The sequence below is a fragment of the Dunckerocampus dactyliophorus genome, chromosome 13, assembly GCF_027744805.1.
Source record: "Dunckerocampus dactyliophorus isolate RoL2022-P2 chromosome 13, RoL_Ddac_1.1, whole genome shotgun sequence".
In the NCBI taxonomy this organism is placed as follows: Eukaryota; Metazoa; Chordata; class Actinopteri; order Syngnathiformes; family Syngnathidae; genus Dunckerocampus; species Dunckerocampus dactyliophorus.
Window position 1 is genome coordinate 14,157,273 of NC_072831.1, and position 242,778 is coordinate 14,400,050.

Below are 242,778 nucleotides of genomic sequence, written 5' to 3' on the forward strand. Positions count from 1 at the left end.
GTTTTTAAAAAATTGGGTCTCAGTAGATGTTATGTACTGTGAACACCAGGGCTGTCCAAAGTACGGGCATTTGCGGATGTTTTTTGGAGAAATTATTGGCCTTTTATTGTGGCCAGCCTAAGGCACACCTGTGCAATAATCATGTTGTCTAATCAGCATCTTGATATCTCACACCTGTGAGGTGGATGGGTTATCTCGGCAAAGGAGAAGTGCTCACTAACACCGATTTAGACAGATTTGTGAACAATAGTTGAGACATATAGACCTTTTATTTACATAGAAAATGTTTTCATATACATATATATTACAGGGTCAGGCAAAATGATCTGACACATTTGTAGGTTAAATAAAAGGCAAATAAAGTAAAGAAACAAAGTGTTTTTATTTTCGAAAAGTACATATAATCCATTCTGTTTAATTATGTTTTAAAAATTAAGTCAGTCAAATGGCATCCATTATTGTCCACGCACTCAATGCAGATCCAGTAGCTCTGAAGTTGGTAACCCATAACAAGATTGTGTTTCGAGCTGGTACGGCATCGTGTCTACCAAGATTGAAGTGCAAACGGAACGCTCGTGTTGCAGTTACAGGTTCGTTTGTTTTGCTAAACGTTTCCACAATGAAAGCGCGATGCTCACCAGTCCAATTCATGGCAGCAACTGAAAAAGAAACGAAGCAAAATGACATATATACTTTTCGAAAATAAAAACACTAGCCCTTTTTCAACATTATAAGTGCTCCCCTGCATCCTTTTGATTTTTCGGTATGCGTTTGGACACCACTGACGTACACAATCACCCACTACAGAAACAATAACAAAAATGACAGCATGTTGTATTAAGGGATTTACAGCATTCTTGTTCATGCTCACGAACAGCATGTAAGACACTCACACTTTGCCTTTAAAAAGCATTTTGTGTGCTAGAGTCGACAGAGAATGTAAAACAGCTCAGGCTGTGTGCTGATGGAGGAGAAGGGGAAGGTGAATGCTCGTCTCCTGTCGTCCAGCGCCTTCACGCGTCACGTGACCTGGCCGTCACGTTTGTTATGTCCGCATGCTTGACACAGCAACGTTGCTATGAACCCTAAACTGTCGGTTAGTTGTCAGTGTGATTTCGAGACACATCTTGTGTTCATCAACGTTAGGAAAAGGCATGTTACGTATGTGTGTAGCTCGAATGAACACACAAGCACCCAATGACACGGCTAGTATGGTCACGTGTGTGTTAATGGCTCACGTTTTTATGAACTCATTTTAGAAATGTATGAATGGCGGCGAGCGTTACGTTTGCCTTTAATGTGACCTTGTGAAATAACAGAAACATATAAACAGGAAAACAGAAGTTAAAATATGAGGTTTTGGTGCTGTCAGTCGGACTCCCCCTTCCTTGGCGGTGAATGGTACAGTCGTGGTTCATTCATAAAATTGTAGCAGGGCTCAAAAGGAGGGGCTTGCATCCAGCTTGTGCAGTTACCAGGTAGACTTTATACCTGGGCGACTCAACCTCAGCTCCTCTCAGCATATTTTTTCCTAATATAAAAGCAATTCTTTTTGTGTGATGCATCGAAACAAGATGACGCCTGACATGGAAGCTGTGTCCCCCACCTGCCGGCCGGACTCTCCTGCCGGGACAAGGTGCCAGCAGACGGCAGAGGAGGCGAGCTCTCCAGCCTCCTCATCCTCTTCCTCCTCGGGGGGCAATGCGAAGGTATGAAATGCTCTCCCATTTATTTAACATGCAGACCACCTCAAACATTCACCATCTAGGATTTGAATTGGGTCTGTTCCGTTACCTGTACATTTTAGATTGGTATTTTATTTTTTTATCACCGGACCAGTGTGTTTTCGAGCGTGTCGATGCAGCGCTTCATTGAGAAAAATAAATCCATTCAGGAGACTCCACAGCATCCCTGCGTCAGTGCTGACGTCACCAACAATGATAAAATCAAATATTGATCAGGACAGGGCTATTTCTGTTTGGCTACATTTCAAGAAGGCCCTTTTAGTTATTTTTTTTTTACTTTAATGTAATACCATCGGACTAACGTAAGCATTCCAAAGTGATTGCTTGGCTTTAATAAATCTAATTATTATGTCAATGTATTTTCCTCAGGACATCTGCCAAGATGCTCCATTTGTTCCAACAGTCACCGCAATTTCCTCTAGCCCGGATTTCCAGTGGATGGTCCAGCCTACAGTTATTACATCTGTCTCCCCGTCTCCGGGTAGCAAGCAAGCCGATGAGCCGCAGAACTCTCAAGCGACACCCAAGGAGGGCAGAAATAAGGGGAAAAATGCAGCGAGGAAGGCAAAAGCCGAGCAGGTATGGCTTATCGGCAGAGCACATATTGTGAATAGCGTGTGTGCAGTAGAGTTACTGTGCATAGAAAAGAATAGAATAGAATAGCATGCTCCTCTGGCCATGCGTCTTCCATTTATATTCAGGTCACAGCAAGTCTGCAACAATCATCTATTTTTAGACGCATGAAACATGCTTGTGCCATTCTTCAGAGGGCAGCTCTGGCAACAGATGTAGCAGACTCGAGGATGAGAGGGCTGGATTCTTGGAGGTTCTCACTGAATTATTTCTTTGCCGTGCCAGCTGTCTCCAGAGGAGGAGGAGAAGAAGAGGATACGGCGTGAGAGGAATAAAATGGCTGCAGCCAAGTGTCGCAACAGACGGAGGGAACTCACGGATACGCTGCAAGCTGTAAGTAAACACTGATGCATTTGCTCAGCTGTCATTCGCACCGTCTCTTGTGTGTTTTCCCATGCCGATGATTTTTTTTGGGGGGGGCGGGATCTTGCTCTATCCGGAAGGAGACCGACAAGCTGGAGGAGGAAAAAGCATCCTTGGAGACAGAGATAGCTCACCTCCTCAAAGAGAAAGAGCGTCTGGAATTTATCCTCGCCACACATAAACCGGCGTGCCAAATGTCCGAGGAGATGGAGACCATTTTCCAGGAATCTACCGGGTCTGCAGAAATCCCTCCCAGCCCAGGAGAGCACAGGCTTCCAGATGATAGCACTCAGGAAGCTCCTTCGCTCCAAGACATGGACATTCCGAGTGATCCTTCGACAGCCATCTCAGGGAATTCCAACATCCTCTTGTGCGCCAGCGCTGAGATCAACATCTGCGACCTGGAGCCCTCCCTGGACATGAAGGAAGGGCTTCTGGACAACGTGCTGCCCACTTTGGAAGACAAACCCCCCACAGAGACGGCCCGATCCGTTCCAGACATCGACCTGAGCAGCTCCCTCGGGGTCTCAGACTGGGAGACCCTGTACAAGTCTGTTTCCAACGAGCTGGAGCCTCTCAGTACCCCCGTGGTGACCACCACACCGACCTGCAGCAGCTACCTGTCTGTGTTCACCTTCACCTGTCCCGAGTTGGACTTGCTCACGGAGGGACTGGACAGCCATAAAGGAGGAGGAGGAGGAGGCAAAGCGGAATCTGTGGACCTCCTCAACTCTCCAACCCTGCTGGCCTTATAGAAGAAAGGTCTGATCTGTGCCATTTGCTGTTGAGCAAGAAGGGTTTGAACTTAAGCCACGACGTGTATGCTGTCACACTTTGAAGATACCAACAGTGATGTAGCATGGCTTTTACGTTCACACAAACAAGCGTTCCATTGCAATGCATGCCCATCATTTTCAAAACTCAATTTTATATAAATATATACATATATATCAATCTATGATCTGTTACTAGATCTAGTATGTAATGTGGGATTTGATGTGATTGTGTGGTTATGTGCTTTGGTGTCATTAATGTATTGATTGCTATTAATGTTGTATTCACACACACACACACACACACACATGCATACGTTCATGCTTACCTCAATGTCATCGACTGTGGTTTGACCTCGTTGAGAAAGTTTTCCATGAAAACATCCAGTGCTATATACTATATATCTATCAAGATGTAACTTATGATTTATTTTTCTACCTATTTGTTAACAGATGCAATGATTGAGCATTGAGTGCTTATCTATGCTGCTGAATAATAATAACAATAAATCTACACTGAGTTGTGTGTTTTGTGCTGCGATTTGTGTGCGACAATCCCACACAAACGAATGATCTGATGTTTACATTCATTTTCGACTGTTTTTTCCTTGGACGAGAGCCTATCCCACCTGACTTTGGACGAGGGGCGGGGGGTACACCGTGGAATGGTCACCAGCCAATCACAGGGCATATATAAACAAACAACCATGCACACCTGTGGACAAGTGTCCAATTAGCCTGACATGCATATTTTTTGGACTACGGGAGGTAACCCACGCAAGCACAGGGAGAAACATACCCCGCAAAGAGAGGTCAGTAGGATAGGATTGTGAGGCAGAACTATTAACCACATTACAATATTGTAGAAGAAGAAGCTTGTTTAATTCAGGAAATCCATTCACAAAGTCAAACTTCTGCGGCTTATATAATAGTTCAAGAATTTATGTTTAATCATTTTGATTAAAACAGCTTAAACCCTAGAATGACTACATCATAAAGTTTAAGTTTACACAGAATACCAACTAGTATTATTTTCTAAAAAGGTAAAAAAAAAAATACATGAATGCAAACAAAGATAAAGCTTCTGACTAATCTAGTTTATTAAAAAGATATATATCCAGTGGATCCCCGCATATTCGCAATTCAGCATTCGCCCACGCACCCACTTCCCCAACAGGAAGTTACCCAGCATGCCTTGCGGTTATAAATTACTGTAAATAGTATTGTTTTGCAAGTTTATTAGTGTGTAAGCGTTCATTTCAATACCGGCATCATCTGTGTGGTGCAGCTACATTGTGCGTTCCACGTGTTATTTTTGAGTGAGGGAGGTGTTCCTTTTGTGTGTGTGTGTGTGTGTGTGTGGTGGGGGGGGTTATGGGCTTCTCAATTACTTGCTGTTTTGTATTTAAACAGCTAACACTCTGGTGTATTTTCATGTAAAGTACAGAGATCAGTTATAACATTCAGACCAATGCACGGTCTAATGTAAATCCATCAAATTTAATGTCATGGAATGTAATGTAATCATAGATTGTGTAATATTTTCACACTCTGTTTCCAAATTTTTGACTGGTAGTGTAAATGAGGTCCATAGCTGGAGCCTATCCCAACAAACTTGTGCTCCTTTATTTGTATTTATTTACTTGTATTTATTCCTTTACATTACTGAATAAGCTACAAACTCTTTTATCCTATCAAGAATTGGTCACCTGGTGTGTGTCATCACAGGAATTCGGTAATTGCTGGGACACGGAGAAGGGGTAGGATGAAATACGTTCTACTTCCTCCTAACCCTTTCTGGACATGTTGAATTGTGCAAGTGTAAAATGTTCGATTAGGGCTGTCAAATGATTAACATTTTTAATCAGATTAATCACAGTTTTTTAAATAATTAATCATGATTAACCACGATTAGTAAACTATGTCTGAAATATGCCCATTGTGACTGTATTTACACTCAACAAAAATATAAACGCAACACTTTTGTTTTTGCGACATCTGTGGCATTTCAGAGTGGCCTTTTATTGTGGGCAGTCTAAGGCACACCTATGCACTAATCATGTAAACCTGTGAGGAGGGATGGATTATCTCAGCAGTGTTCTGTGAGGGGTACGGGTACGGGATTGGTGGCGCGCTACTACATGCCATTCGGTCCTTGTACGACCAGAGCAGGAGCCTGGTGCGCATTGCCAGCAGTAAGTCGAGCCTGTTTCTGGTGAACGTTGGCCTCCACCAAGGCTGTTCTCAGTTGGAAAAGGGTAACCAGCTTGTTCAGTACACAACGTAACTAAAATGTAATCGTGAAAGACTGTGCAAATGAGCTGACCCCTGTCTGGACACACAATGTGAACTTCAGAGTATTTGTTTGTGGTTGTTTCGTCAAAATTCAGACAATAATGACATTTGCACGGATTCAAAGTCAGAAATGTGGTGTAACGTCCATAATACGTGTTACATTCCAGATTTCTACTGATCTATTTTTCTCATCAATACCCTTTGGGGAACTGTTTTTAACGTCATGCTTACACTTCTTCACTAACAATGCTTTGAAGAACACATGTTGAGTCTCGCACTGAGTTTGAAGCGATGGCCGTCCACTAGCTCTGTGTTGCATTCAGGATACCATTTTGGAGCACGCTTGCGACAATTTAAGGTAAGTTTAAATCATTATTAGTGATAGATAGATGGTATATGGTGATATACTGCGCTTTATATTCAAGTGATACTTTATTTTAATTTGCCAATTGGTATGAAAATAACTTTCAATTTTGCTCGCTGTGTCATGCTTTTGGTACCCCTTTCAGAAAACTGATCCCAAAATGCAAATCAAGCATTCATTAAAAAATGTTAATGTTTTAATTCATCAAAATACGGCAAGATACTTTAAGTATTACATGTTGTCGTCGTTGTTGTTAATGCATGATCACAGCATGGATAAAAAAACGATAAAACGTTGTTAGAGCTTTTTTTTTTTTTACAGGGCTTCCTAGTCGAAATAGGGACCTCACATGACGTGCATTGTTAGCTGGCTCATAACAGCCCGTTTCCTCTCGTGAGAACGCACAGAGAAGGGAAAGAAATGTGTGTTCATGTTTCACCTAAGGATTGTGGATGAAAATTCAAAAAATAGTGCCCTTTTCCTTTAACTTCATGTTAATTTTGCAATTGGCTTGGATTTTCTCCTGCTTCTCATTTCTTTGCATGCTTTCTTGGTCTCATTGACAGTTACAGGTACTTTTGCCGTAAAGTAGGTGTTGTGCGTGAGTTGCAAGGCCTCCTCAAGCTGAAAGGGACGAGAAGCATGACTTCCTCTCCATTTACTGTTTTTTTTCAAAACAACCCTACTGGCATCGCCCTCATTTCCGCATTCCCAAATCCTCCCAGATGGGGATCACGTTTGGAATCGGGCTGATGCAACGGTTTCCACTCTTTAAAATCTACTCGCGACCCACGTCCGACCAGAAGAAAGGACATCTGTTCCACCAAAGCTCCAAGTCAGGTCTGTGGACGTGTTCGATGAGGCAGTTTTAGTTGGCAGCGGTCACGTTGGTGTTGTCCTGTCTTCTACCCTGACTTCGTTTGCATGTTCTTTGACTCATAAAGAAACATCGTGTTGTGTTGTGCTGCACAAACACCGCGTTCACTACCCTGTGTGTGTACGCTGGCAAACAAAGTCCCTGTTATTGTGGTGATGCGTGTTGGGCTGGTGTCGTGCACTCATTCATCTTGCTGCAGCCCTTTAGGAAATGACAAAGTTGGGTCAATTAACTTGAAAACCAACAACTTCCGCTTGACTACTCGGGCAATACTTGCTTAAATGAACTCCGCATATTTACCGATTTGTTTTCTCTCCTTTCGAATGTAATTCATTCGTTTTCCTGTGTTAACTTAGAAAGATAGTGCGGGGGAAAAAAGAGCGATGCAGCTATGAATCCAACAGAGGGAGCTATATCACAATTTGTGAGCCCCCTGTCGTTCCAATCCGGCTCATCAAGTCGATTATTTTCGAGCAGAGAGATGATGCGTTAACTGCACGGTTTGTAAGTACGACACTGCATCATGTATACCGGTTGTTTCTTAATGTGCAAAATTGAATTTAAAATGTGTTTCATAAATGAGATGCATATACAGTAATAAGATTTTAGAGCAAGGGTGTCCAAACTTTTTCCACGGAGGGCAACGTAGTGAAAAATGAAAGGATTCAAGGACCACCACAAATGTTGTAAATAAACAAGAAGTATATACAGTATAGTAAGAAGTATATAGTGTGTATGTATAACAATTACAACTTTAGTTTGTTGTTTCACATGATATTGAGTTCTAATGTGACATTTTTCCTCATAACATTGCTCACAAAATTACAATTGCTTTTTCTGATTATATTACAATGTTTTTCTCTCAGTATTTTGACTTATTTAGTGTGTGTTGAATACAGGAAGTGAACATATGTATTAGCAGCTGATGTGATAAGGAGGTAGTAAGATTAAATAACCTCTGATTCTTCCTACTCCTTTTCGGACATGTGGAATTGTGAAATGTAACATGAAGCGTTCAATGTAATGCATGTTCGAAATAAGTTCAACCATAACCATTTTGTTCAACAAGCTTCACAGCACTCGGACAGCACATTGTGTACAATGTCATAAACCAGGGGTGTCCAAACTGTGGTCCAGGGGCTACGTTCCTTCCTTACTGACGCTCAGCATAGTCTAAAAATAGTTAATTCATTAATAATGATATATTATTAATCGGGCTGTTAAAGTTAAGTTAACGCGTTAATAACACGGACATTTTTTTTGACGCGCGATTCACGTGTGCGCCTCCTGTTTGACCCTCGGCCCACACCATAGTTTGAGGAAACACAGTGGCCGTTCAATTCAGTGTTTTGAATGGTAAGTTTAGCTTCACAGCCCTGGCAGATGCCGCTCTCGACAAGACCAAAGTTATTTGTGTCGCTGTGAGTCGAGTTGTCACGAAGTACGTCGCCGGGAAGAAGAGAGAAGTTATTGGTATTTTTGAAATGGTCAATTATACAGTGGTACCGTGGCATATGAGGTTCCCAACTAACAAGTTAACATTTTGTTGTTTTTTTTTTAGATACGAGCCATCTCTCGGCAGGTTTTTGCTTTGAACAGTTAGTTAAATTTGGGCTAGAAGCTACTAGTTACGGGCAGGCATAGCCGAGGACAGCTATTTGGGGGATTGTGTCAAATAGCATTAGCTCTCGCTAGCATTAGCATCGCATTGGCCGGTCATCGGGAAAGATTTTCAACACACATGTAACATTTGTGCATTATAGCGATCTGATTTATCTTATTTAGTACGTATTGTGCAAAACTATGACAGGAACAACATCAGATTAAAAGCACTAAATGAATACAGAGACACCACTCGCCAGTATGAGCCTGCAGGAATTGTTTTTTTTCAGAGAGGTGCACCAACATAATGCAAGGGTTCATAATGTAAGATTTAACGTCTACATTGACAAATGTAAATGTTGAATCGTATCGAACCAAATCGAATCGTATCATTTGTACACCGTACCAAAATGCTCTGTTTTTAAAATATATATATTTGTAATTGTATCTTAATTTGTGTATCTAGATGCGTATGGAAGCGCTTACCACAAAGAGATTTACATCCCTACTTATTATAGATAAAAATGTATTTTTGATTAATTGTGATTAATTCAGAGTTAACTGTGGACACAATGTGATTAATTATGATTAAATATTTGCCTTATAGCGGTTACCTATAACACACAGCTAACATGTGGATGTTTTGTTCAGATAGCTTAACATATATTGACCTACACTGGATTGGTTTTAGCATCTTTAATGTCCAAAATGTATCTAAAATGGACCCCCCAAGAATCATGATGTGAGCTTCTATTTAGCTTAATTCAAATGCTGACTAAATTCCAGGATATTTGTTCAAGGAAAAACAAATTTTGGCAATCTAAGAAACAGACTATTAATAATAAGTTGTATAGGCTGTTTCCTGTTTTATGTTTTTTTATGGATTTGAAATGAATGTATGATGTTTGTGTGCCTGTCTAGCTGCTGTGGTCCCGGTCGAGTGTGACACCATGCCAGGACAAATTCCAGATCCCTCTGTGACCGCAGGATCCCTGCCCAGCCTGGGCCCACTGGCTGGCATCTCTGCCGCCACCCTGACTGACACGCTCAAGTTTGGTTACTTTCAAGAGTTTGAGAACATGCTGTCACCTCTGCACTTCATGGGCAGCACGGCCAACGGCCCTCTTGTCATCAAAACAGAGGTGTCAATCTATCGCGCTTCAGTCACACCCTGTATAATAGTACGATAGTACGTTGTATCGTTATGCATTTTTGTTCACTTTGCATAATAGTATCACGCTCCGTATTCACAACTAGGGTCATTGTTGAATAGATTGGTTTTCAGATTGAGTTGTAAAGCAATTGAGGCAAAAGGGTACGCAGTACTCGACTGCAACCAGTAGAGGTGCTGTTGATTCAGTTGCGACTATCCACAAGATGGCAACGCCTCCAGGTAGCGTTATTCTGCTTAATACAACGTACTGACATCGAGATAGGAGTTGAGAAGATTCTTCTAGCCAACTAAAAAGAACTACAGTAATAGTGTTAATTTTCCCCATCGTCAAGTAAATTTAGTCAAACGTAATGCTGACTAAGAACTGTTACGTTGGACGGGTCACAGCAATCGTAATAGTTTGTGCAGTAGCACACAAAAGTGAGCACGGTACACCCTTCATATTTCAGCACCCATTTTATTCCATCTTTTCCAGGGACAATACTATAAAAATCCAACTTGGATATCCTGTTCATAAGAGTAGTGCGTGTGCAGCAGCATACCTGTAGATTTACCATCTTCTAAAAATAAATCAGCACACAGCCGTTATTGTCTAATAGCTAACAACACAAGTGAGTACACCTCACAGTGAACATGTCCAAATTGTGTGTGAATATTTAGTGTGAGCACCATTGTTATCTAGGTAGCATTGCCTTAATCCTCTTGTGCCTGGAATTCACCAGCGTTGCACCGGCTGTCACTGAAACCCCCCCACACTCCTTCGTGATGACATCACTGGTGGAGCTGGTGGATGTTAGACACCTTGCGCTCCTCCACAATGTCGTTTTCCCAAGGGTGGGCGTCTGGTTCGGAATGCTTCAGCATGTCACAGAATGCTGGAATTCATGTTCCCCTCAATGAACCGCAGCTCCTCAGTGCCGGGAGCACTCATGCATCCCCAGATGATTACATTACCACCACGGTGCTTGACTGTGTGATAGCAAAATTCATATTTTAGTCATATTTTCTTCCCCCAAGTTTAGTCTAAACAGTCTAGCAGCCCATCTCTGCTGTGAAGTAGACAGGGTCACGCAGTGACCTTGGCCAGCCCGAGGTATCCTAGTGGTGCTTGGCGGTTCGACTGATTTATTGTCAACTGTCTGTTTTGTATGAAAAGCTTTAGTATATATGCTTTCACGTCTCCGGTGGACAGCAACCTTATATGTTATCTGTGCTTGATCTGTGCCTCCCCAAAGCTTTGGTAATAAAATAGATCAAAGACATTTGGTTTTGTGGAAAACATCATCTTGGTATGCAAGTTGTACACTGACTACTCTAAAGTAAGCTATACTGTAATATGCTTTCTGAAAAGCGAGGGGTGTCTGTTTATACTGTAGATGTGGTGTACGGATATCGGACCATAAAGGTTTGTCTTTAACATATTTGATTTAGTTTTCCTGCTCTGTCATTTAGAAAGATGAAGATGAAGAGGAGGAGGAGGAAGAGAGAAGGAAACGAAGGCGAGAGAAGAACAAAGTGGCTGCAGCACGGTGTCGAAATAAGAAGAAAGAAAGGACGGATTATCTACAAAAGGTGGCACAAATTCAATGAAATCGCGTAATAAATTTCAACCCAAGACCTTTACCTCATTTGATGTCTCATTCTGACTCCTTCCCCCCTCCCACCTTTTGTCTTCGCGCAGGAGTCCGAAAGATTAGAGATGTTAAACTCAGACCTGAAAGCCCAGATTCGGGAGCTGAAAGTAGAACGGCAGCAACTGATCCACATGCTCAACCGCCATCGGCCCACGTGCATCGTCAGGACAGACAGCTTCCAGACACCTGAGAGTGAGGTGAACCCGTTGCTGGAGCAGCTGGAGGCCAACTGAGTGTGTGCTGATGTCCGTCATTAGCATGAAGCCAAGTAGAAGCGCTGAGAGCCTTCAGAAGGTGGAGAACCCTCTGAGGTCTGAGGATGTCATGGCAGAAGACGTGGACTGGATGCTCTTTTGGCACTTAAATCAGACTTTTGTATTTGCTATTTACATCTTGTTACTATGATGTCACACCAGCAACCATCTTGGCAAAAAACACCCCACAGGCGCTTAGTGAAGTTTTAGCAACACCGATTACCAAAAATTGCTTTCCTTTTTTGATAAATGCAAAATTTGTTGTCGCTTTTCTTTTGAGTCATTCCTCCTCCTGACGCAGGCGTCATTTATTCACATGCTTACGTATCAAATATACATGTGGACGGTTTTTGTTGTGTCTTATGATAGTGTTATTACTACCAACTTTTGTATTTGATATAAGCGATGAAGAAATGTTTAGATTCTTTTAACATAAGCGTGAACGTGTTATGCTCCACCACCACCTAGCGGCGTGTGCAAAGGTCATTTCCAACCTTTCCAAATTGAACTGGATGTGGGAGCCACTTGGGGATTATTTTTTTTTTAAACATTTTGTTTAGTAAACATGCTAAAAATCAATCCCGCGCAAATGAAGGTACAGTATATCTGCTTTGTGTTAACAAAGCACGTCGTATTGGCTATAGAACACACTCATCAAATAACGTTGAACTTTTCTTTCCATTTGTTTTTCTTTTTGTCTGAATGTTGCTGTCATGATGATCTGATGCATTCTACTTTTATTTATAGAATACACCGCTAGCCGTTCTTCCAATGAAGTAACAGCGGGCCAACATAGAACATGCCTGTTTTAATTCATTCAATTGTTGTATCTGTGAAAACAAGACAAATAGTGTTGTACTCAAGCTAACCAGAATATGTTGTTTTTTTTAAAAAAGCAAAATCTGTTCAGTCATAATTCTAATAGTGCACCATGCATTCGTAGCAGAAATTTTCATTTTTGGTACAATGTGACCTGAAAATTGATCATAGAATATAATAACGTTATTGTAATTGCACAACAGGTATACAATAGAACACCTCTCTGGCCTGTGCATCCACACAAAGATTCTCCACCAGGTAGAGCCAATAGTGTGATTTTGGAACTTGAGAAGATGCCTGGTGGGATACATTGTGGTAAACTCCATGCATTTCTATTTTCAGCTCCCAGTCCGCCAGTCGTTGTCGTTCCTTATCTCAGCAGCAGGGTGGAGTAAGAAGTCAGTAGTTGACTGTGTTGCATGTCTGAGTCAGTTCAGCTGCCGAATGACCTTCTGGAGAACTGGTCCCACAAGTCCACCTTTTGGACAGGAGACAGTTCACTTCCTTCGCCTTCAGTGAGGTTGTCTTTGTGTCCAGAAAATGGGAGACAGCGACATAAACGCCGAGGAAAACATTCATCAAGTGGAGGCGAAAGCAAAACAAAACCGACTGGAATGCTGCAGCATCCCTAACGGTGAGAGCGGTTCTTCTCACACGACCGGCGTGTACTGGAAGCGCTGGGTGATCGTGTTTCTGTTCAGTTCCTATTCCCTGAGCAACGCTTACCAATGGATCCAGTACGGCATCATCAGCAACATCATCGTGAAGTTCTACCAAGTGGACGCCTTCACTGTCGATTGGCTGTCAATGCTCTACATGCTCACCTACATCCCCTTCATTTTCCCGGTCACTTGGCTCCTGGACCAGAAGGGGTTGCGCGTCACAGCGCTGCTCGCCAACGCGCTCAACTGCGTAGGGACGTGGACCAAGGTCGCCAGCGTCAAGCCCAGCCTGTTCTGGGTCACCATGCTTGGACAGTTTGCAAGCGCCCTGGCTCAGGTGTTCATCCTCGGAATGCCCTCTCGCCTAGCCTCGGTGTGGTTCGGCTCGGATGAAGTCTCCACCGCCTGCTCCATCGGAGTTTTTGGGAATCAGGTGAGCTTTTGGACTTTCATGTTGTTTACAATCTCTCACCCAGACAGATTATTGATGGACCAAGTCAAAGGTCAAATGCATTGTCGGTTGTTGTGCAAAGACAGCCCTGTGACATCGATTTTCATTTTTGTTCATAATGACTGAGGTTTAACTCAGCACAAAAGTAACTCAATCAAATAGAGTACAAGCATGCAATACACTTTTCTGACAGTTAATTGTGCCTACAATATTTGTGACAGTCCACATATACGTCTCAGTATACCATTTGCTATACCTGCGAATGTAAAAGCACATTAAAATAACAATGGACTTAAATAGACGTCTTTTTGCAGTCATCTCCACAAGCACATTTAATGCCATGCTTAACTAATTGATTACATGTAGTGGAATTCATAGACACAACGCTTACCATGTGTGTTTACTGGTGTCACAATGTGAGAAATGACAACATTAACCCATTGGAGTCCAGGGTTATTGACATTTATGTTATTATTATTATCATTATATCATATTATATTATTCAGAACTGCCTCACATGTGTGGCTGTACTTTTTCATTTTGACAAAATATATGAACAAATACGAACAAATATGAACATATCACCCAAATACGTAAGCTGTAGGGATTTTTTTTTTACCATAAAAATGTACTGTAAACACCTTTTTAAGACATGTTTAAAGATAATCACACTACTGTACTCTGTGCTTTTGGCTGAAATGTCACGAGGAACCTAAAATGCACTACACAGGTGAATTTGGCCATCTTTAAACTTTTGAATGCACATTTCAGCCGTTCGGTGTTTTAGTTATTTTTTTGCACAACTTGCTGCACTCTAACAAATTCACATTCATTACTCTACACTCCAAAGTGGACATCCACCCAGTGACGTGCGGTCAGGCGATGCAGGTTGAGGCAGGTAAGGCAGAGCCACATCACTGACTAATGCCGACAAAAAAAACTGTGTGCTGTGGTCGATGCAGTGACGTGCGGTGAAGTTCATGGCTAGTGAGTGGCTAATAAAGTTTGCCCATTAAGAGGATAACTGTCAGGTTAAAGGCGGGGCAAAAGGCCGGGAGAGCGGCCCATGGGACGCACAGGTAAACTAGATAGCGAGTCCAGAACAGGGGCACGAGGGTAGACTGCTTCTAAGGTCTGAGACAGAGAGTAACGAACCTTCATCCGCAAGCCTTGCGGGAGCAGGTCAAATAGGGGAAAAACTGATGAGGGGAATCGGAACAGTTGCGTCCCGTGGTACCGCCCACAACCGGAAGTCAGGGATCTAAAGGAGAGACACAAACAAAGCAGAAATAACAAAATAAACCCAAAACTATAGGCTGGCTGGCTTCTCCTCTCAGTGGAAATAATACAAATAATAATGAGGTCACACGTACATAAAATACATTGCACAGGCTGTAGCAAGTCATGATAATGTTTCATCATGATACTGTATGTTTCTGCAACTCTATGTTATTGCCGGCATGCTGACAAACACAAACTGGCACGTGCCATGATCCAGCTATGGTAATGGTAATGACTTAAACATGCATGCAAGTTCCAATGGAATACATCACATAGTTCAATTCAGAGTTGTTATTTAGTATTATTATAATATATTTAATCCTCTTCATCTTGTGCAGTACATTTTATTCCCTTCCTGTCTTCCATATGTGATTTTTTAATACATACAGTAATGATGATGTAATTATTAAGATTTTTTCACAATATAATAACCAGTATAATAATACATAAATAATAATAAATAGAGACAAGCATAACAAAACAAGGTGAAGACTCTTCTGCCTTGTATTTTGCAAACATCAACAGCTTCTTTTGTTTTTTGAATTCGCTCATTTTAGTGCACTGTTTGAGTTCCTTGCTCAATCTGTTCCATAATTGAATTCCACATACTGAAATGCTGTGGGGTTTTAGCGTTGTTCTCCCATATACTGTAAGTGTTTCAAGTTTAGTTTTTCCCTAAGATCATATTTTTCCTCTCTTGTAGAAAAGTATTTTATGGCATTTTGGATACCAGGTTATTGTTAACTTTATGCATTATTTTATCGGTTTGAAAATGTAGTAAATCAGCAAATTTTAATATTCGTGATTTTAAAAATAAGGGATTTGTATGTTCTCTATACACACCATTATGGATTATCCTCACTCATCTTTTTTGCAGTACATTTAGCGAGTGAAGATGACTTATTTCCCCATATCTCCACAGAGTAAGCTAGATATGGTAATACCAGAGAGCAGTAAAGAGCGTGGGGTGATTTTTGATCAAGAACAAACTTTGTCTTATTCAATATTTAAGTATTTCTTGCCACCTCATGTTGTATATATTTGATGTGAGATTTCCAGATCATTTTTTCATCTATCATGAGCCCCAGAAATGTATTTTTGTTCACCCTTTCAATGTCCACTCCATCTATTTGTATTTGGTCGTACGTGTGCACTCACTGAGTGCACTCAGACGGTAGGCAGGGTGTGTGCACTAAGCCGAGAAGAGACGCTCTTTTCTGTATTTGATCAGGAAATTCTGCCATTTTTATGTGAGAAAATGTTAAAAACAATTGGAATCATACAGAAAATGCATTTACAATACAGTTCAATGGACAACTATTAATATTTATTTTATGTGTTCATTATTTGGTTCTGCCTCATTTGCCTCACCTGACAGCACTTCACAGGTCTTACTGCCTTCAATTTTGTCATCAGTAAGTGAAAAGCATTCTCTATTGTGTCAGGATCAACAAAAAGCCTGAGCTGCTTTTTGCAGTAACTGTCAGTAAGACACCTAAATGGATGACGGGTGAAGCCTTTTACAAAATCACCACAAGTAAAGAATTCTATGGAGATTGTAAATGTGTCATTGTCAAACCCTACATTCAGGAGACAGTACAAGTGTTTACAAAGGTAACATTCGAGAACAGGTAAACCAGATTAGACTCTGCCAGGAAACATCTAAAAAAGCCTCCTATGTTCTGGAATCAGATCCTTTGGGCAGATGAAACCAAAATCAACTTGTACCAGAGTGATGGGAAGAGTGATGTACGGAGAAATAAAAGCTTTGTTATGGCCTGGATGTTTATAACTGCTCATGTTTTTCAATGTGACAGCTGACAGACTTAAGAAAATAGATTGTGATGTCTATTGGGGTATAGTCTGCTCATATTCAGATCAGGATGATGCTTTACAATATACAGTCATGGAAAAAATGATCAGACCACCCTTGCTTCTTCAGTTTCTTGTTCATTTTAATGCCTGATGCAACTGAAGGTACCTTTGTTTGGGCAAATATAACAATGACAACAAAAGTAACTCATAAGAGGTACATTTTTTTGGCAGTACCATGGTATAGCTATTCATGTAAGAGCGTAAGTGATTTTGGTTATCACCAAGAAAACCATGGAAGTTGCCAGAGCTCTTAAATTAAACACTTGCAGTATATTTGTTTTCATCATTATATGTGTCCAAACAAATGTACCTTTAGTGGTCCCAGGCGTTAAAATGGATCAATAAACTGAAGAAACAAGGTTGGCCTAATCATTTTTTCCATGACTGTATATGAATAATGACCCTAAACATACTATGGAGGCAACTCTACTTTTTCAAAGTAAAGAAATGGAGTATTCTGAAATGGCCAAGTCAGTGGCCTGATTTCAAATCAGTAGAGCATGCTTTTTGCTCACTGAGGACAAAAGTGAAGGTAGTAAAACATACAACCAAGCGGCACAATAACACGGTGGCTGAAGTGAAGGCCTGGCAAAAGCATCTTCTGGGAGCAAACTCAGAATTTGGTCATATCCATGAGCTCCAGACTTTAGGCGGTCATCAACTGCCAAAAATGTTCATCCAAGTATGACAAACGATATGGTTTTACTTACAATGTCCAAATACTTTTGAGCCTCTGAATTCTTCCTAAACTGTAATTTGTAAATAGGTACGCGGCATAGTGTTTGCTGGAAGTCTACACTTCATTGCTTTAATTTGGATTCCATGGTGATGGTGTTTAAAGGCAAAATCTTGCATCGATTGTCTTCTGTCCATGTTCTGTGACCAATTAATTTGGGATTTACACTGTGAAAACAAGTGCTAGGTTGTGTCAGCTACCAACCAGTGGAATGGATCTTTATTTGTGCATCCTTCCAAGCAAACAGCTGGAAGAATGTAATTAACATTACATGTGGTCCTCGGGTTACGTAGGAGTTCCTTTCCTAGATCGTGATGGAAGTTGGATCTTATACCGAAAATACCTAAATGAAGTCACACTGTGCACAGAACACATGAAGGACATGTAAAGTACAGTAATAGAATTACAGTACAGTAATAGAAATAATAGAATTACATTGAATAATTAAATGAAAGAGTAATAAAAAAGGGGCAACAATTCCTTACCTTATTGGGGGGAGGAAGTAGAAGATCTTGTCCTGATCAACATAAAGCTCCCTGGGATATTCTGGTCTTTCAGCAAATAATGAGAGCACTGCATTGCTTAGTTTTTACTATTGCTTTCATAAGAGTTGATCCTTTACATACTCAAGGATACAATCTATCTTTAATGAGGGTTGCGACGGTTAAAAGTGCGGGCAATCTTGGTGGGCGTTTCTCCCCACTCTGCAGATTTTTTTGGCATTAATTTTCCATGTTGATGGCTCTTCTTTCCCTTTTACACTTAGGACACATAATGAAGTGCAAAGAGTTCATGAATAAGTTTTGCCTTCTGATTGTGAATGCGGAATTTGCAATGACTGAAGTGTTACGTTTTGCTCTTTACATATAAATAATAACGCTGACTACTAATGATAAACAGGTACGACTGCACAGGTATCCTTTCCAGTGACTGCAAAGCAGCTCCACAGGGGGTTACGGTGGGCTATCAACTGTTTATCAACTGTTGGTTATCAACTGTATTGTTCTTTTGGACTTAAGGCAGCCTTCACTTGAAATGCCAGAGAAGCTCGTCAAGGACGCCATATCAACTCAACTCCAGTAGAGTTCTATTTCACACTTCAACTATTTACAGGAGCACGGGTTAGGTCGATAACCTTGAATTGAAGAAGAATAGCATCAAACTACTACTCAAGACTAAACACAGTTGTATTTGAGGAGCAACAATAGTTATTACGTACCAGTGGTCTCTCCGGTCTTCTCTCGTTACAATCATTTGAATAGTTGTGCCTAGTGAGGACAAGTGGCATAGAAAATGGATGAATAGTTGTGACAATGACATTTGAATAGTCCTTACTATTGGAGTACCTTTTGTTGTCTACTAAAATGACCATTTTCTTTGTACAACCACCTATCGTCACATAATGCATGTCATAGTTACTGTATGTGACACAGGTATCAAACAAGTCAATTTGCCATCATCATTTGTATGGGATTTGAAAGACATGCACTTTTAGCGTCACAATTGTGGTAAGAATTGTCGTACTCTTTGATGAATACACATACAGTCATGTGACGCTTATTTTTAAAAATATATTCTCAAATAAGCCAAATTCGACAGAACAGACTGTATCTTTGTTACGGATGTGGATGTGGCTGCGAATGTGGCAGACCAGTGTGTTATGGATATATTATGGAACCATCTCCCCGACTCAATCCAGGGGGCAGACACCCTCTCTCTATTTAAAAGTAAACTCAAAACCCACCTGGTAAAGCAGATAGTTGGAACTGACTGATATGTATTGGAGACACACCTCTATGTTCCTTAACTTAGATAAAGACTCTCCTGTTTTCTGGCTTGATCTACCATCTATCGCTCTACTATTTTTCTATTTCAACCCAACCAGTCAAGACAAACGGCTAGAGCCTGGGTTCTGTTCAAGGTTTCTTCCCCTGATGGAGTTTTTCCTTGCCTCCGTCACCAAGCGCTTGCTCATGTGGGCTTTCAGTTGGTTCTGTATTCATTTATGAGTGTGACCTTCATGTGTAAAGTTCCATGAGAAAACTTATTGTGATTTGACGCTCTGGTAATAAATTGAATAGAATTGAATTGGGGCCGCACGGTGGCCTAGTGGTTAGCATGTTGGCCAGTCAGGAGATCGGCAAGATCTGGGTTTGAATCTCCGTTGGGCATCTCTGTGTGGAATTTTCATGTTTGTGCGTGGGTTTTCTCTGGGTACTCCGGTTTCCTCCCACATTCCAAAAACATGCATGTTAGGTTAACTGGTGAAAATTGTCCATAGGTATGAATGTGAGTGTGAATGGTTGTCTATATGTGCCCTGCCATTGACTGGCGACCAGTCCAGGGTGTACTCGGCCAAAGTCTAATTCCGTGATAGAGCGCCACGGCCGTCTTGTTTACGTATGTGTTCCAAAGCGGAAGAAGATGCGAGTGTCTTCGTCACATTCGCATGAACGCACAGGCGACAGCGGGAGACAGATATAAAGCGTGAGGTTTGAGTTTTTTTGAGAAGGCATTTTTGTGATGCAAATGTTTTCATCTTTTGAACGCATATTGTTTTGAGAAGCCAAACTCTTTACTTAATTATCCCCAGCAACTAAGTGGAACTACAGAAATCTGACCAGAACTGGAGACCAAGCGGGGGGGTAAGTCACTGTTATTGGATAACAACGCTGATGGGGATACAACTCCATGTCAAAAAATCGGAACTATCCCTTCAACCAGCAAGCTAGGACCGTGAGCTTTGATATAGTGGACAGGAAGACTTCTATTTCAATTTTAGCAGAGCTCATAAGTAGTCATGTTTACTTGAGGCCAACTTTTTCATAGTCTACAAAGCTCTGCGCCTGCTGCTTAGGGGAGGCTAGTCAGGTAAATGGCAACTGTGCAACAACATGCACAAGAAGCATTGTTTGCTATCCTCTTCAGAAGTCTGAAAGCGGACATGGTGGGAGGCAATATGAGCAGTCACAAGGAAGTTTGTCTTGATTGGATGGACAGATACGAAGCCTGAACTGTTTTGGGATGCTACCTTACTCTGGGAGACGACAATCTAATAAGGAACCTCTCCATTCAGGACACCTCACAACTCTTTCCACTCATGGGGACTAAGTTGTACAAGCGCCGTTGGGTCATACTCTTCCTCTTTTGCATCTGTTCCATGAGCAATGTGATGATGTGGCAGCAGTACGGCATCATCGGAAACATCTTCAAGCACTTTTATGGCGTAGACACCTTGGCCATTAATTGGCTTTCCATGATTTATTGCCTCACCTACATCCCTCTCATCATTCCCGTCATGTGGATGCTGGACAAGCGAGGCCTCAGGGAAGTCATCATGGTGGGCTCTGCCTTCAACTGCATCGGCGCTTGGATCAAAAGCAGCATAGCTCAACGCGACGCGTTTGCTGTCACCTTCCTCGGACAGTTTGTGTGTTCAGTGGCCAATGTTTACATCATTGGCATCCCATCTAGACTTGCTTCTTTGTGGTTTCGGCAGCAGGAGGTTACCACTGCTTGTTCCATTGGTGTTTTAGGAAGTCAGGTATGTCCTACAGCAGTGGTTCCCAAACTTTTTACAGCTGTGTACCCCTTCAGACATTTGACTTGAAGTCATGTACCCCCTACTGCTGCACACTTAAAAAACATACCGTAATCCATTTTTAAATTTTGTGGCTTGTGAGTCAGGCCTTTTTAAAAAAATTGTATTTTTTTTTGGTTTCAGGCCTTTTAATACAGGAGTATTTATATGACCTTAACATTTCTTTGTCTGTCACAGGACTGTCTTCAAGTAAGAATTTTCATAGTCAAATCTGATTTGTTAGATTTTGTCCATAGTTGACTAATAGTCGAATATTGTTTTTTTTTTAAGAGCACCGCTTATGGCGATCCCGACAAATAAACAGATCTCATTTGCGACTTATTTCCACCTTAAAAAATAGGCTAAAACACTCAGATAAACAAATAAACATGGCAGGGGTACAACAACAATACCTTTACTTATTTAGTGACACAGAAAGCAGTTCACATAGATGCACAGTCCTCTGCATTTGGTCTTGCGGGTGTCAGTCCAAAAGTATCTTACCGTGGGCGATTTGGAGTTGTAACTTGTCCATTTCATTCACTAAAGACTGCACATTAGCGAGGAAAATGCTCTGTAAGAGGAGTGTGCGGTGTTAGCTTGAGTAATATAAAAACCGTTCACTAGCGATATCCTGTTTTTGCAAATTACTGTATCTCTTTGTGTATTTCTGAGTTTTTGGAGAGTTTTTATTTTTAGCTGAAAAAAAAAGAAAAATAATGAGTGTTGTTTTTATGCTAAAAACTCACAAACTTCAGAGATGCAGGCTTTGCACTGGACAGTGACAATAAGTACACATATAACCCATTTCATTAAGTAAATATAGGTGTAGTTGCTTCAGTCCCAAATGCAAATCCCAAGTTTACTAAATGTAGCATGTATATACCTGTGGTATACTTATATAATTGTGCTATTTTAAAACACTTCTACATCAGTTAGACTAAATTGTCCCATGTTTCAGTTCATGATGGTACATGATAGTGAATATGAATGTTGGTCAGTTCAATTATGGTGTGCTTCTTACACACGCAAATGATGAACCGATGCTGTTACATTAGACAATTTATAAAAAAACTTACATGAAGGAGGTGGAGACATAGAAATCCGGCTATTCATTTTGAATGTTAGCTCCAGGCTAGGGAATATGACTTGATTGGCAAGTTTTGTAAATACATGCTTAACTTAATTTACCCACAGGGCTTCCAAGCACACGCACAGTCCTGAACAGCTTTCATGACCTTTTTTTTCAGGATTCATTTGGAAAGAAAGACCATATATTGGGTACTGATTGGGAAAAGAATATCAAATTGTGTAAATAACGTAGTCTGTACTGAAGAGATCTTACCATTACTGGAGGAGTCACACACAGTTTTTTGGCATTGTTTTCTATAACTTGTATGTCATATTGCAGTAGTTGTCTTATTTTGCTGCCCTGTGATTGGTTGGCGTACCCCGCCTGTCGCCCGAAGTCAGCTGGGATAGGCTCCAGCATACCCCGCAACCCTAATGAGGATAAGCGACATGGAAAATGGATGGATGTCTTATTTTGCAACAGTATTTATGAAATGCATATAGTAGAAGAACCATAATTACAGTTTGAGGGAAGAGCTGCTGTCGATATTGTTATCGGTTGTTATTGGTATCAGTAATGAAGTGTTGGATATGGGTAAGAAAAGAGAGCATCTCTATTAATAAGCAATGTTTTCTGTGTAGCTACGAATGTGTCAGACACTGTTCATTTGTTGTTTGCAAGACGGAGCATATATAACACATCCTTGCAGCATGCAGCACATATTTATCCGCTGTGCATGCTGTAACTAGTTCCCAAGTGAGTCAAGTGTTTATGGACCAAAATTACGTTTTTAATTAATTTATGGCAGCGTGTTTGTAACCATGACACACCATAACATGGAACTCCGGAACTCAAAACGCCGTAACCCAAGGACCACCTGCACACTCCTACTGTTACTATTTAAAGCTTCATTTGTACAAACATAATTCACCAGTAGAGCATCTGATTCGGGATTAGGCACAGTATAGGCTTTCACATGCACTCACTTGTGGCTTCATGAGTTAGTCTCAACCCAACCAGTGGTCATCACGCACTGACTGTGGGTTCTGTTTGAGGTTTTTCCTTACCTCTGTTGCCAAAGTGCTTGCAGTGTTTTTTCTTTAATGTACGAGGAGACCCGCTCCAAGTGTACAGTGCTGAGATTTGCAACTTTTGGTTGCAAATAAATACAAATTACTTGACTTAACTAGCGATCTAGGACCGTGAGCTTTGATATAGTGGACGGGAAGACTTCTATTTAAATTTTAGCAGAGCTCATAAGCGGTCATGTTTGCTTGAGGCCAAGTTTTTCATAGTCTATGAAGTGCTGTGCCTGCTGCTTAGGGGAGGCTAGTCAGGTAAATGGCAACTGTGCAACAACATGCACAAGAAGCATTGTTTGCTCTCCTCTTCAGAAGTCTGAAACCGGACGTGGTGGGAGGCAATATGAGCAGTCACAAGGAGGCTTGTCTTGACTGGATGGACAGATAAGATAGATTCTCCCCGACTAGAAAAGCCTGAACTGTTTTGGGATGCTACCTTACTCTGGGAGACGTCAATCTAATAAGGAACCTCTCCATTCAGGACACCTCACAGCTCTTTCCACTCATGGAGACTAAGTTGTACAAGCACCATTGGGTCATGCTCTTCCTCTTTTGCATCTCTTCCATGAGCAATGCCATGATGTGGATGCAATATGGCATCATCGGAAACATCTTCAAGCGCTTTTATGGCATAGACACCTTGGCCATTAATTGGCTCTCCATGATTTATTGCCTCACCTACATTCCTCTCACCATGCCCGTCATGTGGATGCTGGACAAGCGAGGCCTCAGGGAAGTCATCATGGTGGGCTCTGCCCTCAACTGCATCGGTGCTTGGATCAAAAGCAGCACAGCTCAACACGATGCGTTTGCTGTCACCTTCCTCGGACAGTTTGTGTGTTCAGTGGCCAATGTTTACATCGTTGGCATCCCATCTGGACTTGCTTCTCTGTGGTTTCGGCACCAGGAGGTTTCCACTGCTTGTTCCATTGGTGTTTTAGGAAACCAGGTGACAGCGTGTGTATTGTGTTTATGCGTGTGTGCAAGAGAAAGGTTTGTAGTGAATATGAATGTCGGTCAGTTCATTTATGGTGTGCTTCTTACACACACAAATGATGAATCGATGCTGTTACATTAGACAATTTAAAAAGAAAGGAGGTGGAGACATAGAAATCCGGCTATTCATCTTGAATGTTAGCTCCGGGCTGGGAAATATTAATATATAAATATTAATATTAATATATAAAATTTCATAAATACATGCTTAACTTAACTTACCCACAGGGCTTCCAAGCACACACACACACATTGCTGGACAGCTTTCTTGACCTTGTCTTTCAGGATTCATCTGGAAAGAAAGACCATATATTGGGTACTGATTGGGAAAAGAATATCAAATTGTGTAAATAAGTAGTCTGTACTGAAGAGATCTTACCATTACTAGAGGAGTCTCACACACAGTGTTTTGGACAAGCTCATCAGGTAAATGGCAACTGTATTTACATGCACAAGAAGCATTGTTTGCTCTCCTCTTCAGAAGTCTGAAAGCAGACGGGAAGGGGTGGGAGGGGATATGAGCTGTCACAAGGAGGTTTTCCTTGACTGTATAGACAGATGGAATGCTACCTTACTCCATTCAGGACACCTCACAACTCTTTCCACTCATGGAGACTAAGTTGTACAAGCGCCGTTGGGTCATACTCTTCCTCTTTTGCATCTGTTCCATGAGCAATGCGATGATGTGGCAGCAGTACGGCATCATCGGAAACATCTTCAAGCGCTTTTATGGCATAGACACCTTGGCCATTAATTGGCTTTCCATGATTTATTGCCTCACCTACATTCCTCTCATCGTGCCCGTCATGTGGATGCTGGACAAGCGAGGCCTCAGGGAAGTCATCATGGTGGGCTCTGCCTTCAACTGCATCGGCGCTTGGATCAAAAGCAGCACAGCTCAACACGATGCGTTTGCTGTCACCTTCCTCGGACAGTTTGTTTTTTTTCAGTGGCCAATGTTTACATCGTTGGCATCCCATCTAGACTTGCTTCTCTGTGGTTTCGGCACCAGGAGGTTTCCACTGCTTGTTCCATTGGTGTTTTAGGAAACCAGGTAACTTGTACAACATCATTGACAGCGTGTGTGTTGTGTTTATGCATGTGTAGAAGAGAAAGGTTTGTTTTAAAGCTCTCAAGTTTGGGGAAGTCCCTGTTCTGTTCCACAGTGCTTAATGAAAGGTTCATAAGGGTATGCTTGGATGAATTATCAGTACAAAAACTTGAGAGCCCTGACCTCAACCCCCTTAAAACATTATCGAAAGAACTTCAACAGGGGTTGTGAGTTAGGCCTTTTAATACAGGGGCTTTTATATGAGTACAACAATTCTTTGTACTGTATTTGCATTGCAAAACTTCACTCCCACACCGAGTGTATGACATTTTGTGGTTATTTGTCATATAAAAGGAAGCACGAGGTCTGTCGGGCTCATGGGTTCTCGTGCCTTGGATACCCTTACAAATATAACATTGCTGTTCAATGAAAATCATAGTAAGAGTTAGAGGTGTGATGAGACAATACACGAGATTGTGTCTATGACAACGAGACGAAACAAGATTTTAACATTACTGTTAAGAAAAGTACAATGAAAAAAAACAATAAATTGCAACTGACTAATATTTCTACTTTATTACATTCTTCTGCACTCTGTGTGTATGCCAACAACTCTCCGAGACAAAGAGACTGTATGACTGACAAAAGAGCTCACTCCGTTCATGTCGTTGTTCTATGGAACAAACGCACCAAGGCGCTGAAACCAATGCACAGAGTGAACTTTTGGAGGCAAGAGACGAGGAAAACAGACACACGTGCACATGGCAATGTATTGAGGCCTGCAAAATTATTGAGTTCATTTTTATTTATTGCGTGTTAATTTATTTATTATTGTTCTAGGCCTCGTGCCCACAAGACAGTTTTTTTCTGAACAAGAAATGAAAACACATGTACACGTTTATACATGTAAAACACGTTTTAATGTCGCGAGACCTGGTGACATGAGATCTTGTGACACCCCTAGTAAGAGTTCTTTTGTAAAAACAGTAAAAAGAAAAAATAAAACCCATTTCATCCTGACATCCTGAGACATCCTGTTTTTGCGAATGTATCTCTTTGTGGATTTTGAAGACTTTCTTTTTAGCTGAAACAAAAAGAAAAGTAATGAGTAGTGTTGTCCGATAATATCGGTCACCGATAATTATCGGCCCGATATTGGCATAGAGATGTGATATCAACCAACATCGGTATAGTTTTTTTCCTTACATTGTAAGCGGATGTAGAGCTTCGCGTGCCAATGTCGCAAAATTGCAACATTGCTGTCTCATGTAGTTAATACTGTGCCGCTCACAAACCTGTGAAGAAGACGTAACTCACGGTGTCTTTAAAGAAAGAGCTAAAAAAACATCACAAAGCAACGTAATAGTAGATAACAACAGACACTATCAACGAATAAGGCTGAATAATCAACAACCATGTGAGCCCTAAACGTGTAACTTAGCAGCCAATTACAACAACAGTACAGCAAAGCACGCTGGGAAACAGGAAGTGCTGTTGTCGAAACTGTATACGCAGACGCTGCAACGAGCGCTGAGCCTTACGCTAACGTCGCCACCATATTGGATGTGGCAAGGTTGCGCTGCCCTGTAAGTGAATACAAATAAATGTATTTACTTTCTACAAAGAAATTTCAGTTAATGCCGCTTGTTTATACATTCACACATGCACTAATATACTTGGGAAACAGTTAAGGCCGCACGTTGGCCTAATGGTTAGCATGTTTGCCACACAGTCAGGAGATCGGGAAGATCTGTGTTCGACTCTCCATTGGGCATCTCTGTGTTGTTGCATGTTCTCCCCGGTTTCCTCTCACATTCCAAAAACATGCATGTTCGGTTAATTGAAGCCTCCTATTGTCCATAGGTATGAATGTGCGTGCAAATGTGCCCTGCGATTGACTGGCGACCAGTCCAGGGTGTACCCCGCCTGTCACCCAAAGTCAGCTGGGATAGGCTCCAGCATGCCCCCGCGACCCAAATGAGGAGAAGCGGAATAGAAAATGGATGGATGGATGGTATTGGTATCGGTTGATACACAATATACACAATACTGTATATTCAATATACTCACAAAAGTGAGTACTGTACACCCCTCACATTTCTGCAAATAGGTTATTATTTCATGGATCAACACTAAAGAAATGACACTTTGATACAATGTAAAGTAGTCAGTGTACATCTTGGACAACAGTGTAAATTTACTGTCCCCTCAGAATAACTCAACATATAGCTATTAATGTCGAGACCACTGACAATGAAAACGTGAGTACACCCCTCATGAAAGTCTCCAAATTGTGCCCAAAGTGTCATTATTTAGTGTGGAAACCATTGTTTTCCAACACTGTCTTAGCTCTCTTGGGCATGGAGTTCACTGGAGAACATTACAGGTTGACTCTGGAATCCTCTTCCACTCCTCCATGATGACATCACGGAGCTGGTGGATGTTAGAAACCTTGCAATCCTCCACCCTCCACAAATGTTCAGTAGGGTTTACAGTATGTCTATCACCTTTACCCCCAGCTTCCTTTGCAAGGCAGCGGTCATCTTGGATGTGTGTTTAGGGTCATTATCATGTTGGAATACTGCCCCCTCAGTTTATGAAGGAAGGGCATCATCATCATCATCTGCTTCAGTATGTCACAATACATGTTGGCATTCGTGTTTCCCTCAATGAGCGGTAAAGAATTGCAAGGCCTGTTCGGAGTGGAAGCTGGCCTGTTAAAGCGGCGTACAGTCTTGTGCTGCAGCTCATTTTCAGGATGTTGACAATCTTCTTATAGCCAATAATATTTTGATGTCAAGCAACAATTCTTTTTTTCACATCCACAGAGAGTTCTTTGCCTTGACATCAAATTTAACACAAATGCTTCCCATTCCCATCTAAGACCTTGTAACACTAATTGGTCACAAGAAAAAATGGCTAATTTGGCCCAGTTAGTACAGTTTAACATAGGGATGTACTTAATTTTGTTGCTAGCAATTTAGACATTAATGGTTGTGGATCGAGTTTCCAGACAGCGAGGTGACATTGAAACAATGTCAAATCTATGTTGAATTGTCAACGTTAGATCATTGAGTCAATGTCGGACTTCAGTGGTGATTTAGCATCAGTTTGCACCTGCTGCTAACATTGAAACGATATTGATTTCCTAACCACAGAGCAACACAATTTCAATAGCATTTCAACTAATGGGAACATTGAACCAACAGCGTAACTAAAATTCAGTGTGGTTTCAATTATATAGTGGAGCCACTTTTTCACTGCCTGTGCAAAGGCATAATCATTCAGAGCACTGCCAAGGTGTTTGGTGAGGGAAGCTGAAACAAAAGAACAAAACACACATATAGTAAAAACATAATATACAGTACTTTCCCTATGTGAACAGGTTATGTGTGCGTAAAGTATTTCTGTCAAGCTTGGTCATAGCTGAGACACCTTCCTTGCCGGTGTATTATTTAACTTTATGTTCCAAGTGGAATTCCAAGTGGAATATACTGTTCAGTACAGTGTTTGTTTTGAGGTAAGCGTCCCAATGGGAAATGACGTGTTCATGTTTGCACAACGTCGCCATCTCGTGCGTACTCGACGTATTACTCTACTGTACTCCTTATTAGCTTGAATGAAACCATACTGGCGCTTCAGGTAGGTTAACTCTAAAACTTTTTAAAAATAACATGTCATGTTTTAAACCAACTTTTTAAGACTTTAGAGGGATTGGGTTGTCGTTTATCAGCATATTCTGTCACTTTTACGACTTTGGGGAAGCGAGGGAGAACTGGTTGTTGAAGCGAGAGAAAAATAGTGAAGAAGCTAGCAATAGTTACACAAGCAGCCGTGTATAGTTTGTTCTCTTGTGCCTTTTATCAGGCTTCTTATGACTGAGGGGAGCGAATGAGCTACTAAAATAAGCTCCTTCTAGCGAAATAACGCTTCAAACTTGAGGCTAAAGCTTATTGACTTTGCTAGCTCGGTTGGAGAATAGTGAGCATGACCGCGGATGAAGTCATGTTGTTGTCACTTGTTAATCAGCTAAACATCATTTATTTACTGAAAACCAACTCCCTTAGAACAAAGAAACATACAAATATCCGTTCGCCTTAATGCCACAATCACTATTACTATCATCTATTTATGGGAATTGACACCCCAAGATAGCTTCTAGGTTTGACCAATTACTGTAATCTTGGCAGTTCACCCAAATGCGAACTTCCAGTCTTTCAAAGTGTGTCAGTCACACCAGAAACCGCACCCTGCTTGTAGTGTTTCGTCCACTTTAATCATGTATAGCAAAATGAATGCAACACACATCAAGTTGTAAGCTTTTCCAAATCAATGAAGAGTTCATCCTCAGCGCAATTAAGCATGATTTGTAAACTATGGGTGAATAAGCATGCAATCACACATTCAGGCAGGGCGAGCGTACAAGATGTTATACTGTAGCCACACAGCCATCTTGCAGCCCTCGTGCAAAGGCCTCTTTGTACGTTTTTAGAAAAATGCCGCATAGTGTGTACAGTATTTTGTCAACTTCAGGTGAGGGCAAGCATGATTAAAATGGATTGCTAGAGGGACATAATAAGTACTAATCAAAAGTTTGGATAAGTTTTCTCACGTTCTCGAGTGAAAAGTTGTGTCGAAACTTTTGATTGGTACTAAATAAAGTCTTATTCTATATCATGGTACGTGCTATTTACAACTGTAAACTCGAGCTTTACCGATGCCGTGTCTGCTGTGCATTTGCTGTGGTAGAGCTGTCTTCTAAGACACAGGGTGGTATCAGTCATTGTAATGGTAATTACAGACATAGTGGATAGGATACTGTTGTTCTTTTTTTCCTGAGGAAAAAAGGTAGGCGTCTGAGGTGCTGCATTTATTTATTTAAGGAGCACCGGGTCAAAACTGAATTCTGAGCTTTATTAACCTTTTTGTTTTACTATTCTTCCAAGACAACAGCCTAGATACTATTATTCTAAACATTACATTTGTTTCATAACTACACTTTGAACTCCTGCTGTTGATATTCAGAGCTTTATTTGCACAAACAAATAGGATTACCAATATACTGCCTAGTTGAGGATTAGATGTTTTTTTGCAAAATGTTCATATTGGTTTCTTTGCAGCTTTATAAATGACATCACCATGAAACCTTTCGCTCTTTTTGTACTGGAGGGTATGTGAAAGTATGACTGCAACTTGAATGACTGCAAACAAGAAACTCTAGTAAAACCTCAACATTACAGGGACGCCATTAAACAACATGTTTTGGTCTTTGACCTTTCCTGTAACTTTAACTCCTAAAATATAGCATGCGCTGATGTAATCTAAAAGGAGTTTGAGATTTGAAGAAAAAATCATGTAAAAAAAAAAACCAGTCATGTGACCAAAGAGGTTTTATGCAGCGAGCCAGGCAGGTGAGCTTTGGCATATTGGACGAGGAGCCTGCTACGTAACTTTTTGTCCCTTCCTTTTCCCTCATTAAAATCTTGCCCGATAGCTACTTGTACAAAATCAGCAAGGAAAATTAATAGTCAAATGTATTTTGAGGCCAACTTTTTAATCTTGAGCTGTTTGGGAGAGGCTCGTTAGGTAAATGGTGACTGTGTTTGCATGCACAAGGAGAACTGTTTGCTCTTCTCTTTAGCTGATTCCAGAAGTCTGAAAGAGGAGGGGAGGAACATGAGCAGTCAGGAGGAGCTCTATCATGACTGGATGGACAGCCACGATGGATCCTCTCCAACTAGAAATGCCAGAACCAGTTTGGGCCGATCTAATCGCCAACTCTCTCTGGGAGATGCGAGCCTTATATCGAATTCCTCCATTCAGGACACCTCACAGCTCTTCCCACTCATGGAGACCAAGCTGTACAAGCGCCGTTGGGTCATGCTGTTCCTCTTTTGCATCTACTCCTTGAGCAATGCCATGATGTGGCTGCAGTACAGCATAATTGGCAACATTTTCAAGCGCTTTTATAATATTGGCACCTTGGCTTTGGACTGGCTCTCCATGATTTATTTCTTCACCTACATCCCTCTCATCGTTCCCGTCATGTGGATGCTGGACAACCGAGGCCTCAGGGAAGTCATCGTGGTTGGCTCTGCCGTCAACTGCATCGGCGCTTGGATCAAAAGCAGCACGGCTCACCCTGACTTGTTTGCTGTCACTTTCCTCGGGCAGTTTGTGTGTTCAGTGGCCACTGTTTACACCCTTGGCATCCCATCGAGACTTGCTTCTTTGTGGTTTGGGCAGCACGAGGTTTCCACTGCCTGTTCGATTGGCGTTTTGGGAAACCAGGTGTGTTTCTGTTTGTCCTTCGGGCTAAAACGTTACTGTCAGTACTCTTGTTTAGGGCCGCAAATCACGCTAATTTTAGATAATTTGCCCTTACCTGTTCCAGCATGACTGTGCCCCAGTGCACAAGTGAGTTTGATGTGAAAGAACATTTTAGGGTTGAACTAGAACTGAGATTATGTTATGATTCTGATAATATAGGTAAGTATAATTATACTCACATCAAACATTTAACATAGGATGTTAAAAATCTTAAAGTGGTCTTATTATACTTAGGTTAACAGATAGAAAATAAAAAAAGAATAATTTTGAGTATAGTCAAGTATCATTACTTAAAGACTCTCACTCATGATGTAGTCTTGTGCTCCTGTTTCCAATAATGTATATATGGACCCCTTGTTAAAATAATTGTCATGCATGTTTTTGTTCTGTGACTTCTGTCAGACAGCCTGCTGTGATGCATGAAAGCCTGCATTGTCACTGACATCCACATGCCCACCAGGTGTTTGGTTCCGTCCTATATATAAAATGTAACAGACATGTGTTCTGCAATATGTAGTTTTCACATCCATCTGAGATGTTTTGAGAGGAAAAACTCCCAGTAAGGGAAGAAAAGAAAATCTGATATCCACTAGAGACTGTAGAACTTTGATGTTTTATTTTGATTCCAATGAATGAATTGTTTGACAAGTTATGCAAGATGATTATCATGTTTATCATCCAGTTTTTGTATTGCACTGAGGTTTTATATTTTAGTTCACATCTGGCTGCATAACGACCAAAGGTAAGTTACTTCCTGTTACACCATTTGATTGGAAGACCATGTTGGAGGGGTTCATTTCGTGGAGCTATAAAAATATACATTGTAGCCATGCATTGATTTTGCATGTGACAAATGCTAATATATTTTTTTACTGTTTAAATGTTGTTTTTTTGTATTACTTCTTTCTTCACTGCAGATGGGCATTGCCATTGGGTTTCTGATCCCGCCCATCCTCGTGCCGAATGTAGACGATATGAATGAGCTGGCGCACCACATTAAGATCATGTTCTACATCAGTGCTGGACTGGCCACCATCATTTTCATCCTTGTGGTCATTGGTAAGTCCTGATCGGTTAGGTAGACTCACAGTCAAGGCTTGTGCTCTGAGTTGGGTGAGGTACGATTAAAATCAATAATTTCCCGATTCATGTTAGGAACAACAGCAAAGGGTAATTTTCTTAATTTATGTATCAACCGGTTCTCTTTCGTCTATTTCTGTGATATTACAATTCATTTTAAAAGTTATTCAGCATAGTTATTAACAGTGGGACGTTCTGTGGTGCCCGTTTGGCAACACTGCTCTCCCAGTGCACCTATTTGATGGGATATGTTCTGACAGATTGTGAAACACAAGCAGTGGATCGCTCAGCCTCAGAGAGCAGAAAAGTCCCTGACAGGAAAGAATTGCAATGACTAACCACAGGTCTTATTTATTTGTCTTTACATTTGTTTCCCTGTGACTGGCTGATGACCAGTCCAGGGTGTAGTCTGCCTTTTACCTTAAGTCAGCTGGGAAAGGCTCTAGCTTCCCCTGTTACCCTCAACTGGATAAGCAGTATAGAATATGGATGTAAGGCTGGACTTATATCAAGTCAAAGATCAATAACATTGTACCTTGAAAGTGAGTGGAAAGACAATTAATATGATGAGCACCAAATAAAGGCTTCAGAATACACAACAACACATTTATTTGTAAGCTTGTATAAAATATTAATTATAATCTAGTAGTTGGACTAGATAAGTTACCTTGAATATTTGCCCCAACAGAAGAACAGTATTTTAGTCTATTTTAGCTTGTAACTGTTTATTTTGTGCTTTTCAGCAGGTCAGCAAGGCTTTACATTGGCAAATAATTAAAACGAGAACAGAGAGGAATAAAGGAATACTTCAACTCGATGCAATAAAACACCGATAATACTGTTTGCTATGTCACACCAGCCTTGTGGGTTATTGAGAGTTGTTAACTGGGAGGTCAGGCAAAAGTGAGCATGGTGGTTGTCGTCATAATCCGTCACCTCCAGAGGATTTATTTTTATATAACTGCAATTTGCAGACCTTCTTGCTGTTGTTGTCATGAAGAAAGATAAGGGTCAGTCTCCTGAAAGGGTTACCAGAGATGTTGCCGTCGCTTCGAGGGGCATGACACACAGACTGCTGTGATTTGCAGCTATAACCAAATAAAAATGTTAGGTTCAAGATACGTCGCCATTTTGGAGCATGTTTGTGACAATTTCAAGTAAGTTTAAAGGATTTATAGTGATAAATATAGATGGTATTAAGATATATATTAAAATGATGCTTTATTTTAAGATGCAACTTGGTGAGAAAATAACTTTCAAGTTTGCTTGCTATGACGCACTATGTCACGCTTTTGGTACCCCTTCCAGGAGACTGACCCATAAACGTTTTTGTATCTTGAATGTAACTTAATAATGTCTCATTGACCTCTGTTAGGTCCTCAGTAATCACCTCACTACATGAAGTATGGTTTGTTATAATCACTGTCAACCTATAAACATTTTAAATCCATAATATGAAAAGGCTCCACTGTGTCTTCTAGTTTTTCAGGAGAAACCAGAGCTTCCTCCCACACAGGCCCAAGCTCAGGCCAGGTGCATTACTCCAGAGCAGTATTCTTACCTGGCTTCGATTTGGAGGCTGCTGCGTAACAAGCCCTTCATGCTGCTTGTTGTCAGCTATGGTGGGTCTCCAACCTCTACAGCCACTTGTTAGACATGATCACAATAGGATTGGTGCTTCTCTTTATTCATTAAATTTTTGCTCAATTGTTTAATGGCAACAAATGGAACATCAGCAACAATACCCTTGTGTCAGCGCCATATTAAACATCAAAATGACAATATTCAAATTCTGCTTGCTATCCATCCATCCATTTTCTTCTGCTTATTTGGGTCCGGGTTGCAGAAATAGTGACATAACACAGAATACATCTGTAAGGAATTTGGTTTAGAAAAGCCTACCGAAAAGACTTACTGGATAGGGAAGACACACACGTGCCTTCATTGCTTTGGCATGCAGGTGATCCTGCACTCTGTCACCTTACTTTTATTACTGTAGGTTTAATGGTGCTGTTAAAGCATCATAATGGACGCTACCAATGTCACAATTGTATGTTTATCAGCTTAAGTGCTGCACTTCTAGGTATGTGTGGGTTCAATTTGAAGGTTTTTGTGGCGGTCGTCGTGTCGTGGAAAGTCACCATTTTGTTGGTACCAATACAAGTATAAACTTTCAGCACACTGGTATATCCTAAAGTCTGGTGAAGGCCTGTCATGTTGTTAGGAATGCGCATGATTATGGTTGTATCAAACATGGTTGTATCAAACTAAATCTACTTTTCTATTTATTTTCAGGACTGAATGTTGGCTGCTTCTATGCTGTTTCCACACTACTGAATCGAATGATCATTGAACACTATCCAGTAAGTCTCAATATGGCCACTGCTGTCTTGTGTCTTGTCTGAATGCTCAGCTTTGGACTCTTGATGCCAGTAAAACTGCCAGCAGAATGACCTTGACACAGCTATTGTCGTTGAAGCATCGCAGAGCCTTTTGGATAAGATAAATGCAAACTGTAACAGATGTCTTTTATTACTTACACTGTAAAACTAAAAATGTCAATACATTTTCTTTTAGGGAGAGGAGGTAAATGCAGGCAGGATCGGTCTGACCATTGTCATTGCTGGCATGGTCGGGTCGCTCATATGTGGCATTTGGCTGGACAAGACTAAAACCTACAAGTAAGATCATATTTCTTTAGATTGAGGTTTGTTATTTGAGATACAGTACACATTTATTTAAGTTTCCAAACTATACATGAATGATTATTATTATTCTTGTCACTTTATTTTGATGTGATGTGGTACATCAACCAGAAAAGCCCAAGGTGAAACAAGCTGGTAAAGTTTCATATGACCCTTCTTAGCATTACGATTTACCTTTATTACCCCTTATGCAGTTATGTAAAAACGCTATGTGTTGTAAGTTGAACAATGGCTGCAGCATGACTAATGTAAACTTACTGTCAAAGTAAACAAATTGAAATACAGTGTTGTGAAAGTCTTTGCCCACTTCCTGATTTCTTATTTCTTTGCATGCTTGTCACACAAAAATGTTTCAGATCATCAAAGAAATGTAAATATTAGTCAATGACAACACAAGTGAACACAAAAAGCAGTTTTTAAATGGAATATTTTATTATTAAGGGAGAAAAAAAAACAAACCTACATGGCCATGTATGAAATGTATGAACCGCCTTTTTAAGGTCATGCCACAACATCTCAACAAAATTCAGGTCAGGACTGTGACTAGGCTACTCCAAAGTCTGTATTTAGTTTTTCTTCGCCCATTCAGAGGTGGACTTGCTGTGTTTTGGATCATTTACCTATTACAGAACCCAAGTTTGTTTCAGCTTAAAGTCACGAACAGATGGCCTGACATTCTCCTTAAGGGTTTTTTTGCTAGACAGCAGAATTCATGGTTCCATTTATCAAGTCTTCCAGGCCCCGGAGCAGCAAAACATCCCCAGACCATCACACTACTGCTACCATATTTTACTGTTGGTATGATGTTCTTTTTCTCAAATGCTGCGTTACTTTTATGCCAGATGTAATGGGACACGCACACTCCAAAAAGTTAAACTTTTGTCTCGTCAGACTACTGTATTTTCCTAAAGATCTTGGGGGTCATCAAGGTGTTTTCTGGCAAAATTGAGACAAGCCTTAATATTCTTTTTGTTCAGCAGTGGTTTTTGTTTCAGAACTCTGCAATTCAGGCCGTTTTTGCCCAATGTCTTTCTTATGGTGGAGTCATGAACACTGACCTTAACTGAGGCAAGTGTGGCCTGCAGTTCTTTGGATGTTGTTGTGGGGTCTTTTGTGACCTCTTGGATGAGTTGTTGCTGCGCTCTTGGGGTAATTTTGGTTGGGCAGCCACTCCTGGGAAGGTTCACCACTCTTCCATGTTTTCGCCATTTGTGGATAATGGCTCTTACTGTGGTTCGCTGGAGTCCCAAAGCTTTAGAAATGGCTTTATAATCTTTTCCATTTGAACTCAGGTGTGGTAAACCAAAGTTACGTTTTAACGGGGGGGGCAATCACTTTTTCACACAGGGCCGTGTAGGTTTGGATGTTTTTCTCCCTTAATAATAAAAAAATTCATTTAAAAACTGCATTTTGTGTTCAGTTGTGTTGTCTCTTACTAATATTTAAATGTTTTGATGATCTGAAACATTTAAGTGTGACAAACATGCAAAAAAAACAAGATATCAGGAAGGGGGCAAACACTTTTTCACACCACTGTATATAAGAAATAAATTTAAAACATAAAGGCTGTTTTTCTGTGGTATGGACATATAGAGTATTAATTTGTAGGTTTTTGTTTATTTGTGTTTATTACATTGACGAAGAACACTATAACATTTGCACTTACAGTACAACAGCAATGTATTTGATCAACAATTACTGTCGAGACATTTAACTGAAAAAAAAAAAGTGGCACAAGTGGTAAATCACCCCAGGCTTTGCTGTGTGTAGTTTTTAAATGTCTTGGCTTTTGTCATTACTAATGAGGTTTATTGATGTGATGTAAGGGGACTGTGATAGCAGTAGCACTCATGGATCCACAGTTGCTTGTTTTTAAACACAGTTTCCTCGCGTGGATGCCTAAACATTTGTTCACTGAGAGATGAGAGCCAAGAGAGTGTGCAAAGTGGACACGAATGAAAATCAGAAGTGCGGGTCTGAGTTTTTGTTCTGATGGCCCTCTCTGCTTATCTAAACCGACAGGCGAGACTCGAGTAGTGCTCTTGTGTCTTATCTAGCTTTGTGCTTATCTGCATTAAACTTGGAATTCTATCTAAAGAGTGCCGTTTTCACCAGTGACAAGGAATTAGAAATTAATTTGTCTGTTTTGACTTGGTAAATTGTTTGGATTCCGCAAATGCCAGCTGGATGCTCAGCTGTCAAAGCAACCAGGTCCACATTGATTTTGTATACACACTCTCCTCTTGTCTTCAAGTATGTGGGAGAGAGTCAAAGGACTATGTTATGTTAACAAAACCAGTATTTTACGCATGGTTGTACAAGAAAGTGCTGGACCAGAATAAGCCTGTGGGGATGACCCATGCGATGACAAAAGTCATTCTCAGGAATAGGGTTTTGTCAGTCTTGGTCAAACATTGCCTTTAATTACAGGTACAGGTAGAGTAAAGCGAGAGCTTGCATAATCACCATTTCTGTGAGATGCTTGGTCAAACATTGCCTTTAATTACAGGTACAGGTAGAGTAAAGCGAGAGCTTGCATAATCACCATTTCTGTGAGATGCTTGATTGTGTTTCTCACATGGCGTTTTTGAAGACGACAAGTGAGACATTCACCCTTAAAATGCAGAATAAAATACTAGAAAATTAAAACACAGAGTTGAACCTCCAAATGCCCCATAAGTCATACAATTTATAGTTCAACCAAAAAACATCATCATATGTGACTTCACACAAGATGCTTGAAAATGTGAGACTTTAGTTTACTTAGGAAAGAAGCACTAATTTATTACTTCCAGAAATAACACAATTGCCATAGGATGATTTTATCCTTTTTATCCCATTCATTTATTTTGGTTGTAGTGCAGAGTGGTTACTACACTAGTTAGGAGGATTGTTACAGTTTTATTTAAAACATTGCCTTTATACTTTTATGATGATGACAGTTTGACCCTGAAACAAATCATTTTCACTACGTTATTTCCAAAGTTGTATGTCAACCAGCATCACTGAGCAAACTGTGTTCAACTGAAACTGTGTACTTTACCAACATTAACATTCCCAATGTTTGAAAAAAGACTTGAGGTCATTAGGTTTTCTATTCTTAAGTGGTTTTGTGCCAGTATGCTGTAGGATTGAGGCCCTCTGATTAACTTTTGCATAACAATTATAAGCCAGCTCACAGGACTCCGATCTGAAACATTTTTGCTCAAGTCAAATCTGATTAAACTGGATTTCTTTAAAAAAAAAAAAAAAATCAATTTGTAGCTTTGCCTTTTTAACACTTAATAGACACTCTCTCCTCTCCTCAGACAGACAACACTGGTCGTGTATCTCCTCTCCCTCATCGGGATGCTGGTGTACGCCTTCACCCTCAACGTGGGTCACCTGTGGGTGGTGTTTATCACAGCTGGTGTTTTAGGGTGGGTAATCATTATAGGTGGGTAATCAGACACAGAAACAGACACAAAAACTAAAGCCAACCTCATGATTTGCCTCCTTTTATTGAATATTATGAGCAAATTTCTCCCATAGCAATTTCTTGGTAAGGTTTATTTTTCTATTTGTTAATGACTAGGAAATGGTTGATATTACAAAATGTACCCGTGTCATCTGTGGAGAGGTTTATTTGAGCATGTGTTTCTGTAGCTTCTTCATGACCGGTTACCTTCCTCTGGGCTTTGAGTTTGCAGTAGAACTCACCTACCCAGAATCAGAGGGGACCTCATCTGGACTCCTCAACTGTTCAGCTCAGGTCAGTGCAGATTCACTTATCTGCTACATATATATGCTATATATATATGATACTAATGAAGACAAATTTTTGTGTGAACCAATTCTATTTCAGATCTTTGGAATCATCTTCACTATTTCCCAGGGAAAGATAATTGACAGATGGGGTACTTTGGCGGGAAACATCTTCCTGTGTGTCTTTCTGCTGATAGGAACTGTAATGACTGGTAAGATTTCTTTTTATTCCTGAGCTAAAAATACTAACGTGGCTGGAAAGCCTTCAGAAACAATAGACGCCCAAACAAGCATTAACAAGCGCTTATGAGGTATTCAAATCTTTCAAGGATAAGGTTGCCATCTAGTGGCGTAATCGAAAAGCTGAATCCTTTTGTTTCTGCTTTTTCATGTCATTACTGAGTGAGACGCTCTTCTTCGTATTTAGACTGACATCCATTTAAGGTCTCAAAACATAATTACTACAACAACTTTAAACTCTGTCTTTTGTATTTATTACAGGATTGATCAAGTCTGACCTCCGGAGGCAGAAAGCCAACCAACAGGCTGAGGGACAAATAATTAGTGTAAGCACATCACTGATTGCATCTTCACATCCCCCTACAGCAATGTTTCTCAAACTCTTTTTTTTCTCCAGACCCAAATTAAAAATGTGATTCCTCCATATTGCCATAACATCATGTACATAAAGTAATGCCAATGCTGGATTTGTTACAACAACCATGAATCAAAATGTGTGCTTACGCAGTGAAAAAAAAATTCAGCCCACGGCCCATTTTGGTTACTGACCCTAAGTTTGGGAAACCCTGCTTGAGAGGGATTCTTTTTTTGCATTTCTGTGCTGAAAGAACGCTAAACAAGCGATGCTGGTTGCTTTTGGCTGTGAGCCTCACACTGCCTCACCGCTGTAGGCATGCACATGAATGAATGAACGCACCGCTCTCTCAACGCACAAAACAAGTCCTCTCTCTGCTTAGTCTGACAACTCTGCAACCTCTTCTGAAGGCAAGCGTAACATTTTCCACTAAATTGCTGTTTTTAAGTTTTCACATGGGAGTAGCATGGTCTCAGCATGAGAGGAGTGCATGCTAGTGAGGAGGCTAACTCTGCTTCTGCTACACAAACATCAAACCCGCTTTTTTCTACATGCTTCACTGTAATATACAAATTCAATAATTAGTAAGTGATTTGGTACAGTATATGCAAAAGTAATTAATGTATTACAGTGAGGCAAAAAAATGAAACTTGACGCTAAATCAGCTTTTTGTCTGTGCAATGTTAAAAACAACCTTGACTTAAGTTTTGAATCAGACGTAACACATTAGAGTCTTAAGTGTGGACTTATTCAAAAGAACTTTCAGATATGTAACATCCTTTTCCAACGCCTCTTAAATGCAACAAAAATGTAAAGCACAGTGAATTGAATACTAGAAATAAGTCCATACTCAGAGACACTACTGTTCTAGTGGACAGGCAGCAGGCAATTATTTGGGTGTGCAGGGTTTTCTTAAACCGGTGCTGTTGCATGGAAATTCCATTGGGCCCCCTCAGAGGCGTGACACCCAAGCTATTATTCCAGCCTGCAGGCTCAGAGACATCGGTGCAGGACTACGGGGGCACATCTTGCAGCAGCCCCTGGCAATGGCAGTCTTGACACAAACCTACAAGCTCACTAAAAAACAAAACACACATCTGCCAAGGTAGGGACACATATTCTTTGAATAAAATACTCCCCATAGAAACAAATACAAGTGGAACCTTGGTTAGCATCATTAATCCGTTCCAGAAGGGCCGACTCTAACTGAAACCCACTCTAACCGAATAAACTTTTCTCTTAAGAAATAATGTAGATCCAGTTTATCCATTCCACAAAGCCAAAAACGTTAACACAAAACACATTTTTATAGTTTTACAATTACAGTTTTTCATGCAGAAAACAATTCAAAATGCATATAAATACATATAAATGGTGAATGAAATGGATAAATAAACATTCAAGGTTACTTTTACATTCATTGAAGACTGTTGCCAAAGATACGATGTGGCAGCGAGATCAACATCGACACCACCTTCGTGTTTTGCTACGAGTTATTTCTTGAATTTAGTATTGTTTCTCACTTCAGGTCTCTGCTGTTCTTTTGATCATGGCTGCAAAATAACCCAAAATGGAGCCAAAGAAAGTTACAAGTGCCAGTATTTGATAAAAAAAAAAGTGAGAAACACTTGAATTCAAGAATAACACATGACAAAACAGGAAGGTTGATCTCGCTGCGACATTGTGTCTTTCAATTTGTGTCAATCACGTTTTCAGTGAAGGCAAAAGTAATCTTAAATGTTTATTTCTTTTATTTGTCATTCATATGCATTGTTTTATGCCTGTAAAACTCTAATTGTAAAACTATAAAAACGTGTTTTATGTTAACATTAAGGCGTTTTGTGGCGTTTTGTTAGCAAACAACTAGAGTCATCCGCTGATGACATCTTAGACGGAGCAATGAAGCGGACTTCCGGTTCCTGTTTCCACATAGTAGCAAGCTAATAGGATGTTAACAAGGATGTTTTGTGTTAAAAAATACACAAGAACACAGTTGTACTCACGCAGTGCATTAATAACATGTCAAGACGCGAGCGTGCCATATTGTACGCTAACTGGAAAATGTATGCAAACCGAGGCAAAATTTTGGCATACATTTTCAATGTTAACTGGGATGCACGCTAACCGAGATTCCACTGTATATACAAATCTCATCGATGTGAAATGTAAAACTTGCACACTGTTGCAAGCCATTGGTTTAAGTTTCAAGGTTGAAAAATATTTTCATAGACACATTACTGGTAATTGTTAGCACTGCTTTGAATAATGTGTTTATGGTGGAAAAAATGCACCTCTTGGAAAGTTGTATGAAGTGTTTATTTTGCCTTTGACACAACTGAAGTTATCTTAGCAGGTTAAAGAAATATTTTCTGAATTTTTCTCAAGCTGCTGTGCCTCCCCTGAGGTCTTTTTGCCCCTCACACTTTGAAAACACCACCTTGAGAGCATTGTAACTTACATACTACTACGGACATTTCCTCTGCGTAATCTTTGATATGAAACATTTTGTCAAAAATAATGAATATCAACTGCGTCTCAAGTACTTGCGGATTTTGGCAATTTGCTGGTGGTCCAGGAGTGTAACTCCAGTGAATAGCAACAATTTACTGTATATTCACTGCACACAGAGTGAAATAGCTATATATAATTTAGGTCTGTATATATTAATACGTTGGATGTAAATTCATAAACACATGTCAATTCATAAACACCGCATCCAAATTTGAGTGTCATAAAATGTGATTATTGTGAAAAGGTTCAACATTGCAAGCTACTGCTGCTGTATTCTAATGACAAAATGAACTGCAAAGACTTCCTGGGCCTTCAAATAGTTGCAGATTTTGAAGTGAATTCCCAAAATAAATTAACTGTTGTATGATATTGTAATTTATTGAGATGCACTTGTAATTTTGGCCTGATGACACTTAATGAATAAACCAGAGATTCTTAGGGGTCAACATGTAACCTGTGAGTAGCAATGCACCGAAACTTTTTGAGGCTATTTGTAAGATAGAGAAGGGTTTTTTTTGTTCTATTGTATTTCTAAAAAGGCTATGTTGTTTGTGTTTTTTAATTTACAACTCAGTTTAATTAGACTTTTTAGTGAGTGGTATTAGGACCAGGGGCTGCAGAGGAAAAATAGCCTTCTGGCTAATTGTGGCACATTGACATGAATGTTTATTAATATGCACTGTCCCTGTATGTGAATCAATATTTTTTCTGTTCTTTACAGAAAATGTCAGCCGTTCGAGATGAAAACATCTCTCCTCCTGAAATCCTGAAAGAAGGAAAGCTTTAAATAAGAATGCAAGAAGTAGTCATGTATTCTGCTATGAGGTCTTGTCCAGGCTGATTGGTCGCGGTACCAACTGACAACCCTGCTCCATATTTGTTGCATTGTGCAACATGATGTACCGTGAAGATATTGACACTTTACACACATACTGTACACTCTCACACTTACACTAATCCCAAAACAAACACAAGTACAATGCACTTCAACCTCATATGTCTTTACATTCCTTTGTTAATGGAAAACTGCACTTTTTTGGGGAATTTTGCCCATCATCCACAATCCTTATGTGAGACATGAACGCACGTCTTTCTCTTTTCTGTGCCTTCTTAAGATATAAAAACAGATAAACAGAGACAGCTCATTACTGCTCATAATTGGACACACCTATGCCGTCTACAAAGACTTCTATTCAAGCACCTTCAAAAACCTCCAACCCGGTTTTATGGTTTTGTATACATACTATAACAATGTACAGTAGTGACAGGCACATTGGTGATAACCAGGAATACTTACAGTATTTTGCTTAAGTGCTTTGAGTGCCTTAGTGGTGGAAAAGCACTATACAAGTGAAAGACCATTTACCATTGATCATTTGCTATATTTTGGTCCCTCCATAGCAACATAGAAACGAACGCCTGCACCTTGCATTAACTTTTCCAAACTCAAAAACAAAAACAGCAGGTGTAACAGCAGCTCCGATATGTAGCGTGACCTTTTGGTAGTGGCCAGAGGCGCTGTGAACGCGGCGCTGAGGCGCTGTGGGTGAGAGTGTGGTGAAGTTAGTTGCTAGCTGGCTAGTAGCTAGCCGGTATGGTGTCGCAAGGTCTCAATACACCAGTAACGTAGTTCGATAGGCGTAACAATGTTAATAATAATAATGTTGCTGTAGCTTGGTTAATATGCACTTCACATTCTGTGTAAATTGAGCATTGTTGGCGCTTTTTGGAGGTTTTTTCAGAAGGCTTCATAGGCAGAATAGGCGTTTCCCTTTATGTGAATTCCCAGCAGTGTCTCTTTAGCTGTTTTTTATCTTTAGAATGCACAGAAAAAAGACGTGTTTATGTCTCACATAAGGATTGTGAATGATGTGCAGTTTTCCTTTAAGCTTAAATTATTAACTTATTTTTTAATGACTGCTACACCAAAACCTTTTGAATTAGTGTCAATGGTGTGTTCTGTCACTACTAATGAGCAATATTTTAAAGGTCCTCTATTATGCAGAATTATTAACTAAAATTATGTTATACCAGTTGGCCGCACAGTGGCCTAGTGGTTATCATTAGCTTCACACTCAGGAGATTGAGGAGCTTCCTCCCACATCCCAAATATACCTGTACAGTATGCATGTTAGACTAATTGGACACTCTAAATTGTCCATTGGTGTGGATGTGAGTGAATGCTTGTGTATTTGTATGTGTCCTGTGTCTGTGTGGCGACCATTTCAGAGTGTACCCTGCTCGTCGCCCCAAGTCAGCTCGGATCGTTCACCCGCGGCCCAGATGTAGACAAAGCGGGATAGAAAATGGATGAATGAATTGAGTATTGTGTCACTAGAGCCTGTTAATGATGCCCAAACGTGACAAAAATTGATCATCTCGTTGATTTGTTTGCTCCACTTTTGAGAGCAGAGGCGTTAAGGTCGCTTTTGAAGTTCCTGGTTTGAATGAAAAACCTCCTTGCTCACGGACATGATACTGCCTCTGACCCGCCCCTAACTAGATAAACCTGCTCCGTTTATACAACCGCCCCTTTATGGAGGACAGCTTTGTAAGAAAAAGCAGGCTTCACTACACATCTGAAAATGAAGCCTGGAGCTCTGCTGACTATCCATCAGTCCGCTACAGACGTGGGAGCTATCAGTTTGATCATTTCTTCAGCGAATAGGCTAACCAAGCATGATGGTTCTGTTCAAATGTGACTGTAATGTTAGCACTGTAGCACACATTGCTATGCTAGTGTTGCTATCGTTTGTGTCCTCCTGTCCCACTTTTAATATTTTGTTGTTATGATAGATGACATATATTATGTTGCACAAGTGAAGAGTTTCACTGTTTATGTAAGGAGTGGATGAAGTGCACAATAGTGCTTCTTGGAGTCACACACTCTTGTCAACAGGCGTACAAACACAGCTCATTAGCATTAAAACTACAGACACTCAAAACCCGGAGTTCCCTTAGGGCTTTGTAAAAGCACTGTTTTTGCCAACACTGAAATACACTATTGTCGGACCTTTGAGACGTATTTAAAATTGTTGGAAACTTCAATAATATGGGACATTTAATGGTGAAGGTTAACAGGACAGCTGTGTGTTTTCCTGTCATGGCAGCTGGAAGGCTTTTTCTGCTTGCCACGCTGGATCACACAAACGTATTACCTCAGAATTCTACTAGTTGCAATAACTGTTGATGCTGTGCATCTTGTGTATGCTTGAGAAGGTCAGTTTTGTCCATGTTTTACTGTAAGAGACCTCCTCCAGACCTGGCAGGAACTTGGATTGGTATCTGCTTCACTGTGCAAGAGGAGGCAAATGGGTCATTTAGCATGAGAAAAATGACACATATTTCATTAAATAAATTGTTCTATACACAGGTTACACTGTAAAGGTGTAGTGTGCATAGTTTGTGATGAAGTTATTTTATGTCATATGTGGCTTGTTGTGATAACTTTTTTTTTTAAAGATGATGCAATTGTTTGGGGTGCTAATTTATCATGTTGTGGAATTTAAGGACAAAGCTGTGAAGCTTGACTGGAGGGGAATGATTTTCACGACACACAGAGCAAACACAAATGAGTGGGCTCAGTGGAGTTTCTTTTCCATTGTTTGTCTAAATAAACCTTTTAAAACTGAACAAAGAATCCATGTGTGTAGTTCTGAGAAAGTCTGCAGGAAATAGAAATTTCATCTGGGAAGCAGCACACCACACAGTCCATCCAAACACGTCTTGTGGACACAAGAACATTCATTTCAGTTTCTTCTGCCGTGCTCCCACTTCCTCTGCAGTCTCTGGAAAACACTGGAATCCAATCAGCATGGCTACGACTGAGAAACCTGGAAAAACAAGTGTTGCACTTACTTCCTGAAGGATGCTCAATTCAACTTAAATTCCATGCAAAGAAGGAAAGGTTATTGTGAAATTGTAATTGGGAATAATACTTACTGGCCACAAGAAGAGGTGCCATGACCCCGATGGTGAGAGGTGCGGTTTTGTAGATAAAAGTCTCGGACAGAAAATGACCCAATGCCAACACAAATGTCCACAAGGTGATGTGATACAGCCTGCGAGAGTGAGTGTGACACAATGTAACGGTATGTATTGGAGCTTGACCACAAAAACACGGCGCAGGAAAGCAATATCGTTTACGTTTTGTTCTGGATATCAATGGCACAGGCACAGCGAATGATGGATGACAGTAACGTCCAAATGCCAAACGTCCGTGCTTGAAGACCATTGACTAAGAAAAGGATAGGATACATTCTTAGTGAACATATTATAACACATATGTAGGAGTCTACTTGGCAGATAACCATACAGTACTGTATATTGAATAAAAAAAACTGTGAAGTTTAAAATAAAGTCATCCCTTGGACATAATTTACAATCAGTATTGATCCAGGTTAGTGAATAACATCAGAATCATATCTTTAACAATTGCACATTTCACCCCTGCACATTTACGTTTATGCTCTGATTGCACAAAACTGACCAACACGTATTGATAATACATAATGTACACAGGGGGCTGTGATTATTTACTTGTATTGTATTTTAACTTTAAATCAAGTATATATAATAGGATGAATAAGCATGACTATTGATGAATCTAGATTACCAAATTCAGGTGTGCCGGTGTAGAGCTTCTCCGACAGGAAGCTGTGATCTCTGAAACTCTGCACGGTGTTTCCCATGGCGATAACAGACACCATCACCAGCCAGCTCCGCAGGACGTTTAGGAAGCGACTCATCTCTTCTGTTGCTCCTTTATTTGAGTCATTTGCATAAACACAAGCCCATTTATCTGGTTAAGTTCCACAGAGACTGCCAAGTGTTAGTATTACCTGTCAATTACCTGAACGGATCGATGACTCCCAGCTAGCAAGTATTGCACCTGACAAAGACAGCTATTACCGTAATATTTGATTTGAACAAGGTACCAAATGCCATTAATGATAGATTTTCTTAGCGTTGTGCATCAAAACATTATGTTAACACTGAAAAAACAGCATGTAAAGCAATGGAGTTAATAAATGTGTTATTGTCGTCTTACAAGGCCGGACTGGCTGTCCAATGACAAGCCCTCCTCAATGGGTTCAGCCACTCGTACCACCGCTTTGATTGGTCAGTGTGTACGTTTTGGTTTCTCCCACTTTTATTTGTAACCAATAGTCTGAGGCAATCCCGGAATCCTGTGTGGTTGGCTGTGTTTGTACAAAGAGTTACCACAAGGAACAAGATAATGCTCTGGCGACAAATGTGTTTTGATTGAGTGGACTTCTGTCATCAATAGTGTTTCCATTATATTTAGTTGTTTTTGTATACAATTCTTTTTAGGGCGCAATATGCAACATTATACATTTTATTTAGTTTCCCCCCCGTTGTCAGTGGATAACTGTACATTGACTGTGCAACTGACACATTTGCGGTTTTATCTCATGTTCAATTATTAATGTGTTTTCTTAATGTTTTTTTTCTTAATGTTTAATGTATTACATATAATTGCTTGACGTTGTATTAGAAAAAAAAATCCCTCGAACCGAAGAGGCGGAGGACAACCCAACAGGAAGTCCAGAAGTGCGCGTGCGCTGTGCTCTGTTGCTGCTCGGTTGTTGTAGTAACCAGGAAGATTAGCAGCGATCGTCAACTCTCCCTGCATAAATAAGCTAGTTAGCTTTAGCAGGCTCGATGAAATAAGGCAAGTTCAACGTGTTTTTCCCCTGCCTGTCACTGTCACTGCAAAATGATTTCTTTATCATCTTCATAAAGCAGTTTTTTCTGCTTTGCTCGCCACACACACAGCATTTTTTTTCATTACGTGCCAATTTTTGTGAGCTAACGTTTGTTCGACTGTTTGAATTTACCGCTTGTAATGTCATGACATGTTTTTTTTTACTAAATGTATTTACCGCAACCATCGGTTAGGTGCGGTTGCCGTAGGATCTAATCACTTTCTGATTGAAACATACAGTATTGTATTTTTGTACGCTTTAGGACCGAGCTACAATGGTAGACACTTGATCCCAGGAGGGTTTTAGCTGTTTCTCTGTGGAGATGCCAGCTGTAGCTCGGGATAAGGAGGACTCTGAGCTCTCATCAGAGGACGAGCAAGAGTGAGTGAGAAGCCATCTGTACCTATGGTCCATAAGACTTCATTTATATACACACACACCATGTGCAAGCACTTTATGGACATTTAAACTACTGATCCACCTGTCACAAATGTTATCTCCTAAACTACTATCATTACTGTATTTTGTATCAATTGTAGAACTGTAAATGTAAATACAATGTACATACTTATTAATACCTTACATAGGCCAAGATGTAACTGCATAATACTGCTTTTCCAAAGGTAGTTGTTAGTTTTAGAATATGTTTATTATTGTAATTGTAGTTTGCAGTGGTGTAGAATTGCACAGCATTTCCCTTATTATAAAGTTACAGTGTCTTATTAGCTTGTACACGTGTACTAAGGCGATTGTACAGCAGATAACATTTTTATGCAGGACAAGACTCCATTGCATGCGTCAAAATATTCCACTGTCAGGCTTTCCTCTTTAAGGCCTCAAAGATGAAGGAATAATAGTGCCTTCTTCCTCACCTGACCTAAACGTCATTGAGATCTTGTGGGCCCCTCATACTGGGTTGACGTAACCCCTTCACTTTCCGACGGCTTCTATAATGATGATGAAGCTGGGGTTTCACAGCATCCACCTATATTTACCAGTCGATCTACGTTCCTACCCTCACCAATGGTCATGAGCTTTGGGTAGTGACCGAAGGGACAAAATTGCAGGTACAAGCCAGGAGGAGGAGCCAGATGAGGTGGCTCTGGCATCTGGTCAGGATGCGTCCTGCACGCTAGGGCCCGTCTGACGGACAGGAGGCCTTGAGGAAGAACCAGGACACATTGGAAAGACCATGTCTCTCAATTGGCCTGGGAATGCCTCGGGATCCCCAGGAAGGAGCTGGACGAAATAGCTGGGGAGAGTGAAGTCTGGGTTTGTCTGCTGAGACTGCTGCCCAACCCTGGATAAGGGGAAGAAGATGGATGGATGGATGGATGCACACTAATAGCTTCCCAGTAATTGTGCACACAAAGGCATTGCTACATTTAGTGTGCGTATGGGTGGACCCCAGATTCAGAGGCAGAGGACACTTGACGAGCAAGGACTTTTATGAAGCGCCCACATAAAAACAACACAGAAAATACAAAGTACAAACATACTGTAGGCAGAACAGAGCTAGGCTAAACTAAGGTCGACAGTGCAATTCAGGATAACAAAAGGCGTCGTAACGGGGAAAAAAAACAAGCAATACAACAAAAAAGAACAGCTGAACTACGAAAGGTTGCTGAGGCGGACAATAAGGCACAACAGGAAGATGCAGCGATAGCTAAATAATACAAAACATGTCATACCAAGTCTGAAGGAAGGAATAGTAAAAAGGTTAAAACTTTGGCTGTAGGGGACATGTATTTTGTAAGAGTACAAAACAGAAAGAGAGGGAGGCAGCAGCTACAAAACCAAAGATAGGAAGAGGAAACGTGGTGCATGGCAGACATTCTCCTAAGAAAGCCAAAATCCCACTTTTACTTTCTTAAATATTTAGGTTTGTTAACATTTTCGATTCACAGAGGGCGTTGTAGTTGTTCAGAAATAAATGGAATCATGAAAAATACAACTTGCCTAGTAAATGTGTGCGTGGTATACAGTGTTCGAGAATAAATAACAGCAGTAGACACAAATTAAAATAATGAAGATGATGATAATAGTGTAACAGATTTTTGACATCTCGCTCACACGTCACACATACAAATCATAACATAACATACAAATGGTCTTCTTCCTCGTCTGAATTTGTTCCGCTTGCTGGATTTTAGTAGCATCTCTAGCACATGGTATTTCACTCATCTTATTGGAGTATGTGTGTGATGATACCTTCACTATTGTGTAAATCACCTGGTTTCCTAAGGTGGGAGGGGCAACAATGACTTACATGCCAGTGTCATCCTTATCAGGACCAGCCATGGCTAAATGAGTTCTAACCACATCAACATTATGCCTTATCTTATTGTCAGATTGATAAGCAAGCTGTGTCTGGTACACTCAGATAGTATTCGACTAAGGGTTTTCATAGTTGAATGTGATTCATTAGATTTTGTCCGTAGGTGACTAATATTGAATTTTTTTTCAAGAGCAGAGCTAATGGCAATCCCGAATAACAGATCTCATGTACGACTTTTTCTACCTCAAAGAAACAGGCTAAAACACTCAGATAAACAAATAAACACCATAGGTGTGCAACCACAGTACATTTATTTATTTAGTGACACCCCCATGTAATCAGAATGGTACAATCTTGATTACTTGACATTTTTATATGATTCAACGGTGAGATTGATAGTCGAATCAGACTCTTCCAAATCGAATTGTCGTATAGTCAACTATTCGAAGAGGATCATAAGTTCGTACAGTGTGTGGGTTTTGTTCTTGTCTGGCTACCGCCGTGACTCATCGATATGTTTTTTGTCCACCAGAGACCATCCTTGCATTGCTTGGAGTGGCCTCAGCAGGACAATCCCAATCTTCTTGTTTTTCCCTGAAGCCATTGTTTCAAAGAATGGGAGTATCAGTGCTGGTGGAGGTATTTTGGAATTTCTTGGAGTACTGTAAAGGGAAAAAAGGATATCATTAGTTGTATTTATTGGTGCAAATATTGTATAATAAAAAAATATCTGTTGTGTTTGCCAGAGCGATACAACATGGCCTTCAAGATTGTGCGCACAGAGAGTCGCCTGGTGCGAGGGATACTGACCAATCATGGTTTCCATGAGGTAATGTTCTCCACATGATGAGGCAAATGTTAAAGATTAGTTTCAAAATGACCATTTTATGCTATTTGTGTGCCCCTCCTTTGTGTAGGATAAAACAGCACCCCCCCCCATAATAACTATGTCAAAGCCTGGGAACGCATGCATGGAAAGAACCAAAATGACCTCAAGAGCATTAATCCACTTTCACAAGGCCATACAATCTCCCATTATTGCTTTTTCCAAGCAGTTACAATTAATTCTCTTTTTATTTCATTTCAATGCTTCTTGACTCCCAGTAACCGATCATCAAAGGCAGACGAGTGTCTTACCACAGTGAACGGCCAGAGCCAGACTTTAATAAGACTTTATTGCAAACATCTGTCTCTTTTAGACACGGAGTACTCATGCGAATACAGCCTCCATCTTAATGAATTGCTGGATTAAAGCAAAATAGATTAAGATGATGAGTATGTGCGTTAGCAATCATTTTGTCATAATTTCAGTGGAGCAGGGTGTATTTCTCCAGGATAGTGGTGAGAATGCCTCTTATGTTTTATCCAGCCACACTTACAGTATACATGATGGATATCAGATTAGTGATTGGAAGACACAATGCGCACAAATTATTCACTACGATTATCTATCACGACATTTGGTTTTGCTGCTTTGACAGGGTCAACTGTTACGTGTGCACAAAATCACTAAACAACTCAATCTAAAGTACTGTGTGCCTTTTTCCCTCAGGTTCAGCCAAATAGCAACGACTTTAACTTAATGTGGACAGGATCTCACCTCAAGCCTTACCTGCTCCGAAGCCTTCAAGATTTCCAGAAGGTCAACCACTTTCCCAGGTGGGTGAGGACTCAACCGTTTGAATTTTATTTTTGATATGATGTTTTTCGTACTTATTTAAATCAGATCAGCTGTATTACATTGCACATGCAGTGGAACGTCCAAAGACAAATGCCCTAAAAGTCATACAGTTTGGAGTTCAACCACAATTTTCTTGTAAAATATGCTTGAAAGGTCAAACAAATCATAATGTGTGATGTCAATCCTTAAATCTTTTGAGAATCGAGCGTCATTCGAAAATGTTAACTCCATACGTTTTTTTTGTCATTCTACTCCAGAAGTGTACTGCAACATAGGAAAGCACCTGGCTGCTCAGTACAATATGAGCACATTTATTTTTATATAATTTAGATACACTAATTCATTTTACCATGTAAATACAGTACACTTGCTGTACACTACACATGTATTAATTGCAGCAGTACCTTTAAAACACCACTAGGTGACAGTATTGCTTTGCACGCACCTTCTTTAGCCTTCTCTCTCCATTGTCCATGAGGCCTTTCAAAGGCTGAGTAGTTTTACTTTTAGTTTCCTTATACCGTGGTTAGCTTATTTTTGCACATGAATAACCATTAGAAATGTTCAAATTTTACTTAAAGCATTACCGATATGAGAAGTAAAGGTTATCTGACAGTTTGATCGTGGAACGAATGAAAATTGTTTTGGAATTAGAGCAACTTAGAAGTCAACCAGTTTCACAGACTTGAGAGCTTCCACAGTAATTTGGCTAAAATTTGCATACTTGACTTTTTATATGCATGCAATAGCTGTTATTTCTCTCAAGCTAACAAGTTTCATCATTTTACACCCCCCTTTTTTCAGTTTCATTATTATGCCGTGTCTGTGTGTAACAGCTTTTCTGTTTCTTTCCTGATGCTGCTGCTAGATAGTAGCGTTCCCTAAATGAAACATAGTGTAATGAAGGAATAACCATACAGTTTGTTTTTGTGTTCTGCTGATTTCCAGATCTTACGAGTTGACCCGCAAAGATCGCCTTTATAAGAACATTCAGCGAATGCAGGAGGCCCATGGCTTCAAAAACTTCCATATTGTTCCACAGACCTTTGTGCTTCCTTCAGAATACCAGGAATTCTGCTGTAAGTACCTACTTGCAATGTCTTGACTAAAGCTTATGACTATCCACTCTTCAATATAAACACTGTCGGGATGGCCACAATGATCAATTCCTTCACTTGATTGATTGTTCAGAATTCTGTTGATTTTGTGGAACTGATTGTTGATTCGGGTCAACCGAGGCAAAATGAAAACTCAACATGTTTGAAGAAGAACAACATGACAACTATTGTGCCATTATGTAAACATTTACTGTTAGTTGTTAAAACAATTCTAAAATCGTAGTCTAAATGCACAACAATAGGTGCACTTGCATAATCTAAGGAGAGGCGCAAAATGCTACTTTTTTCAAAGATTTAAACGGTTGCAAGGTTTTCCACAGGACTGCAATCTATTTGTGGCTTTGGTGAGTTGGGGAGGGGGGATTGCTGGAATGACACAATTGTCTAATTTGCATAATTAACACATTTTACACATATTTACTTGTAATTGTAATGGACACTGTAGGAGAGGGATAATGTTGTGGGAGACAAAAAAATAAAGTAAAAAACATGAAAAGCACAACAAATAATGTTTAGAACTATAAATGAGCTTTCTTCGGTCGCTTCTTTTTGTTGTTTTTTAAAAAGTCACAAGCAAGACGGCACCGCCTGTGACTGCTTTGAGATGGGGGAGGGGCCCACAGCAGCACCCGCTGCTCGTGGAGAAGAGCGATACATGCTTTCGTGTCAGAATCTCTGTTGGAAAACCTTTTTGTCTTTGTTGTGTTTAGAGTGTTTTTCGTCAAGTATTAGGATATCACACTTTGTTCCATGGTCCTTGAATGCACTCTACTTATGTGCTGTGAGACGCAAAAGTGAAACCGATACATAACTTTGTCAGATACTGCCATAGCTTAATAAATTCACCAAAAAGAAGACAAACTGCTGATGATTATTGTAGCTGTAGTTTGTAGTAAAGCTCCTTGCATCACACTGAGAGTTGCATCAAATATTTTGGGTACGTTATTTAGCAGGATGAAAGGGGCAAGAACATCACATCACTGCAAACGCACAATTATAAAAATTTACAGTTGAAAAGTGAATATTGCTCCACATAATATGCTTCTAATTACTGCTCTATTTTCTGTCCGCCCTGTCAGCTTGTTATACTAAGGACAAGGGCCCATGGATTATTAAACCAGTAGCATCATCAAGAGGACGAGGCATCTACTTAGTAAGCAATGTGAGTAATTGCTCCATTTGGATTGTTACTCCTGTGATGATGTTTACTTGAACTGAGTCCTCCAAAAAAGAGAGAATTTTGAAATCCAAATTTAGCAAGCATCATGACACAGCCAGTCCAGGGTGTACCCCGCCTCCCGCCCAAAGTCAGCTGAGATAGGCTCCAGCATACCCAATGAGGATTAAGCGACCACAATGAGGATTAAGCGGCATAGGAAATGGATCATGACACAGAAACAAAAGTTTTTTTTTTTTTTTCCGTTTGTGAGCTTTTCATTTAAATAAAGATCAAGTAGAAGTTTAACAATTCGGAAGGCAAAAGGATTTTTTGCAAGTGTAATCTTTTTTTACATGTGCTATTTTACGTGACACAAGTCAAAAAGCTGTTTTATCTATCCATCTATAATTGCTTGCACTCTTCCACCTTGCACTTGAAGATGCCCCACAGGTTCTCATTTGGGTACAGGTGTGGAGACATACTGTACTTGACCAGCTCAGCTTTGTGAGCAAGGCACTTGTCATCTTGGAGGTGCTGGAAACAAGGGAAGGGAATCATGCTTGGCATAATATGAGTTTGATTTTGTGTTTCCCTCAGTGCTGGCAGAACTCATGTCGTCCATGACGCGACCGCCACTAAGCTTGACTATAGGCAAGACACAATTGTCTTGCTACTCACTTGTGTTGTCAGCTATTTAGACAATAATTGCTGTGGGTTGAGTCATTTTCGGTGGATAGTAAATCTATACTGTTCTACAAGCTGTACATTGGTTACTATAAAGTATATTGACGCTTCATTTCTATAGTATTCTTCCTTGAGAAGCTATCCTGTTATAAAATGGTTGTTAAAATGTGAGATGTAGACTCACTTCTGTGAGATACTGTATGGGAGTTCATTTTCAGCCCAATGAAATATTGTGTGAGGTGCACAGTCGGTTGAGCAGATGTTATGTGTATGGGGGTGCTATGAACTAGTGAAAACATTAATGTGGAGTGAATCACACACTTTCAAGGCCATTAGCTGTTTGGAGAAGCTGTACCAGCCCCCTGCTCTCGAACAACATTTGCGCAGTTTGTCTTGTTCTGAGGCATTTTAATGAAAAGAGTGTAAGACGGATGTTTGCAGAAAAAGGAAGAAACACAGTATTTATGATTTTTTGGGGGGTTTGTGTTTTCTCTGAACTGCAGCCAGCTTTGAGGTTAAACATGCTTCAGCTCAGTCTTTTAACTCATCCTAACTCGGTCACCTGCAACATATTTCAACCTCATGAAAGATGTGTGTCATCAACCTTGCTTGCACCTTCTCTCTGTGTTTCTGGCTTTGTCTCAGTACTTTGGATGAGTAGTGCTATGCAATTTGCTTTGTTGTTTTAGTGACCTTTTTCACAGCAGTGATACAGTAAAACAGTAAATAGTTGGACATCTGCGGTCCGTTAAGTAACATTCTAGTCATACAGTATGATATTAGCGTGAGCAAACTTGGGCACAGTACTGTACAAAGCCACAAACATACAATACTCACAATAATATCGACCTAGGTCTGTTTTTAGCATTACCAACATGATTTATAAGCACCCAAACCTTGCAAATAATTTTATACATGCAAAGTCCACATACAGTATAGTATAGACTGTACTATTATTAGTCTGACTGTGATTTAATGAGACTGAAAAAAGTTGAGTATTGAAAAGTTCCTCAGACTTTCCGAGTCAGAATTCCAACTTCAAGGGGTGGTCTAGTTGTCATTTCCAAGTTGGAATTTCCAAGTTGCGAGTCCAAGTGGAACATGGCATTTCAAGTAAGGTGACTTGGGGACACCCCAGTCATGGGTGAAGTGCTAGCCAGCGGAGGTTACCTGCAAACTGTACCTTTAAGTCTATTTAGAAATAGAAAAATACTGTATGTGTGATCATATTTTATCATCCTCTACAGCCAAATCAGATTTCACTGGATGAGAACATCTTGGTGTCCCGCTATATTAATAACCCTCTACTGATAGATGGTGAGTTGCTTCCCCTTGCACATTTTTGGAAGATTTTTAGAGAATCTTTACTGTTTGCCTCAATTTTGCATTTTGTTTACAGAATTCAAGTTTGACATGCGTTTGTATGTGTTGGTTACATCATATGATCCACTCCTCATCTATGTATATGAGGAAGGCCTTGCCAGGTGAGTGGACATTTGCATTAATCCTTGGTGTGTTTCTGTGGTTACTGAAATGATAGGTAGTATACAGTATGTGGTCTGTGATTGATTGGCGATCCGTCCAAGGTGTAATCCGCCTTTTGCCTGAAGTCTGCTGGTATAGGCTCTAGCTTCCTGTTGCTCTGAACAGAATGAGGCATGGATGGATGGAAACAGACAGGCAACCCTACACATTACACATTGTAATGGTAATGGTAATGGTATGGTTTTATTTGAACGTGCATACAAGTTACAGTGGAATACATCACATAATAGAAGTCACAGCTCCACATGTCCAAAAAGAGTAGGCAGAAGCAAAGCTTATTATTATTTAATCCTACCCCCCATCTGTTTTACATACAGTATGTTGCTGTACATTTATTCACTTTCTGTATTTATGTGATTTTTTAATACATATAAAAGTGATAAGATACTGTAACAATATGGTAATTAATTCTCAAGGTTTTTCCACAATCATAATAAATAGTAATCGTATCTAATAATCACTATAATAATAAATACATAAGCATAAATACAAATAAACATAACATAAAAAGTTCAAGACTCTTCTTCTTCCAACTGCTTGTACTGTTTCTCATCTTTGTGCACTGTTTGAGTTTTGTACTCAGTCCGTTCCATAATTTAATTCCACGTACTGAAATGCTGTGGGTTTTTAGCGTTGTTCTCGCTTATTAGTGTTGAAAGTTTCGTTTTTCCCCGAGATCATATTTCTTCTCTCTTGTAGAAAAATATTGTATGACATTTTTGGGTAACAGGTTATTGTTCGTTTTATGCATTATTTTTGCTGTTTGAAAATGTACTAAATTAGCTAATTTTAATATTTGTGATTTTAGAAATACAGGATTTGTATGTTCTCTATACATGGCATTATGAATTATCCTAACTGATTTTTTTTGCAGTAGATTTAGTGAGTAATTGCTTTTGTAGTTATTACCCCATATCTCCACACAATAAGTTAGATACGGTAATACCAGACAGCAGTACAGTGTGTAGAGTGATTTTCTGGTCAAGGACAAATTTTTCTTTATTCAATATTGAAGTATTTCTCGCCCCCTTAGGTTGTATATTTCTAATGGGAGATTTCCAGCTCATTTTTTCATCTGTTACGATCCCCCAAAATGTATTTACGTTCACCCTTTCAATGTCCACACCGTCAATTTGTATTTACACGTGCTTGTCTTTTCTGCTAAGACCAAATAGCATTATTTTAGTTTTACTTATGTTCAAGGATAATCTATTTTTATCACCATTGTATTAGCCTGTGTGCTTTCCCCAGAACAAAAAGCAGTAGTATCATCCGCAAATCTCTACAATTTTTCTCTTGTTGTTGAAAGATTTGTTATTTTAGGAAAATAAAAGACTTGAAACATATTTTTACATATTTTAAAACTGAAGTAATAAGTAAGTCCTCTATCCAGGTGTTTATGTGTAATGATTCCCATGATCACCATTAAATCAATCATGACGTGTGAGGCACCATGACTGCTATTCCTTTATTGACCAGTAGAGAGCAATCTAAACGTGCGAGTAAATTTGGACGTTTGGGATTCTGAAACAAAGTTCTATTTGGTTTCAATGTTATGTATTAATATATAACCATGTAATGGATGTGTGTAATTGTATCATATTCATTAAATGCGGGTATTAAGGTTAGAGTAATTTATCTAATCAGAGGCAATCACCAGGTATACAGTAGGAAAATGTACTCTATAGGTAAAAATAATACACACGTAAAGTACTAACTTGGTGTCCTTCTTTGTTTTGTACGTGCAGCAAGATTCAAAACAGTGAATGATAAATTGGGCTTAAATTCCAGGTCCCACTTTTATCTCTTGACATTCCTTTGGGTTGTGTTGGAATTCAGGTACACAGTGTGTGCCAAGGAATTCTCATTGTTGCACATTTGGCATCCGCTCCTCTGAAACACTTCCAGAAACTAATCTGTACACAAAGTGTCAAGTGTCCATCAATCATTCTGCTAGAAATGTGCAATTTTTTTTTCTTTGTGATGACTGTTTTGGGACAAACAGCTTTTGTTTGTACTCAGGTTTGCCACCGTCAAGTATGACAGGACCGCAAAGAATATTAAGAACACCTTCATGCATCTCACCAACTACAGCGTGAACAAAAAGAGCAGCGATTATGTCAGGTAACCTTTATCTGAACTACACCATGGACAAGTATTTAGACTCACCTCTTAATCAACTGTTGAACTGATCAAGGGTTGTTTGCTGGACACCTTATGTTGTCCCTGACAGTTAATTCTTCATTTTGGACAATGCTATGCTTTCACCTTTGTGGGAAAGTTTGGGGAATGGTCCAGCATGACTGCAATAGTAGTGCACAAAGCGAGATCCATAAAGGCTTGATTGAATGAGCTTGGTGTGGAAGAACTTGGGACCCCTGACCCCAAGTCCATCAAATACATTTGAAGAACTAGATCAGACATGACAAGGAAGTAGGCCAGACCTATTCAACTGGTGGCCCGTGTGCCAAATCCGGCCATGAAATGACATCACACCGGCTCACACTTTCAGTCCAAACCTTTGGAGAGACTAAAGGCATTCCTAAAAACAGTAGCTGATTTGTAAAAACAGCAGAACAATCCTGTCGAATATAGGACCTTTGACTGCCATTTTTACAGCAAATTCTTTAAAAACAGCAGTGCTCTGGTCTAAAACGACCCTTTTTGCAGTAGATTTCGAAAAGTAGGAGTGGTTTTGTCAGGGTCTTTGACTGCTGTTTTTGCAGTACAACAGCAGAACATTCATGCCCTGAAGAAGATCTTGAAATAGCAGTTTTGCATTAGATTTTTTGTGGTCATTACTTTTGACCACAGTGTATAAAACACTGTTAATGGAAAACTTCATTCAGTCATTTGAAGTGCATCACTTCCCTTTCAGTTGTGATGACCCTGAGGTTGAAGACTATGGGAACAAGTGGAGTATGAGTGCAGTGTTGCGCTATTTGAGGCATGAGGGGAAGGACACCACATGTGAGTCTGACCTTTAAATGTCTCACCATTATTGATAAAAATAACAATTCATGTAAAAAAACTGTGTATGTATCTAATATGCACATCTATTTTCCTCTAGTGTTGATGAGGCAGGTGGAGGACCTCATTATCAAAGCTGTGTTGAGTGCCGAGATGCACATCACCAGTGCCTGCAAGGCGTTCGTCCCACATCTGACCAACTGCTTTGGTACTCAGTTAATTCATTCATTCATTTTCTACTGCCTATACTGTTTAGGGTCATGCGTGAGCTGGAGCCTAGCCTACTTTGGGCGAGAGGCGAGGTGCACCCTAGACAGTCAATCACAAGGCACATATACACAAACAACCACTCACACTCACATTCACATCGACGGACAGTTTAGAGCAGGCATGTCCAAAGTGCGGCCCGGGGGCCATTTGCGGCCCGCAGATGTGATTTTATTGGCCCGCAGCACAGTTTAAAAACGTAATTTAACAAGGAAACTTAAAAAAAACAAAACAACAGCAGCAAAAATGGGAAAATCAATCAAAAGTCAAAATATTAAGAGAAAAGCTGTAATCTAGCCTGGTTGTGGACTGTAGTGCCAGCATGATTTCTGAACACGGTCAAAAAGTCAACTGCATGGTAATATCATCTTCATGCTGCTATACATTGAGCGTGCGAAGGATGACCCTCGTTTTTCCTTATTTTTCAGGAACATTTCCCTTATTTTATAATGTAAATGTTGAAAGGTATGTCAAATCGCACTGAGTGACTGTGTGGATGTGAGTGTGTATCGGCTCTGAATAGAATAAGTGGAAGAAAATTGGAAACTAATTAAAATAGAAATGAATTGAAGTGGCTGGTTAATGCATTACATATTATGGCACATCATAAAAATCCTGCAAATACCATGCAAGTATGCCCCTAGAGGCTGTAAACAGCTTAAAGATGACATGAAAGCAATATGATTGGACACCTAATAACTAGTATGATGTGTCGGTGATGTCATTATTTTCTCTCCATTATTTTATTTTACTTTAAAAAACTCCATTATTTAAGTGTTTGGTCTAAGATCAGGTCACAAGCTTTTTCCTTTGACTCATTTAGAAATTGAGAAGTGAGAAATTGTGATTCTCTTATGTAGCCTTAAAACAAGAGCATTCACACGACACAATAATAGCTCTGCATCTACAGTAGGTGCATATTTTAGAAATGTGAGTGCTGCACAGACATGTATGAACACAGTGCTGCAGCAACATCATTGTGTGCCAAAAACAATTAGGCTGTACATGTTTTGCTGTAGCTGTAAACTGGAGCTATCTTTTGAAAGTATTTCAAGTGATGGTGCATTTCAAATTATTTTCAAATTCTTCTTAGTCCCATTTATTTATTTTGTTCATTAACTGAAAAACAATTGTGCTCATTACCTTTTATCTGTATATAAAGTATGTGCACTCTATCCTTCTCCAGGTTAAGTTCTGATACTTTGTTGTAAAAGTCTCATTACCTTCTGCTATATAATCCTCCATCTTAGCCATCAAATTCAATCATTCATTGAGCAGAGCAAAAAAAATATCTTTCATTTGACTTGCTGCTCTCAGCTGGTGCTGCTGCTGTCCAAAAAAAAAGTTGTCTTTTCCTCTCTATGGAAGGACAGCAGTGACAAGCATCTTTCGGCTCACACATGCCCCCACCTCTTCAGGATAAGCCGAATACTGCAGCGCCTCCGCGTATGATATTTCTCTATATTTTATTGCCCGATTTGCAAGAATAATACTGTCACACTTACTGTACTTTCTGGAATATAGAGCACGCCTGTATATAAGCTGCACCTACTAAATTTAAAGAGAAAAAAAGATTTGTACAAGCTACGTCGTGACATGGGCTTTTTAGTACACAGAAAGATGTTACGTTGAAAGATTTCTAAAACTTTAATTAAATAAATGTTTTTTTCCAAACAGTGCCGAACACTGCGTGTAAACGGCTGGTTAAACAATAGCCTACCAGAAATGTCATTCATCTCTGTCCTTGTCCTCCTCCTGGGAACTAAAAACTAAAACCACTAAAGTTGTCAACCCCCGAGCCTGTGCTGTCTTCCTGAGCACGCAGCATTCCAGCCCCTCGAAATCCGCTGGCGACAGTGGACCTCCCACCACTGCAACACGCTGCCAAGATCCACCGTCAGACCCGAGCAAAAGCCGCTAGATTGATATCCTTCAACCTGAAAACCGCATCACATGCACTGCATCACTGTATAAGCCGCAGGGTTCAAAGCTTATACATCGGACATTATGGTACATTGAAGACATTACAGAAGCTGTAGAAAGTCATGGTGGACAAACAGGAATTAGCAGGCGGCAAGATCCAACTCAGTACCCTCAGAGTGCATTCAGAGGGTAGGTAGGGCATGCGTGCTAAGCCGAGATGAGACCCTCGGGGCAGCCTCATCTTTGCCCTGTATTTGATCGGGAAGTGTGCAAAATCAGTGATTTTTACGTAACGAAAATGTTAAAAACGATTGGAATCATACACAAAATACATACTGTATATTACACTTGTATAATACAGTTGAATGGCCAAATATTAAAATTAATTTTGTTAACATTATTTGTTTAAAAAAAATGTATCATCGCACCTGCCTCCTTTGACTGCACGTCTCTGGTGGTTTCAGAGAACAGATTGTACAAAAAAATGTCTATATTCTTTACAGTTACGAGTTAAACTGAATGAGTTAAAACTCACTCACTGGTCATGCACAGACACATGCCCGTAGTGTGTGCCCACATATACTCTCAGAGAGTCTCAGAGAAGTTGTCAACATTTCAGTCATGGCCGAGCAGGAAGAGGGCAAGATATAGTACGTTTGAATGCTGGCGCCCCCATAGCAGTACCTAACCGTGACAGACAGCACCATTAATTCCTAAGTTACTCACACTGTACACAGAACTCATGAAGGACATAAAGTAAAATACAGTAATAAAAAAAAAATACAAAAATGAAAAGGAACTTATTTTTCCTCTACCATATGTCCTCGTAACAGCGCACAGAATACATGACTCCTTAGCCAAATTGTTATCATTAGCTGACAACAAACATATCTAGTGAGCGTGCGCATGTTACGTTGGCAGGAAGAGGCAGGATATAATGCGTATAGTCCGTTTGAATGTTGGTGCCCTGTAGGCAGCTGGAGGACCCTGCTGCATACAGCCCCTTTATGTTTTTGATTAATTTATGAGAGTGTGTTTGTAACCACAAAACAATGCAACACGGAACGTCTATAAACTGAGAACCACCTGAACGTTGGATTCAAGTTAATGTGTATTTAAAGAAATTCGTGGGAAACAAATATTGGAATACGCGCAGACATGATGAAACCCATGTGATGATGATCGAGCTGGTCTTGAGGTTCAGGTGGTCTCTGAACTGAAGCAAAATTGATGCTGGTGCCCAAACCTGCACTAGATCTTTGCAGTTTAATGACCAACTGCAAACAATGTACGGATTTAGACTGACAGACGGGCACAAGTGTGTCCCAATACTTTACCACAGAAAGTGGTTGTATCTTGTGTTGTGTTGAAATTCTGGAGAGAATGTTTAAATAATCCTAATGAGGATAAGCGGCATAGAAAATGGATGGATGGATGTTTAAATAATAAAACCCTCTCACATTCTCTTTATATTCCCACCTGGCATAGCATTCATCAATGGGCTGACATCTGCAGTGTGTTTTTAAGTAGGTGACGCATCAGAGTGTATGGCAGCAAATGCATACATACAAATGTCTGCAGGCACTTATAAAAGCACCTACTGTTCATTTTAACACAGTCTCTGGCTTGTCTGGACTGGAGCCATGTAAAACCATAAGGAACATGAGAATATTCATTTAAATTGCGACGTTTTAATGACTACTAATGGCTTGAATACAGGGATTTCTTCCCCTTACTCTCTCTATCTAAAAGGGAATTTAGTGAGAAAATCTTTTTATAGCTCTACAGTGTTTCATGTGGGCCGAAACAGAAACAACAGGTTTTTTGTTTGACATCGCTAGGAATTGTAAGCGTGTGGGTGTGTGTGTGTGTGTGTGTCAGTGGTGAGTGGAAAATGCCACCCATGACGCTCCTCACCGCTGCTATGTGATTAATGGACAGGCTTTTTGCTGAGGGATGCTGATTACGAGATGTTTTGACTAAGATCTGATTAGCCAAGCCAAAGGCCTATTTTGTTACACACAAAACATTCCACTCACTGGTCCTGTGTTCCACTGAGCGTCCCTCATTAAGTGCTGAGTGTGGTCAGATTGCCTGTCTCCTGCTTTTACGTTGGTCAGACACTCCCACATCTTCACTGCATGTTCATACTGCTGTGATGAAACTGCTGCTGTGCAACTCTTTACCGATACAGATTGAACCCAGCTATCATAATAAAGCTGAGGGGTGTTAATTTGGACTTTTCTAATGATTTCAAGAGAAAGAGCTCAATCATTTACGGTAGAGTGATGCAATGAAGAAGATGCTGTGTTATTGTTGTTCTTATTGTGGCTGCACATCCAAGGGTGGGGAGTTTTTTTTTGTTTGTGGGTGTTTTGTCTCTTGTGGTAAAGTTTCCAGCAGGGCCTATCCAATAACAATAAAAAAAGCTCTTCATCATCCGTATTTCTCTGTGACATTTCCCTCCCTCTTTAATGGGCCTGTTGTGGATATTCACCGCCTCTGCTCTTCTTGTCTGCGGCGCTTGTCGCAGGCCCGTTTGACAGAGCCGCAGAATCAACGTATCTGGCAGTGAGTGGCTCGGTGGGTTCGCGGGGCAGGCAGGCACAGCGTCTGCCCCTAATTGGGGGAAAAATGCGTGGCACATGGAGTCAGCTTGTCGGGGGCTGTGATGCGGTGTAACACCTCCTCATTTTCCCCTTGTTGTTGTGGTGCCACCAATGAGGCTCACCAGACTCTCAACCCAGTTAACCAATACTCTGCTCCCCAAGACCAATACGTACACCCACTCTTTTTAATCTTTGTGTGTGTTTTGACTAAAAAAAATGGGATAAGCCTGTAAAATGGAAAAGAAAATCCATCTACAGATGTTACAAAAGGCAACTTGTTGTGCAGATTTTGGCAAAATTAGTTCTGTTCCATCATGAATATAAAATGTTCAGTTCCAGCAATTCCACCATTGGTGCTCTCCCATATTTTAATTAGCCACACAGTATAATACAATACATGACGACGGAAAATGTTTGATTTCGGATAATGAGGCTGTTGAACTTGGGATACCACAGTTCTAATGGTTAACACTACGGAGACTTACAGAACCCAGAAGGTGTTCTTCTTCTTTGTTTTTTAATTGAGCACTCATTCAAATACTTGGAAATCAAAATGTTAAGGCCAGAAAATTATTCCCATACATTTGTTACCTTCAGTGATTTTTGTTTTCAGAATATGAGCCGAATGGTATTATCGGCTCATATTGGTATTGTTTTTTCTGCCAATACTGATATTATTGTTCTAAATAGTAGCACTGACTACTAACGAGAAACAGGTACCGTTGCACACGCTTTCCAGCGACCGCAAAACAGCTGCACATTGTGCCAAACAGGAAAAAGAATATGAAAATAAAAGCACAAAAAATAAAACCATGTGAAATCCAAAAGTCCAACCTATCATGCAGAAAATGACATAAAACGTTGGTTATTGCGATGGGATACTAAGGCGTCTTCCTTCAGTACTTCTAATCAAGTATTATACCTCAGGAAGACTCACTCTGAGTCACATGAGGTGTTTTGGCACTTTATCTGTAGCTTGTATTGCCTATTGCTGTATTTGTCTTATTTTGCACAAATAGTATTCAATTGTGAAATGCATCTAGTAGAAGAAGCATAATGTGTTCATTACACAACATTAGTTTGTAGGAAGAGCTGCTACCTATATTGGTATCGGTTGATATGAGTCTCAATAATGAAGTGCTGGCCAATATTGGATATCTGTAAGAAAGCATCTCTATTGTGTATTGGTGATATGTCAGTATAATATAGCAAGGAGCCTCTTAGCTCTAAGCTGTGTCATGGTGCTGGTTGACTTCCAAGTTTTTTCAAAGAATTTCAAACTTTTTTTCCCTAGAGGCTAATATAAAGTGAATGAATTTGTTCCAGACTCAAGCGGTCACCATTATAAAATCTTTATTAACTGTAACTATTAAAGTAACATTCTCAGCTGTCATAAAAGTCTAAAAATAAGTTAACCGCTCTATAGTAAAATCACAAACACAAAATAGAGAGGGAACAGGAAGGCGTTTGCACTGTGACACTGTCACCTAGTGACATTTTATAGGTATCGCTTACAATATTAAGTGTATGTCTGTCAAAAATAAACTTCAGCAAAAGATGCTGATGAAGAAAAAGATGAAGTCTTACTGGGTTTTCATCCTCCAAATATAGTTTGACTCTGGAGGCACATTTTTCCAGAAATGTTGGTTGAACTCCAAAATGTATGACTTTTGGGCGTTCAACTTTTCTTTGCTGTTTGCCTGGGAGAAATAACAGGTTTAACTTACTGAATATCCTTCCTGTCTTTTGTGCACTTAGAATAAAGTGAATCTTTAGTGCTGGAGTGGTACTGCTTTTTCACCCTTGACACTTTGACAGCTTGTGAACAAACATGTACACCTTTGGCCCTTGAAAAAGTAGAAACTGTATCATTGAAGTGCAAGATTTTGCTGTATATGGTACATTCGTTTAGATTGTACTTTGAAGGACGGAAATGTACTGTACCTCTATTTCGAGGATCTTTACCCAAATTGGGTCCTGGGTCACTTTTATTGGGTTGCCAATTGTAGTAAATTTTTAAAGGTATTTTATTGATCATCAAGCAGGCAAACATTTTCTTGGCTAGCATTTTCTTTTTGATTAATTTCTGTAGTCTATACAGTTGCACTCAGAATTATTCAACCCCCATTGTAAATTTTATTTTTTCTAAATTTATGAACTTGCAGCAGTTTGCAATAAACCAGCTAAAATAGAGCAATTTAAATAGCTCAACACTATTGAAATTGGACCAATGGATCGATTGAAAGTAAAGATGCTCAATTTTGTTTTTCTTATCGCTATCCAATATTGTCCAGCACTTCATTACAGATACTGGTATCGACAGCAGCTCGTCCCTCAAACTAATGTGTAATGAACACATTATGCTTCTTCTACTGGATGCACTTCACAAATAAACATCCCATCCATCCATCCATCCATTTTTTTTATGCCGCTTCTCCTCATTAGGTTCGCGGGGGGTATGCTGGAGCCTATTCCAACTGGCTTTGGGTGACAGGCGGGGTACACTCTGGACTGGTCGCTAGCCAATTGCAGGGCACATATAGACAAACAACCATTCACACTCACATTCATACCTATGGACAATTTAGAGTTGCAGAGAACATGCAAACTCCACACAGAAATGCCCAACGGAGAATCGAATCCAGGTGTTCCCGATCTCCTGACAGTGACCGCCCGGCCCACAAATAAACATGTTTGCGCAAAATAAGACAAATACTGCAATGAGCAATGCAAGTTGAAGAAAAAGTGCCAAAACGCTGCATGTGATTCATAGTAATTTTTGCTCAGGTGTAATATTCAATTACAAGTATTGAAGGAAGACGCCTAACTACAGGTATCCCCTCACGTAACCGGCGTTCTATGTCATGCATGTCAGCATGGACTTCTGTTTTCACGCCGTCTCCTGTTTTGTGCTCTTATTTTGTTTTTCTGTTTCCTGTTGGCCGCAATGTGCAGCTGCTTTGCGGCCACTGGAAAGCGCGGGCGTGCATCTCTTAAGTCGTCAGCGCTTCTATTTTAAAGAGCGAAAAATAACACTCTACAGACATTGCAAACTGCATATTTACAATTTGAAGGCGAAACTTGGAAATTCAGTGGGAATCTTGGTTAACGTCACTAATTCATTCCAGATGGTTCGACTCTAACCGAAATGGACGCTAACCGAAACAAGAAATATGTAAATCCAATTAATCTATGCCAGAAAGCCAAAAATGATAACACAAAACACGGGCGACGGTTACGGTTGCCATCTTGTTAGCTAGCTAATAGGATGCTTACAAGGAAGGACTTTTTGTGATAAAAAAAAAATTACATGAAGAACACAGTTGGACTTTGGCAGTGTCTTAACAACACAACAAGACGTGCACCATGCTGTATGCTAACCAGAGAATGCAGGCATACCAGAGGCAAAATTGTGGTGTACATTTTTGACATTACCGAAAAACATGCCAATCTCTGATAATATCTGTCGACCGTTATACTGTATTCTACAAAATTAAACACGGATTAGGACATGACACATAAAACAAAGAAAAACTGGAAATGGCCCGAATCCCCTTGAAATGCCACCTGCAAACCAAAATGGTCGATTGATGATTTTCATGTGCAAAACCATGATGAACAAATTTTGCCAGGATACGCATGCTCTCAAGATTTGGCGTGGTCTTGAGTTTGTTAAAGCCCTCAAAAAGGTGATTTTATCCATCATCCATCTGTTTTCTATGCCGCTTATCCTCACTAGGGTTGCGGGTATGCTGGAGCCTATCCCAGCTGACTTCGGGCGAGAGGTGGCGTACACCCTGGACTGGTCGCCAGCCAATCACAGGGCGCATATAGACAAACATTCCCACTCACATTCATACCTACGGACAATTTAGAGAATGTGGGAGGAAACCGGAGTACCCGGAGAAAACCCACGCATGCACAGGGAGAACTTGCAAACTCCACACAGAGATGCCCAACGGAGATTCGAACCCAGATCTTCCAGGTCTCCTGACTGTGTGGCCAACATGCTAGCCACTCGGCCACGTGCGGCCAAAAGGTGATTTTATTGCCGGAATAATAGTAATAGTAAAAAGTATTAAAGAATAATAATAATAAGAAACGGGAATCGGGAGTGTCCATTTGTCACCTTTACCACAAAGCTGAGATGTAGGCTGTTTTTTTCTTTACATGTACTTAATATCTTTGCACTTCTACCTGGGTTCACACCATCCTTATACATCCTCATTTGGTGTATTGATGAATGGTTACATTGATCCAAAACCTTCCAATATGGCGTTATTTTGGACTGCAAATGTCACACTAGTGTGATTCACATCATTTTTGTAGTCATTAAGCCACTCAGTGACCTCACAGATGTTCTCCATCTGGATATTGGAAAGCATTTTTGAATGTTACATGCATTATTAAAAGCAACTAATCCTGTCCACTACATCTGCCCAGACTGCTATTATTAAGTGTAAGTCATCACTTGCTGTCACCCTGTCTCGGCCTCTTGTGTGTTTAACACTGGCATTGACCTGAGATGCTTGAACAAACAGCGTGGCGGCTTTGAAACCTCCATCCCCCTCCTCCAGTCTGTTCTCAACACAGTCTGTTCTTTTGAAGTGCCATTAAAGGCTTGTGTTTTTTTTTTCTCTTATATTACAGCCTGGCTTTGGCCTAACCCTGTAAAATAGCGTGCTTTTTGTGAACTCTGCTTTTGGGTCCAGTATGACACTCCACAGAGCAGTGCACATGTTTAACGGCCCCATTCAAAGGGTGACACTGCACTGGCTATCATTGTGGGAACCCTGGGTATATATGTTGTATTTAGAGAGCACAAACCCTATATACTGTATGACAACAATCCGCAAATATTATTATATATTATTATTATTACCTTTCATTGTTAGGTTAATTGTCGACTCTAAATTCTGTGTGGAGTTTGCATGTTCTCTGCAACTCTAAATTGTCCATAGGTATGAATGTGAGTGTGAATGGTTGTTTGTCTATATGTGCCCTGCGATTGGCTGGCGACCAGTCCAGGGTGTACCCTGCCTCTCGCCCAAAGTCAGCTGGGATAGGCTCCAGCACACTCCCGCAACCCTAATGAGTGTATTTTACTGTGGAGTTCACAGTGGCTGAGCATAAATGGCCAAGATAGCTAATCAAATGATGAGAATGTTGTTCTTCTTGTTAATATGTTCTGGCATTATGTAGACGGGCATTATCATCCCAGCCCTCAAGACATTTTTGACTCAATGTACAAAACTATTGGAAGGCGCAGTTTGTTTTTGATTCCCTGCCTTACATAAGCTTTTTCATGACAGATGAAATGTGTATGCACTTAGTTGATGTAATAGAGCCAAGCCCTCAGTAGCAGCCTTTGGTGAATGTTCTCTCGTGAGTGACTGAGTATATAACACGCATGTAATCCATAGCAGAGAGACGTTGGCCATGTTGCCAAATGCCACATAATGGGGCTCTGATAAAACGCTGGAAAACCTTGTGACTTTGATACTCCTTAGTTTTTATTTGCAGCAGTCGGGTCTTGCTCTTGCTCACTTTCCAAGTCTGTGGTGAAAAGCTTTTGATTCATTTTGTCTCTGTCTTTTTGTAGAACTTTATGGATTTGATGTGCTCATTGACTCCAACCTCAAACCCTGGTTGTTGGAGGTGAACCTTTCTCCATCTTTGGCCTGGTGAGTGACACTTTCCAAACTGTGTCAGTGTTTCTTTTGTTGTTTTAGGGTCCATTAACATGCCAGCTGTGTTTTTGTGAATAAAAACGCGTCTCACAGTTTTTGAAAACGTCTCAAAAACACTCAGACACAAAATTTGTAAAACCTCACATACATTCATGAATGGCGAAACATAAGATTGTTGTATGTGTTGTGCTTAAGATAACTCTTCATAACACTTCTCCAGTCAAATGTACATTTAGTTTGATGACCAGTGGAGACACATTACTCCTATAACACAAATTTGTAACACAAATATATGAAGTATTTGGATTTGGTTAAGACCAGGAACAGTATGCATTATCACGATTATTGCTCCTCGTTTTATGACATTTCCTGGTTACGCTGCACTCCCATAAATTGTTATTATAGTGGATCCTTGCATGTTTGCAATTCAGTATTTGCGTCCCCGCAAATTCAGAGTATTTGGGGAAAAAAGGCATTTTGTATTATTAAAATTCTTCTTTTTTTCTCTGAAAAATGTTATTTTTTTTTACAGAAAACACGTATCATTCACCCTAAGTTGAGTTGGAAATCTCATATTAAATATATACAACAAAAGGTGGCGAGAAATATCTCTATATTGAATAAAGCAAAATATGTTCTTGACCAAAAATCACTCCACACTCTGTACTGTTCCTTAGTATTACCATATCTAACGTATTGTGTGGAGATATGGGGAAATAATTACAAAAGCAATCTTCACTCACTCACTGTACTGCAAAAAAGATCTGTGAGGATAATTCATAATGCCAAGTATAGAGGACATACAAACCCTTTATTTTTAAAATCACAGATATTAAAATTTGCAGATTTAGTACAATTTCAAACCGCTAGAATAATGTATAAAGTTAATAACAACTCGTTACCCAAAAACCTAATAAAGTATTTCTCTATCAGAGAGGAGAAATATGATCTTAGAGGAAAATTAAACCTAAAACATTTATATGCGAGAACAACGCTGAAAACCCACAGCATTTCCGTGTGTGGAATTAAATTATGGAACGGATTGAGTAAAGAACTCAAACAATGTACAGAGATGAGCAAATTCAAAAAACAATACAAGCAGTTGATGTTTGCCAAATACAAGGCAGAAGAGTCTTGATTGTTCTGTCAGGTTTGTTATTATTATTATTTTTTTTTTGTTTTAAAAAGCTTTGTTCTTTATTTATTTATTTATTTAGTATTGTTATTATTATTATTATTATTATTATTATTATTATTAATATATATATATATATATATATATATATATATATATATATATATATATATATATATATATAATATAATATAATTGTTATTTTTATTTATTTATTTTTTTTGGGGAGGGCTGTCTTACCGTTATCTATTATGTATTATCCTGACTATCACAGAAAACATGACATGGAATGCAGGAAGTGAACTACATGTACTGTACAAGATGTAGATTGGAAGGGGGGGTAGGATTAAATAAGCTTTGCTTCTTCCTACTCCTTTTGGACATGTGGAACTGTGAAATAATGATAATGATTCATGAGATGTATTCCATTGTAACCTTCATGTTCAAATAAACTAAACCAAACCAAACCAAACCAAACCAAAGTTAATAATTCATCGAGGCGTGATACTCAAGCATGACGTGGGGTAGGTGGAAGAATACGTAGGTGGGGTAATACATAGTCAGGTGTCGCTACACTGAGAAACATTACTTTTGTTCAATTTAGTTAACTTGTTAACTTGAACCGCCATTGTGTAGCTAGGTAGGTAGGCTCTTTTGATGGCAGTGCGTCTAAAAAAAAGGAAAGTGGAAGTGAAGCCAAATAAATCAAGGATAAAGACGGTATCCTTGAAGAAGTGAAGGATCAGCTACTATAAAATGATAGTGACAATTACACAGCGTCCCATTATTGACATTTCTTCCTCCCAATAAGCATCTCCTTACAGTGTGCAAACCATCCACGGGGATAAAAATTAAGGAGTTGTTCTTTTTTTTTATTACTTTGATTTAATTCTTGTATTTCATCTTTTTATATGTTCTCCATGTGTACAGTGTGAGCGACTGAGGTGTTAATTTAGGTGTAAGTTCTGATTTACACTAAAACTTGACTTATAACGGCATCATAGGACTGAAACTGGTATGTAAGCCGAGGATTTCCGATATAATATTAATATAATATAATATAATATAATATAAAATAATATATAATATAATATAATATAATATAATATAATATAATATATATAATATAATATTTTCAAGATTCAAGAGTTTTATTGTCATATGCACAGTAAAACAGGTAGTTATACTACGCAATGACATTCTTATTCTGTTCATTCTCCCTAAAAAAGAAAGAAAACACAAGAAAATGAATAAGAACATTATTTTTGCGGCTTTGTGTGAATAGTTTTTAAAAAAACATTGCTTTCATGAAAACAGGCCCTTTCTTTGAGTTTTGCAACAAAAAGGGGAGTTGTGTTCATGAGAACATGTCATATGCCTTTTGTTACTTTTTCCTTTTGCTTAATTGTTCTTATACTTCATTTACAGCGATGCCCCTCTGGATTTGAAGATAAAGGCCAGCCTGATAGCAGACATGCTCTCACTTGTGGGTTAGTGCACTCTAAAAATATTATGACATGCATTTAATCCCAAGATTTATGGAGATTATTTCATATCCTAGCTGTCCTAACCATGTTATCTGAAGGCCTAACGCGAGCTAATTGTATCCAATCGGGATATGGCAAAGGATATAGAGTGTTCACTGTCATCTGTTCAATGCAGAGACTTTTTTGTGCACAGATCACAATTTTATTTGTCTCATGTTAAAAAATTTTATTTTTCATGTGTACAATCTCAACTATGCATGCATGTTTTCTTTAATTAGTTGTAGTTTTTCAAATCCACATTTAGAAAATGTTCTTACATAATTGACCTAGAATGAGCTATATACATCAGTAGAAAACAACTCAAATGCATGCAAACACATTTTTTAAGCAGAAATGAGTGACATTTCTTACATATAGTACTTTTTTTTTTGCTTAAATATTATTTTACGATTTATGAACATGATGAATAACCATTTTTGTCACAAAGTATAGTGCTTTCCACACAATATGCCTACCATGTGTGGATTCTGCTGTGTTGGGACTCCACAGTGTCCTATTACATTCTGTGAGATCTTGTTGATGGTGATGAGCAATGATGTTATCTTAGTACCTAATGTGTAAAAACATTGTCATAGTTTTGTTTGTGATGATTGTTGACAATCACACCCAATCTGCACATCTTGTCATATCACGTCTTCCAGATCATATTTGTGTTATCATGGTAGTTTAATATTTGCTAAACAGTGCAGTACACAAAGAACAACTGAAGTCGCTGAGAATGGTGTTAATTTTGTATTGTATTGGGCCATAAACCAACATTTTTCATAAATTACAGTCAGGGGGCGAGGAGATCACAAATAATGATAATGACTTGCTGATAAGTCACTCTCAGTAAGACAAGCAGAGATTTCATGGAAATCAATCCTAAGTTGTCAAGACATTTCACTCAAAACCACAAATATTAACTTAGTAGAGGCGCCAGTATCAGTGGAGACACTTGGATGAAATGTCTCTAAAATATGCCAGTCCATCAAATTGATGCTGATCCACTGTGAGATGTTGATGAAGTCATGATGTGTTGCTTGTGGTTGACTGTACGCTGTTTACGGTATGCTGTTTTCTTTTACATGAAATACTACCGCAATATGTTACTTGCCCTGACACATTTCTGACCACCTGATAATCGTTAATTACTTATAATTATGGTTAGATATGTGATAGTGTGCGTCTCCCTATTGTGTGTCCTGACAAGCTGGATCAGCCTACAAATAAAACAAAATGAATCTTAAGCATGTAGACGTAACAAATAGCAGCCTGAGGCAGCATAAATGTGTTCGTACAAGAGGTATTTATGTCTCTTGCTCTAATAATTGATAGTGCGTGTGTTTGGCTGTTTTTTCCGACACACAAAAGCTCATCATGTTCTTTTTGGAGAATCTGGTAGATAAAAAACAAAAAAAGTGAGCCCACCTGATAGTAGGTGTTAATCAAATACACCTATGCTTCCTCCTAATGGTATTGATGAAATGGGAAAATTGTGTGTGTGTGTGCGTGTGTGTGTGTGTGTGTGTGTGTGTGTGTGTGTGCGTGCCTGTGCATTCCTATATGCGATTATGAGTCAGGCGTGTTGTGCCTTGAAGCAATACAATCTGGTCATTAATGGAAGAGTAGAATCATAAATACCTTGTTATCTTCTGAGGGAGACATTACTCCACATCCAGGGAAGTTCAGCAGTGGCTTGTAAAACATAGCTCATCTATTATGTACCGAACAAACCCAATCACTGATTAGTGATCATGCATACTCAGCTTGCATCCCAGATCTGTAAGTGATGACAACATTGCATTAGCATTATTTTGTGCCTTTGTATAGCTGATAGAGCCATGGCACGATGTACAGTATGTGTTTAAATAGTCGTTGTATTGGACTGGTTTGGAGGAGCTGATACAACACAGTGGGATTGCAACAAAAAGCAGAAACGTGTACTGTACGTGCAGTGGCCATAACATTAGGCACACCTGCATAATCTCATGATATAAAGAGAACATTTCTACAGATAGAAATGTTCATTTTTGCACAAAGCATGATGTTCATGGTGACGGGTGACATGGTGACCCAGCAGACTTTAAATGTCACCAGGCAATCACAGGGCACATATACACAAATACCCATCAACACCTATGGACAGTTTAGAGTCTCCACTTAAAATAACATTCATTGTTTTTGGATCGTGGGAGGAATCCTAAGTATACCCACACAAGCAGGGAGAAAATGCAAACTTGACATATACATCTTCAAGCTGAGATTCAACCTCCTGGGTGTGACGCAGACATGCTAAGTACATGCTCCACAGAGGTGCCAAGAAATAGATTGTTTAAAAAAACTTTCCAGCCTCGGGGATTATTTTTGTTCTCTTATAATTGTAATTCCAATTAAGAATTTTTTTTGCTTGAATGTCCCAGAATATCTACGACATCCTGCTCACTGTACATATGTCGTATTACATTGTTAGTACAGTAGTAGCAATAGTAATAGCCTCTGTGCCGAACTGCTGCTTTTTAAAAGAAGTTAAAACTCCATTCATCCACCTGTGCATTGTCTATATCGCTTATCCTGTTGGCATCTGGGCACCAGTCATTTTACAGGGCACATATAGACAAACAACCATTGACACTCACATTCACTGAATAACAACTAAACACCTGCTGGCTGCACGAAAGTCATCTGAGTGAAGCACTACAGTATGAGTGACTTTCTTAAACTATTTTTTTTAACATAGACTTACTGATTGTTTACATGTAGCTAGGTTGTGTCCCAGCACTGAAGATTAAATGCAGTGTGAGAAACATAAGAAGCATGAGTGACATATTTGAAATTGAATGTCATTGTTATATAATAACCCTTTTGTTCCTGCAGGCTTGGTGTGTCAGGACCCTGTGATGAGGAAGCCACGTTCTGAGCGAGGCAACTTGGACCCCAGCCTCAAGCAGGCAGCCCATAGAACACAGGTACCGCGGGCATGCACACACATAAGCCACATTTCAACTATAGAGTGCCGCTGCTTTCACCAGTCACGTGCAACATTGCTCACAGTTCATTCCTGCAAGTGTGTGGACACACAGTACATGGTGGCCTGTTGAAATGTGAAGGTCACACAAGTGTTTCTCTGATGTCCTTCCATGACTGAGTTTGTCCACCTGTTGCCTTTCACTGCACCTACAGCCATTTCACACAACTCAGTGTTATGTATTCTATTTTGTTCCCATCCACATTAATTCTTTTTTACTTATATCACTTTACAATTCCCTGATGCTTCCTACATGACTGGTAAGAAATTGCTTTCTCCCTTTTCCTGATTTGATTATATTCCTTTTACTCTTATTTATCGTGACAGGCAAATGGTCTGCATGGCTTTCTAATGCAGCATTTTAGGAGATTTCTCATTACATTAGCAGAGGGCCTGCATAAGTACTTGTTTGAAATACTGCAATGCACCACTTGGCTAAAAAGCTCTAAACTTTCTTTATAGACTCACTGTGACAAACCCAAAAGCCTAACTGTAAATCAGACTTGTCATAAAGGCTGCTGTAGAACTCGGACCGCCTTGAGAGAACCTGTCGTCTTCCTTTACTTTGACTGGGACAACAGTTGAGCCTTTTATTGAGGGCTTAGGCCTTTCACTTCTTGGCTGCCTTTGTATCCCCCCAGCCACGTCAGTTGAATTAAACATAATCCTGGTGCTATTTAGATAGCATTCTCTGAATGCAATTCAGTGAGGCGCTGTTCTGCTGTCTGATCTCCACTACAACCTGCATGCCAAAGCTGTCAATCACAGCCTGGTGGTGCATGCAGAGGAGCCAGACCAGTCAAGAAAAAATATATAATCTTCAAATAACTTATTTAACAATAATTTAGTATTATTTTGTTGCTTGGTATTTTCATTGGTGATGTGGCCTTACGTCTTTTCTTCTGTAGTGGCAGAGGCCCTCATTAGCTGCTCACTGTGAGACAGTGGCGTTTAGAGACAAGCCGGGAGGAGAGAGCACACTGGGCTTGACTGCTGAGGAGGTACAGTCCTGTCGTGCTATGTTGCTGTGTGTTACTCTTGAAGTTCAGACAACATATGTGGAAAGCCAGCATGCCTTTAAACATGTGTTTTGTTTCCTTTCACTGTGGTAGATCAAAGTCGTGAGAAGGACAAAGGAAGAGTACGAGAGAAGAGGAGGCTTCATCAGAATCTTCCCCACTGAAGACACGTGGGATCTCTATGGGTAAGTTGAGCCAAAATGGAAACCAACTGATTAAGTGTAATTTTTAGATCCCCATCTGTCCGACATGTTACTCATTATTGTACTGTCCTCAGATGAGTACACTCAAATTACTCCTAAAATCAGACCATGCAACTCAACATACTTATGAAGCTCTTTTTTCCCCAGCCAGTGTTTTATTGAAATTCCTTCAAAGACCTTATTAGGAAAGGAAATCCATTTTTAGGCTTTCAATTGATATTCCCATATGAGGATTTGTTGGTTGATTAGATACATGGCTCTTTAGCAGCAGGGATTTTGTGGCATCTTACAAAGCATCTACTGCCATCCAATCTCCACCCTTTTAAGATCCTTGCCGCAAATAACAAGGTTGAGGCTGATTTGGTAGCATTACTTTTATGACAAATCTATTTTGCCTATTATCTCCCCTTTCTCAGTGGATATCTGGAGTCCAAGACATCAATGAACTTCATGTTGGCAAAGAGACTTTTCCATGGAAGGTAAGCGTTTCCATTGTGGTCAGGATCAGGGGACTGGATCTCTCCTTCAGTTTATGGAAGCAGTTGGATTCCAGCATGGAGTTTGTTTGGTCTTTGACTTGGGTAGGTGAGAGGAACAGCTGAGAAGAGGATGTGTGCTCATCTTTTCCAGTGTGTCCACTGTCTATGTGGCATCAGTTTGGGAAGAGGAAGGGAAAGACTTCTTTGTTATGCATTGTAATATGGACATACATCATCCCTCACATTTGTGCAACCATTTTGTTATCTGTTCTCAAGGGACTGTAGAAACACTGTAGAAAACAAACATGGATAAAATTTAGTGTAGTCTGTGTATATACAGTAGCTTGTATTGCAGTACAGTAATCCTCGTGTATCCCGGTTAATTGGTTCCAGACGCCACCTTTGTAAGTGAATTTCCGCAAAGTAGGATTCCTTTTTTAAAACTGCAATATTTTCATAGTTAGAGCATAGAAAACCTGTTTCTGACCCATATTGTAAATATGGGTTTTAACATTATTAGAGCCCTCTGGACATGAAATAACACCCATATACTTGTAGTCACCTTTACACTCATATTACCCAACATAGTAGATACAATCAGAGAAAATAAGCCATTTAAGACATAAATAAAACTAATGCTTGTGTGTGTTGCAATAAATAATAATAATAATAATAATAATAATAATAATAACAACACTACCATTATTATTATGATTATTACAGTTGTTATTATTATTGTGTCTGTTGTGAGATAATTCAAACCTGCAATAAATGCCTGTTCTGGTGATCAAGTCTGGCGCTTGTATGTTTCACCGAACATTAGTTACATTACTGACACCTAGTGACCTGTGTAGAATACTGCATAACACAATTTGAATGCATCTTCTTAATGCCTTATAGTTGTATGTTTGTTTATTTAGCCATTTTTATGCTTAAAAATGCTTAATTTAGGCAAAAATACATACAATTTGCTTAAATATGCTCACTTAAAAAAATGAATAGGCAATATTCAACTATGAAACAGCATGATTTATTAATATATTTTTTAAAAACGTGATAGAGTGAAGCCACAAAATACAAACTGCAATCTAGCGAGGGACGACCGTATTGATTTACTATTGTCTGAAAGTAACTCAACACACCATTATTGTTTAAATAGCCGGCAACACAAATGAGTATGGTACACCTCACAGTGAACACGATAAAATTGTGTCCAAAGTGTGAATATTTAGTGCCATCACCATTGTTATCTTATCCTCTTGAGCCTGGAATTCACCGTTGTTACTGGAATCTTCTTACACTTTACCACAATGACATCACAGAGCTGCTGGACGTGGGACGCCTTGCACTCCTCCACCTACCTTCTGCTTGAAAATGCTCCACAGGTGCTCAATTGAGTTCAGGTGTGGAGCCATACTTGGCCACTCCATCACTTTCAGCTTCCTCAGCAAAGTACCTGTCATCTTGGAGGTGTGTTTTCGCTCATTAGAATGTTGTAAAATTCTGTGGAATTTGTAGTTTCCTCAATGAACCACAGCTCCCGCATGCTGGCAGCACTCATGCCGTCCCAAATCAAGACGCTACCATCACCATGCTTGACTGTTGACAGGACACTATTTATCTTGGTATTCACTTGTGTTGCCAGCTATAGTGTTGAGTCATTGTCAGTGGACAGTGGAAATCTATACTGCTATAACAAACTGTTATACTACATTCAATAATTAAAGTTTCATTTCTATAGTATTGTCCCTTGAGAAGATATAATACAATGGTTTCTGAGATGTGAGAGGTGTAATCAATTTTGTGAGACACTGTATGTTTTTAGGCCAACCTTAACTTATTTGCAATGTCTTGAGAATATATATATCATATCATCACACTGAAAACTCCTCTTGCAGCTGCATCAGGGAAATGGTTGTTACTTTAATGATCCAGTGGCTGTTATTATTTAACATTTATTCTTTCTCCTTTGGACCATCACTCTAAGTCATGTCAACATCTGGAAAAACTACTCAACCACACTAATCTTTCTCAGAGTTTGCTCTGCAACGTCTTTTTGGAAATGCTAATTTCCATATAAATCATCGGTATTGTTGTTGTCACCACGGTTGTGTTGACATGTCTTCTGCTGTCTCTTAGGTATGGGGGAGGGAATGCGCAGCTGCAGATGGACACAGCCGACGGCTACCACGCCGTCCAGTACGAGAGGAAGCTGCCGTCTCTGGAGGCCCGTAAGAGGAGACGACACCACCTGAGTCATCGCTCTGCTGTTGGAAAGAAGAAATCGGGTAGGCCTGATGTATACTACTTGAGCTCAGCAGCTTCACTCTAAATGTAGGCTGTTGTGCACTTTTGGTTCCAATAAAAAAACTCCCATGTGTCACACTAAGGTTATCCAAATTTGGCTTTGAATGAGTTGATGTCATTGCAACAAAAACACAAATCCTATTTTGGGTGTACTTGTGTATTTTTGCCAACAGTTTGGTGATGCAACTGACAAATGTCTTCTCCTTGCAGTGCTGCATACCTCAGGGACGCAATCCAAGGCCTCCCTGACGGAGAGCAGTAGCCTGGAGGGAGAGGATTGCATACGGGAGGAAAGAGATGAGATGAAATGTATTGTCAAGCCAATCTTACACAAGGTTTTGGTAGCAGAGCAAAGAAAACAAGTGGCTTCACCAGCACAGCGCTCTCACAGCGAGGCTCCGTCCAGCTCAGAGGCAACAACACACAACAGCAGGCCCCATGTCAACCTGCTTCACATCCTCCAGCAGGGGTGGGACATCAGGTCAGTTTGTGTTCCAGGCAGCTGCTCATGCTACTTAATCATCCTCCCTCATTTTATTTTTCACTCTAACCGCCTTGCACATTTGAGAGGGAGATGTAAAGGGCACATTTGCTCCCACCAAAGGAGATGAGAAGAAAATGTGGTCTATATTTAACTGGGTTATGTTTTGATGAGACTATTTTGGCTTTGGTAATGTGTACCCGTGTCACCACATAGAAAAGCATAGTTTGTGACACTAATGTGCCCACTTTCACACAGCGGGGTATGCCACTCACTGTTACTTGTTGACTCATTGCTTGTACAGTGGAACCTTGGTTTTCGTACACCCCGTTTTTTCATAGGATTGTGTTTTTGATGAAGAATATTTCCAAAAATAGGTCTCAACTTTCATACAGTGTCTCAGTTATTATACGACCAAACTGTGCTCAAACAAAGCATCCACGCTGTGGTAACCCAATCTATGTGAAGTATGGATAGTGGTTCTTTTAGACCTGCAGAGCTATAGATAGAATCTGGCCAGGGAATTGTTTAATCATCTTCATTATTTGTGTGGGGGTGGTTTATTTATTCATAGAACACACACACAGATTGATGAATACCTCGTATCCTGTCTCCTTAATTCCTCCTAAAAAGCAATGTGCGTCCTTCGCTGATGAGGTGTTCAAGCACACTGTGTATTTCTGAGTGTTCTGTGTGCTTTTTTTGACTACGGCTGCAAAATATCTAGGGTTGAACAATATATCTTTTTCAAGCCGATACCTATAAATTCCTGCATTTCAAGACCGATACAGATAACCAATGACTTTATATCTATTATTTTTTTAATTTACATTTTACTGTAGTTTGTGCTTGAGCCCAACCAATTTATCGGCAGGCCGATTATGACGTATCACCGATTCCCATATATTAACTTTTTTTGCTGCACGGAGATTCTGTCGCTAAGTAGCGAGGTGCCGCTCTTTCTGCCTCACTCAATCAGCTGCTGGAGAGGAATGACAAAAACAATTTTTTTACACCTTTGTAAGCTGTGACTTTGTAAAACAATATAACGCTACACTATAGTGCTATTCTGTCAGGGCCCGTCTAGGAGAACAATCTAATTTTTTTAACGCAAGTTTTAGAGGGCATATGGCAGCATTTTAACGTCGTGTAAGCTGCATCTCTGTGAGATAAACAAAGATACATGCAACTGTTAATCCACATGTCCACCATTATTTAAGACTATTATACAGCATTTTAAAGTGAAGTGAAGATACTGTATATGCAGATATAGGCAGCGTCCCACTTAACTATTATTATTTATTATTATTTTTTACATTTTTTTAAATCTTGTTAATGTTTGCTTCAGCTTTTGTTTTTTGAGCCGTTTGCAAATACTCAGGGGCTACAAATGGAACTTTTCAATAGCTAGTAAATATGACTACCATAATTTCCGGTGTATAAGACGCACTGGTGTTTAAGCCGCACCCACTAATTTTAGAGAGAAAAACAGATATGTACATATATAAGACGGACCGGACTATAAGCCACACATGTCCACGTCATAAAATGGCGCGCACGAGTCAGTGAGGACCAGGTAGCTCTTGATTTGACAGGATCCAATCATTAGCTATGAAAAAGCTCACAACGAGTTTGTCAACCCATTGGAAATCTCAGGAGGTCATTACTCAATATAACAGACTGCATTTTGTCCCAACAAAGCATTTCATTGGTTATGGCTGCCGGGGCGCTGCAATGATGCCAATCGAATTCCAACAGACTGACAAAGTATTAATGATGTAATGTCTAATCAATGTAGCCGTGCTATTTATTTACCTGTTTTTATCTCCTTTACAGTAAAGTGCAGGCTCGAATGACCTTTTCTTCGTACCTGCAGCGAGTTCAACAAAGACTGTTGGCAGAGAGCAGGGTCAATGGCATTTCAGCATGGCCAGACAAGGACAATTACCAAATGGTACAACTATTTAAAACATCTCAGTAATGGAGTCTCTCTTAATAAGTGAACAAGAATGACATGCAGTACTCTTAATGGAACATTGTTTCCTGTGTATGTATCTGCACTATTGCCAGATTTCCCCTTATTATTACTCATCTATGCCCTGGCTGTGGTGGAATTGAATACAATGGGGAAAACGAGGCCTCTTAAGAAATTAACTTATTGGAAAGTTGTGTTGGTGTACGGGAATCATGGCATGTATAATCATTGTCTTAATCAGCAGCAACCTCAGACCTTTAACGATCATCCTTGTGAGCAATGAATGAATAGTGCACTATAGTGAAGAATTTTGTATTCACAATTATAATAATAATTTGCATTTTGTGCATGTCCGCAAAGGAGCTGATTATTCGCTTCCTGAAAAGGGCTGCCAGTAACCTCGACCAAGACATCAAGGTGGTTCTGCCCAGTCACCGGCTACCAATCCAAGACCGCAGACGTATCCTGTCCCACCAACTAGGAGAGTTCATCCAGTGTTACAACAAGGTGCCTATTCCCAGAATGCGGTTTTACCTAAACACAGAAGACATTGTAAGATTTATTTTCTGTTATGCCTCCTTATCTTCTCAGGAAACGGAGCATATGGTGAGAAAACAGCAGAGTAGTACAGAGGAGAAGAGTGTTGACCCCCAAGTGTTTCATGAGTACATCACGGCTGCAAGGTTAGTGAGCTGGCTAGCTGTCTTCCAGTGTACAGTGGAGCGATTGCAATCTGCAAAACATATCTTTCTCCCTTGTTTTTTTTAACAGTGAAAGTGATCTAGAGGAAGTACTGACGTTCTACACACAGAAAAATAAATCAGCCACCGTCTTCCTTGGAACAAAAGTCAGGCGTGTTAAAAAAGCCTTTCATGAAATACATGCCGCACAAGAGCCAAACAACTGTGAGGCTTCCAAAGGTGAGTCCAATCCATGTTTTTTATGCTTTCTTACTGTTGGTCTGGTTTATGTTTAATATTTTATCATTCAAGCACAGTAAACAGGAATTTTGCTGTTTAGATTTGTAAAGCCCAAAATAATAAAGGGAAAAAGATTGAGTCGTCCAGGGTGAAGCAAGGGTCACTTTCAAAGGAGTAGATCTCATTTGGAGAAAACAAATGTGTGTCAGAGCCATGGAATGGCTTACTCGTGATAAAGGAGCTCTGGCTTCTTTCTTCTTTTGAACAGCTCTGCCTGTGGCCAAAGAGGATTCCAGCTTTTTGGAATCAACGCCCTCCACAAGGAAAGTCAGCAGTGACACAGACAGCAAGGCCACTGAAGATCAACCCTCTGTTTGTTTGTCTGGAGGCCAGCTGACCGGATTTGGATATGCAAAAATTCATCCGCAACTCCAGGCCTCCGAACGCTGCCCGAGCTTTCCTGTGACACAGCGTGGCTCTCTTACCCCTTCGTCACTGTCTCTTCATCGTCCTTCACCTTTGCCGCTTCCCCCTCAGCCTCCATCCTATGCTCAATCCTTGGCAAAGTCTCAATTCTCCCAGACTGAGATGCTTGCTGATTGCCCTGTATACACCCCTCTTTCTGGGCCTATGGGGAAACCAACCCAGGTTCTCTGGAGAATTCCGTCTTCCACCACGTCCACTTTAAGCTCTAGAGGAGCTTCTTCCATCACCAGTGCCATGCACATCTATAGCCAGAAGCTCGCAAGATCAACATCTGCAGGCCAAGGTAAGGGAAGTTTTGTTACCTCCGCCAGGAAAGGTGAAAGGTTATACAGTAGAAATAATGTAAATTCAATTAATCTGTTCCAGACACTTAAAGAAATATGGACAAAACATTTTGGACAGAATAATGCGAAATACTTGTAAACGACGGATGTCTGTACAAAGTAAATGGATAGATGAATATTTGATATGACTTTTCCGTTCATTGAAAACTCTTGTTGGTGAACACGGCAATGAGTGTAGATACGAGGGGTTTGGAGGGGACGGGACGAAAGGGCTACATGGACACTGTTTCACTCTAGTCCGTTAGACATAGAATAGAATAGTATGCCTTTTATTGTCACTATACACATGAACAATGAAATTTAAAACTTAACTTTAAAGAGTGTACGGTTACCACTGTGTACTTCACATACTTCACTGTTCACTTGAACTTTATTGTAGGGTTCAGCAGCTGGTACAATCATCATTAGACAAAATGGCTTGGCTCACTTTCTGTAACTTGTCTCCCTGAAGCCATTCCTCCTGTGACCTGTTAATTAGAAACATTTACATTACAATCCTATTGTAAGTGAATAGTGTTTTTCACTTTTCTTATCAAAGTTCTGGCAGTAGTAACTTTCTTTGGCATCATGGTGTGTTTTGCAGCCATACTCAATAAAAAAAAGCACAGACTGACACTCAGAAATGCGCTGTTTGCTTGACAGTGCTTATTAGGAGGAAGAAAGAAGACAGATACAGAGTTGTTTATGTTCTGTGTGTGTTCTATGACCAAATAAACCACAGACACACACACACATAATAAAGATGATTAAACGATTCCATGTCCGGACTACTAAATGTCCCAACTGTAAAAGAACCACTATCCATTCGTCAGAGAGTGAATGGTGTAGATGCTTTGTTTGGGCACTCTACGGTATTCTGTAGAATGATATGGGGGCAAATGGGCAAATTTGTTAGGCGCACTGGATGTACGATAACCGAGACAGTGAATGAAAACCGACATATTTTTGGAAATAATTTTTGTTGAAAACCGACTTCTACGAAAACCTAAGTTCTACTGTATTTCGATTGTCCAGTCTCTGTGGAGGGATGGTGCTTGAGCCAAAAATTAACATGTTCAATTTTGGTACAAATTCGGTTAAACAAAACATTTATTTTTACAGTCTGCTTGCACTAGGGCCAACTAATTTAAAATGAGTTAGAGGGACATATTTAGAATTGTTCAGTCTTAGCAGAGGTGTGTGCTCTTCTAAGTGCTATTCTAGTTATCTCTAATCCATAAAAGATGAGGTTGTTCCGCTCTAATGGAGGTCTGCACTTTACAGAGCAATATTCCATTTACAGCCAAGTGTGAAAATGCAAGTGATTTCCGGTTATTTGTTGTTTGTAGAAACGTGCTGAAGAAGAACCCACTGATATCTGGTGCAAATCCAGAAAAAAAGTGCACATAGGATTTTTTCTTTTCGTCGTTACCCACTCCAAAGAGCAAAGAGATCTGATGTCATTCTTCATGTACCAGAAAGTAGTCTAACTAACAAACAGATGGACAAACAGTCACAAATACAGTACTCCACATTATTTATTTATTTATTCTTTTTGCTGTTTGAGTCACAATGGATACTTTTTCCCCATCCCGGAATAAAAAAACGGATGGACAATCACGTTGTCTTAGATCATCATCTTCTGTGGACCAAGAAGTTGCCTGCTAACATCTGTACAGACAAATAAATACAAGCTGTTTTTGTTCCGTCTTGTTTCGTCTTGGTTTTTTTTACAGTTTTATTGCCACATATTTATTCTATGTGTTTATGGTAGCTTCCAGAATGTACAGTTCCAGTAAGCTGAAGTCCAACTCTGAGGGGGGCTTCAAGGAGTTAAACTCTCTTACAGTCCAGGCCCAGTCCAACCAGCAGGCCTTCATCTCAGCTCTGCAGAAGTTGGCCGACCAGCAAGTTGCCCGCAACAATGTCGGCTGCAGGCACATCAACCTGCTGACGCAACATGTGAGTTGACTGAAGCAAATAGGGCCACCAGGAGCAGGCTGTGTTCAAATATCAATGTACAGTATGTTAGGTTCATACACAGTGTTTCGTAGAAGAAAGACAAATGTGGCCCTTCTGCAGAAAACCCTCTCTGTGAGGTCTCTTATATTTCTCTTTGCCGATGTTTAATCCTTTCCTGACCCCCTGCTGACTGGCGTCATCTAGTTGCTCACTCTTCCAGCAGACCTGTTGGAGCCGGAGGGTCTGCCGCTGCATGTGGCACACCTTCCTCCTTCAGCTTGTCTGTCGATGTGGCTTTTTGCGGGGGTGGCTTCTGGTTCTGGGTTTGTAGCTGGCTGAGCAGAGCATCGTGCCTCTACTCTGTGTGAGGTCTCATTATCAGATGCGCCATGGGGGAGTGATTTCTGTTGATACTCAGCAAGCTGCCACTATTTTGTGATAATTGATGCTTATAAATACAGGAATGTGGCAAACGGTGCTTCGCATCAGCTTCCTCACCGACTTCTCCTGCATTCCCCCGGTAGTTTGGTGCGTAGAGCCTCTCTGTCTTTGCTCCCATTTCCGCTGCTCCTCCTCCTCCTTGTCTGCTTCACTGGGTGTTTTCTGTCAAAGTTTCTAAGGATGACACAAGACCACACAGACTGTAGTTATACTGCTTCTACATTATTCTGAAAGGTGTTTACTGTATTTCCTTTGAGAAGTTAATCCTGGACGTGGCAGAAATTTGTGTTGCAGCGCAAAGCAGAAATCTGTGCTGCAAAGTCTCTTTTTTTGAAGTCTTAGATTATAAGTCATTAAATCACCAACTAAAGCGAAAGGAGAACTTTGTAAACATGAACAACTCCCTCTTGTACTGCACGACCTCTCGGGTTTCAGTAATTACTCGCTCTCATGCAAGGGTTCTTTTAAAAAAATGGGACAGAGAGATGATGAAAAAAATCTGGCTGCACCTGCTGTCCAATGTCTCATCATTAATATTCTCGATTATGCAATTACAGATGGCCTATCCATGCAGCATTAAACCTGTAAGGACCAATTTATCATGGGTGACACATAGTTTATCATGTTGTGTGCATGTCCATACAGACAGTTGTTAGTAAATTACTCGTGTAATTACACTGACAATCATTCATGTGAGTGCATAGTGCCCCACCACCCCCAAGAATAAGCAAGAGTAAGACAAGTCCACTTAAATGTGAAGGACCTCCATAGCGGTGTGACACTCTACTCGTTGTAGTGGAAAAGCTGACACAGTTCCTACATCCTGTAAGGCTTGGCATCGTCACAATGTTTCACCTTTTAGTGCCAAAGAAGGGGAGTAACGCAAACAACGACACAGTAGCGCGTGTTGCTGTTTCAGCTTGTCCGATGAGAGAGTAGCATACTGGGGCCAATGGGGTTATAAGCAGATTTGGCCTCGCAAGTCATGATAAATGATTCCTTTATGAAGAAGGTGGGAGTGGTCTACCTGGATTTAGTGCTGAGCTTCAAGCAGCTCTGTCATGTACTGTTTCACAAACAAATGTTCATGCAAGGCTGAAATACTAGATACAGGCAGCCAGCTTTGAGTGCTTGATCATCAAACATTACGATTGCTTTGGCCATTTGGAAGACTAAAAGCATAGGAAAGGATTTAACACTTCCCATATCTTGTAGATAGTACAACACAGTACAACAATTTGGATGTATTTGCTCATTGTGTTGAATGGGTAGGTTTATCCAAACCTTTTTCCAATGTTTTGAAGTAAATCATTCTTCTCTACCCTTTCACAGTTGACGAGGCTAAACCTGGCAGGCAGGATATTGAGCAGAGAAAGCCCACAATTGTCGCACCCTGCCGCCATTACCCAAGGATCCATGAGGCTGGATCACTCTGTCAGTGGTCCTTGTAGAAACAACACTTTGTAAGTCAAAGCCAAAGTAATATTAAAAGCCTTTTTATTTTTATGGGGCTATTTAATTTCCTGTTTTGACTTCCACATTCAATTACGAAAAATGCCATTTTTACTGCAAACTGTTTAGATTTCACCATGTGTCTGTTTGGCCTAAATTGCAACACAAAGCTGCAAATAGGCAGCTTGTTAATATACTTACAAATGGTGCATGTCACATGCTCATTAGTATTAATTGCAAAAGTAAACAGTAGATCTGTCTTCCAAGTGCATTGTGTTTCAGCTTTTTTTGTTTTTTTGTAATTATGTCTCCCAGGCCCAAAGAGTTACAGTACTGCATCTGAATGTTTAACTTCTAAAGGTCTTGCATTTTTTACTCTGCAGCGCCTGAGAGATAAATGATTTAGAGGGAGCAGCTCAGGTATCAAGTATTATTTCTCTTTGTCCAAATTCCTGTCTGGAGGACCTTTTTGTGTGATTTACTATAGAAACTTGGAGCTTGTTTTAGCCCAGGAGTGCATTTGGTCACACTCAATAGCATCTAAAGTCGGTCTCAGTGGTCTCGCATGGACTTGCAGATTGAAGAGTGTTATGGTAATGGTAGTGGAATGGACGCCTCCCTATGGTCAGGCTAATTTCAATTGACACTTAATAATGTTGTGGTTTTGATTCGCTTTAATGCTGTTCAAAGATGAATAAGTGTTTGCTTCAGAAAGGAGGTGCAAGTAGCTTTTGACCTCCACTACCTTTGAATTTCTACTGCCAACCTCTTCTTTGCGCTTCTCATGGGTACCACTTCCTGTTCAGAATGGTGACGATGAATGATGGACACAACCTCATTGTCTTTGGCCTGAAATGTAGGTGACCATTTATTGCCGAGTTTAGACCTCATCATGTTGTTGGATCCTGACTGTTTTTCCAGTCCAGCATTTCCTTAGTTTTGGAGCTGTCAGGGAATTCTAAGAATGTTTGGCTTTTCCCTTTTAAAATGTTTTATTCACACAAATCATGAATGAGAGTTTTTTTGTTTTGTTTTTTTTACTACGGCAGCTTTTTTTTTTTTTTTTACTGCAATAGGTTTTATACATGCTATTTATTCTCCAAAATATGTGTTTTCATATTCAAAACCAATTGCTTTGCTGTCTTTTGTGGGCTCTGGGGAGCTCGCAGTGTAGTTGTCGTATGGTGTGGTGGTTATCATGTCTGCTTTACATGCAGAAGGTCTTGCGTTCACTCCCTAGTTGAGCCAAGCGTTTCTAATGCCTTGACTATGGTGGTGAAGTGTTTTGATTATTATTTTGGCTCCTGGTTTTGCCCCTTCCTAAGTGTCCTTATGGAATATACCAATCCCATTGTTTCTCCACTGTGGGATTGTAAAAAATTATTTTAATTTTCTAATCTTAAATTGCACTGGCGATAGGGGTGGGGAAATAATCGATTCTTAGATGCATTGCGATGCGGGTTAATCGATACATAAATGCCAATAATCGATGCTGACAGAACAAAAGAACACGGAACAAAAGCAGAAGTGCCGCCCAGACAGTTTATGGTGGTGCACCTAAGTGTAAGACGCTACCAGAATGGCTGAGCCTAAACTCCGACCCGCACCAGCTTGATTTAAAGCGAACGTCTGGAAGAACTTTGGCTTTCACGTAGTTGAAGGTAAAAATGAGCTGGACAACAGCAAGACAATAAGCAAGCTTTGTCATACAAGCTTAAAATATTTTGGGAACACGACAAATATGCGAAACCACATAGCACCTTTCCACCCGAACAAGGAGGAAAAACAGCTTGCTGAAGTTGTTGCCAACCACAGAACCATCAAGCAGGTGATAACTAATTTTCCACCCAACTCGGAAAAGGCAAAGCGAATCACAAAGTCAATCACAACTTTTATTGAGAAGAATTTGTGGCCGTACTCGGTTGTTCGGGAGCATGGCTTTCATGCTTTGTGTACTTTCAAACCCAGATACAACGTCCCATCGTAACGTTATTTCACTGACACTGCAGTTATGAATAAGGGCAGCCTAGATTTTTGGGTTATTCATAATATACTGACGTCTGCTAGCATTATTCCTGTATGAGAGCCGCTGGTATAAAAAATCTATATTTTGTATGAAATGTTTTTGACCTTGCTATACAGCAAAAATATTATTTTGTCAGAGATTCTATGCTTAGGATTTTAGTTTTTTCAGAAGTGTATTATTTATTTGTGAATAATGATAGATTTTTTTTGTGTTGGCTATTCAGGATATACTGAAGCTTGTTAATTTTATACATGCTGCTACTGGTGCACTTTACTTTTTCTGCTGGTTCTGTGCAATGGGAAATATGTTGGTAGATGTAATCTTCCAACTACTGTATAAAAAGAGAATGGAAGTAAATGAATCTGTTTCATGTTTATTTTAATTGTGGATCATTACAAATACAGTATGCTTTGTTTTAGCAGTACACAGTGAGTAAAAAGAAATTATATAGAGAAAAAAATTATGCATGAAAAAACTGACAAACTATTGATCACAAAAAAAGATGCATTGAGATGCATAGATAATCGTTTTATCATCGCAGGCCTCTGAACCATAATCGCATCGAATCGTGAGGCGGCCAGAGATTCCCACCCATAACTGGCGACCAGTCCAGGGTGTGCACCACCTCTTGCCCAAAGTCACTGTTATTACAAATGTTGATCCAAAATAGGAGGACAACATCAATGTCAAGCCCGCAGGATTGTTGGGAGGGGGAGGGGAGTGACCAGTTTGTCAAAAATAAAAAAATTTATGGGCGTCTGAATTACTTGCGGATGGTGGTCCTAGAACGTAACAAAAAGCAAACATCTGCTGTTGTTGGAGTGGAGCTCCAGGTCGTACCATTACTAAAGACATAAGCATTAGAACTAGGGATGTCCGATGATATCGGCCAGTATCGGTATCGTTATTTTTCCCTATAATGAAAGCAGATACAGCCTTTGAAGTGCCAACGTCACACAATTGTAACATTACTAAAATTGATGCATCATGTAGTTAATACTGTGCCGCTCACAAGTTGGTGAGGAAGAGATAACTAGGCAGTTGGGCAAACAGAGCCAAAGGAAATCACGGGGGGTTACCACACCACATACGACTTACTCACGGTGTCTTAAAAGAACGAGCAAAAACATCACACAGCAACGGAATAGGTAGATAACAACAGACAACACACTACCGACGAATAATGAAATAATCAACAGCTCTGTGAGCTTCAAACATGTAACTCAGCAGCCATTTACAACAACAGTACAGCAAAGCACACTGGGAAACAGGAAGTGCTGTTGTCAAAACCTTATACATACACGCTGCATCGAGTGCTGAGTCATACGTCAAATCCGCCGCCATACTGGATGTGGCAGGGCTGCGCTGTAAATGAATACAAGTAAATGTACTTACTTTCATAAAGCGTCTTTCTACAAAATTAGAACATGAAAGTTATCAAAATAATAGCAAATTCATGTATTTTAATCGATACCCCTTTAACTAAAAATGAATTAAATCTTTCCAAAAATAACTTATATCATGGCACAAAAAACACAAATGTATTCTTATATAAAATATGTAATACATGAATTATATACTCAGAGATGGGTGGAGTAGCCAACAAATCAACTGTACTCATTTAAGAGTATTGTTCATTTAGAACAACTTTACTCAAGAATAAGATATGTGGTGTTACACATATCGGTATTGGTATCGGTTGATATCGGAATCGGAGTTGGACAATATCAGCATATAGGTTATCGGCAAAAAAGCCAATATGGATCATCCCTAATTAGGACACCTGATAGTGAAAATGTTGCTGTACAATTCTAAAGTAAACATACTGACTTGTTTCATCCATAAAGTATGTGTCGATCTTTTTTGTTATATCACCCAGTTAATTACTGTAAAAAAACAAAGCAAAATTGTGTTAATCAAAGCCACACTCTTTAACGCAGATATACTGCTTTTGTGTGAGGCGACTTTAAATGTCTCCCAGAAGACAAATAGCTCCCTTTATGTTCCCAGTCTATATTGGCCTACCCCACAAAAAGCTCCCTTGTTGCTGAGTCCCCCAACTCCTTGGTTTTGGCTTTTGCCTCCCCCTAAATATGCTTTAATAAGATATTAGTACAGATATTAGGATGATTGCGCTTCAGCGCCGCTCCAAATTTCCCAAGTCCCTCCCCCTACACTTGGGCTGACTGTTTGGGCCAAACATACTGAAACCGTTAGGCGCACTGGCTCTTAAGGCAACCACAGGGGTGAGTTATGATCTGGTCCAAAGAGTAGTGTGGGTCTTTGAAGTGCCGTTGCCAGGATCCAGCAGGTATGCTGCATCAGCACTCTGAACAGCGGCTGTTTCTTCGGCACCGAATGTCAGCTGGCTGGGAAACAACACCGCTTGTCCCGATACAACCACAGTAAACTTTAGGATTATTTCCGGCAAGTGGATCATCTGGCCGATATATGCTGACCCGTGTTCTGCACTTGTGAGCTGACCTACAGCACACATTTAAAAACATTCACAGAAACACTATTCAATGTTTGTAATTTTATCTTGCAAATATTTGTATTTTTCCCATGTAACAATTGTGGTTTGTTGCATTAAATCACCAGCAGCTCATAGCTGGTTTGTCCCCCTGTGTAATGTTAACACATTTGTGCGTCTCCAGTTGTGTTAGCACCCTCACCACAGAAACAGACATCTAAACTATCGTCTGTGCGTGCATGCGGTATTTTTAGTTGGGCTCAGTGCTTTGTCACATTGTTGTTTGACTTGGTTGAATATTGTTGGGACATTCCAGAGAATTTTATATCAGCCAGTGTGCTGAACTAACAACCCGGCTAATAAAAAGACTCTGTCTGCCATCAAAGAAGTTCAACATTTTCACCAAAAGTTCCACAAAATTGGCTTGATGTCTCTCTGCCTTTGAATTTAAAAGATGTTTTTATTCACGATTGATTGGAGCCAGATGTTGTAATAGGAGGGAGGGTGGTTTTATGCTATTCAACGTGCAGTGTTACTACATGCATGTCGGGCTGCACTTGATGATTGTTGTCAATAATAGTTTCTTTTTTAAATGAGCAAAATATGCAGTTTCTTAAGCAATCAGCCCTCTTGAGGGGGCTGTGACTTCGGGATTGCGTGGCATGGCGTCATCCCACACTGTCCATTTTCCCACATTCACACTGAGTTAGATTGATGTCGCACATGTGCTCAACTTACACTGCTGTATTGTTTGACCAGAAGTCATATCAGCGTACTAAAGCTTGGAGAACACAGTGGGGAGTCAGGCAGGAAGTCTTGGATATTTGCAAGAGCTGTTCTTTTCACTCATTTGTTTTCCTTTTTCCCCCCGCATATCAATAATAAAGCTAAAATGAAACATTGATGTGAAAAACTGTCAGACCGAACGCTAATAAAATTGTGGCACTGCTCCCTGTTGTCCAATGAAAAAAATGTCACCAAGTTAAAGGAAATGAGTGGCATAAACAAAGAAGGGGTTCTTGTTTTGTCGGCTGGCCTCTGACCTTGCAAGGTTCACAAACAAGCTTTTGTTTCCAGAAGTGAAAAAAATGAATGGACCTGTGGTCGCACCACTTGTTGTTGTAAAATATGTGCTATTATTGTATTATGTGAGCTGAGAAATGCTTGGGCAGATTTTTTTTTCTTTTGGCAACTCAAGGGCAGGAATATATTTCACTTGAGGAACACAATATAATTATTACACATTGTTATTGAGAATTCGTTATTGAAATAGTTGAACTACTTTTCATATATTGTGATTTTAATTTAGTAGGCCAACGGAAAATTTAAATGTGGGGAATTCCTACGGACCATTTTGTCAATAAGACCCTTTGGGATCTAATTTCCTCAACCGTGCTAGTTACACACTCTATTTTAGTCCAATCTCTGCTCACTTCTCCCGATAGCACTCTTTCCGGCCTTATTTTTAGCTGCAAGGAGACAAAAATATTGCATCACACCAGACACAAATACTGTACATAAGATGTGGCCTATCAGGGGAACTCAGAACATGTAGGGGATTTCAGAGAGTGCTTCTCTGTCGTGGTTCCATAGTGTAGTGTTCATCACATCAGCTTTATATGCAGCAGGTCCTGGGTTCCATCCCCACTGGCATAATGGTTAAACTGCTTTTTTTTAATCATCAGATTCGCATTTTGATGGCCCAGTAAGTGGAACACTCCTAATGGCGCACCATCATTGTGAACCCACACAACTGCCCTCCTGTGTTGTGCCATGCGTTTGTGTAGAGGTTGTAGACGTCGTTGCACTTATCACTACATTGTACTGCATAAATGACATTTCTGAGTTAGGTGTTTGCGATTTTGTCCTTTGGGTCAACCAGCTTTTGTCTGAGGGTTGAAAGTTTTTGTCGCTTTTGGTTTGTTATCTTTAATGCTTCTGAAGAGGCCTATATGTAACTATATGTAACAGGGTGTTGGTGTGTTTGAAATGTACAGCTATGTTGTGATTGGAAACGTTTGTTAAGAGTTTCTCTGACAAACCAGCAGTGTAAGGTGTCACCACACGTCGCCTCCTCAGGCTATTTCCTTTGTAGTGTCTGGGGGCATTCAATGATCTTCTTTTGTACCCACTGGTGGGGGCCCTCTTGAGCTTCTCATACAGTCATGGAAATCATTCAGTCATAATCATATCATTACTTGAATAGCTATAGCGTTGCACTGCCAAAAAATGTAACTCTTATGAGCTATATTTCTTATCATCATTATATTTGTCCAAACAAATGTACCTTTAGTTGTACGAGGCATTAAAATGGATCAATAAGCTGAGGAAACAAGGGTGGTCTAATAATCTTTTCCACTGTATGTGTTGTCAACGTCCAATGGAACAGTGAGCTTCTTCTTGAGTCTGTGTTGTTGAGGATCACAGTGCACCTTCCCTTGTCGGCTGGTAGAACCGTGATGTTGTTGCCCTTCTTAAGGGGTGTCACTGCTCTCCTTTCCCGTGTCGTGAGGTTGGATAGAGGTAACTTGGCACTGGAGAGCATTGCTGACGCTCTTGACCTGAGGTGTTAGGCCTCTGTTTCCGGTAGTTAGTTATTTCTGATAGCCGACTCTGTTGCTGTGATGAGGTGCACTATGGGGACTTTCTCCGACGTGATGGCGAATTTGAGTCCCTTGACCAAAACATCTTTCGATGTCTGACTTAGAGTACGGTTAGATACATTTCTTACCCATCTTTCTTGGCTGATGGCAGGTGAGTCCTCTTGTACTGGTGTGGTTCCTGTTGTCACCTGGTGGGTGGATCTTGATAGGAGAAGTTGAAATTTCCAGGTTTGTCGCGCCTTGCTCTTTCTGAACTGAGTCCACAACCCAAGAAACCTCTTCCATGATGATGTCGTCAAGTGTTGTCAAGTTGTCTGGAGATATGGATGAGCGTCAGTGGTGAAGTTTACCTGTTGTATGCGTTCGCTCAGAAGTTGGGTCTGTGCTCTCTGGAGAATTTCAGTTCCTCTGTGGTTTTGACTGTGGAGTCAAGGCTTAGGCTTTTTGTACCAGCCCTTTCTGTCTACATCTCAGGTTGAAGCAGAGATGGTTCCTGTAGTCCGCAAGCTTCTTAAATATCTTCTCGAGCTTTCACATCTGACGTGGGGTGTCTTTCCCGAAGTGCATGGCAACATGTCTGTGTAGTTTCAGAGGCAACTGGACTCTTCTTGTTGGTTGAAGACGATTCACCTTTAATCCAAAAGGCCCTTTGGTTCTAAATTTTAGGTGTGACTGTAACGTAGCCTGCGGACCTACAACGTTTTATGTATTTCAAGGGCCGTGGTTATGTTGTGGTTCCATAGTGTAGTGGTCATCACGTCTGCTTTACACGCAGAAGGACCTGGGTTCAATCCCCAGTGGAACCAATAATGGCGAATATGTGGTTATCAAGCTTCTGTCTTGAAACCTGCAAGTCTTCTTGCCAAGTGGAACAGAATTTTTCAAAATGCATTGGCAAGATGAAGAATGATGGGCTCGTTCTGTGTGGCGATTCTATCGTTTAGTAGGTAATCACTTCTGCTTTACGAGCAGAATGTCCTTTGTTCAATCCCCAGGAGAACCATGTTCTTATAATGATGAAGCTGCTTTTTTTAAATCGGCAGTTTAATATTTTGATTGCCTCTTCTCCCAGTAATTGGAATACTCCAGTAACTTTTAATGGTGCTCTATCAAAATGTCTCGGTCAGATGAATCAGCATGGACTGTTTCTGGGTGGTGTTTCCATAATGTAGTGGTTATCACGTCTGCTTTGCGTCATTTGCATGTTCCAATAATCTATGGAGCTTGTGGGGGCTTTTATGCCCCTGATAGGGCCACCCAAGACAAACAGTCCTAGGTCAGGGACGAGACAAAAGAGTAGCTCAAAAGAGCAGTGCCTCTGGGTTGGCAGACTGGGGTTGTGGTTCCCCCTTTTTAAGAAGGGGGACGGGAGGGTGTGTTCCTACTGTTGTGGGATCACACCCCTCAGCCTTCCTGGTAAGGTCTATTTGGGTGTTCTGGAGAGGAGGGTCTTCCACTTTGTTGAATCATCAGCAATGTAGTCTGATATCAGCGACTTATCCCCAACTTGGCCTCCTAAGAACATAGTTCTCCTTAGTTGATGGGGACAAATAAGTAAAGAGTTTGGCTTCTAAAAACAATAGATTCAAAACGTTCAAAAGATTAAAACATTTGGATCACAAAAATGCCTTCTCAAAAACTCAAACCTCACAAAACGCTCTGCGTTATATCCGTATCCCTGCGCACTGTCGCCCGTGCGCTTATGTGAATGTGACAAAGACACTCGCATCTTCTTCCGCTTTGGAACACATACGTAAACAAGATAGCTGCTGTCAGTTTACTGCTACTACTACGACTACTACAGTATTACTACAGCAACAGCTACTGCAGGGTAGGGAAGTGATGCACATACGTACACAACACGACATCATACACTAGACATGTGTTTATGGATGTAAATATGCCTTGATTTGTGCGTTTGTGTCAATTTCAAGGATTCTGTAAAACCGGAGTCAACATTCGCTTAACCAGATTATTTTGCAAGGGAGATTAAGAAAGAAGAGGGCAAGAATTTGGAATTTGGTCATTTGTGGGGAACTTGCTGCGATGTCTGTTCCGAGGAGCGTGTGGGTGGCTGTCCGAGCCAGGAGTGCTGGGACATTGACATGAGCTGCCTCACTGGCAGATTTTAAAACTCTTTTTCGGATGACAAGAAGATCTTTCATCTACACCTGTGAATACCTTTGCCTGAGTCTCGGCAAAGCATGCCTTTCCATGACGTATACATGATGGCTACATATCGGATTTATATCTACATATGAAAAAGGCATGGGTTGCATTTGAAAAAGTCGTAATTGTACCGTTCACACGGAAAAAAAAAAAAATCAGACCTGACCTGCAGTGTGAACATAGCTTACGGCGCAAAGCGTGACCTCGGCTAATTAACTCCAAGCCAAGCCTTTCTGTTTAGACTAACAATATCGCGGTATGTACCAGACTTCATTCAAACTTGGCACTCCTTCCACCAGCAAGAGCCATCACACACGAGAAGGGGAGTAATGTTGTCCATAGATTCAGCCTCAAGGAAGCATATCCACGCATATCCACACTTTGGTTCCACCATTTCTGGTTAACCTGAAAAATTTTATTCTATGATCGGTTTCCTTGTGGAGACTCTGCCTTGTTCAATACAGTAGCTCCACCTAGTGTTTAAACCAAGAAGTACAGAGCAGTTAAGCACATTTTGTGCCGGGGTCATACTTGTAGTCAGTTAGACTTTGATATGGGCCAGTTAAAAATGTATGATGGGCCGCATTTGGGCTGCGAGCCATAGTTTGGACACCCCTGCCCCAGATCCAGGGGACCTGTTTTGAGAACATAGACGACATCAAGATTGAAAACCTGATTGCTGACAAAGACGGCTATGAGGCAGAAGGAACAATCAGACATCCACACGCACACAACCTTCATGTTTTGCTATTATGAAGATCGTGTCTGCTTTAATTGGAGAAAGTCCTGGGTTCAATCCCCAGGGGAACCAATAAGGCCTGTGGTGATCAAGCATCTTTCTTGAAACCAGCAGATATGTCCTGTTACCGAGTGGAACAGAATTGGAACAAAATGTCTTGGTAAACACTGGTTTTCTGAAATGTGGACTAAATATAACAGTCCCAGTCTTGAGTGTGTCTGTTGGAATGTTTTATTCATCTAGAAGAACATTTGTGAGGTCAGAGGTTACGCAAATGTGTCTGATGTGTTTGAGATCAGGGCCAGTCACGTTCACACCAAACTTATACAAGCGTGCCTTTATAGACCTTGCTTTGTGCACTGGGACACAGTCATGCATGACGAGAAAAGGGCCTTCCTCAAAATGTTCTCACAAAGTTGAAAGCATAGAATGTTTCATATTGTGTTAATTAGTTAATTAAATGGTTCATTAGACTGTACTCCATTTCCTCCTCTGCATCTCTTTTCTTCAGTCATTGTAATAAAACTAGTAGTGGCCATTGACAGTATATACTGACCAATCATTTTTGTCCACGGCGTTAAATGCCATGTTCTTTTTTCATGTCACATGCATTCACATAGCATGATCCACCAGGTTCCTCAGATGAGGCAAAACAGAAATGCAGGCATTTCCTTAAATTAGTCCCATTGCTGCTGGAATCTTTGGGTCATAAGGGAGCAATTGATTCAATTTAAGTATGTCTGAGGATGAGGCCGGTCTCCTCTTTTCTCCAACAGTGGTCAAAGAAAAAAAGAGAGCGAAGAACAGCTTAGTTCTAATAACAGATAATCCAGTTACAAACTTGTGGCGCTCGTCAAATGGTTTTCTTTCCAGGTTGTGGCTTTGTGATGTGAATAGAACGTGAAGTTCTGGGAGCACTGAAGCAAAAAGCTTTGGTATTCTCTCTGGCTGCCACAGGCTTTGCCAATGACTATGGCTCAGATTTTTTATGTACACTCTGTATGTACACTTTATTAGAGATTTTGGCTTTCAATTTTGGCTTTTTTAATATTATATCTTGTCCAGCACTTCATTACCGATACCAGTAAGTGTAGCTCGTCCTTCAAACTAATATTAGGCGATATCGTGTGTAACTAGTGAACACGTTATGCTTCTTTTATTGTGATGCCACTGGATGCATTTGGAAAAAAAACACACAAATATGCAACATGCATTGTGTGTTATAGAAAAAGTGCCATAGTTACTTTTTGTCACAACAAAAGTCATCAAAAAATCATGATCAATTTACTGAACACTGACACTTGAATTCACTTTGATTCACAAACTAACAAAAGCATTTTGTATGAAAGCCTCCACAGTTGTTATATGAATTTTAGACTTTCCTCCTCTCTGACATCTCTGCTCTTCAAGTCATAGGAAGATTAAGGATGGAAAGGCTTCCTGTGACACGCAGAGTGGCAGTAATTTTCCCTCCGTGATGTTGGCGAACCCAGAGCGGCGCTGGCACCCCCCCAGAGGAAGCTACCAGCTTCAGGTTGCTGTCCAGCAACTGCAACAGCAGAGGCTTCAGCAGCGGCAACTCTCGGACCAGAACCACTACAGACACCAGGTACTTTAAAAGTCCCATATTATAGTATTTTTCAACCATTTCAAATAAGTCTTAGATGTCCCACAATAGTGCACTGTTTTCAAAATGTGTTTCGGAAAATCTAGCTTTGGAAAGTTTTACTCTTAGTAAGCCCTACAGAGAACACAACGTTTTGTGTGCCTGTAACTTTAATGCTTATGAGCCGTGTTTGTCGACAGTGTGTCGACAGTGTTATTGTGCCTTTTACCACTTTTTACAGATATGTTGTAACTCCAGTGTAATAGAGGCCAGAAATACGATGCAACATAACATTAAGGACGCAAGTACACAAACGTTAGCAACACTAGCATAGCTACGAAAGCTACAATAACGGTCACATTTATCAGGCTGTCATGCTGCCTTAACCTATTTTCGACAAAGAAAAATTAAACGATAAAACCTTCAGCTGCCACGTCTGTAGCAGACTGACAAATAGTTGGCAGATCTCCAGGCTTTAATTTAGGATGTGTAGCAAAGCCCGCCCTTTTACAAAGCTGTCCCCTGTGAAGTAGTGGGTGTATACAAGGGTTGAGATCATCTCGTGAGGGTCGGGTCAGAGGCAGTGTCATATCCATGAGGAAGGAGGGTTTTAGTTAATTAAAACCCAGAACTTATCAAATGAATGCTTGAGTATCTCACCTCTCAAACGTAGAGCAAATAATTGAAAGAAATGATTTTTCACGTTTGGTTCTCATAAACAGGCTCTAGAGACACATACTGGTATAAAATCATTAAAAACTAAATTTTACATAATAGGGGACCTTTAAATAGACTTCCTTTCTTCATAATACCCCACAGTTAAAAGGGAGCAAGCCTGGACAACTTCAAGAAGCCCCGAGAGGGGGATTGTCTTGAACCCAGGACCTTTGGTGCAAAATAGTTACCTACATTCTTATTCCTTAATAAGTGGTCCGTATAATGATGATGTTCTCATTTTGTCAGATTAGTGTTTAACTTTAGAGAACATTGTGACGTGCCAAAGCTTCATGTCAAATGTCAAACATAGACCTCATCACAGCACAGATGAAAACCCAGTGACTTGTCAGTGAACTGTTGAGTTATGACTCCCTCATGTTTAAAAAAATATTACTTTACCTAAGCACACTGCTGTCCAAAAAGCGCCCACATGAAGAGGAAGCTTTCATGTTAGCATTTCCAAAGCTATTTGGAGAATCTCTTTCCAAACCACTTGGTCGTTCAGTGGGAACATCCTGCTTCACAGAAGCTCATTCCTGGAGAGCCAAACATGACTCTTCACTCAAGACTACATTGTTTGGCTGGGCTACTCAGCCAAGCTTATATTTGAAGTAATCAAGGAATGCTGCCCATGAGAGGTTCCTTTAAGAGTTAGTTCATGCCAAGTGTAGTGTCCCCATTAAAACGCTAATGCTGTTTTCTCTGATGCATTTGGATGAGTGACACTCAACAGTGTGAAGTTTAGAGACATTTTGCTCTTTGGGAAAAAACACGTAGCCTTCGCTGCCATGTTTTTGCACAGTTGCTCTGAAAGCCGATCCCAAGGAGGAGCGTATTTATTCATTTTCCAGTGGATTTTGTGGAGTCAACATGAGGATGGAGAGAAGTGGAGACAGGAGGGTGCCATGGGACAGCTTACAGTGTGGAATGACTGGAAGCAGGCACTTTTTTCCAAGCTGTTCTCAGCAATGCAGTGGCTCCCACCTCATTGTTTTTTCATCTTCATAGCTCAGCCTTAATTCATGCAATTTAGGTGACATTTGTCTTGGCTTGGGCCACCAGCTCCACACAGGGCACTTTATGTGGTCATTCGCCATTACATATTTATCCTTCTTTCTTCTTTCAGTGAACAGTCGGTGGCTTACATTTTTATGCTCAGGCCTTCCCAACATCCTCCAAGCAAAATGGCCTCAGGAATATCCCATGAAACCATTAAAATTGCAGTCAACTCTCTCAAAAACTGAGGTCACAGAAAGGGTGACTCTGGTTACGGGAGTTTCATCACCATATTTGACATCCCTCCCTGAAATCCTTGCCATCGTTTCCTGTTCATTCCGCCCACCAGCTTCTTCCTGACAGTCTGTCCTGACAACTTCTTCACTGCCTGTTAAATCCATTGTGCTTTTTGAGGCTGACCAGAATGATTGTGCAAGACAATCTCATTGACTACATGACTTCATTGTATTGTTTTTTTTCTGTGTGCGTTTTTTGCAATTTGGCTTGTGGTTCCCCAAGCACACCTTCCTGGCTCGTCCATTGGAAGTGTGAGTGTCCATATTTGTAGGCTTTCCGGGAGAGAGAAATAGTCAGGGGGGCTGTTCGGGCTCTCTCCTCCACGTTTCACTTATTGGGTGCAGACTGTGCGGCTCCTCTGTGGGCTTGGCCCAAGGCCACCTGGCAGCCAAACAAAGGTGCCCTTCCTGGCCTTGCTCAAGCTGAAATGCAGCCATAGGCCATGCAACCTGGAAACTCAAGTTCTCATTTATCAGCACAGAAATTACATCAGATATCTCCGGCCCCATTGGCGGCCCTTTGAACGACTGCTCTGTGAAGCTGGAACACCATCAGTGTCTTAGATAACCATATGAAGCTGTAGAGAAAATAGCATAGACATGAGATGGCAAAGGAATGCATGCAACACTTTTCACCAGGATGGCTACAGCCCTAAAATATTATGTCACAGAGAACTTTTTTCCTTTTCCACCCAAGCTTTTGAGTGTCTCTTTTGTAAGCAAACAAATAATCTGAAGAATTTACTTTTTAGTGCAGCCAATTCCAATAAAAAAGAGAAGCTTGTTCTCATTAAGGATGGCTTGTCATTTTGAACGTAACATCAATTACATCACTCACCGTAATGAACTTATAAAAAATGATCACTCGATCCACCCTGCAGTTCCTCCTTGGTTGACTCCAAGAACTTTTTTTTTTAGCTGACATTCCATACTGTATCTACAGGCTTCACTTTTTCATTACTTATTATTAGAATTATTTGACACTTGAAACACAAGTCAGGGTTTTGTGAGAAATGAAAGTCTGAACAAGAACAACTATGTATACAGAGAGACCACCATTTGGCGACCCATAATGCATTGCGGCTGCATGTTCCCTGTGGAATGCACAGTATTGTAGGATGTTAAGCAGGACATCAGCTGCTTTGTTATTTGTAGTTGTTAGCCAATGTTCTGCTGTTGTAGTAGGAGGGGTTTCTGGCACCATGAGTTAGGATGGTTGTGTCTTGTGCTTCACCCTTTCCTCCCAAGATGCTGTAATATGAACATTGTGTTAAAGCCAGTAGATATTTTGCCAGAGTTCAGCATGCCATGGACACACTGTAGTACAACTATTCCCTCAATTTCAGTGGCCTATTACTTTGGAAGAACTTGAGAACAGTACTCTGTACTGATGCAATGATGAAGTTGTTTGTATTTGTCTCCACTTTACCTAATAATTTATGGTGTTGTTTTTGTCATGTAATGACCTCAACAAATTAGCAAATGCCATGATTGCACTTTTCCAGGTACTTGACTGAACCATTTAGTGTAAGATGTTCACATAAGTGAGAATGCAATTGGTTATCTGTTTTTGTCATCTGTACTTTGTGTGCCCTGTCTTGTCTCATAAGTGGTATATAAAATGTGGGGATATTGTCTAAATTAAACAAAAGTTGCCTTTCTTGTCCCATAGGATCAACAGTCTGACGAAACAAGTGCTCCCCACGCAACGGTTCTCACAAAGTCATCCAGCTTTCTTGGACCACCCCATCACAGTCACATACAGGCCTGTGATAGTCCCGTTCTCTCCCCAAAGCCACCCAGCGAGGCCCGAGATGGCCCGGTCAAGAAACCAGCAACGCAGCGGCTCGTCAAGTAAGAGCTGCCTTTTAACTCCATTCACTGATTCTTAATGTTGCTACTGGCGTGAGACAAAAAGCGCGGTGTCGTGGAGTTCAAGACAACAAGGCTAATTCTAATGAGAGTTCCACCATGTGTGCTGTACTCCACGTCTTTTGGCTGCAGGGTGGATCTGCCTATTCAGTAAACAACCTCCACACAGGCTCGATTGCTGCCTGAACCATAAACACAAAGTGGTTCAGTGGAAGGGCCCGGGCTCGGAGCGCCATTTAAATCCTGTTTGGTTTGGAGATAAGCTGAAGAGCAGAGAAGGGAAAATTAAAGGAAAAGAGTGAAACGGGGCTGAACGGCCAGCTAGTTCCCCCACTTGCTTTATGACTTTATTACTACAAGAATTGGCCAAATTACACAACAAAGGCAAACATCTGTCATCAGAGTCGACTATTATTTTAATGCGTGTTGCAGGTGCAAGATCACAATCCCAAAGTCAGTATGTGAGGTTTCACTGTATATTTCTCCATGTTAACAGCGTGGACGTTAGTGGGCTTGCTGAAAGCCTGACTAGAGAGTGTTCATTTTGTGGAGACTGGCCCGGAAGCGCTCTCTTTGCTGACGTGTTTCATTCATACGTCTGACTTGGGCTGGCGGGCGAAGAGTTAAAAGGGCAGAGGTGCAGCTCAGGGGTTGTAGTGAAGGTTAGTGTAGCCGGCTAGGTGCCATGTTTGCTCCGGAGTGTGTGCATCTGTGCGTGTGTGTGCGTGTGTGTGTCTTCCTGGCAGTTGCCGTGTTTACCCACTGCATGTGGAATTCCAGAGCAACCTTCCCCTCCCCAAACCCAACCCCCCCACACCCCCACCCCCTTTCCTAACACTCTCCTCCGTCCTGCATTTTTGTGGTCAGCCAATGTGACAGGGGAGAGTGTGGGAAAAACGGAAGCTTCAGGACCAAAAAGCACTGATGGAAACAATGAAATGAAAGAAGAAAGGGAATGGAAAAGAGTGACAGAGTAAAGTCAACTCTATCCAGGGGAATGGAGATGATTGTTTGCAGAGAATGGTGGGATAATAAGTTGCTTCCCTTCTAGCGCTCATTTTAGGGGCAACCCTATCCTTCTGTTATCTGATATTCATCCCAGTGTACACCTAAGCCCGTCTGACTTATAATAGAATCACTGTGCTGGGTTTATTCATACAGTTCAAGGTTGTCCACCTTCCTGTCGGCGCCTGTTGAACTGCATACTGTATCGTACAAACGTGCCAGTGATCAGCAACACTGGTTTGTTTCATCCATTTATCAGAGGCTGTGAGCTTGTTTAGCAAAGGTGTGGGTGTTTGTGCTGATAGGCAAAATAAATGAGCGGCTTGATAAGTCCTTAAAATGCAGTCCACAATCAACAGTGGGAAAATGTTTGAATAGAATGTCATTGGTAGTCTAGAGGGTCACATTGATCACTTTCACGCAGCATGGGCGTGATTGCTACGAATGAACTGGACGACCGACCAGTTCAGGGTGTAGTGAACAGTACAGGAAAGCCCTGAACAGAAAATTGGATGGCTGAATAAGAAACTTCAGCCTACCGACACAAGAACATGTCAAGATATTCTGAGTTCTTGTCCAGCAAGTGAAAGCTCAATACAGCATATAAATGAAACATACCAAAGTTGAAGGGATATTGATGTGATAACTTTGCAAGCCCTGGGAACCTCACTCCACTTCCTTCCAATCAGTCTGTGTTGTATGTATACTAGGGGTGTAACGGTGATTTTAAAATGAAGCATGAAAATGCAATTGTAATCCACTGGCAGGTAATTCTGTAATAAATAAAATTCTCAAAAAATATATATATATATTGATACGGCATTAAAAAAAATTGAAAGATGTGAGGGCTGCTTTGATGTGTACATTAAATACACAAAAAGCAATCTGATGTAGGTGAGTATATTGTACTGTTGGCTTTATAAACTTTGCTTTATAGGTGACAAAGCAAATTACTGTAGAGTAATATCTAATAATTTATCTCATTAGAAAGAACAAAGAACGACCTGCGAGCCAAAAATTGACCCTGGGTCGCACTTTAGACATGCCTGCTTTACAGTGTTTCTAATTAGTATTTTATTTTTAGTAAAGTTCCATACCATTGTCGAACCGTTCTCATCTGTACTGAACTGTTCTGCTCTGAATGCATCTTATGCACTCATCTTTGTCCCTTTATAGAGATGAAGTGTTAAAAAACAACGTCGGGGCCAGGAGGCGGGGGGCATTAGAGGGACTGAGGAGATCTGCCGGGTCCGAGTCACGTCACACATCACCGACATAGATGGGCTGTGCAGCTGTTGTTACCTATACTCTCTGATATATACACTTGTCACCGTACACCGTATACGTATGTACACTGTATTTCAGACCTGGGCAAAGTAGAGCCCGCGGGCCACATCCGACCCTCTGCCTGTCCCTCACACATTTCAAGTTAATTAAAGTTGGAAAATAAATCTTTAATAAGTTCACTTTTGCTTTTACGTCGCCTACGCATATAAATCTGTGCGTGGGCACACATTTAACAAAATCATGACGCTCGTTGACGATTTAGCGTGTTATGTTAAAAATTGTTAGTTTAAAAAAAATAGTGATATTGGGGCTGGAATTAATCTGTGTTACAGCTAGTGCTATCAAGGAATAAAAAATATAGAGAGTTTAATGAATTATGTTCTGTAATAATTGATCTAATTAATCTTTTTTAATCACGTAAAAATTGCTGAGAAAAACCTCCCCTTGAGGTATTTTCATGTAAAATTCATTACAATATTATGGCAGATCGAAATATTGATATACAACAAAGAAGTGGCTTTAACAGACTTGAACAGATGCAGTCCTAGCCATTTACATTCCGCTGCATTTGAGACTAGTCCCAAGTACTGCGTGCAATCTTTAGTTTTGAACACCAGGGGGGAATATTGCTGTGTTCTTTTGTCAATCTCCAAATAATTCTAAAATAAAAATAAACTAAATCATCAAGTCCATATAAAGCTCTCAAGTGACAATGACAGTAAGAACACTTTTCTGAGCAATACAAGTATTGAACACTGAACCAGCTGAGGTCCAGTGATCTTTGGCTATAGCAACGCAGTTGGGCGGATCCTCCACCAAAATTTGTATTTCTTTTCGCCCTTGTACATCTTGCTGATTTTGGTCATGGCTTTAGTCCTGCACGGTGGCTTGTATGTTGGGTAATTGGATGCAGTTTGCAACACCTCTTGTCTTCCACTATGTTTTTATCGGCCTGCAGTTCATTGCTATCCACTTGGCAAGAACATTCGTCATCTTATTGGTCGCAGACTTGCTCATACGCGGGGTTTTCTCTTCGTGTTTAGTTTGGCGAAGAGCTTTGCTATGGCTTGCTAAATTGCTAATGCCTTTGCTGCTAACGTTAGTTGTGGCTGCACTCGTAGCTGAGTGCTTTACTCAAGTTTGTGTTCTTGTGCTCTTGTGGTAAACAAACTCTTTCTTACAAAAAAGGCATATCCTCTACAATTATCAATGGTGCCGTCAGAGCATTTTTTAAAATGTAAATTTGCCATTCCTCGGATCACATGCTCCTTCATTTTCATGTCTCCACTCTGCTACTGACCCCTCCTCACCTTGCCCTCCCAGTTACAATGGGAGCCAGCTGATGCTAAACAAGCTCAAACACAGTGACAGCCTATCTATATACACTTGATGGTGACCTTTGTTTTCCACCCCAACAACTCAAGCACAGGAAGCCCAATGCATAAAAACACATTTTATAAAAAGGCAACTCGCATACAGAAACAGTTAAAGATGAATAATTAGATTAACGCGAGTTAAAAAAAAACACACTAAATATCTCTATAATTAATTAATCACAGTTAATGCTTTAATTTGACACCCCTATTTGCAACAGTCGCTTTGCAAATGTTGAGCCGAAATTGGAGGAGAAGGCATTTGCGAAGGCGGACTGTAGGCTGTCTGAAAGAGTTGTAATTGCATATGTAGAGGAATAATGTACTAAAAGCTGACCAATCAAAGCACTTACGCTGCAACGCGAGGTTAGAACTTTCTGGAGTTGCAAGTCGAGCTACGAAAGAGGGCTTGGTGGGGGATGAGCAAGCTAGCAACATGTATGCAAGTGCCTCGACGCAGAAGCAAATACCAGGCTTGTTTTTAAGGCTTTAACACATGCAAACGCTGCCCGTCACACTGTACAAACAAACAGGTTTGGATCAGTGCCTTGCTTTATTCCCTCCTTGGCTCAACATAGTTCCTCAGGTTATCCATGGTGCTGTGGATGGGAAAGGATACATATCTGGCAGGTTACATTTTTTTAAACATGCACATTTTGTTTACTGTTGTTTTGACAAATTTACATTGAATAAATTATGTTTTTGCGAAGCGTATTTTCCATTAGGGTTGCATGGTGGGCTAGTGGTTAGCGTGTTGACGGAACAGTCAGGATATTGAGGGTTCGAATCTTTGTTTGTTCTCCCCATGCGTGTGTAGATTTTCTCTGAGGACTCTGGTTTCCTCCCACATTCCAAAAACATGTATATTAGGTTAATTGGAGATTCTAAATTAGATCCGATTTTAGATCCGATTGATATTGGATATCGGGCCGATATCAGCAAAAACCCCCCAAAACAAAACAGATTATATCGACCTGCATCTCAAATCCCTGATATTCGCACTCCAATCCAAGCAGTCGATTACAGATTCTCCCTGAACACGTCTATCCACACCGGACAGAGCCCATGTGATCACAACACCAATGTTTGCTAGCACGCTAACAAAGTAGCAAGGAGCAGGAGTGACGTCAGCCAAATGACAGTAAAAAGATGTTGCAGCTGAGCAAAAGTTGTCAAGCTTCTTGTGGTGGCACAGAACTGGGGAAGTTTAATACGACGAACCTCATCGCGCATGAAGCGGCATCACAAGGGAAACTCGCACGTGACGGCGAAAAGTCATTAGCTATAACAAAAACGAATGAGCGAATAATGACGGGTTTAAACACTGCATTGAGCATCTTGAACTTCACTATATTATGCTGAGCTGCCACTACATTGTGGATAAAACTATACACCACATGGGTGAGTTTTTCTCATACCTACTGATGTCCCGATCCGATCCTTTTGGGATGTGGAATGTCACCTCTTTGGTAGGGGAGGAGCCTGAGCTGGTGCACGAGGTTGAGAAGTTCCGGCTAGATACAGTTGGACTCACCTCAACACACAGCAAGGGCTCTGGAACCAGTCCTCTCGAGAGGGGCTGGACTTTATGCCACTCAGGCGTTGCCAGCAGTGAGAGGCGACGGGCAGGGGTGGCAATTACTGTTGCACCCCGGCTTGTGGCCTGTATGTTGGTGTTTAACCTGGTGATCCCTCCGCCTTCGGGTGGGGGTACGAGTCTTGACTGTTGTTTGCGCTTATGCGCCAAACAGCAGTTCAGAATACCCACCCTTTTTGGAGTCTGTAGAGGGAGTACTGGAGAGTACTCCCCCAGGGGATTCCCTTGTTCAGTTTAAGGGTTGTTATAAATAAGTTTCTTACTCAAAATGTAGATTCTTGCAATTTTTCAATGCTACTCTTAAAATTTTGATCAGGAGTGTATGTATTCTGTGTCCAGCTTCTCATCCACAATCAGCTGGGATAGGTTTTAGTTCACTCGTGACCCTAATGTGGGCAAGCAGTATAGAACACGGATGGTGTCAGACTGGGTTCATTCTGCCGACTTTCTTTGTCAGCCAACATGTGGCAAGTGTGTGCAGTAAAAGTGTCTCAAGTTGGTATCACATGGGGCAGAGCAAGGTTCCTATCAGCATACCACAGCTGCCAACCCGAAGGGCTTCGAGGAATCACGCCGGAATGATTGCAGTGAAGGCTTTTAAAGCCGCAATTTGTTACACAAATAAATTAGCCTGTTTGGTGTTTTGTTTGCACGCTTTGGCAAGTCGCAGTTGTAACTACGGAAACCCCTGGCTGTCGTGTGGCATTACTAATAGGGTGACAATTACAGGAGCGCCATTAATGTCAGCCTAGCTGCTGCTTTCACTCCCTATTAATCAGACACAACGGTAGTTATTTGCACAGGATACTATATACGCACTGGAGCTGCCAAAAGTATGTTTATGGTTAAACTTGATCCCCTTTGCTCACTATGAATAACATTAAGACAGTCAAGCTACCTGCATGCATAACAAGGTGTACACATTCTCATGCGCTCCAATTTGAGGCCACATGCAGCGTTTGCGGCTGCCCAGCTCTCAGAGTGCCAGAATGAGAGACTGTTGACAAAGAAAGTGATGTGAAAAACCCAGAGGTCAAGTTTTTTTCCTCCCCTCTCCATATGAAAGGAGCCACTTCCTGTCAAAGTATGCCATGCTTAAAGTGGGCCAATTCTATTTGTGGTTGTGCAATGGTATGAAAGAACAACTGTGCAGCCCCTTACAAGGAGGCAGTGTGTACCCTCATTACCTGGTTAATGCTCTTCTGGCAGGCGGCTGTAATGGGGCGAGAGTTTAATACCAGCTAAGTTTTATTTATTGTGCCCCACTCCCCATCCCCCACCCTGCACCCCAAACAAAAAATACTTAACAGGCTAAACGTATACGGTTACAGACATGTCTGCCCCTGCTCCACGCCTCGCCAGCTTTTACAGTGATTTACTGCATTTGCTGTTTGATTATGTCAAAAAGGGCCTTGTAAAATGTCATGTCTGCAATCTCTAGGCATCTTGTTGAAACACTTTGATATAAATGTACCTTGTAAAGAGCAATGTATTCACCTTTCACTTTCAATGTGTATTTTCCACTTCATTAGCACACTTGTACTGCCTGATGCAACAGCCTCTGGCATAAATACACAAAAATAACACCATTCACCATTGTTTGATACTGTCAGCCCATTTAACACGACTACACATTGCACTGTTGATCCAGGGTATGTTCACACTTTAAGACGGAAGACGATGATGTCACGGACTGAAATCTTTTTTCGTCTTTATCGAGTCTTTTTAATTTAAAGTGCTTAAAAAACACACGACCATATAAAGCCTGCTGTGCTTAAATCCAATGCTTAATTTCCTAGTATTAATTCAATCGATTGCTTACCTTTTTAAACGATGTTATATCGATATATGCCGTCCAGAATGGAAACTTGCTAAACACACATCAGTGTATTTGGATCATAGTAATATAAATTGATGCATCAATGTAGTGGATAATTCGTTCTTTCGGTCACTACCCAAAGCTCATGACCATAGGTGAGGGTGGGAACATAGATTGACCGGTAAATTGAAAGCTTTGCCTTCCGGCTCAGCTCGCTCTTCACCACGACGGTCTGGTACAGCAACCGCATTACTGCGCCAATCCGCCTGTCGCCCTCACGCTCCAACCTTCCCTCACTCGTGAACAAGACCCCGAGATACTTGAACTCCTCCACCTGGGGCAGGACCTCATTCCCAACCCGAAGGGAGCAATCCACCCTTTTCCATGGCCTCAGATTTGGAGGTGCTGAGTCTCATCCCAAAAGCTTCACACTCAGATGCAAACCGCCCCAGTAAAGGCTGAAAGTCACAGCCCGATGAGGCCATCAGGACCACATCGTTTGCAAAAGCAAAGACAAGATCCTAAGGCCCCCGAACTGAACTCCCTTGACGCCTTGGCTGCGCCTAGAAATTCTCTTCATGAAAATTATGAACAGAATCGGTGACAAAGGGCAGCCTTGGCGGAGGCCAACGTTAATGGTTATGGTTTAATTCATCTTGAATATGCACACAAATTACACTGGAGCTCATCACATAACACAATTCACAATTCTGCATGTCCAAGAAGGAGTATGAAGAAGCAAAGCTTATTTAATCCTACGCTTAATCAGTTTCACATTAGTTGCAATACATCTGTTCAATGTAAAACTGACTTGATCATGGTAAGAAATTGATAATAGCTGATGAAATAGTTGACAGAGACCCAGTTTGATGGTGTGTGAATACCCACCGAAAATGAAGAGTTTGTAGTCAATACAAGACTGGTTAGACGTAGCTTTGTATGTGCACGGTGGTTCAGGTGTGTTCTTCCTTGTGCTTTATAAACATCAACTGCTGGTACTGTTTCTTGAAATCGCTCATTTTAGTGCGTTGTTTGAGTTCACCAGAAACAGGCTTGACTTACTACTGGTAATGAGAACCAGGCTCCTGCTCGTACAAGGAATAGCACGTAGTAGCACGCCACCAATCCCGTACTCCCGGAGCACCCCCAACAGGACACCGCGAGGGACACGGTCGAATCTGATTTGTTAGATTTTGTCCACCGCCGACTATGAAATGCTTTTTGTGTTTATTTTAAAAGCAGGGCTGATGACGATCCCGACTAATAAACAGATTTGTTTTGCGTCTTTCTCCACCTCAAAGGAACAGGCTAAAATACTCAGATAAACGGATAAACATCACGGCCGCTCCCTCTGCAACCTGTGCTAATTAATGAACCTTTACATTACACTGTTGTAATAGACTGGACCGGCTCTGCTACAAGTTCTTTCATGAATTTATTGAGTGTTCCTTACCATCTTTGTCAAAGTTCTGGCACTTGTGGGTTATTTTGCAGCCGTCCTCAATAAAAAAAAAAAAAACACAGACTGTCAAAAATACGCAGTGCGCTTGAATACCTCATCAGTGCAGGGTGCACAGTGCTTAATAAAATTAAATAAAAAAGAAAAACAGGAGACAGACACTGAGTTTTTCATCATTCTGTGTGCCACCCACACACACATAATAAAGATGATTAAAGAATTGCCTGACCGGAATTTGTCTGTAGTGTACCAATATAAAAGAACCACTATCCATTCTTCACAGAAACTGAGTCACTAATGTGTGGTTGATTTTTTTTGGGCACGCCATTCCTTGGAATGATACGCAGACAAAAAGACTAGTTTGTTAGGCGCGCTGTTTGGTGGTACGATAACCAAGACAGTGTCCGAAAATCAAAATATTTTAATATTTCCGTCAAAAAAATCCTATGAAAACGGGGGCAAACGAAAAGCGAGGTACAACTGTGTACGTTGACGTATTCAGCTTCTTGCTCACATACTGTTTATTTTGCTCCTCAGGCAGACTTCCACTCAGATGTTGGCTCCCGGAAGTGTGACGAGCGGGCAGAACTCAGTCTGTAAGACCATGTGCGCTAAGACAGGTGAGTCTGATGCTGTGGTTCTGCACGTGCTAAGAAAGTTCCAGTGCCCTCTCCTTGTCTGTGTCAGTGATCAAAGCCAGGCATGGCGGACATTCCCCACGGAGCACGGATAAGCACCCCTGGATATTTTTAGTGTTGCTCTCTGTGGTGTGTAAAGGCAGTTAGATAGATTAGAATTGTTTCGCAGAGGTGATGTCATTGCTGAAGGATGAATAAACGAGACTTAACAATGATGGCATCTCTCTTTTTGAAACAGAGAGGACATTCCCATCTGTTGAACAATTCTCCCCAATTCCACTTACTATCCCTTTGCCAAAAGCTTGTTCACTTGCACCAAGAGAATCCAAAATCCAGCTCTGGGTTTATTGTGGCTAATGTGCTGCACTTGTGGCTTTCTCCGCTCACGTGTGACCCATCATCTTTCAGGACCTGAGCCGCTCTTTCCATCACGAGCCGGCGGCCCAGCGGAGTGTTGAGGTTATTGTAGCACCGGTGATATTAAGCAGTTTTCACCGATGCACCGCACATCTGTTTGTCTGATCACAGGCCTTTTTCCATGTGCAGCATTAGCATTAGCAAATCATACCGTTCATCACTTCATTTGAGTGTCACAGTCGAGCCCGAGCAGAGATCAGCCTGCGTTCGTCCAAACTGAGCTGTCGGAAAAATACGCTAGCTTACGCACCTCCCAGAAAAGAAACGTGTGTGTGTGTGTGACCAGAACATTTCTTTTCATTCTCCTTCTTCACGTATGAGCTCTGGTCTACGTTAACAAACATCTTATAATCTCATCAATTACTGTAAGTTACTCAACTTTTGAATATAACAAATGCATTTTTTTTTCATCATGTGCGGGGGTGGTGGAGAGAGGGTGCACTGATGACTTTTTGAAGCTCAACAAAAGACAGAGAAAGCCCTTGACCTTTAACAAGCCCTTTATTGGTTGTACGTCACTGCGATTATAACATTCCTTTCAATTAATAATGACTTTTTGACCTTCAACACTTCACTAGTTCCATTATTGATGAAACAAAACAGTTCATGCCATAATACAGCCAATGGTTACAGTGATGATGAAGGAAATAGTTATCGCAATAGTCTTGCAAAAACAAATGTAGCCGCTTGTGTACTCTTTTATATTAAAAAGAAAAAACAAGTGATGATTGAGTTGTACAGCTGAGGGCTGCAAAGTGGCGTGCGTGTACCCCTGGTGGTATACAAATTGTCATGGGGGTACGTGAATACAAATTAAAAACAGTGACTATATTAGCGGCTAATACTGTGAGTTACACAGTGCGCTTGAACACCTCATACACACGCCTCAGAACTTGTTCACTGTTCTGTGTGTGTTACATGAACAAATGCATACGTTAGATGATTATGTTGAAGATACGTATTTTAAATGACGATGTCATTTTAAATTGTGTGCTAAATGAGAGCTGGTCTTCTGAGCTGTATGAGCTTATAATTTGTTGCTTGACTGGATGCACTGACTAGAGTTGTATAAATGCAGTTGAAAAATAAGACACTGGATTTTTCGGAGCACTGATTGAGGCCAGGACAACTATGTATAGTTTGGGAACTAGCGAAACTATCTGCAATCAGTGATAACAAGGCAGGAGATAGCAATGAATAGCCTCTATTGTGAAGCCACACAAACGATAGCAGCCAGTTAACTACACATACTGTAACACACGTCAATATAAACAAATCTAACTTCATAACAAAAATCATACGGAGTCTCCCTCACTTCTTTGCTTGACTTTTGAGAAAAGACTCTGAAAAACTTCAGTTTTGAAGTTTCGTGTTTGCATGACTTCACAAAAGAAAAACCTCCATCATAGATGAAGCATGGTTCTGCCCAAGGACTCTAAATGGATAGGACCGTAGTGTCGGCTGCAAATTCATGTGTAGTACGCCAAGACGCTTCAAGTCCGCCATAATGGTGAGCAAGAGAGCTGGGCGGGGCTTGTCACACAGCAGTGTACCTAAGTCATCATCATCACTGACTTGTCATGAATTCAACTAATCACCCATAGAAACAGATTGGCTTAAAGCTATATTGTGTGGGATTCCCACACAATATACACTTTGTGAGTCTTGTCCACTGTCCTGTTTATTTACAAGAACCGGTGTTATAAATCTACAAAAGTTTCTGGATTCTGCTCATCGTCATGGCGGCTAAACCTGTGCAGGGCATAATACGGAAGTGGATGCAGAGTTGACAGCTTATCCATTCCGAGTCCTTAGTTCTGCCTCTGATGCACAACTTAAAATAGCAAGAGCAACAGATGTGGCAGCTGTAACATTTATCATGTAACAAATAACGAATAGACTAACCTAGCATGATGTTGCTGATAACGTGTGCGATGTTAGCACTGTAGCTCACATAGCTATGCTAGTATTGCTAAAGGTTGTGTTTATGTTTATTTTTAAAAAATGAGAAATTGCACAATAGTGCTTCTTTGAGCAACACTGTCAGACAAACACAGCTCATGAACATTAAAGCTAAGACACACAAAACGCCATCTTCCCAGTAGGGCTTACTAAAAGCACTAAGAAGCTCGATTTTGGGCAACAAACTTTTAATATATTATTGAAATTGTTGAAAATGTAAATAATTAGCACTGTCAGGGCTTTATAATTTTTTATTGTGGGTCTTGGGGAGTTCTTCCATTGACTTAAATATCAAAAAGTTCCCAAAAAGAACATAACTAATGTTAGTTAGCAACCTTTTTTGTTGTTAATGGAAATTGCATAAGACATTAAGATCAAATGATGAAACTACCGATCATCTTCTGGGCTAGAGAGAACGCTAGCCATCATGACTCAAATTTTCAAAATGATATAGTTCAAAAAAGGCCATTTTGGTTTGTTTGTATGTATGTTAGTGAGCAGCGTACTTTTTGGTTTGTGATAAATGACGTTAGTTCAGTGGTTCTCAATTATTTTCTGTCTGACAGAAATGATGTTGGCAGGTCTGCACATTGAAAGTACTCAATGCCTCTCACGCCCTCTGTGACAGTTCACCCCCCCAACACACACACACACAGTGACTCTGATTGCATCTGTTCATCCATCATCTAAAATCATCATTCATTAGTGGTGATTACCTATACATTTTAGAATTTTAAATTCATTTAATAAGTGTGTGACGCATACTGAAAAGAGACGGGGGATGGTACTACAGCTGAATCTAATTTAATGATTGCAACCGTCACTCTTATTACAAATGTTGATCCGAAATTGGAGGAGAATGTCAACATCAAGCCAGCAGAAGGCTTTAGGGGTTAGGGGGAGTGAGTGTCAAAAATAGACATTTTTATGGGTGTCGCAATTACTCGCGGATTTTCACCATTCGCTGGTGGTCCCGCAATGTAACTCCTGCGAAAAAATGTACTGTAGCTCATCTTTGGATGGAAGGAGTGAAAGAAGATAGAATTTGTCAGTACCAGCACCCACGTTAGACCAATGACGATGGAAGTGGGGGAGAAACAGAGTGCCAGTGTGATATTTCGGAGGCAGGAGGGGTGTAGGGTGTTATTAGAAGGGCCATAGCCTTTGTGGAGCTCTGTGTCTGCCCAGTTTACCTTTGCAGCGAGATGACTGCACTGCCCTGATTGACTGTGACAGCGACTCCAAATGGAGAGCATTCTCTGTGATCAGCTGTCAGTTGCCATTAATCACACTTTCCCTTTATCTCTCTCTCTTGTAAACTCTCCTAATCTCTTCCTCTCTCCGCTCAGACAACGCTCCTTTTGTCCGACTGCTCAAAGCCACTTCTTTTGCCTGCCTCACCGGTGTGTCGCTCTTGTCAGTTTTGTGACATGAAAAGCGGGATTCTTGTCGAGGTCCGATCAAAGTGTACAAGCCCCGGGGGAATATAGAGTCGCATGTGTTTTACAGGCCTCCTCTTGGCCCGATTGTCAAGCCTCAGCAGCCGGTGACAGGGAGAAGATTTATTGCTTTCTGTCTGAAAAGGAAATGAGTGAGAGACTGATCGTGTCAGGGCGAAGACTCTTTATCGGAGTCAGGCAATCAGGCTGACGTCCACTCATTCAGGTGCAAGTTATGGAATGAAAAACGTGCATCATATTTTATTGCAGAAGTACAGTTCGGTGTGGTGTGACAGTGCAACGCATGTAAAGCCCAATGATACAGTGCTGAGATACATAAACAAGGCCAGGAGGTCCTCGGTCTACTTAAAACTTTCGTTCCTACAACTGTGTTGTAAGTTGAGTTTCGGTGAAAGTCTTAAACTTACACGTATACAAGTATTAACATCTAAGTCACTCATACTGTACCACATGAAAGACATAGAAAATGCAATAATAAAAACTCCCTACTGGTTTAATTTAATTTGAACATACATACATAGTACATTGGAATACATCACATTACAATTGACAATTCCACATGTCCAAATATGAGTAGGAAGAAGCAATTATTTAATCCTACCCCCTCTCTGTTTCACATCAATTGCATATACTGTACATACATTTGTACACTTCCTGTATTCAACATGTGCCCTTCACCGATTCTGAAATAACATAAGAAAATGAAAAGGCAGTATGACAATGTATTACAAAAGGAGTTAAGGTTTGGAAATCATCCATCCATCCATTTTTTATACCGCTTATCCTAATTAGGGTCGCGGGGGTATGCTGGAGCTTATCCCAGCTGACTTTGGGCGAGAGGCGGGGTACACCCTGGACTGGTCATCAGCCAATGGCAGGGCACATATAGACAAACAATCATTCACACTCACATTCATACCTATGGACAATTTAGAGTCTCCAATGAACCTAACATGCATGTTTTTGGAATGTGGGAGGAAACCGGAGTACCCGGAGAAAACCCACACATGCACGGGGAGAACATGCAAACTTCACACAGAAATGCCCAACGGAGATTTGAACCCAGATCTTCCCAATCTCCAGACTGTGTGGCCAACATGCTAACCATCTTTGTAAATTTGTAAATAAATATATAATATATAATATATATAATATTTATATATAATATAAATAAATTCATAACATAATATTTATATAATGATAAGTGATGAAAGAGTTAATAGTTGACAGAAACTGACCTTTTTTGTAGTTCAGTTAGTGAGTGACATGTGCTTTTGTAATTATTTCCCCATATCGCCACACAATAACGTAGACAAGGTAACACCAGAGAGTAATAGAGGCGCAAAAACATTTTTGCTTTTTTCCAGTTTTAATGTATTTCTTGCTGCTTTGTTGTTTACTTTTAATGTGGGATTGCCAGCTCATTTTGTCATCTATTATACCACCTACAATTTCAATTTTGGTCACCCTGTCAAAGTCTATGCAGTCTATTTGTATTTGTGAATAAATGTCCTTCCTGCTGCTGCCAAATAACGTTATTTTAGTTTTACTCAGGTTCAAGGACAGTCTGTTTTTATCAAACCACCTTTTTGTATCGTCATTTCATCTGTGACTTTTTCTTAGCTTTTTAGCTCTTGTGTGCTTTCTCCAGAGCAAAATGCAGTAGTATCGTCTGCAAATAATACAAACTATAGATCTTTCATGACTTTACAGATTTAATTTATATGTCATTTATTTTATCCCTGTGGTTGTTTGCACACCGCAAGGGGTCTTGCAAGGGAGGCAAAGACAGGCTTATTGGGAAGAGGAAGTTTCAATAATGAGACCACTACGCTGCTTAGTTACTTAGCTTAGTTATTTCATAAGGGCAGATCCTTTCACATGTTCAAGCGGACCATCTTTATTCTTGATGCCAGTCAAATGGCTTAAACCAAGCATGGTCGGCATTTCTCCCTTTTCTGAGAATTTTACAGTGTCTAAACTCACTTCCATGGTGACGGGCTTCCTTTTCCTTGACGCACTGCCACCAGAAAGCTTGGGAGACACCATGACGGGGAAAAAAAGTTAATGAAAAAGGACAAAAGTGACACTTTCCTTCCTCGTTGTAGTGATGTGTGACTACGTATTATACCGTTTAGTATTAAAAATGTATGGGCATATGAAAGAAAATCCACCAGTAATAATTCACCTTAGCTTTTAACTGGCATGTTTTGTGTCCTTTTAATTTCATCGTTGTCCCGCAGATGTTAAAAAGTCTCTGTCATCCAATTAACAAAGTGCAGGTAGGTACCATACCATGTATCTCATATGCTAGCAGATGGCCAAAACTGGCACCACTCAGTATTTTAGTACACTTTACAATATTTGATTGTGGAAACACAAAAATGTGCATTGTGAGCAACACTGTTTTTTGGACATGGGGTACATTAATTGGGGTGAATTGCAGCCTGCAAAGGCAGACTTTGTTACCCACGTGTAGTATTGGGTGTTATGAGAGGGCAGGCATGGAATGAGATGGGGCGGATAATACTTTTCCCTTTATCTCCCTTTTGCTGAGCTACAGGAAGCTGCTTCCAGCTGTCATGTCATCGGCCTGGAAGTCAGTTTTCCATCTCAGTCAGGCCTCACGGCGTAGACGAGCACCAAGATAAACAAGAGTGCGCGGAGAGGGAATGAAAGGGAATACTGTTTGGGAGCACAAATGCACACGACAGCTCAAACTGTATTCGGAATGCCTTTTCTACTGGATGTCTGGTGGCGTGCCAGGCGATAGATAGACTGAGGCGCCAACCAGTGATAGCACACATAAAGGGAGGCATTGCAGTTGGATCACTCCCTTGTGATGCTCTTGTTTTTATTCAAGTTGTATGCCCCTAAAATGTGTGTTGTCATTGTTCTATTGTCACATTGCACATGCGGTTGTAAAAAAGAAGATAATTAATCAAAATGGAATTAATCAAACTGGTTTCTACGGGTAACGTTGAAATTTGAATATCCTCGTCAGATAGATACATTCAACACATCCTCATTCATCCCAGGAGGGGAATTAAAGTCACATAATTGTAAAAAGAAGCAAACTGCTGTAAATATGAAAATAATAAACCTGCTTAACGTTGTGGAGTTGTGAAATTACAGTACTGTGCAAAAATATCATAATTATACAAATGTTATTATTTTAATGACCTTTTCCACAGTAATCATTTTGACACAGTAAAACCGTAAATAGAAGGACACAGACAGTTATACTAAATGCCCCCCCCCAACCAAGGAAGAATCCACACAATCTTGGTAAAGATCCAGATAAAGGTGCTAATGTAGGATTTTATTCTTACAGTTTGAGTCACCATGGCCTCAGGAGAACAGTCCACCCCCACATAATCATAATCACATCCCCATCTGGTTGTCATCCTCCATGAACCAGGAAGTAACCTGATAATTAACTAACAGATGGCCAAACACACACACACACACACACACACACACGTGGTGGGATTGTGCGCTAAGAAGTGACATTCTAGTTATCTTTCAGTGGTTTGCAACTCAATAAAAAAACAAAGTCTATGACATGTCAGCTAATAACTCTTCTCTCTCATTAAAACATTTGACTTTTTTGCAAGAAGCAAATAGAAGGCGTCATGGACAGAATGATGTCATGGCATCTATAAGCGTCCAATCACATTGATTGCTCTGATGTCATCCCTACACTGCTCATAACATCTCGCATGCATATTTGGATAATAACTGCCGATTGCTATTATACTCGATGTTGTCACATACTAAGTAAGCATTGTAGTACAGAATGCTTTCTTTGCAGTTCAACTCTCTCATGCAATTTTTGATGACATTCTGGGGGAATTCTTTATTAACATTTCATGTGTTGCTTCCCCAGGACTTTCTGTGTACCGCAAGTTGCTTCCGGCCCGGGAGCAAAGTCCCAGATGACACCAATGTGACCAGAGGCGCATCCTGCCACTCTGCTGGCCTGACAGGTGTCTCTGCATGTAACCACACAGCCACACTGCCACACAGGTGTATTCTAGGTAAGGACAGCAGCAGAAAGCTTGCCAGGGCGCTATTCATTTGTCTGTCACACTGCCACAGACATGGCAGGAGATGGCGTGCCAGGCACGGAATTCCCAGCTTTGACGCAGTTTGGGATTTGTTGTGCAGCCGGAGAGCACGTGGCTCTTTCCAGCCTGCACTGCAGTCTCCACGCCAACAGTTCCCCCTTTCTTTCCCCCCTTTTTTTCTCTCCGTGCCATCAATGCCACGGAAAGATTTCACTGGCAGATATCTTTCAGCACATGCCCTGTTGGCATTTAATATGCTAGCTATTCACATGAAGCTACCCCTCCCGCAACCTCCAGTGAGAGACATCCCATGAATGGTGAGCACGCTGCCAAGTTCCTGGCATTAGACACTGACTTGGACACAGGTTGGAAACACAGTTACCAAATCTGACTCTGTGCTCCTCTCCGGCCAAAGGATGTGTTTAATTATAGCAACGTTTGCTGACGGCTTGTGACTCTTCTCTTAATTTATTGACACATGGATGTTTTTTTTGATGGATGGACCTCATTTAATATGTTGAGTAAATTATCGTGTCATTACATATACAAAAGATGAACCTCATGTTGATGCACAACGCAGGTTAATGGTGCACGTGTGCACCAGCATCCTCATGGATATACAGTTGCTCGCAAAATGAGTACAACGCTCACATTTCAGCCAATATCAAGGGGCATACTACAGAAACAAAACTTGGTTATGGCTTAGACTAGTCAGTGTACAGCTTGTATAGCAGTATAGAGTTACTGTCCTTGGAAATAAGTCAACACAGCCTTTATTTCTGGAAAGCTGGCAACACACGTGAGTACACCTCACAGTAAACATGTCCAAAGTGTGACTATGTAGTGCGAGCACCATCGTGCAAGTAGTACTGCCTTAATCCTCTTGGGTATGGAATTGACCAGAGCTGCACAGGTTGTTACTGGAATTCTCTTCCACTCTTCCGTGATGACATCAGTGGTGGATGCGACACCTTGCACTCCTCTACCTTCCACTTGAAGATGTCCCACAGGTGCTCAATTAGGTTAAGTCTAGAGAGTCCATTACCTTCACCTTCAGCTTCCTCTGCAAGGTACTTGTCATTTGGAGGAGTGTTTGGGTTTGTTACCATGTTGGAAAACTGACATGCGGCCCAGTTTCCAAAGGGAAGGGACCATGCTCTGTGTCCGAAGGTCACAGTATATGTTGGGTTTTATGTTTCCCTCAATAAACTTCAGCTCCCCAGTACCGGCAGGACTCATGCAGCCCCAGACCATGACACTACCACTGCAATGCTTGACCGTAGGTAAGACACAATTATTTCTGTAATTCTGTTGCCAGCAATTTAGATGGATTGAATGAAAAGTAAACCTATAGTTCTAAAGGCTGTCCTGTACACGGACTACTGTAAAGTATATTCACGTTTCATTTCTTTAGCATTGTGCCTTGAGAAGATATGCTGTAATAAAAATGGTTGCTGAAATGTGAGGAGTGTGCTCACTTTTGTGAGTGGATAAAGAGAAACCTCAGGGTGTGTTGTTAATAAAAACTTGTCGTTGTGTAGTTATAGATTCAGCATATGTTGGTGATCACGTCGAATGAAATACTTGAATTTCACACATGTCATTCTGATATCTGCTGCTGTTGACTTTTGCACAGACTGTCATATTCAATTTTTGGATTATCTTGTAACATTCGCAATGCACGGCCGTCATGTCAGATGTCATGTTGTGTATTTACACCGGCGCATGCTTTCTTACAAGACTCCATATCAGTGTGTATTTGTGTTTGTACTGCGCTACTGCAGTTTAGTTTACTGACAATCCCTGACTGTTTACAACTCTCACGCATGGAAATGTTAGCTATTTTTTGGGGAATCACTGGGGCTGTAGCAAACTCTGAGACATCTATGAAATACCTGATGATCATATCCAAATGTACGCTCGACATACAGTAAAAACAGTGAAAGATGTGGATCTCTGCTTTCTGGTCATCTGGATTGACTCTGTTGTTACCCTTTAAATTAAAGTGCTTTATACAAACAAAAACAACACAAAATTTCCAAAACTGCTTAACAAATCTACCCAACTGTCATTTAATTAAAAAAAAGGTGGTTCCAAGAGTAATAAGAACATAATTTACAGTTTGTGACCTAAATTAGTGTTCAGTTGCATGCTCTCATTCAGGATGGGCATAATAATCCACTAACTGAGCCTTAGGAATTTAGGTGAATGATTGTATTGTTTTGAAGAAAATGTGGCGAAGTGGAGTGCACGACTTGACGTGACGTTGAGTTACATTCACGCTATGTATGGCTGCTCTTTACAACACTGGCATGGAAACAGGGGTTCAGAACATTCAGAGACAGATTCTCCCATCCCTTGAAAAATAATACAAAAAAAGAAAACAATGACAATCCATCGCTTAATTGTTAGTCAACCTCAAGGAAATGTAGTCCAATGCCCATCCCTCGCTCTCATACAACAGACAGGCTTTACTTTCAAGTGAAATCATCCCTGTTGCAATGCAGAGGTATTAACATCAACATTGAAATACGACTTTGAATAGGTTGGTTTCCAGCATTTTTATCATATTTTCCTAAAATCATTTTTATTCAACAGCATTTAATCCTAAATACACAGTGTAGCACAGCATTGCTTTCCAGCTTGGACATCCAAACGTGTCCTGTGTGTCCTGTCATGCTGAGTTCAGTCTCTCTTCTCAGTCGTTTTTCTGTTTTTTCCACCGTCTTTTGGACTGCAATTATTTCTATGTCCTTAAGAATGCAGTGGTCATTCCAAGACAAGTTTTGTTCTGTTCTTCTTTTGATCAAAACAGGATGAGAATAGACTGAGGTACGCGCTGTTGAAAATGCTGGAATATGAAATAGAACGTAAGAAAGACGATTAAGGAACGGTCACCGAGAGGTCTGTTGGGTTTGACGGCGCCATCAGTCAACTTGACCAGATGCTGTCATTGTCTGTTATGGAGCTTGGACAAGGCTGAAGAAGGGGCAGTGGACGCTCCCCAAACCCCTTTGAGTCGCTCCTGAGTAGTGCAGGAAGTGTCTCTGTGATCCCTGAAGCCTCTTAGCTGCACTTGCAGGACTTGACTACCATGTTGGACAGCTGCTCCACTTTAGGCGAGCGACCCACGTAGTAGAGGATGGTGAGGGGCTCCAAGTCCTGGGGGACACAGCAGGGTGAGGCCGACGCCTCCGGGTTCAAGGTGTTGTACAGGCTCAGCAGCTTTTAGTGGAGAGGACAGAGCAGGGATCAGAAAGGTTTCAGACTTTAACAGGAACTTGTGGTGGTGTTTGTCTCACGGTGCTGTGGGTGGTGTCAGCGCTGCGTAGATAAGGACAGGGACCAGAGCAGAAGTTGGCGTAGTAGCCTTCAGGCTGATGGATCCACCTCCAACCTAAGTCCTGGCGGAAGTTAATATAAAGTGGCCGCACACAACAGTTCTCTTCGTAATTGCTGCAGACAAGAAGGAAGAGGAGATTAGAGGTCTTTACAACACGACCATGTAAACGTCAGCTATTTCCTCCCTGATGAGAGAAGTTCACAAATTCCACTCTTAGGTGTGCCCTTATTTTCCCTCGCTCCCAGTCGGCCCAGGTGTCTGTCAGCCCCACAGAGGAAATGTGGAGGTGAGGAGATGCCTGGCACGTAAAAGTGGTGAGCATTTTCTAGTAGCCGGGACAGATCCCGACTTGTCATGCTCGTCTCGCTGATGAACACATTTATTTCGTGTCAGTGTCTTCCTGCCTGCCATCCCGCATGTTGGCCCGATGCTTGTACAGCTGGATCACGATAACACACCTGCAGCTTATCTTGGACAGAAAACAACGCTTCCAATGACACTGAAATGTCATCATGTTGTTTGTCCAGTAGAGCGTGCTATCTATCTATCTGTCTGTCTATCTATCTTATCTATCTAAAAATGTGTCATCTCCCTCATTTGTTACACTTTTCAGAGAAGAAGCATTAAAAAGCTCACTACACATGTGGACCCTGGAGTTCTGGCAAATTTTCATCAGTCAGCAACAGACGTGAGAGCTGTCTTCAGCGAACAGACTAACCTAGCATGTTGTTGCTGTCAAAATGTGACTGGAATGTTAGCGTTTGTCTATATGTGCCCTGCGATTGGCTGGCGACCAGTGCAGGGAGTACCCCGCCTCTCGCACAAAGTCAGCTGGGATAGGCTCCAGCATACCCTCGCGACCGTAATGAGGATTAAGCGGCATAGAAAACGGATGGATGGATGTAATGTTAGCTCTGTAGCTCACATAGCTATAGCTATGTTTCCCCAGGACATGCCCTGTTTTCACGTCCTGTCCTGGCCTTCCTGTTTTTTTTTTTTTTTTCAGAAACTGTTGAGTTTTCATTGTATTTATTGGGTCATTGAATTGGTTTTAGGGCACTGTGCTGCATCTTCTATGCCGCTTATCCTTATAGCTGATATTATTTCATATTTTTTTTAGCTATTTGTCCAGTAAGACTTGAAAAATAAACTACTATTTTCTTACAGGCCATTTTTCCTAATACAGAAGAGACATTATTTTACTCCGGAGATTTTTTTAACTTATTTTTGCACCATTGAAACTTATCAAATATATATTATTTTATGCATAATAAAACATGTTGAGTAACTTCTAAGAAGCCTATCTGAATTTGTGTGTTTGGTTATAGATGGTATTTTGTAATATAACAATTTTGTATCCATACAGAGGAGGCATACTTTACATGTGCTACAAATATAAGGCATCTTTGAGTAAGGCATCTTTGAGGCATCTTCGGTGCATATAACATGGCATCTATTACGTGCAAAGGCAAGTGCAGCGTTCCAGTGTCTATGTAAAAAGTGGCATCGAGACAATCTGTCAGACAAACACAGCACATTAGCATTAAAGCTACAGACACACAAAACGGCGAATACAAATTGTGGAACCTGAGACTCATTTCAAATTGTGGAGAAATACTCTGATATGGGACCTTTAAAACTGTTATTCTTATGGCTGGGTGGTTCTACTGCCTTATAGTGAGACGAATCGCATCATTTCACTGTAACTCCCTGACAGTTTGCATAGTAACACATGTAGTGAGCAAATGGGCCTTACTTGAAGCAGTAATTGGTGTCAAGTGCTCTCTTGCGCCTGCGGGAGGACGAGTGTGCGTCGAGCCTGTGGGGGGGCAGCATCATGAGGATGAGATGGGGGTACAGCTGCTCCCTTTGTTTCTTGGTGCGGCTCAGATCGTCAAAGTCTGCCTCCATACCTGCAGGACGGAGTGAGAAAGCACACAGACTTTTAGTGCAGCCACAACTAATAGGTCATAATCAGCTGTCATTTTTTTACAGACGGATAATATAGAGACTGGACTTTTCATCCTTCTTCCATTGTAGCACTCTCCTAACCTCCCTCTTCCCACCGTCTGCTCCTCCGCTCTAGGCCTGATGGCAAAAGCAGCAGATATCTCAGGAGAGATGTTGCCGGTGGATATGTTGGCCCTGCTTTAATTAGGGCCAATCGTCTAAGCGCCATGGCAGCACATTCCTTGTGGCCAAGCCCGTTCCGGAGCGTTCCCAGGACCCGGGGCTCGGGGGCCCCTCATGCTAAGTGAGATACCAGATCAGTGTCATTCCCATGCTCTCAGTCTGATTTCCTCGTAGGAGGGAGCCTTTATCGCCATCACTGTAGTAATGACTATCACTGCAGGCATGCTTGGGGCTCATGCTGATAAGTGTGCTCAACACAATGACACAGCTTCACTCATTCATTACACTGACCTGATCCAAAAATAGGCATGGGAAATTTACTTTATATGAAATAAATGGCAAAAATATATAGCGGTACTGCAAAAAAATGATAATGTAAATCACACATATTTAACATAGCGCCTCTTTTTTCAGTGTTATGTCAACCTTTTCAAATATAAATAAATATTCATATCAATAAATATGGATATGTTACGTTAATATTAATACACAATACACTTTCGCTCCTGTACAGTAGCCAATGAGAGAGGGGCTATAATGTGTTGTTGGGCGGATTTTGAGACCTTAAAACCTTAAGACTTTTACTACAAAGACGTTAATGACTGGTGGAGATTTTAAATAAGGTTAAGGATAACGATCATGAAGCTGCTGAGTTGGATCCCCTATAATGACGAATCACTGTCTTCCATCCACACCCCTGATCAAAAGACCAGTAAGACCAGTTGAAAAATTGCAAGAATTTACATTTTGCACGGTTGGATCTTAAGGAGGTTCTAAGTAGAGCTTCAAAATGCAACAAAAAAAAAGAAGAAAATTGGAAGTGAGAAAAACATTTTTGAACAAACCATTAAACAACCATTAAAAACCGTTCAGCAGTTGATCAAAAGTTCAACACCACAGCATTTAGAAGTCAAAATCTTCATTAAAAAAAAAGTCAAGTGGTAAACCCAAAGAAATGTCACCAGCCATTAGCTGTCCGTCAAGACACGGGACAATTCTCGGCCCAAATGAAGGTTGTTACTGGTGCTGAGTGAGGTCCAATAATCATCAAACGGCATCTGTGAGAAAAGGCTTTTAAGAACAAAAAAAATATCTTAAAAGGCCTCGTCTCCTTCAACGCCACAAAACTGATCGTTTGGAATTTGCCTGAGAGCACCAAACATGGGACATTGAAAGGTGGAAGAAAGTGTAATGTAATGTAACCTGCTGTGTTTGCCCACACTTTTTATGACACTTTATTCACTTTTTACAAATATACTGTAACTCTGACAGACGTAATAGATGCCAAATATCACATAGAACAACTTAACATTAAGGAGTGGGACAGGAGGACACAAACATTAGCAACACTACCATAGTACATTAAAAATATATTATTTTTCCTAATTTTTATTTTTCCTCTGGCGGAACTTGTTTGCGTCAACGGCGACATTGACCGTGAAGCTGTGATTGATCGGCTTTTCTGCCAACGTTATTTCCAGTTCTATATAATTTTATGCGGATGGTACTTCAGTCACCATTGTTTGCTACTACACCGGAAGCTACATGGTAATAACCAAAGAGAAAAGAGGTTTGTTGTTGCTCACTCTCAGCAAAACACTGCCCCTAGCACTCTGGTGGGGAATTGCACGTCAAGTTCTCGCTCCCGGCCAAAGAGCTACGAATGGATCAAGATGGCGTCAGAAGGGCCGGCAATACAACTCCCCTGTAGCATAATTTAGTCTTTAGTAGCTGACCGACCAATAGCTGGCAGAGCTCCAGGCTTCATTTTATGACGTGTAGTGAAGCCTGCCTTTTTTTCCTTTCCGAAACAGTTCTTTTGTTAAGCGGTGTGTGTACACACGGGACGGGCTCGTGCAGCTGAAGGCGCTTCATGTCCATGAAGTTTTCATTTCATGACGTCATAAAAATCCGGAACTTCAAAAGCGAGCATTTTTGGGGTGCCTCTTGTCTCTAAAGTGGAGCAAACAAGTGAGGGAGATTTCTCACGTTTGGCGCTCATGTACATGCTTCTAGGGACATATATCACTGTTATGACATCATTAAAAAGTGAATTGTGCAGAATAGGGGACTTTAAATGGGAAATTACTTTTCGTTTCAAGAATGATAATAATAATAATAAGAATTCAGTCGTCTCTCGCAATATCGTGGTTCAGTTATCTCTCCCTGTTTCCCAGAAATTAATCAATGAATAAACACTTTGTTTATTATTAGTCCAAACAAATGCAAGTGATATGTAGTATTCTGGTCACTAGGTGGCAGTAATGACACAAAACATTGAGACATTACCGTATATTACGTTACCTTAACACTGCATGAAGTCAGCCATGACCGGTCTGACATGATAGATTGAAAAAAGTTATCCTCCCATCCCCTGTGGAAGTGGTACGTTTTTACCTTCTTAAGTTGAGAAGAAATACATTTGAGACTAACTGGTTAGCTCGCCTGCTTGCTAGCTCACGGCCATCTCGAGTCCCTGCAGCATAAAGAGCTTTCTACAGAGCTCTAATTATGTTGAAAACCGTATTTAAAAAGTAATAAACTGGTTTCCTAATGTGTAACTACGAAAATACTCCATTTATTAGCATTGAATCCTATATTGCAGAAATTCATTTAAAGCGCGAGTGTATGGAACAAATTAACCGCGATAAACAAGGGACGACTGTAGTGCTAAGTGACATCCAGGTAACCCAATCTCACCTTTAAACTTCACCTCTAGCACCTCGTTGACGTTCTCAATTATGTCCCCGTTGGGCTTGAAAGTGTGACATGGACAGTGCACGCTGATCTCCAGGCCAAGATTGGTCTCTGCGAGGGATGTAAAGCATGGATTGATGCACTTATACCGGCAGCACTGCTACGTGACAGAGCGGTGTGGTGCTCTACTCACGTCTGTACATGAGCCACTCCCTCACTGTCTCTGTAACATCAAAAGAGACCCACTCAGACATCCCCTTGGTCAGGACGTTCTTGCCCCCGATGTAGCGCTGTTTGGCTTTGGGGTCATCTTTCTGGAGGATCTGCAAGGAAGGATGAAAATGTGACCCAGCTGCATAAACTCTCTCTTTAACACACACACAAACACACACACACACACACACACAGAAGCTGTCTGTCTGAGCCAGACTCTCCAGGATGCCTTGGGCCAAATGTCTACTCTTCATGGAAAAAGTGACTGCCTGTGTTGATATCCCCATTTTGCAAGTTAATGCCTGCATGTTACCCTCCTGCCAATAGGAACCTGGCTGCTCTTCACATCAGCAGCTCACACACGAGAGAGGCAGTGCCACACAGTCCAGTAGGCAGTGTTGAACGACAATGAAGCTCTGCGCTGCGCTCGTCCCCTAAACATGTCATCATGCTCAAAACCGCCAATTCGATTCACTTCCTGCACAGCACTAAACAAAAATGCTTATCCTTATTCCCAGTACAACATCGAAAAGTCACACAATTCAGATTCCTGCTACAATTTTCTAGAAAATAAAGCCCAAAACTTCAAACTACAAACCCACGTCATGCATGGCCTAAAGCGAGCGTCAAGGGATTAGCTCTGGGTATGCATTTACTTTTTCATTGGTTTTTCTGAACATTTTCCAAAAGAAAGCCCATCGTTATGGATGGAAAAGTTAACTAAAAGTTAGTTTTGTTTTTTTTTTACATAGAAAACAGTCTGAAAAGACTAGCCGTCATATATTCAGGGTCTAGAGAGCGACCAAACAGCTTCTCCACAACAGAACCAGAGCTTTTCTTCCTGTCAGTCACACACACAGCAGTGACCTGGAGACACAGAGACCCACTCATCTTCAAGGTAGGGCAAGTTAACAAACAAGGAGGACTTACGATGCAAATTTTTAGATAATGGCCATCATTGTAACAATCGTTGAACAACTGTTGAGAAGCTCAGAAACGTGATTCATGAAATGTGATGAATACATTTTTTTTCTTTGATTTTGTCTTAAAAATTATATATTACCAACACGGTGCATGAAGTCTCACATTCAAAGCACTAAGATGCCAACATCAACATATGCATCAGCACTTGCTGTGAAAGTTGAGGCACTGTGTTTTGTTCTTACGTCTCAGTATTAACCATGGTTTGCTTCTTATTCCACTTGCATGACAGTTAAAAAGTTTACAAAGTGAGACACATCTCACTCACTGTTGTTCTCATGCGTCATTCGAATTAAAACTAGGGATGCTCGATAATATCGGCCGAACAATATGTTATTATATTTGATTGGCATATGAATGAGATATCCGTTCATATCGGATTTGTTTTTTACGCCGATACTGATATCGAGTGATGACGCTGTGCTCCACACGAGTCGTGCCCCGCACACATTGTGGTCAGTATGTCCGCTGTCTTGAATTATTTCCAAGTTTCTCAAGTTTATTTATCTGTCTGTCTGTCTGTCTATCTATCTATCTCTAGCGTAATTGGATTGTGAATTTATTAAGTCTAACCTGTCTTATTTGTTGATAGTAGGAGAACATGTTTTTTTTGGTTGACTAATGGTCATGATTTTTTAAGGACTTTTGTTGAAGCAAAATGTAAAAAATAAAAACGGCAAGCCAATATCGAGCATCTCTTTTGTTTTAAGTTTTTTATACCTTAATATTAACAGAGGTTAACTTCCCTCTACAGCTGCGTGACAGAGAGTGTTAAAATGTTTCTTACAGTACAGGTAACTAGGGTTTGATGGTGTTAGCATGATCATGGAACAGATTATTTCCATTATTTCAAAAGGAAAAAAGTCGAAGGTCAACCAGCGCCCCAGACCGATTTGTGTTTATCTGGTCTGCTTGAGTACCTTGGCCTAACCATGGTCCCAAAAAGTATCAGAATGTAATCTAACTTCCTGTGGGAAGCAGGGTCTGAGGACCGCTAGCATCAGGCCTCTGCCAATCTGCTCTGGCGTGAAAAGTGCGGGGGCGATGGAGTGACAAGGTCCATTTACTCCCCCAGTGGGTAACCCTGCCTCTATCTCTTTACGGACCCCTGGAAACAATCTGCATCCAGAACCGGCCTCAGAGGCGGGATGCAGTCTGGAGACGCTTGTCTCCCTGGCCGGAAATGTAGCAACTCAATCATTACTCTTAGGCTCTCACGGGAGATTAATGGGGAAACTGAATTACAAAAAACTCCTTGCTACAAAAACAATTAAATCCACACAAATGCACGTGGAGAGCTTTACTAAAATGATGGCTTGTTTTCCATAAAGAAGGACTGCAGCTTTGAGAATGTCAGCGTAAAAAAGCAATAACAGATTAGCAATCTGAAAAGATGCCGTGCAGGCTTTTAAATGTGCTCTAATGCACAATCCATGAGCATATGGAATAATGATCAGTACTACAGAGGGAGTTGGACTAATATAAAATAAATGTATTCGGACTGCAGGCTCTTACTGTCGGACCTGGTGGCGGGGGGGGCATTAGCAAGTTCACACACCTGGTAGAGCTCGATCCTCTGCTCGTTTTTCTTGGCACCGGGGTTGGGGATCCTCAGAGCTCGAAACTCGGCCCGGAACAAGTTGGTGGAGTTCTTCTCCATGGTGGAGACGTTGAAGCGGAATACCTTGGAAGTGATCCCCTTTGGGCAGTAGGGGAGGTCATCTGCAGGTAAAATGGAAAAGCATGACTCAAACAGTAGATTTTTATGTGGGACTCGAAGCTGAAATGTTGCTTTTGGCAAAACTCCTTGAAGCCTTTATTCATCTCTTACCTCATTGGATAGGTTATTATTAAAGCCTATTTTCCGAGGATATTCTTGTTTATCTTCTGGTGATTCATATGATTTTCAGAGTATTTTTCGGATGCAGCTAATGCAGCAAAGTGGATTAGTGGTTAGTAGCAAAAAAGATTTTGAATTGGTGCCTTTTTTTTTTGAGTTTGCATGTTGTCCTTTTGCCTGCATGGGTTCGCTGCTACCAGTGCAATAACATGGGCGATTCAAATACTTGTGCCCAGAACCAGTGGACCTCTAGAATGGGTCTCTTCTACTAGACTAGTATAGATAGATAGATTTTATTGAGAGATGCACAATCTACCAATATTCGATGCACTTCATCATTGATACTGATAGCAACCGATATTGTGTAATGAACACATGTTGCTTCTTTTACTGTGATACCACTGGTTGCATTGCACAGATAAAGTAGTTCCTCACCACTTTGCACTTGAAATTTTGCAGCTTCACCCTGTCACGGTTTTTCAAAAATATATTAATTAAGAAATCATTGTTGTTTCGTGGTTTTCGTGGCCTATTAGCAAAAAAAAAAGAGCTAATTTTAGATTTTAAAAAAAGTAAAAGTAAAAGTGACTATAGGGGTGTTATTTCATGTCTACAGGGCTTTAAAAATGTTAAAAACTGTATTTAGAAGGTCGTAAATAGGGTTTCTATGCTCGAACTAAAATATTTTATTTATAAATAAACACTCCTATTTTGTGGAAATTCACTCAAGGAACCAATTAACTGCGATAATCGAGGGATTCTTGTAAACACTTTCCGAAATGTGACAAATATTGCAATATGGAATGTAAGTTACAGAAAAAGTGCCGGATTTATTGTAAACATTTGGTCTCAACAAAATAGTCATGACCAATTCACAAATAAGAATCCAATTAAATAATGCTGGCAATGATACTATTTGGGAAGCTGCACATTTCTATGTGGCACAAACATCCATATAAGAACAAGGTTAAGTGCCAAGTGTGAAACACTGGACCCCACCCTCCATCCATCCATTTTCCAAACCGCTTGTCCTCACTAGGGTTGCGGGTATGCTGGAGCCTGTCACTGGACTAATACTGTACAATCAATGTTATTATTTTTCTGCAGGTACGCCAGCAGCATGTGACCCAGAGGGATTCTAGCTGATGTGCAACATTAAAGGAAGACAACTTACTTACTTACACAGCACTTTACAATCATCGCAAATTCCATATTTACAATCCGAAGGCGACACTTGAAAATAATTCTAGACTGATGTGGCGCACGACATCATCACTTATGTGCCAATATCATTATTGGCAGAAACACTGATACTGATATAAATCGATATCTCATTTTTATGCCGACATCAGCCGACCGGTATTATCGACCATCCCTATTTTTAACAGTTTGGTAGCGAAATTCGTGAAATATGAAACAGCAATGCAAACGCACAAAGTATCATTCCTATTAAACATGTCCAGCTTGCAAAAGAGAACAGTAGTGCTGTTTATTAAGTTTATAAGGAGCCGATATTCCCTAAAACTGGCTTGTTCTATTTGGATGAAGCTCCAACCACTCGTGTCAAGGGGATAATTAAACCTAAGTTGTGATTGGCATGTGATGAGTCCAGGATGTACCATCAGCTCTAAAACGCTAGATGGATGAACAGCAGGATACAGCTCTTGCTATGTAGCATCTGCGCATGCCTCGCGTGACCCCAGCTGCAATGAAAACCAAATGCCGCATGTGGCTGCACTAACATGCCCTTCCCACTAACCCTTCAGCTCCACAGGTGCTCAGACAGAAGCCCAGATATTCCCAAGAAGCAGAGTCTCGGCTGTGGCTCAGGAACGTGCGGGCCCACGTGCTGGAACAGGACAACGTCCCAGCAACCAGCAAGGAGGCAAACGACTCCACATGCTCTGCAAGCGTGAACTTGTAATACACCTCCCTGGCGCGTGCACGTCTGATAATGTGGCATGCTTGACATTTAGAGAATATAAATGGCCGCATTGTGCGTGTATCTGAAAAGCTTCCTGTTGCACCCGAGGCTCGCCCTTCTTTTCATCATATCACCCAATAGGTTATTATTCTAACAAGCCGGGCACATGCGGCGAGGAGCTAAACAAGCACATAGCAAACGTTTTATGAGCAAAGTGGAAACAGTCATTTACAGCCAAGCTCTGGCTAATTTATTACCCCGAGCTTTAAGTCTATTAGAGACTGAGGGGGGGTTTTAACACCTTTAGTTTTGATACAATGGAAACTCATAAATGCATCTGTCATCATAGAAGCATCACAGACTTGATTTGACCCATAATCCTATTCCAGTGGCCTTCCAGTCATTATCTGACATTTCCACTACCTTTTTTTTTTTTTTTAAATGTTTCCTATTTATAGTTGACCTTTACAGCATTCATCACCAGCCATATATCTGTCCAGTGTTTCCACACGATCTACAACGAGCAAACCTCGGTAGCCCTTTGCTCCACTCATTCATTGCCCCCACCCCCACTGGAGGCAAAAAGCCCCCTTTTGGATGGGAGATTTGAAATTCTAATCAAGTCTTTGGTTTCCTTTTGGATGACCTCATTTTTCCCATTGCAATGGTTTTAGGTGGATTTCACATTATGGCTTATTTTTGCCAAGGGTCTGAAAGGTAATTTGTTCCATGTTGGCAAGTGGAGGGGATTGCTTGCATAATTAAAATGAAATACATATACTAATTTTATGACCCAATATTTGAATGAGTCACATGCTGACACAAACCTCTGAAGCAATCTCCAGTATGTCCAGCATATATCGAACATCAACTTTTAAAGGGGAACCTCCTAAAGTCGTACGATTTGGACTTGGACCAAATTTTTGTCAGCAAATCTTGTGAGACTTACGCTGAGTGAGCATCTAAAGGATTAACCCCACAAGATGGTTTTACTTTTTCTTTAGCTTTGTGTACTGCCATCACAGAAACATACCAGAGATAGAATAGAACCAAAAATGCAACAAAAATACCCATGTCGCATAAAGCGTCAGGTACACGAATAATGAATTCTCAATTACGTACCCAAAGTAATTTTATCTACCGACCACTAATTCCAGCAGTAGCCATGAAACGCCACCAGGTGGCAGTATTTTTCTAGAAACACCTGTATGTTTCCTCTCACTGCGCTTCTGTCAGCTGTCATCAAAGAAGAGTAGTTTGACTTTATTTTAGTTTTATTTTAGAATCATTGATTTGATCACTTAACGGTGCTGTCTGCCTTGGTTAGGTACTGCATGGAGGGCGCTGACCTTCAAATTTGTATATTCTACCCTCTTCGTGCCCCGATGTTGCAAGCCACGCCCCATGTAAGTCACACAGAGGCGCAGTTCCTATGTTTGTGGTCAGCTAATGATGGTCATTTGCCAAAGTTTAGCTGTTAACGCTATCATTGAATGTATAGCCTATCATAACCACACAATGACTCCAAATTGTCCATCGTTTCTCTGAGACTGCTTTTGTTTATGTGCACACGCAACGGACATGTGCGTGTATACGAGACAGCGGTGAGTGAACGCCACGAGCACCATCATTTTATTCAGGTCCAATGAATTTTTTTGTTTAAATTTCAACTTTGAATTGTCACAAATATAGGAATTTATTTGTTCAATCTGTTCTTTTAAACCACTATTGCCAACATCTGCTAACCGGTGGGGATGTTCCTATATTTTTTGGTTGGAAAAAAGTGTACTTTGGAGATGCAGAGAGACAGAAACGTTAAAACATGTTTTTCTGATGGTAGAAGTTTGGCCCTGGAACAACTGAATTCACTACTTCCTTTGGGAAAATTTGTTTAGAACTTAGAAGAACTTGGAAGTTGACGACAGAATTTATTACAGTATCAGTTATTATAGAGGTTCCACTCTATAAGGGCGAATACAGATTCCCTAACTTTATTAGCGTTTTGATGAACTGCAGCAATGAACACCCAGTAGCCACATTGGAGCTCATTCTTGTGTTGATTCTCAATGACAGGAGCAAAGATGGCCTCTAGAAAGAAATGAGGCCAGTGTGAGGACAAACTCTTGGTGATCCTCCTACGCTCTGCTGTCCGACATCTGATAAAAAACAAAAAACTAGGGAATCTCCTCACTTTCCTGCTGTCGCCTGGGGGATAGTCTGTGATGTCACTCTCTCCAGAGCTTTGCAGTGGTAAACAAAGGAAATAGGAAGCATCAGGCTGCAGGTGCAAGCCAGCTGCTGAAGTGCCTTGACCTCATAAAAGACAGTGCAGATGTGATTATCCACTTGGTTACACAATCTCAAGTTGTAAAAATCCCATGCACTTGCATTAAGCCGCTGTGAAAAGATCTACATAAGCCGCTTGTGCTCAGTGTCAATGTTTAGAAGTGTTCAAATGGCAAAATGCTTTCAGTGCCAATCTAGACACATTGACATATTACTTTGAAGCTATTGCTCATAAATAGGAAATATATGCCATTGCAAGAAGAATGAGAGAGAAAGCTTTCTGTTTAACTTTTTAACTGGGCGTGAAAAACTTGAATGTAGTCCCACATACTCCCGCCTTCCAAAAACACTGACTGTAAAAGTCATTATATCCAGTGGGAATGAAAATGAACTGAATTATCAAGGTGACAGACATTATGTTCCTACATGCCGAAACATGCCCTGCTCTCTTTAAAATTATATCATGGAAAGTAGGAGAAAATTGCTACTTAATGTATGTTGGCACACTTTTGGGTAATAATACGCTGCATGGAGATGCAGTTTAGTTGGTGCCAGTAGTAAGTAGCGTTGGGCAATTTACTTGACAAAATAATAATTATCTACAGTTACTAGTTACTTCTACAAATAAGTAATTGATTTCGTAAATGAATGACTCCTTCAGAGATGGAATTAGTTAACAGGGAAAGTGATTATCGCATTACTTTTGGAAAAGCCTTCAAAATATGTAAAATAATTTGGATTTAGCTTTGCAGTGGCTGTGCTATTAAGAGATGTTTCATGAGATTAGGCTGAGGGCTGAGCTCGTGACTTGCAATTATCTATCAAAACTCTAGGGGGCAGTTTTTTCCCTGCACAACTTTTGCTAAATATTTAGCCTCCTGTGTAGTAGTAGTGAACAATGGCGACTGAAGCGACATCCAGATCATTGACACAGGTATCATTGCATAATACAGCACCACATTTCACTGCCAGTAATGGTAACGATGCAACGTTACTGGCAGACAATAATGGCACAAGTACGCCATTATTTCCAACACTGGTGAAAAGTCAAGCTGATGTCTGGTATTGTCACCTCCGGCATGAGACCAGTGTGATGTGTCCTGGGCACCTGGCCATCACCGGTCGCACTCCGTAGACCTGTGTTTGTTTTGGGAGCTCTGCTTGTACCTCTGACCAGCGGATAAACCCCTGAGCTGTGTATTTGGAATGTCAGGATCACTTGGTGGGACCTGTGAAATGGATTAGATTCAAGACTTGTGCTTTGGAGGCTCTGCTCAGTGTCACAGCCCAGCATAAACACCTGTTGATTTGCACTGAATGGGCGACACCACCCTCCACCTTAAAAACAAACTCCATCTGGAGAATCAGAGCGCTGTTTATAGTGGACTTCTGTTCCTGGTGTCTGGAACAATCAATGGAGCGCACTTTACACAGGAAATACCAGCACGGATGAACAAGAGAATTGGATGAAAACTCTGGGATAACTCTGCTGCTTTATACTACAAGAGGAGTGAGTTAATAGAAGTGAGAGAGTTATAAAAGAGGATCAAAAATATTAGGAAACTGGCAGCATGAAAATGGAAATGAGGTATTGGAGTTGGCAATGGATAGTAGAAGCTAACTGCCTGAGAATTTCCCCCCTTTAGGAATGTGTCAGAATTAGGCTGGAGTTCCCATGGCTTTGGTGTGAGGTATGTATGAGGAATGGTGCTCATTCCAATTTGGCCGTTTACTTTGTGCTCCCCTTTGCATGTGTGCGTAAAGGCTGCGCTCAAACAAATGACAGCATCCGACGTACGCAATCAAGCCTGACGTTATTCATAGCCTACACACATTCTGAGTGGAAGTCCGCTTTTATTTGTTAAATGGTTAGAACTTCTGGCTGGCAATGTGTTTGTGTTATAGATATTATAAAACAATATTTTTTTGTTTTACATTTTGGAAACTGTTCGTAGAATTTTGCAGCAATGCAACGTTTTGCATTGTTTAATAGGATCGTGCTAACGTCTTACATTACGTAGATTAGGTCACTCTAACAAACTATACAGTATTTTATGACAAAATGCATATATCACATTTCTGAAAGATAGAAAATTAACAAGTAAAACGTATATTTCACTCAAAATCCGACAGGTTATGATTAATGGAATTGACTGTGGATTGCGATAGAGGACGACTAACAGGCCATAATAAACACAGTAGGTGTCATCATTTTAGAAGTTTGGCCGTCTAAAGTGATGACTGATGAAAAGTGATGATGGGTTAGTAACACACTGACTCTGCGAAATAAGAGCATGATGAACTTACTGTTTTCTGGAGGACCATTGATCATGTTGAACTTGTAAATCTCTTTGGCATAGTATTCAGTCTCTGTGTTATCCTGCCCACAGCTTTGCTGCCTGTCTCTTCCCAGCTCCTCAATTAGCTCCTTGGTGCTGTTATAAAGGGCCAGAACCTGAAACGGTACCTGACTCGGACCTGTTGTCTGAGGCGGACTCGTCAGTCGAAGTTTACTGAGAATCTGTCCCCGGACCGCCTCTACTCTCTTCTTCTTGATGTGGTCAATGTCCACAGTGGTGCAAGTGGATAGTGACAAAATCATTGTCACACAGTTGGACAGGAGGAAAAACAAAAGTGCTTTACCCAGATTCATAGTTCACTCTGCTCACAACCGCCAGGTATAAGAATGAAACGACCAAAGTGAATTCCGGCGTGATTAGAATCCCTTTCCTCTTTTCATTCAGGTTGTGAGTGAGTTCTGTTCCTGGTGGAATCCCATTTTTTCAAGTGCTATGTCATCTTTGCAAAATGCCCGTTTGCGAGAGTGCAAATCCGTGCCATGGCGCAATATAACCTCAACCCTGCATCAAAACTCTTGATCCTACTCTTCATTCCACCTGGACTCATACAGGCATCGCATCCCTCACTTGCCACACTCTGCACGATGGATCAGTCTCTCCATTGACTGAGTCACTGCCCTTCTACTGGCGTGGAGTCTAACTCAGCCTGCAGCCCAGCCTCCAACACTGCATGAGGCACCCCTCTCTCGCTCAACCTTTATAGTCTCCAATCGTGACGTTTGTGAGGGAGGGCCAGCTATGTGGAGAGCCAGCTCGGACAGTGACGTCTGTCTTGGACGCAAATCAGAATTGTAATCTCTGAAAAAAATGCTGGGTACTTTGGTATTTAACAGGAAGAAAACTATTGCCAATTTTGAATAACAGGTATCATTAAACACCGACCAGATGTACTTCAATACATATGCATCGCGTTTTGGACGGATCCTAGTAGTACCAGCAAAATAACAATGGTTAAAGTTATTTTGAGACGCTGCTCAAGCCAGTGACGATGGACGCTCAAAACGTGCACAACACTGACATCTAGTGGACAATAGTGCTTACCACATGTGATACTGACAAGAAGTGTACTTCTGATGTTATGCAGAAAGCACTGTGTTTTTTACTAGCTAAATAATAAGGAAGACACGTTGGGTTGAAGTAATCAATATAAATATAATTTTAATTGTGTACTGTATTGTATCACCGCGTCTCAGGATTTACGGGCCATCGTTACCATGGCGACCATTGCCCAGCTTGGTGACGCTTGTTGATGGCTAGCTAGCCGCAGTAACCACGACAAACATGGACGACGGCGTTCAACTGGGAGAACCTGGGCCAGTTAAAAATGTGAGTGGTTCACAGCAACTAACATGGAAATAACTTATTTGAACTTACCAGTGTTTTTGTGTGTGACTTGAAATTACAGTTACGCAGCTAGCAATGCTTTTGCTAGGTACACAACCCCAAAGCCAGGTTAGGATAAAACCATAACATTAGCCTACACGTTAGCGATATAGTTATTTGTTTGGCGTCATCTTTAACAGCAAAAACACAGCATTGTTTGCCAAGTATGAGAAACGGGAGTACGAAGTGTATACGTTACTTTACAACACGTAGATAAAATAAAGCTTAGTTAGCATTGCTAACTGCAATCTATCAGCTGGCACATTCGCTAACATTAAGTCAACTGTGCTATTTGTTAGCTTGTGTGATACGTATTCTGCTAGCTGTCAATTTTGTTGGCGCCTTTTACTGTAGTTAATGATCCATATTGCGTTAGAGCAGGGGTCACCAACGTTTTTCCTTGTGAGAGCTACTTTTACAAAATGAAAATGGCCAAGAGCTACTCATTTTTGTAACATTTATTTTCAGAGCTTATTTTAAACCCAAACAAAGCGAACATGCTTGTTTTACCAGAACATTAACAAAATGCTGGTGTCCACAACTCACATTTTGTACTTCAGAATGCATTTCTTTCTACTGTTCTTTCATTATTAACTGAAAACCTGAATGAAAAGCAGGCTTGTGGGCACCTCATGTGGTCGTGGGGGGCTGCCTGGTGCCCGCGGGCACCACGTTGGTGACCCCTGCTTTAGAGTAACATTTCTGTCAGAAACAGAGGTAAAGTGAGTGTTAGTCCACTGCAGTTCTGACCATCCATCCAACCGCCCATATTTTATACCGTTTGTACTTATTCCGGTCGCAGATGAGCTGGAGCCTGTACAGTACCAGCTGACTTTGGGCGAGAGGCGGGGTACACCATGGACTGGTCACCAATCAACTGCAGGGCACATATAAACAAACAACCATTCACACAATTTAGATTCTCCAAAAACCTAAAATGCATGTTTTTGGTATGTAGGAGGAAGCCGTAGTAACTATTAAAAAAACACTCAAGCACAAGGAGAAAATGCAAATTCCACAGAGATGTTCCTACAGAGATTCGAACCCACATCTCATGACTATGAGTCAGACAGGCAAATGTGTATGATGCACCCTCCTACCGATAATGAGTGCTACTGCTGTCATCACACATTTTCAGGTTGCAAAATCTGGTCGAAGGGCTCGGCTTGCTGCAGACCAGACACCACAAGCAGATGCTCGGAATTCCAAGAAGTCCTCTGCATCTACCTCAGCTGGAGAAGTATGTGACAACATCATGATTGTTTGCATGTTATTCAGTACTTTCTTGGCAATATCTTGACCACAAAATGCATTGTGTCTCACGCGTATGCGTTGAACAAGGATGATGAAGAGGTAGGTTGCATGAACATTGTGGTGGCTTTGTGCAGCTTCTGTTATGGCTCCTCGATCAACTTTATACCATTTCAAGTCATTCAAAGTTGGATTAGAAGAGCAAGATTAGTACTGCTATTGTTTTCATACTGTCACTTGTTGGGATTCACCTCTTTTCATATTATGGCAAACAGTTACAACACCAGCCTGACACAAATGGTATAAAGTTTAATGGATTTGTATGCTTATATGCTTTCATGCTTGTTCTGAAACCCTCAGTATTGTCCAGAGCCAGAACGTTGTCATTGAACTCTTGAAGATTAGAAAAAAAGCAGAATACACACACAAAAATAAAAAAATATATATATATTTTTCCACTTCATTAACTTACTTACTACTTTATTCATGCATTCAGCATTTTATCCTAAAATTTAAAGTACAGTAGAATCTGTAGAAAATTATACATCTTTAAAAAATGTCGCAAAGAAGCTTTTAGATGATTTTGGAAGGGGTCGGGGCCCACAGCAGGACCTGCTGCTCGTCAAGAAGAGTGGTGCGTGCATTCACGTCAGTCCCCACAGTCATCCACGTGTGGATAGGGGTGTAATTTTGCATTTATGTTCGTGATAAATGCCACGGATTGGATTCATTTATGAATCCAATCCATGGGAAACCATGGGAAACAATAAACTCGCCTTCCAAGGACAAGCGTTGATGTTCCATTTCCTCTTAATCTTTGCACTTTGTCTGTAAAACAGTAGTTCATTTTCTTGACAGTCAAGAATGTTAAAATGTTACTGAAAACATTGCCTATACCATTAAGAAAGTTTTATTTTGACATTGTTTTTTATTGTGACATTGTTTTTTATTGACCCTGGAACAAAGTGATAGTTTTCTTGCCCAGAAAACGTATTGTGCTTGACCATACAGGTTACACTGTAATTAACTAGTACTTCACAATAAAATATATTTGTCAATATCTTTTCGTTTTTGACCGGTCCAGGGTGTTACGCCGCCTCTCGCCCGAAGCCAGCTGGGATAGGCTCCAGCATACCCCCGCGACCCTAATTAGGGTAAGCGGCATAGAAAATGCATGGACGGATGGATCTTTTTGTCTTGTAGTTCATCTAAACATTCAGCAGACTTCACTATGACGTCTGTGTCTTGGAATATATTGTAATGCAAATATGTGTCTAAATATAGGACAAAATAAAAATATGAGGCGAGTCATCGCAGATTGCTGACATTTATGGAATCGGTCACGTTGCTTGGATTGGCAAATTGTAATGCAGTCAACACCCTCGAAGCAAAAACATCCCAGCAATGCTCAAGCTTTAGGCTAATCTTCCCAAATTAGGCCAACTTCCTCAATGTGGCCACCAATATTCTCGCGCCCCCTCTGACCCGCTCCGCAAATGCAATACATTTTTCCAGCGTGCCGTGGGTTTATTTACACTCGTCGTTTATCAAGCCTGGCCTCTTCTGCTTGAAATACCCAACTGATTGGTCACATTCCTGTCATCCTTTTAAACAAAGACGCCACTGCTTTATGGGCTCATACGGTTCGGACACTACAAGTTCTTTGCCCTGGAGACCATCACATAATCCCAATTTAGAAACCACAAGGGCTTAGCTAATTGCCTTAACAGCCCTGACATATTTGGTCATGAGCAATTGGAGGCACTGATTTGTTTGGATGAGGTCATTAGCATTTTTTTGTAAGGGGAAACAGGCAATTAAAGGTGCCTAATCGTTTGATTAAACATCCAAACGGAAATCTATTGAATGAATGACATTTTTGTGATCCCTGTGGATCCTTGTGGTGGTCACTACTTGTGTAAAACTCAGTGTGCTTGTTGAGCCCCAACTCTCACTATAAGTGGTCGTATCCATTTGTGTGTGTGTGTGTGTGTGTGGGTGTGTGTGTCTGTGTGTGTGTGCGCGTGCCCTACCTCATCCTGTGCCTAATAGTGAGGTCCACATTTGTTAATAGCATGGGCAAAAGGACCCAGCCATGAAAAATTATTCCCTCTTTCATCATAAATGAAAGAAATTCTTCACAGGCACTATGTCCTCTGCAGACTCAATTTGGTAATGAGAAATGTTGTGGCCCTTTTTTTTTTTTTTCCAACATTCATTTGTCTCGTGCCCCTGTGCGTGTGCTCCAAGGAATGCATTCATTCAAGGGCAGTTCTCAGGGTCCCACTCTCAGGATCAAGATGCATACTTGGTTTACTATTTTCAGAATCAAAGAACGATAGGGAGAAGGTCATTTTTTTCCCAGTTAATCTATTTTAAGGTCAGACTTACATAGGGCCCCTGGCAGTTCCCACACTCTGTGCTCCATATGTTGTGCTCTCGGACAGGAGGGTATTCAAAAGTAAATTAATGCAGCTTAACTATTTGAGTGCCCAAGTTCTTGCCACATTTAAATTAAGCATCTCAGCCTGTTCTGTTTCACCAGTACACGTCTGGATGGTCTCTGCTGCAGATAAGAACTCCACCTGCTGGCAGTACTGTGAAACTTAAGTTTGGACAGGCCATTCTGGACCTGTGTCCTTTAAGGATTGTTCGATAGAAAATAGAAATGCTGTAGATGGTTTACTGTACTTGATTAAACAGTTTTCGTGGGCTATTCTTAAAATGTGTTAAAATATGTTATTTTCTTCCTCCAGGGCCCCCCGCCTAAGCCTCCCAGGCGGCAGGGTGGCTGGGCAGAAGAAAGCTCCGGATCCGGTTCTGGCAAGTATGTCTTTTCACCATCTTCTCCATCGCCTGCAGTTGAGGCTGTGAGCTGTGCTCTCACGTTATGTGTGTTATTAATGGACTCTGATACTGTGGAACGAGTTTATTTGTTAGTGAATATTTGGGCCTCAGGCTGTGAATCAACAAGGTTAGAGGGAGCCTGTGTAAGCAGACTGCTCTCCATTCGTCTTCATCTACGAGCAAGCCGGTAATTGACATGGTTAATACATCAGCCACAGGAGGGCACTGTTAGCCAGCCAGTTCCTCCATCACAGCGGCTCAAGATACTTTATCACTCCATGTGTGCTGCTTTATCACCCTGTGTGTGCTGCTGCGATCTGAACTCTACATGGGGAGCACAACACAACATGGAGACAGTCATTAAATATTTAGGACAGAACACCTATGTTAATGTTTTGTACTGGTGGGGTACCTGACATGTGTTCCCCTGAAAGTGGAACAGTTAAGGCGTTAAGCTTTGAGGTGTTTAGTCATTTTTTTAGTTTACTGCATCGTCGGTGCAAGCAGACCAACCAGCCAAGCCTAGGACTCTTTCCTCCTGTCACCAGAAGGTCAGTGCGTCGCTGCTCTGCGTTTTTGTAACCCGATTTGATTCCCACCCTCAAAGCCATTGAAATACAGGAGGTGTAAAAGGGGTTTTGCACGTGCATTGATCCTCTCTGAAACAAAGTAAGTAATGGCCCCCCCTGGAGCCGGCAAGGACTTTTCCCTTCAATGTCACCCCTCATGCTCAATCACCGCTGCCCTCCTCCCACTAATCCCAGCGCAGAAATCCCGGGATTTGTCGATCTATCACTTCTAATTGACACTAAATGATCTGTCAGTTTATTGATGAACCTTTGAAACCGGGTTGTCACAATATATTTTATCCCTAACAACTTTTTTCCAGACAGTCTTACCATGTCTATCGCTTTGCCTTACATGAGTCTTAATCAAGGAGCCAGTAATGTGTCTTAAGTGTCGAAACCCCCTAGTCCCCGCTTAGACAGGACACAGTCCAAGGGCAGGCAGGTACATGAGACTCTCTGCTCCTCTCTGCCCTGCCTGGTTTGACACCTGGTTTCTCACCGTTAGCTTTGCTTAATAAGACAGAGTTCATAAGGCACACACAATGCAATTAGAATATCAAGTAAATAAAACACGACTAATTCACAAAGGTTATAGCCTACATGTCATGCACTCTCTATGACATGAAAATCAGTTTGTATCAAGGATGCAAAATCATGATGTGTGCATGCAATCCCTTAGATTCCCAGTGACGACTTCGTAGGTGATGGTGAGCTCTATTTACAGTGTGAATAAAAATGTTTTGTGTTGCTGATAAAGGTAAAAAATATATACAAAAAAATAAAGGGAACACTTAAACAACACAATGCAACTCCAAGTCAGTCGCACTTCTGTGAAATCAAACTGTCCACTTAAAAAGCAACAGAGATTGACAGTCAATTTCACATGCTGTTGTGCAAATTGAATAGACACCCCCATTAAATAAATAAATCCAAATAATAAATTAAATAATAAATAATATCAAATATTATATACATTTTTGTGTGATTGTCAGCACATTCTACTATGTAAAGTACGTAACATAGAAAGTATTTAATAAGAATATTTCATTCATTCAGATGCGTTAGGATGCGTTATTTTAGCGTTCTCTTTATTTTTTTGAGCAGTTTAAGACGGCCTTAAAGTTGGACTAAAGGACATTTCTTTTAACACACAAGCTGTCCATCTCTGTGAGTCAAACAGTGACTGATTTTGTCTTAGAACATCACAGTTACAGTATATCACTTGATTCAATTTGCATCATACAAATCAAGAAGTTTTTAATATTTGGTGAATACTTTGGGATGAATCCCGCACTGTCCGGGTAAGCTTTACACCAATAGGGGGCACTATGTAACCAGGAAAACAAACAAAGCACATTGCACATTACACACTATGGATGAAGACATACTACACCCAAATTTAACATGTCTGTTTTGCTTAATGATATTGCTGTCTAAATTATTGAATGTATTGTGGTCCCCTATATGTATTTCTGACTTGATGGAATCGCTACCTAAAACAAAGAGCATGTGTTCAAATAGAGTGATGGCAAGAGTGGTGTTAAAACATAGTGTTCTAGTTCTTGCATTGTTCAAGCTGAGCTGTCTAACCTGAGTGAAGTCTTAAAAGATAGCAGCATGATTCAGCACATGAACAGAGAAGACACAACTATAGTTGACCCCGCTGAGAGCAGAATTACTATCATAAGAGACAGTTGAAGACTGTTATTTGGAAGTAGAGAATTACTCTACTTGCATGAATGGTGTCTTACAATTTGTTGTCCTTTCTGCATGTACACAGATCTTCAAGAAGAGCTGCTGCTGACGACCTGGAAGAGTAAGTTGACTCAGCCGCATCATCATCCATACTTCTAAGTACTTTTGGAGCTGCTGATTGAATTCAATGACAGTTACATTTCTGTGCGTGGATAAACATAGTTCAGTTTAAATGTTCGCATCACAGCAAAGTGGCATTGGTGCTGCTCGTTCACATTGTCCTTGGTTGCACCTAATCCTTGCCTTCCAAGAACAATCACTTAACATGATTGAAAAAAACGGCGTGACTGAGTTGTCATCACTTTTATTGCCGTCAGGAGCCAAGCTCTGCTGTTATTCTTGGAGTAACAGTGAAGCTGTGACTAGAATAGACATCGTCATGTGGAGAGCAGGTAGAGGATGTACGCAGGCATCTATTTTTGACTCATCATGGCAGCTGGAGCCTAATAAAGGTGTTAGCAGGAGACAGGCCCAGTTTGCAGCCTGAGCACACTTCTGTCATACTTCACACAATTTAAAAACAAACATTAACTATAACATTTACTTCTCGATACAAACCTGTGCACAGCAGCCAAGTGCATGGCAACATTTGGTAGTTGTGTGCCTGTTGTTCTATGACGTAGTTCAGAAGTGTGCTTCTATGAGGGGGAAGTAACAAAACACAGGGCCGCCATCAAAGTAAAGTCGCCACCAGCCACCCTCTCAGTCAGATGACCTCACAATTGGGCTGCATTTAAAAAGTATTCAATAATTAATATTCTCTCTCTCTGTGTTTCTACAGCCGCCGGCTGCGACCACAAACTCCCCAAGCATCCGATGATGATGGAGGTAAGAGCACCCTTGCTGTCCCCCACTTTGTGTCTCTCCTTTCGAGAGAGGAGCCCTCTGGTGCCTGCCCAGCACATTTATCCTGTGCAATAGAGCAGATAAGCAGGCAGTCAAGATTGTAGCTGGCGCAACATTTCTCCTTGGATGCTACATGAATGCAGAGCGCTGCCACTGACCACTGATGCTTTATAAATAACCACTCACCTTTTGATAAACATGAACATGTTCATTAAACAAAATTAGATACCTATTTGCCTCAGAACTGTGTTCAGGGAATTAAGTAGGCGCCTCTCACTCCCCCAGGCGACAGTTAATCACACACTCACAAACAGATCTAGTAGGAACATTTCTGCTTAGACGGAGTCACCTGAGGGCCCAATTCTGTGCACAACAAACAATGTCTGGGCTGAGGTGGGAATGACTGCAAAACCCAGCGCTGCAGAGCCCGGCAACGGATAATCTGGTTATTTATTTGTGCAAAGTAGCGGGTGAAATTCGGTAAAATTACCTTTGGCAAATACTGATGGAGTGATACAGTATGTATGAGCCCGTCATTGGTCATTTTCGTAGTATTGGTCACTCATCACATCGATGTTTAAATAGAAAATAAGTATCTGAAGACTGATTACCTTGTAAGAGATTTCTTACAGTATCATTTTCTTTCAATTCTACACTTTGATGTGTTTGTTGTTGAAACTACAAAATTCAGAAAGTTTACTTTATAGTTAACAATCAACGTCCACATTCCCTGCCGCTGTCTAGTGTTCACAATGAAAAATGGTCCATTAAATTAGAGTGATTCAGTTTTTTCGCGCTTAATACCGCCAGAAAGATGCTTTCTGTGTGGAGAGAGAGCTCTTAAAATCGAGCTAGAGGCAGGGGCATTGGAAATTACATTGCTGAGGGGTAGTGAGATAGCCCCTAAGATCTTGATTATACTGTATGTCCCCTACGCTTATCCAATATGTCCACTGGCTACTAGCTGGGAGACAGGGGGTAGCCCGGGTCCTGGCTCGCATCGCCCCATCAGCTGCCCCCACAACTCCTTGACGGTCACTTAAAATAGCAGCGCTGCTGAAAACACACATCTGATTCATGTCTCACTGTCTTACACGGAAGCACTGATGGGTTGAATATTGTCCCATAACCCTTTTCACAATAGATTCTATGGCTGGCTGATTTTTTGACTGGACCCCTACATCCTTTATTAGAGGCCGGGCTGATGTGGCGAGACGTCCTGTTCAAAGTCGCTGACTGGCGTGTGCCTGCCGGGAGCTTGTCTACATTCACCGCAAATGATCCCTTCTTGATATTTACATGCTTCAGCGAAGAAGCTGGACGCGACCGTGTAAGAAGGGTATGTGTGGGCCGCTCGCTGCCAGACAAAAGCCACCTTGATGTGATGCATGTCTGGACGGGGCAAGGTAGTCTGTATACAGTAGGTGGTAGAGACGGCAGTAAGAAGAAACCTCTCATCATGATGGAGCTTAGCTGGGCTGCTGTCCTGCGTGACCTGCACTGTAGACATTACAGTATGAGGAGCTCTATTCAAAATGTTGCCTTTTTTATTTTATTGATTGGATATAATTTATTACATATTTATTAGTAATTTTATTATATGTAATTTATTATATATTTATTTGTAGTTATTTTTTTTGTTTCAGACTTTACATAGTCAAGACAGAATGTATCGCACACATTACTGGCTGAAGTGGTGTCAGGGTGGGTGTGGACAGGAAGACAGGCTAGGATGCTATTTGCAAGGAGCCGGATGGCGAGGCTTTTTGATGTCATTGCACTAAGACCATTAAATTTGATTGGGGGTCCAGGGGGGACGGATTCTGCTGAACGCTGTGCTTTGTAAATGAGAGGACAAAGTGTCACCGGGGCCTCATGAATATGAAATACCCGCGCCTGCATTTATTTGGATATCAGAAACACAGATGAATCTTGTCAGTGGCTAAACGAGCTTGGCATTTTTCATTTAGTTTAATTTTAAAAAAGGGAACTAAATAAACTTATGAAGGTGGGGCTTTATCGGCAAAAAAAGTTAACACTTCTGAAGTTGTCGTCAGAATTCTTCAGCTGAGAAATATGTTCAGAATCAAACCCATTGTATTTCTCTTGCTCTCAGTCACCATTATGGACTACTAAAATGCAGTGTTGGACCACTGATCAATCTCTGCTTTTTGGAGTTATTCTGAAGCAGCTGTGACATAGATGCCAGGATACTTCCTCACATCAGATGCACACTTCCATCTCCTCCTACTCTATTGACTTTGCCCCCAGGCTGCAGTACTGTTGCTGGAGATTACTGACAGCCCTTTGCATGCAGTGCAGCTCACCATTTCACTGCTGTTCCTTTCATGCTTGTCTCGCTCAGTCAGCTTTAGTCTGCATAGAGCTAATAAACATGTTCAGTCTGCTGGCCCATACGGAAAATACTACTCCTGGAAGCAACATTGCTCAGCGTTGACACAATCTCCATAGCTCCTCCTATTGTAAAGCAAGAGATGCTTAACAATTAACGTTCCCCCAACTACCACAGTATTAGGTACACCTGCAATCTATTCAGCTTCAATTCAAAAACAATTCTCCCTTTCCAAAATGAGTCATGCTCTGTTTCGACTCACACTGTCAGATATGATTCTAACTCTAACACTATGTTTAGTGTTGTTGCATGCAGCTGCACTGCATCATACTGAGCTGAGCTAATTTGCTTTTAGTTACATGAGTGTGGCAAAGCAGGAAAAGATGCAAAATGTAACAAACTATGCTATAACTAGTGATACTTAATACAGTATAGGCTTTCTTACCGATATCCGATATTGCTTAGCACAGATGCCAATTTCAACCAAGCAGCGCTTCAAGCGCTTCAGCGCTTCCAAACTCTATTGGATACATTTCACAAATAAACACTGTTTATGAAAAATAAGACAAAATACTGCAATATGCAATACAGAAAAAGTGTTTCTTCCTGAGGTGTGATATTGGATTACAAGTATTGAAGGAAGATGCCCTACTTCCCCCTCGCATAACCAATGCTTTATGTGGTGTTCCGCAGGTTGGACTTTAATTTTGGTTTTAATTTTACACAGTTTCTTGTTTTGTGCTTTTTTTCTGTATCCTGTTTGGCACGATGTGCAGCTGCTTCTTGCAAAGTGCATGTAACACTTTACAGTCATTGCAAGTAGCATATTTACAATCCGAAGGCGAAACTTGGAAATAATTCCACACCACGGACATACAGAGCTTGTTGCTCTGTGGAGCACGGTGCAGTTTGATGAGGTCTCACTCGCGCACCAATATCATTATCGCCAGAAAAAAACAATGTTGCTATTAACCGATATAAAGGCTGTCCCGATCCAATATTGATATCGGCCCGATATCATTAAAAACAACGAGTATCGGATTATATCGGCCTGCATCTAAAATGTCTGATATAAGCACTCCTATACAAGCAGTTAATTCCAGACTCCAGCATTTCTATCAGCGCCCAGATAGAGCCCACGTCATCAGTGTGTGCACCAAAGAGTAGGAGTGATGTCGGCCGTGTGGCAGTATTTTTAAGAACACATAGCAGCTGAGTGCAAAGCGTGTCATGCACAACTATAACTATGTTGTTAAATCTTTCTAACATTGTCAATCAAAAGTGAGCATTAAATTGGGCAGGTGTGTCTGATGCTGTGTCAGTATTAAAACTAAACTTTTTACATAAGTGATGATAATATTCCCTCCTCCTTTGCTGCCAATTATCTGAGGTGCTTATGATGACAATGCAAATTTTTTTTAGTCTTTAGTAAGCTTGTTTCCTGTTTGTATTTTTACATGTCTCACTATTTCCATGCATATTTTCCTGTTCTAACAAATGTCCAAGCCCAATGCTCTGAAAGTTTGCCCCGTCCTTCTGGGGAGTGGAGCCATCTTCTCTCCTGTTGCGTTTTGCCAATTAAAGTGGGTTCCCACTGTTTGAGCAGCAGGCTGGCAGGTCTCAGCGCCACAGCTCCTGCCAGGTCGCGCAGTGACATCCGACCCCACACAGATGGGCCCGCGAGCAAATACTCTTGCACATGGCTGGACGCCGCCCCAGTCGGAGTGGCAGAGTGGACATGGAGGTCGGCCCACCGGCCACTGTGGGTCCTCGGGGTGGGCGGTGCTGACAGGGCCCAAATGCTAAGGTAGTAGGGGGTGCTTTCTGGGGAGCCCCTGGCCAGCGCCACACTCACAGCAGGAAGTGCTGCTGCCTCACTCCTGAATATTCATGGCCGCATGGCTATTGTGACAGGACAGCTCTTATGAGGATGTGGTGTGAGATAGGGAGGGGAGGAAGTGCCACACTGAGACACATAAAATCACAATTCATTCATTTTCATTCACTGTGTCCATTCTGTCACAGCATAACCAGAAGTCTAATGAATGCCATCTTATTATGTTTTTAGATGTTCCAGTCATTCCAGACCTGGATGAAGTGCAGGAAGAAGATCTCAACATGCAAGTAGCAGCTCCCCCAAGGTAGGTCCATGAACCGGGTTTGGCTTGGACCACACACAGGACACAATAGGAGAGGCTTACAGTAACAATCTAATGGTCACCTCCTCCATTTTCCTTCATTTTTGCCTTTGTCACAGTGTGTGTCGCTTCATCTAGCTGAGATGGAACACTGTTGGGTGTGATTTATGCAGCTCTGTTGCCCAGGCCTTACCAAGTGGGCCCTTTGATTTACAGGGCAGTGAGAGGCACTACGACATGTGTCGAATATGTAGCGAGGCTATGACAGCGGTGGAGGTTATTAGGCAGGGGCTTGCTCTCTGTACGAGATAATATCCACATTGAACTCATTGCAGGGGCAATGTAGCGTGTAATGTGCAATAAGTAGGACTGGCATGCGCTGCTAGGCCCCGGCCACTTTGAGAGCCCCCTCACTTAATTCCGACCCGCAGATAAGCAGCTGGGTTTCAATTTTAGGCGTTTACCACTTGGCACCCGTCTCCTGCTTTCCGTTGTCTTTGCTCGAAGTCTTCAAGCACACCAACTTCTCCGAAGCCACTTCTCACCTGAGTTTTGCAGTCAATGGGATATGTTCCGACTGAAATCTTTTTTTTGTCCATTTTTCCCACTTTATGTCCTTTAATAATTAGTGTTCAAGTCAACCGGGTAATGACCTACAGAGACCTGGACAATGATCTGAAATATTACTCTGCATTCCAGACACTAGTAAGTTCACAAATATTATATATCTTTTATATTATTATCTTGACTCATTATGGTGGTCCATTTAGTTTAGCAAACACATTTACAGATTCTCTCTTTAGGATGGAGAAATCGACTTGAAGCTCCTCACCAAGGTTTTAGCACCAGAGCAGGAGGTGAAAGAGGTGAGTGAATTTTTACTAAATATCACCTCTGAGCTCCCAGGAAAGAATAGTCCAGCTGTTGTCCAGAGCATCAGGGGAGGTTGCCACTCTGCCTCCCAGGTAATCATGATTTATGATGTGTACATTAACACTCACCGCTTCCCCCATTCTCCTCTCTGTGCTCCTTCTGCTCCCCGTCTCCTCTTTCTTGGTGCACCTTTGCCTGCCCCCAATTCTTCTTTGGCTGCGCTGCAGGAAGATGTGCTCTGGGACTGGGATCATCTGTTTACAGAGGTGTCCTCAGAGCTGCTTATGGAATGGGATCAAGGAGAGAGTGAAGAACAAGCTTCATAACCTGCAACATGAGCAAAATGTCTGGTTTGAATGGCTCCAGTGGGAGCTGGAATTATCAACTTGAATTATAGTGTGATATCGAGAATTTATATTTCCTAACTTGTATATAGTACTTTCTGTACATTTGTTTTATAATTTCTACATAAAGCTCACTGCTGCCTTATGTGACACTGACTTTGTGTAGATTTCACCTTTTTTGTAGGTTTTTAACTTGCATCATCACATGGGAAACATGATGTAGTTTGAAAAGACCCTCTAAAATAAAACAAAAAACATGTCCTCCCAACAAACAACCATTATCAACACCCTGATACAAGTCCAAGGTTGATAATCAGCTAAGCTGAAATCCAGTTGATTGTGTTTAAATTAACATTCCTCATTAAGGCCCACAACCTTATTGTTATTGACTGTGCCATTGACTTTATCTTGCAGCTCTTCAATAGGAGCAACCCTTTCTTCACTATTATCTCAAATGCATTGAACACTGTTCCTGTTGACACCAGATGGATTAGCATACATTACACCTTCTCTATTGGATGAACAGAAAAGTTGGCTCCTGTTCAAACTGTTCTTTAAAGTGGAAAAAAAAGAATATAGTGAGACCAGCACATGGTTCAAGGACATCAACATTTTGTGTGACATGTCCGTGCCGCATTGTATGTAATTCATGAAATGCATTGTGTACTGCGTGTCACTGGCTGCGTGTATCTATCAGCATTCAGTTTAGTCTTTGGGTGGTTCATGTGTGTGAATTTCAATGCAGGGCTTCAGCGTGCATGCAGGTCTATTAGAGAAACAGTTGTAATATTTACAGATTGTGATTAGGTTTATTTCTGAGACACAGAGCGCTCTCATGACATTTGAGGATGCACAGCAAAAGACCTCAAGGACATAGCTCAATCACTGCCCATCACAGTGGGAACAGTTTTTTAACTTCTTAGGCCTTGAATCTACTTCATCAAGTGTAATTCCTGTGGATGAAGCTATCAGACAGGATAATTGTGCTCTGAATATTTATATACTGTGGAATATTCAAGCTCAAATGCAATGAGTTTTTTTCCCCCATTAGACATACAAACGCTCACTCTTGCCACCTCCACAATTGGCTCATTTTGCCAGACTTAATGAATTCTGCCCATATGTCCTGAGCAGCTGCTATGTTGCCCCTTCCTCCCGCCCCCGCCGAGCTGCGAAGTGCCCATCCATGTAGAGACAACCTCTAGCTGTCTCTCTGGAGAACTAAGCCTGCCACTCCTACGCTGGCAGCCGGACGCTGCTGTCGGAGGTGGACTGCGGACGGGATGAGGGCTCAGATTAGGGCACGGTGATCACGGGTTGCGGCTGGCCTCCAATGACTGGTGGATCAGAGAGGGGATTATAGAGAGACAGAGGATAGGGGATGGGGTGGGGGATGCAGAGATGCTGTTTGGCATGTGCTCTCTTCCAGGTTGTCAAAGTGACCTCTCTGCTGCCTCATCCTGATGCTCTCCTTTATTCTCCCCGTGTTGCTTATTATCTACATTGTATTCGGATGCTGCGGCAGGACTCGGAATGACCTCCTCTTGTCTGGGAGCAGTGAATTCAATCACATCAAAGCAACAATATTTCTTGTGAGGGAGACGGCTGTTAGAGAGCGCCACGGTTATGGCGGAAGCTTTCAGATGAACGGTGTCACTGGTAGGTGAAGTGAAGCTGAGGCCATGTGCATCAGCATGTGAGGATACAGGCCTCACATATTGGCTTAGTGTGTCATTTGTTTCTTTTTTCTGGCATATTCCTATTATAATAATGGAATCGTTACTGTTGGAAACGCTCCCATTGTCCCGGCTCCTGCACCTGTAGCCCAATATTTCTTTCAAAGTATCCTAAGGTACTGTTTCAAATCAGATATTCAAGTGCAAACTTTCTCACAGCAGCATCACTCACTCTCCCACTATGAATCATCCGCAGAGAATGTATGTATAGTGGGTTTAAGCATCGTAACAGTTTCTCATATATCGGCCCTGTGTTTAAATAATGGGGATCATACAGTTATAGTGTAAACCACATTAAAGAGAAGTATTTTTTAAATATAAGGTCTCATTAGGGACGCTTGTATGGTCTAGCTCAGTGGTGTGCAAAGTGTGACACTTTGGGAGGTGCAGCGGCTTGAGAAAAAAAGACTGTTGTGGAACAGGAACTGGCAAAGTTATGTTCAAAGGTAAAATGAATGGCATTTTAGGTCATATGCTGAGACAATTTAACTGGGATGACCAAACGTCCCAGAGATCACTGGAATTCCACAGATTTTAGTTAGAAGTTATTTTTGCACCATTGAACCTTATCACTGGCGACCAGTCCAGGGTGTACACTGCCTCTCGCCTGAAGTCAGCTAGAATAGGCTCCAGCAAACCCCCGCGACTCTAGTGAGGACAAGCGGCATAGAAAACTGATGAAACTTATCAAAGAGATACTATTTTAGGCATAATAAAACATGTTGAGTAGCCTGAATTTGTGTCTTTGGTTATTGATAGTATTTTGTGATATAATTTTCTATCCATACAGAGGAGGCGTACTTTTAAATGTATTAAAATTGTTTGAGTATCTCATGGCTGGGCCGACCGTCCTGGTTTTTGGTATTCGAAATATGGTCACCCTAAATTAACAAATTATGGGATGAGCAGAATATGCCACAAAATGTTCCAGAGAATCCATCTTTAGGGCGAAGGTCTCGTTTTGCTTCACTTGACCCCTGATGTAGCTGAATTCAGGTTAAATGTCATCCAAATACTTGTGGCTCCAAAGCACCAAAATATAATTTTTACATGTTGACAAACCTGACTTGATTTGTCTTTCTCAAAAGGCAACAAAGGCCTAATTATATTTGTTTTACTTCCTCTTGTCCGCATGCTTCTGCTCATGTATTTTGGTATTAAGCGCTAATTAGAAGGATAGAATAGCGATAATATGCTCGGTGCTCTACTTAATATGCTGTGGTGGTGACAGAAGTTTATATATCCTATCTGCTCTCAATATCTGCCTTCTATATGAGCCAAAAGCAATACACTGTTCTGTAATTAAAGAAAATGGGAAGATGTCTTGATAGCGGGGGCCCTCTCAGTTACAGAGTGAGGGGTGAGGACAGACGTGCTAAAGCTTTGGCAATATTAGGACCACTTCCATTCCATCAGGGGCCACGTGCTGGTCACAGGTTCCCTGTCAGTGACCCGGCCAGCGCTGCATCACTCAGGCGGTTGGAACCAGCCAAAGCAGCAGTCTGTCATGAAGGCATGATTAGTAGGTTAAAAAAGCTAAGAATGCATGCTTTAGGATGCCATCCTTTTGCACATAAATATGTGGCGGATCTGACCTCTTTGTAGGAATTCATGCAAATACATGTTTATAGAGATCTTGATTATGAGTGTACAGGGGTTCCTGACACAACCAACAAATCGTGTTTTGTGAAGCAACTAAATGAAATACATGCTTTACTTTAGGTACACCTGCTCAGTCTAATGAGCTTGAAATTGTTCAAGCACAAAGATAACATTTGTCAGTTTTCATTGACACAGTTTAAATGTGTTTGTAATTAGTGATCATTTCACCAAAATCATGGCAACTATTATTAGTATGGTGCAGTCCCTTTCTCCACAGTAATACTCAATCCAAAGTGAGCATTTTAAAGGCAGAATGTTCATACAAGAAGCTCTTACATGCTGTATCAGAGGTTTCAGGGACCTGTAAGTGTCAGTTACACAGTTAAACATGCATGCTGTTCTAAGTTTCAGATCCCAGTTTTTTTTTTCATTTCAATTGGACTTGGGAAGGCGTAAGCTTTGAATGCCCCTGGGCATGGCTGTCTTAATGTAAGAAAAACAACCTTAAGTCAGGAAATAATCCCCACTTTTTCTTTTGTTATCATGTGATCAGCTGAATTTATTATAATCTTCCTCATGCCAAGTATATGGTTTTAAGAAGAGGCAGACAAAGGTTTGAACGTGAAATACAGTGGAGCTCCACATTTGTCTTGTATTTTATTATTTTCCCTTTTCACCTCTCAGTCCTGAACGGCTGGTCCTTCATTTTTCACATGGCTGGTTTTCTTATCATTGAGGGCCCCTTTGTGCTGGCCTAGGAGTGACATCAAGGCAATAAAACAGCAAACATTCTGTAAAACACAGATGCCTCTATGCTTGTGGAAGCCCTGCAATGACTCTCCGGGAAATTATGATAATAACTCAGAGCTGGTAGAATTGGTCGAGGGGGGCGGTGAGAGGCTCTGAGGTCAACAGGACGGGGCCCACCAAGGTCCTGTGAGCACGGAGATGTCAAGGTGGCCTGTCGGGCCTCGCTTCCTGCCTGCCTGTCGTAAACTCTTTCCATCACGCAGGGTGCTGGCTGCCATACAGCATGGACCTCGTGTCTTGGAGATGATGTGGAGGTCAACGCAATGCCACTATCTGACCTTTAATGGTCATCAGCTCTCACTTTTGCTTGAACACTTTTTTTCTATAGGCGGGTGTTTTTTGGCCTGTGGAAACAGGGATGTATGGACGGATTTGCGCCTGGCTTTCAGGAGGGGCTGGACGTAGTCCCACAACACCTCTCAAGTGTGTGAATGAGAAGGAGCTAGGACAGGAAGAGAGCACAGCCTCCACCACTGAGGTGCTGACAAAGGGTTCGAGGGAGATGAGACTGCACCTGTTCCAACTGCACCCTCGCAGCAGGGGGGCTCTCCGAAGTCTCAGCCTTCTCCTGGCATCTGTGATGGGTGGAGGCCGGTCCCGGTCCGTCTCTGGCACTTACTTCCTATCTCTCGCTCTCTCTTTTTTTTTTAGGAGAAGCGCTGGAGTCTCCATCTGCCGTGTGCCCACCACTGTCTCTGCAGCCTGCCTGGGAAGGAAAGTTAGTGGGTCTCGAGGACTCTACCATGGGGGTCTCACAGCGGTAGACCACCGAGTGGCATGTCAGACATCCCACACCAGCTGGCCAGGCTCTTTAAACTGTAAGCAGACACTAATGACCACACTCCACACGAACACACACACATACAAAATTGCAAAGAGTCATTATAGACAAAGCTAGCCTTTAACACACGGTCCCATTATAGAATATGCAATATGACAAGATAACCAGCGTACAATCATGGTGTCCAACCAAATTTAATTATATTTTATCTTCCACCCATCCATCCATACATTCATTTTCTATACCACTTGTCCTCACTAGGGTCATAAGTGAGTGGATTGTAGTTTGTAACCAAGTTGGCACGTCTGCTGAGGGATGTTAGCCCAAACTTCCATGGCAAATTTTTCAAAAATCATTCAAATTGCTTGGCCTCCATGCATGGACCCCAACCTTGAGCTCCTTCCACAGATTCATGATAGGATTTAGACCTGGGTTCTGAGAGGGCCACTCCAAAGCCTTGATTTTGGTGTCCTTCAAAACCTTCTGAACCAACTTTGATGTCATCGTCTTGTTGGAAAACCCAGCAACAACCTAAACCTAGACTGAAAGCAGACTTTTTGATGTTATTCTTCAAAAATATTAACATCATTTTCTTTTTTCATTTGAAGCAGCAAAACAGCCCCATGGCTTTATGCTCCCACCACCATGATTCATTCACTGTGGGAACAGTATTTTTTAGCGTTGAAACAAATGCAGCCTCCACATGACCAATCAGCTCAGTTCCCTAGGGGGCGAATAATTTTGACCTTAACTGTATATTCTTCCTTATTTAATTTGAGGAACCCAATGCATGCATTTAAATAGGGTATAAGTAAACATATCATGATGCAAGATATGAGTGACATTGAATTAGCCATTAGGAGAGCTAGGGCCCTGCCGGTCCCCCAACAATGACTTCGCCTCATCTACAAACTCACAATAAATATCTGGCCATCATTTATTTTAATTCTCTTCTTTCTTGCTCCGATGGAATCCATTCTTAACCTTGTAGGACAAGGACACCCACATGCCGCCTGCCTGCCTTGACTTAGCCGCTAAATTATTCTTCATTCTTAGGAGAGAAGACAAAAAAAAAAAGGGAGTCCGACGTTGCTCAGACTGTCAGCTCCAATGAATAGCACGCCTGAAAACGTTGTCACTGAACCCCTGGACAAGGAAAAAGACGAGGGAGAGGGCAGGGAAAGACAGACGAGTGAGGGTTGGGAGAGAGAGAAGACGGAGGGGTGGAGAGGGGGAGTCGGCAGCCTCCAGAGTGATTTATTTGCCAAATCAGGACACAATGAGTCGATTATGAGTCCTCTAATAAGAGAGAGTGTTTGGGGACCCACTAATTGGGCATGATTGAGTTGCAGTCTGGGAGCCGGGCGAAAAGGGAACCTCGTCGGCGGCTGTCATGCAATCATCAGCTAATCAGAGCTTTGAAATTAAAACTGCGTGTTTAGGGTAGAGGACGGGATAATGGCGGGGACCTGCCTGAGCTGTGTGGCTGTGTGACGAGGCCGCCGTGCTGCGCCCCTTTGTGTGCATGTGCATGTTCACATTGTGGGTGTGTGTGTATTCACATCCTCATCCTTAACTGAGGCCTGCTTTGGTCTTGATTAGGACAGTGAAGTAGCTGTAATCATCCCAGCCCTTCAATACTGGAAGAGTGTGTGTGTGTGTGTGTGTGTGTGTGCGCGTGTGTCCCAGCTGTGTAGGTTTGTGACAGTGCCATATATAATTTGTGTGTACATATGGCCAAACATGGACCAATTTATCAGATCCACTCAATTATTCTAATCAACACATCACAATCATCTGCAAATCATTATTCGCAGTTTTGGTCAATGTTGTGTCCAAACCTTTTAAAGCATGAGTGGGCAAATACAATGTATTGTTGATATCAGTCAGTCAGCATTTTCATCAGAAATGTCAATTGCACTGAGATAAAGCTTTTGGCCAATGAATGTGCTAAAACAATGATGTCCAAAGTGTGGCCTGTGGCACACTATAGAAATAAAATGAAACCAAAAAACTGAAAAAATAGAGCAAAAAGGCATAATGAAAGAGAAATAGCTGACATGTTTTTACTAATAACTAATAACTGCTCACTTGCAGTCTTCTTCAGAGTGAACTGAGTGAACTCAGAGTGAACTGCGTGTTTGACTGTGTCGGCTCTTCCTATCATTGTGAAGCAGAATTCACCACTAATAGGGAACGCTAGCTGGGTTTAGACCGTCGTGAGACAGGTTAGTTTTACCCTAGTGACGATGTGTGGTGGCAGTGTGAACCGTTTTGACCGTTCACTTAGAGTCTTCTTCAGAGTGAACTGAGTGAAGTCAGAGTGAACTGAAGAAGACTGCAAGTGAGCAGTCGAATCTGTCAGGTATGAAAAACAAGCTAAACAGGCTCCAGCATACTCCCACGACCCTAATGAGGATAAACGGCATAGAAAATTAATGGATGGATGGATGTTTTGGACAACAAGCAATGCATGATGAAGACTCTGACTTGCAAACCATACTTTCCATAGAACAGGTGGATGTCAACCTGACTGACAGCCACTATTTGTAGCAAAGAGTAAACATACACATGTGTAAAGACTGTTACACATCTGTTTAACTTGAGAGCTTTTTTTACTCAGATTTCAGTCTGCAGGGCGCATTCTATATGTAGCTTCTCCTGGTACAGAGAAATTCATGACATCTATACATACATATCTATAAACACAATATATATTCAGTATATCAGTATTTTTCAGCCCTCGTGGAAAAGGTTTGGACACCTCAGCACTAAAATACGTCAAAGGCACACAAAGCACCATACAAACAGCGTCACACCAGAGGAGCCAATACTGTATTCAACTTTATAAATTAACTTGAAGATTTACCAGGATGACTTTAAGTTTAAAAGGAGCGCGAAAGCGCCAAAGGTCTGATTGTTCTCTGATGCTGAAATGAGCTTTTTGCTGACAGTGGTCATACTGACTTATGAGTATTGCCACAAGGGGGCAGTGTTTATCTGCAATGCCTCGCGAGTGGAATCAGAGTGCTAATTGCTGGCTGGTGTGTTTTTTTTCTGAACCTGAGGCGAGCCTGCATCGCGTCATATTGTTAAATGTTGTTCAAATAAGAAACATTTTGGCGAAATTCGAAAATTTGAAACACATTTAAAACACTATCAGTCTTTTAGTTAACACTCCTGTAGGCTATTTTAAACAGTCACAATAGTTTTGACAGTTGTTTGTGCAGTTTTTACACTATCATGTTAGTTAACTTACTATTATGTAGGGCCATGCTCATCTAATAGCTCCAATATTATTCCACAACTTTTATGGTCATGACAATGATTTCGTTTATTTCAAACATGCATGCAAGGATACACTGAAGTACATCTCACGGTTACAGCTTCACGATTGAACATATCCGAAAAGGAGTAGAAAGAAGCCGAGTTTATCTCATCGTCCCTCCTCTCCCTATTACAACAGCAATAACTAATACAGTAATTTGTCCACTTCCTGTGTTCAATATGTACCGATTTAGCATTTTTGAAAAATAAAATAAAAGGATCAATACGTGTGATAGTAAAGTGAATAGTTTGTAAATAGGTTTGACAGTAATGTAAATAAATAAATACATGTTAAAAGCAGACAACAGTCTTTTGGGGCAATCTAACGCTGGGCTTAGTTGAAATTGATTTAATAATTCAAATTAAAAGATATACTAAAGCAAAAGTGTACAAAGTAGTTTCAGCAAAAGTGTTGTAGTTTAAGTGAAAACACAGATTCTTTGTGCTCATCTTAGTGCTTATTGTTCAAAATGCTTCTAATTTATTTTTAAATATTGTGATAGTTATATCAAATTGTAGAAGGCAAAATATAGAATGAATAAACCTGAATAATTCGCTCTCCTATTAAACAAACGGTACTGTATAGTAGTACTGTTACTATACCTTCACTGATTAGTCGTACAACCATAAGAAATAATAAGGTAAAATAGAATGAAATGTTTAATAAAGTTAGTGTGTGTACATTTATTAGCTTGTATATTAATAACTTTAGATTGCCTTGAACAATCTTGTTTTACAAATCATAATTTATATGCAAACCTGCTTCTTTTTACTGTAAAATTAGCAGCCAAGCTTTTTATGCACTTTAGTCAGACAGCATTGATCTTGAGATCAGGTGCAGAAGTTTCTCAATGACATTTGATATTTGAAAATAACATTGATTCTGTTTCCTGTCTGTGTCCACAAATGCGTCGCCAAACAAACCAATGCACACAGTACTTCGTCCAATCCCCCTAAGGCCTCGTCTAATTGTGAATGCGGCGTACATCTTAAGAGGGGCTCACTATAAAAATCTGGAGTGGGTTTAGGCATAAATGGGATTAATTCCCAAAGAATGTCCTTTGCTCTTCCTCCCGTAATTTCATTTGCAGGGTCCACAGGATGAATAGCCAAGCAGGCAGCGATGTGGAACCGGAGGACAGGCCTTGCGGGGCCTGTGCTGCTGCACCGCAGCCTTCAGGTTACGTTACCTTGATAATGTCACAGCTGCAGAAGCACACCACCCACCGTACAGGACACAGGAAATCCAATTATCCATCTCCTAATGTGTGGGAATTTTATGCTCTCATCCCTTAGACTGTGGCGACGGAACTGCCCTCGGGCCAACCTACCTGAGACATTCCTGGGATTATTTTTCCAGGTGAGAAAAAAATATGTGAAAATATTCGGAAATGAAAGGAACGTGAAAATATTCTGAAATCAACGGAACTTGAATGCTGTAGTTTTTTGTGTGGATTTAAATGAAAACAATTTCAGTAAATTGCATTATTCGAATTTGTCACCGTTGTTCCTTATGGAAGTAGTATGACCTGTCCTGTCACCAGTTGGATAGAAGAGCAGACCTCCACCCAAACCCCCCATCCACCTAGCCAAAGTTTCCATGTATTTATTTTTATTTAATGAAAAGGAAGGCGCTGCATCCATTTGCTCCACGGCGAGGAGGTGACAGTACACACATTGAACGTAAGCCTCTCCGTGCAGCGAGGAGTGGGCCGGCCCATCATTAACATGGAAGACAATTCTGTGTGCAATATAACAAGATTAGAACATTATCATGCTAAGCTCTTTCATGGAAAAAAAAAAAAAGTAGGGAAGGTTTTTATTGAGGGCACACAGATTAAAAGCGGTATGATCAAGATTCTGAATTACAAACTTGCACGGTTATTGATGGATTTAGAAAAGTGGATGACAAGGCAAAGTATTTTCCACACACTGTAAGAATGTGTATCTCCACTGTAAGGCCCCCTCGTCCCCGTGAGACCCATTAATAATGGGTAAAGACAGATGAGCCCCTCTCATGCCAAGCAGGTTGCCTCAATTGGATTAGTGAAGCTGACATGGCGATGGATAGCTGTCTATGTGCCAAGTGGCCGTTAACTGGACCAATATGCCCATATGACTTTACACAAAACAGCCTTAGGATTCCCCACGCAGTGATCCCACACCAGCAGTCAGCGGTTGTTTCGAGGGCATTAAAGGTGCGCTGACATGCTAATGAGCAATAAACATTTATCAGCAGCAGGCTATGTGATTTAATAGCTGACATCTTTAATACCAAGTGGCACCTGAGCTCTTTTCCCCAATTGCTTTTATTGTTGAAACTACGACTATCGCCACCTTGGACGAGTGAGGTGTCAATTGCTGTCACGTTGCACTTTATGAATGGGAAGACGCCGCGCACCGCTGGCACACGTCCGAGCCAATTGTTGTTTCGGAGGCTGATGTCATTGTTCTGCGGAGGCAATGATGGCCACTGTGGATGTCAGCAATGGGCCCCGCTGCAACCGAATGTACAAATGGGCACGGGCGTGACTGGCCGGTGAAATGTTATCAATCACCACGCATCCCAGTGGTGGGGGGAGCCGCTGGCGTTTGTGTAGCGACTCACACTGATCCATATAAAAGGCAGTGTGATGTATTAGAGCAGATGAACAAGGGGCCGGCTCCGACACATGACTGACAGCTCATTTGACAGGAAAGTGTGCAGGCAACTTTCAATCTCATCTAATGCTGCTGAAGGAATGGACCTGTGCTGTGAGATTCTGTTTTCATGTTTGCTCTCCACCGGGACAACGCGGGCTGAATGGGCGGAATATGATGTGGATGCTGCCCCCCCACCCTTCACTCCCAGTTGGGATTCCAGAGGAGACAGACCTCCTGACCTGTGAGTCGCATCTCAATCCACTTAGTTGTAGAGAATCAGGTTTCAGGCGAGAGGGAAAAAAGAGATATAAACTCCACGGCCGCCTCCCTTTTAAAGTCAGACCTGTGTGTAAACCAAAACATTTTGGTGTCATGCATTATCAATCAGCTTTCTCTCTGGGTTTTCCTAGCGGGTCATCTGTGTCATTCAATTGCTCGGTCCTTCTGAAACTACACAGGCAGCAACACGCATCATCTTCTCTTTGTGCTTCTTCGAATTTCCCTCACTAAATGACGGACAGTGCTTTTTGTACCTGTGGGGACCCTCAGTGGGGACTTAAGCAACCCAACCCACCTCTTAATACCGCCACCACCACCTCACAAAAATACAAACCATCAATAATATACAAAAACACAATATGACAATGCATGGCATTACAGAATTGGGGATGAGTACCAATATCACTAAAGCAACAATCCAGTTACCCGTTATAGTCCAATACATCATCTATAAACACTACGTCAAGCAGTGCAGAATCAATGTTTATCTCATAACATGACAAAAACATACAAAATTAAATAAAATACATCACACCGCTCACTCGTAAGCACTAGTCAGCGAACCCTTTCCCAGTCTGACCTATGTGTAAAATATATATACTTGTATATGAATATATATATCAACTCAGTTGTTTACGTGACATACTCAGAATGATGAACAACCCCATGTCTGTCTCCTTTCATCATGTCACAACAGGATCAATTAAGTGCTGCTGTTCATGTGACGATGCACTCGAGTGCTCTGGTAACTTTGAGCGTTATGGAATAGGTTTTCAGACATCAGCCAATCAGAGGACGGAATAATTCTGACGTTCCTGCGGCCTGCTAGCTGGCCTTGTGAGGTGAATCTGAAATTTGATTTTAAAAAAAAACACAAAACAACCTCATTGCTAACAGTATGTATGTGACAAGGGGCAGCAGTACTGATTCTGAAGGCCCTGGGCAGATTACATTAACATGGCAACATATAGAAGATGAAATCTGATTGGACAAAAAAAAATCTCACACACACACACATTAATGTACTGGAAGCAGGGCAGTCAAGAGACACACTACTAAATTAAGATAATAGACTGTTGGGAATAAATTAATACAATTTCATGGAACAAATACTAGAATTGAAGTTGCAAATGTAGGTCAGTGCTTTTGATAGTGTTTAGTATAACGATGGTAGCACTGGCTGCAGTACATTTGAAAAATAATCAATTTCAAGGAATCCCCCAAAACATTCATTTTCTTCTAATTGCAGTGTGCCAAAAACCTACTAAATTCTTGAAAAAGAATTTCTCCCTCTCTCCAGCGGAGTTAATAATCAATACTGTAGTACTGCAGGCCTATTCGTTTCCATCAAAAAGTGTTTTTTTTTCCCCAATTACAATTGCAGAGTCCAACTAGAGTTAAATATTCTCAGATTCTAAACTCAAAGGTCACAGAACATTTCTTAATTATACACCACAAATGTAAAATTATGCCACCAGAAACCTCTTCAAGCCCAGGAGACTCAAAGCTCCCGATGAGTGATCCCTGAATGATCAATCACAGACAGCTAATTAGCCGTTTTACAGACGCTCAGTCCTTTTCACTCTGCCCCATCTATTTTCTCACCGTGATGACCCTTTCTCTTTTTCCTGCTTCAAAGTTATCAGAACTTCTGCTGCTCAAAGCAATAAAAATGACTTCCTCAACGAGATGTGTAAAACACCCCTCTTTTTGCATGTTTTTCTCCCAAAACGTATCACGTGATCACACCTCTTGGTGGAGCAGAACCTAACGCAGTCAAGCATCAGTTTAACGTCGCCTCTTTCCAAACCGGGCGCTCACTCGCTTTTCCCTCTATTCTTAATTTTTTTGTGCCGTTCGCATGTTCCTACACGCATTTTCCCCGTTAGCGCGGTAGAACACGCGTCCCCCCCCCCAGAAGCGTTAGCGTTGTCTAGGTGATCATTAAAATTTATGGCAAGCTGACTTCATCCAGCTTGCTAGGCGGCAGTGGCATAAGTCATAATTATGTGATGACACTGTAAGACGAAGTGTCCACACTGGCTCCTCGTCCAGGCCAGTTAAATGGTATAATTAGCCCAGTAAGAGGCAAACGCTCCAGATTGGATAAGTTATTAAATGTTTGGATGAACTTTAGCTCCATTTCCCTATCTATCGCTGTCTTCCTTGCGCGCTCCCCCCTCCTTCCTCTATTAGCCCATTAGCAGTTATATGATACTATATGCTGATGGGGCAGTGGACAGAGAAAGTGGGTAAATTAAGCCTGACCACTGCTTGTGTTATGGACTGCTCTTATTAGGAGCCACTGAAGGACACTGCTAGACCTGAGAGAATATCCCTGAAGGACCTGAGCGTAGAGCTGCGTTTGTAAAGATATATCAGACATAGTGCTTTCTAATGATTGAATGCTTTCAGAGCTGCAGTTCAGTCTCCTTATTCCATGGAACTATGGAAAGTAATTGCACGGCGCCTCGAGTGGGTCAGACCAGCAAACATGTCAAACGTAACCCATCAGATTGCTCAATCTGTCCCCTGTTAAGATATAATAGAAGGGCGTGCAGTGGGGCTGACAGCATGCCAGCCGCCGGGCCCTTGAGCCGCCGTTTGTGCGGCGTGCTCCACCAGAGGGTCTCACCAAGCGTGACTGTGTGTTATTCACACTGACGAGTTCCACTGTTCACTGTCACCTCTCATTGCGAGGGGAAATCAGCCTGTGGAGAGAGAGTTGTGTGGCCAGGAGACGGTGGCGGAAAGAGCGTAGGCCATGCCACCTGCACCAGCCTGCATATGACCAGACGTTAGAAAAGCACATAGAGGCTGATATCGAGAAACAGTATACTAAAGAGTTTGCGTGTGTGTGCTGACACATTCTTCCAGACAGTGGTGGGAGCCTGTTTGGGGAGGGGCTGGTGTTACTGGGTTTGATTTGTTGTGAAGACTCCAGCTGGAGGATTCAGCAGAGTCCAGCAAGCCTGCTGAGAGTGACACTTCCTGTCTCTGTCTCGTCCTGCCGAGAACCTTGTGACAGCGGGGACCTGGAGCTGAGACGTGTCCCCCTTCATCATCGCCACAGCCAAGCACCCTCAGCGGGCGACGAGTCAGTGTAGGGACAGGGGGCAGCTGGTTATCTGTACCTCACCAATGAATCGCCTGCCCTCGCCCCACCAGAACCTACTCCAAGAGATCTGCTTTTGGCCTTTCTCCAGAAAGGCTGCTGTCTCACTTGGCTTCCTGATGATTTTTGTTCCTGCAAGCAGACAAATGGAGTTTGGGCTTTTTACAAGAAGAAATGCCTCAGCTCGTGTGATCTCACTGCCCTGAGGAGCGGCACCTCTGCGAGGGCCAGTGATTGGAAAATGACAGCGCTGCACATATTGTCAGCATGGACAGACTCAGCCTTCAGCCGAACGACCAATTGTACATTTTCAGAACAACAGCCATCCGTTTAAGTGTGATTGGACAGCTCTGCTTGCAGCATGTTTGGATACAAACTCTAGTAGAATAAACACGCATGGCTTCCGTGCTGGTGCAGTGATGTCTGTTTGCACATGAAGAAACTGGTGGTCCTGGTGGGAGGCGGGTGTCGGTGATTTGGTCTTTTGTGTGAAAATACCTGTTGCTGCTGTGGAGTGAGACCGTCTGCTTCTGCAACACAAGTGGCTTTGTGATAAGTGATTAGAATTGAAGACGAGGGCCTTGTCAGCACACACTCTTCAGATTTGAGGTCAGTCTCGCCCCCTGATTGTGTGTTTTTGTGAGGGGGAGGGAGGCGGGCGAGAGTTTACTGTCGCCTCACTGAAGCCTCCATCATCACCTGCTGAGACTTGAGTCCCCTCTGTCTGTTTCATCATTCTCCACATCCACCCCTCTGTCATCCTTCCTTTTTCTCTCCCCTCTCCCTCTTCTCAGCCCCCACCCACTCTGGCCCATCGCCTGCTCCTATGCTCACCCCCCATGTTCGCAAATCACTTCTTCCCATGTCAGCAGGTAAATTGTTTTGTCCTCCCGCTCCCTGCTTTCATTACCTTGTGTAAATTAAGCGATATGTCGTCCACCGGTGCACGCCAGAGCACTCGCCGCGCCAACGCCAAAATCATGAGATTTGGCATAATAAATGAAGACAAACTGGCAGTAGCAGTGCTCCTCTTCACGCGGGCTCGCCTTCATTATTCGCTTAACTTGCCGGAGAAAATGACTTAACCCTGACCCGTGTATTACGTCCCATATTCACTCCAGATAAAAGCCTTTTTACAGCGCACAACAATTTATATTCCGGCAAAGAGGCTGCTTTTCTCTGTCAGTTTTCCAATCTCAGCTCCTCAACACACGTCATTAAACTTGTCTTGCCTTCCTGTATTTGTCCATCAGTCCTTCTTTTTACATAAAATCTGGCAGCATTATTCTGGGATTTGATGGCACCCGCTCATTTTTTCCCCTTGGAACGTTTGATTGGAAGAAATATAGCCCGGCCTGGGCTATCTCCTCTCCTCTGTGGAATCATGCACTTGATGAAATAGTGTTCCCCCAGCAAGAATAATAAAAACAGACTTGTGCATTACAGGGGGCTCTCAATCTGCCAGCTGAGCTGAGCGAAAAAACCCACCCTGCCTCGTGACAGATTTTTATAGTTATCCCTGCAGATAAATGGAAACGGCTGACCAGGCTGGGAAAGGCCACTCTGAAGCAAGGGTGGGCTGGCGGCCTGGATAATATGGCTGGAGGTGTGCTACTGTGCCACCTGAGACCTCATGTCCTTTTCCCCATCTTTGCCAATGAGACTGGAGCAATGTGTATAACATCCGAACATCCATTTACATAAACTGTTGTAATTCAAGCGTCGTATTTGTAGAAAAGAAAGTTAAAGTTGCGCGTGTATCACTTGGGGTACGTGCAGCTCCATCGGGACTGAACTGTACACAATGAAAAGAGTCACTGCGACTGTTCCCAAGCCGCTGTGTTAAGGTGTACTGAAGAGCGTAACATAAAGCATCACAATATTACACATAGTAGACGAGAAGTGCGCTCAGTAAAACACAGACTTAACCAAGGCCCTTCTGTATTTAGGTGCATTTTGTCATTACGATTCATGCATTATTCATTGAAAAATGAATGAAAATAATTTGATCGTTATCAGGATCTCTGCCTAAACTTAAGTGGGTTCTTTCTTGGCCCATGTGCTATCCTCAAAACTCCTTCCAAGCATAATCCCGCTTTCCTGTAAATGTTATGTAACGGCAGGTAATCTCATATATTTTGAAGAACAAATAGAGAAGCAAAGAGGACCATCCTGATTCTCAACTCAATTACTTGATTGACAAAATCCAACTTCATGCAGAGATGCAGGCAACTGGCAGCTATACAAGATCCACTGTGTTGTAGAAGAAGATTTTGCCTAGGAGGGCTATAATCAGCCACAAATGATGCTCGTTCTGTGCTAACAGGCCCTGAATAATCAAGCAAAATGAACAGGCTAATCAATTTACCTCGAGTGCCTTTCCACGGCAGGCCTGAAGTCATACAGGATGAGTGTAGTCTGCATCCACCTCCTCCTTTGCTTTCTCCTTGTTCTGACAGTTTTTCAATTATAAAAATGTGCATTGAGTGTATATTTTTATAATAGAATAATATATTTTATAACTTGTAATTGAATGGATATTTTCTCTACACTTATACACCTCATTTTCTATATTAAAGTAATGTTTCAGATGATTTGATTATTTGAAAATTAACCATTTCTTGTCATTTTTGTGTATGGTAAAGTTTTTACAAGCTCTACGCACAAAGGTATTAAAGAAGAGCACTAATACAAAGCAGTAGGCGTGCGGCGTAGAACACTAATATTATTGTAGGTTGTACATTGTAGGTTGCCAGGGCAATAACACACATGCTACAAGACATGCCGTCCAGAATGATTTTTTGCAATGGTTGTTGCTTGAATGAAATGAAAGTACTGGGGCTGTTTTCGACTCAGGATTTTCATGGGCGAATCTGATTTGTTAGATTTTGTCTATAGTCGACTAATATTCAAATTTGAACAAGCAGGGCTGGTGGCGATCCCAACAAGTGAACAGGTGTCATTTGCAACTTTCTCCAACTCTAAGAAACAGACAAATAAACATGGTAGGTGTGCAACAACAGCACCTTCATTTATTTAGTGACACTGACAGCAAGATGGACAAAACTGAACAGAAAAGTGCACATAGAAGAGGAACATGACTTGAAATACGATAAATTGCCAAGACTCAGTTAGCAGCCTAATTTCTTGTCTTAAAAGTCACTGTCGGGATATAAAATGAAGTTGGCGCAACAGCCTTACCATGATATTCAATAATGTTCACTTATGATCCAGTAATAATGTTGTTGCTATGATTAGTAGCCATTATGAGCCAATGAAACCGTCGATGTTGACAGTCTTCCTAGTGCTCAAAGCCAGCGCTCACCTCTTTGGATTGTGCCACCGAAATGTGTGAATGTATTAATGCGTGGTAAGCATATGTCTTCTGTTAAACACACACGTCATTTTCAATTCTTTATTAGCAAAATGGTGCTCTTTTTGCATCAAAGTAGGCTATTTATGACAAAAACAAAGACATTCTTTGCCTTTGTCTTTTCAGCAGCAGCCGCGACCACCCCGCATGTAGTCAGAATGGTACAATCTTGATCACATTTACTGTATACGAGTCGATGACAAGCTCCATAGCCGAACCAGACTCCTCCAAATCGACTATAGTCGACTATTCTAAGACACCCCTAGAAAATACAAACGGGAGAGTTGTTTTCCAGTTGAAGTGCCTCAAGAAGCAGGTTTCATAATACAATTGTAATTTGCTCATAATAATTCCACATGTTACACCAACACAGAGAACAGATATTATTTATGGAACCAGCGTCTGCTTCAACACACCATTTGGTAAATTGACTCATCAAACCCACCCACCTGGAGCAGGGTGATATGGTGACCTGTGACAGCAATGCATCTATAAGGATGGAGGCTGTCCGACAAAAACAAACAAAAAAACATTCTCTGATTTCCTAGAAAACATAACAATTGCAAACGAAAGGCTCATGCACCGGCTTTCCAGAAAATGATATTTTTTTCACCCTTGTTTATTGCGGTTAGTTGGTTCCAAACCCGATTGATAAGTGAACAAAGTAGGATTCTTGATTTATGAATGGAATATTTTTGTAGTCATAGCATAGAAAATCAATTCACTACTCAATACAGTTTTTAACATTATTAGAGCCCCCGAGACATGAAATACCACCCGTATAGTCACCTTTGCGTTTGTATTACCCAACATAGTAGATATAATCAGAGAAAATAAGCCATATTAGTCATAAATAAGATAACACAGACTCACACGGTCCGTGTTGTTTTTTTCTGGACAGCGTACTTCGAGTGTGTATTACAATACAATGAGGTATTGTAATGACGGCTTTAAATGGCTTTACACTCACATTACCCAATACAGTAAACAAAGTAAGCGTAAATAAGCCATTTAAAATGTAAACAAGTGTCACAGTAAATGTGTTCACGAGGGAACCTTCGTGACGAGTCTAGTGAAATCTTCCCTTGAACCCAATAATAACCGTAACCAATCGCAGAACAGATGCGAAAGCAGGCAATGATACTTTTAGCTATTCTCCTTTTTGCTTTGCAGCACCATAACTTTAGTGACTCTTCTCTCGACCTCCCCTATCACCTGTTGACACGTTCAAGGGGCCTTCATGAATTCTTGAATGCATTAAGCAATTGTAATCACAAATGTAGTGTTGTTTCTACCCGGCATTACACCACTGTGTTTTTTTTCACAGAGACGTTATCTATATTAGATATTTATATTGATTATTTATTGTTTAGTTTGGTGTTGGACACAGTAAAACCCGCACAATAACAGTCGCTAATATTTGGGGTCTTTTTGTGTGTTTTGGTTTATCTCAACATTTTGTCTTCGTCTTTTTAAGTACACTTCCTTAAATGTGAAAACACAACAAATAAGACTTGTAATAGACAAATGTGTGTCAGATGTCTCAGTGAAACACATCATTAGCATGCAAAGGGCCCCGAGAGAGGACGTTTGCGCCGTGTAGCTTTCTAAGTTGAGGAGTGCCTGTGCTTTAAAAGGACAAGGAAAGAATGATACAAACAAAGAAAAAAAACATCAAGAATCCAACTCATTTTTTTTCCCCTGTATGAAAGTTTCCCAAGGTCGTTTGCGGAGTCGTGTTAACACAACAGCTGAATACAAATTTGTTTCCTTGTTCTACAAGTCACGGAGCCTCGAGTCTTTAAGCGATCATTATTACCATACAAATAGACAGATCTATTTAACAACCTCCTTTTTTATCTCATAACACTTATTCTTTAGTGTTGCTTTCTGAAAGGCACTGAAATGCCCCCCCCCCTCCTCTTTTTGGGAAAGGAAATGGTCTGGCAGTTGATAAAGGCTCAGAGCAATAGAAGAAGCAAGGCTGACATCTTCTTAAGAGATGATAGCAGGGCCAAATCAAATAGGATGGAGCAGTCACTCTTCTCACAGATAGGTAGCTCATTTCTGCTGGCTGAGAGTTTGCATCCCAAGTGGCGCTCTGCCCGGGAAAGATAGCTCACTCTCAGTCCATTCATTATTTTATTCTCTGCCTCTTCTTTTCATGTCGCCAGCTAGCTCCTTTTTTTTTTTTTTTTTTTACTTTAATTAGTAGACGATTTTGCTCAAGAGCTGATGTGGATCTCGGAGTTTAGATTTTGGGACAAAATGTTTAATTACGAGGGTTTTTTTTTTCATTTGTTGGAAAAGAGGCAGAAATCAATTATTTCTATTAGACAATGGTGATTGCAAGTGAATGGCAGCATGTTGAAACAAAGGCTCGGTGGTAGGGAAGATAAGTGTCAGCCTTATCCACCCCCTTCACCCCCAAAGGTAACCGATGTGAGTTGGCTTCGTAATGGCTTTGCATGTGTTGACACACAAACACGGCTGCGGTGCTCACAATTTGTAAATGTCACATTGGAAGACTCTGATGTCAGTGTTGACATACAGGAGTTGTCATTTGTGTGAGTACAGTCGTCCCTTGCCACTTCACCCCGTCACAGCTTTTGAAAAATATATTCATTAATAAATCGGATTGTTTCGGGGTGGAATATGGCCCATTATTAGTCCAAAAATATCCATATTGAAGCAAATTTCACATATTTTTTTCCACAAAATAAGCATTTTTAAGCACAAAAATGGCAACTAAAGAGCGTGATTGGCGAAACTTATAACCAACACGTGGCAAACCCTACACACGGGAGGCTACGAGCGACTGTGGCCAGCGACAACAGTGAGCGACGTGCTCACATCCGGAGCAAATTACGAGTCTTCCATGGTTTCGATTGGCTGTCAGGTTTGGACGGAATTTTGGGGTATCAAAGGAGTTCAGAGGAGGAAAAGCGGTCGGGTTGTTCATTGTGTACTCTTGCTAGTACTGGATCTTGCTAGTATGGAAGATATAACGTATATAAATGTCCGTGTAAATTAATCTAAACTTACCTGATATGTTTACTCTGGCGGCAACAAATTTCCATGCCGCTGCTTTGTTGTTTATATCTCTGTATTCTTTTATGGAAATGTCAAATAGCTGCGCGAATTCTGACAGCAAGTGTTATTTTTGCTCCATGTTTACCTGCAAGAGAGTACTGGATCGTATCCTTTCCAATCTCCCACAGATTGGTCCTCATCTGGGCAAAAGCGTTGAAAAGTTGAACATTTTTCAGCTTTCTGGGATTGCATCGCAAGCCGGCGTGTGCACGATGAATACACGAGCGAAAAATGTAACACACTCAAATTTTGTGTGTCGCTTGGCGACCCAGGTTCCATTGAAAATGAATGGACGAGAGCTGCGGTTGCCTCTCGTGTATCGAGCCCATCAGACTCACCGCCCTAGAGGTCACTCTCATCCGGGTCACAGCACCAACGTGACAGTGGTCACCCATGCAATCTGGCCATGCACCGGCCGGAGCTTGAACCACCAGTCCACAGATCCCCACTCAATAAGATTTGAGCAACGTTAGCCTGAGCTGTCAGCTCGTGGTCCAGCGTGGCTCTTAAGGTGTCAGGGAGTGAGGTTTGCCAATGTACTCTCACAAAGCCGCATCAGCAGGCATTCATTCGTTAGACTCATTCATGTACTTGCGCAAACTTCCCAGCAGCCAGACATGATCAATCGAGCCCAAAGTTGCAACTCAGACTCTGTGCAAAGCCCTTCTGAAATGCATGAATATGAAGTTCTCTTGCAGAGGGCTCATTGAAATGAGGAATTACACGAAAGATAAAGCACTTTATCACCAGTGAAAGACGAGACAATGTACATTGAGAAATTGGGAAGATGGCAGAAACAATGAATATTAAGTGCCTGAGAATCTAAAGCTGCTGACTAAATTGAAAGTGTGTATCCTGAGGGGGCAAGCTTTCCAAATTGCTAATTACTGCTGCGAAAAGGGCTCTGCTTCTGATATGTTTGCTTGTGAAAGGCACTCACTTAATGAAGCAGTGGCTCAAGTTTCTTTTTTAATTATTTTAATACTTCTACTAGCTGGCTTTCAGGGCTCTCTCCGGACTGCCTCCCAGGCCAGAACAATGGAGGGCCCTGGAGCGCGGTTTCCCCACAGGGCCGAGGAAAGGAGGCCCGTGGCTGCGTACTGAGGGAGCTGCTCAGCCCGCTGAAATATGGCGGCGACAGATAAGGTGGCAGCAGCACACTGAAGCTCTCTCCCAGGGGCCCAAGGGGAAATTTGCAGTTATTAAGAGGAAGATGAAAGAGATTAAATGGCTTTTGTACTCATTTTCACAGACTTTTCTTTTTGTATTATTTGGCTGCTCTTGGTCTGAGAGATGGGGAAAGTGGTAAATTACTTTTTTTTTTTCATTCATCAACACACTAGCTTGGCGAGGCAATGAGCCGTTGCTGAAAGATGTTATACATGAGTCTTACTATTGTTTTAAAATGTGCTGGAGCTCCACAATGACTCTAATCTTATCATCTACAACTAATGACACACTTTACATGGTTGGGGATTTTGTTTAACATGTATTAAAAGTACTTGCCTTCCTGGTGGTGCATGAACTAAATGTAATATGAACCAGTGCTAATTGTGACGCTACTTACCAGAGGTGGGAGAAAGTCAATATTATGCAAGTCTCAAGTCTTCAGTATCAATTCAAGGCTCAAGTAAAGACATAAAAGTCCAAGTCAAGTCTCAAGTCAAGTCAAAACAAGACAGCTCAAGTCAAATCCAAAGTCATAGGCTTGAAATTTTTGAGGCATAGGCACTGTTTAGTGTCTACCAAATAAAATAACATTTTTAATTTTGCGGTTTCACTCCATCGCAGTTTTTCAAAAATATATTGATGAATAAATAGCCATAAATAGATGGCGTCCTCCTGTACGAATGCGTTCTTGAAATCTGCTCTTGAGATTCCTCACTGCAACATGTCAGCTGGGATACTGTGAATTTCATCCTGAATTCTCGGTTTTAACTCATCCAGAGTTCTTGGTCGAGTCGTGTACACTTCACTCTTGAGATAGCCCCACTAAAAAAAATTAAAAAAAAAATCAAACAGACAAATCTGGCGATCTAGGGGGGCCAGGGGACGTTACCGAATCTTGAGATCACGCGGTTACCGAACAATTCTTGCACAGCCTCCAATGATTGGCGTGCGGTGTGTGATGTCGCTCCATCCTGTTGAATCCAGGTTTCTTGAACGTGTGGAAAATTGTTCAATTCAGGTGTAACGAAGGATTGTAACATCTCCACGTAACGATTCGCGGTGACAGTGACTGAGATCCCCTGGTCATTTTCCAAAAAATAAGGTTTGTTGTTTTTATGAAACATTTTTATGGCTAGCGCACGCTGTTGCCCGTTCCACTGATCCATGGTTACTAAAATGGAGGAGTGTTTACTTGCTCATGTCTGCCAATATGCACTTCAAAAAGTCCAGTTTTTTTGCGTCACCCTGTATCTTCTCATTACACAATACTATAGAAATAAAATCTAGACAGCACAGAGTAGTCAATGTACAGCTTTTATAGCAGTGTAGATTCACTGTCCTCTGAAAACAAGTCAACAAACAGCCATATTTGTCTAAAAAGCTGGCAACACAAGTGAGTACATCCCACAGTGAACGTGTCCAAATTGTGTGTCAATATTATTCTTTTTGGGCATGGAGTTCACCAGAGCTTTTATTTGTGCTGAGTACTGTGGTTTTTAAAGGACAATATGTTACATATAATGCTATACAAGCTGTACACTGACTACTCTATTGCCCGAAGGGACCTAACTGGAATGAGCTCAGAATGTACTTCTCACATTACCACCCATTACATGACCTATTTAAGGTCACTCAGCTTTTTGCACATAATGAGCAAACATTATCACTCATTGAACCACTTTTATAATTGCATTTTATATGCATTTTAATCAGTACTGCTGCTAGATGTACTACATGTTTATGCAGAACATATTGAGCTCTCATGTAGTTAAAGAGAATCCACAGAAACAGCAAATAACAGTCATGTCGTTATCTTTACGTGCAGTCGGCAGTCGTACAGTCGGTCCTCGCCCTGATTGGCTGAGCAGCAAGGCGGAAGTGGGTCTGACAGCTTTGCTGAAAGCAAAACAAGAGGAGCTGCAGTCTGCTGGTGAGTGCAAGGAACGTTTCTGACACCTTTCTTTACACAAACCCACGGTCTCATTTCTGTGTACTGTTCAATGAGCTTGACGCGTGTCTGTGAGAGTCCACCGCGGCGATTTGTGTCGCTGTCTGGATGACTTTGTAGCAACCTGAGTTCACACGTGTGATGTTATGTAACACGGCAACGAGCATGCAGGCATCACCGCCTCCACCCGTGTTGGTGTTTACACTAAATGCAAACGCAGATTTAACAAAGAATGTATTCCACAGCCACACTGTGTGTCTATTCTGATACAATATTCAGCAAAACTACACCACTGACTTTGTTGTTTATTGTCACTACAGTCATTTGGCGATATACAGAATTAGCCGAACAGGCGAATGTTGATTCGGCTCTCATTCCAATTTGAAAGGTTGTTTTGTGCTTATATTATGGCCAAAAAGAGATCACCACTCGAACCTAGCTAAGCAAATAGATAACAGAATGGTGGCCGACAGGGGCGCAACGTCCTAATGCACCAAACTAAATTAACTGGGATTAACTGCTTGAGAGAAATGCTGCAAGTTCACGGAACAAAACAGAAGTTAGCTAGACTACCAGGGGAGCCAGACCTGCGCTACGCAAACATTAGCCGGCTACCAAGTTGCTTAACCATAACTGATGCAGTGAGTTGCTTCTCATTTGTCAAACACGCATGTCAAAAGACACGTACTGTGTTTGTCGAAAAAATATTGGTTCATCTATTTCAAAAGGGTCAATTATTGGCTTTATGGACGCTCTGATCAGGGTATTACGCTGCCAATTCCGATCCGATCATCCATGAGTGAGATTGGCCGGTACCAATACCGATCACATGGATTAAATGTAGATTTTTAAATGTATTTATGATGAGTGCTATTGGCTGGGGCTGCCATTAGACAATTCCAAGGGCCCCTGGCAAATAGGTAATAGGCAAGGCTGGACACACTACGTGTTTTTGTTCATTAAACATCCATCCATTTTCTATACCGCTTCTCCTCATTAGGGTCGCTGGGGCATGCTGGAGCCTATCCCAGCTGACTTCGGGCGACAGGCGGGGTACACCCTGGACTGGTCACCAGCCAATCGCAGGGCACATATAGACAAACAACCATTCACACTCACATTCATACCTATGGACAATTTAGAGTCACCAATTAACCTCACCTGCATGTTTTTGGAATGTGGGAGGAAGCTGGAGTACCCGGAGAAAACCCACGCGCACACGGGGAGAACATGCAAACTCTACACAGAAATGCCCAAGGGAGAATCGAACCCAGGTCTTCCCGATCTCCAGGCTGTTACTGTGTTGGCCAACGTGCTAACCACTAGACCACCGGTTCGTTAAACAGCAACACACAAATTGTGTTTTCAGGACAAGACATAATTAGTATGACAACAAGAGAGCAACATTGTTCAGTGACACTTGAAAAAGGTATTATGTACCCCATGAACGTGATGGGGTTGGCTTTTCCTCACTGGAAGGACAGTGGTGATCATCACCTTCCAGCTCACGCACGCCTGGCCTCTTCAGGATGCATCGGTGTGCAAGTATAACATTTCTATGTATTTTATTGTCTGATTTGCAAGAATAAAGATGCCACACTTACATGACATACATTATCCAGGTTGGAGAGAGCCATGGTTTATAATAAATGTTTCTGCAACATTGCATTATTGGCAAACAGAAACTTGCAGGCGCCATAAGCCGACTCAGTGTGCACGGAGATGGTAGACGGGGCTTGCGCACTAAGCCGAGAAGCCACGCTCACAGTGGCCATGTCGTAGGTTTCTGCCCTGTTGTATTTGATCAGGAAATGTGCAAATTCAGAGAATTTTTACTTGCGAAAATTTTAAAAACGATTGGAATCATACAGAAAATAAATTTCTAATACAGTTCAATGGACACATTAATATTTATTTTATGTTATTTGTTTTTTTTTCAATTTTTCATCATGACAAGTGAGGCTTTGCCTCACCTGCCTCCCCTGACCGCACGTCACTGTTGTATGTATGTGTATACAGTGTACTGTATATGTGTGTGTGTAACATACTGTATATATGTTTTTATATTATAAACTTACAGTCTGTATAATAATCTACTGAGTGCCTCTCTTGTGTGATTTCAGCATTGAAATGGATGAGCTGGTGCAGGACCTGGTGTCTGCCCTGGAGCACACCTCGGAACAAAGTAAGCTCGGGGAGCTGTGGGAGGAAATGGTTTTGAGTCCACGTCACCGGCGGCGGCAGGTGCGCCGTCGAAGAGGCCAGAAACACCGTTGTGAATCTTCGCTCCATCCACCTGAGCGAAGACACCACTGGGTCGAAGCATCGGAATCCAGTTTAGATGAAACTTCTCAAAACTCCTGGCGGAACTCTCCGCCTCTTTTGACAACGTCGGCAGCCAACTGCAGCAACTCTGATGACATGTCCATCAATAGCCAGTGGCACTCCCTTGTGAGCCGCCCGATCAGGACCGGGCAGCCCTCCTGGCCCGAGTCAGACTCCTTATCTGAGAATAATCTAGGACGTCAGCTCAAGAGGAAGAGGAGGATTAAACGTATGAACCCGCCTGTTCAAGTCAGATTGCAGCATAAGTTAAAGGTTTCCGCCATGGAAAGGAAAAAACTGAGGCCCAGGCCATCCAGGATGCAGCATCTGTCAAGACTGAAGAACAGCTCCAGCGGTTGGGTTGGACGAAACCGGCAGTCTGATGGGGTCAGCCTGATGGGAAAGCAGCGCTGGAATAGGAAGATCACTTTGGAACACCGAGATGCTGCAGAGGAGAATATGTCTGAGGGGTAACATTAAACTCACAAAGCTTAGTTGCATTTTTAAAACACATATCATATATTCCTCCCCTTTGTATTTGTGTGTTAAACATTCCACACATGACACTGGAGTTACGAACGTTAAACCCGCTTGGTTAAGTACTTGGTCAGTTTGAAATAACAGGAAGTACCCTGTCAGCCTTTAAATGCTAAGTTACCAGGGTACCAAAAGCTCATGACCATCGCTGTAATAAGGCACAATCAATCAAAGAAGGTGAGTCCATATAGGCTCTCGTGTATATGTCGTCAATATTCACTCTGTCCTTAACAAAACCCCCTCAAAAAATGTATCACAATCATGCCGCTTCACTTTAAAGTATCAAGTTGACATTAAAAATGAATGATGGAGTCTCTTCATCCCCGGCTCCTATAGCAGAAATGATCACCTGGGAGAGATCTTTGATAGTTATGCCTCCGGGCATCTGCCATCTCATTATTTCCTTTCCAGAAATATTGTCACAAATAAATAAGTGACTTTTATTGATTTGTTTTGAAATGAAGTCCTTTCCCGGGCTGCATAATTAAAGCTGTGCCAGTGTCCCAGGATGCACTCTGTTGCATGCCTCCTGTTTAGTGAAGCCAAATGGCAGCAGAGATGGACGCTGTGTTATCACAGTGAACATTTTCTTCTAAAATGATCAGTGGCATCTAAAGAACCATTCCAGTGGTTACTTGCTTGTATGAAAAGCTGAACTCGTATCCACTTCAAATGATTAAACATATACATAAATGTTTACCATAAAAGAATCAAATGGGGAAAAACACACTATATTATGTATGTCCATTAAAAATGGCCATTAAATCTTGTCATTCCAATTATTAATGTCCCATGCTGAGCTTTGGTATGAAAGCATCATTATTTGATTATTTGATCATCTAAAACATTTTAAGACAGTGTTTTGTGGTAAGCAGTAATAGGTCAAGGCACAAGGCTTTACATCTTGTGGTTTAATTTGTGCTGACCTCCCTAGCCCCTAAACGGTACTTGTTTTCTTACTTTATGGAAAAATCAATAGCTGTCCTGACAGAAAACAGCTCCAGAGAAGAAATAAATGGGAACACCATCGCGCGCTGTCAATCATTTCTCACTTATACAACGCCAAAGCGCTTGATTGCTGTTCAGTAGACTGCCACACTGATGTGAGGGCCGAGCAGTCCTAATGGTTAAGTCCATGCGGAGGTGAACGATTTAGAAGAATGCTGGAAGCGATGAGGGGTTGACAGAGGTACAACAGCAGTATTTATAATCCTGCTGTGTACGCTCCATCTGATGCCATTGTGAAAATGTCTTTTGAAGCACTCAGATTTTGTTGAGCTCCGTTCATTCCATTAACCTTTGTTGTATGCTCTCCTAAAGCATGCTTCTACTCAAGGTCACCCGTCCGATGCACACACACAGCAGAGCCTTGAGCTACCCGAGTGCAAGCAAAGCAGATGTTGGCAGCTCCTTCATTAGAGCGGGTGCAGCCTGCTAGGCCACGGGGCCACCTGGCATCCCGGCTGGTCCTGCAAGTCGGCCTCACCTGTGGGTTAGACGCCACATGACGCTGATGGTGGCTTCCATACTGCCACCAGGACGGAGCACAACAATGTATCTTGCCTTGATTCTCTCTCTTGCTGTGTTTTCAAAACTCCGCAAGGAGCTTTGTGCCATTTGCCCAAGTTAATTTTCATAAATCTCTGAGTATAATCCAATTACTGCAGCTCAGGGAGGGAGGGATAACCTTATAATCAGACACCCATAGAAGAGGGCATGGATTTGGGTTGCGGTGGCTTGTTTGAAAAGCCCACAGATCCATTGTTATCAGGGTTGTGTTTCCTTCCGTCTCTCTGCCTCGACTTTATTCCTCAGCAGAATGAGCCCAGCTCAATAAATGGTGGCGAGCCTGTAATCTCTGTGCAAACTGGTCGGCCTCTCCCAGGAGCTGGGGATTATATCCTAATGATTAGCGCTCATCTGGATACTGTGTTTTTCTTCACTTTTTTGCCTTGTATCGAGACAATAGGACCACGGGGGGTTAAGTTCACCACCAAAACACTGGGATGCATTTTTTTTTTGCCCTTGCCATTGTTTCTTTGTGGACTTATGGCATTTCATAGCTAATGAAGACCCATTTTTCACATAGGGTATAATCCGCTACAGAGCAATTTACAACTGGGTGCAGAATTTGTAATATCCTTTGATTTTGTTATGCAAAGCGGCCCGAGTTATCTTTAAATGTTTGTCATTCCCACTTGACAAAGGTCAAAGAGAGTAGAGGTGTTTCTTTTTGTTCTTAGAAAAATGGGTGTGTGAATTATTAATTTCATCAATTAGTCAACACTTAATGGAAGCAGACTCGCACGGCCCTCTAAGTGAGGTCACATTACACATTTTAATGCAGTTTAACACCTAATGTGTGCCCCTTGCTAATAGTCTTTATGTTTTCATTTCAAAAGTCCACACATAAGGTTAGCATGTTGGCCACACAGTCTGGAGATCGGGAAGATCTGGCTTCGAATCTCCGTTTGGGCATCTCTGTGTGGAGTTTGCATGTTCTCCCCATGCGTGCGTGGGTTTTCTCTGGTTACTCCGGTTTCCTCCCACATTCCAAAAACATGCATGTTAGGTTAACTGGGGACTCTAAATTGTCCATAGGTATGAATGTGAGTGTGAATGGTTGTTTGTCTATATGTGCCCTGTGATTGGCTGGCGACCAGTCCAGGGTGTACCTGCCTCTGGACCGAAGTCAGCTGGGATAGGCTCCAGCATACCCCCGTGACCCTAATTAGGATAAGCGGCATAGAAAATGATGGATGGATGGAAGTCCACCAGTAAGAAGCAAGTGAATCGAAGAAGAACAGCTGCCCATCTGTCAGTTTGTTCCTGCTGTAGCTCTGAATGCGTTAAACAGCAGCACACCAAGCCAAAGCAAAAAGGTTCACTAATGGTAGCACTGATGATGCTTTGCTAGACTCAAGCTGCCAGCAAGACCCATTCAGAGGTTGTCTAGAGCTGAGCCCAGGCCTGAGGAGTCAGTCTAGAATGGGTTATGGGACATGTCCCGAAATAGTTGGCTAGGCCACACATGGTCCAGTTTTCCTGGAGAGGTCTGCATCCATTCACATCTTCTGGATGTGAGCGGAGAAGATGCAGGACCATCTGGCTGGGAGGGTTTTTTTTCTGATCCTGATGCTGCTGTGCATATGCAGCATGGCAATGCCCACTATCAGTGCATATATGACCCTCCATCCTCTAGTGGTGGAAAGGCCAGCAAAGGTAAAGATTCAGATTCAGATTCAAGAGTTTTATTGTCATGTGCATAGTAAAACAGCAGTTATACCATGCAATGAAAATCTTATTCTGTTCATACTCCCAAGAAAAGAAAGGAAACACAAGAAAGAATAAGAACATAAGAAACATAAACACATAAACATATATACCAATAAATTAAGCAACAACAACAGAAGAGACATTAATACAAGCAAATAATACAAATAAATAAATAAATAAATAAATAAATAAATAAATAAATAAAGTGCTATGAGTGTGTGCGTGTGTTGCGTGCGGCGTGTGCGAGTGCTTCGTTGAGAACAGCCAACATGCCACTGTAGCAAGGAAAACTTGGAATGGACTGTGTGCGATTTTGGAAAGAAAAATCCTCTCAAGCTCTTTTACCATTAGCTGTATCACTAGCATCCCTCATTCCTCATGACCTTGAAGTGACTGGAGGTCACAGAGCAAGTTGGCTGAGGTGTGAGTTTGGCAGAGACACCAGGGGTGAACAGGGTTGCCCGGAGGTGCGGTGACAAGCTGTGGCGGCGGAACAGTCAAGGCAACATAGCAGATGTTGGCGAGTTGCAGTATGTGGAAGCAGCCGCTCCATGTGTGGGGCACAGACAGAGGGAGGGGCAGGCCCGGGGAATGTGTTTCACTCTCCTGTCATCCTCCACCACAGCAGCCCGATTATATTGGAGCTGACAGCGTAGGATATTCAATTAGATTGTGCATGTCACTTGGTGGCTTGGATCAGAGTCATTCCTCCTGCCTTTGTGTTTGCCATCCCAGCAACGGAACACATGGCATGCTCTCTCTTTTTGTGCCACTTCCATTTATGTCGACCTCCAGCTGCAGACCACTTCTTTAATTTTATTATTGATTGCTTCATGTAAAATATTGACATGGCAGGGCACAATGTACATTTTGGTTTCACATTGTTCCCTTTTCATCTGCTGTACTATTGTTTGACCTAAGAATCCATTGAGTTCAACATGACAGATTTAAAGAGAATTTACTGGCCTGTAATGTAGCTGATGAAACAGGTCCATGTCACTGTGGGATGTTTTTGCTCTTCTCTTTGCAGTGAAACCAGCAGTACCTGCAGCAGTGACCCTGGCCTTTTCACCAATGACGAAGGGAGGCAAGGTATTGAAAACAATGTTAACCTCCTTTCTGACATTTCAGTCATTCAAATCAAATTTGAACCGAGCTTTGCTCAGCTGAACCCCCCCCCCCCCCCCCCCCAAAAAAAAAAAAGAAGGCTGTTTTGCTCCAATGGGCTGTTTGCTGGGCACCCAGGCGACTCTAATAAGACGTTGTCATGTCGTGTTAATGAGCGCTGAAGCCTTTGCTAATCTCATTAGCCGTGGTTTGGGCCAGTCGGCCTCTGATTTAACAGTTGTCACTACACCTTGACTATGAGAGGCATGCTGCCTGTTACTGGTCTGCTGACTGACAGGTCCGAGAGGAGCCTCCTGTCCGGGGACTAAACTAGTGCTGTCTACTTGTAGGAGTAATTAACTCACAAATGCACTTAGCGCCGTTGTACTTACAAACATGTAGACTTTATGAATTTTCATGACAGCACTTTCCCCAAAAAACATGTAAAAAGATGTTACAAATGTTAAGTGTATGAAAAACAGTGGCAAATAAAACTTTGCACTCACAGAACATTCATGCCAGTGATAACAATCATGACTTGACACCACGTCATTTTTAGATATCGATTAGAGCTGTCAAAGTTAATGCTTACGCGTGATTGACATGCGCACGTCCCGTTTGAGCTTCGGTCCACACTGTAATTTAAGAAAACCCAGCGGTGGATGTGGAGCCACAAGCGGGAACAAATATTGAGGAGAAATGGACAGAGAAAAGTGTATTTTGAATGGTAAGTTTAGCTGAGTTGTCATGGAGTACGAACGTCGACTGCCAGAGAGAAGTGAAAAGGTGGAGCATTGCCGGGATTTTAAATTGTCATTTATACAGTGGTACCTTGGCATACAAGTGTCCCAAATACCAAGTGTTTTTTTTTTTTTGAAGCAAGCCGGCTCTCGGTTGATTTTTTGCTTTGAACGGCGAGCTAAAATTTGGGTTACGTGCTGCTAGTTTGGCAGGCTTAGCCTCGGACAGCAGTCAATGTGACCATGGCTGAAGACGAGAATGGATGTAAATACCATTGACAGTGTCACCGGGAAAGATTTTCTTTTTTTTTTTTTAATTTTTTAATCTCGCAAGATCTCATGACACAAAATCTCGTGACACCCCTAATTTCTAATATCCAAGGTTAAATCATCAATCAAGAAAAGACTCATTTCATCATCACCATATCTCAATCATGTAACAATTATGAGCATGGAATTTCCCAATTGAACAACAATTGAAAAATATACATAGAATAGAAGATCCTTGTCAAGATCTCTGCTCTTTTGGAGAACGTGTCATATGTGCAACATTATCAGCACCAGCAGCATCATTTGGAAGCAGTAACATCTCCCCTTTCCTTGTGTGTGTGTGTGTGTGTGTGTGTATTTGTAGGTGATGATGAGCAGAGTGACTGGTTCTTTGAGGGCGACTGTGGAATTGGGTCCAGCGTGGCTAGCTTGCTGCCCAACTGGGACTCAGACAATCACAATTCCAGAGATGTCAACCGCCCCTCGCCCACCTCTCTGCCATCTCTGAGAGGTTGTGGAGTGTTTTGTCTCTTTGAGAAGACTTGCTGGAAAAAAAGAGCAAATATATATATATATATATATATATATATATATATTTGCTCTTTTTTATAATAACAATAAAGATTAAATGTAGCCTTCCCCCCTCTGATACAGGCTATTGTTCACATTTAAAACGCTTGCCTCGCCCTGCTGCTTCTTACATCAGGACCAATAGGGGAAAGTTCTCCAGCAAGGTGTGTATTTTGATGTTCCCATATGTGTTTTCTTTCATAATTCACAATTTGAATTTGTATTGCAGGGCAATTCTACACCAGAGTTTGTGGAGAGACTGAGACACCTTTCTCATGATCATCATTATAGAGAGTAAGTAAGCAATTAAACTCAAATTCATCTTAGCCATCATCATTCACTCATTCAAATTGTCTCCTTTTAGTTTCTCTGCTGTTGGACACCATGGCCAGGTATGTTTCATTCAAGGTGTAGTCTCGCCTTTCTTTATCATTTTACCGTGTAGTCCATAAGATCTTGCCATCTTTAGCCTCCGCCTACAGTTTGTGTTCACTGACGACACGTTAGAATCCTCTCAAGGGTCTATTGGAGAAACAAATTCTGCCTTTTTCCAATGAAGCTCGCTTTATTGATGAACACATGGGCGGCACACTCACTTAAATGAATCAGTTACAGAGTGCAGGTCACTTTTAATTAGAGAAACCTACATTATGTTAGCACTGCGAGTTTGTTTGTGTATGTTGAGCTGACACAGACGCACAAGACCCCCGAATGTTTTCATTCGTGCCCTGGCGTTGGCCCGTGTCCATTTCATAGCGACAGTGGAAATACACTGCCATTAGCTGTACATTGCAGACAAAACACGCTTTTGCACTGTTCATTTCAATAATGAATTTGTTTAATTGTTTTTTTCCCGCATTAAGGACTTTTGTCTAAAGCCAAGTTGTACATTGTAAAGTAGCCTGACGTCTCAGTTGATAGTCAGCATGCAGGGACACTTTAATTTAAAAGTTTTCAAGGTCGGCATTCCCAAATAGAATTTATGTTGACATAAATTCATGACATGACAGTAATGCTGATTTAAGTGCAAATCTTTTTCCAGAAAGTTTTGTCAAAGCATCACATAGCTCCCAGTCAGACCAAGATACTATTGCATGTGTATGGGAGGTGGAGTGGGGGTGCACTGAGGAGCCAGCAGCTCCTTTAGCCTTACAACTGTGGGGCTCCTCCTGATTGTCTAGTGTCCACATTGTCTGTTTATGGTGCATTCCTAATTTTGTTTCACACGCCACCTCCCTCACTCTCTCGGGTTATTTCCCAAAGCTCTCCTTGATGAGGGGCAAATACACGACTGCTATGAAAAGCCCCTGACTTCTTAGGGCGTTCTTTTCCAAACAGACTCTTTCTTCTCCACCTGAAAGGTTCCTTCAGATTCCAGTTTTGAGGCATTGTGAATACTAATATCTCTCTATTAAAAAAGCCCTCATATCCCTGCCATGCTCTCATTTGAATGGCAGACTCAGGGGAGACCTCTTAATTCCTTTATAGTGGGATTCAAGACCCTTCACTTCAAAAAGTATAAATCATACTCCCAAATGAACGAGGGAGAGCGAGGGATTGACGAGAGGGGCTTCTGATGTGTCCCGTCGGACTCGCTGGCTGAATCCGTCTCCCCAAACTGCTCAAATCCACTCTCCAGTGAGGTGGCTTCTTGCATCCTCACCGGCCATCTCGGCATGCATGGCGTCCACACAAGTATGTCACAATGCCAGAACGGCTGATCCCCACTCTAAACAAACTTCAAATGACCTCCTTTTTCACTTTTTCATTTCTTTTTCGCATCTTACCCACATGATGGATTTCAAACCCTGAGGCCTGAGTGTAAAGTGTTTACCCTCTGGGCCGAGTGTGTGAATGAATCTTGCACTGCAACCACACCGGGATGACGTTATATTAATAAAAGCTGTCATCTCCTGTTTGGCGCCAGGTGATGACGACAATGGGAGATTTGATGTTAAGCGATGAAGGCGGCGATGAGCTCGCTCGTCGCTTATCCTCGTCTCGGAGTGGGACTTGCCTCAAAATGCCATAATGCTCGGAGTCGGCAAGCACGTTAGAATGCCATAGCAGCCTTCTCTCTATTGACTTATTTGTTACTAAATGACACTTGCGCTGTGAGATAAATCATAGTCCCAAGCCACTCCCTTCCCCGTTTTCATTTTAATTGTGAGATCTCTGTGTCAGCAGTTAGTATATTGGTGTGAGTGGCCTATTGATTATTGATTTGCAGCTATCGATTATGTTCCCTGGACACCCTAATCCTTTCTGATTCATTTGAATAGCTCTATTAATCTTGAGATCCTGCTCACACCTGAAGCGCAGTGTTCCCTGATGAAAATAGATAGCCATTTTGTAAAGGCCCCACCTCGCTCCTCTTTTGATTCATTCTTTTTAATTGATATATTTGCTTTTGGATGTGGGCGCCAAAATTGCAATTGACCCACTGTCAGTGATCTTTTAGTCAGCTCCCTGGGGGAGTACTTTGCCTTTAGGAGTGTCTCATCTGACCTGAAAAAAATCCATCCCAAACACTTTTTAGTCAGTGTCCTTGTGTCTTTGATAGAATTTAGTAGTTGTTCAGTTGCCTTTGTGACTTACTGCTTTTTCTTTCTTTTTTTACATTTTTTTACCACCAATGCACTTTTTAGTCATTTCTCTCACTTTCACACATTTTTGAGTGAAAACAAAATGCACTGCCATCTGCCATCCTCCCCAACTGACAAACACTACGTAAATGAATACAGTAGATCCAAGCTAATCACGCAAATTGTGAAAAAATGTAAATAGAAATGCCCATAAAATGCCTATTATTGACACCCTTAAGCCTAGGTTCCAACCGGTCGTACGGGCTCCTACGACCGGTCTACGTGCAAAAAACCCCTGCAAGTAACGCACATATGACACGCATGTAATGTGCTGATTTTCAAGCCGCACACTGGCCGCAGAGGTTGTTTGTCATGTCAAACAAACTCTACGGGTGTTTACGTTTTTTTCAGGTTGCAAGACAAACTTAAGCACTTTGTACGCCTTATTGCGTCGGCCGTACGGCGAACGTGTTTCTTTCGTACGTTTTGCTGGTGTCAGGTTTGGGCAAAATGTCTATTTTTTTTGTACATTTGCGGACTCCTATGTGTGCCGTGCGCCAAGTGCACACCACATACTTATTTGGTGCCACAGCTATGCTCTCCATGAACAAAAAAAGCAGCCAATCGGGGAAGGCCAAAAATTGCACGACCAAAAAAATCGTACATTCTGTTGTGACCTAGCTGGACTATGCTCCTTTGTCGAGGTGCCTCTGTACTCTACACCGCCTCACTCCTCCCCCTCCAAACCCTCTTTGATAGCTTGACATTCTCCTCCAATATCGGATCAACATTTGTAATAAAAGTGTACAACACTCTCCGTCGCTCTTTAATTGCCGTTGTTTGCTCGTGATGAACAAGCTAAATGCATAGAAGCATAATCCAGGCTTAAGGTCTCTAATATGCCTCACACATTAAAGATCTCGCAAGATTAAAATGAGACAAGGTTGTTAGTTTGGAGAAAGCTGTTTTTCAAGAACAGGGCAGCCAGAAGGCAATCAGACTGTGAACTATGGCATCACTACTAGGAATGATAATAACGCACACCTTGCCACCTACCTCAGTGTTTACAGCGTCAGCGAGTGACGTGTCTCTGTTTTTTCCGTCAAAGTTGAACTGCTGCCACTGCGTGTATTGTCCAAGCAGAAGCTGGAGTAATTCCACATTTCATCAGAGTCGCTTCATATCAACCCACCTAGATGTTCGGAATTGTTTGCACCATTAATCACCGAGCGATGGTATTTACGCTCGTTCTATTTGGCTGGGCAACGACTTTAAAAGCTCCAGCGATCACTGATTTTGTTTCACAACACACTTCATACGTAGAAGAGATCTGTGTTGACATTTTAGCGACATGGTCGCTATATTTAGCAAGAAGGGATTTGCATTAAAAGTGAAAGTCACAAAGTGTTTCTTTCTTGAAGTATTCGCTGTGCGACACTTCCGATTGTACATAAATACCGCCGTGCGATGCCGGTTTGACGCCGGTCTAAAAGCTGCATCAACCCCTCCATAATGCAGCTCTACAGGTCGAAGAAGGCAGAGTTTGGACTCGCTTTCCTGGCGAAACCAAGACAGTCTGTCTCGCCGAACACGCATGGGTGTCCAAAATGTGGCCCTGGGGCCATCTGTGGGATGTAGCACATTGTAGAAATAAAATAAAGGAAAACAAAGTAAAAGTGGAAAATAGAGCAAAAGGGCATAATGTAACTAGAAAAAGCTAAAATACTGACTGAAAAAGCGGTTAGCCTGGTTGTCAGGCTAGCACGACAACCACACTCCAGTTTTCTGTGGTGCCACCTCCATCTCCCTCTAAAGGCCCTGTCACACCTTGACGATTTAGCCAGCTCACGCCAACGTATGAAAAAATTGGCCAATACACTGGCATACGTCCAATAAGTTATGGGTAAGTTTTGTATAAGTTAAGAGCACGCTGAGACACGCCGGCATACGTCATAGTATGTCCAAGTCAAAAATGTTGTGCATGCACAAAACATTTCGACGTATGTCAACGTATGATTAATACAGCTCGCATCCGCGGGCAATAAGTTATGTGATCGTTGACGCCCGTTCACACACGTTAATTGTAAGTTACGTACAAGTCTAATACGTCAACATACCTTGAGACAGAACTGTCTTCTTGGCGAGTGAAGATGGAGAGGAGGAGAAGCTGTCGTGTTTGTATTTGCAGGTAAGTTTGCAGCTTGACCAGTAGAGGGCACTGTGACACTGGGAATGGAACCAACTTTTGATTTTTTTTATCAACTTTATTAATGCATTAGCGAGTCACAAATCCATGAGTGGTAGCATATGCAGCCTACACCAGGGGTCTCAGACTCGCGGCCCACGGGACGATAGTTTGCGGCCCCTGTCTTAATATAAAAAAATTATATTCGTGTGGCCCGCAACTTTGATATGAATGACACTTGTTGTGTCTGGAGCTTAACGAACCAATCACGGTGAGGTATATGGTCTCGAGGGTGGGACCTCGGCTGAACAAACCAATCACGGTGAGGTATATGGGCTCGAGGGTGGGACCTCGGCTGCACAAACCAATCACGGTGAGGTATATGGTCTTGAGGGCGGGACCTCGGGCGAACGAACCAATCACGGTGAGGTATATGATCTCGAGGGCAGTACATTTTATGCTTATTGTAAATTATGTTATTATAAGGTATTTGTAAATTAATTAGATTGGTTTTCTGCAAATAAACGGCCTATTTTCAGAGAGAATTATCACGAATAGGTGTTGTGTCAGTTGGGATAGGCTCCAGCTCACCCGTGACCCTAATGAGGACGTGCGGTATAGAAAATGGATGGATGGATGATTAGCATGGTTCTGACCGTCCTGTTTGGCCATCCCAGGGCCCGCAGCACTCCTCAGCATTGTCAGAGTAATGAAGACAGAGGGATGGACCTCGGCACATTAAGACCAGATGCGTAGGGGTATTACTTTTAATAGTTTCGGTGTGCCCCGTGAATTAATGGAACGTTTAAACAGGGATCGATTTTGGTATTAAAAAGTTAGTTTGCAAAGATTTACTGTGGGGAGTTCAATGGCTGAGCTCTTTATCAGGGGTGCAAATGGCTGGTTATGTGCTGTCCAACAGAGGTACGATTGAGGGATCGATAGGCGTGTGATTTACTAACTGCAGTACAGGTAATCAATAAGTATAAAAGTAAATGAAATATGCATTACTTGGATTTTATTAGAGCGGGGTAGCAGAGAGAGAATAACGGTGAGGCCATTTATTTTTATATCTATTGATTATACAACTTAGAGACTCAAAGGGAGCCCTGCGCAGCTCCCGACACCCCATGCCTGTGCACTCGTCATGTGATTTATGGGTGCTGAGGTCATGGAACATGCTGCCTGTTAAAAGGCTGCCCTGATGGGCCCTCATGGAAGCACATGGCTCGTGGGTGTGCTTGTGTTGCCACGCGGTCTCAGACGAGCCAAGGGGGTTAACGAGGGTGCGTGTCGTCCAGCCATCAGTCACCTGATCCAAGCAGGCTGTCTATTTTTATCATTTTATTCTATCTTTATTATTACACCCATCCCCCCAAATTCTCTTTATGATAAAGTATAGCATAAAATCTTCCCTTATTTTGTTTTACTGCAGCACCCTCAGCCTATCCACCCCCCTCCTCCCATACACAAACATCTATCACAGCAGAGCCCCCACCCCGCTCAAAGCCACCTGCCCCACCCACCCACCTTCGCTAGTGATGGAACGGACCTTGACCTTAAGTTTACATCTCAGAAGTCAGGGCTATTAAGCCAGTGGGGGGGGGCTTTTCCTATTTCAGGGCTCCTGACATATGACACAGGAGGCGCAGGGTAGGTGTAATTTGTTAATGTGAGCGCCGCACGTGCTCACCAAGACCGCCATTCTGTATGTTCCAAACATGCATTCATGAAAACAGACGTGGTGTAACATTTGTTATGTTATGCGAGATTGTGTCAACTGTGCATTGTTTGTTTTCAACTGAATTTGTGACTAAAATGTGTGCTTGTGTGCCTCGTAGAAACACTAGCCCCGGAGGGCTATTGCGCCTCTTCGTGAGCAGAGGAAACACAATACAGTGTCAGTCACACCACCAGGTAACGCCCTCCTCACACGGATACATCTGTGGCCTATTTGAATCTCACTTTAAACATTATCGGAGATTAAACCAAAGGATATAAAATTTTATGCATCTCAACGGAAGAGCTTTATGTCGCATTTAAGAGACGTTAAACTGTCTGGTTGGTAGTCCCGCAGAAACAATGTAGACAGTCTGAAGTCGTAGTTTCATCTTTGTGGTAGGACATGCACCCAATTGTGTGTGTTTGGACCAGTGGCCCTGCCTTTTTTCATTAGCCTGATGGTTCAGGGTCCAGTGTATTTGCTGGATTGAAATCAGAATTGGTTTGTCCAGCTTTTCTTCCGTGTCGCCTCTGTGTGCTTCACTTCCAGTGTTGCTGTTTGTCATTTGAATAAAAAATGCTGGTAGTTCCCTGATTTAGTGAGGGGTGCAGGCCTCTGATGTTTATTAATATAGCTGCACAGAGCACTGTACCGGGCTCCATCATTCATTTGGATAAAAGAGGTGGAATTTAAAACCAGACCCTGCTTTACTTGGATACAGATTGCATTCATTTATTGCACTGAGTGATGGAGCGGCCAGTGACTCTGTCCTTCACCTGCCCAGTGCTGAGCCACTTGCCATCAGAATAAAAAAGGACTCACCCCTGCCCTTAATGACACATTAAACTCAACATAAGGAACTTAGGGAATTCCCCAGTTTCTGGACCGATGACAGCCACAAGATTTATTTTTAAATGTCTTCCATAACATACATTATACCCTCCCAGCGCGTGAATTTTTGATTATTTTTTTAAATACTGGAAATGGTAATGTTTATTCTGCTAAAGCAATGTACAGTAGCAAACCATTTATACGTAAACATGTTCCTCAGCTATTTAAAAACAGCATGTCGTTTGCGTACTATCAACAAATATAATCCAGTAAGTGTTTACTATGTGAACCATCTCCCTTCAGGCCTGTGTACATTGTTCCAGGACAGTTTTGCTGGTTCTCGATCGAGTCTTGTGCCCTTTGTCCACTGTGATTTATCAAGCATCTCATGCTGTCCAATGCGGCTGCTCAGTGTAAATCTTTACCTTGGCAGTGTGCTACATCGCATCGCTCCTCAGTAATCTCAGCACCGGCAGGAGATGCATGCCGACAAACCTTCACGCGATTTTGCTGTTTCTCCTTTCTGACTGTAAGAAGTGAACAACCACTGGAGTTATCTTGTTTTCATGTCAAATTTTTGTTTAATGTGTTGCTGCATTTAATGACAAAGCACAGCTGAGCTCTGCACGTAGATCTTAGCAGACACAACAGCCCGATCTTTGTTGGTGTGGACCACAGGAAGTGGATTGTTGTTTGTGTTAGTGCTTGATTTGAAAGTCTGTAATCAGGAGTGAAAATGGTGTGCGGCCTGAGGTGTCTTCCTGGGCTCCATGGGGAATTACTGAGATGGTACCCAGCTGTTGCTTTGTCTTCCGTCTTTACCCTTTTAGCACTTCCACAGCAGTGCTTGTGAAAAAACCCCACACAACAACAGAAAAGAACATCGAGAGCCACGTATCTGTTTGGATTAGATCACCTCTCCATTTCGCAGCCTTGAATTGGCCATTTTCTGCTTTTCTCACCACCATCAATCAGCAAACTCAATCCAGCAACTCTTTCCCAGACATTTAATCAATTATGTCGGCCTTCCCTCATGGCTTACCTGGTGCCACCCATGTCTTAATTTCTAACAGTTTTGGACACGTGGTTATACATAAGGATGTGCCGATATTATCGGCCAGTACCATAAAAATGAGATATCATATCAGTGCCGGATTTGCTGCCAATAATGATATTGGACCCTGAGTGACGACGTCATGCTCCACACAGCAACAAGCTTGCTAGCTCAGTATGTCCGCAGTCTGGTAGTATTTCCAAGTTTCGGCTTGGATTGTAAATATGCAATTTGCAATGATTGTAAAGCCGTGCATGAGGAGATTAAGGGGTCTTTAATATTTCTAATCTAATATCACACTTCAGGAAGAATCACTCTGGACCACATGCAGCTCTCATACCAGCAGCAAAATAATCATTGATAGTAGACGTGTTGAATGAGCTGAGTTTATAATTTCACAGATTGTAGGACTCCAGAATTTCATACTTTGTTCTTAAATTCAGGCTGGAGTAATTAGGTTTGACTGAAGTTATCAGCCTCAGCCATCGAATGCTATCATAGTAGTGCGTTTGCCCTTACGGTGTGCAGACGCTCGGTCAGTCCTGCTGCCTTTCCTTCCCTTCATGTGTCTACTTGCCTGAGCCAGACGGCTGCGTGACAGATCACCCGCGTCGGAGGCGCATCGTGTTCCTACCCGGCGGTCCGGCCTCCTCTCATTAATGCCCAGGCTGGTGTGAGGGCTGTATGGCAGCACAAGACAAATAACGCTCGTGCTCAGCCATCACTTCTGCTGACAGAAATGCAGCCCACCGCACTATTTTGCCCTCTCTGGCTTCCCCTCCGCACCCTGCACACGTCCTTCAAAACCGCCTGTGTCTCCAGCTGCACACGCCTGCATTGCCTCTCCAAACTTTCACGGTGATGCTGGTTCTGCCCGGGGTACGAGCTCAGCGCGTAGACCCACACACATTGGCATAGTCTGACCAAGCATCCTCCAGTGTGAGCATTCTGATAGTTGACTGTGTGACGCCTTGTTGTGTTGGTGAAGACAGATTTGTTATTAGCAGCTCAGTCTGTCAGGTTCTCACCGCTCATTTGTGTGCAAACCCTCAGCCTGGGCGGTCTCCCTTCATGTCCTGTTTTTTTTTTTTTTTTTTTTTTTAAACTGGTTTGTATTTTTCAGAGAGAAAGAGAAAGAATGGGGAAGAGCAAGCAAGGGAGAGAAACACAAAGGTTTAATCATTAAAGAGCCTTGTTCATTTAAGTGTGGGAATCAGCAAGCCCATGACTGTCAATGTGTAATTAGCTGATTAATAAACAGGGAGAAGGTGAGTGCTCCAGGAAGGTCTATAATGATTGTTTTTAAAGAGCATCACATGAGAGCTTATTAAGATGGTAAGATGGTTCCATTCAAGCTCCCATTATCGCCCACAATAAATGCATCTACTGTAATTCCCACACCCCACTGACAGGAAACCTTGTAATGTCTTCCGTGACCTTGATGTAAAACTAGTTGAGTGTGTAGGCAATATTTATTATTCACATTCATCTTTTTAAAGAGTGCCGTAATTATCCTCGCATGCAAAGAGTTTAATTAGCTGTTGGATGGGAATCAGTTTTATTATTTTCTCAAAATATCAATACAACTAATGTGCAATCATTGATGGAAACCAACGTACTTGAAGGTACAGCGCGTATTTATTTCTTCCCATCGGGGTGACGTCATGAAATAGATTGGTTGCAAGTTACATTACCTCACAGTCTATTAGCAGCCAATATTATGTGACAAATAAAGTAATACATAACACATTTTTAATCAGAAACTATGTTTTATGGTCATGAACACTCAGCTTGTACTGTATTATACTTTGGACAGGTATTGAGCAGCTTTGACAGCTACTGCCATGGGTTGTTGCAACTATTACTGAGAATGAGGAATCTTATCTTCTATAAGATATCATGTTATTTTTGACCTTTTATTTTGACAAAATAAAAAAAATACATATAACAATATCAAAGCAGCATTCTTTTATTTTTCAGTATGCGGCCCTCGGTGGAAAAGGTTTAGCCACCCCTGAATTAAGGTGTAAACAAGGATGATGTCAGGAGACTGGATTATGATTTTAGTTTTTTTATGATTCACAGAATAATCACGTTGACGTATAACAATGTAAGTTGTTACCTTGACCCGAGATTATAGTTTGTACGTGGTGTCAAACGTTCCCATTGTCTGATTGCTCCCAGCCATCTGTATGTATCTGGAAAATAGCAACATTTCGGCATTTTGATCCGGAGCGTTGACCATGCTGAACCCAAGTGTTTGGCTCAGCAACGGTTAGTCATCGTTCCCTCAAGTAATATTAATCAATTATCTTGCCCGCCGGATCAGTTTGGGGGAGAAGTCATCTGGAAAGAGGCACAAGCAAATATAATGGGAGCAAGCACAAGCACATGCCAGTGAACGCTGTAATGCCTAATCCTTTGAGACAGCCCACCGCTACAATGTCACTTCTAGTTCGCGTGTCCTCTGCTCTCAACCTGCCTGGCAAATGTCTTGTCTGACCCATGCTAACTTTTGTTTTTTTGGAGGTGGAGAGGAATTGGTAAAAATTGTTAGGGTGGATTTGTCGGAGAGAAGGAAGACATGTCAGGTTCCTCTTCTTTACTTGGAGAGACAAAAGGCTTTAATGGTGAGCACAATCTAGAAGGAGAGGATCTTTAAAAGTGAGTGTGTGTGATGGATGGAAGTTAAAAACACACATTTCCGTACCATTTCCTTACGAAGGCATAACACTGAGAGGAGGAAGTTAAGCAATGGGCTGCAGCGCTGATTGGCCTTTTAATAACCATGACCAGAAGTCATATGGGGCCAAATTGGATTTGGCTCACTTGACCAAAACCTCATTAATACTCAACCTATTAGCAGAGGCTAGTTTCAAAGTTTTATTTCAATGTACCTAAAGCAGGGAGCGATGCGTAGCCCGTGACTAAATTAATTTTTATATGAGAGGCTGTGCATTAAAACTGGAAAATGTTCTTTTGTTGTTTTCAAATTATGATTAATGCAGTCTTTTTCTTCTAGCTTGTAAGGAGGAGAGGACCAAGGAGCCAGTCGGATCTCAGCCCGAGAGGCAGTGGAGTTCTCGGGTGGAAACCCTTCTATCTTTCTCTCAGAGGACCGAGGAGGACCCCTGAACGCCACAAGCGAACCCTGGAAGCATGTGGTAAAAGCCTAGCTTGCTGGAGACTGCTCAGACGTTTGCAGCATAAACTTTATGACAAAGAAGAAATTCAAAGCACATAATTGCAATTCGTAATCAGTCACTTCCAAGTCTATTAAGCACGAGTGATGTAAATGCAATCAGACGTTGTTAAGAACGCGGCCTGCTAAAGTGGACAGCCTCCTCGTTGGACTGAAGAGTTTGTGACTCTTCCTGGTTCTCCACACAGAGAGACCTCATGCTAACAGGCATTCCTACAATCATGTCCCTTCTTGTATCAGCATTTGTCAGCAGGGTGCTTTCTGGATGGCCTGTTGAACCTTGGGTGGCTTGACTTTAGCCCTTCAGAGTGTTACTGCAGAGTTTAGAGATGCTAGAGCAAACGTACAGGCTCCCTATTAGCCCCCAAAAGCTTTATTTATTTTTTTTACAAAGCTGCTCATTAGCACAACATAGAGGGAATGTAGTTATAGTCCTCGGAGGGGCTGCCTCTGTTCTCTTCAGCTTACCTTCCATATTCAAATGTCCCCAAACGTATTTAAGTTCAAGCCGCGACGTGTGTTTGAACAGCCTGTTTTCCAGCAGTGCTGGATTAGTTGCTTCTGGAGCCGTGCAGCTGGCAAACGAGCCAAAAAGGAAGAGAGGGAAATTTCACAGAGGGTATGGTTTCCCTGTGTCCCTCGGCACTGGATGCATTAAAGGATCAATGTGAGCGTCCGCTGAGATGAGACACACTGTGAGCGTCTCTACCAGGCTGGTAAACAAGCAAGATGTGCAGAAAAATGTACTGAATCTACACAGCAGTCAAATATGAACACTTATGGCTAAAGTTATTTAGAAGTTCTGAAGATGGAACAAGGGTTCACAGATTGGTCAAACAATATTAGGCAGGAGTGTCACGAGACACCCAAGTCACAAGACTAGATGATGTACGAGATTGAGACGATATTTTTAAGAAAAGTACAATGAAAAAATATGACTGGACGAAAAAACTTTTTTATTTGGTTTTAAAATGTTTATTGTGCCACAAATCGACACTAAATGATATTGTTGTCAACATTTTTTGAGAGCATATAAACCACTGTTATGATAATATATAATAATAATGCAATGTATCCCTTCAATGTGTCATCTTTCACTTTGTAAAGTTGTGGAATTTCCACTTGTGACATGTATTTTCTCATAGGAAATTTGCCCTGTCTGTCAAACGTTTGCAGCATTTCTTGAAATGCTGGATTTTCAACTGCAACTGCATTAGAGAGCAGCATTTATTTTGCGATGGCTTTCTGTGAACGCACACCATTTTACGCTATTGTGGTTGTATTTACTTTGCCGACCAAACATGAGTCTTGACTGTCAGAATGAAGTCTCAGAGTGTCGATGTGTAGTTTTTTTCCCAGGTGGGCAAACTGGGTCGGGTGGATATGTTTGAAGTGGGCAAGTTTAAATAAACTCGGCATACTGGCACGGTCGTGTCGATGGGCTCACCTTGCTCATTAACGTTCCCGTATGGGAGCTGTGGCATTTGGCTTTGCAAGCATCTTTTTCCCTCCTAATTTCTACTACATTACCTTGCATTGTTCCTCACGAGACTCCACTCTGTGGCTGTGTGTGTATGCTAGCGGCCCCGACTCCCCCCACAGAGACAAAGCGGATGTATGACTGACAAGAGGTCTCACTCTGTTTGCCGTTGTTCTGAGGAATGCTGTTCTTCCATGAAGCATCTCGGTGCTGAACACAGAGTGAAACCTTCCTGCCTGTGTGGAGGTGAGAGATGAGGAAAACAGACAGTCATGTGAAATTTGCTAGCTCATTTTCATCTATCGTGTGATCACGTTTTAATCTTGCGAGATCTCGTGACACCCCTAATGTTAGTCAAAACAAATATAAGAAATAAAAATAGTTATTTCTCTTCTTTTTGTTCAGGTCGGCTGTCTTCATTCTGATAAGGGATGGGCCAAATTTTTTGCTAAATTGCACAGCTTCAATAATCTGTCCCAGATAGCATTATGTGAGCCAGGGATGATTTACCATCTCTGTTTGCTTCTTATAGTGACTTCCAAACCTTCCCTATGACCACGCACCGCGACTGGGAGTCACTGTCAGATTGATACGGGCAGAGCTTTGTAATAAAAAATGAGCTTTTGATGAATACATTGATGGCTGCTTCAGGTTAAGCTGACAAGTATTGGCTGTTGTATTTTAAGGAGAGCTTCTCACTGTTGTCTTATCAGTCAGTCTGTGTTTGCTGCAAGGCATCGATGAGGCAGGAAGACATATCAGTTCAGATAAAGTTCCGTTTGTAGCAGGATGGGAACAGCTCACCTGCCACCATGTTAATTAGCAGTCAAAATAACAGCCTCTCAGCCTAAATGAATTTCCGTGGGCCAGAAAGTGGGGAAATAGCTTCCATGAAGCCTGTCAATTGCCCTGTTACAGTTAAGGAATTCAGCAGGCCGGTACGGTTCATATTTCATCCCAGGTAAAGATTACCTGTCAGGCCCATGGGAGATGTATTGATCTGTTTTCCTTTTTCCGCCAGCAATCACCTGACAAAGGCACCTAGGAGGCGAGTGAATGAGTGATGTCTGCTGTGTCTCCTCCGCCACCACCGTGGCTTCTTGCATCCACCGGTGGATGCCGGGGCGATGAGGAGGAGGAGGAGGAAGAGAAATCATGCTGTTATAAACTCTGTTTGAACCCCCACGGTACGCATGAGGGGCGGCCTCTTTGCCCTAGCCCGGGTCGCAGGTCAGTGCAGGAATTTGCTTTATTTTAGCCGCCTTTCTTGTCTTCGGCGTTTGTTCGGTGGTGTAAAGCGTCGTGATGCTAGAAGCGCATGCAAAACGAGGGCCTCTAGTTCCTGCTGACAAATGCATGTTGTGGGTCACTTGGTTCAAGTCACTTTGGGTTTCAAAGCATTGGGCGCCTTTCTTGCTCTGAGATGCTCCATGCGATGGTCTCTGAGTGGCCTGTGGCTGCCAGAGTGGTGCTGCTGCTCCAGCAAAGATCAATATACTTTACATTATCTTGTAGTTTCTTGGCAGCTGAAACTACTTATATATTTGCCTTGTTCAGTGCAACGTCTGTGTCAATATCAAACATTGCTGTAGAAACGTGAGGTATTAATGAAGTCTTGTCCAATAATGAGGATTAGATTTGAGGATTTAATGTAAATGTCATGATAGACAGCATGGTAGATGTGTCTCCTTTTTTTAATTTTATTTTTTTTACATTTTAATTTAATAGGATTTAAATATATCTCACTGATAACAGGGCTCTTAGGCAGCTACCTCAATTTGATATGGAGTGCAAATAGCATCTTATCTCATGAGCTCTTATCATTATTTTTAATAGTAGTAAAGGAATGCCTAATTGCTTTGCAAATGATCTCCACAGAATGACACATCCCGAGAAAGCCTGCACAGTTTGACTCGATGTTAAAAACCAAATTTAATAATAATAAACTTAAAAACTTTAATAAAAGTAACGGCATTTGTTCGGCAGCCTGCGCTTCATAATAATGTTTGCGCAAAAACACACTAAAAAGATACCAAATGATCGGTTTAGGGAAGTCTTCTATACAGTATATATCAGTGTCACACGTATTTATTCATCACCCTGAATTATGGTGCAATAAATAAAAAATAATCCATGTGTGACATAAGATATTACGTTTGGGATCATGAAACCGTCACCGGTAAAAGAATGTATGCATTTCCATAGCAACCATAATGAAATTATTACACCAAAACAACAGCAACATTCCTTTCATTGGTATTAGTGGGAAACCAACATATTTACTTGGAAAGGCTTCCTTTTTTAATCAGTCATTTTAATTTAAAAATGATCAGCGCATCTTAACCCCAACACCACTTTGAAACCGTGGTTAAAAAAAAAAAAAAAAGTTGCCTTTTTAGCACTGGTGTGTCTGCCACGTTTGTAGCATGGAACGCTTGTGTCTGATGCAGGGGCAGTGACGTTGGCATTGCTGGAAAATTACAACAATATGATGCAATCTTCCCGCTCTTTTTCAAGTGTTTGAGCATACACACAAACAACCTCAGACGTGCAAACTCGTAGTATCACACCTGTCCAAAACCTGAGAACCTGACACGTCCATGACCACTTCGGCGCCCAGAATCAACGGCATGCCGACATTTGTTCCGGACTCCCTTAAGTTTTGCAGTAACCTGGCATTTACTCACATTACAGGGGTCCTGCAGCCACGCCCCCAGGAGTATACTGCTGCCAACAAGCCAACATAATATCAGAACACTTCGGCTGACACAAATCGACATTCTCCTGATACTTTTTTACTCCAATTAGACTACAAATCGGAAGTAAGTCCACTTCATCGTCAGCCCAGACAAAGAACTCAGGATTTTGCCGCACACTCGCCATCTCCTTGTTGTTGTTTTCGTTAAGCCTCAGTTCGTGGTTCCGTCTGCGTGTGTGTTCACAGCGCCACACGTAGGTGTGCCTTGTGTATTACATCATTTTTGCGTTCTCGTGTGGCTGCCACTATTTACTATAGCCCATGCACTATTTACAGTGTGGACGCATTTTCTTCAACCCCAAAATCCCAGGAACGTTCCCGTGTTGACAGGGCCTTAATATTTCAGACAAACATGGGTACTGTACTGAACGTAATGATTCTCTGTATCGTAATTGCGCCGGTGCCGATTTAAACTCTAGTGACCAAACCGAAAAAACAAAGTACAGATGAGTGCTTCATTGGGCGCCAAATTGATAGCTACTATTCATTTTTAGTTTCGGCCCTGGCACTGAAATGAGGCAAAATTGAGGTTAGTTTCCACCGAATCAACTTTCGTTATGGTGTTGCACTTGTCATTAGTTTTTCACGTGCGCACATGACAGTGAGCATCTTGTTAAAATGAATGAATAAAAATAAATAATAATAATAAAAAATATTGAAAAAAATATGTTTGCTCCCTTACAGTGTTACTAAAGCTTAACAAGCAACATTATTATTATTATTATTATTATACATGATTCAGTATGTGTATAATTAAACAATAAGAAAATAACCTGCAAGTGTGGGTAGGACCACACATGGCATCATTCATTACCATTCCACTAATCCATTAATTACCATTCCAAGTTGATTTAAAAAAATCTATTTATTTACAACAACCAATGTTATGAATCTATAACATTTTATCACACATACCTGTCTTTGTTTTTGGAGAACTTGAAAAATGACACATCTGGCTTTTGGACAGTCTATTTGAGCAATTAATGGCTGAGCAGTGCTTTTACGAATGTTTTCAATGCAATTTTTGTGCTGTCGCCCCCTTATCATGGCGGCCAAACCCGCCCAGGGCATAGCACGGAAGTAGATGCCGAGTCGGCTGTCCTGTTGTATCATCTCCTTGGTTGTAACGCTAGTCTAACATTGTGACAATTGTGTATCAATTATCAGAATGTACTGTATGTATGCAAATTTCGTGATTTGTGCTGAAGCTCACCATTTGCTTCCAGGATGCAAGATATGACCCTCCTGCTCGACATACTAGAAGAAGAAGCGGCACCAAAACTAGTCTGAGCAGCCACCTTGTAGTCATCGAGTCTGAACTCTGGACTTGTGCAGGAGCATCTGCAGATTGATGCTAAAAGTGTTAAGTGTAAAAATAATGTTCCCAATGGGGAGATCCAGGTTTTTGGAGGTATGGCTGCAAGGTGCTTGAAAGAAGAAATACTGTAGTCCCCTTGACTGGTGGAGATTATCAGTATATGCCCCTACTGTTCACCTCACTGCTGAAGATGTTTGTTGCCTCTTTGCCTTGTGGTGAGAGTCGAAGCTATTCTTTTCTCTCACCGATGGTCCATGGTTAAAAATCACATCATCAGCCGTCTGAGCACTGGCAGCCACCTCTCCTCCTCCAGATTGATGGCGGAATGGAGGGAAAAATCAATGGCTACCTCTCGTCACAAAGCGAGAGTTCTGTCATGTTTCGGAGGTTGATGTTCCGCTCTCTCTCCTCAATGGGAAATTGAAAGCTGAGTCCAGACTAACTGACAGACGTGAAAGGACCGGAGTCTTTCAAGTCGATACTTTCCCTCTGAAGCTTCAGTTGTCGGGCACAAAATTCAATGCTTCAAACTTTGTAGGAACGGTTCCGGGAGGGCCCTTTTCTGTCCTGCCCCAGTGTACAAAGCAGGCTTGTGAAAAAATTCCAAATTTGGAATGAAGAACTGGAATTTGAATTGAAGTGGCTCCACCCCACAGGATATTGAATTGGAATTGGCATTAAAGGAAGTGGAATTGTAGTCAAGTAACAGGAAGAATTTGTCAAACAAGACGATAATTAAACACAAAATCCCCCCATTTCCCATAATTTGAAAGTTAGAATACCTCAGAAGGTCCTTTTTTAACTGTCATTGAGAAACATATTTCTAATTCAAATAAAATGTGTACCTGTGGTTCATAGTAATAACATATTTACAGTAATATTTCATATGAAATATGTAAAGCAGCCAGGTATGGAATATACCTGAAAGCATGATCGATCGATTGATGATTATGGAGTACACCAAAATGATCAGCTGGAATTTCATGGAATTTCAGTTCTACTTCCTGCAATACCAATTTGACTTGCAATTCTACTTCCTGTTTGCAATCGCAATTCAAATTCATGGAATTAAATTGGAATGTGGCAGACATTCTCAATTCAGTCTGGAATTTTACAAAGCAAAGACCGTAAAGGCATGCTTGTATGAGTTTGGTGTGGAAGAACATGACCCATCAAACACCCTCGGGGGTGAACAGCAGCGTTGAGTTGATTCCAGCTGCAAATAGGAGACCACCTTCGTATTTTTTTGTTCACATCTTGTCGGTGTAATGGCCAGCCGTCCCAATATTTTTGTTCCTATCTGCGCTTTAAAATCAAGTCGCATTTATAAGAATGGTCATTGACTTGCGGGTGACCCTATGAGGAGCGGCAGTGACAGGACCACCCCCCCCCCCTCCATCCTCATCACCACTAAGTCATATCAAGGAAGGCTCCCATTCACGTTCACTGCACCCAAATGAACAAGCATCACTGGGATTTTTTTTCATTCCGACACATGCCTCGCACCCCTAATGGGAAATTCAAATATCACATATCTGCTGAATGCAATATTCACTTAGCACGAGATAACACTGTGCCCGATGTGTCTCATGTATCAGGGTCAGAATAAGCTCTGTCTCCCGTCGCAGCATAACCGGATCCTGACACCAGACCTGACTGTGAAATTTGGTTTACAGGCTTATTCGGTTACCCTCTCTACTCGTGCATGTTGGTCCATTAGTGTGTTTGAGGGAAAGCAGATTCCAAGGCATCTTGCGGCTGCTGCCGCTCCTCCTTCTGTGTCTTACACAAGCACCATCTCTTTTCATTTTTGCTGGCATTCTAATCAGAGCGTTACAAGCTTCAGCGGGTGAAGTACGCAGAAAGTTGTGTTTCCTGACAGCCAATAAAAACCTTATAATCTCCTTGATTCAAGTGGCCCATTTAAAAAAAATACTAACCAGCACTATCAGTCAGACTCCCCCCCCACCCTTTCCTTTTTGCTTTAATGTCCTTTTTTTATTTAATATATAGCCCATGAAAAATGAGAGACTCCCGTTCGGACGTGTAGATATTTTGTTGCTGATGATGCGAGACGAATTTCCATCACAGCTTTGTTTCCAGCGGGTGAGCGGATAATCTTTTACAGTGCAGGGAGGGAGGCCACCCCTCCCATCAATCTCTGCGGCTTATAGCTGCTGCCTGCCTGCCCGAATGGGCCAGGATGCTGCCACCAGGTCAGGCGCCCATTCAGGGTCCGAAAGCCACAGAGGAGTCATGTGAGCCCCAATTTCCCCAATCCTGCCTAACAAAGGAAATGCTGTTCTATTATTATTATTGAAATCACATTTATTTATTCTCAAGGTGGTCTCAAAGAACAGGCCTGCATTAGTGTGTCTGCTTCTCAAGGCACTGGCAGCACTAGGGATGGGCATTCAAAGAAATGTCCTTTTTTTAATCTATATTAGGCATTTTTTACATTTAGACATTTAAAAATGTAAATGTAATAATAATAATAATAATAATGTGTGTGTATATAACAGTGGTGTGAAACAGTGTTTCCAGATTTCTTATTTTTTTGCATGTTTGTCACACAAGATCATCAAAAAAACTTAAATATTAGTCAATGACAACACAACAGAACACAAAACGCAGTTTTTAAATGAAACGTTTTGTGATTAAGAGAGAAAAACATCCCAAACTACATGGCCCTGTGTGGAAAAAGTGAGAAACTGAGATTAATTGAGATCTATCAGTCTGGAAAAAGTTATAAAACCATTTCTAAGCTTTGGGACTGAGCGAACCACAGTGAGAGCCATTATCCACAAATGGGAAGAACATGGAACTGTGGCGTACCTTCCCAGGAATAGCCGGCCTACCAAAATGACCCCAAGAGCGCAGCGACGACTCATCCAAGAGGTCACAAAAGACCCCACAACATCCAAAAACTGCAGGCCTCACTTGGCTCAGTTAAGGTCAGTGTTCATGACTCCACCGTAAGAAAGACACTGGGCGAAAACGGCCTGCATGGCAGAGTTCCAAGACGAAAACCACTGCTGAACCAAAAGAACATTAAGGCTCGTCTCAGTTTTGCCAGAAAACATCTTGACGATCGCCAAGACCTTTGGGAAAATACCCTGTGGTGGAGGACATGCACTTTCACAAGTTTTAGTTTTGGCATCATGATCTGTGCACCTACAGCATGAGAGTGGCCCGTACTGCTCCCTGCACTCCTGTCTGCCCTGGCAGTTGCACGCTGCACATCCCGTGGAGATGGCCCTCACTGATTGACAATAATGGAAAGTGGCAGAATTGATGGGAAACAAGAGAGTGGTGTGCGTGAAATTCTCCCGGAGCTTCCAGTCACAGACCAAAGGCTCTGACTGGGCTCACTTGTCATCCCTCCAGCAGTGGGATTAAGGCCTGTGACAGCTGGAGCAGCCTGAGAGAAAGATGCCGTGTCCGTCATTGGCTGCTGACAGCTGGGAAATGGTGACTTAGACTGCATATTTGAGTCATTACCTGGCTGGACCGAGGGGAGCACTGCACTGTAACGTAAAGATACTGTACATGGAGGGATAACATATTGATGAAAAAATCATTCTCCTCACATGACCAAGATAAACTTAGCCGTCACAGGAACGTGAGATACAGAATCTCCTGAAAGGGGTGGACGGCCTGGGCTCTAAAAAGCCATTTAAGAGAGTGCTTTCCTAAAGTATCTCGTTTCTAGGCCTGAAATAACCACTCACCTTGTGCTGCAGCCCAGGATGTGTGTGCGCGCCCTGTCGGCGGACGGAGGGCAGGTGTCATGTCAGAAGGGGGCACTTCATTCTCTAATTGATCGGCAAAAGATGCACACGAAGAAGACGTTAGCGCAAAATGAAGTCATAACAGTGGATTGAGACATTTATTAAGTCAGGCGAAAGGCCCTCCGAAACGTTGAGATTGTTTATTGATTTTTGTGTTTTGGCTGGCTGCACGGGAGTAATCGCTCGTCACAGTGCCACATGGCTTGAGTGCATCCCAACGCAAGGGCGGAGGCTTGGACTTCCTCTTAAAGGATGCTACTTTGACAAGCGGGTTCCCCTTCTCCCGCCATTTAGTTGCACAAAGCAGTTGATGTTATCTGGTGCATAAAAAGCATCAAAATTATTGCTATTAGTATCTTAGACAGACTTTTTTGTTGTTTTTGTTTGTTGTTTTTGTCCAATCTCTACATTTGGAGATACGTGGTTTTCATGGGAAAGAGATGATATCTCATGCATGTAATGCAAACAGGTTTTCTCAACTGAGATGGAAAAACACTACTGTGTGTGTGTGTGTGTGTGTGTGTGTGCAGGTGAGTGTTAGGTAGAGTTCACGCATACTGGTGACATCAATCTGCCTGTTCTTTATTAGGCGGAGCAGTGAGGTGTAACTGACTGCATTGTCCACAGATGGACTGGGGCGCATCGCACACGGGACCCTGGTCAGCCCCCCTGACAATACAATCAATAAGCACACACTCATTATGGGATCCCTGCCTGCCCGTGGAGCCTTACGATCTGGCTCGCTGGATTTTAAACTCCGTCTCTCCCCTTATTTTAAGTACCCAGTTTCTTCTTCATACACTGATATCTGTTTTAGCTCATCCAGGACATTAGTTTAGTTTTACTCTGCAATTCTGTCAAAAGTCTAAACAGCAAAGGTTGAAGGGACACAGTAGCACTCCCCTCCCCCCCACAAGGCATGGCTGCTACTGCGCTGCTGCTGCAGCACTCTGCTGTCACACTGGACAGTTGTTGGATGACAGTGATCCAGCTTGGAGCCTGGGGCCTATAAATGGTAATGCCCTCCACTTGCTTTCCTCATAAAGCATAATAAAAGGAGGTTATAAATCGTACCAATTAGCTGCGTCCATCAGTCGCCTTAATTGGAGTGTCGTGACTGGCTAGGGGATGACCTTGTGCATGCGCCATCGCGCGAAGACAGACGAGAGGGCCAGAGGCGACATCGCTCTGTGGATGTGTGGAGGACTTAGGCTTCTTTAAAGCAACTCTATTTAACCTCCCGTACAGATGGGGGCCTGTGATACGTTTGTGCTGACTGGCCTGTTAGGGGGAGGTTTACATAATAAAGGTAGAATATAGCCCAAAATGAAGATTCCAGCTAAGGAAAAGACTAAAAGTTTACTTTTACCATTAACATGAAAAATATTTGCAATGCTGGGCCGTAAACTCTGCTGAAAACATTTTTTTTTCCCACTTGTCCTCATTAGGGTCTGGACTGGTCACCCACCAATCACAGCCTTTACCTGCACACCCTTAATCAATCATTTATTTGTCTTTGAGATTATTACAGACCGATGTTATTAAAAACCAACCACAATGTTTTTTCTATTACTTAAAATGTATGGAAATTAAATTGTGTCAACTGAACAATATACTGTACATAATGATGAAGGCAATTCAATTAAAATTTCAATTCAATTCCTTGTACTGTACATCCCAAAAGCCAACAAGCACAGCCGGCCCTACCCAAAGTGGCGCCCTTGGCAAGATTTGACTGTATATGGTGCCCCCCCCCCTCTATCTGCGATTTGCATGCACTTGCAAAAGACATCGAATGGCATTGTTTTAAATGTTGTCTTTAATTTGTAAGTTAACATATCACCCTATTTACATGGTCAACAAATTACAAATAAATAACAAAAAAAACCCCAAATGGAATTTAATATAAATACCCGTACCACAAAACAAAAATCCTGTAAATAAAGGAATAAATAACAATCGAAATTAATTAAAAATAAAACAATCAACATCAAACAATTTCAGTAACCACAAATAACTATATACTAAAACTACAAATATTGCAAAAGTATTAAAAAGTGTTAAATTGACCATAAACCCTGTATTAGTAACAACTCTTGGTATGATGCAGTACAGTCATACACCACAATAACCAACTGAGTGTTCTGTTCATTTCTCTCATGATAAAGTGAGATCAGATATACATATGTACATACAGTATATATTTATACATTTATACATATCATTTATGTTGGATCTCATTAGATCGTAGTAGTTGGAGCTAATGTTTTGGCCGGTGACTGCTCATTTCTCTTTGATCCGTGAACTCGTGTGTCCTGGTTCAAGTGGCTCAGCTGCCCCCCCTCAGCAATGCAGCCATGCCTATCTTCTGTGTCCTCGTGTGGGCTTGTCCTCTCCCCCTCAGCACTTCATTCAAGCTGCAGTACCTCTGTGGCCACTCACACCGGAGACCTCAGCTTCCGCTTTCCCTCAGAACATCTCGTGACACCGCCTGTCCTCTGAGGGGGGAGGGGACACTGAGCGTGTTTGTCTGCAGCGGGGGCTTCATGTGCTGCTAGTGATGAGTCTTTACACTCTCACCTCCCATTTGGGATTAGGCGGTAAAGACCGGTTAGCCAACCAGCTGTCGGAGAAGTTTCTTTCCGGCTGACTGAGGGCTGACGACAGTTGTTTCCCTTTTCTCTTCAGATAATTCAGTCAACATGCTTTGAACTGCAGATAAGGGAGGCAGAGGACAACCCGAGGGATGAGTCTGTGGGACGAGGACAGCAGACTGGAAGGGCAAGACAGGGAGAGGGGAAGCAGGTGTATGGAAACCGGAGAGGATAAGTCAAATAAGACAGGTGAAAGTGTCCAATTTACACAATGATTTTCTGCATTAGCTCGTATGATAGCAGTGCCTATGGGTTTATAATAGCCGTGCCTAAGGTCACATGATTCTTACTTGCAAGTCACATGACCTTCAACCACACAAAATACTCAAATATCACTTTGTATTTGTGTTGGCGTACACTGGTGTGACGTCTACATAAACATTTTTAAAATAAAAAGTTCTGGCCTTTCCTCCACATGCAAACCGCGTTTTAGATTTTGTTTGATAACTCCATCTTTTCTAAGGATTGGTGGACTATTTCTTGTTGCTTGTCTCCTTTTAGATGACAGCGTACAGTCAGGATTAACTCCACTCTTAGTCAATGTGGAGGACTCTTTTCTTTTTCCTCAATTTGCTGTTGTTTTTGCTAATGACTTTCTTCAGGACTTTCCTCTGCTGGGCTGAATTTACAGTTGGAGGGTTTTAGCACCACCTGTTGCTTTGATATGGGCATGACAGCCTGATGGCATATGGGCAGATGTATTTAAAACACTGATATTGTATTAGAGATGCTTGATATTGGCTTTTTTTTCTGATATCCAGCAATAAAAAGATTATTTCCGATGCCGAAAACGATATACGCAGCAACTCTTCCCTTAAATATCGTGGAATGAAAACATTATGCTTCTACTGGATGCGATATGCAATACAAGTCATTGAAAAAGTGCCAAAAGGCTGAATGTGACTCTGTTTGATTCTCCCTGAGGTGTGATATTAGATTAGTGTTGAGGAAAGACGCCGTAGTCCCCCCCTGCATGACCAGCGCGTTTTGTCATGTTCCGCATTACAGATTGGACTTTAGTTTTGGTTTTCCGTAGTTGTCATGTTGTTTCCTGTTTTGCACTCTTATTTTGTTTTTTTAATTTCCTGTTTGACACAGTGCTTGTAGCGGTACGTGTTTCTTTGCAGTCTTTGCAAATTGCATTTTTACAATCCAAAGGTGAAACTTGGAAATCATTCTGGACCACGAACATACTGAGCTTGTTGATCTGTGATAGCGATGTTATCGGCAGGAAATAGTTTTTTCTTTAATGCCAATATCAGCGTCCCCGTTTGTTATTGCCTCAATTTTACATGAATGTTAAGGCTATTGTTGTACATGCAAACATCAGCCTCAGATAGGATCTCCCTTGAAAGTTCATTTTCCCAGATGAACCTACTTGAGAAATATGGGGAATTAATTTCCAAATAACGTTGCATAGAGTGGGTTTTGTTTTGTCGCCACATGCTTTTGCATACCTTCCAGGTGTTGTGTGGTGCAAGAGCCCAGGGCGCTGTGGTTCACAGTGAGGTCCACGCTGAAAGCCCTGGCCTGGCCCATCAAAGGGCCCATTGAGGAGCGGGTTCAGGCGAGACAGAGAGCCACAGTGTGGACGCTGGTAATTTGACACCATCTGACAGTCGAGCCACACAGCCCACTCAGAGTGGTGCTGACAGAGATTGGGCTCATTCACATCTACTGGCTGAATGTCGTACAGGGACACACTGATTGAACTGAAGTCACTATCCCTGTTAAATGAACAGATAAAAGAATTCAAAGAGATAATCCACATAAGGAATTGCAGAAATTGGGTGTATATAATAAGAATTTTGTAGGATTTATTGTTGGTGATTTGTGTCTTGAAGCAATTGGGACAAAACTGAGTGCACTTCTTGCCAGCAGCCAGCAGAGGTGCTGTTGCTTGAGGCAATGTCCAGGTGTTTGTCCTTAAAAACAAAGCTTTTGGAAAACTTTGGCCAGAGCGGAGATTTTCAAAAACTGTGTGTGTGTGGACCAGTGACGTGGTCAAAAAATGATTAATGATAACAAAATAAATATTAATATTTGTCCATTTAACAGTACTATAAAGTAATATGTTATTTTCTCTATGATTTCAATCATTTTTAACATTTTCTTAAGTAAAAATTGCTGAATTTGCACATTTCCTGATCAAATACACGGCGGAAAGCCGAAGTGAGGCCAACGCGAGCGTGGCTTTTTGGCGTCGTGCGCAAGCCCCCCTCTGAGTGCAGTCAATGAGTGCATGGAGTTGGATCACGGCGCCTGCCAGGATATATAATGTTGCAGAAACATTTCCAATACACCATGACTTTCTGCAGCCTGTGTACATTCTTTAACGTAAGTGTGACATAATGAGTCTTGCTAATCAAACATAGAAATGTCATACGTGGCGGTGCTGCAGTAATGGCCTCATCCTGAACTTCAAGACCTGAAGTGTGTGGGCGTGCGTGAGCTGGCAGGTGCATATAACTGCTTCCACAGTAAGGTAGAGCTCAGCGTGCATCATCAGCAAAGACGGCAGATAGATAAGACAGGCCCCTCGGCATCCACTTCCATAGTACGCACTGAACAGGTTTGGCTTTCACGAAGCAGAAGCAGAAGCAGAATCCAGAAACATTGCATTGTGAAGATGTCCCTGTCACACCGTCCAAAAGACAAGATTTGTCATTTTTCATGTTTCCCACAAGACAGGTACGTGTGATAAAAGGGTTGTAGATTTATAACACTGGTAGTTGTAAATAAACACGACAGTGGCCAAGACTCAAAGTGTCGTCCCACACAATATAGCTTAAAGCTCATTTGTTTCTCTGGGTGATTACATGAATTCATGACAAGTCAGTGGTGATGATGATTTAGGCTATAGTCGGTCAAATGTATTAGCTTTACTGAAATAAATGTTGCATTGTGTGAATACTTGGAGTTAATTATCCATATAATGTGTCGTCTTCAAAGAAACGGAGCTTTTCCTGCAGAAGGATCGGCACATGGTAACACCACAAACGCTTCTCAGGCTTATAAAATACAATAGAATGAGACTACTCTCGTGTTTTTCTTGTTATCCTTTAATGTATTAACATTGATTAGAGTGCAAGAATTTTCAGTAAAAAAGGAAAAAAATCCAAAGTGGTTTGTGCCTCACCAGCCACAGACGTCACCGCACGTCACTGGTGTGGACGGGACGTGAAACTGAGCTTTTTGGTTTGTGTGATAAGAAATATGAGACATTATTTCGTGTTTTTAAAGCTCATTTAATCACAGAACATGCAGTGATGGACTTACAGGTGTTGGTGTGCTTATAACACGCATGGGCCATTAAAAAAAACATTCTGTGTAAATGAGAGCTGATTTTAAAGATAATGTACACATCATTGTACATCTAATATTTTTCTGTTAACAGATGCACTGTAATGCGTGACCGAGTCAGATGTGGTGGCTTTTTCAGGCTTCTGATTGGTCAAAGTGCGCATAACAGTGTTAGCAGTGTTATTTTTAAAAGGCACTCGTGTGTATGGAGATTTTTTTAACACCAGTATAGTAGAAATGTGCGTTTTTTTTTAAATATGGACACAGCCTCAGTCTCAACTAGTTTGCAGTCTAAAGAAGACCAACATGGCGTCAGCTAAGGGAGTGGAGCTACATACCCTTGCTATAGCCAGTAACATGCAGTGAGGTTCATGGCTGGCGAGGCAATGACTCTTTTGGAGTTTTTAAACGTTAAAACAGCCAAAAAAGATGAGAATAATTAACTTTGGCTCAAAATGTTTTCAATATGTTTTCAGATACTTCTTCGACCCATTTACTGTATTTGATTTTATTTTTTTATACACTGAAAAGCGTTTGTGTTCTTCCCTTTTTTGATGAAGCACATGCAGCCTTTCCTTCTCTAGGAAATGTTCTGATACTTTGCTGTAAGAGTTCGATCACCTCCTGGCGAGTTTGAGTATGTAATCCTCCATCTTGGCAGTCAAATTCATTCATTCATTCAGCAGAGCGTAAAAATATATTGAATGCATTTTATTTTCTTTTTTTTTTTTGCAAACACTGAGCGTGTACTTAAAACAGTAACACACTTAGGCTATAGGACAAGGGACACCGCTGTACAAGAGGAAGGGAGGGTTGTGCTTTGTCGGCAGATATGTCACTAATTGAGAAATGGGCTGAATAGCAAAAATAATTATGAAAAAAATGCAAGATAGTGATATATAATATGCTATATTAGAGATAAAAACAAAAATATATAGCACTGCATTCTTCCCGATTCTGAGGAACACTGCCAGTCTGCCTTGACTGAAGTTCCAAGTCTCCCGAATTATGATGGGTTTTTTTTTAAACGTTCAGTAAAAAAATGAATAGGTTACTTTTGGACGCCAATATAACATCCGCAGCTGCCTCTCTCACCGCACACACACAGCAGTTTCCCCTCCCTTCTTCTTTCCTTCCTCACACTCAGCCAGTCAGCAGTCAGGACTCAGCTTGAACACATTTACCCATCACAGACAGTCGGAAATTAGAACAAACACGAATATTAAAAAATGATTGAAACACAGATATATATATAAAACACATAAATTTTCCCTCTCCATTCACACGAGTGGAGTAAAAAAAAAAAAAAAAAAGTCTCTCCACAGCCACAAATTCATCGGCTGTCATGTGCATTTTGTCCAATCAGAAGCCTGGAAAAATAAGCACAGCTGACTTGATCACACATTCTAAATGTCCCGTGCACGTTATCTTAGTTATAGGGTGCACACATCTGTGTGAGGCGGGATAGAGGGGAGATGTTGGCAGCTCTGCAATTAATCAACCTATTACTAATTGGTTATGATTGGTTTGTTATCACAAAGAAATTAATAAAGTTATGCGTATGAAATAAAACAATCCTAATACAAATCTGTGATACACGAAATGCGATTTTATAAACTATATGTCCTCACATCAGAAATGTGAATAGATGACTTAAATAAAAATACAACAGATTTTTGTTCATCTCACAGTCTGTCTTTAACGCTCCACGTAGGTGCACTTCAAAGTTGAGGCTCTTTCCACTGAATGATCTCATTAACGGAGCACCTCCTGAATGTCACACCTACATAGATAAAAAAAAAAAAGAAGAAGAAGAAAAAGAAGTGTGTTTTAATGAAGCGTAATTTAATTTTAACTGTGAGCCTCTGAAATGAGCAGCAGCTGGGTCACGACTGGGCTACTGCTCTCGTTGATGGCCTCAAGTAAGCCTCACCTGTCGGTCAGTAAAAGTCACACCGCGCCTTCAATCACCACAGTGGACATCCCTTCTGTCCTCTAACGTGATCTACAGCTATTAATAGACGCAACACAAACACCAAATAATAAATTCATCCGTGCGTTTACTTAAAAACAAGCTTCATAAGGTTAAGCAACAATATGTAGTCATATTCTGGATCGTGTTCGTGCCAGGGTTACTGTACAAAGTAGGGAAGCTTCCATAAGCTTTGTCACTTCCTCGAATGAGCAGAAAAGATCTAATTCAAGAAAGAACAGTCATGAAAGTGATTTTTGTTAGCATGTATATTCATTAGCTTAGCTTTTACCAAGCATATGTTCTTGTGTAGGATAACAGTTGTTGCTTCACAGCTGGAAGGGGGGGCAAAACAAAACAAAAGAAAACTAGAATAGGACGGGGTGACCAAAGGACGGGTCAAATTCCCAAGCGCTTGCGTCGTTCTGTTTTAGGAATCATTTTTGTTTTTGAATGTTCTTCCTTTGGAATTTGTGTCTCTGATTATAGATAGCATTTTGTAATACAACCATATTCCATCCATACAGAGGAGGCATACTTTAAATGTACTGAAATTATAAGGCGTCGTTGAGTAACGCTTAAGAGTAAGGGTAAGGGGCAAGGGGTGACTTCTTCGAGTATCGCTGTTGTCATGATTTACACTCTGCTTGGTTTGCTGCCCTCTGCTGTCTCGTTTCATCGCTGCAGAGGAACTCTCTCACCAGCTACTTGACGAGCGCAGCTGCAGCTCATTACCAATCAGCCCCTTCTTAAGCAGTGCTGTCTCTCTCAGGCAGCAGCACCTTTCGTTACCGTTAACTTCCCCTTTTTGATCCCAATCTTCTTCGTCTCCAAAGCTCCTGGCACCTGTGCCAGCATTGTAACAATTGTATTATTATCAATGCATCTCATTGCTAGGTTGAATGTCCTGGTTTTTGGTAATCAAAACAATAACACCTTCACTAAGCCCAAACAATCCTATCCATTACTTTTTTACTCTAGTAGTGTAGATAGTGGTAGCGTTACAAAACCACAACAACTGTAGCTCCACCTGCTGGATCTTGGACCTCATTGGCCCCAATGCTAACAAACTCTTATCAATCTGCAGTAGAATGTCAATAAGTTCTACCCTAACTCATGCACCACCGATCTACAGTACTCTCTAGCAAGGGCGCCGTAAATGGGGGAAAGTTTAGGACAATTGCAGAGCCCCCCCAAAAATAGGTACAAAATGAATATGATTTTGCTATCCGGGTTGAGATTTTTTTTTCCAAATATAGTCATAAAACAATCAACAACAATCTCTTTGTTTTTACTTGTTTTTGTCAAAACGTTAAGGCCCTGTCACACCTTGACGATTTAGCCAGCCTACGCCAACGTATGAAAAATTTGGCCAATACGCTGGTGTACGTCGAATAAGTTATGGGTAAGTTTTGTATAAGTTAAGACAACGCTGAAGCACGCCGGCATACGTCGTAGTACATCCAAGTCGTCCAAAAATTTTGTGCATGCACAACGTATGATTCATCCGTTTCGCATACGCGGGCAATAAGTTATGCAATCGTTGACGCCCGTTCACACACGTTATTTGTAAGTTACGCACAAGTCGTAATACGTCAACATACCTTGAGACAAAACTGTGTCTTCTTGGCTCTCTTCTTGGCAAGGGTTGGCTGAGAGGAGATGGAGGCCACTGGGGAAGCAGCTTCCGATACCATTGACGATGCCTGAGAGGCGTTACAACCTGCGTCATCTCCATCAGAGTGAGAATGGGAGGGGGAGGCTGTGGGTGGCTTCTTACGTCCACGTCCTCGTCCTCGGCTTCCGTCACTGCCCTGATACTTCTTGGCAGCGGTCTTCGAAATTTTCTTCGGCATGATGGTGAGGTTGACACTGCGATGTCCAGTGAGGTTGTAATTTGAGTCATCAAGTGGCGGCCTTTTTATAGGCTACGGCACGTGATCGTCGGCCATACGCTGCCGTGCGGTTTGCATAATTAGATTGGCGTTGGGCATATGTTGTGAACGCCGGCAACACGCTACGCATTCGTTGGTATCAGTTATCTATAAGTTATAGAAATGTTCTATATAAGTTACTAATACGCCATGTATACGTCAAACTCGTTATGAATACACTATGTATACGCCCAAAATGGAAAAAAAACGTCGACAGTTCAACGTATGCCATCAAAATGATCACGTCGGGCATGCGCTGGCTAAATCGTCAAGGTGTGACAGGGCCCTAAACCTCCACATTGACCAACCACCCCCTTATATCTGCATGAAATGTTTCGGTCCCGCATTTAGACCATTGACGGTGCTTCGTAGCCGCCAGAGAGATGTTGCCTCGTACTAAAATTACATTTGGTCTTCAAAAAAGGAAGGAGAGGCAAGAAAAAAAAGGAGATTGGGTAGAACTACTAGGGCTGCGTTGAAAAACGGGATCGCCTTTAGAAACAAAAGTACTTGTCTCGTTTGTCAACAATTTGTCTCTTATTTCTAAATGTCAATGGCGTCAATGAATGATGGAGGCGCTTTACATAAAATTTTACGCAAAACTTTTTTTCCGTTCTGTCACCAATAACGAAATAAAAGGAAAGATTCCACCCACCTTGCTGTAAAACTGCTGTGGTGTAACGGTGTATGTGTGAACCTGCAAAAGCAAACAGCCTGTGTTTGATCCCTGGCTGTGCCATATTGCTTTTTGTTCGTTAGTCTGTTATTTTGTTCTCAAAATAAATGATGTGTTACTCCAAAACGTCCATCTAAATTCAGGAGCATACAAATAGCTTTTAAGGGTCAGTCCTAGAGATGTAGTGGCTACAGCTGGCCATGCCTGATTTTCTTTCACGGGGCCCAGAATTCCAGGTGGCACCACTGCTCTCTAGTTTTGCAAAAATCTGTTATGCAGTTTTTGCGTAATCCTGCTAAAGAAAAATCGATAAAACTAACTCATGAACCAGTCCGTGATCAAAACCTCATATCGTGTGTGTTTTGTTCTCAACAGAGGCAAATTCCGTGCTGTTATTTTTAACAAATTGCTGCTGTCAGCAGTCTATATACTGTAGAGTAGTGCTTGATTTGATTGTATGTAGAGCATGGGTATAGAGCATGTCATCACATTGCACTATTCCAGGTATTCCAGTCTATTGCCTGTTAAAAGACAGCCTTAAATAACAGTTTATTTTGATGCCATGGTAGATGTTTGTTGCTCAGTAAAATATTGCACGAGCAGAAGTGTTGTCACCTGCAGCAGCCATTCAGCTTCACGTCTATAAATCGCAGCGCTGGACTCTGCAGCTGCCTGTCCTGTCACCTTAGTCCACGGCAAGCCTCAGATCTCTTTCAGCGCGCGTATGTACGTGTGTCTCGCACCTTTGCACGTGGCGGTGCTTTGAAGAGCCGCCCCTTGTCCCGCCCCGCCTTAAGCCTCTTCAAGTGCCCCCGCCACCCACACCCCCACCCCCCACAAAGCCTTGTGCCACTGGACCGCGCATATACAAATCACCACGGCCTTGTTAGCATAGTTTAGTGAAGATGTCAGCTTTACGAGAAGCCTGGGATGCTTGCTATACGTGTCAGGGACAGCCCTGACCCAAGGGGGGAAGTGCAGCATGGCCACACGTAAATTTTAGTGGAAGAGAGCTGTGGAGCAGCAGGCCTGCTGAGAGAATTCCTGCATCAAACAAAAAAATAATTCCCCATGTATCATAAATGATAATTTGGTCATCCATCACTGAGGATGTTGCTTCCTCTGCTCCTAATCAAAGCAACGATAAATGGTCGCTTTCTTTACGTGTGCATGTTGGGGGGGTTGCAGGCCGGCATCATTACATTGTTAATCTCATTTCCTTTCTGACGATTGAAAATGGAGAGAGGCTGTGAGTTTATCAGGCAGATAAATGGACAGCCCATCCTCGGAGGAGATCTAATCTGTCATGCGTCAAGGCTGGGCTTCACCTGCCAACAGATAATAACCACGTCGAAGGGCACTGATGATTTAGACTAGCCTGGCCCTTTGTTTGCCTCCACAAACACCCCATCCTCTCATTCATTAAAAGTCTGCAATTAGTGACCCACTTGACGTCAGGTAGGGTGCTGCAAGATGGGTATTAAGGCATTAAAAAACTGCGTGGAACTCTATTACAGCTGACCTTTTTGGTGAAACGACTGATATTTGAGATTGCATTCACAATTCAATGAAAACTTCCTTTTTACACTTATTGGCCGAGCCCTTTCCGACTGTGCTGTGAAATGGGGTCTCGCGCAGCCTCCAGCTTGTTAATTATGATCTTTATAAATTAAATTAAGAGGATGTCACTGCTTGATTTTTTTTATCTTCTCGTCCTACAGGTTAAAAAGGAGATAAGATACTTATCACCTCTGGAATGATGGAAAACTATCGCCTCTTCCATACTAATTGCAATATGTACCAATTGCCCCTCCGATATTTAGCCTTCACCTCTCAGGAAATATTGTCTGTTTTATTACACCGCATTTGAGAGTAGCATATGGTAGATTTTGAGAGACAGCTCTGTGTGGCTCTGTGTGACAGCTTCTATTGTGATAAAAATGCCTTTTAGTAAGATCAAAGGAAGCATTGTTACATGTAAATGCATGTAATTTTTTTACATGTAATTATCATAATAATACAATACAGTAATCCCTCGTTTATTGCGTTTAATTGGTTCCAGACACGACCATGATAAGTGAGTTTACGTTAAATAAGAGTCCTTCTTTATAAATGGAATATTTCCATGGTTGCAGTATGGCATAGAAAACCTTTACGAGGGGTTTACAATCTTCTAAATACCTTTTTTTTTAACATTATTACAGCCCTTTAGATATGAATTAACAATCATATAGTCACCTTTACATTCACATTACCCAATATAATAGACATAATCAGAGAAAATAAGCCATTTAAGACATAGAGAAACATTCCTGTCGCAGTAAATGTGTGCTGGTGCTAGTAGGGGAGCAGAATGGGTGGCGGAAAGGAAGTGAGTGGTCCGCCACCCAGTGGGTCCGGGGTTGAGAGTCGTTTGTTATGGCTGCAACAGTAGCCTGTGTTGTTATGATTATTGATTATGATGATTATTATGATGTCGTTATTATTGTGCCTGTTGTGGGATAATTTAAACCTGCAATAAAAGCCCGTTGTTCTGGTGATCAAGTCTGGTGCTTGTCTCACCAAACAGTTACTGACATCTAGGGTCAGATCAATGTAGAATACTACATTTACAATTAGATTTTTCTTTGCTTATATATGTATTTTAGTTCTTTTAGCCATTTTCAAGCTTGAAAATGCTTAATTTAGGAAAAAAACATTTGCTTAAATATGCATATTTTCTAATAATACGCTGTATTCAACCACAAAACAGCATGATTTATTCATGTTTGAAAATCCGTGATCGAGTGAAGCCGTGATATTTGAACCGAGATGTGGCAAGGAAGGTACTCTCTTAAGGGTCTTGGGGATCATCAAATGTTTTCTGGCAAAACTGCCAGAAAAGCCTTAATGTTCTTTTGGTTCAGCAATGGTTTTTGTCCTCGAACTCTTCTTATGTATTCTTACGTGTCTTCTTATGGTGGAGTCATGAACACTGACCTCAACTGAGGCAAGTGAGTCCTGCAGTTCTTTGGATGTTGTGGGGTCTTTTATGACCTCTTGGAAGAGTTGTCGTTGCACTCTTAGGGTAATTTTGGTTGGCCAGCCAATCCTGGGAAGGTTCACCACCGTTCCATGTTTTTCCCATTTGTGGATAATGGCTTTCACAAGCTTTAGAAATGGCTTTATAAACCTTTTCCAGACTGACAGATCTCAATAAATCTCAGTGAAGTTATGTTTTAACAGGGGGCAGTCACATTTTAAGCATTTTAAGCATGACAAACATGCAACAGTGTATATCTATTCCCAAATCGCAAACATTGACAGACACACCGAACTCCTCACATCAACACCACCGCATGTCAGTGAGTAACAACTACTAAAGTTCATCCAAGCAAGCTTCTGTTTTCCACACAAAAAAGAGCAATGGCTAAGTTGGCTGAATTTAAGTCAAGTAAAGTGTAGGAAAACATTTTATTGTTACTGTAGTGCATTTGAAAACTACAAGACCTGTTCTAAAGGTAGGTGAGTAATATGTTTTAGCTTGATTTCAATTTTCACTTCATTTGGAGCTGTTAATAAATGTACATGATGATAAATATACATAATCCTGCCCTGTCGTTATTCTTTCTGTTAATAAAATACAGTTCAAATGTGCATATTTCAGATAGACAGTAGATATGTATTTAAGATATATAATCATGATTAATTAATTCAGAAACTGTGATTCAAAATTGTAATCATTTGACAGCCCTAGCTAGTTTAAACTTTTTTTTTTTGTAATATTTTTTGATCCTGTCTTTTCAGCGTGGCCTTAATGCTCCTCACACACTGCACTTGCCCGGCTCGCTGTTTGCGTTGTCACATATCTGAGCTTTTACTGTCTTTTTGAAACAACTATCACACTCAACTCTGCCAGGCCTGTTTCTTGCCTTGACTCAGGCCCACTAAAGCTGCCTGGGCTCATCTTTATATTATCTCCCTCCTCTATACACACCCACACCCACACCCGCACGCACACGCAAACACACACGTACACACACTCACATGCGGCATGCATTTATTTACCCGTTATAGCTTCTAATGCAGTTTGACGAATGAGTGACAGCTTGACACTTCATTCGGCAAGATTAATAGAACGACACAATATTTACGTGGCAGAGACAGCCAATTATCCCACCATCTATCATCCAGATTATCTTTCTGATTGAAAACTACTCGTCCATGTAATCGGAATTATTTGGAATTAGAAGGGAATTTATGGCGCCTTGTGTCACTTTTCCCGCACGGTGGTAAATTAGAAATATTAGATACATAAAGGGAGTGGAGGAAATGGCATAAATAGAGGCGCAGAGTTAATGTCACCCGTTTATATATATATATTTTTCGCTCCCTTTCAGTGCCCCCGCGTGAACCCCATTTTTGAGTCACCATTTTATAGGTTGCCTGCGCATATTATTAATACATAGATTACACTGCAGAGTCAGGCGATACTGCAACCTGTGCTTGCATGGGCGAGTCACACATATTGGTGTGCCTTGTGTGGGGGGATGTTGATATGTTTGAAAGGACAGGGGGTTATTTGAATGGGAATGCTGCATTAAACGTTTTCATGACTGTAATGGATAGATCTTATCAAGAGACAATGCGTCGTGTGTATTGATCTCTGTTTTTCAATGTCCATCCAAGGCAGGCCTGACATTAGTTACGCAGTCCTTCAACCTCTGTTGGTGTATGGACATGACCCATTTTACCCTTTTTTGAACATTTTTGTACAAACCTTTATCTCTTCATTAATTTAGAAAAACCTCTCTGACCTTTAGTGCGTGCACCCCCATTTCACAGTTCCGACTGTTTAGCCTATTATAAAACCATATGTCATTGTCAAGGATGAACAGTACAGTATTCACTGGGCGTGTCACGAGACACCCACCTCACGACACGAGCCGGTGCACGAGATCGGGCCCACGAGATTGAGACGAGACGAGATTTTAACGTTAATTTTAAGAAAAGTACAATGAAAAAATATGACTGGACAAACAAACTTTTTTTATTTAGCCAAGTCACAAAACAATGCTGAGGTGTTTTGAAATGTCTATTGTCCCACAAATTGACGATAATTGATATTATTGTCAAAATTTTTAGACCAAACAAACTACTGTTATATTAATGAAAAATAATAATAATAAAATTAACAATATGTCATAATAATGCAATAGTTCCTTTAATATGTCATATTTCGGTCTGTAAAGTGACGGAATTGGCATGTATTTTCTCACAAGCAATTTGTACTGTCTGTCACATTTTTTGTTAGCCTTAATGTTGCTTTTTGTAGTCGCATTATGTATTTTTGCAAAATTTGTTCCACTTTTGCTGGGTTTTTGATTATTTTATTTCTGCAATGATTCATGTTTCACAGATGGCCCCTGCGCCGCACTTCGGGCACCCATGTGTGCTCGGTGAGCCAGACTGGCTTGGTTTTGCCGTGAAGGCATTGTGGAAGGGTTTATGCAGCTTTCAGACCGGCATTGCACGGCAATACTTATGTACAATTGGAGGTGCGGATATTTCAAGCAAGAAACACTTCTTGACTTTCGCTTTTAATGCGCACCCCTACTTGCTAAATATAGCGACCGTGTCGTCAAATTGTCAAGAGTTCACAATCTGATTGGCTTCTGGCTGCCCTGTTCTTGCAAGACAAATTTTCTCCAAATGAGAAATCTCGTCACATTTTAATCTTGCGACATCCCTCGTATTTTCTTATGCAAAGTTGGAAGTATTTTAAATACCTATATATTAAATTAAAATAGAGACGCACTTTAGTCTGTTGCCAAATTGCTGAACCAAGAATACTGAGTTGATATGTGTTGTGGTACATGATCTGACTTAGCCCTTTTCCGTGTACGGCAATAGTAATGGAATTTGAAAAGTGACATTTGATTTGATTTGATCAAATCCAAACAGTCTAAAAGCTTCGCACTCATTGGTTTCTATTAGAAATGGTGAAAATTGCCACACACAACAATGTTCAAGGGTCCTTGATTTTATTGGCCAGAGTGCGTTCTGACTTGTAAATAGGATTAGGCCATCCCAATATAGTGTCTCAACAACTGCCTTGTTTATTTTTATCCTCTTATTAGGAGAGTTGGATCCTTAAAGGGTGCCAAAATTATCCTGCAAATTGCTGACAAGGAAAAATGAAAGGTTATTATAAGCAATCTGTCTGCGTTGAAGCACAATGTGACTGCTGCGCTTGCGATACCAACGAGGTGACCTCAGTCAGATGGGTGTGTGTGTGTGTGTATGTGTATGCGTGTGTGCATTGAGGGGGGCATGCTGAAAGTCAGACGCAGCGTAAGGACGAGACCACCACGCGCGTAAACACTCAGACTGAATGTGGACTGTGGAGGTGTACTGTACATCCTTAATGAGTAAATCATTTTGGAAATATATATATACATATCACAAATGTTCTTTTTTTAAAGTAATCAATCCAAATGTTATTGATAAAATGAAGGTATACAAGTGTAGAATCAGCAGTGTAGATAAGAATAAGAATAGAAAATATAAAGTAAAAAAGAAAAGAAAAATGTACAAAAAAATAAATAAATAAACAATAGAAAAATACAATATAAATTAAAGTAATATTTATATATATACATATATATGTGTGTGTGTCTGTGTATATATATATATATATATATATATATATGTATATATATGTATATGTATATATATGTATATGTATATATATGTATATGTATATATGTGTATATATATACAATTATCTTTTGTAATAGTAATATTCATCATTACTATTATTAGTGTTGCTGTGATATTAAATTTGACTTAGTCGCATTACTGTAAGAAAAAGATGTAGTGTGACCGTGGGGCCAATGAAGATGATCCCTGCCAACGTTTCTCATCATTGTGACTGCAGGCTGCCACAGCACCAGATAGATATGTTAAATATAACTCATGAGTTAGCAGAGTCAGATCAGTCTGACTTCACAAACCCCAGGGATCAAATTAACAGTATCAATCTCTCTGCTTGGCTGTAACCTTTCCCCCATTCTGACTGGCATTTGTGCTCTCCACTGCCTTGGGCCTGGGCGTATGGAGGCCTGTGAGAGGACGTACACAGCCCCCGCATATGTTAAACAACCACCTGCATGCATCATTGTCTGTTTATGTCACCATGTGATGTGAGAACGTCTACACATCTGCGCACATGTGCGCATTAGCCAGGCTGCTGTGTGTTAGTTTCTGTTCCTGTGGAAGTGAAAGAGTGCACCAGAGGTCACGACCAGGCTCAGACTGGGACACCATTAGGTGCCAGCATTTTGAGAAATATCTATACTGCTCAGATTATCATTACAGTTACTATGTGATGCCTTCCACAAACTTGTTTATTCAGTAGGGAACCACATAGAAATTTACATAGAGAGGAGCAATGGACCAAATGCATGCATAGTAATCAGTACAACTTTTCACTTGTTGATATTTGGCATTAAAAAAAACCTGGCTTTATTACCATAGTACGGAATGCAGCACTAATTTGTATTGTAGAATACGTAGGCCCTCTATAGGTCCTCCCACCGCCCATCCTTACTGTAAAGATCTGTGATTTAGCCCGCGTGACAGTTTGATTTATTTTCCCTTTGATGCCTTATTTCCGTTTTTCGTGCCCTTATTTTGTATTTACTTCTGTTTCTGCACCGTCTTGTGTTCTCATACTTTGCTTCTCTGTTTTCCCGCACCTGCTGCTTTAGTTGTTATACTTAATTCACGTGTGCGTGCCTTAGTTTGTCGAAGCATTGTGGATGTTACCGTTTATGTTATGTTTATGTTGGAGCCTTGTCGCTGCATAGCAGCTTTCATCACCAAAAAATAAATTTGACCTACAATCGGGTCTCATCTGTCGCATCCCGAGGTCGCCGCCACAACGCTAACATGCCAAAATGTAACAGGTGGGCCGATATTATCGGATTGTTTAAATGAGCTGCCACAAAAGGAAAAAAATATTTCTGTCAAAGTGAAAGTTATGCTTGAAAAGTACCTTTTTACAAAAAGCTGTTTTTCTCCCTTTTCTAGTTGGGAAGTGATATTTTCCTGAAACTTCCCTATGTTCTACTGCTGATTACTAAAGAACGGAACAAGGTAGAAACAGACTTTTTTTTTTCAGAACACAATATTCTGTGTGCCTTGAAAAATCAATCAAAATGGTCTAAAATGGCCGGTACTGAAGGGGTTGTCTTTTGAAAAATGGCTGGGATTGAATGAGTTAAAATGAGTTAAAATGGGTTTTCATTTACTCAGTCAGCACAGAATGTTCCACAGGCTTTTCAGTCACTGTTAATGCATCATTTGACAAAGCCATAACAGCAACACCCCTGATTGGTGATGTCTCCTGTGTGCGTTCATGTTAATGATTACACGCAGTAGCAAAACACCCGGTTAGAAAATGTTTTTTATTATATTATTTCCTTTTTTTTTGTTTTTTTAGGATCACACATACATAAAAAGAATAAATAGCTGTTGTCAACGTCAAAGCATGAAGACTGAAAGTGACTTTTTTAGCACCTGACTTAATCTGTAGCTATAAAAACGCAGTTAATGTTTGATTTAGTGAAGTACAAAAGTTCAATGGAAAGTGGGCCTATCAAGATTAATATTCACTGTAATGTTATTTTGGCATTGTCGGTCTTGTAATAACATACCAAGTAATTGATACGCCCATAAAAAGGTCTATTTTTTGACACACGGCTCAATACTCCCCTCCCATCCCCACAAACCTTCCTGCTAGCGTGACATTGACGTTCTCCTCCCATTTCAGATCAACATTTGCAATAAAAGTGACTGTTGTAATGGTTACATTACATTGAGCTCCAGAACCCTCCCCTTCTCCCTTCAATTGCCACTGTTCTTTCACGACACAGTCCAGGTTTCAGCCCTAAATGTGCCTCACACACTTATGAAACACATGTAAAGTATGAAGTGTATTGGTACTCACCACTAATGAATGAAACTGGAGGGTGGGCATGTGGAATTGGAGTGAAGGTGGTTGTCCAGCTGGCTCCAGCTACTAGCTATGGTGCAGTCTAGGACCTCTAGACGAAGTGATGAAAAAACATCAAAATAAATATGTAACAATTGTGGACTTGCTAACAGTGGTACACAAATACTGTACATTTTACATGTGTTAGAAACTAATTACCGATTAAGGTGAGTTTAATGTGTTTTCTGTTATTATTTTCAGAGAAAAAAAAAGACATATTCTGGACCAAAAACAGGAACATACAGTCATGGCCAAAATATCGACATGCCAAAGATGCCTATGTTTTTGGTCATAGCTGTGTAAAGTAGGCTGATTTGCATTCCATACAGACATGGCCAAAAACATTGGCATCTTTGGCAGGCCAATATTGTTGTCCATGAAGGTAAGGTACATTTTGCCGAACACTGTTCTACACAGAAGTGTTTCATAATCATCTGTTTGAATTTAAAAGTAAAGAACCTTCTTTGCCCTCTTATGCTTCACTCCCCTCATTGGAGGTTCCAGTAGATATGTGGGAATGTGACAGAATCTTTTTTATATAAATGTGTGAGAGCTGAAGGGACACTAAGGATTTCAGTCCCCCGCCCAGGTGAAGCAGTGTGGGAGAAAAAGGGTCGGAATATAACAGGGCATATGAACCTTCCAGTTGAGCTGTCATGGCACCAATGGAGGAAGTGGAGCAGAGGGTCAGAAGTCCTCAGCACCTGTACAGAAGATTAATGACCACAGAGCCAAGGGAGGGAAAGACAGACAGAAACATTTTAGGACCTTGCAAACAAGCCACGACCTACCCAACGAAAACAAAGGTCAGTGTTGTTGTGAGTTTTGCTGCAAAATTTGTGTACTATTATCTTGAAACATCACAGGCATTTCTTTTTTTTTTTTTGCTTCATCACTGGTCATCATAATGCTAAGGAATCACCTATCCCCACTGTGGAAGGTGCTGGAAGACTGATATTGGGCTTCAGACCATAAAAAAGCAGCCGTGACAGCAGAAACCTTTATGATTACTTCAGCAGCATGTAGCGCCACAGAAAAGAGATATCATCATTATCTCGACACAAAGGCGGTCCCTCGCATTGTTAAAACAATTTGCTGCTTGTTAATGGAGGCTGTCAGAGCGGCACACACAGGTCTGCTTCCAAGTGTTAAGTTGTAGGCTTTTTTTCTTCCTGCCTGGGGAATCACGGCAGGTACAAAGCTCATTTCCTCATCAAACACCCGACGAGTGATTTGGAATATTTATGAGGCTTCCAATTTAAGTTAAACATTTAACAAAAAAAAAAAGCATCCGATTAATATGAGACAGCAGAAAGGGTTAAAGTCCCTGTGGGCAGCTGAGGCTAAAAATTAATCATGGAATGTTAGGGATGAATTCAAGTAGCGGCTCTATGATAGATTTCAGGACGCATTTGGAGATACTGTATGGCAGCAGCGGCGATATGGTATATGTTGAAACAAGCTTTTCATTGACTGTGACCAGAATACTAATGAGGTATGAAGAGATAATGCTCTGATAATGACTGTGAGATCATTTGTGAGTAATCTGCATGCTCAGATGACAACTATATATAAATGAGACATCACATTAAACACTGGAAAAGCACTTGTGAATGCAGATCTCATTGACCATTGCGTGATGCGCTTCAGTGATGAGCACCGCTTTCATCCAAAACATTATTGGACTGTCAAGAGATTCAAGAGATTCAAGAGAGTTTTATTGTCAGCATCAGCAGTGGCAGACGACAGACACGTTAAAACAATCTTCTGCGATTGTTGTGCAGACATCACAGATAGTCAGCCTGCTTAGGTCAGAGGGCGCATGTAACACGACACCGTATTGACTTTATTGATAATCCATGGCTCCCTTTCATTCTTGGCCTCGTCTCTGTTGCAGCGGATCAACGAGATGCTGAGGAGGAGGAGGGGTTAGATAGCTCCTGCGTTGCTACTTCTCCTTCCTGTTTAATCAACAGCCCCTTTTGGGACATGTATTCGTCTAACACACCCGGAAAAAAGCTAAGCAGCTGTAGCAAATTCTGGCTTTTGTTTTTTCTTTGTGTTTGATTACAACTCACTGCGAAGGAGATGTGTTGCACTGCAAGAGGCAAACAGTGGTCACACCTGATACTGACTGGTTTTCTGAGTCCCCAGACCCCGCCCCCAAAATAAAACAGAACTGCACATTTCAGAGCGGCCTTTTATTGTGGGCAGTCTAAGCCACACGTGTGCACTAATCATGGTGTCTAATCAGCATCTTGATATGGCGCACCTGTGAGGTGGGATGGATTATCTCAGCAAAGAAGAAGTGCTCACTATCACAGATCTAGACAGATGCTGATATTGTGTATGTGGAAAATGTTTTAGATCTTTGAGTTCATCTCAGGTTAGCATGCTGGCCACACAGCCACAGTCTGGAGATCGGGAAGACCTGGGTTCGATTCTCCCTTCTCCCATTTCTGTGTGGAGTTTGCATGTTCTCCACGTGTGTGGGTTTTCTCCGGGTACTCCGGCTTCCTCCCATATTCCAAAAACATGCACGTTAGGTTAATTGGCAACTCTAAATTGTCCATAGGTATGAATGTGAGTGTGAATGGTTGTTTGTCTGTATGTGCCCTGCGATTGGCTGGCGAACAGTCCAGGGTGTACCCCACCTGTCGGCCGAAGTCAGCTGGGATAGGCTCCAGCACGCGGAGAATAATGAGGAGAAGCGGCATAGAAAATGGATGGATGGAGTTCATCAAAAACAAAAGTGTTGTTTAGATTTTTGTTGAGTGTATATATATATACACACACACATATATATATATACATATATATATACTATTTATATATATATTATTGTATATTGTTATTATTAATTATTACTGTATATCAACATGTCTGCTTTTCGTTTTTACATGATTTCTTTTTGGTCTGTTTTTTTTATTTCTGCTGGTGTTTTTTGTGGTTATTTTATCTACACAATGAGCCACGGGCCAATAATGATGAGCCGCATGCTGCAAATGCCCCCTGGGCTGCACTTTGGGCATCCCTGGTTTATGAATTTCACCAAGAAGTCCAGGTGTTACCAAAAGATGGAAAAGTGTCTCCAAGCTCTTAGCACGATCACAAGCCATGACTCCTACTCGTCAAGGAGGTGATGCGCACGCTTCCTCACCTCATCTTTTTATGACCGCTTTAATACACACCCCCGAAGCTTGTGGAAATGCCGTGCACGCCTGGATCTCTGCTCCCGCAGTGAAGGCGTCACTTTTAGCAGCCACTTGTATTTGATTGCTGAGTAAAGGCATGATGCAAAAATCACTTCCTCTTTCTTATTAATTAATGGGAATTCAGCACGCCCAAGTATCAAACCGAACTATCACACTGAAAAATGAGAATGCTTGTACACTACAACCATATTATTTTGTGTAGCAAGTGTAATTCATCTGTTTTGTTGCATTCCAACATAATTATGTGTCATATTTTACTGAATGTTTCACTGCAAAGTAAGAATGCTGCTTATGTTTTTGTGGCACCCTTGAGGGAACTGACTCAACCACAGAGACTGTGCCTCAGGCCATCATATGTTGCCCTCCAAGGTTCCTCACAGTAATCAGCATTATGTGTGCGTGTGTGTGCGCGTGTGTTGTCAGCTTGCAGCAAGGAACAACATATGGGCACTTATAGAGTTGCGAAGTGGCCAAATATTGCTTCATTATGGCTTTAAATGCATGTAGAAGGCTACAATGCATCCCACCAGACATCCTGTATGGATTCTCTCATGCATTCCAATACTAAAATGGAAGAAACATAACTACAGTGTTGATACACAACCGAAATTTGGCTTCAGTTGAAATCTCAAATAATGTTAGGCAACACTGAGTGAGAAACACATCTATGCATCATTGTGCGTCACTTGTTTCTTGAATTTTCCTTTAGCTTAAGAGAATTGATACTGTCTAATTCTTTATAATGTTCACCTTGTTCATGCAAATGGTCTTCTGCTATTATCTTGTAGCCGGGAATAAAGATCCTCCCAAGGCGCCCCCCCACTTGCAGCGGTGTGATCTCATTTTCTCAACAGATAGGAGCAACGTCAGCCTCCCTCTGATCCACCTGGCGGGAGGGAAGTTTGGACTGAGACGGGTTGGACAGCCAGCTGACCCCTGGGTAAGAGCTCTAGCTGTGCTGGGTGGGATAGAGATGGGGCATGGATGACTGAAGCAATAGGAGTGCGATTAGCTGACCTGGTGGTTGGGTTTTGCAAGCTGTCCCTTTCTCGGGGGGTGTGGATGAGCAAAGAGGCAGGGCAGTCAAAATAGGACTGAATGTATTGATCGTGCTGCCATTATGAGAACAACACTGCCGTGCTATTTTTACAGAGAGGAGAAGGAGGGCACTGCCTTCACTGCTGGTGAAGGCAATTCCACTTGTGACGTACATCTGCCCATAAAAGAGAGATGGGAGGCTTGCATGTAGGATGGAATATATTCAAATACCTCTCAGCAAACGACAAGCATAATCATGAGAATATTGTTCAATGAATACCTCACTGACAGTGTCAATCAAACCTGAGTATTTTCAACTCTGTAAATGCCGAATTTGAACAAATGTGGTGAGTGTCTCCGCACTGTCAGTGTAATTGTAAAAACTGTAATTATGTGGCAGTGAAATGTATGAAAACTACAAAAAAAAGTAGGATACATCCATAAATAAAAATGAATAAATCTGTCATCACCACTCCCATTTTCTCCCTCACTGCCACTGTTTACATTAAGTAGCTGCAGTTAGATTTATAATAGTAGACACAGGTGCTCAGATCCTGCATTAGCGTGCCTTCTCGGATCAGAGCGGCGACATTGATGGATATTGTCCAAAAAGTTGATATTCTATGCAGTGATATTCCCTAATGAAAATTAATGAATGAGAGAAGGAAGGGCCTGTTAGTTTGTCGCGCTTTGCTGAGCAGCCTCAAGGCAGCCAATACTGCAGATCTGAGATACGGGACTCCAAACACATGCGGGTCAAATCCGTCCCATGCAAAACTCAAATAATTGTGAAAATTAAAAAGAATTTCCAGAAAGGTGTCTCATTCTTTATGCGTGATGCTGTGGTGAACACCTGGAAGTGGGACGGTGGCACTGCTCCCCTGTCTCAGCTGCAGCCATGTCAGCCTTACACGGGGAGCTGAACCGCTGGTCTAGCAGATGGCAGTGGGGTCTTTGAAAAGCCATGGCCCCAAACGAGCCCCAGGCGGCCCCGGGAGGCCTGCACGTGGCCACAGCTTCGCATGTGGGAAGCCAGGAAGGACATTAAGAGGATAATAGTTAATAGCGAACCAGGTCATTTACTATCATGTGCGTACTTTATGGAGCACAACCGCCACTCCTGTGCGCAGAGGGGCCTGTGCACGGCTGAGTGCAGGTTGAACTTTTCGATGCAGATAAAAGTGCTAAATGAAGAGATGCAGAGCCATTCAAGACCGTCACACGCTTAGATAAACATTGCGCAACATTTCAGCTGACTTAATAGCTTGTAGGTAGGTTGATGAGAAAGTATATTAGTGAAAATGTTTATCTTTCACTCATGTGACTGACCACAGAACACTGCAACATTTTCCACTCTGAATGTTATTACCTCTCTCCATTCCAGGAGCCACGGCCATGTGATGTGCCACTCCACTGTGGTTAAGTATATAGATGAGGAGATAGCCTCTTTAATATCCAGGAGCTCATTTCATTGAGGCTGGCAGGAAACAGCATGATGACAGCTAAACAAGCCACCCTACAGGATGGAACATAAGCCACACTGAGCATGTGGACTGAAGCCAGTCATCTCCTCCTCAGGCCACCAAACACTCTTAATGTATCATTAATGACATATACTAAAGTACAGTGTTGCTTTGTTTATCGCGGTGTACAGATTCCTAAAATAGCCCGCAATAAGTGAAATCCGCAAAGTAGACAATTTACATTAATTTACACGGACATTTATGTAAGTTTATCTTCAATACTAGCAAGATCCGGTACTGGCAAGAGTCCTCGATCAACACCTCTTTCCTCCTCTGAACTACTTTGATGCCCCGAAATTCCTCTCCGCATCTGACAGCCAATCAAACAGTGGGAAACTCGTACAATTCGCTCTGGATGTGAATGCGTCGCGTGTGTCTGACATGACAGAGTGAAAAAAGTTATCCTCGAATTCCGGATGGAAGTGGTAAGTTTTTGGCTTCTTGCTTTGTCCTTCTTCCCCACTCCTTTTGAAAACCTTTCTTAAGTTTAGAATAAACAAATTGGAGGTGTTAGCTTGGTAGCATGCTATGTTTAAAAGCTGCGTCCGTTTGTGTTCCTGCAGTGATCCCGTAGCCTGCGTATTACAGGTGTGCTACAGCTGCAGTGGTGTCATGTATACAGGGCTATAATAAAGGTCAAATTGTATTTAGAAAGTCATAAGCAGGTTTTCTATGCCGTAACTACAAAAACATTGAGTTAAGTAATACTGAATCCCACGTTGCAGAAATTCACTTATTGTAGTCAGGTCTGGGACCAATTAATACACATCCATTTAAACAATTACCGTATAAGCCGCACCAGTATATAAGCTGCACCCACAAAATTTAGAGAGAAAAAAAGATTTGTTCTTGTGTAAGCCGCACGTGTCCATGTCATAATTTGGCATATTGTGGCACGCACGACTCCATGACGACGAGTCAGCTCTTTATTTGACAGGAGCCAATCATGAGCTATGAAAAAACTCACGACGGGCTTGTCAACCCATTGGAAATTGCAGGAGGTCATTACAATATAACAGTCTGACAGTCTGCATTGCTCAGATGCAATGCCTTATGGGAAAACTTTTTTTATTTTAACTCATATTGGGACTTGTTTGTATATTTGTATATACACCTTTTGAGTATTAAGTTGCGGTGTGATGAATTTAGTGCTGTTAAGTGTTCTTTCAAAGATGACACTGTTATGTTGTCATATTGAGTATAGTACTGTACATACTGACTTCCAATGGGTTGAAAAGCTTGGTGTGAGTGCACTGATAGCTCGTGATTGGCTCGTTTCCTCACTGACTCACGAGCGGCACAGTATTTCAACAATTAGAAGTAGTTCTGAAGTAAAGGAGATGTCACAAGAGAAGAATTTAGCCATAAATTAGCCGCGCCTCTGCATAAGCTGCAGGGTTCAAAGTTTAACAAAAAAAGTAGCGGCTTATCCACCCCGGAATTTACGGTAGTAGAATCTCCAAGGTTCAAAACTAACCCCTAATCCTTAACCCTAAACCCTAAACCCTAACTCTAACCTCTGTTTGATGCAAATAGATATCATGTGTTGCAGAATCAAAGTATCACCAGACAATGTTTTAAACACTGGAACCTTCTTAACAGACACAAACAATCACAACAACAAATTCTGTGCTCACCCTTCATTTGGACAAAGACAGAGGTAAGATTTCTGTGTGTCTCTTAACATGCATCACTGAACAGAGATGACTTTGCTTTGGTGTACATTCCGTTCTTCTTCTGTGAATGATGTCGACATATTGTTATGTAGCTGTGCTGCACTGAGTAGCCAGGACACATTTGCCATTCTATGGTCATCATCATACATTTTCTTTTTGCATCACAAAAACGCCAAACATAGTTTTGTGAGACGTCACGCACAGCGAAGGTTTGACCTTCAGGTTTTGTGTGACTTGTCAGATGTATTTTTCCAGACAGTTGTACAATTTTAGATGTTATTTGCCTTTGGAGTTTCGGGTGTATTGAGAACACTTGAAGCACATTCCAACAGAACGTTTTGAGCATCTCTGCACTTCAAGAGTTCTACGATGAATGGAGTTTGTTTGGAAGATGTGAAAAAGGGAATTTAAAGGACACAATAATAGGATAGGACAATGCATTGTTTTTTTAAATCTAAAAGTGAATTAGGATATCTGTTTTTATTACACAAAGTGAAATCATGTGTTTACCACTCAAGCACGGTGGTGCTTTATTCATAATTGGATTCTAGCGGCAGGTTCCTGCAAACATCTTACCATCACTTCTCATCTCTAATATTGGATTTTTTAAACAGTTCCCTTCACAAAGCCGTCCCTTTATTCCTTGACTGTTGAAATTACATGGTTTTTAATCAGCCCATCCACAAAATGTCTGACTGCACCGGAGTCATTAAAACCACACACACACACACACACACACACACACACACACACACACACACACACACACACACACACATATCCTGCTGACTGCATAGCTATTAGAGAGATGGAAGATGATGGACTAAATGAAGCCATTAGTTACGCAAACCTAATGATCATTGTATTTGTGTGTATAAAGCTGATCCATTTCCCTTGCTGGAGGCAAATATTTCCTCCCTCAAATGATTTTGAAGGAAGTGAGTAAAAACAACAGCAGCATCAACAACCAAAACAACATCAGGAGCCGTAATGAAAGGAGCGGAGGAAGGCACTCAGGCGATTGCATCCATTACCCCTCTCTCCACTATACGGGCCCCTTCATAGGGATTACCCCTGCTTGCAGAGAGGTTGATTATTAGACGCTCGCAAAGGTTTCGTTTGAATCGCCCCAGTTAAACGAGAAATTGCAGGATGAGGAGAGAGGCTAATAACAGTTATTAACCCCGTGCGGGCGGCGGTGTAAAAAGAGCGCCACAATAACGAGGTGCACCACCAAGGTTTGAGGCGCAGCGCAGCTAGCACACCCCCGAGGAGAAGCTAACTTATTAAAATAATGAATTAGCCGACCAGATTACTGCAGCCTGCGGCAAAGGCAATTATCCCCCTCCAAATCCCTGGACGGGGCTCCCTAGCGCCACCATAAAACAAGTGCTCAGAAAGCAGGAGCTCTTCCCTCCACACAAATGAATAGGCTGTTAATTAGGAGCCCTCCCGCTGCGGCTAGCCTTCCCGCCACCATAACAGAAGCCTCTTCCACGGCAGACAGAAGAGGAAGGAGGGATTTTGTACAAAGAGTGCGAAGTGTAAAAAAATGTGACAAAACTAACTTTTATCGATTTGTTGACGGCTACAGAGACTTGTTGGAACTGTTGGCTACCTGTGAGGCCTTAAACCTCCATTTCAACAATTAGCAACGTTCCTGTCTAGTAGAGGTGGGCGGCTCGATCCAAAATCAATATCATTGATACCGGGGTAGTATCGGTATCTGATCAATACCAGTGTGAGGAGATTGATATTTTTCAGTTCTCGTTTGTTTACTTTCACAAATATCAGTGTGCTCTTTGTCATGTTGTTCAAATATATTGCATATTGGACACATCGGGGCTTTGTGAGCAAAAAGCCAAAGGATTTTAATGAGAGCCAACACTAGTTTTGTTTTTGTTTACTCGTTTTACACTATTGACGTATTGACGAATAATTTTTAAAAAAAGTACAATAATACTCTATTACAGTATTTTGTTGATATTGTGACACAATATTGAATATTAAAAACAATATTGCGTCTTATGTTGTTTGCCTAAATTCTTATTGCTGTGTTCTATTCTGATTACAGTCACGATCAACAAATGAAAAGCAAATATCATGAAATCATTCAAGGATCTTGAAACATGTTCAAGTAAAATGGAACTGTATTTACTTGGTATAAGATCAATATCAAAAATTATAGTATCGCCCATCGCTATTGTCTAGAGCTTTGGTCCCCAACCCTCGGGCCGCGGCCCGGTACCAGGCCGTGGGTCATTTGGTACCGGGCTGCACAGAAAGAAAAAATAATTTCCATTATGTTTTATTTTGAAAAGTGGCCGGATTCTCTCTGTTACATCCGTCTCACTTGACGCATGTCCATTGTGCGTGTGCTAACTTTATCTCATGCCGCACAGATAGACTACTACTGTATTTTTACCATTTTTCTTTCACCTCATATTTGGTGTCAAATGCTGATACTATGTGGGAATGCATAAAGGTAAGTTTTGATGACTTATTGAGTGCTAATGTGCACATTTGTCTCAGGTTAATTCATGCTAGCGCACTGCCTTTACCACACACGTCAAACAGCGATGTAATCATCTCTCTGGAAAAACTTGGCTGGAACTTGAACTGGTGGATGGTGGGTCGGCATTCATTTTGTGCTTTTAATTTGATGTTATTCATGTCTTAGTTTTACACAATACATAATAAATAAGATCAATTAGATCGCTATAATTTACGAAACCCCCTCCCCCGGTCCGCGGGAGATTTGTGGGAACACAAGCCGGTCCGTGGGTCAAAAAAGGTTGGGGACCACTGGTCTAGAGCAGCGTTTCCCAACCATTTTTGTCTTGTGTACCCCCAGAGCCTTTTTGTCATACCATGAGTACCGCCTCACTCATAAGTGTGGATAATTCTCCAAAAGTACAATGTAACACAACGGATCATTAAATGAAAATCATTTTATTTCAACTCCTTCATTTGAATATTTATTTATTTGTAATTCTCAGGCATCTCTGGGCCTGCCGGTTTGTGGCCCCCGGTACTCATCTGCCTTTGTGGGGTGTGATCTTTCGCTGGTCTCAGGGGTTGGCACTCTTCCGGCCCGCCGGCGCCCTGTCCTTGGCTGGGATTACCTCTCTTCGGCCCCTTGCTGGTCTTCCCGGGGGGGAGGGCTCTCTGGGCTGGCTCTTGGGGCACTGATCTTTGTGCTGCCTGCCCCTGTGGGCCTGGTGGCCTTCTGACGGCGGGGGCTCGGCCTGGCTATTTGGGGCGGGGCTCTCTGGGAGGTGGAAGGCGGCCCCTTTCCTTTCATGCATTCTCAGTGACAATTACACGCCCACACATTCTTGCACCTTTATATATATGAAGTCTTCCCCACATACAGAGATACCTGTACATATGCACACTCACAGTACATACGTACTTCCCCACATTACTCACTGAGTTAACCAGGGTGTTATTATGTTGTTGGTTTTATTACAGCGACGGTGATATCAGCAGTATGACTATAGTTTTTTTTTTTTACAATGATGTGCATTACAGTAATTATCATTCTGTTCACTATCATGGATAATCAATCAATTATGTGTGACTGTTTCAATGCGGTATTGTCATTGTGATCACTATCATAATTCATCATTTCATGACTACTATTATGTGTGATTGTCATTGACAGCATTGTCATTGTGGTTGTTGATATTGTTTTGTCCTTTGTCCTTAAGTCCTTGTTCGTCTTTATAGTTGTCACAGACATTTATTTGCTGATGTCGTTCTGTATGTTTCTGTTGTTCTGTTCTTGTTGTCACAATTGTTGTTGTTGCTGCTGTTGTCCTTGTCTCTTGTCTCTCTTTTTTTTTTTGTCCCCCTCTCATCCCCGCAAAAAAAAAAAAAGTAATTCTCAGGCATTTTTTCTTTTTAACAGAAATGAATTAAACATAAAAATAAATAATATGTTGCCTTGAAAATAACTAAGTAATAAAAATAAATATATATGAAATCTGCTTTTTCTCTGTGAACCCTGTCCTGAATCGTGCGACACCAGGCATTTCAGCCATTTATTCATTTGCTCGCAGGTAGCGGCTGTTATGATTTTGGCCCAGCTGTGCCACAGGTTATTGTCTCCCACGGGAAACTAGTTGTGGCACACACATTCCATTTTATTGTCTGGTTTAATATGAAGTACTTATCATCCATCCATTTTCTATGTCGCTTATTCTCACTAGGGGCGCTGGAGCCCATCCCAACTGTCTTCGGGCGAGAGGTGGGGTACACCCTGGACTGGTCGCCAGTCAATCGCAAGGCACATATAGACAAACAGTCATTCACACTCACATTTCTAGTTAACCTAACATGCATATTTTTGGAGTGTGGGAGCAAACCAGAGTACCCTGAGAAAACCCACGCATGCCAAAGCGGAGATTCGAACCCGGGCCTTCCAGATCTCCTGACCGTGCGGCCTCATCTTGTAAATAATTTATAAAATGTTTCCATGTACCCCTTGCAATTTGCTTGCGTACCCCTAGTGGTACATGTACGCCTGGTTGGGGGTCACCGGTCTTAAAGGTCAAAAGCAGATGTTTTTACGAATGCTGACTGATAATAATTTCCTTTTTCTATATTTGAGCCATTCACCACACTTTGTAGCACAATCTTTGATCAAGTGATTAAAAATCAATAGAATAACAACATTTTTTTTTAGGTCCAAACATGTATTGACTCAAAAATATTGTTATTTTTCTGCAAGACCTTTTTCTGCAAGAAGTTCAAATGCGAGACAACAGTCGGAAAACCATGATACGAGGTGTCCAGTCCAATTGCTTTAGCATCCTTATGCATATAAAGACATGAGCGGATGCTCAGAAGAAAATTGATGGAATGAAAAGTTACATTTTCTTAAGTTTTTAAAGACTGATATCTCTCAGGTCTGACTCTCCTGGTATCTTGGCAAACTTCTGTTTTGTTCCTTGAACTTACATCATTTCTCTCATGCAGTGTGTGTTTTTGGCATTTGCAGCATTTTTTTTTGTAATGGTGATGGAAATGGTAATGGTTTCATGTATTTAGAACAGTCATGGAAAAAATGATTAGACCACCACTGTTTCTTCAGTTTCTTGTTCGTTTTAATGCCTGATGCAACTAAAGGTACCTTTGTTTGGACGAATATAACAATGACACCAAAAATAGGTCAAAATGAGTTACATTTTTGGCAGTACAATGCTACAGCTATTCATGTAAGAACTGTGATTGTGATTTTGGTTATCAAGAAAACCATGGAAGTTGCTAGATATCAGCTCTTAAATGAAACTCTTATGAGCTATATTTGTTATCATCATTATATTTCTACAAACAAATGCACCTTTATTTGCACCAGGCATTAAAATGGATCAAGAAACTGAAGAAACAAGAGCGGTCTAATCATTTTTTCCATGACTGTATATGCATGTCCAGCAACAGATTTTTTGGGGCCGAGACATAAAAACACACATAAAGACAATTCCATACGTCCAAAAAGGAGTAGGAAGAAGCAAAGCATATTTAATCCTACCCTTTCTGTTTCACATCAATTGCAAATACATTTATTGACTTCCTGTATGCAACATGTACCCTTTACCAATTCTAAAGTAACATAACAATAAGAAAAGGACAATGGCAGTACAACAATGTGTTACAATAGGAGTTAAGGTTTGCAAATCAATATAAATAAATTATATTACATTCATAACACAAATAATAAGCATTAAAAAGTTGACAGAAACATTGTTTGATGATGTGTGAGCACAAACAATGTAACACGTCAAGAAGTGCTGAATAAGTAAGTGCAAGAGTCGCTAGACATAACATCGTATGTACATTGTGGTTCAGGATTCTTTTTCTTTATGCTTTGTAAGCATCAGCTGCTTGTACTGTTTGTTGAAATGGCTAATTGTGTGCATTGTTTGAGTCTTTTACTCAATGCGTTCCATTATATGATTCCACATACTGATATGCTGCAGGAGTTTAGAGTTGTTTGCACGTCTAAGTGTTTTAAGTTAAATTTTTCCCCAAGGTCCTCTCTTGATGAGAATAATTGTATTATGTTTTTGGGTAGCGAGTTATTGTTTGCTCGATGCATAATTTTAGCTGTTTGAAAGTTTGCCAGTGAGTGAAGTGTACATTTAGAGTTATTTCCTCTTATCTAAACAAAGTAACTCGCATACAGTATGGTAACGCCAGAGAACAGAGATTATGGAGTGATTTTGGGTCCAGAACAAATTTTGCTTTGTTCGGTATTGACGCATTTCTTGCCATCTTATGTTCTATTTTTTAATGTGGGATTTGCATTGTTTTTTTTGTTTTTTTTTTAGCGTTTATGTGATTGCAGCATTTTAATTTTGCTGCATTGTGCAGCGTTGCATGTGTTTTATGGTGTTTGTAGAGTTTTTGGTTTTGTATCATTATCACCAAACCTGACCACTCTGTATCTATATATATATATACTGTATATATATATATAGATATATAGATATAGATATATAGATATAGATATACACACTGCTCAAAAACATAAAGGGAACGCTTAAACAACACAATGTACCTCTAACTCAATCACACAGATTAACAATCAATTTCAAATTAATTATCAATTAATTACATTATCAATGGAAATTATGAATTATTATTGGAAATAATCCATTTCCATTGATAATCTTTGTGTGATTTTGCTGTCAACACATTCCACTGTGTAAAGGACAATGTATTTCTTGAAAATATTTAATTGATTCAGACCTAGGATGTGTTATTTTAGTGTTCACTTTATTTTTTCGAGCAGTATATATTTTCCCTAAGGTCCTCTCTTGATGAAAATCATAAAATCAGCCATTTTTTTCACCTGAAAAACATCTCAAAATATGTGATAATACAGGTGATACTCACGCCAGGTGTGTCCAAAGTTTTTCCAGCGAGGGCCGCATATGGAAATAACAAAAGATGTGGGGGGCCATTTTGATACGTTTTATTTTGTAAATACGCTAAAAAAATGTTTTATGTATTTTATAGACATAACTTTGTGTTATAGGTGAAACCGTATTACAATTAACACATATTATTGCACAATTTTGATCTTTTTCTTCCATTCTTGCTGTTACTTTTTTTATGATTGTTTAATTTCATTTCGATGATGTGCAGAAAAAAAACCAGCTGCGGGCTGCAAATGGTGGCCGGGTCCTAGTTTGGACACCCCTGACTTACAGCATACCATCATGTACCACTGTTTAAAAAAACCCACTATTTTTTCCATATTTATGTCTTCATGCTTCACTGATAATGTTTTTCATCAAGCGTTGAGATCACGTTTGGCGGTCCTTGAACACACCATAGTTGTGCAACATGACTCAGAGTCCATCTGTTCATCAATCATTTTACATTATCATTCATTGATGGTATCTATACATTTAATACTTCTCTCTTTAATACCGTTCTACATATGTTCTCCAACTTAATGTATTGTCTACTAGCCTAACAAACATAAATGCTACTTTTTTGGGTATGATTGCAGCTTGGTAAATTTAGAGAAGTTTGCTATATTTATGTTACAGTAGGCTAATATTTCCATGTCGTCATATGGTAATAGTTATGTTTAATAAGAAAAAAAGAACATGTACTAATATTGAGCAAGCCACTCTCTCAGTGGAGTGACCTGGTCCCAAGAGGATGATTATATAGTTACACGGATATGCAAGAACATTATGCCAGTGTGCTGTATGAATATGCCTGGCAGGCTTGACATGAATGCAATTTCACGTCATTTGAATGCCTTTCATGAGGCAAGGACTCTTTTGAAGCATCTTAAAAAGCTCATCCACCATGCTAGCTGCCAGTGGCCCTGGGTACAGAGGAGTCATGTCGACAGGCCCAATTAATGATGGGCGTCCGCGAGCCAATGAATGAGGAGCTTTGAGAGGATTCCTCCACCTTAAATCCCCCTGTGCTGCTGCTCCCAGACTGCCTGTGAAGAACAATCAAACGGCCGCAACCCCCTCCTATTTATCACTTTAAGACATTAGGCAGACATGGGCCTGAATATTAACCAGCTTCTTTTCCAGGAGAGTTCCACACCAAAGGCTGCGTGTGGCAACATCCATTTTTAATCACAAGGGAGAAGCGGGCCTCTCAATGGCTCTCATCTATTATTGTGTGTTTAACTTAACTGTGTCTTTTTATCTCTAGGGCTCTGAAAACAAAACAAAACTCATATCACTGCTGCTTTTTGTTCTCTATTTGATTGTGATCTATATCTGCAATGAGCGTCATCATTTTACAGTGACTTCCATTCTAATTGTGTATTCTTGTAATAAATGCAGGATGTACTTTTCTCTCTGTGTAGGACAAGTGGGCTGAGGCAGTGAAGCGTAAACCTGGGTTCTTCTGTGTAATTGGTGTCATGTTCTGCAGGGCCCGGAGCTGCTCCTCTCCCTGCACCAGGCTCTTCTGGTGCTGTGCCTGTGGTGAGAGCAAGATGGGTCGGGCATGGGTACCAGGCATGCAGGGAAATGATATGTTCACCCGTCCTTTCCCTCTGGGCCTCTCCCACTGTGACACATGGAACCCTGGTAACAAGGTCACTTGACTGTTGTGGCACCACAGTGTGATGTGGCCTTATTATCAGGGGAGAAGATGTTCTTTAAGATGAACCGGATCTCAAATCATTCATAAAAGGAGACAAGGTTGACTCCTTGTAGGAGCGTGCCTTCCAAATTTTCTATTTTCCATTCTCCATTAGGGGAGTGTGCAATAACATCAGGTGACCATATTTTGATAACTGACAAGCAGGACACTCGGCCTGGCAATGAGATGGTCAAAGGATACTCACAGTTTACTCAAAGAGGTTTTATAATTTCAATACATTTAAATGGGACCTATTATACTCATTTTCGGGCCTTTGTATTGAGTTCTGGACTCGTATAGAGCAGCTCCACACGATAACCTGCACAGAAAGTTTCTAGACCTTCCAGACTCTGCACCTCTTTCTGCAGTGTTTCCTTGCGTTTCCTGCCTCCCGCCCAAACGGTCTGTGTGATTTAATCCACCCCCGGCCCTTCTCCAGGTACGCCTCCCGCCGAGCCCACTCTGTTGTGATTGGTCACACTCCCAAGCGTTCCGGAGGACTTCCGGACAGCCGCTGAGCCTCTTTTGTCTGATTAGTTACACAAAATAAACAGAGTTAGGACACTGATAAATTGTTACTTACTGCTTGCTCTTCTGACTCTTCAACACGACCAAGTAACGTTGGAAAGGCGTCGGACTTCTGCAACAGTTTGGTGGATAGTCCAGCTTTGTATTGGCCCATGTTCACAAGACAGTCCCTTTTGAAGTGCCTTTGACCGCTGAGCATATTTTTCTCTTGCTGGCTGGGAATCAGCAACTCCAAACTCTTCTGCCTGATGCTTGCCTCTTTAGGCACACCCCAACAAACATTTCCTGGGAGCCATACATGCTAACACGATGAACAGAACGAAGCAGAGCGGGGGTGCAGGGCATGTCCATATAAGAAAGTCCAGGTTGCGTTGACGTCAGTGGAACTCGGTGTTAAAAAAGTTTATAAAAACACAGCGTGAAGAGCCGTCCAAAACTGCTTTCAGGGCTCACTTCCAAATGCGGAAGTCTCATTATCTGACACGTTGCCATTGTTTAACACAAAAATACAACATTGTAACAACACATACAATTTAGAGTTTCCAATTAACCTAACATGCATGTT

At 41.4% G+C, this 242,778-nt stretch overlaps 9 protein-coding genes and 1 non-coding gene across 27 annotated transcripts in view; 8 read left to right on the plus strand and 2 right to left on the minus strand.

The window, feature by feature from the left end:
* Window positions 1-262, plus strand: part of mlh3 (mutL homolog 3 (E. coli)) — a 10,032-nt gene extending 9,770 nt beyond the window's left edge. Inside the window, exon 12 of one of the 2 annotated variants that reach the window (XM_054796650.1) lies at window positions 1-262. This exon is cut by the window's left edge and continues 776 nt beyond it. The gene's annotated coding sequence lies outside the window, so the exon portion shown is untranslated. The other variant, XM_054796651.1, reaches the window with a different exon arrangement.
* Window positions 263-1,425: 1,163 nt separating this feature from the next.
* Window positions 1,426-4,135, plus strand: fosaa (v-fos FBJ murine osteosarcoma viral oncogene homolog Aa). Its single transcript, XM_054796654.1, has 4 exons — window positions 1,426-1,709; window positions 2,115-2,324; window positions 2,604-2,711; window positions 2,822-4,135. Exons 1-4 carry the CDS (start codon window positions 1,560-1,562, stop codon window positions 3,494-3,496), a joined length of 1,143 nt encoding a protein of 380 aa, XP_054652629.1. The 5' UTR covers window positions 1,426-1,559; the 3' UTR covers window positions 3,497-4,135.
* Window positions 4,136-6,604: 2,469 nt separating this feature from the next.
* Window positions 6,605-11,693, plus strand: LOC129192671 (jun dimerization protein 2-like). The gene is made up of 4 exons (XM_054796932.1): window positions 6,605-7,013; window positions 9,574-9,794; window positions 11,279-11,398; window positions 11,508-11,693. The coding sequence occupies exons 1-4, from the start codon at window positions 6,899-6,901 to the stop codon at window positions 11,691-11,693; spliced, it is 642 nt and encodes a 213-aa protein (XP_054652907.1). The 5' UTR covers window positions 6,605-6,898.
* A 1,360-nt stretch (window positions 11,694-13,053) lies between these two features.
* On the plus strand, window positions 13,054-45,924 carry flvcr2a (FLVCR heme transporter 2a). 5 transcript variants are annotated; one of them, XM_054796928.1, is made up of 12 exons: window positions 28,853-28,961; window positions 30,961-31,610; window positions 32,567-32,708; window positions 34,211-34,351; window positions 35,025-35,092; window positions 35,307-35,410; window positions 38,743-38,853; window positions 39,080-39,185; window positions 39,279-39,390; window positions 39,680-39,744; window positions 40,758-40,878; window positions 43,006-45,924. In XM_054796928.1, the coding sequence occupies exons 2-11, from the start codon at window positions 30,996-30,998 to the stop codon at window positions 40,830-40,832; spliced, it is 1,539 nt and encodes a 512-aa protein (XP_054652903.1). In that variant the 5' UTR covers window positions 28,853-28,961; window positions 30,961-30,995; the 3' UTR covers window positions 40,833-40,878; window positions 43,006-45,924. The 5 variants fall into 5 exon arrangements, with proteins under 5 accessions (XP_054652905.1, XP_054652902.1, XP_054652903.1 ...); XM_054796929.1 differs by lacking the exon at window positions 40,758-40,878; XM_054796927.1 differs by lacking the exons at window positions 28,853-28,961; window positions 40,758-40,878; window positions 43,006-45,924 and adding an exon at window positions 13,523-13,628 and having other exon boundaries at window positions 39,680-40,750.
* On the minus strand, window positions 42,498-47,403 carry erg28 (ergosterol biosynthesis 28 homolog). 2 transcript variants are annotated; one of them, XM_054796934.1, is made up of 6 exons: window positions 47,335-47,403; window positions 47,126-47,175; window positions 46,900-47,046; window positions 46,431-46,521; window positions 46,227-46,345; window positions 42,498-46,117 (listed from the first exon to the last, which is right to left on the minus strand). In XM_054796934.1, the coding sequence occupies exons 3-6, from the start codon at window positions 47,030-47,032 to the stop codon at window positions 46,029-46,031; spliced, it is 432 nt and encodes a 143-aa protein (XP_054652909.1). In that variant the 5' UTR covers window positions 47,033-47,046; window positions 47,126-47,175; window positions 47,335-47,403; the 3' UTR covers window positions 42,498-46,028. The 2 variants fall into 2 exon arrangements, with proteins under 2 accessions (XP_054652909.1, XP_054652908.1); XM_054796933.1 differs by having other exon boundaries at window positions 47,137-47,175; window positions 47,335-47,391.
* A 481-nt stretch (window positions 47,404-47,884) lies between these two features.
* On the plus strand, window positions 47,885-128,852 carry ttll5 (tubulin tyrosine ligase-like family, member 5). 6 transcript variants are annotated; one of them, XM_054795733.1, is made up of 31 exons: window positions 47,885-47,979; window positions 48,276-48,394; window positions 50,824-50,930; window positions 51,038-51,120; window positions 51,844-51,950; window positions 52,921-53,051; window positions 54,170-54,252; window positions 56,181-56,250; window positions 56,333-56,417; window positions 58,501-58,602; window positions 59,357-59,448; window positions 59,549-59,656; window positions 69,850-69,931; window positions 72,501-72,562; window positions 75,476-75,567; window positions 76,535-76,627; window positions 76,739-76,830; window positions 77,265-77,327; window positions 79,467-79,615; window positions 79,845-80,115; window positions 81,952-82,069; window positions 82,451-82,597; window positions 82,682-82,773; window positions 82,862-83,010; window positions 83,279-83,779; window positions 85,594-85,781; window positions 87,555-87,685; window positions 99,095-99,293; window positions 102,972-103,153; window positions 112,249-112,331; window positions 120,078-128,851. In XM_054795733.1, the coding sequence occupies exons 2-31, from the start codon at window positions 48,336-48,338 to the stop codon at window positions 120,128-120,130; spliced, it is 3,774 nt and encodes a 1,257-aa protein (XP_054651708.1). In that variant the 5' UTR covers window positions 47,885-47,979; window positions 48,276-48,335; the 3' UTR covers window positions 120,131-128,851. The 6 variants fall into 6 exon arrangements, with proteins under 6 accessions (XP_054651708.1, XP_054651710.1, XP_054651709.1 ...); XM_054795735.1 differs by having other exon boundaries at window positions 85,669-85,781; XM_054795734.1 differs by having other exon boundaries at window positions 76,541-76,627.
* On the plus strand, window positions 95,510-95,582 carry trnav-uac (transfer RNA valine (anticodon UAC)). Its single transcript has one exon. It is a non-coding gene; the product is annotated as a tRNA-Val (tRNA).
* Window positions 120,246-138,714, minus strand: tgfb3 (transforming growth factor, beta 3). The gene is made up of 7 exons (XM_054795740.1): window positions 137,983-138,714; window positions 131,184-131,347; window positions 128,625-128,754; window positions 128,435-128,542; window positions 125,358-125,514; window positions 123,561-123,714; window positions 120,246-123,483 (listed from the first exon to the last, which is right to left on the minus strand). Exons 1-7 carry the CDS (start codon window positions 138,326-138,328, stop codon window positions 123,325-123,327), a joined length of 1,218 nt encoding a protein of 405 aa, XP_054651715.1. The 5' UTR covers window positions 138,329-138,714; the 3' UTR covers window positions 120,246-123,324.
* LOC129192130 (intraflagellar transport protein 43 homolog A) lies at window positions 135,881-152,550 on the plus strand. 3 transcript variants are annotated; one of them, XM_054795741.1, is made up of 9 exons: window positions 135,881-139,361; window positions 140,557-140,658; window positions 143,426-143,496; window positions 145,866-145,901; window positions 146,622-146,668; window positions 151,108-151,180; window positions 151,807-151,882; window positions 151,981-152,043; window positions 152,282-152,550. In XM_054795741.1, exons 1-9 carry the CDS (start codon window positions 139,317-139,319, stop codon window positions 152,438-152,440), a joined length of 672 nt encoding a protein of 223 aa, XP_054651716.1. In that variant the 5' UTR covers window positions 135,881-139,316; the 3' UTR covers window positions 152,441-152,550. The 3 variants fall into 3 exon arrangements, with proteins under 3 accessions (XP_054651716.1, XP_054651717.1, XP_054651718.1); XM_054795742.1 differs by having other exon boundaries at window positions 138,794-139,361; window positions 152,278-152,550; XM_054795743.1 differs by having other exon boundaries at window positions 139,306-139,361; window positions 140,557-140,771; window positions 143,426-145,901.
* Window positions 152,551-163,395: 10,845 nt separating this feature from the next.
* LOC129192158 (G patch domain-containing protein 2-like) lies at window positions 163,396-223,161 on the plus strand. Of its 5 annotated transcripts, XM_054795833.1 has the most exons (12): window positions 174,371-174,458; window positions 176,149-176,253; window positions 178,395-179,066; window positions 183,440-183,501; window positions 184,891-185,037; window positions 185,181-185,260; window positions 185,326-185,390; window positions 185,461-185,488; window positions 191,708-191,783; window positions 196,497-198,402; window positions 199,178-199,386; window positions 202,141-223,161. In XM_054795833.1, exons 3-9 carry the CDS (start codon window positions 178,402-178,404, stop codon window positions 191,714-191,716), a joined length of 1,056 nt encoding a protein of 351 aa, XP_054651808.1. In that variant the 5' UTR covers window positions 174,371-174,458; window positions 176,149-176,253; window positions 178,395-178,401; the 3' UTR covers window positions 191,717-191,783; window positions 196,497-198,402; window positions 199,178-199,386; window positions 202,141-223,161. The 5 variants fall into 5 exon arrangements, with proteins under 5 accessions (XP_054651804.1, XP_054651808.1, XP_054651805.1 ...); XM_054795829.1 differs by lacking the exon at window positions 174,371-174,458 and adding an exon at window positions 163,396-163,534 and having other exon boundaries at window positions 185,461-191,783; XM_054795830.1 differs by having other exon boundaries at window positions 185,461-191,783; window positions 196,497-196,638.
* The last annotated feature ends 19,617 nt before the right edge of the window (window positions 223,162-242,778 follow it).

Bases quoted from the DNA above. Each gene is read 5' to 3' on its own strand.
- fosaa (XM_054796654.1), top strand. From the start codon at position 1,560: ATGCATCGAAACAAGATGACGCCTGACATGGAAGCTGTGTCCCCCACC. The intron at 1,710-2,114 runs GTATGAAATGCT...TATTTTCCTCAG, and splicing joins CCTCGGGGGGCAATGCGAAG to GACATCTGCCAAGATGCTCC. The intron at 2,712-2,821 runs GTAAGTAAACAC...TCTATCCGGAAG, and splicing joins TCACGGATACGCTGCAAGCT to GAGACCGACAAGCTGGAGGA.
- LOC129192671 (XM_054796932.1), top strand. From the start codon at position 6,899: ATGGGGATCACGTTTGGAATCGGGCTGATGCAACGGTTTCCACTCTTT. The intron at 7,014-9,573 runs GTCTGTGGACGT...GTGCCTGTCTAG, and splicing joins CCACCAAAGCTCCAAGTCAG to CTGCTGTGGTCCCGGTCGAG. The intron at 9,795-11,278 runs GTGTCAATCTAT...TCTGTCATTTAG, and splicing joins CTCTTGTCATCAAAACAGAG to AAAGATGAAGATGAAGAGGA.
- flvcr2a (XM_054796927.1), top strand. From the start codon at position 30,996: ATGAGCAGTCAGGAGGAGCTCTATCATGACTGGATGGACAGCCACGAT. The intron at 32,709-34,210 runs GTAAGTCCTGAT...TGTGTCTTCTAG, and splicing joins TTTCATCCTTGTGGTCATTG to TTTTTCAGGAGAAACCAGAG. The intron at 39,391-39,679 runs GTAAGATTTCTT...TATTTATTACAG, and splicing joins GATAGGAACTGTAATGACTG to GATTGATCAAGTCTGACCTC.
- erg28 (XM_054796934.1), bottom strand. From the start codon at position 47,032: ATGAGTCGCTTCCTAAACGTCCTGCGGAGCTGGCTGGTGATGGTGTCT. The intron at 46,346-46,430 runs GTAAACGATATT...TCACTCTCGCAG, and splicing joins ATTGATATCCAGAACAAAAC to GCTGTATCACATCACCTTGT. The intron at 46,118-46,226 runs GTAAGTATTATT...TTGTTTTTCCAG, and splicing joins GGCACCTCTTCTTGTGGCCA to GTTTCTCAGTCGTAGCCATG.
- ttll5 (XM_054795733.1), top strand. From the start codon at position 48,336: ATGCCAGCTGTAGCTCGGGATAAGGAGGACTCTGAGCTCTCATCAGAG. The intron at 76,831-77,264 runs GTAAGTTGAGCC...CCCCTTTCTCAG, and splicing joins GACACGTGGGATCTCTATGG to TGGATATCTGGAGTCCAAGA. The intron at 82,070-82,450 runs GTACAACTATTT...ATGTCCGCAAAG, and splicing joins ACAAGGACAATTACCAAATG to GAGCTGATTATTCGCTTCCT.
- tgfb3 (XM_054795740.1), bottom strand. From the start codon at position 138,328: ATGAATCTGGGTAAAGCACTTTTGTTTTTCCTCCTGTCCAACTGTGTG. The intron at 131,348-137,982 runs GTAAGTTCATCA...TTTTACCTGCAG, and splicing joins CAATGGTCCTCCAGAAAACA to ATGACCTCCCCTACTGCCCA. The intron at 125,515-128,434 runs GTGAGATTGGGT...TCCGTCCTGCAG, and splicing joins GCTAGAGGTGAAGTTTAAAG to GTATGGAGGCAGACTTTGAC.
- LOC129192130 (XM_054795741.1), top strand. From the start codon at position 139,317: ATGGACGACGGCGTTCAACTGGGAGAACCTGGGCCAGTTAAAAAT. The intron at 146,669-151,107 runs GTAAGAGCACCC...TTATGTTTTTAG, and splicing joins AGCATCCGATGATGATGGAG to ATGTTCCAGTCATTCCAGAC. The intron at 152,044-152,281 runs GTGAGTGAATTT...CGCTGCAGGAAG, and splicing joins CAGAGCAGGAGGTGAAAGAG to ATGTGCTCTGGGACTGGGAT.
- LOC129192158 (XM_054795829.1), top strand. From the start codon at position 178,402: ATGGATGAGCTGGTGCAGGACCTGGTGTCTGCCCTGGAGCACACCTCG. The intron at 185,261-185,325 runs GTGTGTATTTTG...TTTGTATTGCAG, and splicing joins GGGGAAAGTTCTCCAGCAAG to GGCAATTCTACACCAGAGTT. The intron at 185,391-185,460 runs GTAAGTAAGCAA...GTCTCCTTTTAG, and splicing joins CATGATCATCATTATAGAGA to TTTCTCTGCTGTTGGACACC.